Genomic DNA, 288,358 nt, shown 5'->3' with positions numbered 1-288,358 from the left:
TTTGGTAAAATGTATCTCTCGCAAGCATGCTCCAAACAAAGCCCCCTCCTACACGTCACCATAGCTTACTTACTATGGGAGATTTGGAAAGGGCAAAATTCTTCTCGTTTTGTAGGAACTTCCCTGCGCACCTTAGATATCATGGGACGCGTCAATGGATATGGCGTACACACCATCTCTTACCACCTCTCATCCACTGCTCAGCCCTAGCCTGCGACCTCCTTTGATCTTGGAGTATTTCGGTGACCCTCGCCCCCATTCGCATTCGGCTATAGATTGTTTGTTGGCACCCACTACCAATCGGCATCCTTAAGCTAAATGTGGATGGTGCGGCCAAAGGGAATCCAGAGCCAACAGGGGGAGGTGGTATCCTATGGGATCATACAAGGAGTAATATCTTTGCTTTCTCCTCTTTTTATGACATACAAACGAATATAGTAGCTGAGTCTATGGTGATACGTGATGGTTTACTCCTTTACAAGAAACGAAACCTTCACCACATTGTCGTAGAATTAGACTCACAAGTATTCAGTGACATGCTTTGTGTACGCAAATGCTCCCAGTGGCGACTTTAATGCGTATGGCAGGACATCATGCAGTGCCACTCCTGCACAACTAGTGTTTGTCAACAGCTGCGCGAGGGATATCAGACATCATATGCCCTTGCCAACCACACGGTACACACACGAACCCCTTCCTCCATTTTCCTCTCTTGGCAGGTACTTCCTCCGACAGCTCTTGGATGCTATCACGTTGAACACCTAGGCTTGTCGGCCCTTCGTATGCGTCGCACACTATCGAAGGAAGGCCCGAAGGAGTGGCAGATAGCCTTGAGTGCGGAGGTGGGAGAGCTCACCCTCTTGCGTGATAGTCTGTCAAGTTGGGCACCTCCATGATGACATCTGCAAATGGCGGGGTGGACTATGCACTCCACACTTTTCATCGCTACGAGGGCTCCCCCAACTCCTGTTGGCACGAGTGACCATCTCATAACCTTCACTAGGTAACACCTACGTACCTTTGTCTTTCTTGTCACATGGGCATGGGCGAGTAGGGTCCTTGTGTAATTGGGACATGTACGCTTGCTCCATGCCTAAAAACGATGAAAAGCACTACATTTTATAAATAAATACCCCCTGGGTGGTGTCCAGGGCACGGATGGATCGCTCTACGGGCACAACCGTAGGGTTGGACGTACCCGGCACCGTGATTTTGACAAAAAAATGGTTCATAATTTATACAATAATATTATTAAAATTTCCAACAACAAGACAAAAATTGAGAGTTGAATAAACAGCGTGAGTATTCAATAAGTGAATTTTAAATGTAACTCATTGGATTTTTTATATTTATTTTAGGAGTTGAATATAATTTAATGAGATCAAAGTAATGAAAATTATCTTTAAAAAATTCCGGGAAACAGGGAAACTAATTATCCTAGTGAATCTAAGTTATCCAAATTTTACAAAATAAATTCAAAATTTTATGGATTTTCTTATAGAAATACCTATTAATTATAATTAAAAACCTTAGTTGATACTTTGGAAGCATTAGGTGAAGTGCCAATGTGTTGAATAGTACTCTTTTTTCATGCGTCTTGATCAGATTGCCACTTCTTCAATTCTCCACCCTCAAAACATGATAATAGACCCGAAAAAACATTGTGAATGAATGAAACAGTTTGCTATCCACACAATATAAGGGTCATTTGATAAATGATTAGGGGGATCCACTTATATATCTAATATCGTAGATGGATAGATGAGGTAAAGATGAAATTGCCCTGCCAAACTTCTTTATGATCGTTACATATCACCATTTGAAGTTGGAGCAATTGGGGTCCTTCATTATTTTTTCTCCAACATGGCATGGAATCAAGAGATTTCCCAAATATTTTTCTTTCTAATCTGAAATTGATAGCATCCATAAATAATTAACTAACATGTGTCTTAGGTTTGCCACAAAAATCTAATTTTTTGCATGCTATTAATTTCTTTGAATGTTGCACCAAATCGAAGAATGCCGTGTAAACCTGAAAAATGATATAAGAGAGAAAAATGATGAATTACTTTCACCATTCAATATCTTTGTTAAAAGTGATTATGAAAAACACCAAGAAGGGAGTTGAATTGATGTTTTAAAAATATCATCTGTAATCTTTCTCTAAATTCAAATATTATATTCCTTTATTAATAACGACCACTCATCTCCACTTTGAGAGAATTTTTTTACCCTGGTTCAGGAACAACCTACCGGGTTCAATAAAATTAAAAGATAGTGTAAGTCATAGATTGAATATGTGCACTTAATATTCTTGTTTCTTAACAGAACCTTAAATATCTAGAATTTAGATATTTTCAGGTCTTCCATCTAAGTCTTCTTAACCAACATATTTACCTAATTCTTTCTTCAAAAAAATCATTAACCATTCCTTTAATGTCTTTGAAGATTCTATGTCTCTATTCCACTTCCAAGACTTTCTGACCTCAGTATTTCAACCTTCAAAGTAAATGCAATATCCCTGACACAGGTTCATCTAGATTTTAACTTTGATGTTCAAAGAGCTTAAATAAGAGAGCAATTTTAGTATTAATGAACATTTAATAAATGATTCCAAAAATTCAAACTAGCAGAAATAATTTCTCCAATGATCAGGTCATTCACGTATTTAAAAGAAATACATAATTTGACTTCATATTAATATAAAATTTGATCCAAGGTTTCTAAAAATGCAAAACACAATGTTTACTAAAAATATATGCCGATCGAAAATCAACTTTTAATGCAATGAGATTTTTATAAACTAATTGATTTTTACCAGGGATGAATAACATAAAAAATTTAAATTCTAAATGCAAAAAAAAATTTCACAATCAATTTTTAGCTTTAAGTTCAGTGATTATTTTGTATCCCAATTAAGGAATCCCTTTAGTGATTTTTCCATAAATGAAGTGTGCTTAAATTTAAGATAACTTTGTAAACAATGTTGCTGGAGACCTTTATAGTTTTAAATGCAGGTGCAATTTTTTAAGCAACCTTCTAATAGTTGTATAGACAATATTTCAGAAAAAATTTCTAGTATTAAACGCAGAAAAACAAATTTTAAGAAAAATTCTAATAACTCTGCATACGATATTGGGTAAATGATTTCCACATTTGAATGGAAATAAATATTTCTAAGTCAACTCTACAACTCTATCTACAGTACTGCAGAAATTATTTCTAGATTTAAATCCAGACTATTTTTCATAAGAAACTTTTTTACAACTCTGTATTAAATATTGCAGAAATGATTTATATTTGTAAATGCATATAAAGATTTTTAAGAAAATTTCTAATAACACTATAGATAATTTCTGAAACAAATTATAGCTTTAGATACAGATGAAATTTTAGGATAAATTCGAAGAACTATATAGCCATTATTGCAGAAATAATTTATAGCTTTAAATGAAGATACAAGTTTTTAAGCCAGTTAATTACACCTCTGTAGAAAATACTTTTGAAATGAATTTATCACTTTCAGTACCATAACATAATTTCAAGCTAAATTCAGATTTTAGAAAAAATATTTAAGACTTTCAAACGAGTGAGTAATTTCCAATTGAATTCATAATTTTTCTGTAAATAATTTTTCAGAAAGTATTATAGGGTTTAAACACAGTGAATGATTTTTAAATTACATATTGAAAAAAAATGATTTAATATAAAAGAAGAATGATATGCAGTTTTGAGAAAAATAAACAATGAATATTCAACATCATATTTGAGATATTACTAAATTCAAGTGCGGTATGTTTTAAATATCTTACCATAAATTCAATGATAATCAGAAAACCAAACTATAAAGAATGTAAAAATGTAACCAGTTATGATCGTATCACTAATTCTTTCCTGTTTATCATGAAAATTATTAGAGAAATCATGGTCTTATCAGAAAATTTAGAAACTTGCATAACCAAGAACCCAATCTCTTAAGTCTTTGACTTAGAATGTTTGCATGACCAAGAACGCAATGTTTCAGGCCATTGCTTTTAGAATATTTTCATAACATAGGATACAATATTTCAGATCATTATTGATAACCAAAGGCAACCCAATGTTGGATAAAACAAATAAGCAAAATCAACACCTTGCATCAAAATCTTTAAACTGAGATGATAAAAAATAACATCCTAATTTTCATGGTTATTAATGCATTTTATCTGTTTATTTTCATTCAAATTGTCATAAACCCATGTTATTAAGGCTTAAAATGATTTATTGAATTTTTAGAACGAATTTCATATTTTTGTATTTATCATTGGTATTTTAATATAATTTTATGACATAAAATTCATTACTAAAATATTTTTATAACTCAGAAAATATGAATTCCAAAATTTGAGGGTTTATTATATTTTTAGAATAGTATTATAATTTTAATGTATTTTCTGATATTTTTATGGAATTTTTTGAAATGTTGAATACATAAAGAAAATACTTTTGTGAGTAAGAAAATATAAAGTTGAATTTACAATTTAATGAACTTGTCGACTTTTTGAAGTCCTAGAATTATGTACCTTTCTGGAAATCAGCCAAACAAATGGGAGGGGAGAGAATTGAATGGGTATGATTGCTTCAAATTGAATTGATGATATCTAATGATATAGAAGAGGTATTAGGTTGAAATTTTCGGGATGGTTCAATATTTTCCATCTCTTACATCCACCATCCTTGTAAAAATGTAACCCTTGATTTTTCTTCATAATTACGATAAGCGGAATGATTTGCTCATTTAAAATCCCTTTTGGTTCTGTTCTTGTACTCCAAGAGAGAAGGATTGAAGGAGTGAAGTTCAGATGCTGACGAGGCACATGCTGATGAGGTTAGTGTGGCCATATTTTTTTACTCAAGTCTTCATCCTTTTTCCTAGATTATCATCACTAATAGGCTACATTTCCACTATCACGCACACACCTCCAACTTCGCCGCTCGTTGATAAACTCAAAATTAGGGTAATTTTTACGACATTGTGAATTTGAGTTTAATCAGTAATATTTATAAACCTTTAATCATAAATAATTTGATTATCTAGTGATGAGATAAGTTCATCTCTTGAGGGAACGGATCTAAGGGAGATAGCTTCCTCTATAGGGTGAATTCAAGATGACGAGAAGGGATACAGAGTAAGAAGTGAGTAATGCATGAGCTGATGTCATGATCAGAGCGAGTGAAACCGGGAGAGAAGGATGAATAAAACCTTCACTAAGTGACGATTATACAAAAAGAGAGTTAATGGTAAGGATTATCAAATATAGGGTTTTAGGGTTTAATAAAATGTAAGAGGGTGTGGAGGCAGGATGGAGTAGAAGTGACCAGGTGAGACGTGGTGGAAGTAGGATGAGTGAAATAGATAAAATATGGGGAAGTTAGTGACATAAGTTTTCTTAAAAAAATAGAGAGGGGACACTCTATGATACCAAGACAGTGAAGGTGCTACGTTAGGTGGACAAAAGATGGTGATAGATATGAATGATGATGGATGAGGGTGGGTGAGGATGGATGTTGATGATGGATCTATAAAAATGAGTTGAATAATGATCAATGTAATGCAAGAGGCTAACCTTAGACCCCTATGTTCCGCTGAGATCAAGGCGTCTTCCTGATGTAGTAATGAATTCTATAAAATTAGGTTAATAGAATAAATACTTTATGAATTTCCAAGAATTATTTTGAATTGATTTTTATGGTTTTTTTCATTAAAGTAGATTTAATTCTTAAAATAAATATACAAATCAAAATAAAATAAAATAAAATTTAAAATTCTATCGGTGGATACTTGCTTCTTGTGGATTCAACCCTTGCTCACCCGATGCTCATATAGAAAAATAAAAATATTTTTGCATAAAACAGAAGCCTTAAAAGAGATTTATAACCCCAATTTTTTGTTCATTGCGCATCCTATTTTCTTATTTGAGGGTAGGAGTACTATCATACAACCACCACAGTAAAATCAATGCTCCAAATCAGAAATATCAAATAATCGACTACAAGATATCACAATATATTCCAATTACCTATTCAACTATATATGATGGTGATGGAAAACCACACAAGAAAACACTGAAGAGAGTAAATATGAATCGCCAAAGAGTGCAGAATGGACCTTCTGCACTGACATAGCTTGGTAGGGTGATGTTAGAACATTGGCTGCCCACTAGCTAATCGGACAAGATGCACTTTGGCCGGGCCTTACGCAGATCCAACTCCATTTTACTGAGGATTATTAGGTGATGAGCCCTGATTGATACTACCCTATTCTTCATACATTTCATTAAATTTGGGTTTCAAAATTTTTTACCATGTCCACTTTGTATAATTTTTATTTTACAAGTATCTAGATTATTTTTCACTGTCTTAGAAAAAATTCAAATCATCAAAAGTTTCAAATTTTAAATCAATAAAACATACCCAATGAAAATATAGTTTTCAACCCAAGTCAGTTATTTGATTTTGACCGAAAAGTCCGTATGCGATAGTTCCAAGAAACGAGATGTAGAACTTTCTATCTTGTTTTTGAAGATAATTTAAAACTGTTTTTATTTAATACATGTTTCATACAACTATGTTGTCTGTGCCAAAATTCAGTATCATTATAATGGCAATTAATTACTAAATATATGTTTGATTTTTGAATGTCATGGAGATCAATCACATAGATGTTCTTATGAGAAAGCTCATCTTATATCTTGTATCAAGTTTGATAAAATAATAAAATCAATTGATTATCACATGATTGGCTAATACTAATCGAGTTAGATGAAATCCTTCAACAAAAAAATATTTTTAGGAGTCTCATTATTGACCTTGATTTCCCCAATCCTTCAAATGTTTCCACTGTTACTAATCCCGAACATTGCTGTGTCTTTCTCCAAAAAGTTACTTTTTTCTTATCCCCTGTTATGTTCCTTGAGCATCCACTGTTAAGGCACCATATTTGTATCATGTGAACGAGGCTTTATCTTCACCCCATACTCATCATTCGAATACTAATATCTAGATCTATATTTTATGTTTTGGAAAAAAAGTAGTCGTGATATTTTGAATTTAAATCATTTAAACAATAATAATAATCCTTGGAATAATTTTTGGGATACTGAGTATTCATTTTTGAACTCTGATCAATGAAGGTGAAGCCTTCAATTCACTCATAACTGTGACAACATTTGTAGCTAATATCATTAAATGTGAAATTTAATTTCCTATTAATTCTCCCTTCTGTGTACAATATGTTTGTTTATTTGATCTATTTTAGTAAAAATATTCTAGTAGACTTTTATAATATTCTTCAAAAAATCATTTTTTTCCACAATTTTTGTATTTGACTTTTCAGAAAACATTTAAATTTTAATTTTTTTTATAAGATTATAATTTTTTGAATTAAGTTTCATAATTTTATATTTAGAGCACTTAGACATCATCTTGAACTCTTAGAGTAATCGTTGTTATTTGAGGCATGCCTAAGATTCTGTAGTTAGGAAAAAATGGCTTTAAGTTGCATGATCTCTGTCTTTTGGTTTTTTAAATCTTTCCAATCAATTTTTTATTTGTCAAAAAACTCAAAAGGCATATCATTTAGATTATAAATATATTTTTTTATAGAATATATACCTTTGTCTGATTTTACCATCATACAAATGTTTACTTGCTCTACTTCACCTTCAAATTAATTTTCCTCTTCTTTGGTAGAATCACTCCATGGTGTCATAAGCTTTATGGCTCTTCCTGTACTCATTCTGATCACTAAAATTACTTCCTGTAATCATTTTCCTATTTTTTTTCTAATTAGCCTCAATAGTCTTCTAAAAATCATTGCTACCTATTTTTGATCTAAAGAGATATCTTCAGCTTGAAGGACACAAACAATATCCCCTTTTGATGAGTGATACCACACATTTATACAGGCCAATATTTACATGCTTATTTTCCTTGAATTAATTATATGTGTGTGTTATCAAGCCAAATTATTAAATATATATTCTAGAATTATGTTTTTCATTTTATGGATAAATAATTATTTTTGGTTATTTATCTGACATAATATCTCAAAGAAATTATATTTATTCAAATATGATTTCTACTGTATTTTTTGACATTATATTCACGAAGATTTGATTTTTGTATTTTAGAAAATATATTTATTTATCCTTTTTGGAATTATATTCAATTTTTTATACAAATTTCTTAATGAATTTTGTTTTTAATCACCGATTTCATCACGTGGCATGATCTGAACTATTGAGAAGTGACGAATCATTTTTTCCACAATTATAATGTCTTTAATCATGACCAAAAGTGACATTATGACATCGCAAATTGTGATGTCATAATGACTAGTAACTGCTAACATTTTTTTCCCATTTTTAAAGGAATCAGAGTGATGATGTGGCCTAATAAAAGATCCAATTTTATTCATTATAAATGTGGTGTGACGATGATCATTTAAATAATGTTTGTTTATTGCTTAGTGACATGTGTAAATGTGGCGCGTATGTGTGTGTGGCACTGATGTGTCCAATATTTATTGGTGCTTGACCAAAAGTGTGTAGATGTGGGACACACTGATGAGACATCGTTTCACATGCGACTTTTCATCATCATTATTATTTATAATTTACCATTATGCTTGTCATTTTCTCTTTTTCCTGCAGGGGCACCTGGTGACTCATGAGCATTCATAAAGGAAAACATGAGATGGTTGTGACTAATTATTGAATTCAATGCCGAGTTAAGACAAAACCCTAAAATAGATGTGGCGGCAGTGACGAGGACGAGGAGAGAGAAATATTTAGTTGAAATCAATGACTAGGAATTGTCCAACTTCATGGCTTGATATTGAATGATCCAGAAGACCGATTGAACTGAATTTTTTAGGACAACATTGCATTTCTTTCCTGTATCCATCCGTGTGATTGGATATATAATTTCAGCCCTATTTCTTATGAAAAATGTCTTTGAACTCACTTCCTCCTACTCAGGCTGATTGAAAGAGAGTGAGGTTTTTGAATATCCGTCATGGCTTCTTGGTGTCCTGAGTGTTTGAAGAAGGTCAATAGAGAAATGGGGTGGATGCTCTGCTTTAGGAAGTCACCTTTGTCCCACTAGAAAATATGGATCTAAGGATCGGTAATTCTTCAATACATCCATTTATTTATATCTCCACCATGTATTGGCCTCCACTCTAATCTATCATTATCATTCATCATCATTACCATCCTCCACATTTTCGCCGACATATCCCATGCTATATTTTTCATTTGGATCACAAAACATAGATAACTAATTCTATCACCTTTCCTCATCTTCTACACCCTCCATCTTCCTCTTATGTCTTTGTCTATCTAACTTCCTCAATTCTGTCCTATTCACGTCATCCTACCTACTTCTCTTCTTTTTTACCATGTCATCCTCGTTAAATACTTTGTAACTCCCCTCGCACCATTTCCATTCCATCACTACCTCTTACCCATAACATATCTCTTCTCAGCCTACCCAAATCACTATCAAGAGATAGTTAAATCCCTAAGATATGTTCCTTGTGGAGACAACCATTCATCCACTATCTAGAATTATTATGTGAGTAAGGGCTTATAAACTTTATTAATTAAACTCAACATCAAAACTACCTAGTTTTAATCCTAAACTTGAGTTTATTAATGAGGAAGGTCATTTCTTCTACCTTCATTCCTTTCATGTGTAGGAAGTGATCCAACAGTATTTTCTATTCAAAATCAAAATTTTGGATTATTCTATGGCTATTACTTTCATTTTTAATGGCAAGAAAATGAGTTTAAGAATTTTATTTTCAATTCTAGAGTAGATTTTTTGTTCATATATATATATTTAAACGCATTAAAATGCCCCAGTAATTCTTGAATTATTTCTCCATTATTCAATTGAATAATTAAAGTGAATTATCAAATACCCATCTGGGCATTCATTGTGATTTTCCTTGATGGATATATCTTTGTTTATACCATATTTCATTAATAGCTCTGTAAATAAAAACTTAGTTTATTAATGTTAAAAGAATATTATTTGAAATTCCATTATTTTCAGTTATTCCTCACCGAATTCATCAAAATATTTCAGTGATTGATTTATCTTCCAAATTTCATACTTTTTTCACACAACACATGCTTCCATCCTATTTTTTCAGAAGACATAATAGTTAGCATCTAGTATTCAATAAATTAGGTGGTGAGGATATCTACCCATACTGGATTGACTTGCCGAATTAAAATAGAAGTGATATTACTTGTTGGATCAAGTGATAATGAAACACACTAATAAGCGGGTTGATACTCACCACACTTCTCACTTTGAGACAGATTTTGACCCCGGTTTGAGAAATGACATACTTGGTTGCATGATCTAGATGAAAAGAGTCACTAAGATTCTAGAAGACCTTTAACCAAAACCCAATAGATCGTGTAAGTGACATACTTGAACCCTTAACACTCTCATTTCCAAATAGTATCTGAAGATGTCTAGAATTGTGAATTCTTCAATTATTCATTTTGAATCTTCTTTACCGACACCTTAAATTGATCATTCCTTCCTTAATATGCTAAGTTCCTTCAAGATTCTATGTCTCCAATCCTCCTCAGACACTTCCTGAGATGGGCATTCCTGAAATCAGTGCTTCAACCAGGAAAATAAATGCAACTAGTTTGGCAACATATTCCAACATGTTTAAATAAGTTAGTGAATTTATTTTTAAAAGGATATTTTTGTATTGGTTGCACACCTTCTTTGGTATAAAGTAATGATAAAAATTAAATAATAATGCACCATAGTCATTGGTTGACGCTGATGATTAGCTGATGCCAATGATTTGCAATATAAACAACTTTGATTGGGACACATGGTGAACCATATTTAATCAAATTAAACTGTGTTTTTAAAATCTTAGAATACTTAAAATAAACCAATAATTGTATATTCTCTCTCAAAACTTTATTTTCTTTATAAAATTTAGCGTGAAAACATGCAAAAATACCATAAAATCAGGAAGACCTCACTCTCTTTCAAATGGATACATTATTAAATTTACAGGATATTTTTTATTTAAATGATCATAAATACATTTTATTTAATATTAAAATGAATTATTAAATTTTAAAATGAATTTATGATTTTAATGTTTATATTGGATGTTAACAGAATCTTTTTACATTAGTTTCATGAAAAAAATATTTTATAATTAATAAAATATGATATCTATGTTATTTAAGTATTTTGAGTGGTTTGCATCAAATGGATAATATTAGGTACCTCTATTTTTAAAAATATTTTTGCTGTCCTTCAAAAATTTCCTAAAGACAAGAATGTTCAAGATACAAGTTTCAATATAGGTAATCACCTTTGTATGATCTTATCATAAATCATGTATCATTACAATATCCATGGACTTCATTTTAAGCATTAAACATGTATAATATTTAATATAGTAACAGGTGGAATGTGAAATTTGCTTGCATGCCATATATAATTCCATTAGTTGGCAAACTGATAAGTCTTACCCAAGTACATGTAGTATTATTTGTTATGTAATGAACGGTGGTAATCATAAATTAGTTGAATTTTTTTAATTGGTTTAACTTAGACATAATAAACATTATCTTAATAGTTTTCATCATAATAATCATAGATTAAATAAGGGGTTAGTCCATACAGATTCTGGAAATTTTATTTTGATTATCTTGATTATTAGGAAAATATAAATTGAATAGATTAGAAGGGCCGATCGATATGTTTCAGCCACAAAGATGCATGCACATAAAATTAGATGTGCACAAAAAATTATGGAAATATATGTGGCTGACAAACCAATCCCACATTCCATATGTGATTCAAAATTCATCATGATGCATGTGTGATAGTTATGATAAAGTATATGGATTCATGATAGTATTAAGTGAATCATGATGATATATACTACATAAATCACTATCTTTAAACATATTTTCTAAACATTCCTATTCAAAGTATACTTGAGAAGGACATTGAAATATCCATATATAATAATACTATCTAGTCTGAGTAATACAATGAGTGTAGCAGATCCCATAGCCATTAGTGTGGTGACAATAAGGACAAATAATTGGTTCTCTTTGGGAAAAGATTTCACTAAAGTAATCCGTATGAATCCTTGAATGAAATTATACTGGAATTTCAATTGGGTTGCTTCAAGTCAATATTTTATAAGTAGTCCTTATACTTGATACACCAAAGACATCTTGTGATGGATGATTGTGCTTGAACTATGACCTATGGGTTCCTATTTTTGGAATTCATGTTCATGGATTCCTATGCATCTTAGCTAAGGTGCATGAATACTTTCACAATGATGATTGTGTCCTCATTATGGGATCGTCTGCTACTCAATATTATTAAGAGGAGACACCCAAAGAAGATGATGCGATGAAGTCGTTAACCAAGGTAGCAGAATATCACAGAAAAAATTGATTTTCTAATTCATTGGTACTAACCAATATGACCGAATATGGTTTGAGAATTACCATGCTGAAGTCATGCGAGGAGCATGAAGAAGATGAGAGACTATACATACATGTTCCATGCATGACAGGTTCCATGTGTTTCATCTGAGAATTTACCATCTGAGAATTTTCTTAAAAATAAATGATAGCAGACAGGTTCCATGCGTGAGTCAATACACACCTTTGTAACTTCTAACTTGGCACCCCACGGGCTGGCAACTCAACCTATAGATTAAGTTAAATCAATCCTTGATTATTAATCCCTATGATGATATTCAAAATTAATAACATTGGCTAGAAAAGGTTTTTGGGTCACCAGAATCATTTAATAGACTGATGCATAGGCCTAGAGGGTCACACACAAATGATCTTTCAGTCGTTAGAAGCTATACTTAACATTTATGGGTTTTATAAAACACCAGTTAAGTATAAATAACCAAAATTCTTGAATGAAATTCACATAGGTTATTATTCTTCGAGCTCCCATCCTTCATCTATCTTCCCTCCTTGGCTCTTTTCCTCTCCGATGCAGATTAGAGCAGTAAAAAATCGATAGTGGATTTGATAATGGGGATCATTGAGATGGAGTAGATTTGACGTGCCAAGGATCACAAAGATACATTTAGAGGCCGCACACTTGAGCAACACAATATTTCTTTCTCAAGGAATAGATTGGATTAGTGGCAAAGTGATTATATCAAATAGTTTAAAAGGTTTGTTGCTGTTCTTTTTTACTATTTCGCTGGGTGAATCGTTCAGATTTCATGTCAGCCTCATAAGCCAATAGAAATGAAATGCCATCAAAGAATAGTGCATTGCTTGCAAAAGGCTCGTAAGACTTGCTAGAGACACTAGTAAGGTGACTTCCAATATATGGGGAAAGAAGAAATGGCTGGTTATGGTGGCCGATAGTCAAGGGACATAATGGTGCACGAATGCAATCATATAACTCGTAGGTCGACAGTGAGGAAGTGTGAAGTCATGATGATGAATAAATTTTTAGAGTTCTTGAAGAACACAAAGAAGGGATTATGAAACTTACTTTTTGATATTTTCCAAAAGTATAAGGAGGGAGCCATGATATTCCTAGACCAAGGGAAAGGGAGAAATCAATGTGCAAGGAGATATTTTTTTGATAAATAAAACATCAACCAGGTGTATTAACTTGGTTCCTAGGAAATGATATCACCTCTTGGAAAGCTTCTGAAAAGGAGAACTCTACAATGAAGATAGATAAAAAGAAGAGAGTGTTTATACATAGAGCATCACTACTAAAATGCTCCTTTCTTTTTTCTTAATTTCTCATATTGCCCTTCCTTTTAGTCTTCACATTATTTAAGAATTCCTAGATTTGAATTTTGCGCTCTCACCTTATTCCAGATGGACTCTTAGATTTAGTTATCTAAGTTCCCATATCTCTCTAACCTCCTCCTTGAAACCCCTTTGCACACTTTCTCCCTCATGACCTTCGGTACTCCATCAATCTTCTTCTTATTCTTCTTCAAGCTAATGCTCCAAGATTCATATTAATTATGCAGCTATGTTCACATAAGTCTCACACACGTAATACTATTAAATTCTATAAATAATAAAATAATATGACCTATACTAAGTCAGGCGTATTAGTTGTAAAATCTAATGGGGATGACCTTGTGCTATTGAATAAGAGGCAATGTTTGAGTTGTTAAGTCATGGGATGGCATTGGCTGTTCTCGTAAATCTACAAAAAACATGATTAAGATTCATTACATTATATTTTGGAACTGCATTTATATTTGGAATGTAAGGCTAATAACACTATGTTATCATCATTAGAAGGTTTTAAAGTATAAAAACACAAGGTGTTTGACATACATTTATTATGGTATTGTGGAGTAAGTATTTATCAACTGAAAACGATTTATTCGGAAGCGCACCATCCTTTTTAGCCCGCCCAAATGAGTTGATCGATAGAGGGATAGAGAGAGAGAGAGACCTTCACACTTGATATATGGATGGATGGATGGATTGAAGGAAAATAGATTGATAGATGAGTAGGTAGATGATGGATAGATAGATGGAAAGGTGGCTAATATATAGATAGATGGATAGGTAGATGATGGATAGATAGATGGAAACGTGGATAATATGCAGATAGATGGATAGATAGATGGAAAGGAGGATAATATATAGATAGATGATGGATATATAGATGGAAAGGTGGATAATATCTATATAGATAGATAGGTAGATGATGGACAGATAGTTGGAAAGGTGGATAGTATACAGATAGATGGGCAGGTAAATGATGGATAGATAGATGGACAGACACACAGAGATAGATGGATAGGTACATAGAGAGAGATATAGATGGATAGATAGAAAGACAGAGAGAGATAAATAGATAGATAGACGGAAAGATAGATGGATTGATAAAGACATAGAGGACGACAAAAGCGTCCGAAAGCGCTGTCCCAATCTAGAGATAGAAAGAGAGACGTAGAGAGACATCTATAGCGGTAGAGACAGAGAGAGGACGCCACAAACGTCCGAAGCAGCCTTACCCAACAGAGATAGATAGATAGAGAGAGAGAGAGAGAGATAGAGAGAGAGAGAGAGAGAGAGAGAGAGAGAGAGAGAGAGAGAGAGAGAGAGAGAGAGAGAGAGAGAGAGAGAGAGAGAAGACAGCAGAAACGTCCGAACCACTGTCTTACCGAGGAGGACGGCAAACGAGCGTGCGCGACGAACCGCAGGCTGCGCCATTGTCAGACCCGGTCGGCACCTCCCGTCACATCTCTCTTCCCCCCCACCCCAACGGTATCGTACGCTACAGAACCATCCAGAGAGAGAGATAAACAGACCCTTCACAAGAACAAACAAGAAACACAAAGAGGAATCTCTCAAAGTCAATCTATACATCGTCTGCAGATGTGATATATCACCAACGATGAAAGGAAGAAGAGGAAGAGCAACCCCAAGAACGTTCTTAACCCGGCTATCCCTATCTCTCTCTCTATTCGATGCTATTCCATGCTATGTGTTTATTCGGGGTGGAGGGGAGAGAGATCAGAGCCAGAGAGCGCCGGCCTCTTTGAGGAGAGGAACGAGGGAGCCGTTGATGTGGGAGGCCATGACTCTGTCCATGGCGCCGACGAGCTTCCCGCCGATGAAGACGACGGGGAGGCCGGCGGCGCCGCCCAAGAGGCGGTGGAGCGCTCTCTCCATGTCCTTGCCGCGGGGGTCCTCGTCCAGCTCGTAGACCGCCGGGCTTACGCCCATACCGCAGAAGAGCCGCTTCACTGCATGGCACATGCAGCACGTACTCACGCTGAATATCACCACCGCGTTCTCCGCCGCCAGCCTCTCCACCTTCTCCGCCGCCGCTACTACGTAGTACGCCCCCCATTTCTCCGAAGCCACCGCCGATGCCGCTTGAGGATAATACATCTTCTAACCCGGCCCTGCCCAGGGCCTTGTTCTGGCGCGCCTTGCCTGTATTTATAGACGGTTTAGAGAGAGAAATAAAGGGTCTCTTTTCAAGTTATGAGAGAGAAAACCCTTTTCTGAGGGACGTCTGATTCGTCATCCTTTTGATTTGCTAGTAATTTGACTGTCGTCATCCCAAAGTCTTGCACATATGAGGCAAATTTTGGTGACGGATCGGTTTAGAGAGAGGAATAAAGGGTCTCTTTTCAAGTTATGAGAGAGAAAACCCTTTTGTGAGGGACGTCTGATTCGTCATCCTTTTGATTTGCTAGTAATTTGACAACCATCATCCGTCCGTCATCTGTTCCGTCTTATCTCCGTGACAACGACATTCGTCCCAAAGTCTTACACATGTGACAAATTTTGGGGACTCATCGATCTTTGATTTGTAAATCAAATGAGATCAGAGGCCTGATCTCATCACGTCTCACCATCCTATCAACTAGTGTATTTTTAATCTTTGTGTCATCCATTCCATTACGTTCCCACATCCTCTCAATTAGGGTTTGACAATTCTGGTCCAGTTTCAGTTTGGTCTTGGTCTGATCAGTTGACTAGGCAATTTTAAAGTCAAAGTAGAAAATTATGAGAGAAAATCCTCTTCAAGGGGACGTCTGATTCGTCATCTGTCTGATTTGCTATTAAGTTAACTATCGTCATTCATCCATCCATCATCTGTTCCATCCATCTTATCGCCGTGATGAATGTCGTCCTATCTCGTTAGTATTGTTCCATCATCCGTCCCAAAGTCTTACACATATGAGGCAAATTTTGGTGATGAATCGGTCTTAGATCTATGAACGGAATGAAACCACTCACCGAATCCTGTCATGTCTCGTCATCCTATCAACTAGTGTAATTGTAATCATTGTGCCGTCCATTTCATTCCATTCGAGCATCCTTTCAACTAGGGTTTGACACTTCTAGTCTCTGTCTTATTCTGGTCCTGGTTCGGTCATGTTGACTAGTCAAATCCTCTTCAGAGGGATGTCTGATTCATCATTCATCTCATTTGCGATTAAGTTGACTACCGTCATCCATTCGTCCAGTCATCTGTTCAGTCTTACCACCGTGATGAATGCCGCCATCCGTCCCAACATCTTATGCATATGAGGCAAAGGTTGATGATGAATGGAACCTGACGTAATCCAATCCGTTACTATAACTACTTCTCTCTTGTCATCCTATCAACTAGTTTATTTATAATCGTCGAGCTGTCTGTTTCGTTCCGTCCCATCATCATGTCAACTAGGGTTTCAAGGTTCTGGTCCAGTCCTGGTCTGGTCATGTTGACTAGTCAATTTCAAAGTCAAAGTAGAAAAGTCATGTTGACCATCAACATAACCACCTTTAGAAAAGTCCCAAATCTCTACTGATCTATTTGTAATCACCGTTCCGTCCCGTCATCTTCTCTATTTGTAATCACCGTTCCGTCTCGTCATCATCTCTATTTGTAATCACCGTTACGTCCCGTCCCGTCACCATCCGTTCCATTTTCCCTTTTGTTCCGTCCCGTCATCTGCTAAACTAGTCTATTTATAGGCCCCACGCCGTCCCGTTCCGTTCAACCCGTCAGATGGGGACGGATGGCCGTGAAGTCTCGTTCCGTCCGTCTCAAACGTCATCCCTGTTGAGATCTCAGGCCTAAAGTTTCGTTCAGGACGGGACGAAAAGTCTCTCGAGTAGGACGATTTGCAGCTTCCTTGAGATAAGGTTTAGCCCAACGGTCTCAATGCGATTTACGCTGCTTTCTGCAGGGTGAGGAGAGAGAGATGGAGATATATATAGAGAGAGAAAGATGGAGATATATGTGGTGAGAGAGATATATCAGTGTACAGAGAGAGATGGAGGAGAGGATGACATTATTGTCTGATATGGGGTGTCGGGTGTTGGAAGGAGGCGGAGACGGAAAGAGAAATGTTGGTGTTTGGGGGAGGAAGGCGTGACAGATGGATGGGTGGGCCTATCGTCTACCTCCATCGGAAGCCTACGATGGAAGAGAGAGAGTCTGTCTGGCTAGTATGGGAGAGAGAGAGAGAGTCGCCCGTGTTGCCGCTGTTACCTTTTCCTTCCCAAGCTCAGTCTTGCGTCAGTGAAGCTCTCTCTCTCTCTCTCTCTCCCTCTCTCTCCCTCTCTCCCTCTCTCTCTCTCTCTCTCTCTCTCTTACTGTCCGTCTATCTATCTCTCTCTCTGCCTATCTATATCTATCAATCCATGTATATGCAAATATGTCTCTCTATCTATCTTTCTATCTATCCTACTCAATCTATATATACTGATCTAATCTATTTGTATGTATATTTCTCTATGTACCTATCCATCTATATATCTCTATGTCTATCTGACTAACTGCCGATCTGTCTCTCCCTCTCTCTATTTATTTATCTATCTATTTTTCTCTATCTATTTGCATTTATATTTCTCTATGCATACACCTATATCTGTTTATATATTTCTCTATCTATCCAACTAACTACCTATCTACATCTCCCTCTGTCTATCTATTATTTGTCAATCTATCTGTCTTTCTATATATATTTACTAATCTATGTATTTATCTTTCACTCTATCTTTTTATCCATGTCTACTTATATACTGATAGAAAGATAGATGGATTGACGGAGAGAAAGAAAGATAGATGGATAGATAGAGACAGAGATAAATAGATGGATAGACAGAGAGAAAGACAGATAGATGGATAGGAAGAGAGAAAGATATATAGATAAATAGATAAATACACAGATATATAGATGGATAGACAGAAAGAAAGATATATAGATGGATAAATAGAGACATAGATATATAGATGGATAGACAGAGATAAAGAATGATAGATGGATTGATAAAGACATAGATGTATAGATGGATAAACAGAGAGAAAGAAAGATAGATGGATATATAAAGACATAGCAATATAGATGGATAAAAAGAGAGAAAGATAGATAGATGGATAGATAAAGACACAGATATATAGATAGATAGGTAGAGAGAAAGATAGACAGATGGATTGATAAAGGCATAGATATATAGATAGATAGGTAGAGAGAAAGATAGAAAGATGGATTGATAAAGACACAGATATATAGATAGATAGGTAGAGAGAAAGATAGACAGATGGATTGATAAAGGCATAGATATATAGATAGATAGGTAGAGAGAAAGATAGATAGATGGATTGATAAAGACACAGATATATAGATAGATAGGTAGAGAGAAAGATAGACAGATGGATTGATAAAGGCATAGATATATAGATAGATAGGTAGAGAGAAAGATAGATAGATGGATTGAGAAAGACACAGATATATAGATAGATAGGTAGAGAGAAATATAGACAGATGGATTGATAAAGGCATAGATATATAGATAGATAGGTAGAGAGAAAGATAGATAGATGGATTGATAAAGACAAAGATATATAGATAGATAGGTAGAGAGAAAGATAGATAGATGGATTGATAAAGACATAGATATATAGACGGATAGACAGAGAGAAAGATATATAGATATATATATGGTGGCATAGATATATAGATGGATAGACAGAAAGAAAGAAAGAAAGAAAGAAAAAAAGATAGATAGATAGATGGATACATAGAGAGATAGACAGAAAGACCGATGGCTTAATAGATAGACAAAGACCGATAAAATGAGAGATAGATAGACAAGTAGACAGACAGGAATAGGATTGATAGATGGGTACCTACCTACGCTACTGTCTTCGTCTGTCTCTTCCTGCGTGACAGACGTTGTCGGCGCTGAGATGTCGCGTAGAGTTTTTTTTTGAGTCAACGCCTTGGAAATAAGGACGTAAACAAGGGCGACTGTTCTCGCGAGTCGGCGGCGATGTTGACGCTCTTGTTTACGGCCACCCTTCGAGCTTATTCCTTGACTTGGATACGGACGTTAACTGGGAGTACCTACGAAACCTTTTCAGCCATCCGGGCCATGTCGAAGAAGACGCAACGTAGAAATCGGTACAGATTGCGGAGAAGGAGAGAGATGGAGAGGAGGGTGAAATGCAGTGTACTTTCTTTAAGGAGAGAGAGAGAGAGAGAGAGAGAGAGAGAGAGAGAGAGAGAGAGAGAGAGAGAGAGAGAGAGAGAGAGAGAGAGAGAGAGAGAGAGAGAGAGAGAGAAATTGAGATAGATAGATAGATAGATAGATGGATAGATAGATAGATAGATAGAGATGGAGAGAAAGCCCTAGATAGAGAGAGAAATAGAGAGATGGAGAGAAAGAGATACATAGATGCATAGAGAGAGAATGAGATAGATAGAGATAGAGAGAAATATAGAGAAAAAAGATAGAGAGATGGAGAGAGATAGAAAGAGATAGAGAGAAATATAGAGAAAGAGTGAAGAGAAGAAAGAAAGAGAGATAGTTAGAGAGAAAGAAAAGGAGAAAGAGAGATAAAGAGAAATAGATAGAGATAGTGAGAGAGAGAGAGAGAGAGAGAGAAACAGAAGTTTAAGGTGATGCGGATATCTTTTTTGAGGAAGCCAAGGACGAACGAAGCAAATATACGGATTGTAAGGAGAGGAAGAACTGCATCAACGGCGTGAAAAGTGAAGAACAGTGCCGTCTGGACAGTGCAGAAAGGCGTAAAAGGATGTCGCAAGGGACTGAAGTAAAAAAGACACGAGTTGTCTTTCCCATGACGCTGTGCGGAGAATAGTGGAAAAGATGATGATGATGATACATGAAGAGATACCTGAAAGGATGATGATGCTTTGTTCAACGCTAAGATGCAGCCTTGGTGTCGCATTAGAAATAGATAGTTTAGTGATGGCGAAGACTGGAGGAGAGATAGATGGAGAGAAAATAAATGGATGGATACATACATTGTTGAGATCTCGCATGACAGACAGCTTGAGGTAGGAAAATATCATGATTGCTACGAAAGAGATTCATGGAGAAAAAAAAACAAGGGTCTTCCAGATGAGGCTCTTAATCAGCTCTCAGGCAAGTTATAGAGAACTTTTGGGGCCCTTGAGATGCATCCAAGAGAGATAAGATAAAAGATAAGAGAGGCAGACATGACTCACGGAGAGATATTAATCCCATTACACAAAATCTCTAAAACTGGTACATTTAACTGACATTGGGCATCCGTAGAATATCAGAAAAATAGCATCTTAAGGTAGTCTATTATCCCATTAATCAAAACTTAGTCATCGTTCATGCTTTACATGGTTCAAGATGAGGATTGTACCGAGCTTTATCATGTCATTGTAAATCATCAAATTGGAATAACAGATTACCTTAATTCATTACATCTAAAGATAACAAATATTACCAGAATCTTCCACCGCTATACCTGGAAAAGGAGGAAAATAACATTTTCCTTAAAAGTCTTTAAAAATCATGTTTCGGGTTGTGGTCAGTAGTTTGATCAGCAAAAGGGAAATAGTGAACTGATGGATTATCAAATGACCTTTGAAGGTCACTATTATGAGAAAATATTGAGCGCTAAAAGCCTTCAAGATTAATCGAACCAGCGGAGGCAGATGTTGGATGAATCAGGGTACGGTGTCTATTAAAGCATCAGCAGGTGAAACCAAGTTATGGAATTCAACTTTTGCTCCCATTATATTAGCAAAATATTAATTAATTTTGTATTTAATTTTCATTACATGCAATAAAGTGATAATTTAACATTTATAGCCCTTTTTGTTGAATGTAAATTACTTTTTTCGTTCGCGATAGTTTTCTTTAATGATTTCCATCACTATAGATGATATGCACATAATCAATTACACTATTTTATTGGTTTCATGGCTCCTTGTTTCCATCCATGTTTCTTCCAGCTACACTTGATTTCTTACAAATATCTCAAATTATGAATCTAAATATAATTTTCATTACGTTTTATGACATTTTGTTAATAACCATTTTTTATTATTTAAGACTTTTGTAAAAAAAGGAGTGACAGCTATCTTAAGCCATTAATATGCTTGGGACTTAAACCATCATTTAACTCGCTGTACACATAATGCCACTAATTTAGCCCCTTCTAGAATATTTTTTCTTGGTATATGTCTCTCAACAAGGTAAGTTATTCAGATTTTTTTGAAAATAAAAGATACAAAAACATATATTGAAATTCCAAAATAAATATTTTTAATGGTTTAAAAACATTTGGCCATAGTTTCACTTTTGAAATTTCAATAATCTTTGGACACAAATATCTTCAAATTCTTGGGAATCCAAAATATGTATTTATAATATAATTGCTTATAAATAAAAAATAAAGACTAACTTCATAGTAATTACTGTGACATTCAAAATATAAGCACTCAATAATTTAAATCATGTTATCTTATGTAAGAACATTTAATATGTTTTTAGGATAATCATTTTTAACTTTAGAACATTGTTACTAATGAAATTGGTAATGAAAGACACCTACAGGTACTAGAGACCACGAGACAATAAGATAGGATAGATGTAATTATGAGAATCGAATAATCGAAATATACATATGATACATTGTAATTGTAATTGATACATAGGAAATATTTTTGTACAAATTTGGCGAGAAACTTAGACATGAAACTATATGCTACGGTACTACTCCATAAGCCAATATTATATTTCATTAAACTCAAATGCTCGCGTCTTGAAAGGGAATCTTTGCCAATAATTTTCATGAATACATTTTCATAATGTAGAAGCCTTTACATATGGTAAATCAAAGTGGACCCTAAGTGTAACTTCATCTTAATAAAATGCCAATTTATTTCAATATTACTTTTAATTTTTACCAGAACTCAATTGGTTTTTAAGATAACTTTCCTATTTATACCTTCTACATGTCAATCCTGGTAAAGCCTCCAGGCGTCATATTTCTTTGTAATGAGGCCCTCTGTTACGAGACATAAAAAATCAGTTTTGTGCAACAAGTTATAACATGCTTTTTAACAGATCACATAAAATAAAAAGGTAATATCATTCTACAAGTAATATTCTTATGCATAATTTCATATGGATGTATCTTAAAATAACTATACATTAAATAGTTTTGTAGATTTATGGATCTCAAAATTTGTGTTTACCATGTCATATATTCCCTCCAACAATGCATAAAACTAATAGTCGCATATAATTTTCCCAAAAATTATATCATTGAAAGAATTGTCTTAAAACATGCTCTAGGATGATTGAAAATTTGATGTCCACACAGATAAAATTTCATGTCCATAAAAACCTATATTCAATTTTTCCAAGAAAATCTAATTTTGTTTTGATTATCTTAAATAGACAAAATTTGGAACTATAAATTAGCAAGTCAGCTTTATTTCTACAAAAATATAAGGCTCTTTTTATTCTGAAGGAAACAGGACAAATCCTAAATCTATTATGGTATTGAAGCTCAGTTAAATGTTTTTAAAATTCATTATATTAATTAATTAAATATATCAGATTTAACTTACTACTGTAAATATGAGTAAAACTGTATGTCTAGTGTAGAGGAAATAAGAATCATCTCCATAAGGATTTCATTAATTAATGGCTATGTATCTCTCTAATTAATTAATCGAAATTTATTAATTAATGGCAATCTTATATTATTTATCTAATATAAAATTAATGGCAATGTAGTTCTCTAAGAAATAGAATGGTACATAATATAAGATTTAAAGAAGGAAATCTAGGGTCTAGATATTTCCGCTGTATGAAATGGAATGAAATAAGATAAGAAACAAATTGAAGAGTATATCTTTCTAAGTATTATAAAATATAATAATATCTAAATATTGGTGAATGAAGCTCAATAATCGAAGTTACAAACCTATATCCTTTATCCGCCACTATTACCAGGAATTTTGCACCTGAAGGTGTACTCTCCAATTAAGAAAAAAACTCTAATATTTTAATCATTCTGTGAACATTAAATTTTTTATATCTTTTGGATTTTTGTTTCATTCATCTAGACACTTTGGGGCCAGCTTAAATATGTGAAAGAGAGCGGATAGCGTTTTTTAAGATCAAGGGTTCTTCTATGAAATTACTCAATAATGTTTATATTTTATCTTAAAATATTTTGATTTATTTACAAATTAAGGAGCACTCTTAAATCTAGAATGTAAGGGATGGAGTTCATTTAAGGGCAGTTCAACCTTAATGCCAATATGTTATTAGATGAGTTAGTTATGGAAAGGATTGGACTGTGGGATCTACGGTTCTTCACATAACTTTCATGAAAATGATTCTTGAGTATAATCCTACTTTGATCGATAAAATTTCAATTTTCCTTATTCCTACAGAAAGCTATAGTATTATCTTCTTTTTTCAACTCAGTAAACTCCGTAGCTCATTGTTTCATTAGTAAATCCTACACACATAAAATATCAATTATATTCATTATAGATTAAGATAATTGAGGTGAATGAAGTACCATGAAACCATTACAGATAATTAATATATCCATTTCATATATCAAAATATTCTTATGATGCATGCAATGATATGAATTATCTATTGGAATTAGCAAAAATAGGAATATTCATATAATTAATAAGTTACATAAAATAAAATTGTCCATATATTTTGGTAATGATTAAATAGTTAGAAGAAATGAATGGGTGGCAGATAGAGGACAACCAAGGTCTTAGCATATGGGCCCTAAAATCATTTATTTCCACCATCAAACCAAGTGTAGAGAATATAAACTATGGGATTTCCTTTATTTATTATCTCCACCATTTTCATATAATTTCTTTGGGGGCTTTATCATTGTATATATAATGAAATTTTTTTGTCTAACCTCTATATTTTAAATGTCCTATAATGTCCAATAAGCCTTATGCAAGTGACTCTCCATGATGATATACTATTATTGTTAATAAATCCATGCACACAATAGCTCTTTATTGGATAATATAAGTTCCTAGCCATATCCAAAATATATATTAATTAATGTTTGATCTATCAGACCCAATTAATTTAACATGTGAGATGCCAAGCTAGATAACATGCCCAAGAATCTATAAATGAGTTCCTCAACTCTTTCATGGAATATATTATGTTAGTTACGTTGTACATATAGTCCTTCATTGTGAAAGTTGAATGTTTTGGCATCTGCCAAAAATCGGAAGCCATCAGGGAGGAATTCGCTCATCATCATTTCTCTCTATCTCACTATATATAGATTTATGTAGTGTAGAATACCATTATAGGCAAAAGATATGTAACATGTGGTGGTGACCAGCTCCAAAAATGACACAGCTTGTGGTTCATCACACACACTCTGTTGTTGTCCTCCTAGGTAAGACAGTTGTTTGTACGTTTCCATCATCCTCTCTCTCTCTATCTCTATCACTCTATCTATATTTATATCTCTCATCTCAGTTTTTTTACACACACTTTATCATTCTTTATATCTAGATGCATCTCTCAGCCTCATCATCAGTCTTGAGTAAGGTAGCACTTCAGACATTTTTGGCATCTTCTCTCTCCATCTCTATCTATACATCAACAGTTATCTCTCTAAAATCTATCTCTCAATCTCTTGACTGAGACAGAACTTTGGATACTTTTGTCAACTTCTATGTCTCTATCCATCCAGATGTCTATATGAAACAAACAATATTATTAGGTTAATATGATGATATTTACATATGTATTCACACGAAATTGGTCATATGTGTGTGTGATCAAGCCTAAATTGATTAAATTAAAATTTAGAATGATGTGGTGAATTTTTTTCATTCTTACGTATCTTTCGGGAATTTTATGAGAACATATTCTAAAAGAAAATAATTTTTTGAGTTGCAATATAATTTTTCCTGAATTTTCTAAAATTAACTTTGGAAAGATATGAATTTTCTGTGTCAAAATACATATTTAAATGTTTTTTGGATTTTATTTAATTTTATATGAATTTTGGAATATTCTGGCCCCTTTATTTCCCCCGTGCCACGTGTCACTGTATGCTTACGCCTCGGCCAATCATTACACACAACTGTTATAGCATCTCGATCGGCAATGCCATAATGGCATTTAATGCCCATGGATTTATTGCTTTGGCGATCTTTCATCCCTCCCTCATTGGAAGCCTTCACCTCATGGTGCAATCAAAACTATGAGGAGATGATGCCAGATTAATGGTGATACTTATTAAACCAAAGAAAAAGAGATTCAATTTTGTGAGGACAATATGGATACCTCTAGAGGCCTAACATTTGTGCAGCTCATGAAAACTCATAAAAGAAATCTAAATTGTTAGTTTTAAGTGGCTAAGGAATAACCTTAGAAGGGGGAGAGGGTGAATTGGGTTCTCTATCTATTAGTTTTAATTATTTTTATTTTTAATTTTCCTAGGATTTTTCTATGTCGGCAATGAGGTAGAGGAAATGGGAGCCACAATTATTTTTTTAGACAGCTTAGACTAATTCTTAATGCTGTTCGTGGGTATCCATCCCGAGGTAATGATGTGCCTTAAACGTGTTTGTGTGAATACCCCCCCCCCCCCCCCCCCCATGAAAATCACTTGGAAATAGGGCTGAACAAGTATACAAAAAAAAAGGAAAAAGTTGATGAAGCTCTATCGTCCTCAACCCCCAAAGTCTTCCATGAAATGATGTCGCTTGACCTACTTCAACTGGCCCCCAAAGCCTTTTCTTACGATCCCCAAACCCTTAACCTCACTGACCACAAAGATCTAGCAAGAACGATATATTTGTAAAAAATATCTTCTCCTCTAAAACCCTACTTTAATAACATTTAGTATGACAACTCTCTAAGTGGTATTAAAAAAATGCTTAATTTCATGCATTACAACAAGAATTTTTTTAGATAAAAAAAATTATTACCTCAGAGAGAAAATTTTATACATGTAATTATGATTTCCTTGTAGTAATTCCTCCCTATTTGTGGTCGTTCTTTCTTCAAGTCCTCTTCTCCTTCATGTTTATCTTTGGATGAAATTCTGTGATTCATGTTTGACCTTTGAAGTTTAAACTCAAATATCATTTTAATTCCTGCACCAAATGAGACAACTCCACCTGGAATGATTTTTTAACACAATTTCTCACAACTGTTATCTTACACAAAATTTTCAAAATCAAATCAAATAAAGCTTCAAAGGTCAATATTTCCACGTCCTTAATCGACCACTCGATTCCTCCGTGTCCAAGTTCAAACCCATGTAACTCTTTCAAAACTCAAGCAAAAACTACGTTTCCAAGTTCTATGGATTTGCATGGATGTTAAAAACTGATCATAATTTGAAAAAAAGTTAAAAAAAAATATAAAAATTATGTTCAATATGTCAAAATTATCACAATGTCAAGGATGTGTGAATTTCGGAGGCCAACCTTCTTTTCTTTGAATTTTGAATCACCCTGCACCAAAAACTAATATTCTAAGTTATATGGACTTCGATTAATGTTAGAAACAAATGTATTCCTAAAATAATACTTCTTGAAAATTGCTTATGGGATTGAAAGATCTCTCGAGCTTTTGGATGGCAATTTTCAAATGGCAAGGAGAGGGAGTTTGAAATTAGGACTCAAAATTCTATATATGGACTTAGAAATTTGAAAGGGCATGATGTTAATTTTTCAAATTTCCAATAATCATATGTATTGATTATGATTAGGCAATATAAAACATTAAACATTATAATTTTGAATTTTTTATTTACTATTTAGCCATACGTTCAAAATACCTCTTACATTTTAAGAGTAAAAACTAGCCATTATGCCAATGATTTCAACTTTAAAATAATCTGAAACTTTAATTTGTATTTACTACATTATTTTAATCAAGAAATCACCATTTGATAGAAATATCTTTATGTAATTAATTTTCATGAAATCATCACTAAATTCTGCCTTAAATACTCAAATGTAATAATTAGGAATTTGAAGAAGTTATTAAACTAATTAAATGAACTCAAATTCAGACAAATATTTGAACAGCCTAAGAGAATATGTTTATCTTCATTTCATAGAAAATACAAATCCTAAATACATGATTTGGCTTGTTCACCATATGGTCAAACTAAGAAGCCTTTTAGTATAACTAAGCACCTTAATCTTCACTTACAATCAGTCAACTAGTCAACTGAGCACCTATTGTGCTCAATCACAACCCCTATTGATGCATGCATTATTTTTAACATTCATCAAAACACATATTAAAGCATTTTAGTAAACTTCCCTTACACCTTAATCTTCACAAATGATAGCATATTTGAATTTTAAAAGTTAATTTGATCATCAATACTAATATTTTAAAGTTTTTTTTTTCATTTTTTATTTAGCTTTGTTAGTTTTTCCATTTGTTGATGATGGCCAGGAATTTTACATCAACCAGATCAATAATGATCTGAAATTTTTTATAACTCATCACCGTTTTGAATAAGCTTCAAATTTGGATCGATCAATATAATTGGGCATAAAATATACTAACCCTGCCTCATCAAGGGGAATGTGTTAAATAAATTTTACAGACTATGAAACCTAAGCCTTATGAAAGACAATATATTAGACCTTTAGAGCATGAATTCTAACAATATCATATCCAGCAAAGAGGATGCTTCCACAAAAAATATGTGATAAGTTTTCATCCAGGTATTGATAGAATATATAATGATACAAAATCATGCTAATCAAGACAAACTAATTCAGATTTGAGAAAATAAACTATACCACATGCGGGTGCAGATGTTGATAGAATATGTGCCTTAATGTGCAGTTGTACCATACCACACAAAATGGGCAAGTCAGATGTTCTGTGCCAGTGTGCAAACATGTGTAGCCCATTAGAGCACATAACGCTTATTGGGTTCTAGAGGCCTAGATCTAGATGAAGATGAGGATTCCATGCATCGAAAGACTCATAACAAAATCAAAAGACATTATAAAAAGATTGAATCAAAGAACCTATGCATGGATCACATCCGTGATTTCTTGTATCTCGGAGTGATACAATTTTTTGAGATGCTCAAGCGTGCATACTCTAGAAGTATCCACGCGGTCCTTGGCACATCAGATCTCCTCCTTCTCGTTGACGAGCCCCATTCAACCTCCGTCGCCGTCCTTATGTTGTCCCGATCACATCAGGAGTAGAGAGGAGAGAGAAGAAGGGGAAGGCCCTTGAACATTCTGGTCAAGGTGAATTTTTTTCAGGGCCTTCCCCTATTTATATTAAGTGGGTATTTTTCATAAAAACCTCCAAAACTGAAGTACATCTTCCGACGTCCAAAAGACCATTTGTGTGTGACCCTCTAGGCCCATGTATCAGTCTTATTAACAACTCCAGTTGCCCAATAACCTTTATTGGCCTTACAAATTAATTAACTATATCATGATATAGATTAATTAACGTTGGATTGATTTAACCCAATCGATAGGTTGAGTCTCCAACACGTGGAGTGCCAAGCTACACCTCGTGCTCTAGAAGATACATCAACTCACTCATGGAACATGTTCGTCATCGGTTACCATGAAAGTATAATCCCTCATCCACTTGACACTCCTAAGTTGACTTAGGGTATGGTCTATTGGCAAACCCTAATCGATCATCTGAGTTAGTACTGATGCCTTCGAAAATCATTAGAGAACTCTTCTCCAATATTTCACTACCTTGGTCAAGGACTTCATCGCATCGTCTTCCTTGAGCTGTCACCTCTTATATCGAGGGTACATGATCCCATCTTGACCACTCAATCGTCTTCGTGAACTTCTTGTTATGCACGAACTAAGACTATTCAGAATCCCCTGATTAGGGACATGTAGGTCATAGTCAAAGTACAACTGTCCGTTCACAAGACGTCTTTGGTCTCTCAGGTATAAAGACCACTAACACAACTGTGATGTGGATCAACATGATTGGCAGTTCTATATAATACCATTCAGAGATTCGTACGAATCAATTCAGTGAACTCTTTCCACTAAAGAGCACCCACTATCTATCCTTAGTGTCTACACACTAATGGCTACGGGACCATACTCATCATAACAGTGAGTCTAGATAGTGATATTCTACCTAGAAACTTTGATATCCTTCTTGAGTATCCTTCGAATATGGTCTTAGTATGCCCTTAATTAATATAAATGATTTGGTTAATTAATTTGGAAGGCCAATAAAGGTTATTGGGTGACTGGAGTTGTTAACTAGACTGATATGTGGGCCTAGAGGGTATTTTGGACGTCGGAAGATGTACTTAAATTTTTGGGGTTTTTATGAAAAATACCCACTTAGTATAAATAGGGGAAGGCTCTAAACAAAATTCACCCAAGCTAGAATGTTCAGGGCCTTCCCCTTCTTCTCCCTCCTCTCCACTCCCGATGTGATCGGAATGACGTAAGGACGATGACAGAGATTGAATGGGGCTCGTCAACGAGGAGGAGATCCGATGTGCCAAGGACCGTGTGGATACTTCTAGAGGATGCACACTTGAGAAACTCAAATAATATCGCTCCATGATCCAAGAAATCACGGATGTGATCCATGCACATGTTCTTCGATTCAATGTGTTTATGATGTCGTTTGATTCCGTTATGTGTCTTTCGGTGAGTGGAATCCTCGTCTTCATTTAAATATAGGCCTATAGAACCCAACACCTCCTTCTTGTACTATCTAGCAAAGTTTTTATAAAAGTCACCACCCATAAGAAAAATTATTAAAAGTTTCTAAAATTTAAGTTTATCCACCACCATCCAAAAACCTTGTGCATTTGACCCTCTAGGCCCATTCTACAATCTGGTTAATTGTTTTAATGGCTAATAACATTTATTGGCCCATGGAATAACAAACTAAACCTTGTGCACAAGAATATACAAAGGAACCTTTATAGTCATAGATTAATATGCATGTATAATTGATATATAAATTTGATGATTTTAACGGTAAAATCTTATGTCTGAAAAGTTGAATTATGATGTATATTTCATTGTGTTTTATGAATAACATAGTGACATGTGTTAATTAACATACTATGAATGGTTTTTCTAATTTTTCCTATATTTTTCATGATTTATTATTTATTTATGCATTAATGAGAAAAAATATAATATGAACATTCTAATTGTCTTACTTCTCTTTATGGGTAAGAAAATTAATTTAAAAAAAGACAAATCAAATGCAAGAGAAAAAATGGGTATGCACTAACCACAAGCACAAAGACAACCACAACCACACACATACGCAAGCACCATGACAGCCCTAGGCAGCACCAGGACATGTATGCAAAGCCAAATCCAACCATAGGTGTAAAGGCAGCTGGCAGCCACCGAGGGAGTCGTAGAAGCATCAACTGCATGCAACAATGTGTGGCCTAGGATCATGGGGGAAATTTTCTTTCGATTAAAAATTTTAGTTATCTTTAGCATTTATATAGGGATTCTCTTTTAGCATTTATATAGGTTATTTTTTTAGCATATTTCCTTACATGATTAACGCTTTTAGTGGTTTCACTTGAAGTACAGGCCAAGCAAAGGCCGAATATAGGGGAAGGTGGATTGCAGCCCATGGTTCCAATCCTAAATAAAATACAACACAAAATGATGACTGGCTTGTTATCAACGCATCTTGAAGCCCTACTTAAAGTGGGTAAAACATTCCGTGTTTTAATCTTGATCGTTCACTCTTCTTTAAGAAAATCAAACAACCAAGATAGATGTCCTTCTTTAATAGTGTATTTCTTCTTTCATCCAACCAATCAACTAAAGTTTTAGTGATGTAGTCCAGAAAATAAACCAATCATCAAGAAAATGAGGAATTATGATGTGAATTTTTTCCCTATTTGTAATTTTCCTTAATTTGGTTGCAATTTGATAATTCCTACCCTATAAAAGCCCCATCTTCCTTCAAAAATAGAACAATTCCTTTCTTCATTGATCTCTTCTGTTGAGTACTTGACTTTATTGATCTTCTTCTTCTTCCTTTTTTCTCTTAAGCATTTCATGAAACATCTCATCTTGATTCTATTTGTGAAAGTAATTCTCCTTAATTCTGTTCCAATTTTATTTTTAAAAAGTCAAAAAAAATAATCAAATCCCCAAATCACTTCCCCTCATTTTCATGCCAATTATCATCCTCTAATAAACTTAAAACCATCCATTTTCATCTTAAAAACTTAAAAAAATCATTTATCATTTTGGCATTTCTACAAGTACATAGTGTGCATTAATCTTTTTTCCTATTCGACTCTGTTTTCTCTCTCAAAATTATCTTCTAATCTCTCGCCATATTCCTATATGAAACCTATCCATAAACATAGTTTTGCCCATATTTCCACATACCGTCACCTATAATATCTATAAATAATACCTTACACTACTATTATTATCTTATTATCTCTTCTCCCTCTCTTCTAACTATTTGATTAACTCAATCTCTGATGTCCAGTTCTTGTGTTGATGACCTCACTCTCTACTGTACATTCTGGGGTGAGAATAAAAACTTATAAATATTATTTTATTTGAGTGAAGTTAATTTGAACGATAAAGTATGCCCCTAATTTATCATACAAGTAGAATCAGCTAGTGCTATTCTATCCGGATAATTCGATGTACGTCTCAACTATCCATCAACTAGGAATATTTAGACTACATGTTTGAAGACAAGTGATCACTGTATTATGATTTCGTCATAATTCAGTATGTCATTACACGTATTCATTGACTTCATTATAAACATCACACCGGAATAATAATGAACATAAATATTTTATTCAATGAAGTTAAATAAACATGGTGGCGTGATTGGCTTGATGACCACATAATATCCATCACAATTATGTTGTTGTGAATTTAAGTTTAATCAATAATATTTATGAACCTTTACTCATGAATAATTTATCTAGATAGCGGTGAGCAAGGGTCGTCTTCACAGGGAATGTATCTTAAGGAAATAGCTCTCTCTATATGGTGAATTTCAGATGATGAGAAGGGATACATGTAAGGTAAGAGGTAGTGATACAATGGAGGTAGTGATCAGAGTTTGGGATTAGTCCTATTTGTGATAAGTGAGAGAGTGATGCACAAGAAGTGATCGCGATCAAGCGAGTGAAAACAAGAGAAAACAATGAAGAAAGTCATGACAGAGTGACGACTAGATGAAATAATTATCTAGTTCGGGGTTTTATAATTTAGGGTTTAATAAAATATAAGAGGTTGTGAAGGTGAGATGGGATGAAGATGATGATAAGGTTTGTAGTGATGAAGGTAGTGAAATAGGAGTAGAGTGATAAGTGAAAAAAAATGGAAAGATAGTGGTTTAGGTTTTCTTAGATGAATGAGAGTGGGACATGTGACGAGATCATAATGGCATAGGTGACATGTGAGGTGGATGCTAAAAGATGATAGATATGGATGATATAGATGAGGATGGATGTTGATGATGGATAAGAGTGATAGATGATCTAGCTAAATGTGTTGAAGAATAACCAATGTAAGGCAAGAGGCTAACCTTAGATCCCTATGTTCTATCGGGATCAAGTCATCTTCCTGATGTAGATCAGCCTCCCCCCTTCTCTACTATTCCTCTCTGGGTAATAAGAACACCAAGAACACACTTGATAGATCTTCAAAACTTCCCTTTCTTTCAATATGCCTCTCTAGGAGGAAGTGAGCTTAAAGATGTTTTTCAAAAAGACAGGGACATTTTATAGATCCAACTAAATGAATGGATAGATGACATAAAGATGAAGCTACCATTAAATTTTCAGCTTGATCAGAGTTCTGGATTGTCAGATATCAAGCCTGGAAGTTGGATGATTCCTAGTCGTTGATTTTTAAAGCAAAGATTTCTCCATCCTCGTCCTCATCAGCACCGTCATGCCGTTCTCGACATGCTGGAAGTTGGATAAGGGTGTATCATCATCACATTAAATGCAATCATCGGGTTGGACTGCCCTGCGTCATCCTCAATCGGTGATTCTCGTCGTGCCACCTTTCACTTTTGTAAAAGACCAGAAATAAAATGATAAATGTTTAATATTAAAATATAAATATTAACAAAACATGATGTGTTTGATGTGGTGGCACGGTTGTGAATGCCATAGCAGTGTGTTGGCTTTAAAGACAAACACGCACTAGACACATGTGCACCACATGTACACGTTGCACCAGTTGTATCGTGATACGTTAGATGCTTGCGTCATTTTTTATTGGTAAAGGTGTTTAAAAAATCAATTTTTTAAAGGTTTGAGCCCCAGCTTCCATGTCGCATTTATTGCAAAAAAGCTCATTGTGCCACGCCATCCTGTGTAATGAATAACAGAAAAGATAAATAGTTGCTCATAAATGTCATTAGCGATACCATGATTGTTTACATTAATGATGGGCTAACATCAATCATTAACCCTAACCACAGGTTGGTCATCATTTGGCGAATCGAATGGCAACACATGGCATGGCTGTGAAAAAACCCAAAAATATATTAAAATTAATATAAATGAAATATGAACCCAAAATTAATATTACAATTAATATAAATAAATATATATATGACTTACAAAAATCATATCTTTATGAACTTAGCGTAAAAAAATCCTAGAAATATTTAAAAAATGTGTAAAATGCAAAAAATTTAGAACATAATTCTAAAAATGGATTTAATCATTTTAAGCTTGATAACATGCATATATAAATGATTTAATGCATAAACATTTAGACATGATCAGATTAACCACCTAAAAATGTGTGACCAACTTTGTGGACTTGTTGCATTCGAGCTAGGATGATTTGGAATCCCCTAATTAGAGACTCGGAGGTCATAGTTAGAACACAAGCATCCATCCAGAACTAGTCTATGGTGTCTCAAGTCTAAGGACCACTTACACAATCATCACATGAACCAACCTGATTGACACTAGGTATACTACCACTTAAGGAGTCATAAGGATCAAGTCAATGTACCATTTCTCAAAATAAGACATTTTATTTATCCTTAACGTCTCCACACTAATGGCTATGGGATCGGCCATAATCATCATATTTGAAGGACTAGATAGTGTTATTCTATCCAGATATTTTGACGCCCTTCTCAAGTATCTGTTGAACAGGAATGTTTAGCACATGTGTTTAAAGACTATGTATCTCATCATAATTGATCTCTGATTAGATAGTGTGATCTATGTCTTATGATCTCTTCATAATTAACTTGATCATTGCATATATTCATGGACTTTGATTATAAGCATTTCACATGATTGTAAAAAATATATTATATTAATATATATTAAATGAGATGTGGATTGTGGAATTGGCTTGTAAGCCACATGTATTTTCAGCATAGAGAGAGGAGAGAGAGAGAGAAAGAGATGGTAAAGAGAGATGAGAGAAAGAGTTGGTAGAGAGGGGAGAGAGAGAAGGAGATGGAAAAATAGGGTGTTAATAATGATAGCAGTATCTGGTATCCCACTATGGAACATCGCTATATTTTTTTCCTAAAAATACAAAACACATATGATAATGAAAAGGGATAAGGTTTGAGGGTGGAAAATGAATGGTGATAACTTATATCGTTGAGCAAATAACAATATATCAGAGAGAGAGAGCCTTACCGATATCAGATTGATACAATGAGGAGTTTGATAACGCATATTGTTAAGTCTATCTCTCTCTGCTTAAATATATGTTTAGAGGCTAGACATCTAAACAGCTTGAAGATGTTCACTCGAGGAACCAGGAAATCATAAATTCAAACCATGCAAAGGTGATGTTTTTGGTTTTTCTAAGTTTTTATTTTTAGATTAGTATTCTATTTGAGAATCTTCTGTGTAATCAAATCTGGATTGTTGCCGATTGAATCCCCAAATTCCCAACAATATTTATATATTATATCATTAAATGTTTTCATGTCTAATATATGTTTACAATATCAAATATCAAAATATGTATAATTATCAATATCAGTTAGTCGGATAATGATATGGGACAAAGGGTAACTATAATGGAACTCCCACAACAACAAAAGCCAACAAAACTATTGCCGATATCCAAATTCGTGTTCGTTATTCCAACAGTAGCAACCTACTGCAAAGAGAGAAGAGAACGATCTGGAAGATAGGAGAGAGATAAGAGAGAAAAATACGGTACAGAGAAGAGGAGAGAGAGAGAGAGAGACAGAGCGAGAGAGAGAGATGGCAGAGAGAAGGTGATAAGCCTAAAATAGGTGAGTTTGGGCTTTTAGACTTATGCAATAAAATTTATAATAACCCTCAATCACTAAATACTATGTTTAGAGTAAGCAAGGGGTCGAACCACAAGGAGGCACTAAGCAATTATTTTTTATCCAATTTCAAATCAATTAATTCAAGAATGAATTGATTTTGCATTTAATAGACCTTAATTATGTTTAATTTTGCTTATAATTAATCAAAATTAAGTAGAAACTTAATTCTGATTTTAATATTTTTGGTCAAGACAATTTGGATAGGATAATATTGATTATTTTATTAGATCAATTAGGATTTCCAATCTTCAAATCAAGGTGATTTATCAAAACACTTTTTATCACTAAAATTTGGGAATTAATAAGCATACAAGGGATTTTTCCAATTGTACTTGAAGATGGATGATTTTTTATGAAATTTTAGATTTATGTATTTTAGATGTTTAATTGAATTTTCCAATAATAAATTGTGAAATCTAGAGAGATAAAATAGGTGATATAACCTAGAAAGAGAAAATAGAAGAATTTGGGGAAAAAGTGAAATTCGACCCTAATCTAAAGATCTATAAATGCAGAATGGTTCCAAATAAATGTAGAACTAAAGATTAAAAATCAGATCTTGAATCAAAATAAAAATGCAATGCTAATTTCATTTCAAATCAAATTCAAGGGCATGTACATTTCGCCCATGCCGTGGCGTTTTAGAAGTTCAAAATACAAATTAGAAACTTACAACTTTCAATGATGAATCAGGATCTATCGACTTCCAAAGCATTTCTTGTGTCCTTCTTGGCCAAATCCTTGGGGAGAGCTTCAAAAAATAAATTTCGCCTTCTTCCCGACCTCTATTTAAAATTCCAACCATAAGACTGTAGAGGGGGAAAAGACAAACATGTCCCTAAAATTTCAGCTCAATTGAACGGCTAGATCTCAAGATATCGCAGATTTACTGGCGTTCAATCATGGCCGTTGGATCATTTTATCTCTCTTAAAAAATGGCATTTTTCTATTGGCTGCCATTTTTTCCTTGTTTTCTCCGCCCTCAGATTGCGTTCTGACATGTATTTGTGTGCTTCCACAAGCCGCAATCATTGCTCCATAATGCTTCATTTAAACGGTTAAGAAAATGCCACGTCGCCCTCATTAGCACCATTTACCCTAAACCTTAAACCCTAAACCCTAATAAAAAATTATAAAAGGTAAGCTTACCGCAATTTTATAATACACGCAATGTCAATGTCCTCGTGCATTTAATGCACACGGCGAATCGATTGCGCGTGTATTAAATACAAAGCGAATCCTTTTATTTATATAAATGCACGTGGTGTCGGTTAGCACGTGCATTAAATGCATGCGGCGAACCGATTCCATGTGCGTTGATTCTCCACGTATCATAAATGCGCGACAAAGCAAATAAAACAAAAAAATGAAATATACCTTTTTCTCTCGCCTACCGCGCCATGTTACTCCATTCAAAGCAATGATTTGTTCATTATGGCATTGCACATTGCGATGCCATAATGAGCCAATAAAAAATTTAAATTAATTCATCCAATCATTCGCCCAAATTTCGCGCGAATGACGTAAATGCCACGTGATTTATAAATAAAAAATATCATTCTAAAAGTATATTCTTTAATTTCATAAAATCATTTCTTGGCTATAGAATGGTCAGAAAATTATATAAAAATATGGAAAAATTCCATAAAAATTAGGAAAACCCTTACCAACCTCTAGCCAAATATTTTTGCCCCTGTAAAAATATTTCTTCAATGCAATGAGGTTAAATACCATGTAAAAAATTACTAAAAATTAGAAAAAATAATAGAATCAAAGTGTAAGTTATTTATATTCATTTATATATGATAACATGCAAATATGGCCATTAAAACATATAAATGTAATGTACATCAATTTAACGTTATAATTTGCAAGTTATTGGAAGGCAGGAGAGAGAGAGAGAGAGAGAGAGAGAGAGAGAGAGAGAGAGATGGCAGAGAGAAGGTGATGTGGGACACAAAAATGGAATTCGTGAAATTAATAAATTAACACAAACATATTGTTAATCACGTGTTCCTTGAGTGTGATCCGAATTCATTTTAATCCTATAAAAGGGGACTAAGCCAATGGAGCAGGGATTTAACAAAGACACTTGGTATTACTTATGATATTCCTAACTTAATGGAAATAGGATAGTTGAAACGATAGACGAAAGTTTAACATTGGAAATTCTAAAGTAAACAATCACTCAGAGCAAATTAACCATTATTATGGACCGTAGTTATCTCAAAGTTATGGTGTCACAAGGTGCCTCAGTGACAAGAGCCAATAGCTTGAATGTTCTGATGTTGAATGGCCTTGAATGATGTTGATCTGCAGCTCCACGAGCGGAAATGGATAAGGAGAGGAGAAGGTGGGGAAGTGGATAAAAGGGAGTGTGAGATTTGATTGGCACGAGATGATGTTGATGTGTAATGTGAAAGGGGTAGAGAAGAAGTGCGGAAAATGATTTAAAAATTGGATGATATAAGGTGTGGGAATTGATGAAGTTAAGAAGAAGGGAGACAATGAGAACTAGATGGAGATGATGGGGTGAGATGAAGGGGTGTATTCAGTGATGGGGATGATGGGAATAAGATGATAGGAAAATGATGGAGATGATATTGAAGAAAAGGAAAGGAGGAACCCAAGAGGAGTTGAAGATGTTGAAGAAGAGAAGCCGCCATAGCTGTTCCGTTGCCCTTATCACGAGAAAATTGCCAAGGAATCCCTCTTTTCTCACAAACAACTTCACATTAATTCTCAAGCAAAAGTGTCTGTACAAGCAGGCTCATGGATCTTTTTAAGGAAAAGAAACATGCAGTTACAAAGAACATAAACTGTCGAATCGAAGTGGTGGTTTAAGAGAAAGTGGTAGAGAGAATGGTTGTTCACTCAGAGAAAGTTGTGGAGAAAGGTGAGGGAGAGAGGTTATTAGAAAAGTCAACTTGGAAGTTATAGGGGAAGAGAGAAAGAAAGAAAATTAGAGAGGAAAGAGAAAGGTGGAGTTGTCAATAATAGTAGGCGGTTAAGAGGATGAGATAACCCATATAAAGAAAGAGAACAAATGGAGAAGAAGAGTCAAAGAAAGGAGTTGAGTGAGAAGAGAGAGAAATAACGTGAGAGAGAGAGAGGGAGGAGAAAAGTCAAAGAAGGGAACTAAGGAATGAGAGAGACATAGAACATGATAGAGAGAAAAGAAAAGAAGAGAGAGGGAAAACCGTTAAGCATTTCCCTTCGGAAGGGAGAGGGGAGACAGATGGCAAAGAGAAGAGAGAGATAGAGAGAGAGAGATGGAAGAGAAGAGAGAGAGAGCGAGAGAGAGAGAGAGATGGCAGAGAGAAGGCAGAGGGAAGCCAAAGGGGAGAGAGATGGCAGAGGAGAGAGATATGGCAGAGAAATGGCAGAGAGAAGGGAGAGGAGAGAGAGATGGCAGAGAAATGACAGAGAGAAGGGAGAGAAGAGAGAGAGAGAGAGAGAGAGAGAGAGAGAGAGAGAGGGAAAAGAGAAGGGTGAAGAGAGAGAGAGAGATGGCAGAGAAATGGCAGAGAGAAGGGAGAGGAGAGAGAGAGAGATGGCAGAGAGAAGGGTGAAGAGAGAGAGAAAGATGGCAGAGAGAAGGGAGAAGAGAGCGAGATAGACATGGCAGAAATGAGGGAGAGAAGAAAGAGAGATAGAGAGAGATGGCAAAAAAAAGGGAGAGAAGAAAGAGAGATAGAGAGAGATGGCAGAAAGAAGGGAGAGGAGAGGAGAGAGAGAGATGGCAGAGAGAAGGGAGAGGAGAGAGAGAGAGATGGCAGAGAGATTGGAAAGGAGAGAGAGAGATGGTACAGAGAAGGGAAAGGAGAGAGAGAGAGATGGCAGAGAGACGGGAGAAGAGAGAGAAGGTAGAGAGATGGGAGAAGAGAGATGGCACAGAGAAGGGAAAGGAGAGAGATGGCAGAGAGAAGGGTGAAGAGAGAGAGAGAGATGGCTGAGAGATTGGAAAGGAGAGAGAGAGAGAGAGGGAGATGGCAGAGAGAAGGGAAAGGAGAGAGATGGTAGAGAGAAAGGAAAGGAGAGAGAGAGAGAGAGAGATGGCAGAGAGAAGGGTGAAGAGAGAGAGAGAAGGGAGGAGAGAGAGAAAGAGAGAGAGAGATGGCAGAGAGAAGGGAGAGGAGAGAGAGAGAGGCACAGTGAAGAGAGAAGAGACAGAGATGGCAAAGAGAAGAGTGAGAGAGAGAGAGAGACGGCAGTGAGAGAAAGATAAGGTAGATTAAGAAGAGAGAGAGACACGGCAGAGAGAGAAAGATATGGTAGAGAGAGAGAGAGTCTTTCCTTTTATATCCCTATACGCATTCCCCTTCAAATACGTGTATGCTCCAGCGCATGGACCTGTGAGGACTCTATGACCTCGTGTCACCCATTCCCTCTCTTCCCTTCAGCTTACGACCTCACCATTTCACCGGAAAACCCCCCCAAAACACTTGCATGTTGCAAATATACCATGTCCAAAATTTATCCTCAACTTTTATAGCGCAAGTTTTAGCTAAATCAGAGGTCAAAGTTCGTCAACGAGGGCATCTCTGCAATTTAATCTTCTCCAGAAGAGAGAGAGAGAGAGAGAGAGAGAGAGAGAGAGAAAGAGAGAGGAGAGTCTCAGCATCATTTCAAGAGAGAGAGGAGGGAGGGCGCACGTGCGCCGAAGAAGGGCGGAGAAGTCGCACGTATCACCGCTTTTTCTTGCTGGCCCGGGAGGTGCTTGGTGGGCTTGCCACGAGGTATACGAACAGGCCCACAATGCCCAATACGGAGACTAGTGGGCCGTACTTGGCTACCAAATTCTGCAACCAATTCGGCCCATTTCAGGTCAACGCCCGCTCCAGTCAACGGTAGAAAAAGTAAATCAATGGAAGAGCCTTACCTTTAGCTGAGTTCGCGATCCCAGAAGCCACGTGTCGAGACAGGATAGGACGAGAACATGTTAGACGATGACTTTCTCGGTCGATAATGGAAAACATTTAAAAAGAAAATAGAAAATGGGGGACTTTGGGATGGAGATAATTTTTAAAAAATGAAAATGGAGGATCTTGGGAAGGGAAAAGATATCGTTAGATAGAAGACTTTCTAGTGCTAGAATGGAAATTATTTCAAACAAAAAAGAAAATGGAGGAGTTTGGGAATGAGACAATGTTATATAATTTCAACAATAAACAATATTACATTTGGGGAGTTTGGAGACAGTGTTAGACGATTTTGTCGGCCTGGGATGGAAATTATTTAAAAAATATACAAAATGGAGGATGTTGTCGAGGGTTGAGACAATGTCAGACGATTTTCTCGGTCTAGAATGGAAATAATTTTTTTAAAAAAGAAAATGATGGATTTCTTTTTTTTTAAGACTGAAAATGGAGGATTTTGGTGGGGGAGAAGACTATAAGAGACGATTATTTTGGTCTAGGATGGAAATAATTTTTAACAATGAAAATGGAGGATTTAAGGGGGGGAAGAAACAATGTGAGACGATTTTCTCGGTTTAGGATGGAAATAAATTAAAATAAAAACGAAAGCGGAAGATTTCAAGAGGGAGGAGATAATGTGAGCCCATTTTCTTGACCTAGGATGGAAATAATTTAAAGAAACGAAAATGGAGGATTTAAGGGGCGGAGGAGACAATTTGAGACGTTTTTCTCGGTTTAGGATAGAAATAATTAAAAATAAAAACGAAAACGGAGAATTTCAGTGAGGGAAGAGAAAATGTAACACGATTTTCTCAGCCTAGGATGGAAATAATTAAAAGTAATAATCGAAAATTGTGAATTTTGGGAGGGAGGAGAGAGGAGCTGACCCAGTTGAGCTTGTCCAAAGGGGGTTTGTCGGCGAGGATGTCGAGAGGGAGAACCGGCGTCGAGTAAGCCTCCTGCAATAAAGAAAGGAGATCATGCCACATCAGACACAGCGTTGACTCATGAATCAAACGAAGTCAACGGGATAGATGGTTGACCTGGAGCGCTGACTTGGAAGGCACACGGAACTTGACCACGGCAGGCGCCCCCTGGAAGAGGCCTTTGACTTTGGACTCCAGGACAAAGGAGTGAGAGACAATGGAACCGCTATAGAGAGAAAAACGCGCTCCATGGTCAACGCAGGAAAATTAAAATAAAACAAAAAGAAATTCTATTTTCTGAATTGACTCTCTCACGTCTCGAGCTTCTCCCACGACTTTGACGAGCTGCCGGAGACCAGTTCGAAGGCTCCGTTTTCCCAGCTGTCGTCGGTCAGGACGACGTCATACGCCGTGCTGAAACCAGATTTATATTTTTTATGTCAGAGATTTTTTCACCGGATTTAATAAATGGTTGATGTCATGAAATAATTAGTGATGCGGGTCAAGATGATTAAGCATGACGAAAAGTTCAATTGGCGAAGGACTCTTGCCAAGACAGTAGTCAAGGAACTCCAAATCAAGGGTTTTAATAAACAATTAAAGATCTAAGTCTCCAAAATCGGCCAGGAAAGGCTAATTAGATACAGTCAGGAATATGGAAATTTCCTAGATTGCAGAAAATTATGAAAAATAATCAAATCATTTCTTTCAGGCGTTTAACCATGTTAACTTCTTAACGTGATGAGATCCAAATCCCTCATCTCTTCTGTAGTTTAGTTCTTGAAGTTCAACGCCTTCTGCTTTTTTCGAGATAGAAAACACTTATCCCCTGATGGATCATTAAAGATACCACACGACAGATATTTGAACTTATCGTGGAGTAAACCATAGAAATGAGTAAAATTTGGCAGATAAAAAGCACGAACAAATCTAGTTTCAGGTCATGAAAATAGGGGGTCAATTCAAACAGTGCCACGCAAACGAGAAAAAAACACAAACTTGATATCGATCTAAATTGTGCTCAATAACGAAAAGCAAATACCAAATTTATGAGACATCAAACAGCAGCAAGAGAGGTTGGAAACAAATTTCACGGCCGAAAGAAAATCAACATCGAGATCTGCTCCATTCACTTTTTTCCCGAAGATGACATCAATTAAAAGTCAAAAACCGTCAAAAGCAACCATCAAAGCGGCAAATTAATAGAAATTCCGAACAACGAGATCGAAAACGAGGCCATTATCATTCAAATCAAGGGCATGCATGCAAGCAGATCTCCATTCTAAGCCGAGGAAAAAGACGACAAAATTCAAAATCCAAAAATTACAACAGAATTAGAGAAAAATTACCCGGAACCCTGGTTGTAGACATCAATGGCGACGGAGATCCGCTCGGTTCCGGACTTGGGACGGGACAGATCGGCCTTCTTGTGCACGACCAAGAACGGCGAATCCGAGCTAGCAAGAACAGAGGAGAAGATCAAGAAAGCTGCGAAAAGAACAACAATGGCGCCCGATCTGGCGATCGCCATGGTTTCTAGCTTGGATCTTGCAGTAGTCTACGGCTCTACGCTTTGAGACGACGCGGCAGCCGAGAAGCGCAGCTCGGAGATATGTATCAAGATCCCTACAATCTCAGCCGTCCATCTTTCATCGTCCGAACGATCCTCCCCCCTGGAATTTTCAATCTAGTGGGCGGCCCACAAATAGAATTTCTCAGTGTTATTGGGCCTGCTTGGTCAACGGCCCAGTCCAATAGACGTACAATGTTTGGAAACTGAGAAGGTATTCTCATTCCAATTTCCACTGCCCAGCTGCCCAGTAGTGTTCGTCCATCCCCGGCCTGATATCAGATGCCGATGGCATGATCTACGCTGAACCTGATATCAAAAATGGGTTATCTGATACATGTCATTTTGCCAATCTCTGGATATCTGTGGCTACAGTACCGATATCAGATGTCGATGGCATGATCGACGCTGAACCTGATATCGGAAATGGGTTATCTGATACGTGTCTTTGCCAATCTTCGGATATCGGATATTGGTTGCTACAGTACCGATATCAGATGCCGATGGCATGATCGACACTGAACCTGATATCGGAAATGGGTTATTTGACACGTGTCTTTGCCAATCTCCGGATATCAGATATCAGTTGCTACAGTACCAATATCAAATGCTGGTATTTGTCTTTGTCTCAGTGGTTGGATGGGGATACCGAATATCAGTGTTGGATATTGGTTTTTCAATATCGAATATGTGAATGAAAACATAATTTATATAATGTATCTTTTTACTAGGAAATATATAAGCTGTATGAGTTATACATACTTTGTTATGGGTAGAGCATGGTGATTTTGCTCTTTTCTTTCCACGTAGGACAATGGGTGCTCATTTTTAAGACAGGATATAGGATATTGATATCTGGATACTGACCTTCTGTACGAATTTTGATATCCAATACCCAGATATTACATCCAATATTTGTTATGGGCATTCGCTGTGTCCTGGCCCCTAAGATATCCATCAAAATATCAGGTATCGGGTGTAAATTTTATATCTGTGAGATATCCAATGTACAATGACGTGAAATGTGAAAACTATTACCCTTATCTCATTTCCTTTCTATTGGGCGGACTTTTATCTTCTTTCTTTTTTCTCTTTTCAGCTCTCTTTTTCTCTCTTATCATTTTGCCACTTTCTTTGACTTTTCTCCTCTGCCTATTATCTCTCTCTTTTGTATCAACTATTTCATTCTCTCAACCCCCCACATTCTTGACTATTTTACCATATTTTCCTTCTTTACAACTACTATTTTATTATTTTTCTAAAAATCTCTCATTTTAAGTTTCTACCATGATCCACTTGACCCTTTCCAAGTACACCATTGATCCCACGTTCCTGTCTGCCTCTCTCTCTTAATCATCCATAGGGATCAGTGATGAACTCAAAATGTGGCATGAAATTATGCATATTCTAAGGCAATTTTTGGGATCATTTTATCTATATTACTCTCATCTTTATATGAATTTTCATCTCATGCATTAAATATAGTAATTGGTTAAAAACTATAAATTTTAATGTAATTTTGCATAAATTACAAGTCCAAAGAAGTAAAAAAAATGGGGTTAGCAAGCCAAGCACCAGCAGCGACAGCACTCAAGCCAGCCACAAGCAAGCGAGTGCAGAAGCGCTCAAGCCCACCTATAGCTGGAGAGCGCTGTCACGCCTAAGGAGTCACATCAGGCCCCTTCAAAGACCCACACAAGCGAGCTCAAAGGGAGCCCACAGGGCCCATAGATGCGCGTGGACACATGCACAAGAGGAGAAATGTTTAGTTAATTTGAAGGGTATTCTTAGTAAAAAAGTTGTATGCATGTTTCATTTTTCAATATTATTGATATGGGATAATGCCTAACATACTTCCTTCATCCCTGCGTCAAACCAGGTCAAGGAGATAAAAAACAGATCATGCCCCAATGAGACACGATTTGAATAGAATTAGGAAGAAATTCTGGTCGAGCTTCGAGCCAACAAGGCCCAAAGCCCATGGGCCATTTTAAGTAAGCGTATATAATCTCAGCTGTTTGATCTTATTAAGGGAGATCAGACGATGAGATTGTCATCCTGCTTCTAATTCTCTTTCTTTTTTCTTTTCAGGCTCTCGATTGGCCATGAAAGCTGACGTGGACAACAAGGCCAAACAATGGACGAATCAGGAGTAAGACGCAGCTGATGGGGATCAAAGACGTCCTTCATCAGCTTGACCATGAAAGCTGACGTGGAAAACAAGGCCAAACAGTGGACGAATCAGGAGTAAGACACAGCTGATGGGGCGGATGATGGGTCCATTAATGTGGCAAGGATGGGTACACTACTTATGAATGGGTCTATGGCTGTGATTTAATCACAGCCGTTAATCTATTTTTATGGAGATCAAAGACGTCCTTCGTCACCCCAATCATCAGTCAGTCGGCAAAGCCTGGCCAAGGGGGAGACCATATGATGATCCAACGGCTCAAAGAAGTCATTGGATTGGGAGTTAGTGAACAAAGGGTCGAGAGAGCTTCTCTCTAGACCCTATAAATGTGATTTCTAAGGTTTAACTACCTCTCTTCAGCTGGAGAAGCAGAAACAGCAGGGAAGCCATTCTGACGGCGTAACGTGAGAGAAGAGAAGGGTAACAATTCTCCACCAGCCTCGAATGCTAAGAATGGCTCTAGGAAGAGTAGAGGAAGATTCAGATCTGCATCAGCTTAGAGGAATACGAGTAAGGACACATACTGAGACTAGGGGGTGGCAATCAGGATCCTTACTGCTCGTCGGAATCAGGGCATATATAGTATCTTCCATGACTTGATATGGATGATAAATCTGAATAGAAAAATTTATTTTACATTGGTTTTGCTTAAAACACGAATCGAGTATATTTCACAGAGATTTCATACATCTTGGTGTGCATTCAAAATTTCCACAACTAATACCATTTTCCTTCAATTTTCTCTTATAAATAATAATGAAAATACTTCTTAAATATATTTACCTTTATAAATTATATTAATATCCTTATAAGATAATAATAAATGTCAAATCCTTAAATACCCATGAAAATTCATCTTACTAATCTTCTTAATTCTCCTACTTCTTAATCTCTCTCTATCTATTTAGTCAACTCATCTTAAATATCCTCCTCATCTAACCACTCAATTCTCTTCTGCATTTGATAATCCCTACTCTCCTATCTATCTCTCATACTCTGAAATTCAAAGCATGTCTATATATATATTTCTATCGTCCATTAATCTATATCTTAACATTTAATCCCCTCTTCCCCTATCATAAGTATCACTCCCTTCTCTTACCTCTTATTAAAGTAAAATCTTATTAGCTATTTAACTAAATCTTAATATCCATCATTATTATATCTATGTACTATCTTTTATACAACTTACAATTAATTTAACATATAACCTTATTCTCTTCTATTAACAGTAGTATATTATTACTCTCCCTATCTTACAAATCTTATATACCTCCTTTACTACCTACATTAAGATTTTTCTTAAATATAATACCATTAATTCATTTTAATATATTACTTCTTTGTTATCTCTAATATTTATAAAAAATATAAATAATATCTTATACTATCTCTATCTTTCTATAGTTCTCCTTCACATTATTTACTATTCCTTACTATTACGTATTATTTTGATTCTCTCATCCATTACATATTTCCTTCGACCTAATAATTACTTATCTTCTATTACTTTTACTATCTTTGTTATTATTACTATTACTTCTATAACTCAACTATAACTAATATCTTTGATTGCTCTTATTATCCTCCTAAATTCTCCATCACCACCAACTCAACTACTAGATCAACTTCTAAAGGCCAGTCTATGTGGAGATGACCTCACTCCCATGATACAGATCTGAGAGAGTTTCCTATTTTAACAAATTTATTTTATTTAGGCAAATAAGTCTACAACACTATAATTAACATATGTAATTTACTCTAATCAATCAGTAGTTCATCATTCCACACCAAATGAACAGCCTAAAAATGTTTGCGTTCATGTTTGTGTCTGGTTCATTCATGTTCGTTCTCAAACAAGTGCCATCCATCCGTGCGGTGTGCTTCTTTGTTATCTTGCTCATAGTGACCTCCTTGTATATTCTTCTTTTTCTGGTCATGGAGCCTCTTTGTCTTTCTAATGTGCATGGTGGAAATAGCAATGGAGCTTGAAGTGGGAAGAGGGGGTGGAACATCTTCTCCTCAAAGAATCTTTTCCTCCTCCACCTCTTATGTTGGAAGTGCAAGTCCTCGTAGTGTCATCAAAGTGTTACGGGTAAGCTTCTCATACAGGAACTTCTTGCACTTTTGCTAGATGGGCTCCACGAGGATCTCAGATGAGTTAAAAATAAATGTTTCATAGAAGTTAAAGATGTGACTGACAGACAAGAAGACAAAGTGATTGATGAGTATAGGGAGAACCATCTCGCTCAAAGTGGTCGTTGAAGTTGGGTTCATACGCTACCTTACCAGGGTTATTTCGATCAAATTACCTCAGATAGCATATTCAATTCAACACATGTAATATATTCGACAATGGTTAAATTGTTGGGATTGATTACATGGTTCCAAGTGAAAGAGACTATGTTGATCCAAGGAAAGCATAAAAAACTAACAAGGGATGTAAAATGTACATTTATTTGAATGTTTTCCCACTTGTAGGATCCAAGAGATCACGACTTCGAATAACTCTATAGACACTATTTCAAAAACCTCATCTAGGTTCAAATTGATATAAAATTTTTATACCTTTTTACTTGAGAAAACTCTGTGGACAATGTTGCAAAAAAAAACAAACTCAGAAGTCTATAAATCTCTAGTGAAGACTAAGAAACAATATTGGATAAATTCAAGAACACATCAAAATCAGATTCTTCATTTTCTGTATCAAAACAAATTCAACATGTGAACAATATTTTTGGGGAATTTACCTCAAACACATCATCGCCAGTGGCCAAAAATTTCATGAAATGAAAGCATAAATAAAGTGATGATTTCATTTTACAATAAACAAATCCATAGGATCCTTACGTTGGTTATAATAAACTTGGCATATTGAGAAATTATCAATGTGCGTAGAGTTTCCAATGCACAACTGTAAAAGGTAAGCAATGAATAAATGTCCATAAACTTGGTTCTAAGATTTTCCAATGAACCATCATCGAACCAGTTCACCATACCACCCCACCATAGGCAGCTGCATGAAACAAGGCAGCTAATATTTGAGAGAAATAAAAGGAAATATTAAGGGAGAGAGTGAGTGAGACATTTATATTCATTTCATGAATTGAACTTTTTAGTAAAAATAAATAGCTTGTAATAGAGAGCAACAACTTAAAACTATAAACCTTTGTGATGGTTGGTGCCCCTTTCTGTCCTTGATCAAAAGAACTGGTGTGCATCAAGAGACCAAAAAATGCAGTCATAGAACATTCCCATGCAGAGGAGATATAAAGAAAGATTTTTTTCATACCTCATTGACTACCACCATCCTTGTGGAGATTCATCATCTGAGTCCCCTTCCACCAATGTGACTGTTGGGTTCTAGGGGCCTTGACATGGATGAATAAATACAAATGATTCGCAGTGGAAGACTTGAACGAATCGAACGCCATCAACAAAATTATTAAACGAATGTACCTTTTCATAAATCGCATCTGTGATTTCTTGGATCTTGCAGTGAGCCGAGTCGAGCTACTCAAATGTGCAGCCTCTAGATGTATCCACACGATCCTCAATGCATCGGATCTCCTCCTCGTTGATGAGCCCCGTTCTTTCTCCGTCGGTGTCGTAACATCGTCCCCATCACATCGGGGATGGAGAAGGGGTGTGGGAGATGGGAGAAGAAGGGGAAAGGCCCCTAAACATTCTGGCCTATGTGAATTTTGTTCAGGGCCTTCCCCTATTTATACTAAGTGAGTATTTTTCATAAAAACCCCCAAAACTTAAGTATATCTTCCGACGTCCAAAAGACCATTTGCGTGTGACCCTCTAGGCCCATGTATCAGTCTAGTTAATGAATCTAGAAGTTCAATAACCTTTATTGGCCTTACGAATTAATTAACTATATCATCATATAGATTAATTAACGTCGGATCAATTTAACCCAATCAATAGGTTGAGTCTCCAACACGTGGAGTGCCAAGCTACACCTCGTGCTCTTGAAGATACAAATGAGTGTGTATTGACTCACTCATGGAACATGTTCATCATCGATTACCATGAAAGTATGATCCCTCATCCACTTGACACTCCTAGGTTGACTTAGGGTATGATCTATTGGCAAACCCTAATCGATCATCTGAGTTAGTACTGATGCATTCGGAAATCATCAGAGAATTCTTCTCCGATATTTCACTAAGTTGGCCAAGGACTTCATCACATCATCCTCCTTGAGCTGTCACCTCTTATACCGAGGATGGACGATCCCATCTTTGACCACTAAATTGCCTTCGTGTACTTCTTGATGCACTCGAACTAAGACCGTTTAGAATCCCATGATTAGAGACTCGTTGGCCATAGCCAAAGTACAACCGTCCGTCCACAAGACGTCTTTGGTGTCTGAGGTCTAAGGACCACTTACACAACCGTGACATGAATCAACCTGATTGACAGTTTGGTATAATACCATTCAGGGATTCGTACGGATCAATTCAGTGAACTCTTTCCACTAAAGAGCACCCACTATCTATCCTTAGTGTCTCCACAATAATGGCTATGGGAACGACAATACTCATCATATGAGTGAGGTAGATAGTGCTATTCTGTCTGAATACTTTGATGTCCTTCTCGCGTATTCTTCGAATAGGAATTTTTAGAACACATGCATAAAGACTAGTGATCTCCATATTACGATCTCATCATAATTCACTAAGTCTGATCATGTATTCATTGACTTCATTATAAGCATCACACGTGCACTATAATGATTATGTTCTATTAGTGAACATGGAACGAGATGTGGAATGTGTGATTGGCTTGCCGACCACATATATTTCCATCAGTGACCTCATGAATCTCAAGCAAAACTGTGCCATGTTGTTTTATCGATAATGTTGCCTCAACCAACACTTTAATGCCATCAGGATGGATATGTTTTCTTAAAAATCCTTGATAATTTGTATGTTAAAATTAATCGACTAGTGAAGAAGAATCTTTTGAGCAGTGCACTTGATGCACAAATGGGAAGGAAGTCCCTGGCCAAAACATAAAGGTTAGGGAATAGCTAACATCCTTCATGTTGCCACCATAATAGAGCCTCATCTGAAACTTGAGGCATTTTTTTTAATGGCAAAAAACACGGTGCCAGGTACGGCCAACCCTGCAGTTGTGCCCGTAGACCGATCCATCCGTGCCCTGGACGCCACCTAGGGGGATTTTATTTATAAAGTGAAGTGTTTATCAATGTTTCTCCAACGACTGGAAATCCAGTCGTTGGACAGTCCAGCTGCTGACTGCAGCTGGACTGGACTCCAACGGTCATATTTTTAAATATGACCGTTGGAAGGAATATTCTCCTCAGGGAATATTCCTCTTGACTTTTCTTCCTCTTGTGAATTATTAAGTTGTATAAAAGGGGCCAGGGTGAAGTAAAGAGATGATCCTTTTGATTGTGCCCTAAAATCTATTTCACTCTCTCTCCCTGGCTCACTCTCTCTCTCTCTCCTCAGTTTATTACAGAACATATTCATTATAGTGCACGTGTGATGCGTATAATGAAGTGCATGAATACATGATCGAACTTAGTGAATTACGATGAGATCGTAATACGGAGATCACTAGTCTTTATGCATGTGTTCTAAATATTCCTATTCAAAGGATACACGAGAAGGACATCGAAGAATTCGGATAGAATAGCACTATCTAGCCTCACTCATATGATGAGTATGGCCGGTCCCGTAGCCATTAGTGTGCCGACACTAAGGATAGATAGTGGGTGCTCTTTAGTGGAAAGAGTTCACTGAATTGATCCGTACGAATCCCTGAATGGTATTATACCAAACTGTCAATCAGGTTGATTCACGTCACGGTTGTGTAAGTGGTCCTTAGACCTGAGACACCAAAGACGTCTTGTGGACGGACGGTTGTACTTTGGCTATGGCCAACGAGTCTCTAATCATGGGATTCTAAACGGTCTTAGTTCGGGTGCATCAAGAAGTACACGAAGGCAATTTAGTGGTCAAGATGGGATCGTCCACCCTCGGTATAAGAGGTGATAGCTCAAGGAAGATGATGCGATGAAGTCCTTGGCCAAGGCAGTGAAATATCGGAGAAGAGTTCTCCGATGATTTCCGAATGCATCAGTACTAACTCGGATGATCGATTAGGGTTTGACAGTTGACCATACCCTAAGTCGTCCAAGGAGCGTCAAGTGGATGAGGGATTATATATACACGGTAACCGATGACGAACATGTTCCATGAGTGAGTCGATACACACTCCTTTGTATCTTCTAGGACATGAGGTGTAGCTTGGCACCCCACGTGTCGGAGTCTCGACCTATCGATTCGGTTAAATCGATCCGACATTAATTAATCTATATGATGATATAGTTAATTAATTTGGAAGGCCAATAAAGGTTATTGGGCCGCTGGAGTCATTAACTAGACTGATACATGGGCCTAGAGGGTCACATGCAAATGGTCTTTTGGACGTTGGAAGACATACTTAAGTTTTGGGGGTTTTTATGAAAAATACCCACTTAGAATAAATAGGGGAAGGCCCTGAACGAAATTAACACAAGCCAGAATTTTTCAGGGGTCTTTCCCCTTCTTCTCCACTCTCCCCACACCCCCTCTACATCCCTAATGTGATCGGGACGACGTAACGACGCCGACAAAGATAGAACGGGGCTCATCAACGAGAAGGAGGAGATCCGACGTGCTGAGGACCGCGTGGATACGTCTAGAGGCTGCACACTTGAGCTGCTCGACTCGTCTCACTCCGGGATCAAAGAAATCACGAATGCGATTCGTGCAAAGGTACTTCATTTTAATGGCTTTTGTCGATGTCGTTCGATTCGCAAAGAGTCTTCCGCTACGCATCGTTTTGTTCTGTTCATCCAGATCTAGGCTTATAGAACCCAACAGTGGTATCAGAACCCAACAGTTCCTAGCTAAGGAAAAGCCAACATCCTTTATCTATGTTCAAGTAGGAAGGGCTATGAGGAGGGCGCTTTCTTGGTCGGTCACCAAGAGGGGGATCGAGGCGAGAAGGTCCTCGTTCACAACAGTGGGTTGTGAGGAGAGGAGGGAGCGATAAAACTCCACTCCTACGCCTGCTAGCTGGGCGGGGTCCTGGCCATATGTCTCTAATAGGGTTATATAATTAGGACGGGCTCTATGACGAATCGAGGCGTGAAAGAAACGTGTATTTCTATAACCTTCTCGCAGCCATTTGACATGAGATTTCTGGAGATAGAAAATCTCTTGATGCCGCATAGCTTCCTCAAGCTGCTCCCTAAGCCGAAGCTGGTGCTCTCCCATGTCGTAGATCCAAACATCTTGCAACTGTTGCTCGACAGCAGCTAGCTCCGTCTTGATTGCTTCGACCGGGGCATGTACGTGTCCGAAGACATGGCGATTCCACCATTTCAGGTGGAACTTGAGATAACTTGACGCATTTAAAAGTAGGTCTGCAACTCATCTTCAACTGGTGCGTTGACATGTTTATGATGTAGCAACACCCATGAAAGCCGTGTCATGCTAGAAGGGACAAAACTTCCGTTGAGCCTGCCATGCTCAACACGAATTTCTAGGCCTTCTTTGCCTAATACATTCTCATTGTCCCTTGAGGCCAGAACTTCTTCCTCACCAATATCATTCAGAAATATTTGATTATATTCTACCGAAGAGTCACGATCTTCAGGTGAAATGGATTTTAATTTAATTTTGGATCTACAGATGAAGCAATTGAAAATGCATTATTTCCCTTAACACAAGCCTCGTACTTGGAAAGTTTCACTCTCATGGATCTACATGGAATCTAGATGGCAGCTCGTTCCTCTAAAGAGATAACAACACCATTGGCAAAAAGGTGTCATTGGTCAATGGCATCAATGTGTTCATCAAGAACCTCGATCAATGATAAATTGTTGTTGTCATCACACATTTGATAACAAAAATTATTAAAGGGTTAAACATGACAATATTTACATGTTTATTTGTATTAAATTGGCTATATAAGTGTGTCATCAAGCCTAAACTGATTAAATCCATTTTTAGAATCATGTAACAAATTTTAAGAACTTTTAGGGAACTTTTTAGAATCATGTAACAGAAAATATTTTTTTGAGCTAGAATGACTTTTTTCCAAATTCTTAGACATTATATTTACAAAGATATGATTATTATAAGTAGATATTTATATGTATTTATAATTTTTGGCTTTGTATTTAATTTTTATGGATTATTAATGTATTTTTTGGTTTGAAAATCGTTATGCCATGTGTGGCCATTTGATTCATTGAATGCTAACTAGTAGATTATTAGTGTTAGTGTTTGGAATCAAATCTCATTAATTATTAGCATCAAAAAATATTTAAAACAATACCATTATGGCATTGTGATAAGTGATGCCAGAATGTGCATTAATTATTGACGCCACTTTTTGTAAACTCTAGCTATGGTATGGCTCAATACAGAAAAAGCAAGGATTTTGTTCCAAAAAATGCACATGTGGATCAATGGGGGCACATTTAAAACATAATTTTATTTCTTATTATTTTATTGATTTCACAAGTCAACAACTGTGGCGTCAATCCCACACATCAGAAGACTCATGACGCCATGTGTACACGTGGCACAGACATGTATTAAAATGACTGGCATGATAATGTAAAGTGCATTAATGTGGTACACATTGACATGCCACATCACACGGGCTTTCTATTATCATTATTTATAATATATTGGTATTCCTCTTTTTGTCTTTTTCTTTCAAGGGCACATGGCCGCCACCCAAGCCGTCGATCGAGGATGACTCGAGAGAATCTGAGTTAATCAATGCATTTAATGTGATTCTAAAGACAAAAACCATAATAGTGACAAGGACAAATAGATAAATCAATGGAAGCGACGAGGACAGGAGAGAGAAACATCTAGGTTAAATGAATTACTAGGAATAGTTCAACTTCAAGGCTTGATAGCTGATAATCCAAAAGGCTGATCATATTGAAATATTGAGGGCATCGCCATCTTTCTATACTCTATCCATTCGTATAATGGATCTACAAACTAAGGCTCTGGTCTTTGTAAAAACATCTTTGAACTCACTATCTTGTAAAGAGGGAGATTGAAAGAAAGTGAGGTTTTGAAGGTCCATGAAAGGATTTTCTTGTTGTCTTGAGTGCTTTGAGATCATCAGCATAGAAGAGGAGAGGCTTGATAATCTCAATTTTAGGGGTTTAATTCATCATTGGTAATCAAGATTATTCAATAAAAATATATTTAATCGTACCTAAGAATACATAGTTATGAGTACCGATCGTCTCGACAAGGAACGACGATTAAGGAATTAATTTCTTATGCTAGTGATGATCGACGAGAGGATAGATGAGGACAAGATTCGAAGATATAAGCTAGTGATATCGATTAAAAATACGTAAGTTATGTGGTAATTTAACTTAATGAGAATGGTAAGTGAATGTGACAGACACGATGATGGACGATGGTATGAACGAGGATAGTGGTTGGATGTGGAGTGGTACGATGGCGAGGATAGAGAGATGAGATAATATAGTATCGATGAGTAAATGTGAGTGAAGATATGATGATAAACCCTAATTGCGTTAACTATGGTGTCGGGAAAGAGACAACGTAAGGCGAAGACATTTACCTTAGATCATTACATTTCACCAGGATCACGGTGATTTACGAGTGCTGGTAAGCTCCCACTCTTCTCCAATGCTTCTCCCCACACACCTAGGACACGAAGAAGACATTTGATGGATCTCAAAACTCATTATCTTTCAATCAGCCTACACAAGTAGGAAGTAAGTTCAATATGAATTTCACAATGATCCAGGACTCTATATATAGATCATAGGGTATGGATGGAAAGAGGAGGGGAAGATGAAGCAGTGCTGAAAATTTCAGCTCAATCGGAGTTGCAGATCAAAGTTATGGCCGTTTGAAATTTAAGAGATCCTAACCCTTGAAAATTTCTCTCTCCTCATCATCATCATCGTTTTCTGTGCAGGTTGGGAGTCAAACCTCTTTGTATTCAGCGCTTTTCGTATTCCGTGTGGCACTTTTCATATTCCGCGCCACGTGCACCTAGGAAGAAGAAAAAAACAAAAGACAGAAAAAGAAAAACAAAGAAAAAAGAAGAAGATTCGCGGCTGACGTGGTGACGCATCAGCATGCCAGGTTAGCGCGGCATATACTTTTTTCCTAAAAAAATAGATGGATGCACGTGTGCCACGTCGCCTCCGTCAAAAGCAAAAGAGAAAGAGAGAAGTCATTTTTGTCTTTTGCGCCTCGGTCTTCGTCGCATTTATTACAAAAAATACCTTTTTTTCATTCTTCCACGTCGCCCCCCTGCATCAGAAATTTGAAAAATTGATTCGTTAGCTATAATTGCAATCATTGCTTTGCGAATCGCAAAGTGATGACTGCGTGTTGAAATGATTGGATGACGCCAATCATTATAATCATTTCTAATTTTTCGTCTTTCTAGTAATCAAATGGCGACACGTTTCAGCGCAAAATAAAACGGATTAAAAAATATTGAAAAATCCATATTAATTAAAATAAAATCCCTAAAAATATGTATAAATATATATTTCGACTTAGAAAAATCATATCTTTCAAAATTTAATGTCGAAAAATTCCATAAATATCATATTCTGTCCCAAAAAATTATATTCTTTTAGAATCTATTGTTAGAAAAATCTCAAAAAATACAGAAAATTTAGAAATGCATTCTAAAAATAGATTTAATCATTTTAATCTCGATAACATGCAAATATAAGTAATTTAATGCAGATAAACATGTAAATATGATCATGTAAGGCACTAAAATTGCATATTATCAAGGCTGATCTGCGTTAGGAAATTTCCTTGATCCCTTTGAAACATATGGATCTAATGTCAGTTGCTGAACTTACATTGATTTATCTCCATCACATCCATTAGTTAGATCCATACCCTCCTCATCACTATCCACCATCATCCATCCTCGCCCATTACCATCTATCATCTACGTGACACATCATCTACATCGTTATGATCTCGTCCCATGCTCTCTTCTCCATTTTAATCACAAAACATAAACATCTGTCTCCCTCCATCTACCTCTTCACTCGTCTCCCATATCCACCATCATCCCCTTACATCTTCGCCTATTTTACTCCCTCATTTCCGGTCATCTTTATTGTGATGTTCCACCTATGTCTCATCACACCCTAGTTAAAGACTTAATACATTCCATCTCATCTCACAATTTCCATCACATATGTACATCTTATCTTATATGTATCCTTCTCATCCAACCTTAATCACTATCTAGGTATAGTTAAATCCCTAATATATATTCCCTATGGAAGCAACCCGCACTCATCCACTTGGTGGAATTATCATGAGAGTATTGGTTTATAAATTTGATTGATTATAATCAAATAAAAAATGATATAATTTTTTCCCAAATCTGAGTTTATCAACAACTTGAGCTACAAAAAATATTTGAAGCTTCACAAAATGCCTTCCGAATTTGAGCAAAATGTCCCACCAATTTTTATTCTTTTTCATCAACCACAAAATTTTTTTATGCAATGCTGTCCATCTCAAGAAGGGATGTATTGTTCAACACTTTTCTCTTTTGATATGTGATAAGCCTAAAATTGATGTGTAATTACGTCGTTGTTTGGGATTTTAGACTTATGCAATAAAATTCATAACAACCCTTAATCACTAAATAATATATATAGAGCAAGCAAGGGGTCGAACCACAAGGAGGCACTAAGCAATAATTTTTATCCAATTTCAAATCAATTAATACAAGAATAAATTAATTTTGCATTTAATAGACCTTAATTATGTTTAATTATATTTATAATTAATCAAAATTAAGTAGAAACTTAATTTTGATTTTAATATTTTCGGTCAAGACACTTGGATAGGATAATTTTGATTATAAGATCAAATCAATTTGGATTACAAATTTCCCAATCAAAATAATTTTTATATACTTAAAATTGGGAATTAATAAGCACGAAAGGGGGTTTTCAAATTGGACTTGAAGATGGACGATTTTTTAATGAAATTTTATATTTTGGTATTTTAGATGTTTAATTGAATTTCTAAACAATCAATTTTGAAATCTAGAGAGAGAAAATAGGAGATCTAACCTAGAGAGAGAAAATAGAAGAATTTGGGGAAAAAATAAAATTCGACCCTAATCTAAAGATCTAAAAATGCATAATGGTTCCAAATCAATGTAGAACTGAAGATTAAAAATCATATCTCGAATCAAAATCAAAATGCAATGCTAATTTAATTTCAAATCAACTTCAAGGGCATGTACATTTCGCCCATGCCATGGTATTTTAGAATCTTTCAAGAAGAATTTCAATATACAAATTAGAGACTTACAACTTTCAATGACGAATCAGGATTTGTCGACTTCCAAAGCAACTCTTGTGTCCTTCCTGGCCAAATCATTGGGGGGAGCTTCAAAAAGTGAATTTTGCCTTCTTTCAGTTCTATTTAAAAATCCAAGCATATGGATCGTTGAGGGGGGAAAGAGAAACATGCTCTCAAAATTTTAGCTCAATCGGATGCATAGATCTCAAGATATCATCATTTTATTGGGGATTAATCCTAGCCGTTGGATTAACTTTATCTCTCCTCCAAGTAGATAGAAATGGCGTTTTCTGATTCTTCTATGCCTTTTTCCTTGTTTTCTCCACCCTCCGGTCATGTGCTGCCACGTTTTTGTGCGCTTCCACAGGTCGCAATCATCCCGAAATGATTGTTGTGTTTGAATGGATAACAAAGTGCCACGTCGCACTGTTTTTAAAAAAGTCATAAAAGACAAAAAAAGCTTTTCGTTAGAATTTAGTACACGCATTTTTAGAGTGCCGCATGCATTTAAAAAAAAGACGAAATACAACGTGATTTTTTTAATAAAAAAAAAATGCATGTGTGTCGGTTGCCGCGTGCAATCAATGCACGCGGCTACCCAACTGCGCGTACGAGGGATCTTCTACTTTAATAAATGCATGCAGAGATTGATTCTCTGCGTGCATTTATTACACGAAAAGAACCAATAAAAAAGTGTGTACCTTTTTTCTCGCCGACCGCGCCTATTGAAATTTCCGAAACAATCATTTGCTCATTATGGTATCGCGCTTTGCGATGCCATAGTGATCCAATAACGCTATAGCGTTGTAATTCATCCACTCATTCGCCCGAATTTGGGGCGAATGACGTGGATGCCACGTGGGATATATATAATGCTTTTAAATGCTAAATAAATAAAAAATATATATTCTTTAAATTCGTAAAATCATTTCTTAGCTAAATAATGGTAAAAAAATTATAAAAAAATATGAGAAAATTCCAGAAAATTAATAAGACCCTTACCACCTTTAGCCAAGTATTTTAAGCCCTGTAAAAATATATTTATCCAATGCAAAATGGTTAAATACCATGTAAAAGATACTAAAAATTAGAAACAATAATAAAATAAAAGTGTATGTCATTTATCTCCATTTATATATGATAACATGCAAATATGGCCATTAAAATACATAAATATAATATAATATACATCAATTTAACATTATAATTTGCAAGATATCAATATGCTACTTGCAGCATTTCATAACTGGATTTCCATCAAACCTTCACATCCAACACAAAACTTTTGATGTGAGGCACCTTTAGTTGCATGCACCATTGAGCATCGCTCATCCTCCTATTGTAAGATGCAGGAATGGCTGAAAAAATTTGTTTCATCCTTGAAACCAAATATCCTAGGGACCTAGAATGCCCTAGCCATCGTGCGTGTGCCAAGTCTTTATACTCTTCATTCACCAGCTCAGTCTCCTCATCGAGGGTAAGCTAGGGTGGAATTCCCAATGCCTTTGGATTGTCTTGACCAACAAGGTTGATGATGTGTGTGATACAAGTCATAGCGTGAGTCTGATTAAATGTAGGGTTTACTTTTCTTATTGCATCAGTCAATGCCAAAATCATTGACCTATTGTTGTTTGTGGTGTCTGTAGTAATATCGATATTGTTTTTTGCCCAAACCAAAGTCCACTATCACCTATGTTAGCACTTGTATGGGATAGCTCTCGCTATGTGTTTGACTAATCTCCTTTGTTAACAAGACACGTTCTTGAATGTGATCGAAAATAGTTAATGGGCCCTTTTTCATACTTTAGAGGGCCAACTCTGCCACATATGTAACCCGCATGTTAGCCAATGGCCAGACATAATGGACAAGACATATGCTACAAGTCGGGACCTACCAGAGACCCACGTTGCTTTTCCCATACCCTCTCTATCAACATTCAAATGAAGCAACAAAATCTAGTTGTGTTTTTCTCCCCCTCAGAACAAAGGCACTTTAAAAAGTATTGGGCCTATCTTAATGAATATTTATAAGAAGATAAAATATGACATGCAGATCACTATATCACTAAGATGAGACGCCTTCGGTGTATCTCTTGCATGGGTATAAATAATATTTTCAACTATGATGTACTTGAATTGGTAAGTCAAACCATATAGTTTCTCACAAGTTAGCAGACATGGGATAACTTTTAAATTTCCTAGGGGTTGTAGGGCCAATGATGCACTGGATATTTACATCCTTGGAGCAGCTGACCTCAAAGACGCCACAACATATGATACCAAGAACAAATGAAATATATGAAATTGAGAAATGAGCATATTGGCATGATCAACCTTTTCCCTAATCTGATTCAAATTATACGAAGTTCACATAACGAATAACTTCATGGAACATAAAAATTGAAAATACAAGCTCTAATTAATTAGCAGCGCTTCAGTAATATTTTTACAAACAAATCAGATGGAAATAAAAGAAACATTAACATAGCTTTGAGGCATTAGACAATCCCTCACTTTAACAACGTATCGAGATCAAAATAACTTGACTAGAAACACATGTGAAGGAGTATTTGAAAACACTATGGTCAAACATTCCATGTGCATGATAATTCCTGCGTCTTATCAACAGCAAATTTAAGCTCTGCTAAACCAACCTAAGATATAAGAGATTCATTATCAGCAAAACCATCTGTCCTGAGTTTTATGTTTAAAGATTTATGCATGATTCACAAATCAGGATTCTTAAATCTCAAATCATTTGATTGAATTCAGTTCTCAATACTGTGGGATCATGAAGGAAGAAAGGCTATGTCCCAGTTCAATAAATTGAAACATTCATATCGTTTTTAATGAATATAAGAAGGTGATATATGCACTTCATCTGATGTTTTAAAGTCGCAGAACTGGACATGATTGAAGGATTAAAATCAGTATAAGTTACCCACCTAGTGGAAATTTTCGATATATGAGCTGATGGAAGCACTTCACAGTTCTGACAGACCAAAATGAACATGAGTAGGGTTATGTTCCAATAAAATTCACGTTATTTTCCCACCCCATGCTTATGAACATACAAATCATTCATGAACAGTTCATGAACGTTGTTCCCCTTGGTTCTTTTTTGTGTTCCTTCTTAATCGTTTGCACCTTCGCGAGTGAATGAAATAATTTTCTCGTTCTCACTTTGCTCTCACCTTTTTATCCTTATCCCTTCTCTCACCTTATCCCACAAATGTTGTTAGTTCACATTCATCCTCTCTCCTCCTCACCATGTTACACATTATCATCTTCTCTCGTCAACTTGATTTCTTTCACTAGCACCAACATCCAAACCATACCCACCAATCCTTGTCATTTCCTTTCCCATATTATCCCTTCTCATCTTAACTTCACTGTCACTTTTCTATTCCTCTCCATCCATATTTGTTTCCCATGTCATCCCTCTTCCTTTCATACCCTTCAGTGGAGCTTGAGATCAACTTCAATCAAGGCCATTCAATGTCATAACAATCGAGCAATTGTCTCTCTTCTCTGAGGTAACTTGTGACACCCTAATTTTGATCTAATTGTTAGTCAACGACAATTATTAATTTACTATGAGCTTTTATCCGATCTCGTGGTTTCTTCTGTTCTGAACTTTGATGGGGTAGTCTTGAACCAGCTACTTCCATTAAATTATGGATATCCGAATCATTCTATTTGTTGGACAATGCTAAGGCCCAAGCTTACGAATTCAAATCTCATTCAAGCCACCCTTACAGAATATTTTACTAATATCACATGGTATTAATTAATATTTTCACAAATCCGCATGTTTGTCCCGCACTATCCAGTATCTGGAATTGTCTCATTTTCATCCGGATAGCGGATATCAGTTGTCCGTTATTGGATATCGGATGGATATTGGACAGGCCAGCACTACTGCCCACTACTAGAAAGAAGGAATGGATGATGGATGCACACTACTGTTCGGAGGATTTCTTCTTGTCTCACTCGTCATCTGTCTCCATTTCATCATTTGTCTAGAGACATAATGGAAATGACGATACTCTAAAGTAAGTATAAATTACTTGGCATTTACTCCATTTTCCAGCCCACGTGCCCATTACACTGTCAGTGCCTCGATACTAAGCATAAAATACTTAGTATCTGTTCTACCACCATCTGTCTGAAGGATGACGAAAGGGACAAAGACCGTCATCCGTCCACTCCGTTATCTCGTCCATTCCGTTCAACCCTTCTGGTAGTCGGAACGGAACGGCAAGCCGTTGGTCCTATTCCGTCTTCCATCCAGTAGACTTCGTCGATCGGATCGCCGATCCGGTCAGCTGATCGACTGACCAAGAACATCTGACCGTTTGACAATGTCGATCGATCGAGATCCGATCCGAACTGCGAGCAGAGTAACGGATCGATCCTCCGATCGGTGGGCCCCATCAATTTATGTGTAGATCTCAAGTATGAGCGATCGATCGATCAGATCGAGTAGTTCAGTCTGATCGGACGGTCAAGGAACGAAGGGAAAGACCGATCGGATGGGCTCTCGCGCACGGTGAATATCCAGATCGAATCGCCGTTCGCCGAAGATCAAGCCACGAAGCCACAACTCAACCTCCTGCGGAATGCATTCCGGAGACGTTTCAAAACTCAAAACAAAGGAGATTCTCATTCCAGAAAGGAGAAGGAGAAGGAGAAAACCGAGACGTTCGAGGACTGAAACGACGAAAAAGCAAAAAAATTCTTTCCATCCTCTTCGGATTTTCATTCCAGAACGAAAAACAAGGAAGAAACCGAAAAAAGCTTTAGAAAAGAGCGTCCGCTCGATCTACAAGCGGAGAGAGAGATCCAGATCGTCGACCGAGCGACGATCGGACTGAATCGCCGGCAGCAGATCGGGGAGCAGGCGGAGGCCGTTCCAGAAGAAGCAGGCCGGCGCCGCCGCCGCCGGCCCCTCGGCGGCGGCAGCGGCGCGGCGGCGGCGGCCGGCGGCGGCGCGCTCTCTCCGGTGCGCGTTCTGGTGCCCGCCCAGCGCCTGCGACGTCGCAAACTTCCTCGAACAGTATCGGCACTGGAATCTCCTCCCCACCCCCAGCCACGTCAACTGCTCTTCCTTCCCCATCTCTCTCCTCCCACCTCCCTAAACAACGCCCCCCAGTCGGCTTTATAGTTTATACCCCACCCCAACTCGTCAGTTGGGGTGGTTTCCGTTGCTCTCAAATGACCCTAATACCCCTCCCCGAACGAGACGGATGACGAATCCCATAGACGTCATCCGTCACGTTCTGATCGGAGAAAAAGAATTACCGATGGGATCAACGGCTGACGTTGAAGTACTTTGGATCCGACGGGAAGTGCTGCTCCACGCGCAGCTGCGGCTCAGAACAAGGAAGAAAGAGAGTTCGTCGAGAGAAGATTGAATTTCTTGAATTATTATTAAGGCTGATTTTATCATTACCTCGCCTTCATCGGAGTCGGAATGGCGCTGCGGAAAGACGATCCGGAGGTCGTTGTGAAGGTAGAATCGTTTCTGGCCGTCCGATTCTGACTCGGCGGGCTTTCTGGAGAAGAGGCAGAGGAAGCGCAGGTGGAGGGCGTAGCGGATGGCACTGCCTTTCGAAGAATCGACGGTGATTCTCTGCCTCATGAACGTCTGCGAAGAGAATATAATTAAATAATTAAAGGAATAAATTAAATATATAAAAGAAGGTCTGCGGACGTACTTTGGTTCCCGCGGGCATGTCGAGAAGGTCGTAGTTGCAGAAGAGGGTGTGGAGGGGAGTGCCCTCTGGGTTGCTGAGGACCTGTCGGACTTAGGTTTAATGAACGATCAAGAGTAAAGTTTTGGGATCAAGAGTAAAGTCTCACCAGTTGAATGCGTCCTCTGACGGGGATCCGAAGCCGACTGGCTGAAGAGGGGCGAGTTTCGTGGCTTCTCTTGCTCTTGCCCGCGAGATCAATGGAGGCGTAGTACAGCAGTGACGTGTCTCCGTCCACGCTGGTTACAGAGAAGGGGAGCTTTCTCGAGGGAGGCGAGAAGCTCCCCCCTGTCACGTTCAGAGTGGCCAGAAACCCCGCCAGTCTCTGCTAAACCCCTCGTTGCAGGTTAGGATGTTAATTAAGGAAGACGGGACGGACGGATGGACGAGTTTGAAGTAGAGTAATTGATCAGCGTCCGATGACGGAAAAGAACGGGACGGAACTGGCTTAATCGTTCCTGGACAAAAACGGTCCCGTCTAGGCATTCGTCCACATGACAGAGGACGGGACGGGACGGTTTTATCATTATAGGACGAAAATTTCGTCCATCTGCAGGCGTTGGACGTGGAAGATGGACGGGACAGGATGAAGATCGTCCCAGCCAAAGTCTGGAATCAGTCCAGGGACGGGACGGGACGGGTTTTTGTCCGAGTGGATGAAAACCGTCCTCTCTGTTCGTCCCGGGACAAATTTCCGTCTCGGTTTTTGTCCAACCTCACGGACAGGATGATTCTTTTGTCCTGGGATGAAAAAACCGTCCCGTCCGCGTCCCTGTACTAGTATAGTTCTAGATCGTCCGGAATCAGTCCAGAGATGCAGTCGGATGGTTTTTTTGTCCGAGTGGGCGAAAACCATCCCGTCCACTCATCTCGGGACGAATTTCCATCCTAGTTTTCGTCCAACCTCGCAGACAGGATGATTTTTTCATCCTGGGATGAAAAAACCGTCCCGTCGCGTCCCCGCACTATAACTGGAATGCAGTAAATTTCCTATTTATGATTTTCTTCTAGGATATTAGAACTTATGTGATTCAGAACATATATATTTTTCTGTTCCCAATGTCAGACGGCATCAGAACGCCATGAATGCCAGGGACCCAAAAAAATGGGACGAGAACGGGACGAATACCATCCCCACCCGTCCAACCGTCCCTCTCCCGAACGATCACAGATGACTGATACGGGCGGCGTTCCGCCCTATTCCCTCCGTCATCCGTCCACGATCCTTTTGACGACTGAAAGGATCGTGACGAAACGGATGACGTCACAAAGACGTCCCGTCTTCGAACGGATAAACTGATGACGGTAAGAGCGAAACGGATTGACGATCGTCATCCGTCCCGAGCTGAAATCCATGGAGGAATGAAGAAGGCGAGCGTACCTCGTTGTCTTTCCCGGACGAGAAACAGCCCGATAATAGGCACTCCTCAAAGGAACCGACGAGAGATCTTCTCGCCGAGCTTCGCGACGGAAGAGGCGACGAGGTAGGGGGAGAGGAGCTCGCGTCATCATCGTCAACCCTCCACTTCCCCAGCTTCGAACACCTCCTCAGCTTCCCTCTCGAGTTTCGCGGCCCCCTGGCGGGAGAGGGCGGCCGCTTCCTTGGCGGCGAACAGGACGAGGAGGCCGACGGATCTTGATCGAACGGCCCGGGGGAATCGTGGGGCAGCCCCATCGCGAGATCCGACGATCGGACGGTGGAGGAAACGCCTTGAGTTTGGAGTTTGGAGTTTGGAGTTTGGAGTTTGGAGTTTGGAGCCGGCTCATGAGCGTGATTCCACGGCTACGATTTCCGAAGAAAATTAAACGCGATTCATATAGTTGTATGGATTATGGAGGATCTTTCTATCTGGATTCGAATGTCGACATTTATCCGCGTCGAAGGGAGATTATAAGTAAGAGAGAGGAATTTGGTTCTTTTGTATATTCTATCAAATTTACGGCAGGAAAATTTAACTAAAATGGACGGCGGATGCGTCTAAGATTCAAATGTCTCGCTTATTGTACCGGAAAAATGACGACACTTCTCGGCGATGAAGGGAAATTCGGATTAGAGAGAGAAGCAGATCATCAACGCGGCCGCGTGGTTTGTAAATTGAGATAGGATCTTCAGAATTCGAGAACATGAAATTGAAGATCTAGAAGAAAGTTTAAATAAAATGGACGTCGGTGGCGTCTAAGATTCAAATATCTCACCGCATTGGTCGTAAACATGGCGACATTACTCCTCGACGAAGGAAGATTAAGAGAGAGGGAGGGAGTAAACCGATCATCCTCGCAGTCGAGAAATCCGCGCGGTTTGTAATTGAGATAGGATCTTCAGAATTCGATAATTTAAACCTTTTGTGCGTGAAATTGAAGGTATGGAAGAAAATGTAAACAAAATGGACGTCGGTGGCGTCTAAGATTCAAATTTATCACCGCATTGACCGGAAACACGACGACATTTCTCTTCGACGAAGGGACATTAAGGGAGAGATAGGAAACCGATCGTCCTCGCGGTCGCGAAATCCGCGCAGTTTCTTAACTGTGATAAGATCTTCAGAACTCAATATTTGAGAGAGAGACAGAGAGGCAACCGATCATCCTCAATTGATGACAATCAGAAGAACACTGACCGAAAAGAAGAAAGATGAACAGATTGACCAATTTCTTCGCCGACAACCGACCAGCACTTCATTTTACGCCACACATTCGCCAGAATAGCACACGAACAGCGCAGAAAATTAAACAACGGATCCACAAATCCGAGATGAAGAACAACCGTACGGAAGCCGATCAAAATCACGAAAACAGCGAGGCATAACCGTCACGCGAACCTCACCTGAGATCTAGCGACGTAATTTCACCCGAATTCCGATAAATCGAGACGGGCGGTGAAGATCTCCGGCAGCAATGATCGGCGGGGCCACCTATCCATCCTGTCTGATGCCTTTGTTCTTCCTCAATCTTTCCGTCGTTCCAGCCGCGTATTTATACCATTTCCCGTCTCGCCGATGGCCTGTTCCGCTGTCCCGCGGGTTATCGGCGATACGCTTAACTTGCTCAAGAGTTGTTGGGCTTATCTTAATGGGCCACAACACAGGCCCAGATTCGAATTTCACGTGGTTCTCCTTAAAGTGTTAATAACGGTTTCCGTATCCGTTATCTGGAAAAGGCCAAAGCGCGTCCGATTACATTGGCTTATTCCATTACCATAACGGATATAGATAACGATGTCGGGATGGAAAACGGATATTATTATGCAGATAACTCTGGAGCTGGCCTCCAGAATCAGACATGGTTTTTCTGTTCTGTTCGTTTAAAACGAACAAAAAATTTGCACAAACGAACCGCGCAGGGGCCTGTTCGTTGTTCTGTTCCTTTTGTGTGCGAAAATTAGAACATATGTTCGAACAATTCGCACAAACCGAACAAAATTTGCACAATTCGCATAATTCGCACAATAAGAAAAATTTGCACAGTTAGAACATATTCACACAATTAGAACAATTTACACAATCTGAACAATTCGCACAGTTTGAACAATTCGCACGAAAATAACTATTCGCACAAACCGAACAAAATCGCACAAACCAAACAAAAGTCGCACATGGAGGCAAAAAAAATGGTCAAAATGGTTTAAAAATTATTCAAAATTGCCCAAAATTGTTATGCATCCACCAAAGTATATTATACTGAATTTATTTAATTTGTAATATATTTAAGGGTTATTTATTTGTTGAGACAAGAATCAAAACTCTGAACACATCACTTCTAATTAGATTTAATATAGCCTTCATGTGCCAAATTTATAACTGAACTTGTGGTTAACATAATGAAAATTTATATATCATGTGACAACACACCATCTTCCGTAGAAAATCTATCAGTACGAATCTACAAGTCATTGAATCCACTGATGATGGCATTTATAGTTTAGTGGTACCTGATATGTTAGGGGTTTACGTCATTGTTTTGACTTACCCTTAAGAAAAAATATTATATATATAAATACTCTGTAATATATAGGGCGATCTATTGGGAGACAAGACTTCAATATCAAAATTATCTTGAGGCTTGGACAAGTCTTTTAAAATAAAATTTTGGGAGCTTTTGTCTTACTTTCTGTGATTTTATATATTTAGGATGTAATATTAACGAAAACTCAAGAAACATTACTAGATAAGGTTTAGCTGATTTTACTGAATTCATTGGGTATTAAAAGAAGGGACTTAATAGATTTTTAAGAATTAATTTTATTAAAATTGACTTAAATGAAAAATTGTGTACTTTGATAATTTTCTATAATTTAATTAGAGGGTGGAATGATTAGATTTCAATAATAGTATTTTGAGGTATTGTTCTTAATTTTTTCAAGTTTTAATCCATAAAACACCCAATTTAACTTTTACATTGATCAGAGCTAGTGGAGGCGGCGGCACATTGTGTCAGCTGATGTGAGAGCGGCTGAAGATGGGCCCTTGGGTTGGCTTGCCCATTCCAGGTTGGTTTAAAAACGGTTAATTTTTGCCATTGACATGGAAACCTAAAAACAGATCAACTATGTCCACAATTTTTGGTTCCTGAGGTATACGCCCTTGATTCACTTACCACAGTATAGATCTCTGGCTCTCAACTCTTTATCACGCTTAGAGAACTGTTTTGTGGCTGTGGAAGCTCATCCGGTCATCCTTGAGCCACACAAGGAACATGTTTTTTGGCGATATCCAACCCAGTTGGTGTCATGATTGTTGCTTGATATCATTAGACTCCGATTTCTTTGCCCATCCAGAATCTGAACCAGAGAAACAAATGGATGGTTGAGCGAGAACGTGAGAAAGAGACAGGGAGAGAGAGGGAGAACAAGAGGGACAGAGAGAGATAGAGCGGGACAGGGAGAGAGAAAGGGAGGTAGAGAGAGAGAGGGAGGTAGAGACGAAATAGGAGAGGAGGGGTAGAGAAAATGGAAGAGAGAGGGAGGTCAAGAAAGAGAGAGGGAGGTAAGGGAGGTCGAGATAGAGAGGGAGGTAGAGACAGAATAGGAGAGGGGAAGAGGAGGTAGAGAGAGAAAATGGGAGAGGAAAAGTGATGCCGGACGTCGTCAAAGACTTGATTCGATGGGTAATTCACTAAAATAAATGTAACAACGTGATGCAATTGTCCTAGGTGATACGTACATGCAAGGGCTGATGAGTGGGTTCCGCCGAGTTTCGAGTTCCAAAGTAGACAACTGAAGACAATGACGGTGACCTTCTAACCCTCGTCAGAGCGACGATGGCGACTACGGTGCCGAATGGAACACGTCCGTAGGGGCTCGCACGTAACAGACAGGCTCGGCCCGTACCTAGGAAGACGCTCAACACATAGTTTTCTCAATAAATTCCTCTCACCTAATCTAACCCGAGCGTGGTGGAGTGCAATCAAAAATATACTAGAAGAAGTAATTAAACTAACGAGCAAGGGGATTTTCGTACCTCGTCAGGGTGGCGTTTGCCATCAATGTCTCCATCGATGCACGGTCCAGTATGGGTAGGAACGGTGGAAGAGTGTTGGGAGGGGCCCGAAGAAGCTCGACTGGCGGCCGGTCGCGGAGTAGGAGCGTGTAACAGAAGACGGAGGATAAAGCAGACGATGAAGGAGCAAGGCAGAACGTCCATGGATGGTTACCCAGTATATCGGAGTCGCCCCACAAATGTACTGGGATACGTAGATTCAGGCCCTCATACTAGAAAGACCTATCTTGGTCGAGCAATTCAGCTAGTACTGGACAGATGGTGTTTCCCTTCCACAAATATTGGAGCAATTTGTCGGCCTTGCGATAGGGCAAGAACGTTCTGAGGAGACAGGGTCGACTAGGACCGTCGGTGAGGTATGAAATGAGTAGCTCAACAGCACTTGCAACAGCCCCTTGATCGAGGTACACGTTATCAGAGCGACCGTTAGCGCAGAATCAGAACCAGCAGATCTCACGAATATCCTCAGAGGTTTGGAGATTTCTCACACATCACAGATCGGCATTGAAGATCCATGAGCGATGCAGAATCAAGGACTTTGCACGTAGGGTGGAATCAACAAACTCAGGATGGACAGGTCGGGGCCAAGGCAGGATCACTCGGCTGGAACACAATCAACATTTTGTGGAAGATTCACTCGTCCGATCGGACGGGCAAAAGTCGCCAATAATGGATGATCGGTAGGGGCAATCCACAAATCAGTAACGGTGATTCTCCGGGCATCGAGTGTTACGATGCCGCTCTTACGGTGCCAGGCGTTGACCTTCAATCCGAGAGGCTGACAGGTCTTCGATGATTCACGTCAAACCATGTGGCAATGGTCGCGTGAATGCACCCGCGGTGAGAAATCGTTCTCCTTGCGATGATCCAATGCGCGGGTGTGTTGCATGGTTGAAAGGGTAGAACAATGTCACTCCAGGGCTAGCAGCGATCAGGGGAGTCATTACCTTCCCATTTTTGAATCTTCCTCCCTGGCTCTTCCTCTAGTTCTCCTTCTCCATCCCTCTTCTCCTTCTTCTCTCATGGTGAGACCTGGATGTGAAATAACTACAAACACAAATCCCAGATCTGAGATTGAACGTGGTCCCATCATGGCCTTATATAGGGCCATGATGGGCCCTTACATGGAGTTCAGAAAGGACAGTCCATTAAGGATCTCCCCCTTATTTTATAACACAAATAAGAAACAACATACAAGATGACGTGAACTTAAAACAATACAAACGGCTGAAAACATAAATCAAGACGGCTGAATATAAATAATGAAAACATGAAGATACGAACACAGACGTGCTCTACCCAAGGTATATAAACCCGGGCATCTTCACGGATGCTTTGGCATGCCAGTCGGGCTGGACACAGACCAGCGGTGATGCTGATGTCGATGAAGACAGCTCCGATGATGCATTGTCAATGACGCTTGGGTGTGCTCCATAAAAAAGAGTAGGTATAGAGAGAGAATGGGGGACTCTTACCACATCAAGAGCCATGTTTTACTCCGTGGTTTCTCATCTATTTGGGAGTTTGAACGATGAAGAATCCAATATAAGCTCCCCCTGATAAATCAAAAGTTTTCTACTGGAAAGTGAACGTAGTACATTTGAATGTAGAACACATTTGAACTTGCAAAAAAATTAATTCAGGAAGAGAAGCAGACAATTTATGCAACCCATACCAGATTGCGATATTGTGTCTGATTGGTGCTCTCTACGTGATTGACGTCGTGCTAATGAAAAAAGCATTAGGAAAAATGGAAAATAGATACGAGGGTCACGGCTCAGTTAAATTCCAAAAAGAAAGATCCAAATATGTGATAACATTGAGTGAACAATCATCCAAGGCACAGTAATTATGGAGTACTCTTTACATTGGAAGGAGGATTAGTTTTCAATAAGAATTATAGAGGAGCCTCACATCTAGCTCAAGGTCTTCTTCAATCTTTGACGCCAGTATCGTGTGTTGGACAACTAATCTGTGTCAAGAAAAAATGAAAGAATTTTCCATCACCACCATCATGATTTTTGTTCACCAAGGCAAGGAGCAATAATAGAGGTCTCAATTTGTAAATAAACTGATAGTTCAATAAAGTGAAATCTTGAGAGTGTAACATGTGGGTGCATTCACACAAATGTCAAATGGCCCATCATCTTCATCAGCATCTTCGTCCTCTTCCTCTCTCAAATCATCGTTGTTGTACCATGACTTCAACATCATTATGACTTCGATGCTCCCTACCGTGAGCCTTGATCGCCTGTAGTTGATTACATGGTGGCCTTCTGAGAATAGACGCTCACACGCGGCACTCGTTGCTTGAACAACTAGAAATTCCTTCGCCACCAATGCTAATGCGGGGTAAGAAACCTGACCTGTTATGGGGTTAAAATAAAACAGATATTCAATGAGGGAAGCACGAGATTTTAAATATAAAAATGTAAATTATATGATACCCATCATCCTCCACCAATGCAACACCTCCATACCAAATGCTTTTGGTGGGGCCGTTGCATATACATCGAGCTCTTCAATCGGATCAATTCTTTGTGGTAGTTCAGACGGATCTATTAGTTCTTAGAGCTCCATTTGTATGAAATCACTCGTTGTTGATAAAGCAGGTTGTTCGGTGGATCGACTCCCAATGTTTTTGGATACTGGATATGACTGCATGATGTTGTAGATGGTAGATAGAACCTCATTTTTAGATATGGATCAACCAAGCGAAGCTTCATAGATGGGTCAAGTAGGGAGGCGATATTGAAAGCCTCATTTTGTGTTAGTACGGACACATATTTATCTAGCTTTGCCTGCATAGCGAAACATACATTGGATAAGGCATTCCTTTGCCTAGAGGACATAGTGTGTCCAACTGGAAGCATGGAAGAGCCCATTACTCCCACTCTAATTCGCTCAAGATGCCTCATCAATCCCTTAATAATGACTATACCCTCATTTGACGTTTGTGCCTTGCTCCGAAATGGTGACTGAGATGCTGTGCTGGAGTGGTTTGAGTAAGTTGACAAATTTTTTGACTAGCTCCCATTCTGCGTCAAGTAAAGAACATTTTCAAAGAACGGTTGACATCATCATATCAATAACAAATTTCTTCTCGATGCACCCACGTAGCATTTTGAAAGTTGAGCTCCACCTTGTAGGGCAATCTATCGGGATCCTCCTCCTGATTGACATATTTAACTATCTACAATAGGAAAAACATTTCGCCTCTTTCTTCGACGATCCTCATATAGCGATGACCACCTCTCTTAGGCGCCGAACAACATCCCCTAAGGAAATTACAGGAGGATCCGACTCCTCCACATTGAACACATTATCAAGGTTTGTGAGGTCTACTTCATCAATGAAACTTGACTCAGGCCCATCGTTGACGACATCGAGTGCCTTCAATCCAGCCCCCATAACTAAGTTGATCACATGCACAATACATAAGACATGTCTCTTTGCAGTAAAATGGGGGTTCACTAGGCGCGACTCCCATTCTAATGTCGCCATCATCGTTGAATTATTTGAAGCATTGTCTGTCGTAATTGCGCATACCTTCACGCTCAACTTAAATTCCGCAAGAACCTCCAACACAATCTCACTCAAGCATTCCCCACTATGCGAGCCCTCCAACTGGCGTATAGCGAGGACACATTCACACATTTTCCATTTTTTATCTATCAATGAATGGTGAGACCTATAAGTGAGATTTTATTGGCAGAAGTCCAACAATCTAGAGTGATGGCCACTCTATCAACACTCTCCAATCGGTCACGAATACCAATCTTTAACTCAATGTAAAGCTTGAAAGTTTTTTCCTTCATAGCCCTTGACGATGGAATGGATATCTCCTCCTGTGTGATTTATCGAAGTAGTCGTATGAAGTATTTTTACATACAATGTTCCACGGTGAGGCTGATTGACAGATGAAACGTACAAGCTCTTCCTTTGTCGTCTCAGACGTGCGACCAGTGAAGTACAATTTGTCTGTACCTTGTCAGTAAAAGATATTCGCCACTGATGGTTGGTTAGAAGAGCTCACTTCTTGACCCTTCAATTCGTTATACTCTTTACGGTGCACATTTAACAAATGTTGCCATAGGACTGTACTGCAGCTATACTTGTTATGTTCAATTGTCACTACACGACCCCTAGTATGAGTTGCACGTAGATTGAATGTGAAAACCTTTGGCACCACCTCTGTGAAGTGTATCTGTGCGGTGCATTCGTTCTTTCTCTTTCTCTTCTTTTGGCTGTGGCCAACACTCCCCTCGGACGATGCAGAGCTCTCAAAGGAACCAAAAGCATGCAATCAAGGTGTGCTAGGCATCCTAAATTATACTTGCAAATGTAAATTTCTCAACTCATTCAGCCAATACCAAACTAATTTCCATCAAAGTTTGATGTGCATTTATAAAGTAGATATGTTCAAGTAGAGTCATAAATTAAAATATATGTAACAAATGACAACTATAACATTGAAATTTGGATTCGTCCTCATCCTGTTAGATAAAGAAACAAAATAGATGAAATATATGATAATTAACTGACAAAAAAATTCTACAATGCGTGCCTCATTTTTCACATATCTACATGCCTTATAAAATACCTCCGAGGCAAATTCAGGAATTGCTCTTATCGTTATGGAGAAGGTAAAGAACACAGTGTAGAGCTTTGCATCGAAAGGCAGAAAATATTACAGATTCCAAGATATGACTTCCTGCTGATCAATAATTAGACAGAGAGGGAGGGAAATCAACAACGAGAAAGATAGATAGATCAATGGAGAGACAAAGATAGAGAGAAATCAACAGAAACGTACGATTTGCACAAAGATCAAAAGATAGACATGAAAGATATGAAATAAATAAAATAAAATAATATAAAAATGAAATAGTAAGTTTTTCAGCCAAGAACAGAACCGCACATTCTTGATTTCAAATCCAAAAAATAAAGAGCTTTTAATAATAAGAGATTTGTAAAGAGGAAAACATAGAAATAAAATTAAATGAGAGAGATGAAAATTTATATAAAATAGTAGAAAAAACAAAAGACATGGTTTTTATGCCAAATGCAGAACCACACATTTTTTACTTATTATTCGTGAGACAAAGCCAGAAACAAAAAGAGATTTGTAAAGAGTAAACAAATTTTGACCTTGAATCAAAGTTTTTGTTCTTTTATCGTTTTCCACTATCATTTCAAGATAATAAACATACGAAACGAAGATGTGAGTTATTTCAAGTATCTCGTAGTACCCTCAAGAACTGATCAACTAGTACTGCGAACAGATCTGTCATGATCGGATCGGAATGCCATTGATCATCGGCGTCGAGCGATCCGACAATCAGAAGGTCAATCTGTTGGAGTCGATCAATCAATCAAGAGTAAAATGGAACTTGATCTAGAGTCCATCGATTCTGGATTGTTGATCAGATCGAACTTGTCATTTATCTCTCTCTCTCTAAAAAAATCATCTAGAGTGATGAGAGAGAGGGAAGTTAGAGAGAGAGAGATAGACGTCAGTGGAGATGGAGAGGGATATATTGCTTAGAGAGAGAGATGGTCATCTGTCGAGATGGAGAGGGATAATTTTGATGTGCAGGTTGACAGAGGATTAAGCAAAAAATTCATCTAGAGGGATGAGAGAAACTGGGAAGATAGAGAGATAGATGGTCGTCAGTAGAGATGATGAGGGATAGATTGCTTAGAGAAAGAGAGATGGTCGTCTGTAGAGATGGAGAGGGATAGATGTGATGTTCAGGTTGACAGAGGATTAAGAGAAAAAATCATCTCGAATGATGAGATAAAGTGGGAAGTTAGAGAGAGAGAGATAATCATCAGTGGAGATGGAGAGGGATAGATTGCTTAGAGAGAGAGACGGTCATCTGTAGAGATGGAGAGAGATAAATTTGATGTGCAGGTTGACAGAGGATTGTATTCGAGAATCACTTCGAAACAACACTAAAATTGAATCAAGAACATATAAATTACTTCCAGAATTTTTTGTAACAGAATATACTTCTCAAAGGAAGATGTGTTTCCAAGCAATGATCAATGCAACCAAAAATTCATGCGGACAAAGAGAGAGAGGCAAATCAACGTAGAGAAAGGGAGATAGATCAAAGCAAGCAAAATCAACACAACCAGAAATCAAAATAAAAAAAAACTTACCAAAAACATAGCAATCCGAAAAGACTCTGCTTCCTATGCTCCTCATGCGAATCTTCGCCGGAGCATCGAGTCTGCCGGGTGCCAACGGAAACCGTACAGAGAGAATGAGAGTTTGAGAGACCGAGAGATGGGGAGTTTGATAGAGATACGGGATTAGGGTATTCGCTATAGGCAATCGAGGATGGCCGGACGGGCCAAAGAGAGAGTGAGAGACTAAGAGATGGGGAGTTTGAGTCAAAGAGGGGGAAGAATCAATTTTGTTTTTTTAATATAAAAATAATTCGTGTAATTTGCACAAAACGAACCACACAGGGGTCTGTGCGAAGTTCTGTGCAAATTGCATTTTGTTCTGTTCGGATAACAGAACAGATAGCACAATTCGCACAGATTTGCACAAAGTGAGCTGAACAACCATGTCTATCCAGAATTGAGAAATTCTCCTGGCTTACAGATGTGATAGCATATAACATACCAATAAAAAAAATTTTAAGGAGCCATCTGGTATCCTCCTAAAACAAATAATAGATACTGAATATGCAAGTATTGTTAATGAAGGAAAGCTAAACAAAACAACTTCTGATATTTTTATCTTGCATCCATTTTTGTATTTGTTATCTGAATGATACCACCCTAGTTCTCCTGATCTTGGATGCCCAAATCAGGACAAACGACGTACCTGATTTCCATAACTGTTATGTTCTGATATGGGCATTTGTCCTCTTCTCATGAATTGGTCTTGATGCCGGTTTTTGTCTCAAACATTGTATGACAATATTAGGCATCAGTTTTTTCAATATCCAACATGTAAACCATAATATAATTCTAATATTTAAATCCATAATTAAGATAACTGACATTCATCTTATTCTATTTTTGAATAATCATTGATAGAGCCATCTATGTGTTATAAATTTGAGCTAACTGGCCAACTATGCTATCTGTGTGTTTTTCGAAGCATAAGGATTTATATGCAACCTGATATACCCTTAAAAGATAGTAATAAATTGATATCCAGTAGTGTCATTAGTGAATGTCAATATGATATCTGTCTGATATCTAGTATCGAACATCCGATATCCAATATCTGGAAAAATTGGGATGGTATGTGACATCGGATATTGGATATCGGACAGATTTCATATGGCATGTGTAAATGGATATCCGAACGGATATCAAATGGGTAAGGATAAGGCGAATATCGTATACATATATGAGATTTTGATATCTGGATATTGGAACCAATATCCAGATATCAATATCTGATATCCAGAGAACAAACAACATGACCATGATCCGCGGCGATAGGGGGCGCGGTGGCTGTCGTCACTGAGAACGATGCTCCTAGTGGGGGTGGAAACTGATCTCATCAGTCCAAAAGTCGAGGATGATCTAGTAATCAGGATTGTAGCGGCAGATGGAGTACGGGTAGTCGGGGCCACCGCCGAAGGTGTGTCTTTGATGGAGAACTCATTGCTCTCCACTAGACTATATGTCTGATCCACTAATATTGGATTCTGCTCCAACACCTTAACTCCTAGCTTGGGATGGAGGTTGAGCACGAAGAGTGCGATCTGAACCTGAGGGATGTCAACAAGGCAGCAACGCATATTGTACTCCTCAAAATCCTCAATGTATCCACAATGACTCGGACCGACAGACTACTGGACTGACGAGAGGGGTGTCAGTCAGGCTGGACACGAATTGACATTGATGCTGATCATGACGAGGGCAGCTCCGATGATGTATCTTGAAGGTCATTTGGGTGCGCTCCATCAATCCTCTCAGGGTTGAAAGAACTCGGCTCCGACGAGTTGGTGGTGGTGAACATAAATGTCTAAAGGAGATTCGGTCGCAGTCATCATAACTTGTATTCCATGATCCATGAGTTGTCTGCACCTGTGCGTCCCTGTCAATGCACCAAAAACCTCCGCGATACCTCATCCTCAGCATAGTTAATTACCTCTTGTAGTATACAATCGACTAACTCGTGCCAATCGGGTGAAATGATCAGGGGAGTGGTCGCGGAAAACTCATTCACACTAAAGGGGTCTAGAAAGGCCGAGTTAGAGGAGGGAGAAGGGGCTCGGTATGAAGTCAGGTCCGCCACGTTAAACGTGGAGCTGATCCCCCACGTAGGAGGGATTTTGACGTCATAGGTGTGTTATCGCTCACTCTTCGGAGGATCAAGAATGGGTTGATGCTATGAGCATGTGGCTTGGTAGCCCTTCGGGGAGAATATATCTCTAGTCTAAGTCTCACCATCACACGGTCTCCCACGCTGAATGCTCGCTGTCGGCAATGAAAGTTGGCAGCCTACATGTACAATGCATTTTGACTTGTGATTCCATTATGGATAAGTTTATTCAATGAAGAAACATGTTGGGCGAATGCAAGACCATCCTCTGAAACCCTAACATGAGGATCTAATGTTGCTAAGTCGAGGGGTCAATGAGGAGCCTAGCCATAAGCAATCTTGAAAGGACTCAACCCGGTGGTTTGATTCATCGAGGAGTTGTAAGCAAACTCGGCGTGTGGGGAATTATCAAATCCCACGTCGTATGGTGCTCACTACTAGGGACCAAAGTAGGTTACCTAAGCTCTGATTGACTATCTCCATCTAACCGTCGGTCAGAGGTGGTAAGCCATCGAGAACTTAAGTTTCGTCCCTAGAAGACTCCACAAGGTCTTCTAGAAGTAACTCACGAAGCGGACATCTTGCTTGGAGACTATCAAAGTGGGCAAGGCATGTAGGCGCACCATCTCTCAGAAGAATAATTTTGTGACATGTGTAGGGTCGGATGTCTTCGCACAGTGCACAAAGTTCGCCATCTTTGAAAACCTATCAACGAAAACCATGATGGAGTCATGTCGTTGTGCACTCAGGGGTAACCCTATGACAAAGTCCATGATTGTCCCATAGACGCTTGGGCACCAATAGCGGGGTGTATAACCCTGCACTCTTCTGGACATGTTTGGCCTTGGCACATACGTGGCATTGGGCGGCGATATTGCCAACGTTGCACTTCAAGCTGGGATAATAGAATTGATATTCTACAGAGGATATGGTCTTGTCGCAGCCAAAGTGGCCACTAAGACCTCCATCATGACATTCCCAAGTTAGTAAGGCAGGAAGTGACGTGCATGGAGCGTATAGTTTGTTTCGGAAGAACAGGTAACCATCAGTGATGATGTAATCCTTGAACTCCAAGGATGGTCCTCGCTAGATCTCCGTGACGATTGGCCCAAAATCAAGGCAGCTAGTGTATCCCTCTCGAAGCTGCTCAAAACCTACAATCTTCACCTTTATGACATTAAGCATGTACGCTTGTGGACTGAGTGCGTCAGCAACGACATTGTCCTTTCCCTTGTTGTGCTTGACGACGAAGGTAAAATCCTATAAATACTCGATCCATCTCGTGTGGCGGTCGCTCAATTTCTGCTGAGAATGAAGGTACTTAAGTGCCTCATGATGTGAGAAGAGTACGAACTCCTTCGAGAGGAGATAGTACTGCTAGTGCTTCAACGCCTAGATGATGGCATAGAACTCCTTGTCGTAGGTCAAGTAGCAGAGTCTCCTGTCATTCAGCTTCTCGCTGAAGAACTCTACAAGGTGCCCTTCTTGGCTGAGCACACCCTTGATCTTGACAACAGAAGCGTCGCACGTAACCTTGAAGACCTTCCCGAAGTCAGGCAAGTGGAGGACTAGTGCATGGGTCATCATGAGCTTTACTCCCTGGAAAGCTCTGTATGTTGTCTATGTCCAAGTGAATGGCTCCACCTTAAGGTATTCGGTGATTGGAGCCATGACAGAACTAAAGTTATGTATGAATCGCCAATAGAATGAAACTTCGTAAGTCATGGGCGTTAGCCAGTGGAGGCCATGACATAATGGCTTGAACCTTCTTTGAATCGGCAGGAATGCCATGGGCTCAAACGATGAATACTAGGAACTCGTAACTAGTGAGGTGAGGAAGCTACATTTCTTCGGTGGGCATATAATTGCTCTTGCCTAAGGATCGTGTAGACCTGTCGAAGATGCTCAAGATGTTTATCTCACGTACGGCTATATATGAGGATGTCGCCAAATAGTTGATGACAAATTTTCTGATGAACACGTAGAGTACTTTGTTCATGAGCCGTTGGAAGGTACTCGGTGAGTTGGAGAGGCCAAAGGGCATGACTCTCCACTCGTATAACACGTCTTTAATTTCAAAGGCGATCTTCCATTTGTTCCTAGGACAAATCGAAACACTTGATGGTATCCACCGTGGAGATCTATCTTCGAGAAGATAATGGGTTCGGCCATCATGTTAAAGAGATCTTGTATGCGAGGGATGGGAAAATGGTACTTGACGTTTATTTTCTTGATGGCTCAACTAGCGCAGCACCTACGCCACGTGCCATCCTTCTTCGGGGCTAAAAGTGCGGGGACCACACATGGGCTGAGACTCTCTTGGATGAAGCCTTTTGCCAGTAACTCCTGGAGATGTCGTAGCAATTCCTCGTACTTCTACGGTTCCATATGGTAATAGGGCATATTCGGCAGTGATGCTCCAGGTACGAGATCAATCACATGTTGTATGTGTTGCATTAGGATAGTTCGCAGGGCAACTCTTTGGGGAACACGTCGCTGAACTCCGATATGAGGGTCTCGACTTTGGGTGGTTGGGGAGCTACGAGTGTATCTAGGGGAAGCATCGAGAGTGACGGCGAGGCACACTGGCGTGTTGTTGATCTTGCGTCCCAAGTCTCGGGCAAACAAGGTGCCACGTACGACCACTAACCCTACCGGGTTGGTCAAGACCGTCTTGTTCGCCGGTTTCATGGTATATGGGTAACATGTGACCTTCCATCTCTAGTACATGAATGCACATGTGTTCGTCCTTCCGACTAAAGTGACGTCGTGGTCATATAGCCAGGGGAGGCCTAGGATGATGCTTCCCCCTTTCATAGGAAGTACGTCACATAGGACGCTCTCATCATAGAATCTCACCTTCAACGAGATGCAGCATTGACATTTCACAAGCACGGATGAAGCGTCGAACCACAACATGTCATAGGGAGTTGGGTGGGGTATGGCCGCCAACCCAATTTGGGCAACCATGACATCGGAGATGGCGTTGATACAACTCCCACTGTCCACGATCAACTTGCATACCTTGTCATTGATCTTGACATAGGCATAGAAGATCGAGGTGCGAAGGATCGCATAGGCCATCGGGTTGGTCAGCTGCACTACAAGTGCAGATCGAGTAGATGAGGCAGCTCGAGGTGGTGGCCGCCTTCCACTAGTGATGGGGTGATCTATGGCAATATTGGTCAACTATCGACGAGTGGGTTGGGGATCAGACACGATCAAGTGTGGCACACTATGCAAGCCGACGATCTCGTCAAAAAATAAATGCGCTACTCGCAATGCATCGATGGTCTTCGAGCATGGTATAAAGTGTGCCAGCTTAGAGAGTTGCATCATTTGGCGATTGACAAAGCAAAAATGGGGTGCAAATTTTGTGTCATTATTATTTTCGCTTCAATTGAATAAACTTTTAATTTGTAAACTTACTCAGGAATGTATAGTTGTAAGTAAGGTCGTCTCCACAGGGATTTGCACTTAGAGGTAGAATTGACTCTGACTTGGAGAGTAAGGAAAAGAAGGGTCTGATAGGATAATACTAATAGGTAATTAAATGAATTATGAATATTATTAATTTTATCTAGATTTTTCTAAAGAGAATTCCTCGTAAATGTTTTATTTAGACTTTTAATTTCATGTAGAAATATTAAAGGTTGAAAAAATGATTTAAGGAAATTGTTATAGAATTTTTAGGAGTCAAATTATAGGAGAAGGAATTCAACTAATGAGTTAGGGGATATAGAGAGAAGAAATTTTACAAAGGAAGTCCCTTATAAAGATTTTATATAGACCCCATATTTTATGGATATGTAGTGAAAGTATATTAGTGGTTTTAAGATTTTTTTGGAATTTTTAGATGCCCAATTATCGTACAAAAGTAAGAGTCAAATACTGAAGTCAAAACGTTTGATTAAATGCCTAAAAAAGATATTGGGCTTCAATGAATATTTAGAATGAATGAGAGTGATTTTTTTAGGTATTTTATCTCAGATGTATATAAAATAGGGGTATATTTTCCTTGATTTTACTGTATTTTTAATAGTTTTTTAATTAGTTTAAAATATTTAAAATGATTTTTAATGATCGTTTGAAGAATTTCACAAAAGGTGTTTGTAGAAATGCCTTAATTGGAATTTTTTTGATTTTTGATAGTTTGCTCCAAATCGAGTTATTTCAATTTTGAGGAGATGGATTGAGGATGATTCCTCAATCATTGATTAATGTTCTAGTAATGATACTAACTATAAAATTGAATTACTTACTGGATTCTACACCAGCTCGGGCTCATCGACGGCTCCAGATCCCGTTCCGGCTGCAATTGTCCTTCAGATAAGTCTTCTTGATTGGCTCCTTCTTCCAATCTTTTCCCTCTTCAATCACCCTTCAGGTCATGACTATGTCACCACCGTTGACCGAGAGACCCCACGGAAATGAGAAGAAGACGGAGGATCTTCACCTCCATCATTTTTTACTTCAAATATACAATTCCAAATTCGGTGGCCAAAGATACATTTCATGTTGTTCAAAAAGCTTTTTTTAGATCAGGAATGGTCTATAGACATTCCTGACTGATATGGGACTTTTCCGCCACCGTCTCTGGCGATGAATCGACAGAAATCTGCCTTCTCGTCACTGGAAAAACAACTCCAGTGGCGGAAGCGATGGCGAAAAGGGGAAAAGGTTGACGATGCTTGTAAATTGTTAGATCCATGTGTTGGTAGTTCAACGGCTACAATTAAATCATAGCTGTGGACCCCTTTCATTCCGGTGGTCCCCTGCTCCATCAGCCTCGTCACATCAGCCACGAGAGTCCATTTGGGCACATCGGATTTGTCCACGACAGCGCATTTATTGAGCTGTGACCTGAAAATAAAAGAAACACAAAGAAAATTACAAGGAGTTAATCTTGACCGTTCGATCTTCAGAAAGAAGATCGACGGTCAAGATTATATTCCATCTTTAGGAAAAGTCTAAAGCAATACAGGCTTCGGGCCGGGTTGGCTCGATGCCCGATTAGGTTTGTTTAAAAATTCTCGTGCCATAAATGGCCCAGCCCGATTGCGCTGGAGAAACGAGGTTTTGAAGATCCCATATTGTCTGTTTTGAAGATCCTTAACGTCACGGTTATGTAAGTGGTTCTTAATAGCCTCACTCATATGATGGAGACATTAAGGATAGATAGTGGGTGCTCTTTGGTGGAAAGAGTTCACTGAATTGATCCGTATGAATCCCTGAATTGTATTATACCAAACTGTCAATGAGGTCAATTCATGTCACAGTTCTCTAAGTGGTCCTTAGACTTGAGACACCAAAGACGTCTTGTGGACGAACATTTGTACTTTGACTATGGCCAACGAGTCTCTAATCATGAGATTCTAAACGATCTTAGTTCGTGCACATCAAGAAGTTCACGAAGATGATTGAGTGGTCAAGATGGGATCGTCCACCCTCGGTATAAGAGGTGACAGCTCAAGGAAGGCGATGCGATGAAATCCTTGGCCATTGTAGTGGAATCTGGGAGAAGAGTTCTCCGATGATTTCTGAATGCATCAGTACCAACTCGGATGACTGATTAGGGTTTGAGAGTTGACCATACCCTAAGTCATCCAAGGAGCATCAAGTGGATGAAAGACTATACACACATGGTAATCGATGACGAACAGGTTCCATGAAGTGAGTTGATACAAACTCCTTTGTATCTTCTAGGACATGAGGTGTAGTTTGGCACCCCACGTGTTGGAGACTCGACCTATCGATTGAGTTAAATCGATCCAACATTAATTAATCTATACGATGATATGGTAAACTAATTTGGAAGTCCAATAAAAGTTATTAGGTGGCTGGAGTTGTTAACTAGAATGATGGGCCTCCACTTATTATAAGTAGGGGAAAGCCTTGAATAAAACTCATCCATGCTAGAATTGTTCAGGGGTCTTTCCCCTTCTTATCCACTCTTCCCACACCCCCTCTCCATGCCCGATGCAATCGAAATGACGTAACGATGATGGTGGAGGTAGAATGGGGCTCATCAAGGAGGAGGAGATTCAACGTGCTGAGGATCGTGTGGATACGTTTAGAGGTTGCACACTTGAGCAGCTTGACTCGTCTCATCTGAGATCCAAGAAATCACAGATGTGATCCATGCAAAGGTACTTCGTTCTTGGTTTTAATGATGTCATTTGATTCAGTTCAAGTCTTCCACTATGGAATGTTTTGATTTCTTCATCCATGTCAAGGCCATTAGAACCCAACATGTTTTGCTTTGTCATCTTGGTCTTCGAGCAAGTCAAGCAACGGGAGACAATCTTCCCAACGTCCCTCTTTAGCAACGGCAAGTAGAACTGATTCTCTAAAGATTGGATGGTCTTGTTGACACCAAAGTGTCCTCTCAGACCATCCGCGTGTGTCTCCCAGATAAGGATATCTGATGGCGAACATCGTCGAAGACGTCGTCCGGTCGACACCAAGTATGATGGCTAGGTACCGAAGATAAGTAGGGGTATAGAACATCGACGGTGTCGTCGTTCAACGGGTGAAACCCTAAAACCTAACGGGTATTGGTAACTACGATGTAATGAAAGCATCCTACGTGTCATACTGGTAGGCCCTGACTTGATGGAGATGCCGAGATCCAAGCTCCGAAGGGGTCGCGGGGTGACGACGATGGTGGCCTTTCGAGCCTCATTGGAATGGACAAAGGCAACTATGGTGCTGAACGGTGTCAATCCGTAGGGGTTCGCACGTATCTGATGGGCTCGTCTGTACCAGTAGGGACACTCAAATACTCTCGTAGTTGTCTCTCAATGGTCCTCTCTCACCTATCTAGCCCGAGCGCGGTAGAGACGATCGACACTATACTGCAAAGGATAATATAACGAGCAAGCTGGAAGACAGCTTACCTCATCGATATGTGGCTCGTTGTGCAGAAGTTGTGTCATTGGCAGGGGTCGGGCATTTGGTTGAGTCGAAGGAGTGCAAAGAGATGGCTCAACAGAAAATCACGACATGATGTTGGAGCGATAGGCAAAGCTTGGAAGTGAGAAGTGGAGGGAGTCGACAATCACGACTCACCATGCGACCAGGAAGAGGCTCGGCAATGGTGATGATTAACCGTGCCAGAGTCGGCGCCGGGAGAATAAAGCAATCTCTGGCAGTTGTAGAAGGCCGTTGACGGGAGTGCAGACCTGAGTGTCAGTCTTGAACATTGCGCTTCATGTCCGAGCTCGATGGGCACAAAATGCGTGGATGTAGCCTTGACTAGCCAGGATGAGGGTAACCAAGTTGAGTCGAACAACGCCCTGAGTGGATCTCTGGCAAAAAATCAACCCCACGTCGCTCATAACGTGATCAGTGATGCCCCAATTGCAAAATCAGTAGTCGTGGGAGGAATGGACGAAGTGATGCTCCATCGGTCAGTCTCAGGGGACCGACTCAAATTTGGGGGCAATAGAAACAATCTCGGGCAGCAAATCAACTTTCCCATCGTGCGGAACCTGATCAGAGATCACGCTAGGTCAGGGAGGAGTGGAACAGGTGAATTCTTGCTAGACAAATGTCGCCCCAATCTACAAGGTTGTCGTTTCCCTGTCCCTGCTTGATCGGAGCTTCCCAAAGCGTGTTGTCGTTAGATACGGCATGTCAATGTTCCCGTGTGGTCAACGGTGGATACGGCAGAGTGGCGACAGATCTATTGAGACGAGGGTTGGGGGGGAAGAAGTGGATAGACAAACAATCCTCCCAACAACAGTTCACCGCTTCCCCAGTCCCTTGGCTTGATCAAAACCTCCCAAGCGTGCCTTTGATTGAATCGACTAAGCTCCTCGCCCAAACGGCTGTCAATACTCCTTGGGGGTAGCGGCGGCAAATTCCCGTAGAAGGGGGGGGGGGGGGGGGGGAAGAACAAGAGAATTTTGTCACCGCGACGACCTCCACAATTCCCATCGCCGGATCCTCTTTTTCATCGACTTCGCGTTTCCTTGCTCTGCCTCTTCTTTCTTCACGATGAGACCTGGTGAACATAACTTCCAGTAACTGAAATAAAACACCAGATCTGATGAACGTGGTGCCCATCATGGCCTTATATAGGGCCATGATGGCCCCCTTACAAAGAGTCCAACAAGGGGGGGAGAAGGGTGGTCCAACAAGAGGGGCCCTTATATAATGGGCCACCATAACAACAAAATAAAAGGGGAACTAAAACATAACAGAAAGGGGAAAATCAAAGGGACGGGGTCCAAATGACTAAGGACCCCCCCCCATGACGACGAAGACACACAACGTGGATAAAATGACGGACACGAATACGACGACAACGACTAGACGAAGGGGTGAAAGAAATCAAAACATGATAATTGAGCATAATTCACTCGGGCTGTCGATGCCAGGTGTCTTCGTTGGTGCCTTGGCGTGCAGACCGGTTGGGCGTGATGGTGGGCAGTCGACGACAATGATGGTGGTTCGGATGACAGCTTTGATGGGTCCCGATGGTGTGCACCATCAATATCTCGTAGCGATGTACGAGGTATGCGTAACTTCTTTCCATGGAAGAGGTAGCTATTGGATATATAATAATCCCAATATTCGAACTTCAAACCATCGCTAATGACACTGATAATCTTCTCGAAGTCTGGACAGTCGAAGTAGTGTTGTGGGATTCGATCAAATCCCAAAAATTGGGTCTTCATCAAGTTGAGGATGACTGGCCTTCTGCTGTGTGCGTCGACTATGACATTGTCCTTGCCTTTCTTATGCCTGATGACAATCATATAGTCATGTGCATAGGTGATCCATTGAGCGTGTCAATTGCTGACCTTCATCTGATCGTATAGGTGTCATAAGGCACGATGATCCGAGAGAAGTACGAACTCCTTGGTTAGGAGGTAGTGACGCCAGTGGTGAAGAAACTGAACAAGGGCATAGAATTCACAATTGTAATAATAAATATAATATCCAGCAGATATTCAGTATCCATCCGATATCCGGTTCCGGCATTTAAAATATTCTTGCTTTCATCTGAGTATTAGATATTGGATTGGACAACATTAGATCCCTGAAAGATATCAGATGGGGTGAACACTATTGTCCATGGTCATCTAAAATCGTCTTGATTTCATCTGAGTATTAGATATTGGATTGCCCAACATTAAATCTCAGACGGATATCAGATGGGGTGAACACTATTTTCCATGGTCTTTTCTCTAGGTGCGTGGTTCATTGTACCATTGACAAATGGTCATCATCAGCGCGTCAATGTAGTATAAAAAACCTATACCTAATTTAAATTTAGGGGGACAGGGAAAATGGTTAAATGTGCATTGACCATCAATCCACCATCCATCAACTGTCCTTTTATAATGATTAAAATAATGCAAATTGAAGAAACATAGACTTGGATTCAAATTCAAGAACATTAAATAGTTAAGTATGCAGGTGGAGTCAAATAATGTACCTCCTTCCCTATGTCCAGGGATATATATATATATAGAGAGAGAGAGAGAGATAGATAGATAGATAGATAGATAGATAGATAGATAGATAGATAGATAGATAAATAGATAGATAGATAGGAAATGTAAATTATGAAAAGTGGCCAATCGAGGTTGAGGGAAAAAATAAATAAAGAGACGGAAAGGGACAAAAGATGAGAGTTAATGAAAGAGGAAAAGAGATAGAGAGAGACATGAAATGAGGGAAGAGAAGAGAGATGTGGAAAGGGGAGAAGATTAACAGAAAAGAACCAGGTGGATATGGATAAAGAGAGACCAAGTCAGAATAGAAAGTGATGGGCAGGAGAGAGAAAGAAAAAAGAGTGGGAGAGAGAGAGAGAGAGAGAAAAGAAGAAAATACTAAGAAGAATATTGACCTAGTGTTTGCTCCAATATCTGATATTCATTAAACTGTAGCAGGCATTGGATATCCAGATAGATAGTTGCGTCAAAATTTAGAACTTTGGGTTAGAAAATTGTGATAATGCCATTAATATAAATAAACATAGTATGTCAGGTATCAAAAAATCCACAATCCACGTCCGGCATACAAACCTCAAGGCTCGGGCAAATGTCGGATATCAGTAGTGTAGGCATCAAATACAAGTTATGATGTATATCTGGATTTGATATCGGGATTCGGGACAGGGAGCATTACATCTAAAAGAGAGCAGAAAGAAATGAATAAATTCAAAAGTCAATAGTCCCCAAACTGAATAAACTAATCAACTTCCAGCTTGGCCTTGAAAATATAACGTGGCCAGCCTAAAATAGATGTTAGACTTCCCAAATTACTCATTTGATATATTAAAATAAATGTTAGACTTCCCAGATTACTCATTGATCATATATACGGCCATCTTAAAAACTTGCATTGCACTTGATGTATTTATTGCAGTTAACAAATGAGGCAGGTGTCCTGTAAACACTTTTTTTTACCAATACTCTTTTCTGAAGTCAACTTGGATATAGTAAAATCCCAACGGAATATTTCACCGCCAGGGGATTTCTGTAGGATTATTAATTGAAAAATACATCTCCCTTGAGGATTATACTGCCCCGCGAACTCATTATTGAAGATAACTTCTTGCGTTATTAAAGCTTTGAATTAGAATAAGTTGCAAAGCTTCATTTACTTCATTTCTTGCACTCGGAGAATGAGAGAAGATGAAGAGACAGAAGAAGAGAGAGGAGAGAGGTGACTGGCGAGTAAAAGATAGAGAGAGAGAGAGAACAAAATAAGAGAGAGAAGGAGAGAGGAGACTGGAGAGCAAAAGTAGAGAGATAGAGAAGAGAGAGAAAGGAGAGTAAAACAAAGGGAGTAATCCACAAATTTCCATGCATGCACGGTTCTTGGAATCAGAAAGCTACTACAAAGAGTCCAATGCAGACCCTCTCCATTCATCCCCCATGTCTGAAATTGTAGACCAAAGAATAGAGAAATAAACAGATCAAAGAAGCGAAGAAGAAGAAGAAGAACAATCGAAGAAGAAGATTAAGAAGAAGAAGAAGAATAGAAGAAGAAGAATCGTCGAAGAAGAAGAAGAAGAAGATTAAGAAGAAGAAGAAGAATAGAAGAAGAAGAATCGTCGAAGAAGAAGAAGAAGAAGAAGAAGAAGAAGAATCGAAGAAGAAGATTAAGAAGAAGAAGAAGAATAGAAGAAGAAGAATCGTCGAAGAAGAAGAAGAAGAAGAAGAATCGAAGAAGAAGATTAAGAAGAAGAAGAAGAATCGAAGAAGAAGATTAAGAAGAAGAAGAAGAATCGAAGAAGAAGATTAAGAAGAAGAAGAAGAATCGAAGAAGAAGATTAAGAAGAAGAAGAAGAATAGAAGAAGAAGATTAAGAAGAAGAAGAAGAATGGAAGAAGAAGAATCGTCGAAGAAGAAGAAGAAGAATCGTAGAAGAAGAAGAAGAAAACTTTCTTCATGCGAACACTTATTGGTCCAAAGGAAAATAGATGTTTGGCCGAATCAAGTGCACATATGGCTAATTAAAATGGCGGCATTGGTCTGGTATTTATTCATGAAAATAGACTTTTAATTGAGATGATGGTGTGTCTATTTATAATACTAAGATGCATATGTGACGTTATTTATGCAAATACTTGTTGGCCCAAAGGAAAATGAGTATCTAGCCAAATAACAGTCACATCAGTAGTAATAAATTTGACGATTATTAAGTTATAATGAAGTCATTGAATCAGCCCAAAGGGAGGTTCTTTGAATGTCATTTTATCGTTCAAATTTGACTACTATGCCAAGAGGATCACTTACAAGTCAATATATCATCCAAAGATGAGTAGTGATGTTGTACTAGATCTCTTGAGATGGTGAATACCATTTTTTTGGAATTATGCCTAGTTATTATTCATTCTTATGTGAGTTTTTTTAATTATTTTTTAAGGCTCACATTCAGTTTTAAATATTTGCACGAATGTAAATTCCATTCCGATGCTCAATGGCTCCAATTTTAAGAAATGGAAGGAAATTGTGACACTTTATCTCGGTGCAATGGACCTCGACTATGCGTTGACGAATGATCAATCAAAAGGCATCAAAGACTCTTCCTCAGTTGAGGAAAAGAATGTCTATGATAAATGGGAAAGATCAAATCGTATGAGTTTGATGGTCATAAAGTGCACTATTCCTGAATCCTTGAGGGATGCAATAGCTGAAGAGGCAACTGAAGCTAAATTTCTTCTTCAAGCTTAGTCTTGGACAAATCAGGTTATCATTGTTCATTTGGAGATAGAAAGTTTAGTTTGTTTCAAAATTCAGTACTCATAGCAACTGGACGTTTGGTGGCTTACGACAACTTGTATTTAGTTGGCACTATCACATCTTCATTAGATCAGTCATTGCAAATTAGAACTTATCTTACGAAACATAAGTTATGTAATGAGAATTCGTCATTTTTATAGCATAAAAGATTAGGCCACATCTCTCAAAAGAGGATTGCTAGGCTTGTGTCAGAAGGAATTCTCAAATCCCTAGATTTTAAAGACTTTGACACATGTGTCAAATGTATCAAGGGAAAATGAACAAACATAACGAAATCAGGTTCCAATCGAGCTTCAGAAGTCTTAGAATCGATACATACGGACATTTGTGGGCCTTTCCCTACAGCATCTTGGAATGGTCAACAATATTTTATCACATTCATAGATGATTACTCTTGATATGGATACTTATATCTCATCCATGAGAAATCTCAAGCAATAGACATGTTCAAAAGTTACAAAGTTGAAGTTGAAAATCAACTTGGCAAAAGAATAAAAACATCCATTCTGACCGTGGTGGAGAATACTATGGCAAAAATGATATCTTAGGAGAACAACTTCCAGGACCTTTCGCTATGTTTTTAGAAGACTGTGGTATCGTTCCACAATACACTAGGCCAGGATCTCCTAGCATGAATGGTGTTGCTGTGCGACGAAATAGAACACTCAAAGACATGGTAAGAGGTATGATTAATCAAACTTCTTTACCTGAACTCCTTTGGGGAGAAGCACTAAAGGTGGCGGCTTACATTCTAAATAGGGTTCTCACTAAGGCAACTCAAAGAACTCCTTATGAGATTTGGACAGGTAGAAAGCCAAGTCTAAAGTATTTATGAATTTGTGGTTGTCCTGCGGAGGCAAGACCTTACAAGCCTAATGAGAGGAAACTTGACTCTCTAAAAATTAGTTGCTATTTTGTCAGATATCCTGAAAGATCAAGGATTTACAAGTTTTACGATCCTACTAATAAACTGATATTTGAGACGGGTATGCAATATTCTTTGAGGATGATGAGTTTGTGGGGGGAGATAAGGATAGAAATGTTGACTTTGAAGAGGATTACTTAGTAATACCTCAAATTGTTTTTAACAATACTCAAGATCAAGTGCTACTTGATATTGTAGGAACAGCAACTCTGGATGAAGAAAATATTCATCAAGCTCCCATCCTAGAAGCACAAACTCTACAACCTCAAGAATCAATGCCAGTACAGAGATCCACGAGAGAAAGGAGATCTTAAATTTCAGATGACTTCTATGTTTATCTCCAAGAACATGAACAAGCCATGAGCATTGACAAAGATGATCCAATCAACTTTCAAAGTGCTATAGAAAGTTCAGATTCTCAAAAGTGGATTAAGGCCATGAATGAGAAAATTAAGTCCATGAAAGAAAATTATGTTTGGGATCTTATCCCATTACCTGAAGGTATGAAGCCCATTGGTTGTAAATGGTTATTTAAAACCAAAAGGGATTCAAAGAGTAATATGGAGAGACCTAAGGCACATATTTTTGCAAAAGGATTTGCTCAAAGAGAAGGCATTGATTATAAAGAGACTTTTGTGCCAGTTTCTTCAAAAGACTCTTTTAGGATAATAATGGCACTAGTTGCACACTATGACCTTTAGCTCAACCAAATAGATGTAAAGACTCCTTTTCTTAGTGGAAATATTGAGGAAACAATATACATGATGCAACCAAAAGACTTTGTATTAGGAGACTAAAAGGAAATAATTTTTAAATTAAAGAAATCCATTTATGGGCTCAAACAAGCTTCCCGTTAATGGTATCAAAAATTTTATCAAGTCATCATCTCATACTGGTTTGAGATCAATGAAGTCGATGAATGTGTATACCGCAAGTTCCATGGGGGTAAATATATATTTCTGGTTTTGTATGTAGATGACATTTTACTTGCCTGTAATGATATAGAGTTGATGTGTGAAACCAAATCTTTCTTATCAAGGAATTTTGAGATGAAGGATCTCAGTGAAGTCTCCTTTGTTCTAGGCATACGGATATACCGTGATTGTGCTCATAATATCCTTCGGCTGTCACAAAAGGCCTACATTGAGAAAATTCTCAAAAGATTTGGCATGCAAAATTGCAAACCAAGAAACACCCCTATTGCTAAAGGAGATAAAATTTGTCTCAATCAATGGCCTAAAATGACTTTGAAGCCAAAGAAATGCAAAAAAATCTTTATGCATCGGCAATTGGAAGTATGATGTATGCCCAAGTTTGTACGCGTCCAGATATTGCATACATACTTTCAATGTAGGGCAGATCCTTGAGCAATCCAAGAACGGATCACTGGATAGTGACAGAGGATCATGCGCAATTAGAAAAGAACTAAAGACTACATGCTCACTTACAAGAAGTCAGATAATTTGGAGATCGTTGGTTATTCTGATTCTGGCTTTGTTGGATGCCAAGATTCAAGAAGACCCATCTCGGTTTACACATTTCTGCTTTCTGGAGGAGCCATATCATGGAGGAGTGCTAAACAATTATTAATATCTTCTACCATGGAAGCAGAATACATTGCCATGTACGAGGCATCCAATCAAGGACTATGGTTAAAGAATTTTGTCACTGGTCTTAGAATTCTATTGGGACAAACTTCATGATTGCGGATCCTCTTACCAAAGGCTTACTGCCTAAGGTATTTCTAGAGCATACTGCTCATATGGGAGTTCTCCATTGTGAAGAACTGTGAATTTAAGTGAGAGTTTACATTTGATGTTTTTAAATATAGTCGTGTAAATATTTCTGCATAAATGAAGGTTGTTTTAACTTTACCATTTTGATTATTGATCTCCACAAAGAGGACCGGTTGGAAATGTTCACTTAAATAGATTTTGTGAAATTTCCATGCTACACATCCATTATTGATCTAAGTTATTTATCAAAAGAATGTATGTGATTGTTTTGGCTTAGCTGCATAAAATTGTAGTAAAGCTGTTACAGTCCTACATTTGATTGATAATGGACGAGATTGTTGAAATATGCCGTGCCATATAATAACCAATTTTGAGCTCATCGGGTTGTGATAAAACAATCGTCTAGAGGATCATGTGTGTATCACCCAAGTGGGAGATTGTTGGATCTTAATATGGGGATACACACAATGTGCTGTATATCATGGTTATTATTGCAAATTTTTATCCCATTTAATGTGGTTTATAAGGATAGGATTAATGTATAATATGATCATGTTGCTATGGTTGCACATGCGTAGAAACCGGATCAGTTACATAACCGTAATGGGTGGTTTTGTAAACTGATGCCCATGAAAGACCTATAAAAGTATGGTTGTGGTCCCTGAATCATGCAAGGACGAGGGTCCGAGCCCCCGTTTGCAGATGAGGATTCAGTCTCCCCTGCATTGATTCAGAAGATCCACTCCAATCCATTCAAAGGAAATGGACAGCGGTATGCTTCTTGACGAATTTTCTATCAAATTTAACTAAAAGGAAGATTTAGATTGGAGAGAGAAATGGATCATCAAAGCGGCCGAGAAATCCGTTCGGTTTGTGAATTAAGACCGGATCTTCATAATTCGAGAATTTAAAATTTTTGCACGTTAAATTGAACGTCTAGAAGAAAATGTAAATAAAATGGACGTCGGTGGCGTCTAAGATTCAAATATATCACCGCATTGACCGTAAACATGGCCTCCTCGACGAAGGGAGATTAAGAGAGGAGTAAACCGATCGTCGTCGCAGCCGAGGAATCCGCGCGGTTTGTTCATTGAGATCGGATTTTCGGAATTCGAGAATTTAAAATTTTCGAACGTGAAATTGAAGGTATGAAAGAAAATGTGAATAAAATGGACGTCGGTGGCGTCTAAGATTCAAATAAATCGCCACTATGAACGGAGACACGCCGACATTTCTCCTATACGAAGGGAGATTCAGGGAGAGATAGGAAACCGATCATCCTCACAGTCGAGAAATCCGCGCGGTCTGTTAATTGATTAGGATCTTCAGAACTCAATAATTGAGAGAGACATAGAGGCAACCGATCATCCTCAATTGATGACGATCAGAAGAACACTGACCGAAAAGAAACTTCGCCGATAACCGACCAGCACTTCATTTTACGCCACATATTCGCCAGAAAAGCACACGAACAGCGCAGAAAATTAAACAACGGATCCACAAATCCGAGATGAAGAACAACCGTACAGAAGCCGATCAAAATCACGAAAACAGCGAGGGATAACCGTCACGCGAACCTCACCTGAGATCAAGCGACGTAATTTCACCCAAATTACGATAAATCGAGGCGGGCGGTGTAGATCTCTGGCAGCAATGATCGGCGGGGCCACCTATCCATCCTGTCTGATGCCTCTGTTCTTCCTCAGTCTTTCCGTTGCTCCAGCAACGTATTTATACTGTTCCTCGTATCGCCAATGGCATGTTCTGCTGTCCCGCGGGTTATCGGCAATGCGTTTAACTTGCTCCGGAGTCGTTGGGCTAACCTTGATGGGCCACAACTAAAGTTCCGGATCGTCCGAGAAGTGGACCATGGACGGGACGGCATGAAGTTCGTTCCGTCGTACATCCCAATTTTTAGAGTTTCGTCTAGATCGTCCCGTCCAGGGTTCGTGCCATCCCATTTTTTCGTCCACGTCCCGTCTAAGAAATTCCCATCCCGTCCAACATCCCAGGCCGAAAGAGGGTTTGCATTAAACCACTCAGAAATTCACAAGTGGTGCAGCACGTGCGTCGGGCAGGTGGACCTGTCAGGTGCATACTATACTCCCACAGGACGAAATAACCATCCCGTTCCCCGTCCAAGGCCACAAACGAGACGGTTATTTCTTCCATGGACGAAGCAATCATCCCGTCCGGAGACGGACGGATGATGTTTTGTCCTGTCAATCGTCCGAAGTCCTGGAAGGAACGATTTTTTCATCCACAGATGAAATTACCGTTCCGTCCGTGTCCCTGCACTATAGCCACAACACATGCCCAAATTTGAATTTCATGTTGTTCTCTTTATCTTGGATCACGACGTGGCGACGGATGATGTGCCAGATATCCGTCACTGTAGTACTGATTTCCAAAACTGTTATTCCATGATATGTGCGTTCATCCTCATCCCATGCATTGAATGATGATATTGGATATTGGTTTTTCGATATCCAACATGTAAATCGTGATATAATTTAATAAATTAATGGATGATTTAATCCATAATTAAGACAACTGTCATTTATCTGATTCTTTTTTTGAATGATCCTTATAATCGTGAAACTATTTTATCAATATCCAATTTAGTTGATAGGGTCATCTCCCCGTTATGGATTTGAGCTAACTGATCAACTATGTTATCTTCATGTTTTTCAAGGTATCAGGATTTTCACAATATCTGATACATCCTTGAAATGTTGTAATAAACCAATATCCAATACTGTCATCCCCTACCATTCCCCATTAGACATGGTTGTTTCGTTCTGTTTGTTTGAAACTAGAACAAAATTCACACAAAGCGAACAAAAGAACCGCACACGGGTATGTGTGATGTTCACCTCGAATTCGTGTTTGTTCTGTTCGGAAAATTGAACAGAACGAACAATTCGCACAAATTCGCACAAAAGAACAGAAGGACCACGCATATCCCCCATCCATGCCATATTTGTCCTGATATATGATATCGAGCAGATATTCATTATCTGTCCAATATCCGTTTCCAGCATCTGAGATTGTCTTGATTTCATTTGGGTGTCGGATATCGGATTGTCTAACATTGGATCTCAGATGCATATTAGATGGGTGAACACTATTGTCCGTGGTCTTTTCTCTCTGTGTGAGTGGTCAATTGTATGGTTGACCAAATGTCATCAATAGCGCGTCTATGTAGTATAAAAAAATTCCATACCTAATCTAAATTTAGGGGATGGGGAAAATCGGTTAAATCTGCATTGACCATCAATCCACCATCCATCAACTGTCCATTTATTATCATTAAAATAACACTAACATTAGGGACCAGTCTTTGATTCAAATTTAAGAACATTAAATTGTTGGGAATGCAATCGGAGTCAAAGAATATCTTTTCCTTCCATATGTCTAGAGATAGAAAGAGGTGGGAGGAAAAGGAAATTATGAGAAGCAGCCAATTGGGGGTTTGAGGGGAAAAATAATTAAATAGATGGAAAGAGACAAAAGACGAGAGTTAATGAAATGGGAGAGAGATGGAGAGAGACATGGAACGAGGGAAGAGAATAGAGATGTGGAAAGGGGAGAAGACCAAGGGAAAGGAGCCCTATATAGACATATATATACGAGAGAGAGATGAAGAGAGAACTAAGAAAGATCATTAAACCAGTGTTTGCTCTAATATCCAATATTCATTTTACTGAAGCAGGCATTGGATATCCAGACAGATACTTGCATCAAAAATTAGAAAATTGACTTAGAAAATTGGGATAATTCCATTACTAGTAATAAAAATAAAATGCCAGGTATCAAAAAATCAACTATCCATGTTCGTCATACAAACCTCAAGACGTGGGCAAATGTCGGATATCAGTACTTTAGCAAACAATATTCGACGCACAGGACGATATCGGCATCGGCCACTGGGAGCATTACATCTAACATAGAGCAGAAAGAAATGAACAAAATTTAAATGTCAGTGGTCCGCAAAGTGTATAAATTAATCAACTTCCAGCTTGGCCTTGAAAATAGAACGTGGTCAGCCTAAAATAAATGTTAGACTTCCCAAATTACTCATTTATTATATATACCGCCATCTTAAAAACTTGGATTGCACTTGCTGCATTTAATGCAATTAAAATTCTGGGGCAGATGTCCGGTAAACACTCTTTTCCGAAGAAAAAAAAACATACTCTGCAAGCATGTGGGGTTGCATTTAATAAATTCCGCGGAATATTTCCCCAGCAGGGGATTTCTATACGTTGATTAATTAAAAAATACAGCTTCCCTGAGGACTATTCTGCCCCTCGAACACTGTATTAAATATAACTTATGCGTTAATTTTCATTAAATTCGTTTCTTGGACTCGGAGAAAGAGAGAAGACGAAGATACAGGAGAGAGAGAGAGGAGAGAGTTAGAGAGAGAGTGAAGGGATAGAGCGAGAATGAGAAGGAGAGAGAGAAGGAAGAGAATTGAGAAGGGATAGAGTGAGAGAGAGAAGAGAGGGAGAGGGAGAGTTAGAGAGGAGAGAGAAGGGATTGAGTGAGAAAGGAAGATGAAAGGGAGAAGGAGAGAGAGGAGAGAGAAAGAGAAGGGAGAAAATAGAGAAGGGAGAGAGTGAGAAAAAGAGAAGAGGGGAAGAGCGGAGAGAGAGTTATAGAGAGAGAAGAGATAGAGAAAGAGAAGAGAGAGGAGAGAGTGAGAGAGAGAGAGAGAAGAGAGAGAAGAGAGAGAGAGAGTAAGAGAGGGAGAGAGGGTGAAGACTGAAGAGAGGGGGAGAGAGGAAAGAGATTAAGAGAGAGAGAGAGGATGAAGAGAGGGGGAGAGAGGAGAGGAGGGTGAGAGATAGGGAGAGAGGCGAAGAGAGGGTGAGAGAGGGGGAGAGAGGCGAAGAGAGGGTGAGAGAGCGGGAGAGAGATGAAGAGAGGGTGAGAAAGGAGAGCAAAAGAAGAGAGAGAGAGAGAGAGAGAGAGAGAGAGAGAAGGAGAGAGGAGACTGAGGAGAGCAAAATAAGAGAGAGAAGGAGAGAGGAGAGAGAGGAGAGCAAAATAAGAGAGAGAAGGAGAGAGGAGAGGGAGGAGAGCAAAATAAGAGAGAGGAGAGAGGAGAGCAAAGAAGAGAGAGAGAGAAAGAGAGGAGAGCAAAAGAAGAGAGACAGAGGAGAGCAAAGAAGAGAGAGAGAAAAAGAGAGGAGAGCAAAAGAAGAGAGACAGAGGAGAGCAAAGAAGAGAGAGAGAAAAAGAGAGGAGAGCAAAAGAAGAGAGAGAAAGAGGAGAGCAAAAGAAGAGAGAGAAGAAGAGAGGGGAGCAAAAGAAGAGAGAGAAAGAGGAGAGCAAAAGAAGAGAGAGAAGAAGAGAGGAGAGAGAGAAAGAGGAGAGGAAAGAGAGGAGAGCAAAAGAATGAGGAGAGAGAGAATGAGGAGAGCAAAAGCAGAGAGAGAAAGAGGAGAACAAAAGAAGAGAGAGAAGAAGAGAGAGAAAGAGGAGAGAGAGGAGCAAAAGCGAGAGAGAGGTGGAGAGAGAGAATGAGGAGAGCAAAAGGAGAGAGAAAGAGGAGAGCAAAGAAGAGAGAGAAGAAGAGAGGAGAGCAAAAGGAGAGAGAGAAAGAGGAGAGCAAAGAAGAGAGAGAAGAAGAGAGGAGAGCAAAAGGAGAGAGAGAGAAAGAGAGAGCAAAGAGAGAGAGGAAGAGCAGAGCGAAGAAGAGAGAGAGAAAGAGAGGAGAGAAAAAGGAGAGAGAGAAAGAGGAGAGCAAAGAAGAGAGAGAAGAAGAGAGGAGAGCAAAAGGAGAGAGAGAAAGAGGAGAGCAAAGAAGAGAGAGAAGAAGAGAGGAGAGCAAAAGGAGAGAGAGAAAGAGGAGAGCAAAGAAGAGAGAGAAGAAGAGAGGAGAGCAAAGAAGAGAGAGAAGAAGAGAGGAGAGAGGAGAGAGAGGAGAGCAAAAGAAGCGAGAGAGAGAGAGAGAAGGAGAGAGAGAAAGAGGAGAGCAATAGAAGCGAGAGAGAGAGAGAGAGAGAGAAGGAGAGAGAGAAAGAGGAGAGCAAAAGAAGCGAGAGAGAGAGAGAAGGAGAGAGAGAAAGAGGAGAGCAATAGAAGCGAGAGAGAAGGAAGAGGAGAGCAAAAGAAGAGAGAGAGAGAGAGAAGGAAGAGGAGAGCAAAAGAAGAGAGAGAGAGAAGGAAGAGGAGAGCAAAAGAAGAGAGAGAGAGAAGGAAGAGGAGAGCAAAAGAAGAGAGAGAGAAGGAGAGAGGAGAGCAAAAGAAGAGAGAGAGAGAGAGAGAGAGAGAGAGAGAGAAGGAGAGAGGAGAGCAAAAGAAGAGAGAGAGAGAGAGAGAGAGAGAGAAAGAGAGGGGAGGGCGAAAGAAGAGAGAGAGAGAGAGAGAGAGAGAGAGGAGAGAGAGAGAGAGAGAGAGAGAGAGAGAGAGAGAGAGAGAGAGAGAAGGAGAGAGGAGAGCAAAAGAAAAGAGAGAGAGAGAGAGAGAGAGAGAGAGAAGGAGAGAGGAGAGCAAAAGAAAAGAGAGAGAGAGAGAGAGAGAGAGAGAGAAGGAGAGAGGAGAGCAAAAGAAGAGAGAGAGAGAGAGAAGGAGAGAGGAGAGCAAAAGAAGAGAGAGAGAAGGAGAGAGGAGAGCAAAAGAAGAGAGAGAGAGAGAGAGAGAAGGAGAGAGGAGAGCAAAAGAAGAGAGAGAGAAGGAGAGAGGAGAGCAAAAGAAGAGAGAGAGAGAGAAGGAGAGAGGAGAGAGAGAGAGATAGGAGAGGGTGATAAAAAATTAAAATGCAGGGAGTAATGTACAAATTTCCATTCACACGGTTCTTGGAAGACCAAAGCCTACTTCAAAGAGTCCACCGCAGACCTCTCCGGTCATCACCTCCGTCTGAAAGCGCAGACCAAAGAAGAAGAACACGAAGAAGAACACGAAGAACTCCAAGAACACGAAGAACACCAAGAAGAAGAAGAAGAAGAGGATTAAGAAGAAGTTCGAAGAAGAAGTTTGAAGAAGAAGAAGATGACATGGCGGAGCGCGTCCTCCTCCGGCCGCCTCTCGTTCTTGTTCCTCTTGATTCTCGCTCTAGGCTTCGCCTTCGCCTCCTACAACTTCGTCTCTCTGCTGCTCCGCCACAACGCCGATCTCGCCCGATCCGCCGATCCCGTCGTCCCCCTTCCCCACCCCCCCAAACGCCCCCCCGCCACCGGGAAGCTCTTCCACGTCGCGCTCACCGCCACCGACGCCCCTTACAGCCAGTGGCAGTGCCGCATCATGTACTACTGGTACAAGAAGATGCAGATCGTCGAGGGTTCCGACATGGGAGGGTTCACCAGGATTCTTCATTCCGGGAAGAGCGATCATCTCATGGACGAGATCCCCACCGTCATTGTTCAGCCCCTTGCTGATGGACTCGATCGGGTGATTACCCTCTTTTTCGTTAAATTTAATTTAATTTTAATCTCTTGATTACTTTTTTAATCAGAATTGCGCGTCAAGTCCCTGATTTGATGATCTTTTGGTCATCCTTTTTTAATTGGAATTGCGAATGGAATCGTCCCTGATTTGAATTTTTTTTTTAATTGCGTGTAGGGCTACGTCGTCCTCAACAGGCCGTGGGCGTTCGTCCAGTGGCTGGAGAATTTTCCGATTGAGGAAGAGTGGGTGAATTCCTCCTTGATTATCTTTCTCTTTACGCTCAATTCTTCTGATTTTCGGAAATTAGCATGATAAGTTGATAATCCGGTTGGCTGGAGAATTTTCCGGATCTTGATTCTGCAATCGGCTCTAGATCCTTCTGATCTGGGGACATTGGCCTGATAAATTATTAGTCCGATTGCCAGGAGAATTTTCTTGATCGGAAATAATGAGTCTGATTATTTGATAATCCGATTGGTTTTATAGTTTTCCGATTGAGAAGATGGAGATAAATGAATCGAGTTTTTCGATTGACCCTCGATCCGCCAGATCAATGATAATCCGATTGACTGGAGAATTCTCCGGTTGAGTAAGAGCGAGATAAGTGCTTTAAATTTTCCGATTGACCCTCAATTTTTCTTATCAGAGAAATATTCTTGATGATTGGGTAATCCTGCTGGGTGAAGAATTTTTCTAGAAATGAATTAAATATTGCGATGGACCCTCGATCCTTCTGATCTGGGAAATCAGTCTGAGAAATTGATCTTCTGATTTGATTTCTAGTTACATTCTTATGGCGGAGCCCGATCATATATTCGTAAATCCACTGCCCAACCTGGCGAGGGCAGATAATCCAGCGGCCTTCCCTTTCTTCTACATCACGCCCAATCAACATGAGAAGATCATCAGAAAGTACTATCCAGAGAAGAAGGGCCCAGTCTCGGACATTGATCCAATCGGCAACTCCCCTGTGATCATCCACAAGGTGCCGAAGATCTCCCAACCATGTTTTTTTTTTTTGAAACAGTTTTTTTAAAAATAGAGTAATTAAACGAATTGCTGTTATTCCTTTTTTTCTCTCTTCAGAATCAGCTAGCGAAGATTGCTCCCACCTGGATGAACGTCTCACTGAGGATGAAGGACGACCCAGAGACGGACGAAGCTTTTGGATGGGTTCTAGAAATGTGTGACTTCTTCATTTTTCTCAAATTTTAATTCATTAAGTTTCCTGAAGCGCTTTCTTTTTATGCAAAAAGGTATGGATATGCTGTGGCCAGTGCTCTGCATGGAGTTCATCATATTCTTCGCAAAGACTTTATGATTCAGGTTCTCTCTCTCTCTCTCTCTTTCTATACATATCTATATATATATGTCAATCTGTTTAAGAATCGCCAGCTGATGAAATTTCATAAAATTTGGCTTTGGTCAGCCCCCTTGGGATCTTACATTGGGAACGGCTTTCATTATTCATTACACGTACGGTTGCGACTATAATATGAAGGTGAGGAAGTTCTGTTTCCTATTTCTTGAAAAATAATTAGCATCTGATGATGCCATTTTTTCATTTTATCTGATTTTTTCTTCGTGGGATTCATGGTAGGGTGAGCTGACGTACGGGAAAATTGGAGAATGGCGATTTGATAAAAGGTCACATCTGAGCGGACCAATTCCGAGGAATATACCACTGCCCCCACCTGGCGTTCCAGAGAGTGTGGTATGCTTCTCTCCTTGGATTTTTAAATTTTCGGTTCAGTATGAAATTTCTCTAATACTCTAGTACCCTTTTTGTTTTCACACTAAATTATTCTTGGATCACTGGCAAAGTTTAATGGACGGATGGGAAATGGGGAGTACCAAGAACTAATCGTTCATCATTCGTGACATTTGAATAAAAAACAGAACGAAACCGCGCAATTAAGTAGTAGAGATGAAGAAAGTCTAGAGAATAGATTCAAGAAGGAACTAACAACCTCATCCGAATCATACGCACTGTGCTTTATGTGAGCTGATCTTTATGAATTCTACTCTTTTTTTGGATTAAAATGTTTTGGAATATCTTAAGAAGTTAAAAACCTTGGTAATATTTGAATAGAATCTCTTGGTTGGCATGCGTCGCTTTCTCTCTACCTACCTACCTACCTACCTAACATAGCGGCACTTGATGCAGGTCACACTGGTGAAGAAGGTGAATGAGGCCACTGCAAATATTCCCAATTGGGACAACAGTAAGATAGAAAAGGATGATAGTTTTTCAAGATAGATTTTGGCATATAAATACCTCACATACAAATACAAAAGAGAGATACATGGATAGAATTGTGGGTAGAGTCTTCTGAGATGAAATCCCAAGAGACAATTGGCCCAGTTCTGTAAAGTTGATTCCTCTTTGTTGTCTGCAATCTTCAAACTGTTATGGCGATTCATGCCCATCAATAATCTGCAGTATGTCATTTTCTACCCTTATGCGTTCGGTTTGACACCCGGTCAATGCATCAGAAAACAATAACTAAACATCTAACTTTGACATTTAACAAAATTCCAAGAAATTACTAATTGATTTTTTTCTAAGAAAAATCTGTACCCTTCGTGAATTTTGGTGTTACTATAATGTTGGCTTTCAGTACCGTGCCATTTCAGGTCACAAATAATTTCGGGTATTTGCTTTTTATCACATTTTTGCATAATAAATCATACATTAAAAGTAAATTTATTTTTGAAGCACTATTGATTTTTTTGAATCGTATATTTCCAGATGTTTTTGAACAAAAAATTAATAATATCTGTGAGTATTCTGCCCTGGTGGTTAATATGTGCGGAAGAGATTAACACCGTAGATTTACAAGTGGCGAATGATTGATTATCAGAAGCAAGCAAACTGATGTGGAAACCACAAAAAAAGATGTTATCCATGAACATTAGACGAGGAAACCAAGCAAAAGGGAGAAAAACCTTCTACTTCAAACAAGCATCTCATGTGATTTGAAATTCTCCATATTATAGTCACGATAACAAATTGCATGAAATTGACTTCTTAATTTAGACGATTGACAGAGAAAAGCAAAGAGATATGAAAAGCACAAGAAACAAACGAAGTCAAGAAGGATCAGACATAAAGATAAAGAGAATAATGTTCCAAGGGTCATGTTTTCCTCATTTTCAGGAGAAAAAAAGATAGTTTGCTGCTACCGCTGCTGTTGCTGATGAAGATGATGATGACGACGACAATGAGAGTAAAGAGGTTCAGTCATGCACATCAGATTGGGAAACCGCGCAAAATCTACCACCTTAGAGATCCTTTATTCCAGGAAGAAAGAAAGAAAGAGATTGGCAACCATTCCATGGGTAGTTTCAGAGGGGGATGTTGAGGGCCTTCTTTAACTTTTCGACCTCGAGGTAGACGGTGGAGTAGGGAAGGAATTCTGAGAAATGAGATTGCATTAAGTCGTTGATGGCCGTGGCAAGCTTGGGGATTTCAAGAATTTCCTCGTTGGTGAGCTTCCTGACAAACCTCGCCGGATTTCCGGCCCAGAGCTCACCAGAAGGGATGCGGCGACCCGGGGGCACGACAGTCCCCGCCTCCAATATGGAGTTGGTTTCCACCAGAGAGCCTTCCATGAGAATTGACCTCTGCCCGATAATGCATTCCGGCTCGATGTTGGATGACCTCAGCAGGGTCCCCGCCCCCACCGTCACGTACCTTTCAATCACCGTCTCCGCCGGCAGACCTGCCTCAGGAGTGGTCAACAGCTGCTGATAAAGATAGCAAAATGGGGATAGAGATGAAGCCAAATAGACATAGATAGAGGAAGATTATATATATCTACATATACACAGATAGATAGAGAGAGATATATGAAGATATGTAGAAAGATAGAGAGATAGAGATAGAGCGAGTGAGTTAGAGAGACAGAGATAGGGATAGAGATAGAGCAAGTGAGTTAGAGAGACAGACATAGAGATAGACATATAAAGATAGGGACAGAGACAGAGATAGAGATAGAGCAAGTGAGTTAGAGAGACAGACATAGAGATAGACATATAAAGATAGGGACAGAGACAGAGAGATCTAGAGAGATAGAGAGAGAGTGAGAGAGATACAGATATACGAAGAGATATAGAGAGAGTTAGAGAGATGGAGATAAATTGAGAGAGAGATAAATCGATAGAGGGATGAGTTAGAGAGACAGATAGAGATGGATACAGAGATAAAGCGATAGAGATAGATTGACCGAGACACTGCGGTTGAGATAGATTGGTTGCGAGAGTTAAAGAGACTGCGAAAAAGATAGATATACAAAGAGAGAGAAAGTTAAAGAGGGAAAAGGACCGAGAGAGACAGATATAGAGGTAGATAAGTAGAGAGAGAGAGACATATATAGAGGTAGCTAGATAGATATAAAGAAAGATAGAAAGAGAGATAATGAGACAGAGATAGAGGAAGATAAATAAATCCACAGATAGATAAATTGATGGATGGGTAGATCGATAGATATATAGAATACATAGAGAAAGAGACTTTTCCTGAAGCTCATCAACGAGAAGATTTTATTCATATATTAGGAGACTGATACAAACCTTCCCAGGACTTACCTGGAAAAGAGAAGAAAGAAAGACCATATCACATGTGCCACTCCAAGCAGCACGTGTGGGACTGACATTAGCGGGAATTCCCGCAATAAATACAAGTTCAACTTAAGAGATGACGACATGGATTTTCTTGACAACTCGCAGAGGCAATTTCGGGCAGGGTGAGGAGTTCCTCCTCCTCAAGGGAAGCCGTGACCAATCTGTTAGAGTCTTGATGAGATAACTGATTCTTGAAACATAGGGTTATAAATACCCCCTTGTAAGTTCATTAGACGAACTTTTCATGAAGATCACCCTGTGTTTCTTGGCACGAGTAGCTGTATCTGGCTTTCGTGAGGGCAAGAACTCCAGGTTCTTGAGAGTTTGTTCACCAATTGTTCTCTCTTACCTCTTCCATCTCTCCTATTCTCCTCTCTATTCCTCGTCCCATTTCATGATTTTGTTAGATCTCCATGGGGATCGTAATACAATCCTGCACACCCTCCATCTCTCACCTCTCCTACCTTATATCGTATTCTCGTCTCCCGCATTTGTTCTTCAACTGTCTCCCTCTCTCGTTATCTAAACTTAGTACATTCTTGAATTGATTACCTTTTTCTGGAAATTCTTGATTGACATCATCACGATCCATCAAGAAGACTCTTGACTCCTCAGGAAGGCAGGACAATACGAGTCTGAGATAGCGGGAGTCGTATCAGGTATCAATAATCGGAGCCTTTAACTTAGCCCGCACAGTACCCTAATGGACGAGAACTTGATGTGGAGATTGGTTCTCCTTCAACCATTTGTGAAATTATAATCCTAAAGAGCCTAGAAAAATGCCTTTTTTTTACTTTCCCTGACGGGCAAAGGTCACACCACAGAGAAGCCCTATTGTTGGAGAGCATCATCCAATAACTATTTTCAAGATTTGAAGGAATAATTGCAGATATCAATATGTTTGAAAATTTTCAATGAAAGATACGATAAAATATGATTCAAGAATTAATCGCCCTAAGCCCTTAACATCCCCAGAAAAGATAATCTTATTTCTTCTCCTTCATTGGACAAAATCAGCCCACATCAAAGCACAGTAATTGGATAAAAAATTAGGGTTTCAAACAGGAAAGCATCGTAGTTGTCAACCAACAAAGGAGTTCAAGAGCAATAAAAAGATCAGAGATTTCAAACTTTCTATGGTCAGCAACACGCCAATCCTCAACCTCCAAAAAAGAAAGATGGCAAAGGTTTTCAAGAAGAGTGGGTCAAAATAAGAGACAATTGGAAAATAGGAGAATTCGATCTGTGACGGAAATATTCTCTGAGTTGTTATTTTTTTCAGATCTTCTGATATTCATACAGTTTCTTTCATCGCATGGGTACAGAATGCGAACTACACTCCACCAGTCATCCTTCATTCGCAGAAAACTTACATTTTTCATGAGAATGAATTGAGCCACTCACAATATAAATACCAAAAATTTCCCTCTCATACAATTATTAAACGCTAGAATCAATGATCAAAGTTCCATCCTCAATGCCAAGCAAGAGAACTCGAAACTATCCAAATATCATCCTCAACTTATTTAAAATCTGACAGCCAATCCGAGAGGAGAATCATCAATAACTGGTAAAAGCCCTTTCAAATCACGCAAACTCTCAAAAGAGACGCGTCGAAACGCGCAATAATCACACACTCAAACTGAAAATAGGGCGAAAAAAGAGAAGCAGAGATCACGCAAACCTGTAGGGGAAGTCCACGCGGCATGAACAACGCAACGCTCCTGGACATTGGAGCAAAACCCAACAGTGATTTTGTTGAGATCCCCGCGTAGAACAGATCCATTCCAGACCGACGCCCCATCACAGACGGTAACCTGCCCGGCAAGAACAACATTTGGGGCGACATACGCATCGACGGCGATCTTTGGAAGCCACTGACCCAGTGGAATGATCCTCCTCTGCCCTCTGTAATCCCATTTCACTCGATCGGAGGAGTTCGACGTCGCGGCCGCCTCCGTTGACAGATTCCGACCGCAAGCAGATCGAAATGGAGAGCTGAAGAGGGGCATTAAACTCCTCCTCGACGCTCGCATCAGAGAAGACGCCATCTTCGTCGATTCGATCTCTTCTCCTACCCAGTCTACGGTGAAAGTGGATGAACACGAGCTTTCCCCAATTCCCAGGCCTTCAAGTCTACAAGTCTACGAGAAGAAGAGAAACATATATATATATATAGAGAGAGAGAAGTCACACGTGTGAAAGAATTAATGACCAGTGCTTCTTAGAAAAGCCATTATAATTCTAGCAAAATGTGCCACCAGTTGACATTCATGATCTTAGATTATGAAATTTTCTTGTAAAATATAGCTAAAGCTAATAACATTTTATGTGTTGAGTTCCATAGAGACTTCACATCCAGCATTGACTAGTTGTCATTCGGAATGTGTAGTTGGGGGCAACATTTGTCACAAACCCTTTCATCTGACAAGTTGATAGCTGAATGAATTTGCCTTACTCGTGTAATTATATCTCCCAATGAGATCTAACTATTAATCCACGTGTAATTATACTCGTGTAATTATATATCCCATTGGATAAACATGAGCTTTCTTTCCCCAATTCCCAGGCCTTCAAGTCTACAAGTCTACTACAAGAAGAAGAGAAACATATATATAGAGAGAGAGAGAAGTCACACGTGCAAAATAATTAATGACCAGTGCTTCTAAGAAAAGCCATTAGTTGCCATTTGTGTTCATAGATCATGAAATTTTCTTGTAAAACACAGTTATACATTGATAAAGCTAATAACATTTTATGTGTGGAGTTCCACAGAGTCTCCACATCCAGCATTGACTAGTTGCCAGCCATAGTTCAGGATCATTTGGGATGTAGACGATGGAAGGGACGAGACGAATCTTGCAGATTCGTCTGAGCCGCTAATAACATTTCGTCCCCTCCCGCGTCCAAAATTTTGCAGATTCGTCCGAACCGCCCCGTCCAAGAATTCGTCCCCAAACAAAATAGTTCGTCCACGTCCCGTCCATGCCAGTTTGTTACGTCCGGAGAAATACCGTCCCGTCCCTCGTCTCAGACCAAATATCCATTAAAAATAGTTCCAATGTCTGATTGAATTAATATGGATTTTTCTAAGTTTTTTAGGGAAATATGGAGGTGAGGGATAGCGGAGGGACATATGTACAATTACTTTTAGGCGGTGTCAGTTTCGACGCGCAAAAAAAAGTAGGGAGTTTGATGCAAAATGTCAAACAATTGATATAGCAATGCCACGTGGCAAGATCTTAACCGTCGACAGCAAATCCAACAGATTTTTACCATCCATCGTCCGAGACCTTCCGGAACAAATTTCCGTCCTGGTTTTTGTCAAACCTCGCATTCGAGATGATTTTTTCCGTCATGGGACAAAAAACCATCCCGTTTACGTCTTTGCACTAGAGTTGTCGCTCGGAATGTGTAGTTGGGGGGAACATTTTTCATAAACCCTTTCATCCGACGAGTTGATAGCTGCATGACTTTGCCTTACTCACATAATTATAACTCCCAATGAGATCCAACAATTAATCCACCATGTTTGTGCCATTTTCGACTCCTTGTCCACTAGCTCCATGGCTTAATCATCAGTGAGTGGCAAAGGGATGTCAAAATAGTGCAGACTATCCTTCATGATGATATCAATGATGACCGCCGTGCATGACACGTGGCAAGTTTTTTTTTGTAGTATAAGTTTCAGTTGTCCAAATGGCCCGACCAATTTTGTAACAATTATCCCATTCTTGCTCACATTATCTATGGTAATGTCAATTACATGCAAGCAAAGAAATGAATGAGCAACCGGCATTTAAGTGACGTCTTACAGTGTACAGGGAACTATATTCACTTGTATGCACATTTGAAGTCCACCAAAACCTGTAATAATAACTTTGTTAAATATTTCCAATATGCAACCTATTTATCTTTATTATGGCGAAGATGTATCATTTAAGCTCCCATGTATCATTGACTTAATGGGTAATTATTCCTAACAAGATAATCATGTTCTCGCTTGTCCATGTATCTCTAGTTAAATAGGCACTTCTAAAAGAGAGATAGTTTATGAATTTCTACTTATATGTTTAGCAAAAAGTAGTGGCATGTGAATGATGCAGGGTTTTTGACACAAACTGCCGTCCAAATACAATGCACATAAAAAAAGAATAAAATCCAAACACAATAATGATATAACCATATTTTTGTAGGGCCAAAACTGCAACAGTTTGGTTCCTTGAATGTGTCTTCTTAAGATGCATGTGTACTTGGCTTCTAGACGTGTCCACACGATCATTGGTACATCAAATATCCTTATCTTATTCTCACTCAATTTCTGGGATTACATGGTCTCAAGTGACTTAATACAAATTTGATTGTGCAGCACAATACCAAATCAAATACACATCTTAAAACTGAATGCACAGATAAAACTAAAAACATCACCTTTGCATATATCAAATCATGATTTCTTGGTTCCTTGAATGAGTTTCTACAAGCCAGATGCCCAACCACTAGATGTATGTAGGCTTTGGCATTTTGGACCGGGCCCGGTCGGACAGGACCGAACCGGGACCTGCGGTCCGCCATTTCCTATGGGACCGGCCGGTCGGTCTGGATCCGGTCTGAAGGTCAGACCGGACCGGTACCGGTTTATAGTAAGTATTTTTTAATATTTTTGTCTTGGTCAACCCTGCTGCCCAGCACGCGCACAGTGCCTCTGCCACCCCTCGCTCGTAGGCCGCCCCACCCCGCCCCCCCCCCCTCGCCGCCGTTGCCTCCCCCCCCTCACCGCTCTTCTTTATTCTTCTCTTCTCTTCTTATCTTCTTTTATTCTTCCTTTACTCTTTCTTTATTCTTGGTTTTTTTCATTTTGTCACCTTATTTTTTCTTCTATTCTCCTTTTATTCTTCTTTTTCACCTTCATTTCTTTCTTCTTCTTCTCTTCCTTTTTTATTCATTTTATTTTCATCTTCCTTCCATTTTATTGTTCTCTTCTTCTCTTATTCATCTTATTCATTTTACTTTATTTTTATTGTTCTGTTCTTATTCTTTTATTCTTCCTTTTTTCGTATTTCCTTTTTCCTGTTCTTTCTTTTTTTCTTATTTTATACTAGAATATTTTTTCATGTTCTAGTTGGTTTTGTTTTGGTACTCTTATTTCTTATTATGTTGGTTAATACTCTTGCACTATCTCGTCTTGATTAGTTTTTTACTTTACAAGATGGACATTCTAAATTGCCTTGTTATGCCATATTCTTATAGGAAAAGTTCTTGCCAATTTTTCATCTTGACTTTATTTTGACTTTAACTAGTCAACATGACTGGACCGGGACCGAACAAGATCGAACCAGAACCGGATCAAACTTCAGGTAAGGTTTAGGTCCATGCCAAGAAAATGGACCAGAATGGGACCGTCAAACCCTAGATTTATCCATATAACCTTTAAAGTATTGTATCTCATCTTCATTTCATCTAACTATGCATGTAATCTTAAAAGTACTGGATCTTATCTGGTTTCCTTAGAAGCAACGCTTGGGAAGAGCAAGAGATAATAAGGGAGGCCACTCATGAGTGATTGGCAAAGGTATCAGAAAATGGATGTCAGCCTATATTTATACTATTAGGGTAATTTGATAAATTCCATGGGAAAATTTCATAAAAGTCCCTCTTCTTAAGAAACTTTTATAAAGTCCCTGACCTTAGAGTATATCTTACGAGCCAGTGTTTTAGTCTAGTTAATAACATTGATGGCCCAACAATCTTTGTCCGTCAACCTTATGAATCATCTAAATCAACATACAAATAAATTAATCAGGTATCAATCTAACATGGGGTGCCAAGCTACACCTCCGACTCAAGAAGATACAATGTAGTGTGTCAACTCTATCATAGAAACTTACTGTCATTTTTTAACTATGTATTTATAATCTTTCCTCTGCAACAAACTACGAAATAAATTTGGGTACATTTAACTATCAAACCTAATCACTCCTACTTAGTATTGATGTGGGTGAAATCATCAAAGAACATCTTTGCCAAAATTTTCACTGCCATGGCCAAGGGTTTAACTACATTACATTCCTTGAGTGAATCTCCTCTTATAATGAGGGCATATAATCTCATCTTAACCAAAAAATAACATTTGTGGGATTCTTAATGCTTGCGAGGTAAGATAATATGGAACCTTGTGACTAGATACTCGTAGGTCATAGTTAAGATGCAATCGTCCATACACAGGGCATCTTCGGTTTCTCAGATCTAAGGACCACTTAAAAAACCATGCCATCGATCAACCTGAGTGTTTCTAGATAATACCATTAAACAATTCATACAGATAAATTAGTTGAACTCTTTCCTGTAAGAGCTATCACTATTGGTCATCAATGTTCCACACTAAGGGGTATGGGATCAGTTATCGTTATCATATGGGTGGGAATAGATAGTGTAATTCTATCCAGATATTCTGATGTCATTCTTGATTATCCTTGGAAGAGGAATTTTCATAACACATACTTAAACACTAGTGAAATATAAATCATGATCTCATCATAATTCACTAAGTTAGATCATGCATTTGTGGACTTGACTTAAAAGCATCACAATGCATTACAATGAATATATCACAACTATGAATATTAAATGAAATTTAGAATGTGAAATTTTGATTCAGACTACATGCATTTCCAGCGTCAACATCACCGTGTATTTGAGAAAAGCTTATTGGCATTACACTCGAGCTGAGAGAGGAGGGCATTCAGGAGGCAAGGGTTTTTGTATCATTCTATTTAATGACTTTATAAGCCCAATATGTCTTTCTTGACTAACTAAATACTTAATTATATTAAAAATATATAATAATTAATAATTATTGATATAAACTGAGAGGTTGAATCAGTGACACATGAGGTGACAAGCTGTATTACGTGCTCTATATGTTACAAAGGAGGTCATGAACTCTTTCATGGAACATGCTTGTCATTAATTACTTTGTGCATACAATCCCTAGTTTGTGTGATTATCCCATAAGGACTTAGGGCTCCATGAATGAGTTGATGAAGTTCTTTTTAGATTATGTAACATACGATGAAGATTGGGACCTCACACATTGGCGACTCGACCAATCAATTTAAATTGATGTTCCACATGGTCAACTATCAAGCCCTAATTATTTCATTCTAGTTAGAATGAATAGATTGGGGAATCATCACAGAACTATTCCTATGATATTTCTAACCTCTGGCCAACATCAACTTCCTTGAGCTGGTCTCTTCTAGCACTAAGGTCAAACAATCTTATATTCACCACACGATCACCTTTGTGGACTTATTGATGCATCCAACTAAGACTATTTAGAATCTAGAGATAAGTTAATTGAATGAAGAGTCAGAACACACACGTCCATTCAAAAGATATCCTTTATCTCTCGTGTCTAAGGACCATTTATACAACCATGTCATGATCAATAGAATTGACACAAGGTATAAAACCAACGAGAAATTCAGATAGATAAAGTGTGTATACTTTTTCCCTAAAGAGCATCCACTATCTCCCCTTAGTGTCTTCACACTTATGGTTACGTGATCAATCATCTTGATAGGTACAAGATTATGTAGTTTTATTATTTTAAAATATTTTGATGTCCTTATGGAATATCCTATGCATAAATTGTCAAGAACATGCAAAGAAAAATATCATTGTAGTATCACATCATCATAGTTCACTACTAATTCCATGTATCCATGTAATTCATTTAAACATAGAGAACTTTCTTTTATGATGTGCATAGTGCCACAATGTTTCTCCAATACTTATTTTTCCACTCATAGTCCATATTAGGCTAGTAGGACATATGTTTGTAATGACTTTTTGATTCTCACAAATGTCAAAGGGAAGAGGAAAATATTTAGCTATGGGACCAATATATCAATGGTTGTCCATGGGCCAAAAATCAAACATCACTTTATATCCCCTTCCACTTCCCTTCAACATGAAATATATGAAATTCCCTTTACATTCTCATGAAATATAAATAATAAAAAATAGAATCCCTAATACATATGGTTCTTGGTTATGATACCAATTCATAAATTTAAAATTAGGGTAATATTGTGTCATTTTTGCTTTTGAAATTAACAAGTCTTATAAAAATCCATACTCACCTAAAGAATTATAGCTATTGATAAGGATGGGTAGTCTTCATAGGGGATGATGATAAGTGATTTAATGCTCTTTAAATGGTAATAAAAAATGGTGAGAGGTGGTATGAATAATTTTCACAACAGTGATGTGGTAGAAATGTTGAAGTGAAAAGATGATAATTATGATGTAATAAGAACAAGAAGAAGAGAACAAGAAGAAGACTAATGCTATTAATATAAAGTAGGATGCGAACAAAGCAATTGGAAATAGGAGAGTAAGATGGAGGGACAAGTGAAAACGTGGTGATGGGAAGAGAGTTAGTAAATAGGTGGAAATAAAGAAATGCTTAAATTAGGGTTTACGATTAAGCAGAGATGAGACGACGATGTGAAACAGAGATGACGCAATGAGAGGTGATGATAATGAATCAAACCTAATAAATGTGATGGAGATAAAATTGTGTAAGATGAGAGAAATTACTCTAGGCCCTTCTGTTCTGTTAGAACCATGACATTTCGCTGATTCAAACAATCCTCTCCTCTTCTATGACCCCCTCCCCAAGCAATGAAGACATCAAGCAACACTCAATGGATCTTCAAAACTAAATATATATATCATCTTTTTTCTTATACAAATACTTTTTAAAGATTAAATTAATATTTTTGGGTTTAGTATCTTTAAGAATATGATGTCATAAATTTCTTTGAAAAATATGTTTTGGTCCAAAAATTATTTCATTTCAGAATGTGATGTCAAAAAATCCCTAAAACTAACTCAATTTTCAAAAAATAAAAAAGTTTTTTATATAAAAAATAAAAAAATTTAAATTTTCAACAAGTTTTTATCCCTAAAACTAACACATAAATAATCATTTTCATGTGAATAGGCACAAAAATGTAGTGATATTAAACCTAAATGCAATGTTTTATCATCCATTTTTATGTGACCTCCCCTAATGTTACATTTTATGATAAAGTCTCACATTTTGTCTCCAATGGTCATCTTCATTCCACCTTCTACATCTTTTTCCTCTCTCATGGCATCTAAGCAAGCTCCTATGACATATACTGGCACACTTAAGGCATCTGCCTATAAAGCCACGATGGTCTTGGAGATCAGTGCCCTCTAGAGGCATGTCACTTGGACTTATTGAGTTCTAGAGGTCTAGATCTTAATGAAGAAGTCAAAATGACCCACAACATAAGACTTTAATGAATCGTAACGACATCATCCAAATGACAGCACTTGTGCACTAACTGCATCCATGATTTCTTAGATCTGGGAGCGAGACGAGTTGCGCTGCTCATGTGTGTAGCCTCTAGACATATCCACGCAATCCTCGGCATGTCGAATATCCTCCTTTGCCTTTATGAACTCTGTTCAACCTTCTTCGTCGTCGTTACACCATCTCGATCGCTATGGGAATGGAGTGGAGGTGAGGAGAGAAGGGAGAGGAAGGGGAAGGCCCTTAAACAATTCTGGCCAGGGTACATTTTATTCAAGGTCTTCCCCTATTTATACTAAGTGAATATTTTTTATAAAATCCCCCAAACTTAAGTATATCTTCCGATATCTAAAGACCATTTGTGTGTGACCCTCTAAGCCCATGTATCATTCTAATTTATGATTCAAGCATCCCAATAACCTTTATTGGCCTTCCAAAATAATTAACTATATCAACGTACAGAATAATTAAAGTTAGATCGATTTAACCCAGTCAATAGGTTGAGTCTCCAACTCATGGGGTGTCAAGCTATGTCTTGTGCTCTAGAAGATACAAAGTAGTGTGTATCAACTCACTCATGCAACATTTTCATCATCAATTACCGCGTACATATAGTCCCTCATTCACTTCACGCTCCTACGATGACTTAGGGTATGGTCAACTATCAAACCCTAATCGGTCATCTGAGTTAGTACTTAGGCATTCAGAAATCTTCAAAGAACTTTTCTCCAATATTTCACTACCTTGGCTAAAGACTTCATCACATCGCCTTCCTTGAGCTATCACCTCTTATACCAAGGGTGGATGATCCCATGTTGAGCACTCAATTATCTTCATAAATTTATTGATACACCCGAACTACGAATATTTAGACTCCCATGATTAGAGACTTGTAGGTCATAGTTAATCTACAATTGTCCCTCCACAAGATGTCTTTGGTGTCTCAGGTGTAAGGACCACTTACACAATCATGATGTGAATCAACATGATTGACATGTCAATGTAATACCATTCAGGGATTCATACAGATTAACTCAATGAAGTCTTTCCTCTAAAGAGCACCACTATCTATCCTTAATGTTGCCACACTCATGACTTAATGAATTATGATGAGTGAGGCTATATAGTGTTCTTCTATTCGGATATTTTGATATCCATCTCGAGTATCCTTCAAATAGGAATATTTAAAACACATGCTTAAAAACTAGTGATCTCTATATTATGATATCATCATAATTCACTAAGTCCAATCATGTATTCATGGACTTCATTATAAGCGTCACACATGCACTATAATGAATATTCTATTAATTAACATGGAACAAGATTTGGAATGTGTGATTGGCTTGTCAACCACATATATTTCCATTAGGACTATAGTCCCTCATCCTACCAGTCCCAACATTATGACGTGCAATATCATATTCCACATTGAAGCAAACCTTGATGGTTCTATCACTTATTATAAGGATTTTCTTGTTGCTTGTGGCTTTACTCAAGCTTATGACATTTACTACAATAAGACCTTCTTTCCTTTTGTTCGACTAAATGACATTTGCATGCTTCTCTACCTAACCATTCATTGCAAATGGATCCCTTCATTCTCCCAGAAGTCTCTCATACATTTCTCTATGGGGGATTAGATGAGCAGGTTTTTTATGAATAAACATCCTAGGTATGTTTCTCTAGGGGAATCCAATTGGGTTTTTTTATTTGTCATGCTCCTTGTGGTTGAAACAAAGTGTTTGTGCTTGGTTATGAAGTTGAGCAGTTTTCTCACTACCTTTGGCTTCGCATCTTGCATCGAGGGTCCTACAATCATGATTAAAATTAAATCAAGAGGCATGGCATTAGTGGTTTCTGAGAACATTTATATGTCTTATCATAACTCATCTTGGCATTGTGCAGGCTAGTAGTGTCCTTAGATAGTTTATGCAGACATCATATAAATTCATCAAGGAGGGGAATCTACAAGTTCTACCTCTTATCAAACAAACTATGAGAAATGGAAATTCTCTAAAAATACCACAATCCTTTACGAGTGGAAGAATAATCTGAGATTGAATATGTCAAAAATCTGGGCAACCTAAAATCAACGACTAGCCGTAGTATTTACTTTGGGGTCATACTTGTTCATTAGAGATCCCAAAAGCAAAAGGTATTCTCTTGTTATAGTGATTGTGCAAAATGATGTGATATGGCTGAGACAACTCATGAGATGGAATGGTCTCATTCTCTGTTAGCGGACTTGGGTACCACTCCTTTAAAAAGCACACGTTATGTATGTTCATTTGCACTAAAATGCTTATACATGTGTGTTAACAACCTAAAAATTACTAATACTATTTCTTATAATTATATTTTGAGTTTTCTTGAATTTTGGGTATATGTGTGGATATAATTGTGTACTTTTCTAATTTAAGTTTGTCTAGAATTTTATGACATTAAATTCAAATGGATATTATGTTTCAAGTGCAAATAAATGTTTCCAAAAAGAATGAATTGAAATATAATAGATGAAATCTTTTATGCAATTTGTGACTTTCTCTGGATTTTTAAATTTCAAGTGCAAATAAATGTTTCCACATAGGAAATCTGGATAGCAAAAATCACAATGATGTTAATGATTCAACTTCAAATCAAGATACCAGACAATGTAGAATGACTTTTAGGCTGAAATTTCAAGTGTAGCTTTGTCTTTCCCTCCTCTTTCCATCCATCTGGTTGGATCTAAATACATTGGAAATATAAAAAATCATATTGGAATTACTCCTACTTTAGTAAATTGCATGAAAAAAAGTGGTTTTAAGATCCATCAAGTTTTCTTGGCGCTCTCCATTTTTACCGAGCCCCTTCTCTCCCTTCGACCGAGCCTTTTAGACCCCCTCAGTGTGAGTGAGTTTGACACGACCACTCCCCGATTATTTCACCCGATTGGCATGAGTCAGTCAATTGTATATTGCATGAGGTAATTAACTATGCAGGGGACAAGGTATTGCGGAGGTTTTTGGTGCGTTGGCAGGGACGCACAAGTGCGGATGACTCCTGGATCACGGAGGACGATCTACGACACCTATGACCGGATCTCCTTCAGCCGTTGCCATTCATCACCACCAACTCGTCAGAGCAGAGTTCTTTTGACCCCGAGAGGATTGATGGAGCGCGTCTAAACGACATCGACAAGTCGTCATCGAAGTCGTCCTCGCCATCATCAGCATCACCACCGGCCCGTGTCCAGCCCGACCGGCACGCCAAAGCGTCCAATAAGACACCCGGGTTTAAATACCCCAAGTAGAGCACGTCTGCGTCCTCATCACTATGTTTTAATTATCTATTTTCAGTCGTTTGATTTATGTTTGTGTTTGTCACTATGAGTGCTCCGTACTTGTTGTGACGTGTCTGTATCACCGTGTTTTCATATCCGTTCGTATCGTTTTCATTTTCACATCATTTGATTTTGTTATTTTCTTATTTATGTTGTACATCATGGCCCTATTGGACTTCCCTTTCTGGACTCCTTAAAAGGGCCCATCATGGCCCTATATAAGGCCACGATGGGACCATGTCCTATTTTAGATATGGAAGTATTGTTGCAGTTACATTCACGTATTCAGATCTCACCCAGAGGAAGAAGAGAGGGAAGGGGAGGAAGAAGAGAAAGAGAAGGTAAAGAAGAGGAGGAAGTGGTTGTGGAAAGGAGGTTCTCCATTGCAATCAACACATACTCGTATCATGCCGATGCCGATGGGTCGCCAGTCAGATACCTACCAACCGCGATCTGCCGTTCGTCAATCTTTGCCCACCGTGATTGCGGTCACGCCTCCATTGCACTCGACGATACCTACTATTTCAATGACGAGTCGACCATAAGGCAACTTTCCTATCTTCGATGTTATTGTGGGAATGTCTACGACGTCGCATACGGCAGATCAGAGTCATTCTTCGGACATGTCGACGCCATAGATTCACATGGTCAGAAAACTGCACCACACGCGCCACGACTCGTCGTGATCCCACTGTGAAATCACCACCGATTGTCAATTATAGCACAACGAGAATTCGTTGCATTTCTCCAAGCAACCATGTGGCAGATTCTTGGCCACGCCCGCATCATAGGAGCATAAGATTTTTGGTCTCGACCATGCCACGATACCAGGTGGGTCCCAATCTCGACCACGGCTTTTGGTTGAGTATCAGTATCGGTTGGCTGAGTCTCAGCCCTGTAGCTGAGCCGCTTGTGACTCCATGAACAAGCACCGAGTTAACCTTTGTTGCAGTACACCCAGCGGGCACGCGCATGCTTGAAGTGTGCAGTTGCTGATCAACTTCATCGCACGCACAACCCTTTTTGCTACGACCCTGTTGCTACGGCCAACAAGAGATGGACATCGTTATCCCTATGCCTTGTTAAATTGATGTGGGGTCAAAGTGCACCGGCCTCCTTCCTGAAGCTGATGCCACCGCCATGTGTTTGTTGCTGCCATTTTGCTACCAACATCTCGTGCTCTCGTTGCTGTCATGCTTAATTCCTACCACACCCTTGTGTCCTGCACTGCCACTGCTCACATTTGCTGCCCATCTCAGCTTGCTCTAGTCTTCCCTTGGGTGCGCCTATCGAGCTTGGCCTATCGCTTGAGCCAACTTGCGGCCATCGTTGACCCTTATCTTCTTCAACTACCACACACACTCCTGCGCCGCACTGCTGCCGCTTATCGACCCAGCTGTATTCCTCTACAACACGTCTCTTACAGCATCAACCCACAAAGCCATTTGCACTGAGGGGGTCATGAAGACAAACGCTGCCACCGACGAGGTATGTTGTCTTCTTGCTCGTCAGATACATTACATCTTTTAGTATACTTTCAACTATACTCCACTGCGCTGGGTTAGATTAGGTGAGAGAAAATTATTGAGAAAACTAAAATTTGAGTGTATTCCTAGGTACTGGCTGAACCCACTCGTTGAGTGCGAGCCCCTAAAAAATTATTTCGTTCGGTGCCATAGTCACTGTCGTCACTCTAACGAGGGTCAGAAGGTCACCATCATCGTCATCGTCATCTGTCGCCTGCTCTGGAGCTTGAGACTTAGCAAATCCCCACTCGATGGCCCTGCAAGTACAATCCACCTAGGTCATTCACATCATGTAGTTGCATTCACTTAGTTAATTACTCGTCGGACGACGCCATCGACGACGTCCGACATCACCACCCCTTTCATCCATCCATACACATCATCCATACATTTACTATTCCTCCATCCATCTATTCCACCCATTCCATCCCCCCATCTACTTCCTACCATCCATCCATTTACTAAAATTTCACATCCAACCTTGCCCAACTATGTACATAAATTATCACATATATATTTATCCTTATCATCCTTCTTAGCTCTATGCATTTCTTATTTTACACAACATCTCTTTTCATCTGCTACTTACCATCTAAACAGGTATTTAAACCCCTAATATCCGTTCACTCATATGATGAGTATGGCCACCCTTGTAGCCATTAGTGTGGAGACACTAAGGAGATAGCGGGTGCTCTTTAGTGGAAAGAGTTTACTGAATTGATCCGTATGAATCCTTGAACGGTAGTATACCGAATTGTCAATCAAGTTGATTCACTTCATGGTTGTGTAAGTGGTCCTTAGACCTGGGACGCCAAAGACGTCTTATGGACAGATAGTTGTACTTTGACCATGACCTACGTGTCCCTAATCATAGGATTCTAAATAATCTTAGTTCAGGTGCATCAAGAAGTTTACAAAGAAAATTTAGTGGTCAAGATGGGATCATCCACCATCGATATAAGAAGTGAAAGCTCAAGGAAGAGGATGAAATGAAGTCCTTGGCCAAGGCAGAGAAATATCGGAGAAGAGTTCTCTGATGATTTCCAAGTGATGGCGCGCGCCATCAAGGATCTTCAATAACGTCACCCACACCGCGCGCCATCGACGTTGAAGACCGGGTGAAGATGCTCGAGTTATCAGTTCTGTTTTTTGTCTCTCTCTCTCTCGTGTCTTTGCATTTTTTCCTCTCGCGTTGTCGTGTTTTGTCGCGTTCGCGACGTGTTCGTTCGTCCGCTGTTTTACCGTCAAGGGGAGGGGCCTACCTTTGACTTTTCCCCTTGTCCCTCTCTCCCATCTCTTATCCCCATTTCTTTCATTTTCCCCTTAGTTGCCTTATATTCTTTCTTTGTTTGTAATGGAGGGAGCCCATTTATAAGGGCTCCCCTAATGAACTCCCCTCTTATTGGCCCATGTAAGGGCCCATCTCTTAATAAGGGAAGAGAGGGCACCCTAGAAAATTCAGACCAAGGAACAGAAGAGTTGATTTTAGTTTATCTTTGGTCTCACCTTTAGAAAATACAAAAAAAGGGGAGAAAAGGAAGAAAAAAAGAAGGAGAAGAGAGGAGACAGAATGGGTCAAACGGAACGGGGTCGGGTTTGCGCCCGTTCCGTCCCGCCCGTGCGTCCGTTCTAGGGCTCTGTTCAGAGCCCTAGGCGGCCGCCGCCGCTGGCACGCCGCCACCGCGCCGCCTCGCGGCCACTACCAGGCTGCCCCAGACCAACAGGCGCTGCCAAAACCAGCGCCTAAGCCGCTAGAGGCGGGCGCATGTGCCAGCCGCGGGCACCACCGCCCAAGCGAGCGCCACCGCAACCAACGGGCGCCGCCCCCAGTCGCGGGCGCCACCGCAAGCCATGGGCACCGCCGCCAGAGGCGGGCGTTCTGCCAGCAGCGGGCACCGCCCCCAGCCTTGGACGCCACCGCAAGCCGCAGACGCTGCCTCAAGCAGCGGGCGCCGCCACCAGCCGTAGGCGCCGCCGCCAGCCGCAGGCGCCACCGCAAGTAGCCAGACCGGGCACCGTCAGCTGCAAGGCACCGCCGAACAATCGCCGTGGCAGCCGCCATGCCGGCTGCGATCGCGAGAGCGGCTGCAACCACCTCAGCTGACCGCAGGCGCCGGGCGCCACCACAGCCACCGAGGAAGCCACAGCCACTAGGGCGGCTGCAACGGCCAATGCCAGACGATGCCACCCGGCTACGGCGTTGCCCCTGCGTCGCGACCTCATTAGGTACCGCCACCGGCCACCTCCACCATGCCCTGCCCCTCCCCGATGGTCGCCGACCCGCAACGCCTCGACAAATGACGCCCAGAAGAGGTCGCCACCCTGAGCGCAGGACGTCCTCAACAAGTCTTCCGCCGACCTTTACAAATAGCTCCAACGCTACTTCACCTGTCGAGCCATTGTGATCTCTCCGGAAACTCTCCGCCCCACCCGCTCTAAATCACCGTCGACCGTCGATGACACTACACTACAAGCCACCACCGATAAGGTACGACGTCCTCTCCCGTAGCTCATTTATTTACCTCTTGCAGTATACCCTCGTCTTGACTTCACTGTGCTCGGGGCTAAGTAGGTGAGAGAGGATGAATTGAGAGAACTACGATCAACTAAATGTCATACCGGTACGGACGAGTACGTCCGTTACGTGCGAGCTCTATGGATAGATTTTTTTCGGCCGTAGACGCCGTCGTCGCTCCGACGAGGTTCAAGAGGCCACCATCGCCGTCCCCCCGCATCCCCATCCAAGCTTGGAGCTCGGCGCATCCCTCGAGTCGGAGCCTGCACGTACGACACGTAGGACATTCATTTGAGCATCGTAGTTACATCGACCCGTTAGGGTTCATCCGTCGGACGACGACACCATCGACGTTCGATACCATTATCCCCTTTATCTGCACCAAACCATCATATTTGGTGTCAACCGGATGACGTCCCCGACGACGTCTGACATCACCAAGTGCATAATTACTAATCGATTAGTTAACATGTTGGTTAACCATATTTTGAAACAGGGAAAAAATCATTGGCTCATCAAATTATCTATAGAGCCGTGCAAAAGATTTAACAAAATCCAGAAACAAATCCACTATCTGTTTTACATCAAGCAATGCGTGGAGTAACTCCCGATAAGTGCAATTACTTTTTCGTTAATACGTCCTACAATTTGGAATTGAATTCCTTTTGTATCAGTTTGTTCAATTATATCTATAGCTTTTTTCATAGCTTTACATAATGAAACTCTATTTTTTAACTATAAGGCTATGTATTCTGCTAAATATTAGGTTGTCCAAAAGGTTTTTCAACATTTGTGATAGCAATGTTAAGTCGTCGATTTGTCAAATTCAACTCTTTTTGCACATTCATTTGTAATTATTTGATTCCTCATCTTAGACCCTCTATTAATAAACTAGGGAATCCAATATGGATGTTTCCACCACCTATCCAGGGTTGAGCCCTGGGATTTGACGACAGACTTGGAAAGCCACCTACAGACGCTTTATGCCCAATCATACCGGATAATGCTAAATTGAATTTTCCAAGATCTTGCTTAAACCCCAAACCCAAATTACAGTTTTTGTTGAAAAGCAAATCCAGTCATCAATTCGTTGAGCCTCAAGTCAGTTTATCAAGCCCAAGTAACACTTTGAAATCCAAAAATCCAGAATTTCTTGATAAGCTAACTGTATCACTTTACCACCATCTGAAATGCATGAAACTTCGATTGGGGGAAGCCAGTCCATGAAGATTCTCCCTTTTCACACGTGAAATTGCCCTTTTTCGGTAAGCATCCTATATCCCCGCAAATGAACATTTCTCTAACCTTATCATGTAGCTTATATGTCATTTGAAAGCAACTTTGAGGATCCAACAAATAGCTAAGGCAAGTTAATGATCCCTGGCTACAATCCAGGGGACATCATAAAGAGTGCCTGCGATTCTTACTTGTTCCACTTCGCATATTGGCTTTATATTATCTGCGACATCAACCATCAATTTGATGACATCGCATTCAGTTCAAGCTAGGCGATTAAATTTTTTATATAAAATAGCACGAACTTTCGTTCTTTTACCTTCCTTCATGCGAAAGTCTACCAATTTCTTGATCAATTGTTTTTGCTCACTATCCAAGTCCCCACTGAGAAATTCTGAGAAAGAAGAAGGGGCAAGTTTACGAGCGGAAAAATTGATATTACACAAATCGTTACTATCCATCTTGATAAGCCAACTCCCCAGTTTCCTTCCATAAAAAATTGTGAAAAAGTTAAAAAGCGGCTAGGAGGGTGCCACGTCGCCTATTCTGCTTCTCTATAAAAATTTAAAAAAGAAACACGTTTTCTTTTTCATTTGTTTTTGTTTTCTTATAATCAATGCACGCGGAATTTATTACCACGTGCAACCAGTGCACGCAGCTAATTAAATCTGTGTCCATTGATGATTAAGAATATTCTTACTTCATAAATGCATTCGGAGATCGATTCTCCGCGTGCCTATAATGGACAAAAAAGCAGAATAACATAAAAAAACACAGTGTACCTTTTTCCTCGCCGCCCACACCATGTTTTTTTTTTGAGATAATGATTTGCTCATTATGGCATCGCGCATTTCGATGCCATAATGAGCCGATAAAGTGTTCATTTTATGCATCCAATCATTCGCCCGAATTTTCAGGCGAATGACATGGATGCCACAAAATTCATGAAAAAAACATTTTTAAAATACTAAATAAATCGTAAAACATATTCTTTTGATTCTAAAAATTATTTCTTGGCTATGTAATGGTCAGAAAAATATAAAAAAATATGGAAAACTCTAAAAAAATTTGTAAAACCCTTAACAACTTCTAGCCAAATATTTTGTTCCCTCCAAAAAATAATTCTTCAATGCACTGATGTTAAATGTCATGTAAAAAATTGATGGCGCACGCCATTGGAGATCATCGACGACGTCGTCCACGCCGCCCTCCACCGTCGTCGAAGATTGGGTGACGAATGCTCAATTATCATTTATCGTTTTGTTGTTTTCTTTCATGTTTTATGTTTTCCCCATCGAGTCATCATGTTTCGTCGCAATGTGTCGCGTCCCGTGTCCGTCGTTTTATCATCATGGAAAAGGGTTCGTCCTTTTCTTCCCCTCCCCCCCTTTTCCTTATTTCCTTATAATTAAATTCCCTCTTTTACCTTGTAACGAGGGGGCCCAATTTATAAGGGCCCCCTTAATGGACCCAATTCCTTTGTTTTTGTTGCCCACTTAAGGGCCCACCCCTCCTCCTTTATAATGGAAGAGAGGGCGCCCTAAGAAAGACAGACGAGGAACAAGAAGAAGGGAATTTCACGTTGTTTTTTCTGGTCTCACACCCCCCCCCTCCACCGAGAGAATTCAACAGAGGGGAGGAGAAGAGGAACTGCTGAAGCCGCCAGAGAAGGAAGTTACCGGAAGGAGGTTCGGGGAGGGGAATCGACAATTCCCTTTTCCCCTCACCCCTTCACCCCGTCCTACTTGGCCCCTCGGCCGTGGACATTTCCGTAGCCTAAATTTGCATTCGACTTGATCGACGTTCAGCATCGCCTGGAGGAAGAAGACCACCAGAAGGGGCGATTGGAATTCTCCCCTAGGCTGAGGGTATTACGAGAAGGACTATCAACGATGGGATGCTGCCTCTGGTTCTAGAACGTCCAGTTCCACCACCGTTGGGATTTCCGCCAGTCTTTCTGGTCGTGAATTCAACCGACCAGAATTCAATGGACTAGAAGCCCCTCGATCAGGGAGATCATCGACAGTGACAACTGCCGATTGGGTCATTCTGATGCGAGTCAAAGATTTTGATTGTGACCAAGAACTCTCCTGATTGAGCCCTCCCTTGGCTGGCTCACTGGACGTGAAGTCCTCCTCTTTGGCCATGGAACGAACGACCAGGGCCCCTTGGCCGCAGTTCCAAATCGACTGGGCTGGATTCGGGCTGGGGATCTTGAACGAGGGCCTCCCACTTGACTCTCCCCTATTGCTGAAGCGACGTCTCTGCTACCGCCACTGTTGGCTTGCGGTGGCTCGGCCCGCCCAGGCTACCAGACGTGGTCGGGATACTCCGCTCAGCACGTGAAGAGTCCTTGCCGCTCGCTCCTACTATATGACTCGCCCGAGCTGACTAGCGCACGTTAGCTCCGTTGGATCCTACGGGTTGCTTGAGCCACTTCAGCTTCATGGACGCTTCACCAACTCCTCTCCTCCTCCGATCTTTACATATAGCTCCAGCGTTACTTCGCTTGTCGAGCCGACGTGATCTCTCCTGGGACTCTCCACTCCACCCGCTCCGACTCGCCGATGACTGCCGACAATACTGCATGACGAGCCACCGCCGAAGAGGAATGCTGTCCTCTCCTGTCTCTTGTTTATTTACCTCTTGCAGTATATTTTTGTCTTGACTCCACCCCGCTCGGGCTAGGTAGGTGAGTGAGGATTAATTGAGAGAATTACGACAAACTGAGTGTCTTACCGGTACAGACGAGACCGTCCGTTACATACGAGCTCTAGACGCCTTCGTCGCTGTGACGAAGTTGGAGAGGCCACCGTCGCCGTCACCCGGCGACCCGTTCAAGCTTGGAGCTCGGCGCCTCTCTCGAGTCGGAGCCTGCACGTACGACACAGGACATTCATCGCATCGTAGTTACATCGGACGATGACACTGTCGACGTTCGATACCATCATCACTTATCGGTACCGAGCCATCATACTCGGTGTCGGCCGGATGACGTCCCCGACGACGTACGACATCAAAAATACTTAAAATTAGAAACAATCATAAAACCATAGTGCAAGCCATTAATGTACATTTAATTATGATAACATGCAAATATTGCTAGTAAAACACATATATGTAATGTAATTCATCCATTTAACATTATAATTTGTAAGTTATCATACCTCCCCACTTAATTAGATTACATCTTCATCCATCAATCCTCACTCATCTGCATAAAGTGTTAGCGATATCAATAACTCCCCTTGACAATTTGGATTCCACCTTATCAAGAATCTTGGTTTGGGTAAAGCTAATAAAATGAGAGAGAAAGATGTACTTCTCTCCAGATTTGAGATTATGATCTAAAGGTTCCTAACTGCACTCTTTAAGTGGCGGGCCTCTCGCCTCTCATATCTAGGTCACTCTCTTCCGGGTAGCGGCTTTCTGATGTTTAAATTCTCCCACTAACTTTCCTCCTACTTGTATGATAAAAGTTAAACATTCTCTACCTCCCACTTAGCACAGAATATCAAAATGTTGTACTAGCGAGATGTGTGTGATGAGGTTTACTTCAGACAAGATGGTATGGGTAAGAGAATAAGGAAGAAAAGGAATGCTCAAAGGAAAGGAGATGGATGTAGACTGTATAGTTTCGTAATGGTTATATCATTTAAGGTTGCGCTCACCCAAGACTTAGACGAATGAGATGGATAGTGAAATCATATGTGATGCCTCACTAGATTCAGTGAGAAATATCTTGTATGCAGATTGATGCCCTATAGTGCCTACCACGAGACAATCCCCCTTTCTAATATTTTTTTTTACTCCTCAAGTTTTGCTTGAAGTTGAGGACCCTTTTTCTTCTTTTTTTAATAAGGGGTATAGAACATACTAAAGAATTTTATATGAGAAGAGGATGATAATCAACTCAAGGGAGGGCATTATGCAAAATCATGGAAGAGAAGAGGAGGTATTAAGAAGCTGAAAAGCAAAATTAGACAAAAGTGGTGATATAGGTGGGATATAAATGATCACGTAGAAAGGGAGATAGAATGGTTTGGGAGATGGCTACCATCCATGAAAGGTAGTGGGTTAGAGAAAGATTCGTGAGAATGGGATGATAGGTGTATGGCATGTTGAATGATAAATGGGCTGACAGTGGATGGAGAATCAAGGAAAGGGAAATTATGTGCTTTAGGACTTGGAAAAATGCCTATCTTCCACCCTAAAGTAGGGTTGACTCAATGAGAGAATAAAATGTTCAAGTAGGAGTGGCTCAATGAAATGGTGGCACAGTGGGGGTCCTCAAATCACTCAACTCTCTACCTTTTTGAGTCATAGTTCTTCAATCCTTCGATTTTCATATTCCCTACATACCCACTAGATACCCTAGCCTATTGGAAATCAACTCCCACATTATCCAAAATCACAGTTTGTTTCATCTTTGCATGGTCATGATGAGCTATAAAGCCAAACTTCTATACAAATGTAATTCAGATTAATGGATGAAGATGATGTCCTAAAGGTGGGTTTTGGTTTGTGAATGGGATTTATGAGAAAAAGCCCCCCAATGCTTAGATTATGACATAATGATTCCAACCAAATGTTCACAATTCTAAAAACATGAAATGTCCCCCCCTCAAACTATGCATTGTCCTCAATGCATATATAGGAACATAAACATAATTCAGAAGTTCAGAACTGGAAACCTGAGTAGGTGTGATCCTTGATTTTTGAAAAGCTTACTAATGTTGAGATGACATCTCGTTGTTATTATGTAAGAATTGTACTTCTTATTGTTTATTCATAGAAAACTGAAAGCAAAACAAAAAAAATGGCAAGCTAGGGAAATATATCAGTTCCCATTATTTATGAAGGTAAAGTACGATCAAAGAAAAGTAAAATTAAAGAAAAAAAATGGCTAGCTAGACGAATGTGACTAATTAGGATCACATAAATGGCTATATAATGAACTTTGGAATCCATAATTCCTTATGCGATATTGTTTTAAAGGGTTCTAAGATAGATTTGGGAATTCATACTCTTCGCTCCTAATTTTGGGTTGAAATGACCTTCATCCTTGTTAACACATATCTAATAGGAATCCATCTCTTATGCTCATACATCCTATGACCCCCTAAATACTTGCTCCTACAATCCCGTACCTCCTCATCATATCAATATTTTTTATCTTCCTTCCATTTATAGATATATTTTCCTTCTTTGGTAGGGAGGCTAAAGGTATTGCGGCAAGCTCTTTCATCAATGATTCATTTTCCATATTTAACTTTTCCATCCTTTCTTGCATCTCACTCTTTTTATCATCTAATTTCTTGATACATTTTCGAATGAAGGTTTACTATTTTCAAAGTAAAGAGTCCCACTTGAGATGATATGCATGATGGTTTACAAAAGTTTTGATAAGATGGACTAATGGATGGTAATGATGAATCATCTGTTTTAGGGATATAACTTGATTGAGAAAATAAATCATCTATCTCATTCTCTTCCTTAGGAATTTTTTTAATTTCGTCCTCAAGTATACACTTCTGCTATCAGAAATATTTAAACTAAGGGACGGAATCTTATATTATTTTCTAAGGATTACCTCTCCTTCCTCAATATCAATCATAGCTCTAGCTGTTTTTAAGAAAGATCTACCAAAATCTAAGGTCGTTTTCATTGAATTTCCCTCAAGTATCACAAAATCTTATCTGAATCGACACCCCTCTATATCAATGCAAATATTGGAAATTTTCCCTCTAGAAGCTATCTGGAATCCATCATCAAAACAAACAACATCAGAAGAGGGCATTACCTTTCCTATAGGGTGTCTCTCAAATATAGAAGAAGGTACGATATTCAGATTGGAACCACGATCTATAACTACATTCTTAAATTACGTTCCTCCAATTTCACATGTAATTTTAAACTTTCTTTGTTCCAATATCTTATTATATAAGTTTCTCCACCTAGGAGGTTTCCCTAATTTTTTTAATGTAACTTGAGTGTTTTGGAGTGTTGGCTCTCCTACTTTATCTCCTAATTTGACTAATCCTCCACTATCTTCTTTGCTTACCATGTCACATATAGATCCTTGACATCTATCGTTCTCTATTTTTGTAATTCTTTCATTGAACTACATTGTATGATCCTTCACTTGAGATAACATGGATATCATAATTTGAACAACTGGAAATATTTGAGAATGATCAGGGATAGTAGCACTTATCGGTGATTATTTGGTTATCGGGGAACTTGATCTGGGAGGGATATCAGAGATTGGGATGACTCCTATTTAAGAAGGATGAGCTGAGTAATGCACGAATGGTGGGTTGTGGTCAAAGTGAGTGAAAAGAGTAGGATGATGGAAGACGTGAAGGAGTGACCATAAGACTAAATGAGAGCCAATGGTAAGGAGTATCTGATCGCGTTTAATAATTCAGGCTTTAATAAAAGATAGGTGGGTGTGTAGGTGAGATGAGATAAAGATGACGGTATGAGACACGGTGATGAAGGTGGTGGAAGTAGGAGTAGAGTGACGATTTAAATGGAGAGAGATAGACCTTGATGGACCTTCCAAACTTCACTTTTTTCAATCTGCCTCTCTAGGTGGAAGAAGCCTAAAGATGTTTTTATATAAATATCAAGATTGAAATTTATAATCCAACCATATAGTTGGATAGAGGGCATAAAGATGAAGCTACCCCTAAATTTTCATCTCAATCAGATTTCTAAATTGTCAGATATCAAACTTGGAAGTTGGATGGTTCTTAGCCATTAATTATCCAAAGATTTCTCTCTCCTTGTCCTTGTCAGTGCCGTCATGTCATTCTATTAGGGTTTTGTCTCGTCATCAAATTTAATGTGATCAGAAGTGATAAACGGATCTCGTTGCGCGATGTGACGCATGCTGAAAAAGATAAAAGGTAAGTATTAACGTTAGTTTATATTTATATTATTTAAAATAGAAGAGGACTTGTAACGTAGCGACGTGTCATCAATTGCCATGTCGGTGTCCTCTCTCGACCTCTCCAGTTAGTAAATGACACATTGGTGCCACTTGTACACATGTGTGCCATGTGTACATGTGGCACCATGTGTTTGTGACACATCATTGGGCGCAGCCGCTTTTGACCAACATATAAAATAATGATTTTTACTTCCCATTTGCCTTGATAATTACATCACATTAGTTGAAAAAATACATCCTTTTTTATTGGGCCACATCATCCCTATGATTAAAGTAATAGGAGAGAGTGTTGTCAGCATTAAATGCCATTATGGCATCATTAACCAATATGCCATGAATGTTTACCCTAAATGATTAGCTGACACCAATCATTAACCATAGTTTATGGTTGGTCGTTGGCTGACGAATCAAACGGCGACCCGTAGAAGAACGGAAAAAAATGAATAAAAATGATGTAAAATTTAAATAAAATTCATATAAATTCAAATATAATTCATATAAATTCAAATATAATTCATTTAAATTCAAAGACAAACCTGAAAAATATAAATAAATGTGTTTCGAGTTAGAAAATTCATATATTTATGAATATTATGTCAAAAAATTCAGGAAAAATCATATAGTGACTCAAAAAAATATTTTATTTCAGAATATGTTGTTGTAAAAATCCCTAAAAATGCAAAAAATTTTAAAAATTATTATAATAATGAATTTAATCATTTTAAGCTTGACAACGTGCATGTATAAAAATTTAATGCAAATAAATATATAAATATCATCATATTAGCCTGTTAATATTGTGTGTTGTCAAGTACTTAACTAGGGTGTGATGATACGTAGGAAGAGACTTTGGTAGATGACATGAATAAGATGGGTCATCGCACACGTCATCAAAGTTTGTCGACGCATCGTCTGCGTCGCCCGCCTTTGACGTTGGAGACCAGGTGAAAGGCGCTCGATTATCGACATTTTTTTTGTCGCTCTTTTCGCATGTTTTGTCCTTTCTCGTTCTCATCGTTTTGTTTTCTTCACGTGCGCGACGTGTCTGCACGTGCATCGTCATCACGGGAGGGACCCCTTTGCCTCCCTTGTTTTCTTTATATATTTTTAGTTTCCCCTTGTTTCTTTGTAATGGGGGGCCCAAATTATAAGGGCCCCTTTAATGGACCCTCATCCCTTTTGTTGACCCATCTAGGGGGCCAATTTGACCTCTCCCCTTTATAAGGGAAGAGAGGGCGCCCTAGAGAAGGCAGACCAGGAAGACAAAAAAAAGAGGAATTTCGTGTTGTTCTATCTTGGTCTCCCTCCTCGTTCTAGAGAAGATCACAGAGGGGGAGGAATCGTGGGATGAGATTGAGAAGAGAAAAGACAGGAAGAACGGGAATCAGAGAGGCACGTCGGTGATAGAGAGCATTGGGAACATTCTAGCTCTCTCTCTCAAATTTGGAAGGCCTCCATTCCCATCGCTGGAGAATTTAGAACTTGGGAAATCGAGGAAAATTGGAGAAGCCCGGACGGTCACAACGCCATCCGCTGGCCCATGGTCAGTGCAAGGATCTGTACCTACGCGGAGCTCACCGGCGACTGATTTAAACACACCCAAATGTGTTCTCTAGGTGTGTGGGGCGTTCGCCGAGTACTAAATTCGCTTTATCGGAAATCAAATCAGATCGGCCGGCGGTTAAGGCTGTTGCCGCAGGGTCGAAGCTTCTCCAGGACGACAAGCGATCAACGTCATTCAACACACCCGGTCTCCTGCGTCCGCACGATGCCGGCCGGCGACCAAATTAGCACCGCCAAATTGTGCTGCCCAATCGCGCCCTGAGAACCATCATTTGGTCGAGTGCCACTCTTGTCGTGATCTTCGACTCCTCTTAGCTGGTAAGCGCTCGATCAATCTCAGGCGACAGCGTTCGTGCCCTGCCACTCCAACGACTCATCCAACTCGGAGCAATAACTTGCCGCCCCGGCTGCATTCCGGCCGCCGTTTGCTCGCACCCACTGTCCGCCCCCGTCCAAATCGTTGTATGATCCAGACGCATAGCCAGACCTGGTGGTTTCTTGAGTGTCGCACTGCCGCTACTCTTCTCCCTCGTTCCATCCCTGACTCCTCCGACCTTTACATAGAGCTCCGGCAGCACCGCCACTCGTCGAGCCACCGTGATCTCTCCGGCGACTCTCTGTCCTACCCATTTCGAATGCCATCGACCGTCGACAACACTGCACAACGAGGCGCGCACCGACGAGGTACGCCGTCCACTCCCGCTACACGTTCAATTATCATTTGCAGTATATTTTCGTCTTGGCTCCACTACGCTCGGGCTAGGTAGGTGAGAGAGATAAATTGAAAGAAACTAGGACTTTTGAGTGTCTTATTGGTACAGACGAGTATGTCCGTTACGTGTGAGCCCTATGGATAGATTCCGTTCGGCCGTAGACGCCTTTGTCGCTCTGATGAGGTTCGAGAGGCCACTGTCGCCGTCCCCGGCAACCCCGTCCAAGCTTGGAGCTCGGCGCCTCCCGCGAGTCAGAGCCTGCATGTACGACACGTAGGGTACTCATTTATTGCATCGTAGTCACATAACCTGTTATGGTTTCATCCATCGGACGACGACACCGTCGACGTTTGATACCATGATCATTTATCGGCGCCGAACCATCATATTCGGTGTCGACCGGATGACGTCCCCGATGACGTCCGACATCAATGGGTGTAAATGAGGGAGTAAGAGGGGCAAAGATTTAAAAGGAAGATGGTGGATGGAGGAGATGAGTGAGCAGATAGATGGGGAAGATACTGGTTTAGGGTTTTTGATATAACACATGGCATTATTGTGACAACATATATAATATGTGATAGAGATAATATATGGTGATGGATGGTGATGATAAAGATGGTTCTGATCTAACTATGAATGTGATGGAGAAAAACCAATGTAAGGCAAGAGACTAACCTTAGATCTCTATGCTATTATAGGATCATGGCAATTTCCTAATCTAGATTAACCTCTCGTCTTCTCTATTTACCTTCTCTGAATACTGAATACACCAAGAAAACCCTTGATGGACCTTCAAAACATCATTCTCTTTTGATCTGCCTCTCTAGAAGAAAGTGATGTAAAAGTTAATTTTGAAAAATTATAGGGGCTCAGTTATAAATTCAACCATACTAATTAAGAGAAGAGAGAAAGACAGAGCTACCCACTAAATTTCAGCTCAATCAGCCATCTAGATCAACAGATATCAAACCTTGAAGATGGATAATGATTGGATCACGATGCCATGACTTTATTATTTTAATGACTGGATAATGCGAATCATTAATGGGACTTAATTATTGGTTGATGCCTGTCATTGATTGGGATAATCTATTAGCCGTTGCTCAATGCATTGAAAGATGAATCAGAAGTGCCACAATAAATAGTCATTAGTCACATGCTCATGTGATGTTGTTGTGTGAACTCCACGTGCAAGTCTCTAAATATTGGCTCATTTTTTATTTCCCTTCATAGTGATAAGTAAACCTTGACAAACCTTGAACACTCGATTATTGGCCCAAATTATAACATCCATTTGTCAAATGGATTAGTAACTAAAATAGGTTTGGATGCAAAGCCAATTCTTGCAGAACCAAGAATGAAACTTCATATTTTTCATGCCAGATAATGAATTAGTAACTAAATCCAATTGCCAAGAATTTCTAATTGCTTTTGTTTTTTTATTTTTGGGAATGGGATGTTTTATTTACATACATGGAGCACATTCCCAGCACTTTCACCACCTCATCAAACATATAAATCTTTATGTTTGGAATGCTAACAATCTTGTAATCAATTTTTCTCATTGAAGTCATTCCTCTCAAATGCCTATGAGAGTCAAAATAGTCATCAAACATACAGATATGGTAAGAGCAGCCATAATGAGAAATCCATATGTTCGTAACCTTTATAACTGCAATCATGGTAGAATAGACGTCACCATTTTCACTATCACCCGCTTTGTTATGTTTGCCGAACTCAATAGTCCACCGATTGACTTAATGCCACTTAATTTCAAAAAATCCCTCGTCAAGTGCCCCTTTGCTTAGGTCTTATATGATTTCTGTCTTTTCTAACAGTTGGCCCTTGACATGAACCAAGCCATCTTCTTTTCTACCAATACTTGCTCTCTCCATCGATAGACCTCTTTTTGTATGCCTTTCACAATTAAATCTTGACTTTTGACACTATCAGACTAAAATAGTCTTCTGTCAAACTCCATCAGCCTACAAGTTGCGTCATGAAGACTGAACAATTCTTTTCCATGAAGCATAATCATTACAAAGTTCTCGCGCTCGTTAGGCAAACAAATCTACAATATTTTTTATAATTCATCCTCAAAATTAATACTATTCAACATAAATACTTTAGAAATTATTAATCTGATAATGGAGTTTGGTACCTTTCACCAGCAGAAGGCCAAAAGACTTCACCTTCAACAAAACCTCGCTCATAGACATCTTTCATGCATATTGTGCGTCAACTAATCTTAAACTTATGTCTAGCGCGATATCAAAAATATTATTTCTCGGGCCATCTGAAAACCACTGACGACTATAGTTCCGGATCATCCCGGACGTGGACGAAGGATGAGACGGGACAAATTTTGTCCCGTCCTATGTCCATTGGAAGTTCATGGATGAAGGACAGGATGGTTTTTTTGTCCAACAGTAAAAAAAACTGCCCGTCCAAAAATCTTGGGACGGTTTTTCTTCCCATCCACACAAAAAACCATTCGTCCTTCGTCACTGACGAAAAATAAAAATAATAATTTTTAATATTCTGAACATTTTGTTTCCCCCGCTCGAAAGTCAAAACCTAGGTTTACAAACCATTGGCCCTTTTGGAAGTTGGAAACAAGAAGAAGACAACCCCCCCCCAAGGCGCATGGCGATCCTCCACACCCTCCCCGGAGAAACCAGCTCGGTGGCGAGTAACATTCATGCTCCCGACAACCCTCTATGCCCATTCGCATCATTGGAGTTCGCTTTCCCGAGACCCCGACGTCGAGGTATGTTCGCATCCTTATAACTGGCCCATGTTGATAAACCTTCATGATTCAATTATTCTGTCATCTTAATTAGAAATTGTACGTTATAATTTCTTATTACTGGTTTGCGATGAGAGATCGGAATTACTTTTAATTTCTTATATCTGGTTCTAACTTGATTTCCGCCAATTACTTTTAACTTAATTGATTCGATAAGCATCTGTTGTGGGGCATTCTTTGATCAGCGTTCTGTAATTTTGGTGAGCATATGTTCCTGATAAACAATCGACTGACGAATTTTTTGTAAATTATGGAGGGTAGTCTGAAATTTGGATATTGCAGTTCTCTGGTGCTGTCGGTTTTAAACTTTTCCTGTAAAATACTCTAATATTTTTGTGTAATCTGCATAATTATATCAATGAGGTCTTATTTTTTCATCCCATGGAGCTGTCAATACATCCTAATCAGAAGAGAAAAGTCTTTATGAGAGTCAAAGATTTGACTCTCATGGATGCCGTTTTCTCTAATGGCGGAAATAATTAAATCTTAATTTATAAAATGAAAAACACGATGCTTTGGATGACTCTGTTTTTGAAATATTATTGAACTTGTTTCGTACTGTCAAACTGTGAAATCAGATGTTTACAAAATATCTCTCTGGAAGGACGAGGATCTGCAACTTGTTACTTCAGTTTCTAACTTGATTTCCGCCAATTACTTTTAACTTAATTGATTCGATAAGCATCTGTTGTGGGGCATTCTTTGATCAGCGTTCTGTAATTTTGGTGAGCATATGTTCCTGATAAACAATCGACTGACGAATTTTTTGTAAATTATGGAGGGTAGTCCGAAATTTGGATATTGCAGTTCTCTGGTGCTGTCGGTTTTAAACTTTTCCTGTAAAATACTCTAATATTTTTGTGTAATCTGCATAATTATATCAATGAGGTCTTATTTTTTCATCCCATGGAGCTGTCAATACATCCTAATCAGAAGAGAAAAGTCTTTATGAGAGTCAAAGATTTGACTCTCATGGATGCCGTTTTCTCTAATGGCGGAAATAATTAAGTCTTAATTTATAAAATGAAAAACACGATGCTTTGGATGACTCTGTTTTTGAAATATTATTGAACTTGTTTCGTACTGTCAAACTGTGAAATCAGATGTTTACAAAATATCTTTGGAAGGACGAGGGTCTGCAACTTGTTACTTCAGTTCACTGAAATTTATCATTCCAGTAAATTATGTTTTAATGATGTTTTTTAATTGGCATGCTTTTTATCAATCATTCACATTGATTTTGGTTTTTTTTTAATTTGGAGTTTCTTTTTATGACAGTACGGAGAGAAGAAGGGTATTGTTTTGTTTTATAATGGTTAAAGGTGCCGATATGGGCGGGGTCAAAAATTTTGGGAGAATTATATTGTTCTACTTTTGGTGGATTTATTTTCTTTGGAGAATTGTATTATTTGATTTTAATAATATAAGTGTGGTTATTGATTGTGGTGTTTTGAAATTGAGTTTCATGTATTATTATACTTTTGGAATAGTACCGGTTATGACTTTATATATCATGAAAAGGACGCTACAAGACAATATGAAGGCATGTGCTTAAGTAAGCTAATTAAATTTGACCTAGGATTCTTAAAACTTTAAACTGTTAAAAAATCAGAAATGCTTTTAAGTACGTGTTAAGTCGTTTGGATTTTTTAAAAATATTTTATGTTTTTATAGGATTGGTGAAAATGTTAGTGAACCAACCATGGTAATTGTAAATTTAAGTTGCTCAGAGCAATACAGAAGCATTAATCTTGTGCTTCTTTTTTGTTTCTGAAATTCCAGTTCGACGGATTTTAATCATAAATGTAAGTCACATGCATTTTACAAATGATTGTGTCTTGTGAATTACCTTAGTAGAGTAATGGAGTCTACATCTGCCACCACCCCAAAATCGATGGCTAGGGCTATGATGTCGATGTCCGCGGAGTGCATCCCAGTAGAGGTTGATCACAACATCTCAACTCATAGCGGAAGACGCAATTGGTCTAAAGTTTTAGATTGATTTGTTGAAGTTGCCCCGAACGAGTACCAGTGCACGTTATGTCAAGTAGAGAACCCCACCCGTAAGGTCATCATCAAGAGGAATAAAAATAAGAACACAAACATATTTTGGAGACATCTGAAGAAGGCACACCATAAATTTCACGATGAAATTAAGGGACTGAAGATGAAGCAGAGAACCATTCTCTACTACGAAATACTCTGCCACAAGTTGTACTTACGCAGCATCACCATGGCGCAGACGAAGGAAGAGTTCTTTAGATTCATCTGTGACAACGATCTTCCTTGGCGTCTTGTGAAGAAGAAATCCTATTGGTTCTACGAAACACATATGGTTGGGGATATCCCTGGTCCGGATGCGGTCAAGGCGACGGCTGAAAGGATGTACAAAGAAGCCCAAGGGAAGCTGGTGGAGATGTTTGTCGACGTCTCCAACGTCTCACTTACCGTAGATGCTTGGACATCCCAAAATAACCTGGCCCTTCTAGGTGTCACTGCCCACTGGATCCACACCAACTGGAAGCTCTGTGAGTTTCTTCTTGGTCTATGACACATCAAGGGACACCATTGCGACACGAATTTGGCGAGGATCGTCGTGGAAGTTGCGTGTGAATACGGCATCGAGTCGAAGCTATGTGCCCTCACCATGGACAATGATTCCAACAGCAGAACGATGATGGCCTCCATTGTAGATCAATTGAAGATTGTAAACCCCCAATTCACTATGGACCGACATGTACCATGCGTTGCCCATGTGCTGAACCTCGTAGTCCATGCCGGACTCAAGGTTATTCGCAATCCATAACCTCCTAGAAGTAATATGTTACGTGTCTGAGATCTTCACACATATACACCGTTGGACACGAATGACCCAACCGATTCACAGGTCGACGAAGATATTGTGGCGATATTTGCACCTTTGGGACAAGCAATTTCACGTGTGAGAGCCATTGTCAATGCCATTCAGGGATCCACGCAGCGTAGGGAGAAATATGTTGATATGTGCAAAATGTTCGAGCTCCCTGATCCGAACAAGATAAAGGTCAACTGCTCAACGCGTTGGAACTCCACTTTCACTAAGTTAAAGCGTGCTCTTGGTAAGAAATAGGTTTTGGACCATATGGCTTTGAGGTTCCTTTCGACGTCCACTAGAGATTATGGCCTATGTCAGGAGGACTGGCTGTTGATTCATGAATACATGTGCATCCTCGGCCCACTATGCCAGGGTACTGACTTTGTGTGTTCAACGAAAAAATTGCCAATAACTGAAGTAGCGTCATTGGTCGCGGAGCTGAAGAATCACCTTGAGCAGGCTACTAACAATGCAGGGGCAGCATTGGATGATGAGTGGTGGGATGCCCTACGGTCTGTGTGTGGTGCTATGCATAACAAGTTGATGCAGTATGTACTGGTTCTTCGGGGCAATAATACCGTCACTACAGAGGCGACATTGGATCCATTCTCTAAATTAGAGGTTGTACATCCGTCATGTCATCAAAGTGTGCTTTCCTATCTTGGTGGTCTTTTGGATTATCCATCTAGCACAAAAGCATATGAATGTGACTTCAAGCAAGGAGAGTTGTTGGAAAGTCATCGTCGGACACAATATGTTTCATCTAAGCAGCAATATACACGTCCGTGCAGTCGTCATCAACCACGCTCAACCTTGAGGCAAGAGCTGGATAAGTATCTAAACATCCCATGCAGGGAGGAGGAGGATAATCCTCTAAGTTGGTGGAAGGATATCGGGACGCGGTACTTCTCTATGAAACGATATCTCTATTTTAATATTTCTCTGGTTCTCTTATTGGCTAAAGCTACGTTTCCCATCTGTTTATTCATGTCAGATCTCAAGGCTACTCATTTGTGCCTTTAGTCAATCAGTAGATCCATGCCCGTACTGCGTAAAAACTCTTTCACTTATATTTATTTGTAAGCTAATGAGTACCATGTTTGCGTAACATGACTATATATAATTATCTCACATATCTATGAAGCTTGAGACGCCTAGATCAAGTAGCCAAATGATAGCAAAATTGATTCCCTACAAGAAGATCTGGTCATTTAATTTTTTTGGTCTTATTTGTCCATTGTGATTCATTTCATTTCTTCTGTTATGCAAATCTAATCTTGGGTTGTTGTTCATGGCAGGATTTAACACTCCTCGGACCATGTGATGGCCTCTCCCAACCTCACATTGCCTTGTACCTCTCCCTCATTCAAACATCTTCCCGTACGGTGTTGCTGTTTTCTGGAATTTTTAGAGATGCATTCAAAATTTTTATTGCCTAATGTTTTTTCAACCAAGCATTTACTCTCACATTCTCGTTTTTAATCCTATATTGGAAATTAGTTTGAGGAATATTTGAATAATTAAATCGTAGAAGGACACAATTGTAATAAAAACTGGGCATCTTCTCTCTTCTTTTAGAGAGAGAACGAACAGATCCATTCATCTGGAGATGCCAAAGTGGGTATGTGGCTGCAGGAGGGAGCAACAGCCATCGTTGTCCCCAGCGTCTCAACTCTGAGACGAAGGAACAACCCAATCAAGATTCAAAGCTTACTGATTTACCTTGGTACTTCACTTCCATCTTGATTATTTTTTACTGTAATTCACCTACCAACCCATGAAAATCTCTAAAACTCTTCATTAAATTTCATGTTTTGGTAGGTGTACAACAATAAAAATGAATTAAAAATAATTGTATAATGCTAGGGATTAAATAATGAATTTTTATTGCATTATCTGGGAATTTAATCTAGGGAGAAACAGAATATGAAATTCTTATTCTACCCATAATTATCTGTCAAATTTTACATTTAAGCGTGAAAATAATAAAATAAGATGATAATGACATGTATAAAAATAAATTATAATCTCAATTAATGAGAGATTAAATATTGCCTTCTCCACGTTTTATTGGAAATCCACAAATTATTTTGGTAATTTAATTATTTAATTCTTTTTTTTTGTCCAGATTCGTCTGTCAATCGTTCGGGACGTCCTGACGGACGATTTTTCGTCCCAAGGGACTAAAACCATCCCGTTCGGTCGTCCCTGGGACAAATATTCGTCCCAAAAATCGTCCATTCTCATGGACAGGACGATTTTTTTGTCCCCGGGTGAAAAAACCGTCCCGTCCACGTCCCCGCACTATATTGACGACAGCCGACATCATGGTCATTCAGATCTTCAGATCACGATAGACCAATCACTTTATCAGTTCTCCCAATCACGGAGGATGGGGTCAAGATTAGACCTATCAGACCCTCATCCAAAATAAGTCAACACGTCCTCGTAGCTATAAGTGCTTTGACTCAGATGATGATATTGAATTTAACGTTTCTGTTGACATTGATGTTGACTTTGACTTTGGTTTGTCGTTGACTTTATTTTTTGGCTTTGACGTTGACTTTGATGTTTTGTCTGACTGAACGAGAGAAAAAAAACTATTTAAACCCCGCCCTCCTTGTTCAGTACTTTTCTCACGCAGTATAGATCAGATCAACGTTCCCGAAAGCTCGCGGAGAGGGATTGCTGATTGGAGAAGACGCTGTAGCAATTCCGATCGAATTCAGGCTTGATCGAGCTTCATTGATCGCGTTGCAAAGCTTCTCGGAATAGTAGATCGATCGATTTTGCGCCTTCTTCTCGAATATCCCTGCAGCTAGGGTTCGAGGTTTTCCGAGGCAATGGAAGAACGAGAAGATCAATCCTCGCTGTTCGAGCTCTGCGCGATCGTCCTCGGCATGTTGCGATCTGGCGGTAATCCGGATCGTAGCCGAGGAGAGGTAATTCGGAATTCGTTGCCGGAGTTGCAGAGTCCGCGACCTCGGATTTCGCCGATGGAGTTCGTTTATTTGATGCTCGGGATATCGCTTTCGTTGATGCTGAGCGGTTCTGCGACCTTTATGATTGGATTCGTGTTGATGCCTTGGATCGTTGGAATGGCGATGTTCTTGATCTTTTGTCAATTTGTGTCGAATTTGTCAGCAGTTGGCTGGTCAGTCGTTTGCTCTACCCCGATGTGGGAGAGATCCTCTAGAAATGAGATCTAAGGTTAGACGGAGCACAGGCTTCCCCATTTAGACCCTGTTTTCCGTTATTTCAGTTAATCCGATGATCGTGATGGAATATTGATTCTCACGATCAAAGAAACGGTAAAAATCTTTTGATTAATATATCTACTAATCGCTCGCCATGCTCAGGAGGAACTAATCGAGATCGATAGATCACCGAGGAAAGAACTATGACAATCCCCAGGTTTGTTTCCAATTCCTCAGTTTATTATACGAATTCTCTCATAGCTTTTCCCGGCAAATACTGTGATATTAATCCAACAGTGATCACAAATTTCATAATAACTTCCTACTTTTCTCCTGGAAAACATTTGATCAATATCGCCCGAAACCTTATTTCAGATGCCAGGTACGGACAAATATTGAATATCTGCCTGATATTGGATATTGGGACAAATACTGTGGGGGCCAGGACGTGGTATGTGCCTGTACCAGATATTGGAATCTGATATCTAGATGTCAGATTATTTTTTAAGGTATCATTGTCCCTTGTGGAAGAAAAAACAAAAAAAATACGTTTATAAAACCTTAGTTTGTAACCTTAACAGACAACTCCGCTTGAGTATTCATAATGGAAAATCGACTTTGGCTGACTTTAATCAGTTGAATCTGGTTCAAGATACAAAGTCCACTGTTGCCTCTGGCCACTGTCTACTAGCTGTCGGTTTTGCAATGTAATGTTTATATTATTATGTATGTAAATGATATAGTGTTATCTTTCCACATTATTGTAACATAGCATGTACATTATTATTGACATGTCCAATATTTGAAAAACCAGTATCTGACTCAAATATATAGAACTGTCATTTATCCCTGGGGACCTGGACAGATAACAACATCTAATTTTGGTACTGTAGCAACCGATATCGGAATTTTCCGGTTACTGATTTCTCGTATGAAGTCCGTCCAGATATCATCATTTGATTTTGGGTAGATGATGGGTGAATACTACTCACTAACGTTAACGAGCGTTGATAATGTTGCCATTGACGGGATTCATCTATGGCATGGTGCTTCCAATGGTATAAGTGAAGTATGCACTCTTGGGTAGATATTAGGCGTGATATTTCAATCATACGTTGTGATCTTGACAAAATCGTATCCTTAGATCAATGTTCTTGTGTTTTCTTCACTGCAGCCTCTGTGAAGTATTTTAATGAGTACCTTGTGTGCCTTCGAATATATCAACCAAGTTTTATAAGTTCATATCAACTTAACTTATTAATAAATTTGTACAATCCCTCTTTCAACCTCTTTGAGGCATTCTGTCGAACACCTCCAAGGTGTCTACTGAATTACCTCTATTTCTCCCTATTTCTCTAAAACCTTATAAAATACATAAAAAGATAGATGCATCCTATTTCGATCTCCTTTCGGGCATTTTGGCGAACACATCCAGGGTGTTCGACAGAACTACCCTTACCTCTCGATTTTCTACTATAAAATGCATATATATATAATATAAAACATATAAATATATGAACTATATAATAAATGATATAACTATATAAGACATGTTCTGGAAGTATAGGCGACCTTATGTTAATATTTATACTCTTTAAGTACTATTACTAGTGCCCTTCTCTACTCTTTATTTCTTCTCTCTTTTATTCTTCCTCTTGCTTCTTATTATAATAACTATCTAGCTAAGAATAAAATTAATCAACTCCTTACACCTTATTAAGAATAAAATTACTCTTCCCTGAGTACTTTAATCTTTATAATCATTATTTTGATACTTACCTCCAATCTAAGATATAACTTATTAATAATTAAATAAACATCCCCCTATCTTCTGTCATTATTATACTGATATATCTATATTATTGGTCTTATCTACTCCTTTGCTACCTATATTAATAACATCCTTAACTGTATTACCTAATATCTTGCTTCTTTATTATTTCTAGTACCTGTATATATATATATAGATACGATATCTGATATTCTCCCCTATCTAGTTCTTTTATTCACCTAAGTATTAACTACCCATTTCTTTTTATACTTTCTATCATTATTATTGTTGCTTGCTAACCAGTAACTCAATTATTAAATACACCTCTATAAGCCAACCCCTGTGGAGACAACCTTACTCTAACTATACTTATGAGTGACTTTATATCATTTATCAAAATTATTTAGTATTAGGCAAATTAAAATACAACAACATAAAAAATTAACACGCAATTTGCCTTCATCATCACTCCGACTCTTTCACTCCCTCACTCTCTCACTATCTCATTTCTTCTCCCTCGCTCATTCTCTCGGTCTCCCATCTCTCCTCACTCTGTCAACCACCCACTATTTCACTTTCTGATATCTTCTCTCTCTCTATATATATATATATTCTCTCGTTCTTCTTACTTTCTCTCTTTTAGTGTTGACTAGACAATTTAACAGGATTGAGACAGAATGAAGACCAAGACCCGAGAGAACTGCAGGTCTAGGTTTAGGTTTTTGTTAAAACGGAAGCAAGACAGTACAGTGCCCTTCCATAGTTGAAATAAGATGACTGTTATTGGACATCGTGAAGTTTTGGATTTAGGGTAACATATCTGATTACAGATATAGTTCTGGATCATCCGGGACGTGGACGATGGACGGGGTGGGACACAGATCATTCCGTCCAACGTCCAGAATCAATGCAGGGACGCATGTGGGATGATTTTTTGTTGCACGTGGTCGAAGGTCTCGGGACGAATTTCCGCCCCAATTTTCGTCCAACCTCAGGGAGGGGACGAGTTTTTCGTACCTGCACTATAAATACGAAAAAACCGTCCCGCATCCCTGCACTATAAATACGGATAAAGTAGTGTCATTTACTGTTACTCATCATCGATAGCATAATTGGAACAAAAAACTCTCAACAGCATCGTAAAATTCACCCCGATATCATGGATTCGGATTTTACCGTAAACGTAAATCCGAGAGAACTCCCTCCTTTGACAATTTTTTTTTGGGGGCAGAAACAAAGCGAATTGAGGAAAAACGAAGATCGCGGCGACGAACAGGCACCGAAATCACCGAAATTATATATTCAGATGGGGATTGAAGAATCGGGGAGAGGGGGATCTAGCCGGTGTAGAAGTGGATGTCGAGGGCGACGACGAACAGGCTGTAGAGGCCGAAGAAGAGGAGAGTGTGGACGAAGACGGCCCGGCCGCTGGTGGCGAAGGTGCCGAACTCGACGCGCTTGTCGTTGCCGGGAAGCGTGAAGAGCAGCCCCGGCGATAGCAGAACGAAGAGCACCAGCCCGAATACCACCGGCGCCCAATCCCCCATTCTCTCTCTAACCTTCTCTCTCTTCTTTCTCTCTCTGACGGTTGGGAATGCCCGGGAAGTGGTGGTGGTGTAGTGGGGGAGGCGACTTAAATTCAGGGTGTAATTTAAGTTTGCCCCCCGATGGGAGAAGTAAAGCTGATATGCCCCTCTTTCTTTCTCTCTCTCTAGACCTGTAATGAACTTGCAAGAGTTGAATTTGCAGTTCTCTCTCTCTCTTCTTTCTCTCTCTAACGGTTGGGAATGCCCGGGAAGTGGCGGTGTAGTGGGGGAGGGGACTCAAATTCTGGGTGTAATTTAAGTTTGCCCCTTGATGTTGGAAATAAAGCTGATATGCCCCTCTCTCTCTCTACCTGTTATTAACTTGCAAGGGTTGAATTTACAGTTTTTCTCTCTCTCTCTATCCCTTTCTCTCTCAAACGGTTGGGAATGCCGGGAAGTGGTGGTGGTGTAGGGGGGAAGGTGACTTAAATTCAGGGTGTAATTTAAGCTTGCCCCCCGATGTTGGAAATAAAGCTGATATGCCCCTCTTTCTCTCTCTATGACCTGTCACGTAGGAAAACTTGAAAGGGTCTAACTTGCAGTTTTCTCTCTCTAACCGTCTATCTCTCTCTTATTTCTCTCTCTAACCCTTGAGAAGGCCGGGGAAGTGGTGTAGTGGAGGAGGCGAGTTGAATTATGGGTGTAATTTAAGTTTGCCCCCTGATGAGAGAAATAAAGCTTATTTCTCTCTCTTCTCTCTCTTCTCTTTCTAACCCCCTCTCTCTTCTCTCTCTCTGGCCGTTGAGAATACCCGCGAAGTGGTGGTGTAGTGTGGGAGGCGACTTAAATTCTGGGTGTAATTTAAGTTTGCCCCCTGATGTTAGAAATGAAGCTGATATGCCCCTCTTTCTCTCTCCATAGACTTGTCACAGAGGTAAACTTGGAAGGGTTGAATTTGCAGTTTTTTCTCTCTCTTCTCTCTCTCTAACCCTTGGGAATGCCCCCGATGGTGCATAGTGGACGAGAGTCATGAGACGAGTTAAATCCTGGGTATAATTTAAATTTACCCCCTGATGTTATAAGTATAGCTGATATGCCCTTCTCTGTCTCTCTATGACCAACCTATTTGGGGGGAGTGAACTGTCACAGAGTAAAACTCGCAAGGGGCGAATTTGCAGTATTCTCTCTCTTCTCTCTCTCTCTAACCTTTGAAACGCCGGCAAAGTGGTGTGGTAGTGGGCGAGACAACGTAAATTTTGGGTATAATTTAAGTTTACCCCCCAATGTTAGAAACAAAACTGTTATGCCCCCTCTCTCTATAACCAACCATTGGATGGAATGACCTATCTCATGGGTAAACTTGCAAGGGTCGAATTTGCAGCTTCCTCTCTCTCTCTCTAACCATTGAGAATTCTGGAGTATAATTTAAGTTTACCCCCCAATGTTAAAAACAAAGCTGATAGGCCCCTCTCTCTATGACCAACCCATTATTGACGCGAGTGACTGTCACAGATGTATACTTGTAAGGGTCAAATTTGCTGTTTTACAGTCATGTGCAATCAGTTGGGCGCGAGAATGACTGCAATAATACTTAAATTATGGGTATAATTTAACCTGATAGATCCACTATCTCTCTCTATGACTAACCCATCGAGGGCATTGGACAGGTTAACTCGTAAGGGTCGAATTTGAGGTATAATTATTTATATTAATTTTAGCAATAAAGCATGGGCGGGTGCACTTTATTGTTAATTAATATGATAAATTATATTAATATGTATTATGTACAATAAAAACAAAGCTTTTATCTAGTATACTGATGAGAAAAGCAGTAAACACGCTTGATAGAACCACCTCTCTTTATGATCAACCAATTGGCACGAGAGCAACTGTCACGCAGCTAACTCGCAAGGGCCGAATTTACAGTGTTGCAATCTATGATCAGCCAATTCGGCATGAGAGTGACTGCCAGAAATTAAATTCTCAGAATAATTTAACCTTATACAACCCCCATAGAACTTACTTGCAGGGTACACTTTAACCTGATACAAAACCTGCTGTGTATATTTTAACTTTACCCCCTAATGTTAAAAACATTAGATTGATATGCCCCTCTTGTGGATCTCTCTCTCTCTCTGAGTATAATTTAACTTTACCCCTAATGTTTAAAACATTATATTGATATGCCCCTCTTGAGGATCTCTCTCTCTCTGGGTATAATTTAACTTTACCCCCTAATGTTAAAAAAATTAGACTGATATGCCCCTCTTGTGGATCTCTCTCTCTCTCTCTGCGTATAATTTAACTTTATCCCCTAATAATAAAAAACAAGGCCGATAAGCCCCTCTTAAAGGAGTCAGTTGTTCCCACGTGCCATTGAAGCCGTTTAATGGTGCCACGTGGCGGCTGAACCAACCGCCTACTTAAGATCCAACTTTCCACAGTTAATTGAAATTAATTTCCCACCAAACATTAATAGAAAAAAAATCATCGTATGGGTAATAATTTAATGTTCGGGGTTATTCATTCGATTGCGACTTCGTTGATGTTCACACTACGTTAGATTATCTATTAATTCGTTTTCTGATGAGTGCGATGATCAGTGGCCACGATATCGATATTAATTTTCCACCAAACATTAATAAAAAAATCGAGCTAATTCCCCGGCGAGCTCACTGGACTGAAACTGATCGCTAATCATTGGACCGTAATTTTAAATTTGGGGGTTTTTCTTCAATCCCAACTCCACAATTCTTCCGCCCAATAACGAATTAACAACGAAATTTCCAATCGGAGCTTCTCCGGAGAAATCCGTTGATTATCCGAGGCAATTGACAGAACGGGGGAGGAGGAAGAACGATCAAGCCCTAATTTCCGAGCAGGTAAATTACATTCAAGTGAAAGCAGCGATCGAAAACAAAATAAGCTCGGGCAATCGATCGGAGCCCTAAATTCTAAGTTCCGACGTACATGTGAACGCCGATGGCGACGAGGAAGATAGAGACGAGGGCGAAGTAGATGATGGCGTGGATCATGATCGAAGCGCCGCTGGTCTGGAAGGTGCCGAACTCCACGACTCGATTGTTGCCCGGCAACTGGATAAGCAGGCCAGGCGTGAGGAGGATGAACAACACCACCGCGATGAACACCGGCCCCCAATCCGCCATCTCCCGAAGCTTCCTTCGATCTTTGCAGCCGTCGAGAAGGGATTGAAGACGACGCGAGAAGAGATCTGACCGAAAAAACAGAGAAGAGATCGAGATTTATGAAATTTTCTGGGTCTCCTTACCCGGTATAATCTTTTATTTGCTGTGTGTCCTCGACCTTTCTTTTCTTTTATTTACTCCACTTTCATGGATTTATTTTGGGTTTTTTTTGGTTGGTAATGAGTCCTTATCTGCATTTATCTTGTTTTTCTGATGTAAAAGTAAGGGTATGTGGGCAACACACACTTTAATTCCTTGAAGTATTTTATTTATTAGCCCCTATACAAGTGAACTTGGGTGCCCACTTGCAGCATCCTCCTACAGTCATGGGGTCTGTTTTATGAGTTTATTAGTTTTAAATTGTCTGCTTAGCTAATATTGTTATAACTATACTCGATATTTATTCAATCTATACTTTAGTTCTGATTAGTGTTTTTATTAAGGGATGAATGCGCTGTTTGGCGTTTAAATTAGCCCCTAGTGAGTGGATTTTACGACTGCGCCAACCGTATGGTCTTGTTACCCCGTCATAAGACCCCAGAAGGGCGCATGTCTACCGCATGGAAGCGCCCGCTGATGACCTTAATTTACCAAATTTAATGCCAATAAACATGTTTGATGTAGGATTTGAGCACACAGCCTCAACAAACTTAAATCAACATTATACACTCCTCGATGACAGTCACGTTTATTTTTCTTGTATTTTTATTAACTAACTGATTTAAACTGCACATTTTTTCCGGCCTTGGCCCGTGCGGTGGGGGGGGGGGGGCTCCTTGTGCTAGGGCGAGGGTGAAAATTCAAACCACATTGTGCAACGACCTCGCAACCACCCGAATGACCATGATGGGACTGTCCTAATATTTATCTCCTATTTTCTCTCAAAGGGATAGACTTCTAAAATCAAACAGAAAGAGCAAGGCGCACTTCTTTTCTTTGTGACCCTTCTGCACCCGCTTGTAAACTCTCACCTTGCCCAATTCGTTTCCAAGTAAAGTAATGGAACGAAGAAACTCGTAACATGTTGATGCAAAGACCTCCGAACCAAGGTTTCTGCCAGTAGAGGAGCGCCCAGACCGCTCTCTAGCCGACTGATTCTTTTTATAAGAGAGGGAATGTGTCACATTAGAAGTGAACCAAATGTCATCGAATCATAGTCACCACTTCTGATAAATCAGAACCTCTTTTAGTTTAGTAGACTCAATTTTCATTGCTCGGTCTGAACCGTCTTATTCATTCGCTCCCCCCCAAAAAAATGAAATTGACTTTCTTTCAGTTCTTGTTTCATAACATTCTGCAAGAACTTCGTAACCTTCCGTGCTCCTAAAGTCGCACCTCATCTAAGTTTGGATTTGGATGAATCTGTAAAGTAAATGTCAAAGACTGGAACCCTTTTATCGTTCTCACTCAGGTTCTTCAAGAAATGCCAGTTTTTAACAGAACCTCGACCTGTTCCATCATCGAATCTCCACCAAACACCACTACACTGTGCTGGAACATTTGAGCGATCACTGGCCAGCTACTCTGCAAAAGCTTAGAATGGAAGAGAGCATAGATTCATTATTTCTTTTAGAGCCTCACAACCCTGTTGTGTTGGTATGGTGAAATTGGATAAAGAAAGAATAGTGCTCAAATGAGCCAACAAAGACTGCCAGACAAACCATAGAGCATTGTTCGGTCAAACTGTAGGCATCCTGAGAGAAAGACACTCTCACCTTCTCGTAGATGGTGTCAGTGAGAGCTACTATATTTAGCTCTTTTTCCTTTTTATTCTGGAAAGATGACCAGATTTTCTCCTCAATAAGAGCCTCATACAGAGCCATGCCCTTGTGATATGACGAGAAAAAAGTAGTAAAACACCTTTTATTTACCGCACCAATACATAATTCAAAGTTGGGTGTATATCTCAGTTGGTAGAGCATTGGGCTTTTAGCCTAATGGTTGCAGGTTCAAGTCTTGCTATAGCCAAACTTACCAACCACCGTAGTAAAAGTAAGGATGCGTAGTAGCGTTAAAAGTTTGTTAGACTCGCTTTGGCAACTTTGCTCGTTAGGTGAGGTTCCGACTTTAGGTTCCGAGGGGCGAGATTACGAGCGGGTTACAAAGTGAAGTTGAATCTTCTAAGAAGTCAATGAATCGATGAAGATGAAAGAAGAAGGTTATCCGTTAAGAACGGGGCGCAGCGCGAATGAAATAAACAATAAAAGGTTACGAAGTCAATTCACAATACGTGAATGAAGAAAATACGAACCTTTGTTCTGAGGCACGGGTTTGCGGGCGTTACAATTCAAGTATTTTTTACTATTTTTATTGTGTCATTTTTTTGTAAAGTCTCTTCATGGGTCTTTTATGAATTTATCAGTATGACGCTTTCGGCTTCCCTTCTCTATACACGACCTAATGTTCTATACTGGATGAGCCCTCAATCTACCTTTGATTCCAATACGGGGGGATATACCCATCCACACTCTACAACAAACATGTTTTATTTCATAATTGACCTCCCATAACAGTTACATGTTTCTCTCCAAATAAATTTCAACTAAATGACCCTTTAAAAAAATTAATGCCCTTAATATTCTCTCAATCCACACATTAATAAACTTATCCCAACTATCCTCTCCCATGCTCCAATAATTAAAAAAATTAAATGCAATTAAAATTCTCAACAAGTCTGCTGGAAATGATTTTGACCACCCGCAAGAGGCATGTGGTAGCTGAAAATGTCCACGTGGAAATATTATACCACAAATTCATCCTAAGCGGAAAATTCCAATTCGTCACGTGATGCACGTGCCTTTAGTAAGTCGCATTTTCCGCGGAAAAAACTTTATTGTTGCGGGAAATTTCCCTAAAGTTGAATATTTCGGTCAAACAAGTTGAATATTTCGGGAAGAGAAGTCAAAGAGGGGTGGCCATCGAGCAAGAACATTGAAGAAGGGGGATGAATCGGTCGTCGATGTCGTCAGTTCGATTTATTGCCGCGTTGTTTTTGGCGGTCGTTCTCTGGCGGCGTCTTCGATGTTATTGGGGATCTTTGTTGGTTCTCGCTTTAATCCAAACTCTCCTTCTTGTTCTAGGGCTACTTCTTCGGCTGAATTATGAACCCCGATCTTTGATCCGGTTCACACTATCGCGGAAGATCTCAAGATGACGGAATCAGGTTTGGAATCTGATTAGCTTTTGATGCTTTGATCGCGGCGTCTTTTTCTCTGACGAAATATCTGCGCTAGTTAGTTCCTTTTTTAGTATATTTCATGCTGGTTTTGTTTCCAGCTTCTTTACTCCAATTATCATCGTAATTTAACTCGGTTCAGAAGAATTTAGAGATTGTTGAACTCTGCTCACGGACCTACTCTTCGAAGATGTCTTTCACTGCCCAACAATCCCCAATTAATGCTTCCACTTCAAGAAAAACTCGTTCCTCGTACCCATGAAGCCAAATCCGCATCACTGATTCGACACACTGCAAGAGATGGAAGAGAATTCGCATTTTATAACAGTATTAAAATGAAATCCTACTGAATTTTTGCCTATTTTTTATTGTTGCTTGTCTATGTGTATTTTATTCAACACAATATACTTAAACTTCACGTGTGTATTTCTTAGTATAAAGAATAAAAATCAGCTTGCCATCACCATGATCTGTCTGTTCGTCGGCCGGCCGAATGCAGCCTCGTGCTCCGGAGTTCACCTTGTTTTAAGATCAACCAATCCACAAGTTCTTCACCATCTCAGACTCAGTTAAAGATTCAAATTCCCTTACTTCTTGTTCCCTGCTAACACCTATTTATAGCCTCCTTATTTTGAACCTTTATTTCTTGCCTAAAACAACTGGTGATAATTCACCCTGTCAGCATGAGTTACAGCACATGCTGACTATCTCCCCCCTTCACTGGTCCCTCCTTTTTTCTTTAGTCCTTGATGCTTCATCTTCTGTTTGTAGTTCATTTGAGGGATTGTAAAGTTCCCCACCCCCATTCATTTTCACCTTGTTCCCAGTGGGAAAATTGAGGGAATTGACATTGAATGGTGCTCAAGGGTTCCTATGAGAAGTCTTCAACTGGTTATACTTTCCCTTGATCTGGGACCGAGACTGGCAACCAGTTCTTGAGAACATGGAGCGGCGTCTGGAAGGATGGAAGTCTAGACTGCTGTCCAAGGGGGGGCGGCTGGTTCTCATCAAGGCGGTGCTCTCGTCCATCCCAACCCACTACTTGTCAGTATTCCGAGCACCGGGGGCTGTCCAGACCCGCATGGAATCCATTACGCGGCGCTTCTTATGGAAAGGCAGTCAACCAGGGGATTGTCGGGGAGCAGCGCGGGTGGCTTGGAAGGACATATGCCGACCAACCAGATTTGGAGGCCAAGGCATTCGAGACATTCAGCTCTCCAACCAGGCTCTCCTGTCCAAATGGGTCTACCGTATGCTCTAGCCATTGGACTGCTTGACGACTCAGGTCATTCGAGATTCCTACGGAGCCTGCCTGGATAGGCACAGCCTGGGCAGACTCCAACGGCAGCCGTCGGCGTTTTGGCGAGGAATATCACAAGTCTCCCAGCTGACTTGGCAGCATTACACCCCCCAACTCGGCGACGGGGGGACTTTTCGCTTTTGGCTCGATGATTGGTCGGGTCAAGGGAGGCTAAAGGAGAAATACCCCCGCTTGTTCGCGCTAGCACAGGATCTGCGCGCCGCGGTCCGGGTGTGCTGGCACGAGGGATGGTCGCCGACTTTTCGAGGGCACCTGTCAGATCAACGACAGAGGGACCTCCAGGAGTTGAAGCTTTCACTGGGGCAGCTTACGCCCACCAAGGACGGGGCCGACTGGGTCGTATGGCGGGGAGCAGTTTTCTTCGCGAGAACGGTATACTCACGGCTCTGTCAGTCTCACTCCCCGGCTGTCCCAGACCTCCCCGGGGGGTGTCGCCTCATCTGGAAGCGGAAGATCCCCTTGACCGTGAAGATATTTGGCTGGTTGCTGCTGAGGCGTCGACTCACTACGCGAAGTGTACGGCGAAAATGGAGACCGGGGGAATCAGCCGAGTGCGCCCTGTGCAGAGGGGAACTCGAGGACTGCGACCATCTGTTCTTCCGCTGCCCCCTGGCGCGGGAGGTGTGGACTACGGAAGAGATCCCGGGTGTGGCCACCCGATCAGTAGTGTCCTTCTGGACATCGCTCCGGGGCGGGCCATACCGGAGTGAAGCCGAGTGGCAAAGACTCTTTGCCATCCTTTGGACCTTGTGGCTTCACCGAAATGAGGTCATCTTCCGGAGTCGACTACCAGTAGCTCTGGCAGTCATACAAGACGCCAGGGCTCTTGCTTCAGTGTGGTGCTGCGGCATGTAACCGCGTTTCGCCTCTAGGCATCCATACCTCGTAATGATTTACATAGTTATGGCAATGGGGGCACCGTCTTACTGGTGACCCCCTTTTTCATTTCAAAAAAAACAATTCCCTTGCTCCAGCCACTTTTCTTATATTTAGTACTTTCTCCGGCAATACTTGCCAGTTTGTGGGGTCAATGCTGGCAGAACGAGTTGTACATTATCTTTGGGACCTTTTGCTTGCTTGGGTTATCAGCAATTCCACTCCATGTTGAAAACTCTGACCGTCGACTCATCCGCATTCCCTTCACGCGCATCGCTTACCGTGGAACAGAGGAGTTCATGCGAGGCTCTTCTATCCACTAATACAGTGATTTCCTTGCCTGAAGCTCTCCTTTTAGCTTCACCGAGTGTGAGTGGTCAGAAAGTTTCCTTCCACCTGTTTTTCTTCCTCTTCTGGCCAATCCTGGTCATTGATAGGTTCCTTGATCAATTCATTGTCATCCTCGGATGTCAACAAAATTTGAGACGCCTTCTTGTACCCATGACTCGGCCCAAAATTCTCGTTACAGTTATCACAAATTCATTCTCCTTAAACATCAGATTTTCTTCATGCGTTATCAGAAGTGGTTCTGCATTTCTTCATCATCTCTTCTGGTCTTTGGCCAAAGGAGTTTTGGTCCTCGCCTCCATTTTCTTGCTTGATCCCTCAGATTTTGTGGGGAATTCATCCCTTGCACTAGGTTCCCCTCGCTCCCTTTACCTGTGTGAACAAGAAAACCTGAAGCCTTGATCTGGCTGCCAACCTGGTCATCTTGCACCTAGGGGTGGTCTGATATGGGACTTCCCTGGACATACATGGATAAAAGGAAGAAGCATAAAAGAGACATCACACCTAGCTCCTCAGGCAATCTGTGATGAGATAGTTGGGCAACAATCCACCTATAAATAAAATGGGACCCTGAAACAGAAGGGGGCTGATCTATTTTCGAAGCTGAAGTCAGAGCTGGGGCTGGTGGTTGGGAGATCCTCTCGCCACCAGAGACGGACACGGCCGATCCAGCTTGTCCTTTCTACTACCTTCATTCCCTTCCCTCTCCCTGCTGATCTCTTCTCAAACTGCACTACTGTGGCCTCTCTCTCTGAACTCTTCAACTGTCTGATGTTTTCTTGGAACATTACTATTCTCGGAAATTCTTGAGTTCAAGAAGCAGATCCAAATCGTTTACTATTCTTTTGGCAACCGATGCGATATCTCTCCCAAGGGAATCACATCATGGTCTGCCTCCCTTGAAATACGTCATGCACCATCCCACCCGATAATGCGCAGTCATTTGTCTTCCTTGAGGGCTCGTTTGCTAAGTTTTCAGTGTCTGATGCATTTTTCAAGACAGTTCAGGCTGAACTTTGGGTTTGTGTCCTTTCGAGAAAATGTCCGTTGTGATGGACTCATAGATCAGTGGTAAATATACTTGTCAAAGTTCCCGTCTTAGCACTAGCTAGAAGAGAGACATGACTAGGGCAAAGAATGCATAACATTTCATTACGGGAGTGTGCTATAGATGTGCACAAACAGAGGTAGGGTATCTAACCATTTAGCCCTTAAGACGGACAATGGGCCAATAGTACGTCCAGTTGACCCCATACCAAGGACAATAGTCATATGTCTTCTCAAGTAACATGTTGCGCATAGTACTTGTAAGCTACAAATTAACACCGCCCCTCTAGCGAAGGAGCGGAGATCTTCCACTCGCAGCTTGGATAAAGGAGTCCTGTGTTGATCCCTGGGCAATCCCTTGGTCGAGATATCTGTTAACTGCAGTTTGGTGTTGACGTAAACAGTATCAAAGGTCTTGATTAAAGAGACGATCAATCTCAACATGCTTGGTACAGTCATGTTGGACTGAATCATTGGCCAGTTCATGAAGAATCCCATTTGTGATAGGCCGTGTTGGTGAGAATGCCAAGTTCATGAAGAATCCCCTAAATTCAGATAGCTTCACACATCCCCTTTACAAGTGCTCAAAATTCGGCTACTGTTTTGGAGAGGGAGATAACTTTTGGCTTCTCGCTATGTCAAGTTACAATGTTCCCACAGTGTCAAGAACAATACACAGCAGTATATCTGGGATCAACCTGCGAGCTAGCATAATCAGAGTCTGTGTAAACTTCTAGGGAAAGTGGCTTACCCCTTTGAAAGTTGAGGCTGAGTCAAATAATTCCTTTAATATACCAGAGAACCCTGTGTGCAGCTTGCAGGCGAGAAAGCTTTGGACACTGCATAAATTGACTAAGAACATTAACAATATAAGAAATTTCAGGTCTGTGATGGGTGAGAAAAACAGTTCACCAATTAGCCATTAATAGGCTAATTGGTCAGTAGTAGTATCACTCTCATCCTGTCAAAGTTTTAAATTCATTTCTGTCAGTGGAGAATGCTTGACAAAGAAGGTGGTCATAAATATACTTCTACTTTGAAGGGTAATTCCCTGAGGTGTATGGGCCACTTCAATGTGATACGATCCTCTACCCCCAAAGGGTATCTTAGGAATTTAGCCAATAGGGGCATTTTAGTAATTTGATGTTTAGGGTAGATTGCTTATGTTCCTTATAAATAGGTGTAGCCCTCCATGGAGGAGGGCAGTCAAGACCTATGGTAAGATCGGCGTCTTGGCTCACTGTCTCGATCCTCCTCGTCTCGGTCCCGTCCCCTTGACTGTCCAGCGATCCCCTACCCCTGTGGTCATCTCACCGGATCTTCAGCCGGCTCCCATCCAATCTGATCCCTACCCTTGCCATTCGGTTCCCTTCTAGTCTCTGGCGATCCCCGTCCCGCGATCGTCAACCCTTCACCGCGTCATCAGGCGGCTCGTCCTTGGTCGATCCCTGTCCCCATCTGTTCGACCTCTCTCTTCATTCCCGTTTTGACTCTCCTACCCCGGGAACGTCTACCTCGCCTCGTCCTCCAACCCCCTCCCGATACGAACCTAGATCAAGGTTCGTATCAATGGTATCAGAGCCAACTCACCCCGCCGCCGCTGCCATCGTCATCGCCACCGCCCACCATGCCCGGTGCCTCCGTCCTGCCATGCTGTCCCAGCTCGCATCCGTGACTGCCCCCGTAACACCCTCCACACAAACCACCAGCACAGGCCTCCATTCCCGTCGTCACCAACAGTTACGTCACACCAGTCGACACCCCCGCCATGACTCGCGTCCTCCACCATGGCCGCCGCCACCCATCAGACCTCCACCATGGCCGCCACCCGTCACTACCGCCATCCGTCATTACCGCCACCGCAAAGCTACGTGCCAGCAAGCTAGGAATCAGCCTCCAAGGTGGAGGCATCAAAGGCCAAGCGTGTGGCTCCGCCACCATCACCGTTCACACCGCTGGCGGCGGCGCACTCGTGAAGGGAGTGCTAGGTCACAAAACCTAGGTTTCGCGACCCCCGTTCCTAGGGCGGGCCGCCTAACTCAAGTGGGCCGAAACACTTGGTTGTCCAAGTGCGAGGTCTGGAGGCCCAGAAGCAAACCCTGCAGCCCAGTTCGAGAAACCCTAACGGGGAAGGCCGCTGCAAGCCACTCGGCCACGTGGACAAGCGTCGCGTACGGACTGCAGGCGAGCCGCGGACGGAGCCTTCAACCGGAGGGGGGGACCAGGTCACCCGCTGGCCAGCCATGCGGGGGACCTCCCGCCGGCCAGCAGCGGACCTCCTGCTGACCAGCAGTGAACCACCGCCGGCCAGCCACGGACCGACCGCGGCCACCCCGGGGACCGACCGCGGCCACCCCGGGGACCGACCGCAGCCACCCCGGGGACCGACCGCGGCCACCACGGGGACCTACAGCAGCCACCCCGCGGACCGACCGCGGCCACACCGCAGACCGACCGCGGCCACCCGGGGGACCGACCACGGCCACCTCGCGGATCGACCGCGGCCACTCCGCGGACCGGCCGCAGACCAACCGCCAGTCACGGCCAGCCGAGGCCCGGCCGCGACCAGCTGCAGGCCATCCGGGAGCGGCCATAGACCGACCGCCAGCCAAGGCCAGCCACGGTCCGACCGCGACCAACCGCGGACCAGCCGCCGGCCAGCAACGGTCAGCCGCGGACAGACCAAGGCCGACCGTGACCAGCCGCGGACTGACCGCCGGCCAGCCGCTGGCCGGCCGCGGACCAGCCGCTGGCCGGCCGCGGACCAGCCGCTGGCGGCCGCGGACCAGCCGCTGGCGGCAGCGACCAGCCGCTGGCCGGCCGCGACCAGCCGCTGGCCGCGGACCAGCCGCTGGCGACGCGGACCAGCCGCTGGCGGCGCCAGCCGCGGACCAGCCGCTGGCGGCCGCGGACCAGCCGCTGGCGGCCGCGGACCAGCCGCTGGCGGCCGCGGACCAGCCGCTGGCCGGCCGCGGACCAGCCGCTGGCGGCGCGGACCAGCCGCTGGCGGCGCGACCAGCCGCTGGCGGCGCGGACCAGCCGCTGGCGGCCGCGGACCAGCCGCTGGCGGCAGCGGACCAGCCGCTGGCCGGCCGCGGACCAGCCGCTGGCCGGCCGCGGACCAGCCGCTGGCCGGTCACGGCCAGCCACGGCCAGCCACGACCAGCAGCGACCGGTCGCAGACCGACCGCAGGCCAGCCACGGACCACCCGCCGACCAGCCATGGCCAGTCGCAGACCGACCGCAGGCCAGCCATGGACCACCCGCCGGCCAGCCATGGCCAGCCACAGACCGATCGCAGGCCAGCCACAGGCTTGAAATAGGTGGGTCTTCTGTTTGCTTCGTTTCCAACCCATACAATGGGGGTGTGATCTGATAGTGGCCTTGGGAGAGATCTTACGTCTGCTAGTGGGAAACGTTCTGCCAGCTCCACTGAAGATAAAAATCGGTCTAACCTCGACATCCTGTTATGGCCCATTGTGCTTCTCCATGTATATGTGCAGTTGATAGGTCCCATTTCGTGGAGTAATGACTCCGAAATGAAAGCCCAAAAAGCCTCTGAATCGACGTCTCTCCATCCCACTCCGTTCAGATGGTCCTGTGCTTCCAATGTCACATTAAAGTCACCTCCTATTAGTAAGGGGCACCCTTGGAAGGTGCCCACTAGATCGGCCAACTCTCTCTATAGGCCGTTTCTCCTTGAGGCACTGGTTGGACCGTAGACTGAAGCTATGTCCATTTCAAAAGTGTCATTCATGTGTTTTAATTTGACTGCCACAGCAAACTGACCCATCCACGTGTCTTTTTTTTAAAAGATTTGCTCATTCCATGCCACCACGACACCCCCTGACCTCCCTATGGCATTGGCCACCAAAAAACCATCAAGAAAGCGCCTCCCTAGTGTATTCCATTCTCTTAACTCACACTTTTCAAGCATGGTTTCTTGTAGGCATACCACGGTGGCTCCCCATTCTCTCAGATACCTTCCCACTACTCCGCGCCTATTTTCGTCGTGGAGTCCACGAACGTTCCATGAGATACACTTCATGGAAAACAATCTTCACCCCCTTCGCTGCCCTGTGCCAGCTTTAGTCCGATCTTCAGTGCGATCTCTTTAGCCTTGTGGCTTATCACAGGGTCCTCCATCGCTGTTTGTTCTCCAACAGGCTGTGTGGAGTCATAGATTGGAGGGTCCTCCGTGATTGTTTGATTGCCCACTGGCTCTGCTGCAGCACAATTGGGAGGGGCCTCCGTGGTCCTTTGTTCCATCGCCGGTTCTATTGCGTCGTGGTTGGGAGAGTTCATCGTAATTATTGATTCGTCAGCTGACTCTACTGCGGCACTGCAGGGATGACAGAGGATCTCTTTGCAATTACCCTGGGGTTTGGCTGCCCCTTTCAATCCTTGGTCCTCTCTATTGCTACCTCGGGCCGTGTATTCGGCTGCTAGCAGCAGGCGACCACTTTTCCCGGCCTTTGCCCATGCAACTATTCTCCGCTCACGATGGATGCCCAACTTCTTACGTTTGTATACAAGCCTTTCACTACCTTGGTGACCCTTTTTGCTTAGCCGCGGGCGCTGACTTACAATTTCGTTGTTTCCTTCGCTAATTGTTGCCCTTCTACTTGGCGTGCTTCCTAGTTCCTGCACAATCTCTTGGCTCTTTGGTTCTCTTCCCTTCCCTATGTCTGCCTGGTGTGTCTCATTTGAGGCTGATGTCTGTGGCATCTGGTTTTCCTGTCGTACCTGCATCGGGTCTCCTTGATTGTGTGAGATCTCTTTGGGGTCATCCTCCTTCCCTGAGTTGACTTTTGGTTGCTGTCTCCTCGGCTCTTGGGCAACCATCTTCATTCTGGAAACTGATGCCTCCCCAGAGGGAGTTGCTACTTCTTTGCCTTTTTCTCTCGCAGCCCATTGTCTATTAGCTGATTGCGGTGGCGGTGGCGGTGGCAACTTGGTTGTGATTCGAACCTCATAGATTCCTTCTGGGCCCCAAAAGTTCAGGATGGCCGGAGGCGTGATTGCTTGGATGCACTCGACTCCAGCACCACTATGTTTGGGTCCCCCGACTCCAAGCCATAAGAAATGACACGTTTGAGAGTGCCTAAAGGTCTGACCAAAGTGTCCAGCGCCGGTCTTGTCCCATTGGGACGCCTCGAACTTCTATAATGTGTGAGACACGGGATCCCCGCGTTGAACCATCGCTTTGGAGAACCCGGCGCCATCTCACTAGTGCACCCCCGCTGACCGCTTGCTCCCAGCCGATCAGTGATGTGTAAGTTGCCATTGATGCTCCCCACAGAAAGAAATTACCGCTTTCAAGGGTCCATACCTCTGCCTTGGTGAGGGCTGCAACTTTTGTATGTAGACCCTTCCGAACCTCGTCTGTTGTAGGGGAGCCGCTCAGGACCTCTCCGATTAGGCTGCCCATCAGGGTTCCCTGGTGGTCTGCCGGTGCTCCATTTTGCCAAATGTTGTCATCTTTTGGTTGAGGTTGAGGGCCCTTGGGGCCATGAGTTTTTCGGTTGAGGTATGTCTGTCTGACCACATCTCTATCATCTCTTGGGCATTCCATTTGATGATGGCCTGTCATCCAACATCTAAGGCAGACCAGCTTTCCCCGACATTCCCTTGCCGGGTGGCCGCTCTTCAAACATCGATAACTGTGTTCTTCAGTCCCTCCCACTCTGTATAGCTCTGGCCGACAGATAGCTCGTTGTCGTCATGGACCGACTCTCACCCACCCATCCACTTCTTGTACCTCTGGCATTTGATCAACAGTGCATATTCTGCTGGACACTGGGAGAGGTTCTGACCGTCCCGTTCTGTTATGACTCTCTTCCCCCCGTGACGCAGAGCGTTGTCTAAGCATCGTCCTGGCTTGGTGAGGGAGACTGCGACTCCATCGCGTTGTTTCTCCCATTCCCTCATGCGGATCGTCTCCTGTAGGTCTGTTCGACTTGTTCTGCAGGTTGCCAAGGATGCGGTGCAAAGAGCCTGCATTGCGTGTTGCTCCGCTATCCTCCCTCCGTGTCTTCGGGAGCATCCTCCCAGTCCTCTCGTACCACGAACCCTTCTCTCTTCGTGTGGCTGTACCCACCATTGTGGAGTTTGCCTCTTGATGGTCTTCGCATCCCACCAGGCCACTGGACATGGGCTGAGCAACCCGAGACTCATGCCAGCCCGGGGTCTCCTTGCGACTACCAGGCCACCTAAACTTTACTGTTGTCTAGCCTGGGTGCCTTCCCACCTGGCACCCTTTGTAGAGATGCATCGTCCTGTAGCCCCTCGGTCCTTGTGTGGCTCTCCAGATCATGTGGCCAATAATGTTTTCTCAAGTCGCTCTCCCCCAGTGAGTATCGTCCTGGCTCCCCCCTCCTTTCCCCGGACCCTACTTTGAAGCGTCCTCCGTAGTTACCTCCTTGTGGGATCTTTGCGTGCATGCCATCGTCACCCTGTTGGCGCTGTCGCATTCTCCTGAAGCCAGAACCACCACGAAGGCGGAGTAGAAAACTGCAGGACGGGTAGAGACCATCATTAGACGAGCAGATGATGGTCTCGTTGTAGATTTCTCTGGATTCAGAGACCAGGCGGAGGTGTGGGGGAATTCGGGTTATGTTGTGGAGATGTTGCTGTAGGGTCTCGCCAGAAATAGAGACTCGGGGGATTTGGATGCATCGTGTCCTTCCGTCCAGTAGCTTGATAAGCATTTGGTTGTTCCCTAAGGCTGTTCCCCTTTCGACATGCGCACTGCTAATTCTGGGGGCCCAGGATCTGTATCTGTCTGTGTTGATCTTCTCATCCTCCTGTTGAGATTTGATTACATAGGCAGTATTTTGACGTCAACTTCATGATCGCCAGTCGAGGTGAATCCCAGTCTGCTTCCTTCATTTCTGACTTGAATAATGGTTTCCTGAAAGCTGAGCTTGTGTTCCCGGTTCAAACCATCTCAAACTCTGCGTTGTCCCTTTGTGTGACAGTAGACTCAATCACGTAATGTATTCTCTATGCACTGAATTATTGCGAGATGGACCACAGAAGTCGATTTCTTTCCAAAGGACTTCAAGCTCATTTGCATATGCCAAGACAGTCCATTGATCTCGGAATCATCGACCCGTTATGTATTCTCTATCCCAGAATCATACGTTAACCGATCCACCGAATCAGCTAGGTTGGATTCATTTTCAATTCCTTTACGGAATCAGAGTCCATATAGGAATGACTTGGTGCAGGAAGCATAGAATATAAGAGCTAGGTGAAGAGGACGTCTTCCTCAGATTGCTAATTCAAGTAAGAATTATGTGGATGCTGGCGAATCAATGGTCAAAATGGTAAAATTTTCCTCCTGGTCAAAAAATGTTCTGCTCACATCTTGTCCAGTGGCATAGATTATGAACTGTAAAAAGGTTTCTTGGTTCGATTTGGGGAAGATTGAGTACCAACTATCGTGAGATGCATGGTCCCTGACATTGAACCCAGATTACCACAACTTTTGTCTCTTTGTTGCCACAAGTTGCACTTTTTATTAAGAAAAAAATGTCCCGCTTCTTCTAGAAGAAAGGAATGTGGTAAATAAAACAATCTCACCTGAGAATTGCGGCTAACAGAGAGGAAACACAAGTTAAATTTTGTTGGTTCAGCAGGGTTCGACGATACCACAAGTCTTTTGGTGTCTCTGAGACCCAATTCTAACCAAGAAGAACTTGCAAAGGCAATAGATGGTCGATCAAATAGGGAGGCCCAACCGATGAGAACATTCGAACTGTTGATGAAGGACGAGAGCTTTGCTTCGTCAACAGTTTTCGATCAATAGGAAAATTTGGTCGAGTGAACAGTGAAGAAAGACAGCTTTGTCCAGTCAACAGTCGCCGGTCGATGCAGAGTGCTGGTTGATGCGGTAAAACAGTCAAGCAACCAGTGAGGAATCCAGATAAATGGCAGCAACAGTCGCAGGCTTTGTCTCATCAGAACAACAGCGCTGGTACCATGTCAAGTTTCCCATCTGAACATGAGGTATAAAAGAGACAAGAAAAAGGGAAAAATTGCTCAACATTTCATTCTGGGAATGTGCTATAGATGTAATAATACAGAAGTAGGCTGTATGAACATTTAGTCGTCGAGATGGGGCCAATGGTCCAATTGTATGTCCAGTTGACCCCATACCAAGGACAACAGTCTCATGTCTTCTCAAGTACGTAGCACATACAAGTCGTGTGCTTCACATTGGCAGTACTAAAAACCTCTCAAGTTCAGCTCTATATTCCTTGACAGATCCTGTTTGCTTGATATCCAAGTACTGATGCATAACATTATCTGATTGCAATTCCCAATTCTCATCCCTATGTGAAGTTTGAAATCGTTCCTCCCTCAAACGTACATCAATCTTCAGTCCATATATATATCTGAAGTGCAGGTCCCTCCAAACATGACTTAACCCTCTCAAGTCTTCCATCTGAAAATTTTCGAGTTCTTGAAGCATTGTTCCATAATCTGTAGCTAACCTTCAATGTCCTCTCTTTGGAATTTCACAACTACGTTTTAGGCCTCCGGAACCGTAGGCGTAGCCAGCACTACTCTTTGATTTTCTTAGTTTCCTTTGACCTCTTCCCATAGTTTGTGCAGTTGACTGTCCTCTTCCAGTTTGACTTTTGCCTTTGCCTGGGATGGTGAAGCGTCCAACCCTGCAGCTGGCAATCATATCATTCTCTCAAAGTAGTCTCAATACTCCTCCGCTAATGTACACTAATAATTATACGAGTGCTGTGACTTTTCATCCATTATTTGGGTGTTTGCTTGCTTAATCTTTTGTTGATCTTGAATTCAAAACATATATGGATCCAGCTTGGACTGGGAAAGTTCCGTGGCTCCAGTCCGTGGGTCCTCTGCTCTCTGGTAGGGAATGAGACATGTGTTTCCTCAAGTTCAAGAATTTTTCAAAGCCAAGTTGGGAGACGTCACATCATTTTGTTTTTGGCTAGACGCATGGTAGGGTCTGAGCACACTCAAATCATAATTCCAACACTTATTTGGCCTTGCACGGACCCCTCAAGCCATGCTTTGGGAATGCTTGAATGGCGCGTGGACCCCAAACCTCGGTGACACCTTGTCCAACTAAAGAACATAATAATATATGAGGCTGCAACAGATCCTGATCCACCTCCGCGCACTAGGAGGGACACAGGACGGGTGGGAGATTCTAAATTCTTGGACATATGCTAGCTCTATACATGGCCATAAACCACATGAATAGAATAAGGACGCTGTTTCATCAGGTAGATGAAGCTTAATTGGGCGATGACGGGTCAAAGGCGGATATACAAAGCAAAGGAAGCATCATATTGCACTATTGATTCATGGGCAACTTGATGAAAGGAATGAAAGACATTAATGGAACATGGAAATTTAACCATCAATGACAAGCATGGTAGATCACTTCTGTTTAGAACAAAAATGGTCATATATATCTCTGTTAAGGATGAATAGGGTAGGTCCGTTTGTGCGACCGAAAGAAATTGGTGTGATTGTGCGGTGCGTAGCAAATTTTGTACACCGCACAGAGGTATGTGTGGTGCCAATATGTGCAAAGGTGCAAATGTTTTCAAAGCCCCCCGTCCCGCCCACCCGCACCCCTTGCCCTCTCTTCGTCTCGCTGACTCTGATCTGCATTCCTGCTCGTCTTACTGGATAGGCACTCTGTTCTTCGTACAAGATGCGAGACTCTGCCGCTGACATATAGCCGAAGACCTGAGGATCCTCTATGCGTGTCGCATCATGTGGAGACAAACATTCCACCTCAAATGATATTTTTCTGTTGGCTGCTGCTTTGGCAAAGACTAGCGACAAAGCTCGTTAGGAAGAGATGGCTCCCAGTCTCCTAGACGGAATGTGCTACGTACGCCAGTGGCAAAGAAGACTGTGACCATTTATTCTTTGATTGCTCAGCCAACCCCAGGGGTGGATATCTCCTCAGAGGAGGCCTTTTGGGACTCCACACAAGGCGGCCAACGCAGGGGGTGAGAGGGGCCTGGTCGACCCTTTGCAGTGCTCTGGGCATTATGGCTGCACAGGAACGGAGTAATCTTCTAGGGAGGGGAAGCTGTTGTACAAAAATGGCGTGTTTTACCTCTGCATGGTTTTAAGGCCAATTGCCAGGACAGGGGCCAGCTGTGTCGGTCATTTTTTTACTTAATATTCATATTTATATATCATAACGGGTGGGTCACCGATTTTGTGTGATCTCTCCTCTCTTTCTTCAAAAAAAAAGTTCACGCGAAATTCCTTTCTATTTCTATTATCTTGACTGCCAGTTCTTTCATCATCGTGATGCCAAAACTACTATCTTTGAAGCCACTGTTAGGGCCCAACAATCTCGAGAAAGGTTTCCACTTAAAGTAACACTCGTTTCACCTACCCATGAAGCTGGCTGATTCAATTCACTGCAAGACATATAGAAGTTCCGCTACAGAAACAGCTTGCCATCACCATGCACCGTCCGCTCGTCGACCGACCAAATGCAGCCTTGTGATCCAGGCTCACCTCACTTTGGGATCGCCAATCAGCAAGCCCTCCATCGCGAGTTACAATTTGAATTCCCTTACTTCTTGTTCCGTGCTAACACCTATTTATAGCCTCCTTATTCCAAACCTTTATTTCCTGCCTTGAACAACTGGTGGTTATTTACACTCTCTTCACATGTTATTGCTCATGTTGACTATCTCAAATTTCACGGGTCTCTGATATGATACCGGGCCGTATTTACGAGCGCTGGCGGCCCATGAAACAACAGCAACCCACAAGCCCAATGGCAACCCTAACTTAAGGGGCGGGAGAAAGAAGGAACAATAGGCAATTTCAACATGAGTAAACCCTTCCTCCTCTCTGGCGATCTCTCTATCGCTCTCTCCTCGTTCATCCCTCATCTCCCTCTACATGCAGATGTTCTTCCCTGTGACAGACGCAGCTGATCTCACCCTGGAGCGATGATCTTTCCGCTCACCCTGAAGTTCCCCTCTTCCCTAAGATAGATGTCTTTCACTTCCCGTTGTACTTGGAACTGGTAACTCGTTTCTGGGCATCAACGAAGCCCCTAGAGACGGGAATCTCTTCTTGTTGCAGTAATAGAGAAGTTATCTATTGTGTTTCTTAACAGTCTCTCCCCAAGTCCTTTATGGTTGCTCTTCTATTTTGTAATTCAGTAAAGGGATCATAATAGTTTCCATGGATCAGGTTGTCAATTCAAGATGAAACATTTTTGTTGTTCTTCTCAATTCAACCTCATGGTTCTTTTCAGAACTTCTAATCTTTTTCTGGAGGAACACGTTTGAGGAATTTCTCCGGAGCCAAGGGTCAGATGCGGGATTATCATATACTGGTATAAATTAGCCGTTGCCGATGCCAAAGATATGCAAAACTTTGGGCGGTGACTATCTCCGTATTGCTTAGCTTTGATGTCTTAGAATGCGGTCAGCAGCATGCAGACTGTGCCGTTCTTATCTCAGTTGAAATATATATGGTGTTTATTGTTTTTAAGTCTCCCTACTATTGGTTCTGTTTCTGCCCCTTAGTGTTTGTTACCATCGTAATTTAACTCGGTTGAGAAAATTCAGAAGATCTATTTTGAGTGTCTATTTCAACTTTTCTAATTCTTTTCAGTATGTCAAATATTTTTCTGGAGGAAAACGTTGGGGAACATATACTTTTTCTAAAAAACCTGCTGCACATGCCAAAGATATAAACTATTTTTTGCATTATTTCATTTTATTCTCAACTCTTAGGGGTAGAGATCAGCCGGCTGATAAAAGAGGCTCAAATTCGCTGGCTTAAGCCAGTGGAAGTGGAGTTTATTCTGGAGAATTGCAACAGCGATCTAATCACCCCAGAACCGCCTATCAAACCACCAAGTAATCATTATCTGTTTTGATTTTCTTGTGAACAAAAAATGTTTCCATGATACTAGGAGATAGCCTGACATTGTTGATCATAACTTTGCCACAGGTGGATCTTTATTTCTCTTCAACAGGAGAGTTCTAAGATTTTTCCGCAATGACGGACATGCCTGGCGGAGAAAAAAGGACGGAAGAACTGTTGGAGAAGCACACGAGAAACTCAAGGTTATCTCACCAATCTTGTTTTTACTTGTATTCTTCATCAGCATCTTATCGTCTGGCCCATTCTTGCTTTTTAATATACTTTTTGAGAAAGAATCTGTTTAAGTTTTCCTTCACAGTCATCCGGATCAAGGCAATTGCCTTTTTCTGTGAAAGAATATTGACATGTTAGTTGTTCCTTGTGAATAACAGCCAAATACTTGAGAAATCGTCTGCTTAATCTTACATCTCTCAGAACCCTGGAATAAGATTTTTGATTTTTATAATCTTTCAAAACAAAGATTTTGATTTTATTGATTTGGAAAATTTGCAAATGGCATGTTGGGCATAGGAATCTTCAGTGATGGAAAATTTTGTATGCCACTATTCTCTATGGTTTTTTGTTTAACCTTTTTGGTGTTTGTGACTTAGCATACAGTTTCTTGTTAATGTCTGTTTGATTTATTTAGGTAAAAACATATTGTCAAATTTTCCTTTGTAATATGTATTGGGTTCTTTACATTCCAAAATTGAATTTAAATTTCGTCCAACTAGGAATTCTCCTTTATTCATTTGTTAAGTTGGATTCCTCAAGAATTCAAGTCACATTAAAATTTTAATTTTTTTCCTGACGAGGTTTAGCTGGGAAATGTTGATAGATTGAATTGTTACTATGCTCATGGGGAGCAAGATCCCAATTTCCAGAGGCGTTGTTATTGGATTCTGGATCCGTAAGACCTTTTTATGGCTCTCTTTCTTTATACATTATGTTACAGAATTTCATTTCTATTTTTTGTTTCTGTTTAGATTTCCTCGGTAAATATGTCCCCATTTTATTTGTTTTACCATTGCAGCCAAGGTACACTTTCTAAGCTCATGATCTAGAGCTTAGCATGGCCCCTCAAATGACTCAATAGATGAGCCATTATCTTCACCTTCGGACGGAAGTATTCAGCTACTGGAGTGTGGAAGGCCTCAACATGTTATCTGAGTGGATACAGGCGAGATCTTCTTGTTGAAACAGCCTGTCGCATGTGGTTTCCATTCTAGACCCAAAGCTAATCCATGAGCGGATCTAATGATGATCTTTAGATGTCAGGAATGGAAAACATTGTTTTTGACTGATGTGAAGCTGTATAGACGACACTTCTCTAATGGATCCTGAAACTCATATACCCCTTTTACTGATACATTCCATGGACCCACCTCCGCTGGGCAAATGATAAATTTTATCGCTTGGGTCAGTGGAAAGTTTATTTCTTGAGGAACGTGCATTGCTCTTGATCCGGTAGTGGACCTGCTTTGTCCTTCCAAAGAATGAATGACTTCAGTTTCAGGGTCAAATGTTTTTATTTTCTTACGACCAAAAGTGGCTGAATCACTTTCCTCAATTTTCCCTCGTTAGATGAAAGGTGCTGCATTTTTTCATCGCAACATTTTATCCTATACTTTCTATATTTTGTTTTAGTTTATTGTACAGGTACCTTAAAGAAAATATGATCCATAAAAAGTTGATCCTTTCTGCGATGGGCCTAACCCAATGCACTAATAGCAGCTATTTACGGTGGATTGCTTCGGTTAGCAAGAAAATGAGATTTGTTTCATCAAATACTTGTTAAGGCATGGTGGCTCTGGAGAAGAAGACAACCGGCAGCTGACATGGTGCCATAGTCGAATTTGTGTCTGGGCGTGAAGATAGTTCCTAACTACAGGGCATCAAAATCAGAGGACACATTAGTGCTCGCATGGGCTTTTATGTACGATGATTACAGAGATGCTTGCGAATTATCTATGCATGGACACTGTGGAGTTGTGGGATGAAGTCCACAAAGACTGCTCAATGAGGCAAATGGCTGAAGGACATACGGCTTATTGACCCGAACTATCAAGTTGATCTAGGGACCAATTCATTATTGTATATTCATTTGAGCTGAAGGTCATCTGGTGCAAAGTTGATCACTATTGGTTTGTGAACAATCTGAACTCTGAAATGAATTACTCTCAGGAAGAGGTTGTTTAATCTATTAACGTCCCTAAATCCTGCTTAGTTGAAAATATCTGGATCTAAATCCTGCACAGAGAAAGGGTTCTTGAGGCAGAAGGCTGTACTTCCCAGGAAGAAGGCTGCAGCAAAAAATAAATTCTGGAGTTCAGCCAGAGCAGTGAAGGGAGTCAGCCACAAGGATGGATGTAACCACAGGGCCAGACCCAACAAGGCAGATTCACAGGTTGACTACCCAATGTACAAGAAGAAAATTACAAAATTTTGAAATAGGATTTGAGTACAAGCTCAAGGATGGATGCAGCGAAGGGAGTCAGCCACAAGGATTTGTGCAGCCACAGGGCCAGACCCAACAATGCAGATTCAGGGGACAATTTATGGTTTTCTTATCATAAGAAGAAGTGGCACACAAGAGATGCCTGTTGGAAATCCCATGGGAAGCCACAGCAGCCAAGGTGGGCATATTTGACGACTGCATTTGAGGATGAGAGCAAGGTCTGATGAATTATTGTATTGGGACGATGCCACATGACCATGATAATGATTCTGTTAGACCCAAAAGAAGTTAAAATGCTGAAAGGGAAGTTGCCTCCACTTCTTCTACCATGACATCTCTTAATGAATCAAGCGAGATCAGGCTTATTGGAGGCTAACTTGGATTCTGAAATTCAAGGGTCGAAGGGAAAGAAGTTGGTTTCCTAATAGGGAAATGAATAGAATAAGGCTAAGGCAAGTTTCAACAATATATATAATTTTTTTTAAATGATAAGTTCAATATATTCTACATGTCTGATCAATTGGTTAACGGATGTGCAAAAGAAAGGGAAAATATGAATCGGGGTTATTGAGCCGACCAAGTCAGCAGAACCCAACCCAACCTGCTGACCCAGCAGACCTGTTGCTGACCAGCCTCTGGAGGATTTGGCTACCGTGGGTCAGGTGTGCTAACCTTGTGAGATCCCCAAACCTGGGCATCTGATTGGCTCTGAAATATCCCTCTCCTCACCCATCTTTCCAGATTTTCACAGGCAACGACTGGGATTTTCTTCCAGAAAGAACTTGTGGATACGAAAAACATTCTTGGTTATGTGCCAAGCTAAGAGCCATTTGGGAGGAAGTTCCCCCTTTAAACCATGGCCTTGATTGTCTAACCTAAGTATTGGAAGATGATTGCTCAGCTAAATTTGGACAATCATGGATTGGCACTAGGTCTAGACTTGTGAAACTTTCATGAATAGAAAATTTTGTCAGAAATTACAATCTGATTCCGATTTTATGATACTTTGGATCTTAAAATGTGATGTTACCCTGTTGACACCATAACTTACTGATGCTTTGTTGTTTACGGATTCCAGATCAATCTTCTAAATTCTTGAACCGAGGAACACAGGTCGACCACCCAATGTACTAGAAGAAAATTACAAAATCTCTAAATAGGGTTTGAGTAAAAGCGCTTAAAGTGAGAGGAGTGGAGTTAATAGGCCAGTAGCTGTTAACTCAATAAGAGGGGAGAAAGAAATAACATTGATGAGGCCCACTGCGACACAAACTGGCAATAACTCTTCCTATTTAGAGATTTGAGTACAACAGGAACTGAAAATAAGAAGGAAGAAACAAATCTCAAAATAGGGATTGAATACAAGCACTTAAAGTGAAAGGGGCGGAGTTAATAGGTCAATACCCCTGTTGATCTGAGTATTACATGTCTTTATTTTCTCTCTCTTGTTAGCCCATTAAGGGCCCTCTCTAGTCAGCCCATTAGGGCTTCCTATAAAACCCTGTAATCTCTTTCATTTGCTATCAAGAATTGTTCTTTTCTTGTTTACATGGTATCAGAGCTCTAACCCTAACCCTAATCTGGGTTTCCTGGGCTCGACCTTGCACTCCGATCTTCGGCGGTTCTCACGACCGCCTGATCTCGCGCTCCGGTCTCTCGCCGTCTCGCTCCGGGCCTCCCAGGCGCCGCCGTTCTGGCGTCCGCCGTCCCAGCGTCTTCCGCTCTGGCGCCCCCGTCCGCGCCCGCGCTCGCTCGCGCCCTCCCGGCTCGCGCCGCCCGGCTCGCGCCGCCCGGCGACCGGCGTCCGGCGCTGCCCGTCCAGCGACCGTCGTCCCGGCGCCCGCCGTCCCGGCTCCCGCCGTCCCGGCTCCCGCCGTCCCGGCTCCCGCCGTCCCGGCTCCCGCCGTCCCGGCTCCCGCCGTCCCGGCTCCCGCCGTCCCGGCGCCCGCCGTCCCGGCTCCGCCGTCCGGCTCCGCCGTCGGCTCCGCCGTCCAGCTCCCGCTGCCGTCGGCTCGCCGTCCGTCCGCTGCTCCGACCGCCGTCCAGCTCCGCCGTCCAGCTCCGCCGTCCGCCGCTGCTCCCGCCGTCCAGCGACCGCCGTCCGGCTCCCGCCGTCAGCGACCGCCGTCGGCTCCCGCCGCCCAGCACCCGCCGTCCAGCGCCCGACGTCCGGCGCCCGGCGTCCGGCACCCGCCGTCCCGGCTCCCACCGTCCCGGCTCCCGTCGTCCCGGCGTCCGACGTCTCGGCGCCTGCAGTCCCGGCTTCTCGTCGTTCCTGCGCCTTCTAATTGTGGTCTACTCTGTTTTCATCATGACGAACCCGGTTGAAGCCCAGACCTCTACTGTCACGTCAGACTCGACGCATGTATCTACGCCACATGCATCTGCGGTGCCTCTCGAGCCCGGGAATTGGTCGTCCTCCTCTGGACCATCCTCTTTGCCTCGGATGCCTCCGGATGGTATGTTTACTGGATTCAATCTCCTGCAATGGCGCCAGTACGTCCAGATAACTTTAAAAGGGCGTCTCATGCGCCATCTTCTAGAAGACGGACCTTCCCGGACCGATCCCAAGTATTATGACTGGCTGGACGTTGAGGGGGTAGTTTATCGTTGGCTCTTGGACAGTATTTCACCTAGTGTTAAAGGTGAATTCATGCCTCTAGAGTCGGCTCGGGCGGTCTGGGAAGCAGCACTTGAGAGCCACTCCAAGAAGCACAACATTGCGACTCTGTACGAATTGGTACATCGGGCCGCTAACCTGCGTCAAGGGGACCGGTCTATCATGGAGTACAGTACGGAGCTCATTTCGTTGTGGAATGAAATTGACTACTACATGCCGCCCGACCCCCATTCGGTGGACCGCCAATATACTCTTCAACTTCGGGTTTTCCAGTTTCTTATGGGACTGAACCCGGAATATGATGTTGTACGGGCTCCGCTTATTCATCGGGAGACTGGTCCTACCTCCAAGGATGCGCTCCACAGTGTGCGGGTTGAAGAATCCCGCTTTCAGCAGGCCCAGAACTCGGCTTCGGCACTTGTAGCTCATTCCTCTTCGTCTGCACGCCCATCATCGACTCCACCACCCGGCTCTTTGCCACGTGGTCCGACGGCTCGGACGGAGGATTCTCCAAAGGGTGATCCTTCGCTGTTTTGCAATTACTGCAAGAAGCGAGGTCACTCTAAGGAGACGTGCTACAAGCTTCAACGGAAACGCGCACAACCGAGCAACCTTGCTGCAGCCGCCTCGTCCGTGCCCCCCCCGGGTCAAGTGCCTATGCTGTACGGTCTTCTCCCGACTAGTGCCTCGCCCGCTAGCTTCACTCCGGAAGAGATGGAGCGTCTACGCCGCTTGCTTGATCCTCCAGTCGTGGGCTCATGCTCCTTGGCCCACGCAGGTATGTCCACCAGTCTTCCCACGCCTACATCCCCCCCTGGCCATTCTTTTTCCTCTTCCACTTGGCTTCTTGATTCCGGTGCCACCGCCCACATGACCCCAAATCCTCGAGCCTTTCAAACTTATGCACCCGTTTCTGGCTCCTCCAAAGTTAAAACAGCCTCCGGCGATCTTCTCACCGTGGCGGGTATTGGTCGTGTGGCCCTTTCCTCTTCTATGCATCTATCTGAAGTTCTTCATGTTCCTCGCCTTACTCATCATCTTCTCTCCCTATCTAGCCTTGTTCGCGACTTGAAACAAGACCTTACCTTCTCTCCTAATTCATGTTTTTATCGTGATAAGGTGTCGGGGAGGACGATTTCCATTGCTGAGGAGCATGAGGGGCTCTATCTTGTTCGTCCTTGTTCGAGTTCTCTTGCTTTTGCTGCTGCGGCAGTTTCCCTTTCGGATTCCCATGAGCGTTTGTGGCTTCTTCATCGACGTCTCGGCCATCCTTCTTTTGCTACTCTTTATCATCTCTTTCCTAAACTCTTTCAAGGCCATTCTGTGGACCGTTTTGTTTGTACTGCTTGTCGAATTGCCAAACATCATCGTACCACGTATCCTATCTCGTCTTCTCATTCTTCGACCCCATTCTCCCTTATTCACACCGATGTGTGGGGGCCTTCCCCTATTCATAGTACTTCCGGTTCTCGGTGGTTATGCATCTTTATTGACGACGCTACTCGATTCACGTGGGCATATTTCTTGAAGAACAAATCGGAGATATCTCGTGTCATTCCTCAATTTTACTCCCTTATCCAAACTCAATTCTCTATATCCATTCGTCGCTTCCGCTCCGACAATGCTAAAGACTACGTTAACACCACGTTAAGCACCTTCTTCCAAGACAAAGGCATTATCCATGAAACTTCTTGTCCCTATACACCACAGCAAAATGGCGTTGCCGAAAGAAAATTCCGTCACATCTTTGAAATGACTCGGAGCCTTCTCTTCCATATGCATGTGCCCAAGTATTTTTGGGGGGAAGCCGTCTCCACCGCCATCCATCTTCTTAATCGCCTTCCATCTCGAGTGCTTGACTACTCCACTCCCATTGACCGTCTTCAGCATTCCTTTCCAACTCTCTCTCCGAACTCATCTTACTCCTCGTGTATTTGGATGTGTATGCTATGCGCCCAACCACCAACTTGGTCGTGATAAACTGGATCCCCGTGCTATCAAGTGTGTGTTTGTTGGCTATTCTTCCACCCAGAAAGGCTATTTATGCTATCATCCACCCTCTCGCCGGTTCGCGTCACCAAAGATGCCACGTTTGATGAATTGCTTCCTACTATTCCTCCTCCTCTCCTGAACCTCATCGTCCCCATCTCCCTCCGATCCACTCGAATTCCTCATCCTCGTCCCTCGTCCCTCTTCACCGGCCCCGCCCGATGTGTCTCCGCCTGTTGCTCCTCCAGCAATTGTGCCTCCCGACCCTCCTCCGGCCGCCGTCTCAGTCCCTCCTGTGGAGCCTCCTCCAGTATCTGCTCCTGCGCTCGACCCTTCTGCTGCACCTTCTTGATTCCTCCGCTCCTATCCGTCGCTGCCCGCCTGAAAAACACTATGGTATTACCCTTGCTCGTCGCAAGCCTCGGCTTCCTTCTTCGTCTCCTGCTGCCCCGTCTACCTCAACCTCCACCCCTCCTGCCACCTCCTCATTAGCCGTGCTGCCCTCTTCCCGTTCCTCTCCCCTCTATCCGTTGGCGGAATCTATCTCCTCTCATCGCCTCTCACCCTCTTATCATGCCCTTCTCACCTCCCTTGATGCCACTTCCCTTCCCAAGACGGTGGACATTGCCCTTTCATTTCCGCATTGGCGTCAGGCCATGGCGGAAGAACTTCAGGCTCTTGCTCACAATGAAACGTGGGATCTGGTTCCTCTACCGGCCGGGAAGCATCTCGTGGGTAGCCGTTGGGTGTATGCTGTGAAGCATAATTCTGACGGTTCTATTGAGCGCCACAAAGCCCGGGTTGTGGCACAAGGGTTCACTCAGAAACATGGCATTGATTATCAGGAGACCTTTGCTCCCGTCGCCAAGCTGAATACTGTGCGGATCTTATTGGCCCTTGCTGCGGATCGGGGCTGGATTTTGCAACAATATGATGTGAAGAATGCTTTTCTGCATGGAGAGTTGACTGAGGAGATCTACATGGCATTACCTCCTGGCTACACTTCCTTAGTGCCATCGTCTCCGCAGTCTGTTGTCTGTCGCCTGAAGAAAGCATTATATGGCTTGAAGCAATCTCCTCGTGCCTGGTTTGGTCGTTTCACGACGGCCATGCAGCGTCGTGGATACCGTCAGTGTAATGGTGATCACACCCTTTTCTACCGCCATTCCACGTCAGGGGGAGTCGCTATTCTTCTTGTGTACGTGGATGACATCATTATTACGGGTGATGATACGACGACCATTACTGAGCTGGCATTGTATCTCTCGTCGGAATTTGCTATTCGCCATCTTGGCCCGTTGAGGTACTTTCTTGGCATAGAGGTGGCCTATTCTTCCAGCGGGATCTTTATTTGTCAGAGAAAGTATATGGTGGACCTTCTCTGTGAGCTTGGAAAGGAGGACGCCAAGCCTGCTTCGACACCGATTGATGCGAACCATCGACTTGGTGCCGATGCGGATGAGGAGCTTGCTGAGCCTGGCCCATATAGAAGACTTGTGGGAAAACTGCTTTATCTCACCCACACTCGCCCGGACATTGCATATTCAGTGGGTGTTCTGAGTCAGTTCATGCAGACTCCTCGCATGAGCCATTTTCATGCTGCTCATCGTCTCCTCCGTTTCCTGAAGGGCACCATTGGCCGTGGATTATTGTTTCGTCGCCATACCGGCCTGCGTCTTGAAGTCTACACCGATGCAGATTATGCCGGCTCTGTGGTTGATCGTCGGTCCACATCTGGGTATTGCACCTTCTTGGGCGGCAATCTGATTACTTGGAGGAGCAAGAAGCAGAAAGTGGTCTCTCGATCGAGTGCTGAAGCGGAGTTCCGTGCCCTTGCGCATGGTCTGTGTGAAGCACTTTGGATTACCCAGCTTCTTCGTGAGCTACGGTGTCCAGTTCCCTCTCCTGTCCAGCTGTTCTGCGACAACAAATCGGCGATCAGCATTGCTCATGACCCCGTTCAGCATGACCGTACAAAGCACATCGAGATCGATCGCCATTTCATCAAAGAGAAGCTTGAATCAGGAGATTTTTGCACGCCTTATGTTCCGTCCGCTGAACAGCTTGCAGATATCTTCACCAAAGGGCTTCATGCCCCTAGGTTTGAGGAGCTCTGTTCCAAGCTGGGTGTGGATAACATCCACGCTCCAGCTTGAGGGGGAGTGTTGATCTGAGTATTATATGTCTTTATTTTCTCTCTCTTGTTAGCCCATTAAGGGCCCTCTCTAGTCAGCCCATTAGGGCTTCCTATAAAACCCTGTAATCTCTTTCATTTGCTATCAAGAATTGTTCTTTTCTTGTTTACAACCCCTTAACCCAATTAGAAGGAAAAACAATATAGCATTGATAAGGCCCGTAGCAACATGTACTGACAAGAACTCCCTCTTCCTGCCCTGTTTTACTAATATCCTCCTTTTCAGACTGACTCAGTGACCATATGCTTACAAGCTCTGATATCCTTTTGACTAGTGTTAGAGAAAGAATTTCTTTTAGGATCGTGTTCAATGAACATATTAGGAGGCAAGTTTATATGATGGCGGGGTAGTATTATTATCAAGGGAAAAATTCCGAAAGATGTATTTGGAAGACCTCCTTAAACTCTATTATCAATTTTATGTTAGACTTATATGCAGAAGTTTCCTTGTGTATTTTGTTTCAAGTTTCCCAGTTTATGTACTTTGCTGCTTTACTGTATTGGTTCATATTCCAGCTATCTTTGTCAAGTTTCATTCATAAGAACTCCCACATAAACAGTATTTTTATTAATTTTAATTCACACATTTATTTTTCAATATTTCTTTAGGGCATTGGAGCATATTGTCCTTGTTCACTATAGAGATATATCGGAGGTTTGTCTGTGCCATAATGCTTGTTCTTATACTTTTGATGAGTCAAATTTTTATGCTTATTCTTCTACATGTTATCTTGTTTAATTTATGATGAACTACTGAGGAAAAACTCGATCAAAGGTAGAATTTCCTCCGCCAGTCAAAAATGCCAGTGGGTAATTGCTCCTGTAGAGCTTTGAATCCATTGTAACCTCCTGAAGCTCTTGAAGGAGCCTGCTGCAATTAGAGCATTGAGGAAAAATAGTTCACGAATTATGTGCAAGATAGGAGTTACTTGTGTAACTACAATGAAAAAGAGCCCATATTGTTTACTTGATGCCTCCTGGGGTTTCCCGCTACAGCTACTTAAGCTCCCCTGCACGTGAGAGGCTTTCCGTTCGCATGGGAACTCCTCACACCCGGGTCCTTCACTTCTTTCTTTGAGATTTTTTGGAGAAGAAGCGACTTGTATCACTTACAGACACTCTTGAATGAAAGATATGTAACAGTCTCGAAAGATAAATAATAAAAATACATTAGCAAGGATAAGAACATGGGAGAAAGAGAGAATAAGTGGAGATCAACTTGATGAGGACTTTTAGATTACTAGGAATAAACCTGCGAGACATGAAAGCTTCGGGAGAAACCTGTCATTCCCATCATCAGTTAGAGCTCTTTGATATGGCCTAGCTCTTTGATTTTTCCTACTGCCTTGCACAGGCTGAGACATGAAAAACAGGAAGATCATGTTCAATAGTAACTAGCGCAATTTTCTTTAGGATGGTAGGATCAGAGTTCTTTGGGGAGATCTTTGCGAACAATTTTCTGGCTAAAGATTTTATGTGATATGGTCTTATATTTAAGAAAAACTTTTTGCCCTCCTGGAATTGGACACTCTGGCGATGTCGATCCTCTTAATTCTTCAGACAAGACTGGACCTTTGACTGGTGCACTTGAATTGGACACCTGGGAGATGTCTATGATCTAGTTTAGTTTTGCCGGAAACAGAGGAAGACTGTCTTTTTAAAAAAACAGAGGACTGTGATAGAGTATTTACTCCAAACTTCAAGAGCTCTGATCACAATCACAGAAGGTCACAGAAGATTGAAACTAACGGTGGCGCTGTTCACGGAGACGGAAAATACTCACAGCAATCGTATAGTTTCTTTGTAATATGGCCTCTCGATTCTATTTTTGCAAAACTGGGGGAGAAGAAATCCAACACAAATTCCCATAATAGAAACCAACAATCACAATGAAGAATCGAGATCCAAAACAAGACTAGATATATTTTTTTGGGAAATGTCACCAGTGTCAGTCGCCAATGGATGATCAAGAGTTTAAAAGGAAATGGTGAGGAAAAGAAGATGGCGGCTCAGTAGATAGATCTGTTTAAGGTGTTGACATGATGCTTTGTCCTCTGGTTGTGGAGTCTGGCTCCTTGACCTCCAGCCTCATCCTGTTCTTGCAGCTGGTTGACTTGCAAAAAGTGTAACAGAAATATTTAACTCCTTTGTCTTAAGGGTTCACGGCACATGAGATTTCTAGGAGTCACATGTGACTCCTCGAGCGCTTTCAATGCTTGTTAAGATAAGTTATGGTTTGGAATTTCTCTCAATGGTAGAAAGATTTCTCAAGAAGATGCTGTACATGAATGACAAACATTAAACTGCTAATTGGATTTGGAAAACTTCTGGCTGGCAGCACCAGCGGATGCAGATCAAAATTTTGGCTCTGTTACCATTTTAAAATCCATAAGGGGAGATATGGATAGCAGCAAAGAGATAGAGAGGTGAGAGATGGAAGAAGAGAGATGCCAAATTCAAATTACTTGGAGGTTTCTGGTTGACCCGAATCAACCAGAGCAAAGAGACAGAGTAGAAAGGAAAACTTCACACCCAAAATACTTCACCCCGTGTTCAAAGTTTCCGCCTCCTTCCAACTCACCCGGTCTGAACAAGCAAGGAGTTGCCGGAGCGGCAGACCTCCCCAACGAGGTGCAGGAATCTGATGACGGTTCAGAAAGACACTGGAAGAGAGAGAGAGAGAGAGAGAGAGAGAGAGAGAGAGAGAGAGAGAGAGAGAGAGAGAGAGAGAGAGAGAGAGAGAGAGAGAGAGAGAGAGAGAGAGAGAGAGAGAGAGAGAGAGAGAGAGAGAGAGAGAGAGAGAGAGAGAGAGAGAGAGAGAGAGAGAGAGAGAGAGAGAGAGAGAGAGAGAGAGAGAGAGAGAGAGAGAGAGAGAGAGAGAGAGAGAGAGAGAGAGAGAGAGAGAGAGAGAGAGAGAGAGAGAGAGAGAGAGAGAGAGACAGAGAGACAGAGAGACAGAGAGAGAGAGAGGGAGACAGAGAGACAGAGAGACAGAGAAACAGAGAGGGAGACAGAGAGACAGAGAGACAGAGAAACAGAGAGAGAGACAGAGAGAGAGAGAGACAGAGAGAGAGAGAGAGAGAGAGAGAGAGAGAGAGAGAGAGAGAGAGAGAGAGAGAGAGAGAGAGAGAGAGAGAGAGAGAGAGAGAGAGAGAGAGAGAGAGAGAGAGAGAGAGAGAGAGAGACATAGAAACAGAGAGAGAGACAGAGAGAGAGAGAGACACAGAGAGAGAGAGAGACAGAGAGACGGACAGGGAGACAGAGAAACAGAGAGAGAGACAGAGAGAGACAGAGAGAGAGAGGGAGACAGGGAGAGAGAGGGAGACAGAGAGAGAGAGAGAGACAGAGAGAGAGAGGGAGACAGAGAGAGAGAGAGGGAGACAGAGAGAGAGGGAGACAGAGAGAGACAGGGAGATAGAGGGAGACAGAGAGACACAGAGAGAGAGAGGGAGACAGAGAGACAGAGAGACAGAGAGAGAGAGAGGGAGACAGAGAGACAGAGAGACAGAGAGACAGAGAGACAGAGAGACAGAGAGAGTGAGCGTCCTCTTCTCCTACAAACTGCCGTCCCCCTTTCCTCTCAATTCCCCTGCCCTAATCAAGGCTCCCGCCTCCCGATTGGGCTGCCCCGCCGGTGGGCTGGTAACCGGCCCATCAGTAGCTCCTGGCGTGGCCTTGGGCTCCTCCCGCCTGGCTCCTTTGGCCCGACACCGATACATTCGTATCGGGGTTGTATGAGTTTCCTACCCTTACATTGGGATAGAAATCCGAAGAGAGAAAATTAGTATAATACCCCTACTTCTAACAGTTATAACAACATAAATATTCTTAATTCGTGACTCCCTTTCCTTGAATGATTCATTCCAGGTTTTTTTATGTCATTCAACTATGATTTTCTAATAAACGCATGCTTTTATTCGTTCACAACATTCAAGGCAAAATGGATTTGTATACAGACTAAAGAACTTTTCTCGATTCCCATCTTCATACGTAGTCAAGTTGGATGGATTTTGACTCCACGGGGAGCGCTGTCATAATTTGATTTCATATTCATCATCAATGAGGAAACAAACTATGAGTGTCTTTTGATTATTAAAAGTGGAGTTTTGACTTTTATCTCGTGGTTAGACATTACTTTACCCAAGTAATATTTTATCGTGCTTATTTTTTGCATTTTTATCATTCATATAGTGTTTTCACTTTCTTTAGCTGATATAATAATTCCTCGGCGACCTTTTTTCCCTCCATTAGGGAAAGAATTTTATGCCTGGAATAGTGTCGGAATGGCTGTCAACCTCGCCTTTCTCTGTCGATTCTGTGGGAAACTGTAAAATTGATGGGAGCTCCAAGATTTCCTGCAGCCCAATATCTGGGGATTTGACGAGTCGTGAATCTTCTGTGGAAACTGCTATTCGTGATGTGGATGGATATGGTTATGTTTCTGAAGGGAGTTGCACATCTTCAACATCTCATTTCAACCGTGCACTTAAAAAGCTAGAGCTGCAATTAAGTTTGGAGGACGGTGATTATGAGTATATTCAAGAAAGTAAGGCTCCACTTATAAGGAAGGATTTGTCTCATGCTGAAAGGCATATTAATGAATCCGAAGGATTTGTATATGCTGGACGAGATGATGTCTGCAGTGGGCTTTTGGCCCCCATCTCTGGTATGTTTTCTTCACCATGGATGATTCTGTCATTTTGTATATTCTCTAAGTAGATTGGTCTGATTTGTTGTTTTTCAACTGGTAATCTGAAGAAATGCATGACAAATCATAGAATTCAGAACTTCTTCAACCACAAACCTATATCTTCCCTTATATATCTTACTCCTTTACATGACTATATCGTTCAGCATAGATAATTTTAAATACAATTCAAACTCCATTGATCTCCACTAATTAATGTTTTTGATTCTAGAAAAGAATCCATGGCCCCCCGTTTTTGAACCTTGTGAGTTTTCTAGTTGTACATTTCAAAAACTGGTGCTCATGATTTTCATTATGTTTACTCTATGTTCTATGTCTGTCACTTCTTACTTGATGGCATATATCATAATAAAGTCATAAAGTCTGGTACTAATTTTCAATCATGAATGCTAATTTCCTTAGGCAATGATCATAACGAGGCATTTAGGCCATCTGAATCCACTTGGGTTAATGGAAACCGACCATCCGTTTTCTGGGAAGGAATGTTGGAGCTGCCGTCATCCAGTAAATCTCAGTGTATCTCACAAGAGAATTCTTTTCAAGAACTTCCTCTTTCAGCAAAGAAACACGAGGATCAAAATACTTTTCTCCACGACACGAAGGGAAATGTGAGGATATTCAATGTTCTTTGGATTATTTAATTTCCAGATTTTTTATCTATGATTGAACCCTCCCATCTTGGAGTGAAACTTTTCTGTGTTGAGATAATTTTTTATTTTTAAAATAGCCGAATTGTGTTTGTCATATCTAACCTCGTAGAGTTGCTTAATTTCCCATTCTTTGGATGATCACATAACACTGGAGAAAATCTAATTTTTTTTTCTTGGTCCATTTGGTTACAACACAGGTTAGACCTATTTATAAGTAATTATGATTTACCATGAACGGATACATTTCGTCATGAATATAAAAGGATTTGTCTTTCAGAAGAAGATATAGATTTCCCTTGGCTTCTTGGTAGTGCTCGGCACATCCTGACAACATTGACAGGTAACACTGATGTCGACGTTGGTATGGTTTTCTAATGATATCATCAAAGTCAACGAGCGTCAATGTCGTCCATGTCAACCATACCAATATCGTCATCGTCAAGAAGGCAAATTGATGTTTATGATAATGTCAATGAAAACCTTGACATTGAAATGATCGATGATTTTTGATCTAGAACTTAAAAATTTGCTAAGTTGACAGCTTAAGTTGGCAAACAATGTCAACCATCTGTCCTACCCCATTATCATCAACATCAACTGTCAACCACAACCACGGTCATCATCAATCACCATCTTCATCAACAAGGGTCAATGTTGTTGAAGTTAACCTTGACGTGTGCTGAACCTTACTTTGTGGATTGATTGACGACAGTTTTTTTTTCTTTTTAGGATGTGCAATCTTATCCAGAACTTAGCTGCACTTTAACAGAGCTAGAAGATTTAATGACCCAAAGTGGAGATTGTGAAGGAAGTAACAGAGGCAACACTATCCAAGATCCTGGGAAATATCCGGAGTGGCATCTTTCGGAGGCCAGAAGGATTCTCTTGGGTCCGGATAGTCTCATTGAGACAGTGACATCCATAAAACAAAGTCCAGGGTTGGAAGACACTACTGCTTCCGAAGCCGATAGATGCATTTCACAAGAAGAAAGTACGGCTGAGTGGATGAGTAACATGGATTTCCATTATTACAGCAGTTTAGAGTTTCCTAAAGAGCGAGAATTTTCATTTGACCAGCAACTGTCACTACCTTCCGTTGAATCAAGTTCATGTCTGACTATGTCTGAGAAACAGGTTTTCAATATTCGAGAAATTTCTCCTAATTGGTCATATTCCTCTGAAAGTTCTAAGGTGATTGATCTTTGCGCTCTTGAATTTTGACCTGTTTTTTTTCATAGCACATAATACTCTTTTTGCTGGATTTTTTTTCTTAAAAACGTTTGTACTCCATTGTTTTGTATCTTTAATTTTTTTTGCTTCATTTATTTAATCTGGAAATTTTTACTTTAGAAACATAAGTTGTCCTCAAATATAGGGACACCGCCTTTTGTAATGATGATGGATTGCCATCATCCATCTTTTAAGCAGAGATGACAATGATGCCTTGTCTCTGTCCTCATCATTTGTCAGCCGTGGGATGATGATGACAATAGGGTCATCCATATCCTAGTTGAGTACAACGACGAAGATAATGATGAAGGTGGTAGATTACATGAGGACAATGATGATTTGTAATTGTCCTTGACTGTCGTTTAATGCAGTACGATGATGACAATATCATCATCCGTGTCCTAGCTGAAGATTATGATGAATTGTCATCATCCTTGACATGTGTCTGATGCAGGATAATGGTAATGGTGGTGATCCATCATCTATATCCTAGCTGAGGATGGAGATGATGACAGTGGCAGATGTTGATGATGATAATGAAGATATATTCATCATATCCTCACCCACTTAAATCATTCATTTAGAGAAACCAATAAACCTGTTTACTGTATGTTCTATTTTTCCATCAAAATCTTGGGTTCAATTTCAGGTCATTATTGTTGGTGATTGCATGTACAACCATCACCAGTGTGACTGGAAAGTCATGTTTGGACACATTGAAGTTCCGGCTGAGATGATCCAGAAAGGCGTGATCCGATGCCAGGCACCTGAGCTTCCTCCTGGCAAAGTCAGTTTGTGGTTGACATGTGGAAATGGGGAATCTTGCAGTGAAGCTCGAGAATTCGAATATCGTGCCAATCCATCAGATCCAACCCCCAATCCGAGGAAGAATGTTCAGGAGCTGGATTTACTCATCAGATTCGGCCAGATTCTCCTCAGTGGCTGTGATTCTGACTGTGATCTGACCGTGGAAAATGCTTTGCTTGGAGAGGGTCCCACTGGCAACAATGGCTCATTCGATGTTTCAGACTGGCTTCTACGAGAACTGTTGAAGGACAAGTTGAAGCAGTGGCTTGCCGCCAATGCCGGTAACTGGGTCAGGGAGGATCAAAACATCATCCACATGATTTCAGGCTTGGGCTTTGAATGGGCTTTGAGCCCGCTTCTTACTGGTGGCATCGGCATAAATTTTCGGGACTCTAATGGGTGGACCGCTCTCCATTGGGCTGCTCGTTTCGGAAGGTAAAAAACCTTAAGTCTATAAAAAACTTCCCTCGTTTCATGCACCATTTTTCTCAGACTTGGGATCATGTCCTTCTGAAATCTTTCATGGGCCATTTTTTCTCAACAAGAACTAAATGCTGCATCTATTTCGTTCGGCATTTTCTTTTGTGGGAAACAGGGAAAGTTTCATGGGCTCTTATTAAAGAGCATCTTTTTTCTTAGTAAAGAATCCTCAGGCGAGAGGAAGCTCCGAGGAGAGAGAAATCTCTGAGGAGAGAGGAAGCTCTGAGGAGAGAGAAAGCTCCGAGGAGAGAGAAAGTGTAGAAGAAAACAAAAATCCTTATTTAAGGTTCTCTTCAAGAAGGTACATATAGAGGCAACAACAGAAAAGAGAGAAAAAGAGAAAAGAAACATATTGAGAGAGAAAAGAAAATAAGAAACATATAGAATATTCAACACTCCCCCTCAAACTGGTGAATGGATGTTATCCATTCCCAGTTTGCCGCACAATTATCGAAAACGCGGGGTAGACAGTCCTTTGGTGAAAATATCAGCTCGTTGATGGGCAGACAGGGTGTAGGAAATGCAAAAATGTCCCAAATCCAACTTCTCTTTTATGAAATGACGATCAACTTCAACATGTTTAGTGTGGTCGTGTTGCACTGGATCATGGGCGATGCTGATAGCTGACTTATTATCACAAAAAATTTGAGTAGGTTGATGACACGGTAGCTTCAATTCTGCAAGAAGATCGATGAACCATAACGCCTCGCAGAGACCTTGTGCCAGGGCACAAAACTCTGCTTCAACACTGGATCGAGAGACAACAGATTGTTTCTTACTGCGCTGTGCAATAATATTGCCACCAAGTAAGGCACAGTAACCCGTCGTTAAGCGACGATCAACATGAGAATCAACATAATCGGCATCAGTATAGACGTCCAATTGGAGACCACCGTTACACTTGAATTGAAGACCAAGACCAATAGTACCCTTAAGATAGCGAAGTACGCGGTTGGCAGCATGCATATGGCTCGCTTTTGGAGAATGCATAAATTGACTTAACAAGCCCATGGCATTAGCGATGTCAGGGCGAGTGTGAGTTAGATATATCAGCTTACCAACCAATTTTTGATATCCTCCTTGGTCAACAACCTCCTCATACTCTGCCAGAGATAGCCGGTGATTCACTTCAATAGGAGTTGTAAGGGGTTGGGAGTCCGCCTTTCCAAGCTCTTGAAGAAGGTCCGTAATATATTTCCTCTAGCAAAGGACGATTCCAGTTGCAGAGTATGCCACCTCAATGCCAAGGAAGTAGCGGAGGAGGCCAAGATGTTTGATATCAAATTAACTAGCAAGGTGAGCCGCCAACTGAGCCGCCACATGTGAGTCATTCCCCGTAATGATAATGTCATCCACATACACAAGAAGCAGTGTGACTCCCCCGGACGATGAATGACGATAGAAGAGGGTATGATCACCATTGCACTGAAAATATCCAAATAGTTTCATCGAGTGCGTAAAACGACCAAACCAAGCCCGAGGAGACTGCTTCAAGCCATAGAGAGCCTTCTTGAGACGACACACTGATACGGGTCTACCCTGTACATACTTGGAAAAAAAAAGAAAGAAAAGAAGAATCCCTACTGCCACGTCGGATCAACAACAGGGAGGCCATTAGGGGAAGACTCCGCCTATAAATAAGGAGAAGGAAAGCGTCAAAGCCACTTCTTGAAGTCGTCGACATTTCCGGGAGCGGGAGATACTCTCCTCCGAGGCAAAAGGAGCGATCCGCCCTGTCGACGCACTCCTCTTCTATCTCTACTGATTCTTGATCTTTCCTCCACTCTCCTCTTCTGGATTGGAGCTACTTGTATTGGAATTCATTCCTCTTTGGGAACTCAGAAGTATCGTCAGTTTGGTAATTCTTCCTCTCCGTATTTTGGATTTCGTGTTCTTGAGAAATTGGGGAGTAAATCGATATTTTCTTACGGGAATCACATCACACACCAAAGGGAATGTGGAAGAAGGAGCCACATAGCTGGGAGGCAAGGACATATAAACCTCTTCATGGAGATTACCATGAAGAAACACATTCTTGACGTCGAACTGCTGAAGAGGCCAATCATGATGAGCTGCGAGGGCAATAAGAAGACGAACAATGTTCATCTTAGCAACGGGGGCAAATGTCTCTTGATAATCAATACCAAACTGCTGTGTATAACCTTTAGCCACAAGACAAGCCTTATACCGTTCGAGAGAGCCGTCAGACTGGTACTTGACGGTATAGACCCACCGACAGCCAACCAAGTGCTTGCTCGAAGGCAAAGGAACAAGATCCCAAGTTTGATTTTTTTCCAAGGCAGCCAATTCCTCTTCCATTGCATGACGCCACTCAGCGGAAGCCAAGGCGACAACCACTATCTTCGGAATGGGAATCGAATCAAGGTGGGTGAGAAGGGCTTGATAAGATGGGGAGAGGCGACAGAAGGAAACATAATTGGCCAAAGGGTAAAGGGAAGTGGAGGTACAGGACCGGGAGGCTTTCTGGAGAGCAATGGGAAGATCATCACATGCAGGGAAAGAGTTCGGGGAAGCAAGAGGTGAAGAGGGTGGAGGGACCGGTGAAAGGGCATCACAGGAGGGAGGAGAGGGCGGTGCAGCAGGGAGTGGTGCAGGTGACGGGGCAGGGGCAGTCAAGGGACGACGCCGACTACGATAGTACGTGGTCCCATCAAATTTTTGCGGAGGAGCGGAGGTGGGGAAAGCCAATGGAGGAGTAGCAGGGAGAGGAGACAAGGAGGGAGGTGTAAGTGGAATAAGGAAATCAAGGGACTCATCGTATGAAGAGGAAGGGGAAGGAGGGGACGATGAGCTAGGAAGGTAGAATGGAGTAGACTCGTCAAAAGGTAACATCTTTGCTCACGAGGAGGCGATGAGTAGAAGGGTGATAGCATTTATATCCTTTTTGATGAGAAGAGTAACCCACAAAGACACAACGGAGCATCTTAGCATCAAGTTTATCCCGAGAAAGATGATGGTTAGCAATGCAGCAGGTGCACCCAAAGATACGTGGAATGAGATTAGTTTTCAAGGAAACTGTGGGATAGGCCCGATGTAGGGCATCGCGAGGGGAACGAGGCGATTAGTTTTCAAAGATGAGAAAGAACGCGAGAGGGAAGGCGATTGATGAGGTGGACAGCGGTTAGAGAAGCTTCACCCCAAAAACATTTGAGCACATTCATGTGAAGAAGGAGAGAGCGAGTGGGATCAAAGATGTGACAAAATTTGTGTTCTACAAGACCATTCTGTTGAGGCGTGTAAGGACAGGACATTTCATGGACGATACCATGAGAGGTGAAGAAGGTGGAAATGGTGGAATTAACATAATCGCGTGCATTATCGGAACGGAAGCATTTGAGAGACGTACCAAATTGATTATGGATGAGGTCATGGAACGAAATGATAGTTGCAAAAAGATATGATTTATTTTTGAGGAGATAACCCAATGTAAAGAGAGTGGAATCATCCCCAAATATCACTAACCATCGGGCGCCAGAAGTAATATAGACGGGGGTTTTGTTTTCAAAGAAAAAAACTAGAGACGAGGGCTGGCCCCTAGAGATCACTGTCAATGAGGGAGAAAGGAGAAGATGAACGCGAAGAGGGGTCAGGAGGATACGTTGCCAGAGTATGTTTAGCTAACCAGCATGGTTCACAAACAAATCCGTCCACAAGACATCCATGAAACGAACGAGGGAACATTAGTTTCAAAGTAGAGAAGGAAGGATGTCCCAAGCAACGATGAAGAAGTCAAAGAGGGTCCTGGGCCGCAGTGGAGAGAGCCACGCCAACATCAGGGACTGAAGGAGAAATAGGTGGAGAGTGGTGAAGTATGTAGAGACCACCGCGTTCCTCAGCAAGTGTAGTCGTCTGCCCGTCACCTTATCACGATAGAAGCAAGTATTAGGGTTAAAAAATAAGTCTTGGCCAAGATCTTGAACAAGGTGACAAAGGGAAACAAGGCTAAGGGTAAGAGCGGGGACATGGAAAACATGTTTGAGGGTAAGATGGGAAGAGAGTTAGACACTCCCAATACTGGCCACAAGTAGGAGTTGACCAGACACAGTACAAACTTTATGAGAGCAGGAGAGGGGGTGTTCGTGAGAAAATACTTTGAGGCGGGAGTCATGTGAGCAGTGGCACCTGAGTCAACGATCCATTGCATATGAGAAGAGGAAGAGGAAAATTGTGTACCTTGATGAACCAGTGAAGTGGAGTCAACCAATTTAGACTGAAGGAGCTGTCAGAGTTGGTCAATTTCATCTTTTATTAGCCATTCTTCTCAGACTAATGACAATCACACTGTCATAGGTTTGATTAAACTTTCAAAATTTTCACTTGAAGTTTCAATAGTTGCAAAATAAAAAAATTAATGGACTTATACAAAAAGTTCTATCTTTTTCACCTGCAATTATTTTGGAGTCGAAAAGCAAGTAAAGTTCTTGTGGGTTTTGTTCAATTTTTGCTTGCCATTTTTTCTCTAGTCAGATTACGGGCAATTCTTTCTTCTCGACCAAAAACAGCTATATTTTTGTTTCTTTCTTCATTTTTTTTCCCTGTCTGATGCAGGGAGAGAATGGTAGCTGCGTTGTTAGCTGCTGGTGCATCAGCGGTGGCTGTGACAGACCCAACAACCCAAGACCCCTGCGGCAAAACCCCAGCCTCCATCGCAGCTGAATATGGCCACCGAGGTCTCGCTGGGTACCTCTCAGAAGTGGGTTTGACTAGCCACCTCTCGTCTCTCACTGTAGACAGTTCCAAGTTCTCCGGAGGCTCATTTGACATAGCAACCAATGAGGTAGTTGAAAGCATCAACCAGAAGAGCGTCAAAGTCCATCCTGGGGCTACAGAGGACCAGCTTTGCCTCAAAGACTCTCTGGCTGCAGTTAGAAATGCTGCCCAAGCTGCAGCCCGGATTCAGTCGGCTTTCAGGGCCCATTCTTTCCGAAAGCAACAATTAAAGGACCATAACCATGGAGATGATCCTTGTGAGCTAACTCCAAGAGAAATTCTCCGCCTTTCTGCTGCTTCGAAGGCTCTCAGGCCGCCTCGTGATTCAAAACTTCACTCTGCTGCGCTCTACATCCAGAGAAAGTTCCGTGGTTGGAGAGGACGCCAGAGCTTTCTCACTCTGCGCCAGAACGTGGTCAAAATACAGGTCTATCCCTTGATGCTTGTTCTTAATTTAGTTGACCCTCTCATCATAATCCAGCATTCCCTCAGGCCAGGGCCAGTTGCACCTCAATATGCAAAAAAATGAAAATATTATAATCTTTTTCTGTCCCAATGGAAATAGCTCCTTCAAGTCGAAGCTTACTCTGAAACAAAGAGTAAAAACTGTTACTCAATTGTGAAAGAAGAGTTTTTTTGACATTCCCCTAGGCCAAAGGCAGTGGCACCTTGTAATGCGGAAAATAAAACTAAATTTTAGTCGAAGTTTACGATGTAAACAAAGGTGTATTGATTTTTATTCTACAATGCAATAATATTTGTTTTACCTTTGGCCAGTGGTAGTGGCACCTCAAAAGACAAAACTTAAACATTCGTAATTCTTTTTTGTCCAGTAGAAATTACTCCTTAAGTTGAAGCTTAGTCTGAAATTAAAGGTGGAGATTGTTATTTTAAAGTGAAAGAATCGTTTTTAGCTCTATATTTTGTCTCACGCTGATGCTTATGAAGATTATGGAAAAAAATATTTTTAAGTCAACGCCTTCTGTCCATGTCAAGTGATATCCCTTGTGTTCTTTCAAAAAAGAAAGTGATATCGCTTATGATTTCTATACGTGTATTCTTCAACACAAATCCAATATTCCCTAAAGGCCAAGAGCAGTGGCACCTCAATGTATAAAAAAACAAATATGTGAATTCTTTTGTGCCCTACGATATTAGTTCCTTCAAGTAGAGATTATTACTTGATGACAAAAAAAACTTTTTCATGTTTACTTCCTGTGAACATGACTCTAATTATTGTTTTTTTTTTGTTCTCCAAAACAGGCTCACGTGAGAGGCCACCAGGTGAGGAAGAAGTACAAGCAGTTCATCTGGACGGTGGGCGTGCTGGAGAAGGTGATTCTTCGTTGGCGGAGACGAGGGTCTGGCCTGAGAGGATTCAAGGCCGATACAGAGACCGTTGACGAAGAAGTCAACGTTGTTGCTGATGATGACGACGATGATATTCTCAAGGTGTTCCGCAAGCAGAAAGTTGACGCTGCTCTCGATGAAGCCCTCAAAAGGGTTCTCTCCGTCGTCGAATCTGCTGAGGCAAGACAGCAATATCGACGCATGATCGAAAGCTACCGCGTTGCCAAGGTCGGTCAACTCGCCCTTGACCGTAATCTAATCATTAACATTTGTTAGTTTTTTGGATTTTACTTCTCTTGCATTGGATTTCAGGCTGATTCTGATGGCGTTGACTCGGCTGAGGTGGCAATGGTTTTTGATTCTCTGGATCATGAACTTTGGCCCACATTTGACTCCACTGATCATCAGCCTTTGAAGCGGGAAGAGAGATGACGGACACAGCTAGAGAGAGAGATACTTGGATAGATGAAGTGGGATAATATATCTGTTTCTCAGAAGGATGTGCATCACTCATCATCATCATCATTATTATACATTCAATCCCTGCATGGAAGTTGTATCAAAAAGTCAATAGATGAAATGGTTTTTATTTCTCCTCGTGTCTGTCTCTATGAAAAGGAAAATATATACCTAGAGAGAGAGATGAAACTGATGTGACTTTATGGGGTATGCGTACTACCCCATAAAGTCCCTCTGGTTATATGCATTCTACTTTCTTCGCTGTTCTAACTCCATTAATATATGCATAGAGAAAGAGAGAGATGAAATGGATTTCTCATCATCATCATCATCATCATCATCATCATCATCATCATTGCAGATTCTTCTTCATCCAACGCAAGGTCATTTCCAAAAGTCCAGTAAGATGGTTCCTCTTAGTCTAACCTTTTCAGCATCTCTCTCTCTACAACTGACTCTCTCTCTCTCTCATATGTGAGAGAAAATGTTCAGTGCTGACAGAAGAAACCTGCTGGATTAGAATTACATTTCCCATTCACTCTTCTTTTTTCCACTAATTTCTGCAATAAAACGTTGACTTTTTTGCTTGACACCATCTCAACTCCTTGAAGACAGATTCAAATGATATCAACAAGCTTAAAGAGTGCATCGAGGGGTAAAATGGTCGAATTCCCCTCCTGGGTCGTAGCGTTGACCAGGGCATTTCATGCTGTCAAAACTTTGCATGAACTCCAGAATATAAATCTCGCAACCATGGAAAATAAAGTTGGCTTATTTTTAATGAGGGGCATTTCCGGTATAAATATAGTGGTGAGTCAGAAAGTGGGTCCCACATTTCACTCACATAAAGTAACATCCATCCATCTAGTTAGGGTTTGTATGGCGTATAGGGTGGTGGGCCACGTATTTCCCGAAACCCTAACCCTAACCCTTAACCATGGTTAAGCTAACCTCCACCATGGGTTAAAAAAACATCATGCCTTTTCAACCCAGAACTCAGAAATCGATGCAAAAAAAAATAATCTATTTTTGGTGTTTTTCACTCTGTGAAATACTTCATTTGCACAGTTATTGGATGAAAGAGAAAAAGTAGAATCTCCATTTTGGGAAAATCATGGCATTTTTTAATCAAATCTTAACCATGGTTAGGAGTTTTAACCAGGGTGAAGAGTTTATAGTTTTATATATAAAGAAAATGTAGGAGTAGGGCGTGATTATTGTGATCTTCCCCGATTTTATACGCATATTTTCTGTGCTTAGAAACTCTCTCTGAGGGTGAAGAGGTGGAAGAAGCTTTTGTCAAAATTTTGCAGATTTTGGGGCAAGATTCTGGAGGGAAAATCCGGGTTTGGTGCATTTTTCACTGCGGCCCACAGATCCAACGCAGAAATCTTCCCTCGAGCGTAATTTTCAATCCTTACCCACCAATCTTCATGCTGATGCAAATCGTTTCTTCCTCTCCGTCGTCTCCGGCGACGGGCGCCGCGACGACTTCTAGGGTTTTTTTCTCTCTTTTGCTCGTTTTTTTCTCAAGATTCGACGTATTTCTTCTTGATTATTTCATGGGTTTTCTCCTCGTCGCTCAGAGAATCGTGGGTACTTCGTAACCGATTTACCCCATAGCTTAGTTTCCTTCTCCTCGCATGGGTGTACGAGGGTAAGTACCCCTTTTTTCTCCTGCATTCTTCGAGCTTCAGATAACTGAGATTCTGCTGATTAATGACATTCTTCAAAGATTTTGTTTCGCTATTGTTTTAGATGTTTGCAACTTCTACTGCGTACTTGTCAATCTGAACAGTGATGTTCTTCCAGCAGGGACGGTAACTCAGCTAAAATCCACCACAATTGTATGACTCTGGATCAAGCCAAAGAACCTTAGAACATAGTTCATGGAATGCAACCGAGATGAGGCCTTGAGGGCCAGGGCGATCGCCGAGAGCAAATTCAGAGCAAAAGACATTGAAGGTGCCAAGAGACTGGCTCTCAAGGCAGAGAGCCTCTATCCTGGCTTAGAGGGCATCCCTCAGATGATAGCCACTCTCAATGTCCACCTCTCTGCCCAATCCATGGCCGATGGCGACAAGGACTGGTACGCCGTGCTCGGCGTCGCCGCCTCCGCCGACGACGAGACGGTCAAGAAGCAATACAGAAGACTGGCCCTTCTCCTCCACCCAGACAAGAACAAGTCCGTCGGCGCCGAGAGCGCCTTCAAGCTCATCTCTGAGGCCTGGTCTGTCCTCTCTGATAGATCCAGGAGATTAGCTTATGACAAAAAGAGAAACATTAAAGTCTTCAAGCACAGGCCGCCGCCGCCGCCGCCTCCGCCGACAATGACGAAGACGAAGAAGGAATCCTCTGCCGGGTTCTTCGGCTTTCCCCGCCCGTCTCCGCCGCCGCCGCCGCCCCCGGTTGTCCCCCATCATAACACCTTCTGGACAGTCTGCAACCAGTGCAAGATGCAGTATGAGTATCTGAGAGTCTACCTTAACCATAATTTGCTCTGCCCAAACTGCCATGAGCCCTTCTTGGCCGTCGAAATCCCTGTTCCCACCAAGGGTGGCCCCTGCTCTGTGAGATCTAACGGGTTCGGCGGCGGGCAGAGCTACCACTGGGGGGCATTTCCGTCGTCTACTGGGAAATACTCTGGGTCAACGCAACCGGTCAACCCTCCTCACGCGACCGAGACGAGGAAGAAGCAAGCCACCCTGGACTCGTCCTTCTCGAGGAAGCGGAAAAACTTGAGTACAGCCAGTGAAGCAGAAGAATTGAGTACGGCGGGTGCCGCCCACGAAACAGACAGGTCAAACGGATCCGTCTCGGATCCGGGGAAGGCCAGGGCAGGTCCCAGACAAGGAAGAGAGATTCTGCTCTGTGATGTGAGAAGCATGCTGCTGCTCAAGGCCAAGTCCTTGGTGCTGAAGAAACTTGAGGAACTAAATTCAGAGAAAGAGAGGCCCAAACAACGGCGGAAAGATAGCAAGAAAGACGAGGAAAAGGACAAGGAAGACGCGAAGGAGGAGAAGGAGGTGGTGGCGATCAACGTGCCCGACCCGGACTTCCACGACTTTGACTCGGACCGGTCCGAGTCGAGCTTCGGCCCAGACCAGGTGTGGGCCACGTACGACGACGAAGACGGCATGCCTCGGTTCTACGTCATGGTGCAGAAGGTGATCTCGTTAAAGCCCTTCGAGGTGCGGCTGAGCTTCCTGAATTCCAAGTCAACGGCGGAGTTCGGGTCCGGAGTTGACTGGGTTGGGTCTGGGTTCGCAAAGACGTGTGGGGACTTCCGGGTGGGGAGATACGAGGTGCAGGACACGGTCAACATCTTCTCGCATCGGGTGCAGTGGGAGAAGGGTCCTCGAGGCGCGATCCGGGTCGTCCCCCGGACGGGCGATATCTGGGCTATCTATCGGAATTGGTCGCCGGGGTGGAACAACCGAACACCGGAGGAGGAGATTTACAAGTATGACATGGTGGAGGTGGTGGAGGACTTTGGGGAGGAGGGAGTGCTTGTGGCCCCACTGGTCAAAGTCAACGGGTTTAAGACGGTCTTCAAGAGGGCAACGGAGGCGGCGATGAGGAGGATTCCGAAGGAGGAGACTTTCCGGTTTTCGCACCAGGTGCCGAGCCACGTGCTGACCGGGGTAGAGGCGGAGAATGTGCCCAAGGGTAGCTTTGAGCTCGACCCGGCCGCCACCCCGCCGGACCTCCTCCACATCCACTCCAACCCCTCTGGGGATTGAATATATAGATTCATCAGATCAGGGCAATCTCTCCCTCTCTTCCCCAGCTCTTTATTACTATTTTTTGGGATTTCTTTTCCTTTTTTGGGTTTATGGGGGTCAGCAAGGTTGTGGATGGAAAGAAATTATATGGCCTGGTCGTAGTTGGAGTTGAAGATATTTCTTCTTCTTATAGGTTTTTTTTATTTACTTTGATTAGCTGAGAAAGTGGAGAAGTATAGGCACCCTTAAGAAGCATGATTGGCTCTTGAAATTGTTGCATAATTTCTCCCTAACTGAATCCCTTTGCTATGGGACTGACAGGTGTATTTGGAAAAAAAACTTGTTCTTTCGAGGAGTTGGCCGATGGTTCTAGCATTTTTAGTTTCTTTCACTTATTAAATTCAACTCAAGATAGCGTGTAGAATGGATCTGTAAGAAAGGGAATAAGTTTATAACAAATTCTTGAATCTTTGTTATTGTTATTGTGCCAGATTCAAAAGTACACTAGAAAAAGTATTTTCCCATTTAGAGTTGGTCAACGGGTATAGTGTAAGTACTATTATTCATTTCTTGTTATTAACCTGACAAATATCAGAGAAACTAATTCACTTTTGTTCTACCTTGTAAAGGTCGCTTTCAGATAACAATAATAATAATAATAATTCAAACATGTGTAGTGCCTTAATAATAATAATAGTTCCGGATAATATTACTTGAATCTTTTTAAAGAAATTATTCATCGCTTTTTATGTTGATTCAAGGAAAAGTTGTGCATTTTATGGCACTGCACACTGGAGGATCTGATCATTTTTCCTCTCGAAAAATACAAGAAAAAAATGTTCTTGGAGATGTCCCTAAATTAAGAAATAAAAAACCATGTGATCCTCGTTTGATCTGGCATTGTTCAGAAATAATTCATCTATCATTAGGCTCCATCCGCAAGAGTCCTCTTAGAGGTGCTGATGTACAAAACTGCATAAACACGTTGTCAATGATGTTGTTGTTGTTAATGGGAAATTGATAATGTAAAGCAGAAAGAAAAAAAGATTGGAATTTGAGATTTTTACCGTTGTTTCCTCTGATGAACGCATCCCCATATTTGTTCTTGAGCTGCCCATTAACGTACTCTTCAGTCTGCTCCATGGCAATGTTCATATAGCCATCTAGGCACGCAAGAATCCCTGCTCACATCGTTATGTTAATTAATCTCTATCAAGGACCATCATTAATGAACATCAACCAACCAATTAAAAACATTAAAGAAACAATAACATAAATGAAAAATAAAAACCTTTAAACTAAAGGTTTAATCCTAATATCCGATCTAATTAATGATTTTAAAGCATTTGATGTTATGCCGTCCATATTCTATGAACTAATCTTCAGAGGTAGATCGATTCTTATCCTCAAATCAGAATTTTGCAACCTGATTACATGCGAGCATCAAACCCGAGCCAACAAGACTGATTCAGAGAAGTATCAAAGAAGTATATAAATAGGATTTATCCTTCTCAGGAAAATATCAGATGTTGCTGAGGAAGTCCATCTTCAATCCACCGGAGAAAATAAAACCCAGATGATTGTTTCGGCATTGATCCACAACCAAAACAGCGATCCGCTGAGCTAAACCAAAAATAAATTACAGGATTTGAGACGAATATGATGAGGCAGAAAAGATTTTGCAGCGATGACATGAACAAAATGGTACAATCTTCTCCAAACATCCCAGAAATCTACAGCCTGTTTTGCCCTACCATTATTCCTTCACATTTCCTTATAAATCCCATCACAATAACAGTTCTTCTGCTGGATGAAAAAACCATGAAAAGCCAGGAGAAGCCCTCTGATCGCGGAATCCAAATCTTTCGGTCCCCACATGATCAGAACGCAAAGAAGATGAATATCGGACGAACTTCGGAAAAAAAAAGAAAAAAACGGAAAACCCATGAACCCTAGAAACATTAATCAGACATAACTCTTCATAACAACGATCGAAATTTGAAATGACCAGCCAGGTATACCTCTGTAATCGACACCGGAATTAAGCTTAACGACGACAGGACGACCTCTAATGGACTTGAGAAAATCTGCCGGCGTCTTCACAGAACCTCCGGTGCCCTTCTCCCCTGCGGCACTCATCCCGATCTTCGCACTATCCAACGAGTAACTCTCTCTGCACTTGTCTAAGTCTCCTTCCGCTAAACTTATGAATGTTCTTAGGGTTTCCATTAATCTTATAATCTCAGTGTTCTTGCTCTAAGGGTTTTCATTAATATTATTATCTCTTCTCTTAGATTAACTTAGGACTTCAATCAAGGTTTCCAAACTAGTGGGAAAATTGACAAATTTGTGATAATTGAAAAGGATTCAACAACCCTAATATAGAATAATAGAAAGATTGAACTGGAATGTAAACATGTTTCTGTTTTTTTGGCTTCTTCAAGCACTGATGTAAGTTTTTTAACATCTTGGTGGATGTTACCAGTTTGTATTATTGTCCACGAAGCCGCTTAATTTTATAATTTAGCATCTTCTAGTTTTGTCAAGAGAGGCATAATTGTGGCATATTGAAGATTCAGAAATGTTCTTTCATTTTGTTTATAACTACCCACATGATCAACCATGTTTCATCCTTTCTTCATCAAACTATTGGGTTAATCAAAATTCTCTTCTCATGCAGAGCTATTAGAATTTTGAGAACCAAAAAAATATTACTAAAAGATAACTCTTTTAAGAATCAAATTTTAGTTCAAGATTAAATTAGGAGCTCTTAAAAATAAATGAGATGTTAAAGCACAAACTCAAAATTTATTATTTATCTAATAGTTTAGTTTCTGGGAACACATATGAATCTTTCAATCAGATCAAGTCATTTATCATGTTTTGCCCTTTTTGATTCATGAAACTTTAACTTTTTCCTCTTCCAAATGAATGCATTGATTTTAATATATCTCTTCTTAATATTTTTGTTATTTTTTTCTCATTATAATTTTTTTTAATGATAAGTAACTTTTTTTGAAATTTTGGGTTATATATATTTTCATTTATGTGCTTAAAATTGCTTAAATATAATTTTTTTCTCTAATGTAGTTCATAATGTATAATCATGTTTTCTTAATGTGATTAATTAAAATTTCATATTCAATACATGAAGAACTATTTGTTTAGAAAGTTGAACGTTATTAGTGAGTGAACCAACAAAGTTCAGCTTTCATTTATTAAAAAGTTGAAGAGTTCCAAATGGCTTCCCCATCAATGGGAAATATATATTTTTAATATCTAAATTAGATTAAAGTAAAATTACTGTTTCTTAATCAGTTGAAAATATGTTTCTGTCTTTTGCTTCTTGAACCACTGATGTTAGTTTCCAAAATCTTCATGGATGTTTACCAGTTTCTTTTAGCTTTGTCCATGAATCCGTTTAATTTCATACTTTATGGTCTTTTGATTTTGTCAAAAGATGCATCATTGTGGCATTTGAAGGTCCATTAAGGTTATTTCATTTTGTTTATAAATATCTGCATGATCTACCATGTTTCATCTTTTCTTTATGAAACTCTAGTGTTAACCGAAATCCTCTTATAATGCATAGCTATTAGAATTTTGAGGACAATAACAAACAAGACAAATCTTGCAATTATAAAATTTTAGTACAACTTTCATTTAGGAGCTCTTGGAATTAAATCAGATGTTAAAATACAAACTCAAATTTCATTATTTGTTTAATATCTTGGTTGCGGGGAACAAACAAATCTTTCAATCAGATCAAGTCATTTATCATGTTTTGCCCTTCTTGATGCATGAAAATTTTAAGTTTTTTCTCTTCCAAATGAAAATATTTATTTTATTATACCTTTTCTTAATAATTCTGATATTTTTGGTCTGTATAAATACATAAGTAATCAAATATCGGGTAAAATATATAAATATATTTTTTCAATTATATCCTTAAATTTGATTAAATATGAAAATTCGTCTCCAATGGAGGTCATAACATGTAATCATCTTTTCTTTGGGTTTTGGAGTAATATAGATTTAATTACAAAGTCATATTTAATACATGCATACCAATTTTTTAGAAAGTTAAAATTTATTAGAGATCTAACCAATAAAGCTCAGCTTTCATTTATAAAAAAATTTCAAGAGTTTCAAATGACTTCCTTATCCAAGGGAACTATATTTTTTAATATCTAAATAATATTAATGTAAAATTACTGTTTCTTAATCACTGACGTTCTTTTCCCACCACCCTAGTGTAACTACAAAGGTATAAATTTGTGGTTGCCCAATGTATGAATATCAACTTCTATGTATGGGTATATGAATAAAGGGTGACATGATAAAATAGTACATACACATGCATATATTTTTAGAACAATTTATGCAAATAATTTATCCCAAAGGAACGTTCTCATTCTCATTGGTATCATTACCCAATGATACAAACCAAAAGAAATAATTAATCATCTTATGGCACAAAGTTATAACATTTTGTACAACCGGTATATTTAATTTATGACCTCAAATTAATTTATCGGTAAATATTGTATGAATCACATTCCAGATAATTTTTTTTTTAAAGTCAAGTAGTCTAAATTTTGTAACTGATAACTTCATCAAAATGTATAAATAGCATTCCACTTTTATTAAGTTTATCTCAGTTTCTAGAAGCCTATATCTATGGTTATCTTGGGATATTTCAGTAGTTTCTTTTGTGAAGTCACAGTGTTACTCTTGAAAAAAAAATATTAGTGTTATTTAAGTATATAATTATATTTCAATAACAAAGTAATCAACTATATAGTATTTGAAACTTGAAATGTGTCTATAATATTAAGCCCTAATAAAGCATACAACCTGCTGAAGATTTTGCCGAAAAAATGTAATATTACATTATCATTCTTGATATTAGTATGGGAAAAATTTCCAAATTATGAGGATATGGTAAGAAATATTATAATCTATGACCAAAAAATAATCATTTGAAATCTTCAAATATGTGTTGTTACCCTAGTTTAAATGTAAAAATTGTGGATAAAACTTTCTAGAAATATATTACTTGAATCAATTTAATAATAATAAAAAATTTAAATTGAACATGCATGAAAGCAATGATAAAACTTTGTAAAGACTGCTGAACTTACATTCTAACCAACTAAAGGAATGGTAACCATTTTCAAGGTTTCCAAAATGACAAAGGTTCAAGAAAATTGAAATATGTTAACCATTTGGTTGCATCTAGACTTGTCTATTTGATTTAACTACCCATGAAAAACTAATTTTGTGATAAAATCTATGAATTGAAACGAGATCAATAAGGCTAGAAAAAACTCACCCACTCAATCTAGAAAATGTGAGAAATTTTGAATTAAGAAGCAGGGTATGGATGAACACACAGTACTTACTAGTAGGTTAATATCATAGGCTATGTACACACAACATATCTTCATTAAATAGGTTGTATATGCATGTTATCAAGACTAAAAATCATTTAATACATTTTTAGAATGATTTTTTTGGATGTTTTATTGTTAAAGTATGTTTGCAGATTTTTTGACATCATATTTTGAAAGAAAATACTATTTTGAGTCAGATTTTGGTTTTTTCTAAATCGTTTAACATTTTATACATAAATATATGATCTTTATAAGTATAAATATATAAATAATGATATTTTCTGGGTTTATATTTAATCTTATATGAATTTATAATATTTTCAGGATTTTATTTCTGTCGTGCCACATGTTTCCATTAGATTCGTTTCAAGGAGCTTTAAACCTGATTAATCATTGGTGTCATCCAATCATTATGACTGAAACTGTTATGGCATAACCATGTTTATTGCAAAAAAATCATTATTATTTTTTAAATCCCAAGCAAAAACATTCTTTTTTTGCAATAAATGCGATGCGGAGACAGAGGCGATTGAACTTTAAGAAATTGATATTTTCTCATATGACTGGCCAACAATGGTGACCTGACTGACATGCCACATTTACATGTTGCGTGCACGTGTGATTTTTTCATTGGATTTTGCTAAAAATGCGTTGATGTGGCGTGCAATAATGTGCCACCATGTCACACATCCTCTTTTTTATTTAATAATATTATTATAAACATACACCATATGCCAGTTTTGTCTTTTTCTTGTAGGGATACGTCTCGCAATAGAATCTGCTGATCGAACATGGAACTGGTCCATCTGAGCCAATGATTGCATTTACTACCATGGTGAAGAAAAAGCTAAAAATGAAACGATGACCTTGACAAGGATGATGAGAGATAAATATTTGGATGAAACCAATGACTAGGAATTTTCCAACTTTAGAGCTTGATATCCGACGATCTATAAGTCTGATCGAGCTGAAATTTAGTGGGTTGCTTCATCTTTTTCTTCTATTCATCTTTATTGGTGGGGCTATAAATTGAGCCTCCAAACTTTGTAAAAAAACATTTTTTAAACTCACTTACTCCTAGAGAGGCATTTTGAATAAGAGAGAGGTTTTGAAGGTCAATGGAGAGTGGTATTGGTGTCTTGAGTCCTTGCAGAAGGTCAACAAAGAAGTGGGAAGAAGGATATGCATCATAAAAATGCGTTGATCCGGGCAGAACATAGGGATTTAAGGTTACTCTCTTGCCTTAAATTAGTATATCTTCAACTCATTCACTTAGGTAGATCATATCCATTTCATCATTATCCACCATCATCCATTACCATCCATCATCATCTACTTGTGTCACATATTATCTACCACTTATATCACATACCACCTACGATATCCTTATCTCATCACATGTTTCCCACTCTATTCACCCAAAAAACCCTAAACCACTATCTTCCTCCATATCATTCTTCACTCATCCTCAACATCCACCACCTTCATCACTCCATATCATCCCATCATCTCCATGACATCTCATCTTCAAACCCTCCTATCATTTCTCCTTATTCATCATCTATTCACATGTTCATCTATCCCACTCTCTCACTTTCACCAGCTTCATTCAAATTTCACTATCCTCTACTCATGGTAATATTCCTTTTATCCTTTTTAAATAGTTATTTCCCCCATTGATAATTCTAAGTTATCACATCTAATTAAGAGCATTTGAATGATTAATTATCCTAATATCGCTAGATAAATGAATGAAATGCCATAATTACTAAATAATCATGATTTTCTAATATTCAGTCTTGAATCCTCATTTTGTGTTAATTATTGAATATTATAACTAACCCCACTTGGCTTTCCAAGTCAAGTGGTGAAACATCTAATTATCTGTCAAGTGTTTGTGTATAGTAGGATTTAGGAATATGCATAGAAATTGGAAAGCATGAGGAGCTGCAGTGGAGTTGGAGCAAATTTCTGGGCAGTAAAAGAGGCCCATACTAAGCCCAAAACCATTGGCCCAGACTCAGCACAGGAGCCCATTCAAGAGCTATAAGAAGCCCACTTCAATGGTGGCTCTAAAAATAGAAGGAAAGAGGAGAAAATAAGAGAATATCAAAATAATTAAATGGATGGATGTCCCTTCCATTGTTATTTTGGGAGCTGAAAGCTGATTGGAGGAGGCCTTGATCACCTGGATTCAAGGCCCCAAAAGTAAATCTGGCCACTCATTCCATTTGAGGATCCAATGGCCAAGATCAACCTAACTTCCTCTACTTACATCTTTCTTCTTCTCTTGTAAGATTGTCTTGAGTTTTATGAAAGTTTTGTTGGAGGTATTTTGGAAGATCCTGACCTAGAGCTGAGTGAGGAAGAACCCCCTAGAGGGACGGAGATAGCCAGAAAGTGAGAAAGCCACCCTCAGAGATGAATAATCTGTGGTTAGGTGTGATCCCAAGATAGTGAAAAATACACCATTTTCCACCTGCCTTTTCTCCCCTCAAATCTTTCTGATTGAGACTGTTTACATATCATTGGAAAGGTCTGTCTCTCCTCTTTCCAATGGCACCAAGGTCGCCCCAATCGACACCTATAGCTTGAGTTATGGTGGCTTGAGTGAAGCATCCTCTGCCGCTCAACAGCCGCTACTGCTTGAGCGCCCAAGGGGAGCACCCTTCACATTCAGCTCCGGATTTAGCCAAATTTTGGCTAAGTCCTGAAGCAACCCTGTGCCCACCGCAGACCGCCGCTCACCCGTGCTTGACAACCACACACCTGTGCCCATCTGCCACCGCTGGACATCGCCAGTGCTCCAGCGGAGGTCCATGTATTTGTTTTTACTATTTCTTTAATTTAGAACTTCTATCATTTAATCCTTAGAAACCAATGAACATTATTTTCCACATTCTAGATATATTATAACTATTTAGGTTAGTTCTTCTCGGCTATAGTTATTTTCTGCTTAGGACATTAAAGAGTAAATAGTAGAACCTATCTAAAAATCCTTAAAAAAAGTAAATCAACTGAAATTTATATTTTGTTAATTCCTGCTCCCTGTGGATCGACTCCTCACTCCTGTTATATTTTTCATATAGAGTAGTCATGGGAATATAAATTTTATTGTTTAAATACAAATAGTAACAACAATATCTAAATCTATATTTGGATGTATCACCCATCTCATCTTATCGTCTTCATCGTATCACCACAGCTTATCCTACACCTATCCCTTTTTGTCCTCTTGAAATCACCATATCAGTAGTGTTATTTCCATAAGATCCATTCCTTATGGAGATGGCCAATACTCATACAATATCTATTTCATTCAAGTATTGGTTTATGAATTATATTGATTTAAATTAAATCCACTACAAAATTTTAACGTAATTATGAGTTTATTGGTGTATCCATCTAGGCCAAAAAATATTTTGATAAGTTCCAAAATATTTTTTTCTGTTTTCCACAACTACCCTCAATAATTTTCTGCATGAATTGAAACAGGAGAAAAAGACAAGGCTACTTTAATGATTTCATGTCAATCCAACAATCACGTCTTGAGATAACATATGTTGAAAGTCAGCTAATTGTGATATTTGGATATTATCTCCTTCTCATCCACGCGACTCCAGTTGGTCATGGTTTTGGTGATTTATTCACTTCACAAGATAAACCACATTATAGGCATAAAAATTCTTACTCATACATTTTTCCTACAAAGTTGGATCAAGATTAACTAGTTTTTAGACATTTAACTCAATCAAACTTCTCATTCTGTTGCAGCACGCCACATGTTCGTAATGTTGGAGCATGTCATATATGTTTGGGTCTAAGGCTCTGATTGACATAATTATTTAATGATTCACATAGTCGATATAAAATAGATTCATAATGTGCATTTGAACTATTTCAAACTATGATGATCAAATCAAATTTGCACGTACATCCATAACTGCTTGGTCCCTCAAGCAATTCATGTTGATCTGTTTATGTGTCATGATGTCTAGACTCTATATATATCCAGATGATCCTCAGTATGTTGAATCTCCTCCATCTTGATGAGCTCCCTTATTGATCCACCATCATCGTTTCCTTGTTGAGATCACGTCGAGAGGGGAGGTCATCAAAGAAGAGTAGGGATAATAAGGATGGGTAATTCACCTGGAGAATTTTGTTCAGGGCTTTCTCTTATCTATACTTAATGACATTTTTTTATAAAACCCCCAAAGTTTAAATATTTCTTCAGAGTCTAATATAACATGTGAGTGTGACCGTCTAGGTCCATCATGAGTAGAGTTAAAGACTCAAATTCCATAACAACGTTTATCAACTAATATTATAATTATCTATATCAATACATAGATTAAATAAGCATGGGTAAATTTTATCCAATCAAAAATTTGAGCTGCCACCCATGGGGTGCAAAACTACACTTCGTGCTCTAAAAGACACATATAAGTATTACTAACTCTCTGATATAACCTTTACCTTCATTAGGTACCATGCATGCATATTTTTCTCTTCTTCTTTACGTTCCAAGGATGGTTTAGGGTTTGGTCCATTTTTAAACCCTAATTGGTCATCCTAGTAAGCGCTAAAGCATTAAGTTGCCTCCTTTTATATTGAGGACATGTAATCCCATTTTGACCCCTCAATCACCTTTTATATTGATGGTTTGGAATTCCATAAGTAGGAACTCAAAGGTTATAGTCAAAACACAACTGTCCATCCACATGATGTCTTTGGTATCTCAAGTGTAAGGACCACTAAGATAACAATAACATGACCAACATGAGAAAAAATTAAAATATAATACTATTTAGGGATTCATAGAAATATATAATTAATGAAATTTATATTGTCACTGTCTTTAAAGAGCACTCAATATCTCTCCCAAGTTTCTCCTCATTAATGGCTATAAGATCAACCATCCTTGTCATATGTCCGGGGAAAGATAATCTTATTCTTTCTAGATATTTGAAAGTCCTTCTTGAGTATCATTTAAATGTAAGTATTTAGAACACCTTCAAAGATGAGTGATTTTCTTATTTTGATATCATCATAATTCACTTACTCATTTTATTTATTCATGAAATTCCTTATAATTATAACACATGCATTATTCTATTATGTAGTATCCCTGAATATTGAACTAGAAATGGAATGTGTGATTAGATTGCCAACCCCATCTTTTCCATATGTATCATAGTTAGTTTAAATTTCTTCATTTGTCTAATTGGGCCATATCGTCAACAATTTGTGCATTTATTGTGAAAAAATGATACATTTTACATTAGGCCATGCCATCAGGTTAATCATCTCATTAAATGTGTTTTTAATAGATTGCTTTTGTCCAATTGGCACAGAACTCTACAAGCTTAAAGAACTATGATTAGTCCTTGATGGGTCATTTTAACTTCACAAATTATGAGGTGAAAGTGAAATGTCTTCCAATGCTTGGTAAAAGTAATCATTGGTAAGAAAAATGAGCATTTATTCATCACACACATATCACAGTGATAATAAATCAGATACATATGCAATAAAATTCATAAACCTCCAAGAAAATTTCAATAAAAAATATATATTGAGATATAAAAATATTTCAACATGATTCTGATGTCAGAAAACTCTATAAAAAACACCAATAATATCACAAAACAATCTGTAGGGTGAATTTAATCTATTTTCACCATGATAACTTGCAAAGATGTATGTTTACCCGTATAAATTAAGTAATATGCATGATTTACCTAAGATAAAGTGCATATTATCAGGTATGGATGTCGATTAATTGTTGTTGGTGAAACCAGAGTAGAATAAAAAGTATATTCTAAATAGTCACTTCAATCATACCACTTTGTCAAATAGTCAGTTAGGATAGGTGATTAAGTGATTGAGTCATAGATCGGATGAAGTGGTCAAGACGGGATCATCCGCCCTTGGTATAAGAGGAGATTGACTCAAGGAAGATGATGCAGTAAATCCTTGCCAAGGGTAGTGAGGATATTGGAGAAGGTGTTCTCCAATGATCTATGTTACACATCAATACTAATTGAATGATGGCTTAGGGTTTGACGATCAACTATACCCCAAGTCGGTTGAGAGTCTCACACAGATGAAGTGATGTAACACGACCTGCCGGGATCGAGCGGCGCGCGTAAACATCACAAGGAGTGGAGGGCAGAGCGGCAGAGCGGCAGCACTAGGCGGACGCTTCGACGGAGGTTGCGGAGTGGGCCCGGCTTCGTCCTACTATCGAGCTGCAAAGATAGGCGTCGTCGGTGCGGAGCGGCGGCTGTATCCTGCTGCGATCATGTACCTGCAGCGATAAGCTAGCAGCGGCGTGTCATCCAACGACCGTCTCCTCTGAAGCTTCTCCAGGAGACCGGAGTGACGGGAAGTGGCTACAGACGGCTGTAAGTATATAGCTACGGACTGCGAAGGCTTTACTAACTACGAAGGCTGTAAATAGCTACGGACGTGAGTATCGGCGGCGACGGGTCGTTTGTCGACTACTCTTCTCGAAACTACTCTAAGGGACTCTAAGGCGCGTACATCGCTGGTAGCTATGGTGGCGCAGGTAGGCGCTGGAACGGATCTCAGAATCGTGCACGGCATGGATGTGGGTGGCGGCGCACGATGGCCTGGAACGGTGGAGGCAGGCGAGGGAAGTAGGGTCGGCTAAGGGCAGACGAGGGATGGGTGGACCGTGGAGGGGACTGTGGCGACTAAGGATGCGGAGGGTGGGTGAAGGTGGTGGTGGCGATCAACGGCCATTCAGGCGGCCGAGGGTGGGCGGAGGCGGCCCGAGGCCGGAGGAGGCTGGAGGGGCCGTTGGGCGTCGTAGACTATCGGAGGAGCTGGAGGCCATTGGACGACCGAAGCGGCCGGAGAGGCCGGAGATGGCAGGGACGAAGGCGGGCTCAGCTGCCAGCAGGCGGCTGTGGGAGGCTGGTTGGCCGAGCGGACGGCCGCAGAGAAGGTCGAGGGCGGCCGTGGCGACAGTGGAGGCCGCGACAGAGAAGGTGGTCGGAGGCGGCCTTGGCGGCTGGGCGGGCGTAGCTGGCTGGAGATGGCCCGAGGCAGCCTCGGGCGGCCGGAGGCGGTCGTACGAGGCTGGGGACGGGCGTGGGTGGTCGAAGGCGACCGTAGGGGAGGCCGCCGGTGGCCGACGGAAGGCCGGAGATCGTCGAGTTGGCGGCGGCGGCTTGGAGGTCGACGGGAGCCGGAGTCGACCAAGGGGCGGCCGGGAAAGGCCGTGGCCGACCTGAGAGAAGGTGGATGCGGCCACGGGTGATTAGAAGCCACCGTGGTGGCTGGGCGGCCGGAAGTGCCGCGGGGACCTGAGGCGATCGTGGCGGCCCGTGGAGACTGGAGGGCGGTCGGAGAGGCCAGAAGCCGCGAAGGTTGGTCTGGGCGCATCGAGGCGCCCCACGATAGCGGTCGGGGAAGCTCGGTAGCCCTCAAGGCGGCAGAGCTGGCGGCGCCGGCGAAGTCGGCGGCGGCGCTCCGGCGACGAACAGGACAGGATGCCCTAACGCCCAAATTGGGAATGGCAATTTTGTAATTTTAGCCAACTTCCGAAAATAAACTAAAACCTCTCGAAACTCTCCAAAAATTGCCTAAAAACTCATAGAAAACAATAGGGCTACATTGTGGAAAAACACTTCAACTTCGATTTTTTTCAATTCTTCTTGGGTGCTTTCATACATGGGGCACCCTTCCTTTTATAGGGAAGGAGGGGCCATAACAGTTATGGAAGGTGCAAAGACAGAACAAAATAAAAAACAAATAAACAGAAAAAAAACAAGGAAGATAACTCCTTAAGGATTGATGGTCCCCCATCATGAAGGATTATACATATACGATAACCGATGAAGGTAAAGGTTCTATGAGAGAGTTAGAACACTACTCAGTATCTTCTAATTCACGAGGTCTAGCTTGGCACCCCACAAGCTGGAAACATAACCATTCGATTGGGTTAACCTGATTCTTAGTTGATTAATCTATATATTGATGTAGTTAATTAATGAGGTTGGCCAATAATTGTTATTGGGCCACTAAAGTTATTAACTAGAATGATACATGGGGCCTAGAGGGTCACACACATAATATCATAGGGGAATTGGTGAATATATTTTACTTAATGGGATTTTTGAGAAAAACTTAAGTAAAAATATAAATAGGGATGGGGCACTCATTTCAAGCACCCAGGCCAGCCAGAATTGAGAGCATGCCCCCTTTCTCCTCTCAGGTCTCTTCTCCACTCAACCGAGGAGATTGTCTTCATGGTGAGAAGATATTAAAGATTTTCAAGGAGAGTTGAAAAAGAAGAGGTGGAGATCCAAGGCCAATGTGATTGCGTGCATAGTTCTAGAGGCCGGGTACATGAATGGCTTAAGAACAATCTCAAATTGAGGAAATCAAGGGTGTAACAGTTCCCCATACTGTACATGTGATATATGATTTTAAAGATCGATTTAGAATCGATTACACACTTCAGAATCATGGAAACCATCTTTTCCATGGCCAAACCAAGACACAGAATCCAACACTTCCTACATCCAAGCTATGACTTGTTTGAATCCCATGATTAGAGGCTCATAAGTCGCAGTCAAAATGTAGTCATCCATTCACGAGATGTCCTTGATGTCTCAGGTCAGTGGATCACTTATACAACCACGATATGAGTCAAATTGATTGACGTTTAGGTATAATACCATTCAGAGATTCTTTATATGAATTCAAGGAACTCTTTCTCCAAAGAGCACCCACTATCTGTCTTTAGTGTTGCCAGACTAATAGCTATAGGATCAACTATACTTATCAAATAAGTAGGACCAGTTAAAGCTATTCTATTCATATAATTCTATGTCCATCTCAGCTATCCATCGAATAGTAATATTTAGAATACGTGTTTAAAGACTAGCAATCATTGTATTATGACCTCATCATAATTCACTATGTCAGTGGACTTCATTAGAAATATCACACTACAATAATAATGAATGTAATATTTTATTCGATGAACTTAAATAAAACATGGTGGTGTGATTTGGCTTGATGGCCAAATAATATCCATCAATCAAGGCCCATGTTGAACTGAACGAAACCCCCCTTCATGGAGCCGAATTAATATGGGATGAAACAGAAACATGTTGACTCCATATAACACCACTTGATAAAAGGTCAAATACTCTCACCTTTGGTACTAAGGAAGGCCACTTTTAATACATGAAAATGGAAAAAACCATTCATGCACAACAATAATTTGAAGGAACTGAATTCTTTTCTTTCAGGTTCTTATCTTTAATTGCCTGCTCAAAATTATGAAAATAAATTTAGATCAATGAAGGTAGAACTCAAAATTTTGTATATAGGTCCAAATACATCCATAGCAATCTTTGTACATTTGGTGATAATTCCAAGACCAACCTCAGCTCTCCAAGAGGCATAAATGAAAATTACAACTACACTTGGAGCTCCATTTGAAACTGCCTAACCTCCAAGATATGAGTATGAACCCAGATCTAAATAACTAATATATCAACTTCATCTTAGACATTACACTACCCCAAGATGATGACTTGGTACATGGTTGAGCTTACTATTAGGGAACGACAAACGTCATCTGTCATGTAACACATCACCGTGTTGGAAACGTGACGGATGACGTGACGGCGATGGTGACAGTTTTCAGGGCTGGTGACGGTAACAGATGTTGAAGATGGCGTGACGGTGGTGGGACATTGACGGGGTGCCTTGGACGCATGACATGACAGAATGGACGTCACGGATGATGGCCGCTATGTTTTTTAATACATTTTAATAATTAATTTATTGACAAAAAATTATGAATATATTTAATTTATGAAATAATTTCTTGACAGAACAATTAAGGATTTAGTGACGTTTGTTATAATAAAATTTGATAATTAATTGATTGACCAAAAATTGTTAATATAACTAATTTAATAATTAATTTCTTGACAGAAAAATGAAGGATTTAGTAAAGCTTTTTAAAAAAAAGTTTAATAATTAATTTTTTGATGGAAAATTTTAGGGATTTAGTGACATTTTTTAAAGACAGTTTAATAATTATTTTATTTACAGAAAATTGTGAATATAATTAATTTAATAAATAATTTATTGACAAAAAAATTAAGGGTTTAGTGTCATTTCTAAAATAAATTTTAGTAATTAAATGAATGAAAAAAAATTATAAACATAATTAATTTCTTGACGGAGAAATTAAGGATTTAGTGACATTTTTTAAATATATTTTAGTCATTAAATGAATGACAAAAAATTATGAATATAATTAATTTAAAAATTAATTTCTTGATGGAAAAATTAAGGATTTAGTGACTTTTTAAAATACATTTTATAAATTAATTTATTGACATAAATTATGAATATAATTAATTTAATAATTAGTTTCTTGACGGAAAAATTAAGGATTTAGTGACGTTTGTTTTAATACATTTTAGTAATTAATTTATTGACTAAATTTTTTGAATATAATTAATTTGTTGTCGGCCGTTTGCTATAATTTTTATTGTTTTGATTTCTTAAAGTGCTTTTCTCCAGACTCAAACTTTCAATATGTGTTTTTCATAACCCATTATGGTGTTTGTTCTTTTTTATTATTTTTTCTATAAAATCAAAACCCTACTCCAACAATTTTCTATTAAAATAATAGTGCCTTAAAGGCGTTGTTTAGTTACAAACATTGTATGGATGACTGACTTACCATTTTTTGAATAACTATTTTGTAAGCTTCTCATCCTCAATAACATTTAGTACATAATAATATATGTGAGTAAATATGTGTGCGTAAACATATGCGAACAGGAGAATAACCAAGGACATCAGAAAAATTAAGGGGACGGAAGACCGAATTAAAAAATCCAACTAAGAGATTAAGTGCTGACTATGTATCCAACTAATATTTATGAGAACAAAAGAATAACCAAGCACATCAGAAAAATGCAGGGTATTCGAGATCAAATCGAAAACCAAATAGATTAAGTGCTGGTTATGTATCAAATTATTATTTATGTGAACAGGGGAATAACCAATCATAATAAAACAATGACGGGTACTCAAGATAAAATCAAAAATCAAATAAATTAAGTGCCGGTTATGTATCAAACCATTATTTATGCGAACCCAAGAATAACCAATCACATTAGAACAAGGAAGGGTACTCAAGATCAAATCAAAAATCAAATCAGTTAAGAGCCAATTATGTATCGAACTATTATTTATGTGAACAGGAGAATAACCAATCATATGAGAACAATGATGGGTACTCAAGATAAAATTGAAGAATCAAATAGGTTAAGTTTTGGTTATGTATCAAACAATTATTTACGCAAACAGGAGAATAACCAAGGACATCAGAAGGATGAAGGGTACTCAGTATCAAATAACAAATCAAAGAGAGATCCCATGTTTGACTTGAACCAGTGAAGCTCAAAAAAGGCCTAGAGTTGATGCCTATTATTAAATTAGCAAACAAGTGTAGCATGGCAGAGGATCACAGAGATCAAATCTGAACACAGCTATTGGTCCTCGCTTACTTTCTTGGGAAAGGAGCTGAGTTTCTTGGCCCAAGCGCTTCCCTTCACCACTTAGAGAGTGTGGACCTTCATAAACAGTGGGCATTCTGACTTATTTTATAGCTAAGTATTGATGTTTCATAGCCTGTTGATTTAAAGAGAAACTGACCAGAGGTCACGTGAAGTAGTCAGAGATCTCTTGTACAAAATACTACAACAACTCTGGATACTTACGATGATATCTTTCTCAGGCAAGTTTCATAAATACATGAAGCTTCCAAATGAGAGGATTAAGAGGATTTTTTTCTTCTTCTTGACCTAGGTGAAAGATTTACGGTACTGAGTTTGCATTTTTTATTATCTGGTGGGTTCTTTGTTGGTCAATATACTGGTCGATTAAAAAAATGAATATCAATATACCGTTTGAGAACTCAAAGAGAATTGCAACTTAGTTCTTAAAAAAGGGTACCTGCTCTTGGATTAAGAAAAAATACATCAATTAGTCTAGAAGAAAGGAACAAACAATTTTCCTGACGACTATCGCCATAGCTGCAAAAAAAATGTCCAATACAGTTACCTTTAGAAGATTGGAGTGATAGAAGTAAATAAATACGCAAACATTGAAGAGTAATAACTTACACTAGTCTTTGTTGTCAGAAAAGTCATTCGCACTATCTCCTTCACACAACTAAGCATACTCGGCATGTAACCAACACTTGACTGTGACCATGAGCTCAATTTTTTCAGTAGTGAGACGTGCCTGCTTGAAAGTGATGACTGCACATCCTACGGAGAATAAACGTTATGTTGGGGCACTAGTTGCACATACTGAGAGAAACCCTTGGGCAAGGGTAGAAAGTCACAGGTAGGTTTGTGCGCCTATGCGTGCCCACCATCCCACTGTTGTCTCTATGTCCTTCCTCTCTGTTGACTGTAGATACGTCTCCAACTCCTCGGATGGAGATGGTACTCGTCGCTCCCTCTCCCTAGCTGGCGCTACGCCATCGATGAGTTCTGTGAGCCAGTCATCATCCTCAGAGTCGTCACCATTATGTCTTGGTCACACTATAGGGGCATAAGTCGGCGGACAAATGCCAATGCATCCTGAATGCCACTAGGATCGAGTGATGCTCCCTTGTTGAAAGGGTCAATAATTGCTTCTGTTGTCGTCGCACGATTCTTCGAAGTCATCTCCTCATATTTCAACATCTTACCCTTCATGCTCTCACAAGCTTTACAAATGGACGTAATTTGAGCAGCTGTCATCTTTCTTCCCGATGTGAATATTGTAGACATATCAAACTCGAGCAAGATTGTGTTGATCTATCACATCAATGCCTTCAAAATATGAATGACTTCCATGACTCTCATTGTCGTCGAGCCACTAACATAGTTTGTCGTCTTGTAAAATGGCCCTAGAATGTCACAGAAGTCGGCCAACATTTTTCACTCTTCACGTGAGAGTCTCATGTCTTTATCTATTAATGACAAGATTTTTAAAGCCATAAAAATCTATTACTTCTCGCTTCTCCAACGCGGCATGCAACATGTCATGCATACTGTTCCACCGCATTGGGTAGTCTAGTGGGATTTGGTTGTGATTCTTCTGCATGTATTTGCACGTCTTTACGTACTGATGTCGTCATTGTGTCAATGCTCAGATGCTTGTCACTAAGTGCCTAAGACGGGCAATCGTGTCCCCCAGGACAAGACCACTGTCATGAATGACCATTTATGCATGACTTGCCGTAGCCTCCCTCATGGCGTCCAAATCATCTATATCAGTGTCGTAATCAAGATCATATGCTGTGTTCGCTATGCAGCTGTTTGCAGTCCTAGGAGGAGGTGTGTTCACCGATACACATAATGATTTCAATGCATCCTGGACGATGATGTTCAGCATGTGGCAGCGCATGGGATATGTTGGTCTTTTGTGAAACGGTCATTCACCAGCTTGAGTACCTTTGTGAGTAGTGCTATCATCCGTGCGTCACTTGACGCATTGTCCATAGTGATAGATCCAACGTGCATGCTCAAAAGGTTAGTTTTGCAATAAGGTAGTACGAACCAAAATGCTGCCAAACGGGATGTCGCCGACCTTCGTCTTCAACCTGAAGTCTTCTAATGCTTGGAGCACTATTGTGCTCATACTCTCGCCATCATGCTTCCCTACTAGCTTGCGTATAGCAAGTACTCGTTTGCATAGTTCCCAACGGTTGTTCACCCAATGAACCGTGATGTCGAGAAGGCCGCACGAATTCTCAGTGGTCCACGCATCCACCGTCACTGAGACCTTGGGGACATTTGCCAATAACTCTATGAGTCTCCCCTTCATGGTCCCGTATATCTTACGCGTTGCAGCCTTTATTGCCTTCGAACCTGGCGGGTCAACTGTCATCTCCGCAGCATACTTCCACATAATCTTGAACACCACATTGTCCACGATAGCCCATGGGGAGTCCGTGCGGCAAACGAACTGTGATATGATCTCCTTTGTCTTCTCCAGCATCTTCGTGACAACACCACCCTGCCTGTATGCCTCAATTATTGTCCGTTGATCAAGATTAGTGCCCTTCAGCTTGTTGTATACTTTTCCATGACTGAACTCCAAGTGCCTCCATAATATGTTTGTTGACCCATCTTTTCACCTTTTCAACCTATTCCATAGTGGGTTAACTTTTTGGTCACGACATAGTAGGCACGCCCATATGCCTGACCCAACTTTCGTGAAATATCACAATATTTCAGCCTTCCATTTGTGTCTGGGACATGGCGGCCCTACCACCGGTAGAGGGGTTTCTTGAACATCCTCCTCCGATGACTCTACTGCCAGGTCAACACACATGTCGCCAATTGGAGTGTCCATTAGCGACTGTGTCGTAGAGAATAGGCGAAAAACCTCATTTAGTCAAATTCAAAAATTAACTCATTCAATGGATAAATCTCCATGAAATTAACAAAAAGATACTATGGACATTACAAACAACACGTGCAACTATTAGAGCTACGTCATGATCACATGAGCACAATTATTTATGAAATTTGGCATAAATATTTATAAATACTTTCAAAACTCTGTATATATAAAGAGCATAACTGTCATTCTAATCTCAAAAGGAATCACAAAAATGCAAACGTTTAGATAATCACTGGTTACAAATCACAAAATAGACATCACAAATGTGGAGACATGTGTGTAATTATTGCCTTCAACCGTACCTCGTTTAGGGAGCACAAAAATTTGACATTAAAACTTTCGTACAACGAATGGCAAATTGAGCAGAATGTCAGAATTTTCGGTCTTCGAATGACCTCTCCTTCCTTGATGAGATTGATAGACATATGGATATCTGATTTGGAGGAGTGAGAAACAAATGTAAATTAATTAAAATTTCTGAAGTCTGAAGTATTTAGGAGTACATTGATAGATGGAAGATAATGAATCAAGTCGGTAACAAAAAATTGCATGTCCATCATGGATATAAATATCATGTTAGATAATCAATCAATCATACAAGATGGCTAAAAAATGCACACGTTTACAATCAGATAAACATGAAGATAGGGAGAGCAGAGAGGGATGGAGATAGGGAGAGCAGAGAGTGATGGAGAGAGGGAGATAGAGAATTTGAGATAGGGAGATGGAGAAATAGGAAGAGGATGGAGATAGGGAGATAGAGAATTTTAGATAGGGAGATAGAGAATTTGAGATAGGGAGATGGAGAAATAGGGAGAGGATGGAGATAGGGAGATAGAGAATTTTAGATAGGGAGATAGAGAAATAGGGAGAGCAGAGAGGGATCAAGAGAGGGAGATAGAGAAATAGGGAGAGCAGAGAGAGATGGAGATAGGGAGATGGAGTGATCGAGATAGGGAGATAGATAATTTGAGATAGGGAGATAGATAAAATGGGAGATCGGAGAGGGATGGAGATAGGGAGAGAGAATTTGAGATACACAAAATGAGTATTCATAGAATATAAATGGTATCATCACCTTTTCCCCTGTTGTATCACTTCTGTGTTTTCTACTTTTAACCGTGGAAAATAAAAAATGTTTATTTCGTGAAAGTTTTTTCCAGCAGGTATTCTGTGAAGAATCTCTTCAAATTTTTATGGTTCATGCATGAAGAGATTAATATCAAACCCCACTTTACAAAGTTACTGTTATTGTGAAGTTCATGATCGACCCATTGACAGAGATAGAGATAGAAATAAAAATATAGAGACACAGAGACAGACATAGAGATTGACAACGAGCACTACAAAGATAGATATAAAGATGCAAAAAGAGAGATAGAGATGACATAGAGACAGATATAAGAAAAGAAACATAGCAAATCATGACGAAAATAACATCGAAAGTTCACTTGATGAAATCTAAAATTCTAGCAAACTTCAACGCCCAAAACACAAAAAACAAAGAAACAGAACACGCTTGACCCCTCGTAGAAGTAGAAAGATAGAGATAGAGATGCAGTGATCATTTCTTTAGTAAAGAGTACGATCGGATATAGCATGGGATGGAATAAAAAAAAACTGCACAACTCACCAAGAGAGCGAGGAAGAAGATTAACGTGAAGGAGAATTTACAGAGTTTTCCTTCACAAATTACCAGAGAAATAGGAGAGAAATGGGGCTTCCGAGTTCTGACTTCAACTTCGACCTAACAGGGCTCTGACTCAGAGAACTCAGAAGTTAGAAGTACTATGTTTTTTACCATAATAAAATAGTTATACTATTTCCGTCACCGGTGACAGTGACGGTGTCACGGTGACGATGACGGTGATGGCATCACGGTGACGGTGACAGCATCACGGCGACGGTGACGTGACAAAACAAGGAAAACGGGATGCGTGACAAGTACGTGACAGATTTTTTCTATACTCCTCGGACTTGTGACGAGACGATGACGTGATGAACTGTTCGTCACGTCACCATTCGTCACGCATCGTCATCCGTCCCGTCACGTCAGGGGCATCACGTCCTGGACGTGCCGCTCCCTACTTACTATGGCTCAAAAAGTTGAGTTCTACCAATCTCGATCCTTTGTTTGCTTTCATCCATGACAACCATCAATTTATTAAGAGTTTGACTTCTAGATTGAAAGTGTGGCCAAATATAACCTACATTTTACCAATGCCTCTCTATATCTCTCATTCTTTAATATTGAAACATTTTTTTGGTAAAAAAAATTTAAAAATCATCTTTGAGCCTTAGTAAGCTCAACCATGTACCAAGTAATTATCCTGGGGCAGTGTAATGTCCAAGATAAATTATAGAATTCAGAAAAAAATGATGACATTTATGCATATAAATTTACCTAAAATAACTGGCATAGTTATACATAATATGTAAGAAAATTTATTAATCCATATCTCATTCAACATTCATTAATAAAGATCATATTCATTAATGCACATGTGATAATCATTAAGATAAATGATATTCATTATTGATTATCTCAAAACATATACCCTAACAATCCTATTCATGGGATATTTGAAGAGGACATCAAAATATCAGTATAGAATAACCCTATCATCTCCCACATAATAACCAGTAGTGCGAGACACTAAGGAGACATATAAATAACCACTAATGTGGAGGTTAAACCTAAGACTTCAAAGACTTTAGAAATAGAAGGTTGTGTATACGACTTACTCATCTCAATTAGTAGATTATAACATCTTTATCTTGGATGACACAATTAAGTGCTCAAAATAGGGTTCTTTATCCTTGATGTGATGATGCAATGAAATCCTTAGGCAATGCAATGGAATTATCAGACTAATATTTATACAACCATTTCCCATTACTAGGATGAACAATTAAAATTTGACATTTGACGATACCCTAATTTTTGTTAGAAGTACCATGTGGTTGAGGAATTATATGTACACAAATTCTGATGGCAAAAAGGTTCTATAAATGTGTTGATGAACCCCATGAAGCTTTTAGAACACACAATATAGCATAGTTCTATACATTTTTAATACTCAACTTATCCATAGGGTTAAATGAATCGAGTATCAATAAATTTATATACTATAAAATTTTTAATTTATTTTATGAGCCATTAAATAGTTATGTTGCTTTCAGAGTCATTAGATCGATTAGTACATGGGCCTACATGGTCACTGCATAAAGTTTACTTTAAAAAGTAAGTATGTTATCACTTATTTCATGTATTGCTTTTATTGTTCATTGTTTTTTTAGCTGATTAACTAGAAAATATTATTCGTAAAAATAAGTCAAATATTTGTCCCAGTTATTGTAATTTTAAAAAATTCAGAAACAAATCGACATTTCTTTGTGAATACATGAATTCACAGTGTAATACTAATATTTTTAAGGGTATATTTAAAGAGAATTTCTATATTGGTTCATGATTGAAAACATGCCTACTTATGTGCCCTTTTCTCCACCCACCTACGCCCCTGCTTGTGGGCCCTTCTGTACTATTTCATGTACATCACACATACCCTCATTGTGCATTTTTTCCCCTTTTTCACTCTTGAGACAAGAACTCTACTGCGTCCTTCGTGGAGTGATGATACTCGTCCACCATTTTTGTTAACATCACTGCCTGCACTAGGTGTAATGATACTCGTCATTCGTGGAGGCTTAGCCATCTACATTCTTGGTGACCCCTCTGGTAACTTTTCTAGTTCATTTGTGTACTGTCTCCAAAGTCCATGCATTGAGTTTGATGGAACCAACTATGTCTTTTAGAAAGATAGCTTTTGGTGGGTCCTTATTTCATGGTTTCATAGCTTTTATTACGAGTTTGTATCTACAACTCAAAGATTCTAGTTTGCATAATGGTCCATTTGAGACCAAGCACACATTTCTTAGAGAATAATGGTGGTTGCCCCATCCATTGATGCTCCCACACAAACAAAATCTATCAACATATATTCTAGTTGAAGAAATAAACTAATATTTTTTTGGTTTTATAATCAGATTATTATGCTTGACTTTTCAGTTTTGAAATAAGTTAGAAGTACACTATACATACTTAGATCTGGCGACACATCAACGACATTTATATGAGCTCATGATGGTAGCTTTTTGTGGTCTTAATCTATTGTTTCTCAATCACTAAAGCTCTAAGTCCATAAGGGAAAACAAATCTTCACACTTCAAATAAGAGCATGTAAATTAAAATGGAATCTAATTTTAAGAATTAAATTTAATAACTAAAAGAAAACTAGTGAAAACTAATTTAAGTAATAGTTGAAAGTAGTTCTTGTAATCTTAAATTGTAATAAATAATTAGAGAAATTTTGAATTTGTTTAGTGTGAAAAAATTAAAAATAGATAAAATTACCTTTGGTTCAGTTTCGCAGGTAGTTGTAAGATCTACAAGGGAAAGAACATAAGGGTACAAAATTTGTAATTGGTGGTGAAGGTGGTAGTGCAGAAGTACAATGCAGTGGCAGCGTGCAGTGAACTAAGTAGACATGGTTGTTCTATTCTTTTCGTTTGAAATGAACAAAAAAATTTCACAAAAGAACCGCACAATGCCTTGTTCTTTGTTCTGTTCTTTTTTTTGTGCAAAAATGAACAAAATTTGCACATTTGAACAAAATTAGAACAAAATTGGCACAAAGCAAACAATAGAACCGCACATGGGTCTGGCGATGGTCTTTTCAAATTTGATATTGTTCTCTTCAGAAAACAGAACAGAACAAAAAATTCACACAAATTCGCACAAAAGGAACCGCAACCATGTCTAGCACTAAATCACCACTAATTTCACCATGTGAGTAATTGTTAGTATTGTTTCAAGTGTTTCAAGGTGATAACACCCTAAATTCGGTCTTTATTTCATGCTATTAGCACAATTTTATGCATTTAAAGAGTTTAAAATGGGGTTGTTATCATCCATTCACATGAAAAAACTGTTTTCAAGTGATTTCTAATTTTTCCCTAATTTTCTGTTAATTCTATGAATATTAAGGTATTTATTTGAGCTTGAAATAATTAATTTTGAATGAAAATGGCAAGTTTTATATTTGATTTCGAGATTTATCAGTACGGGGATGAATCAGTGAATTTTCTAGGATTTTTTACGATTTTTAAGGATTTTTATGAGATTTATTTGGAGAGGAAATGCATTTTTTCTAAGAAAAAAAGATATATTTATAAGGAAACAAATGAGTATTAAGATAATTTTTGAACTTTGAAGAGTTTATTGTAAATTTTTGTTGCAATTATACCTCAAAAACAGCTCTCGTTGGGTTGCAGGAGTAAGATGTAAGATAATTTTTATAGGGTTTTATTGCAAATGATTTAATATTTGTTTTAATATTTTAGGAAAAAAACAGGAGGAGAGAGAATGCGCAAAGGAAATATACACAAATAATTTTTGGGCGGGGTCCATCCATAATTGCGTGTTTTAAAATGGGTTTTGCCGCAAAAAGGCCAAAGAGTTTTTCGCATGTCGACGTGGCGTCATCGTGGCCGTCGGATGAGAATTCGACAGCGCTTGAGGAGGGGTCGGCGCCGGAAGGTAAGTTCACCACCCGCGCAGCGCGTACAACGTGCACGCACGGGAGGTGACGTGGCGCTTGCGGATTCGCCCGCGCGGTGAGAAAGGCATGTGCCACGTGCGTGTTATATTTATACTCCTGATTTGTTTTACCTTTTTTCTGTCTATTTTTATTTTTCGCCAGGGGGTACATGGCGCAACGAGAAGGCACCCGCCTGAAGAAGTTGAAACGTCGTCGCCAATGAAAAGACGACACCGCAGCGAGCGGTTAGAAGAAGAAAAAAATTAAATAAATGATTTAATCCAATGGCTAATATTGGTTTAAATTCATTTATTCATAACTTTTGATCCAGAAGTCCGATTGAGATGATTTTTTATGGATTTGCTCGTCTTGATCCCCTCCTTCTATATGAATGGTTGGATTATTGAGATCTAGCCTACATTGATAGATAAATTTTAATTACTCATTAGGGGTAAAATGGTAATTTTGCCATTTTACCTAGGTATAAAAGCCGAATTTCGAGAGGAAGGGGTCATTCTTGATGGTTCTCTATCACAGCTGCAAGACAGAGAGGAGCACCAGCCTGGATCAACCTGTTTGGTACATTTCCCTTCTTTGTATTTGAATTTTGGTGTATTTTGAATGAAATTAGTTCAATTTCTTGATTGTTCTTCTTGATTCTTGTCTGAAATTCTAAATCGCTTGGCTTGAGCGGCATGTACAAGCCCTGATTAGGATTGAGAGGAGAAATTGAGAGATTTAACTAGGTATTCAACTGCATGCCCAAAGAAAACTCTGAAAAAAACTTTGAATTCTAGGGTATTACAACTTTGTTTTTTTATTTTTATTATCTAATATTGTAGTCAGTTCTGAATTATCAAATCTACAAAGTCAAACAAACCAAATCAAAACTTTCTTCTTAAATCCCTCTAAAGTGAATCCCTTGATCCTCTCATTTGGATCAATTAATTCAACTTAGAGTTCCCTAAATTCTTCTACTCTTCCCATCTCTTCTACCTCCCTCTCTAAATTCCCTTTCTAATTAGGTTAAATTGATCTTCATTGAAGATCAAGTTAGTCCTAATTATTAAAAAAATCATCTAATTGAACTCCTTACTAGCCTCCCTTGGACGATACCTTTACTCATCATTGTGCATCTTAAGTGAGGTTTTATAAATTTTATTGTATAAGCTAAAATTGACAATGACAAGGGTTAAAATTGCATAAATTTTACCCCTATTTTTGGCTTATCACAAGGCTCCAGACCTTTGCTATCATTTAAGAATTATGTCAAAAAGCTAGAATAAAACATATTAATAAGAAGGGAAAATCTGACTAAACTCATTGTCACTCCAACTGAAGCCTGATTTGGTGCTTCCTCTCCAAGTTCTTGATCTTATATGATTCTTGTAATCTCCACTCCAAAATCTTGAGGAAAAATTATGGATCTTAATAAAGAATATTATTTTTATCGGCCAACTGCAAATGCTGAAAAACTCTCATGAGGAATAATCAAAGTTTAAATAGAGCAGGCCTATTGTTCTTAGCCCCAGGACCTAATTCTTGGTCGTAAGGGGCTAATGTGCCTTGAAATTTAGCCTAAATCCACAGTTTCATACATTCACCAATGTGGAAGTAGTTTCTAACATAAAATTAAGCCATTAGTTTCTCCAATACATCATTTTAACATGGTCTCTCTAGAGGGTTAAGTTGGAAATCATCTCATCTTTGACATTGGGCCTCATATTCTGATCCAGTTCATGGCTTGGATTCTCCCTCTTCTCTAATTTTCATCCAAAAGTAAAATTATACATACTATAGTCATATATTTGATCAAAACTCTAAGCCAATATGAGAATTTATACTCTAAACTAGAGTCAAGTGGGATTACTTCTAAATTTCATTAGACAATAAAAAAGATAAATAAGAACTTATAAAACATGTGAAATTTATCTAGTTTAAACATAAATGATGGTTAATGTGTGCTCTTAAGAGATGATCATAAATATCATGGTATTTTTAATAATACTTTCATGCATTATGTGTTTATTTTCATTTACATGATCATAAATACATGTTATTGGCGGTTAAAATGATTTATTGCATTTGTAGAATGAATTTCCATTTCTATTGATGTTATGGTATTTAACATGATTTTATGACATTAATTTCATGCATAAACCAATTTTATAAGATGGAAAATATATATTTAGATTTATTTAAACAGTTTAAGGGGTTTATTAGATTTTTAAATGATATAATTTTTTTTATGGATCTTCTATTATTCATAAAGAAAACAAATTTTAAGTCAGGAAGTATAAATTTGAATTTATTAAAATATCTTAAATGAGTTTTTTTACTTTTCTACTCCTCGAATTGCATGCAACGCTGGCAATCTGCCACACATATCAGAGGAGAGAGAAACTCAGATGGCTCAGATTGCTCTAAACTCAAACAATATTATCTAACAATCAAGGAGTTTTGGCTGAAGTTTTGAGGGTAATTCCATCTTTTGGGCTGAAGTCTCATTGATCTACAAATAAAACTCCTCATCCTCATAAAAAGGCACCCTCAGATAATGTTCATAATTATGGTTAGTAAAGTGATTTTTTCATTCAAAATCTTGTTTGGGTCTGTTCTTGCACCCCAAGAGGGAAGGATTGAAGGCCTGATGTTCATATCAAGACACGTGAAGAAAGGACGCCACTCAGCCTGTTGGGCGCATGACAATGAGGTTAGTGTGATATTTGTCTTTTTTTTAGTTACATTTTTGTCCTTATTCCTCAGTTCTCATTGCCGATAACCTAGGTTTCCAGCATCATGCACGCCATCTCCAACTCCACCACTTGTTGGTGCACATCCGCCTCCATCTTTGATGGTAAATGTATAACATTTTCCAACTCTCCCTCCCTTTCTCTTTCTCTCACTCACTTTCCCTTTTGACTTTTCTTTTTCTCCTCTCCATCATATTCTTTTTTTATCCCCTCACTCAGCCACTTTCTTTTACTTTTCTCCTCCACCTTATTGTCTCTCTTGCTATCCACTCTTTCATTCTCTCAAATGCCCACCATTACTGACTTTTCTACCACTCTCTTCCCTGGGTAATTCTCTTTCTTCTTCTCTATAACTGCCAAATTTGGCATTTCTAAAACCTCTCTCCCTTTAAAAAAAAAGTATATATTTAAACATGATTTCTTGTTCATTAATAAAAAAAATAATTGAATAAAATATACTAGCACAAAAATATTAACATATTTGATATTATTATCCACTGGATGACTCGTGCTTCCACTTCCTCATCAAATACTATCAGCTAGTTAATTATTTAGATACTTGATGGATTATTTATTCAGGGACATCTATGTCAGGTACATCCTCCCTCCCTAAATATTTTTCTCATTTACATAAACCCTTGAGCATACATGTTTGAGACTATCTTGTCCTAATAGATTCCTGTTATGTCCAACTTCCTCGCCACTAGCTGTGCCTAATCATGTCCCTCTCTACTAGCTTGTGCATGCACCCTAACTCTTGTGTGGCTTTATGTGCACATAATACACTAGTGTCTATGATAGTACATGAGCCAACGCGTGTATCTTCACCTGAAGATGTGATGAAGCATGTGCATACGTCCTGCACACACTATACACTCTCCATTCAGAAACCAGAATGTGTCTATGCACACTCCATGTGTATTTTACATAAGTTCCATTTATGTCTCTAATTAATGAAGTTTTGATATAATATTTTAATGAAAATTTCCCCATTGTGATATATATTTGTAACACTATCTCCCCTTAAATTATCCTTGAAACCTTGGTGATCTCTAGAGAGTATATTTCATTCATCTAGCTACTACTCCAGAAGATAGGAGAGAGATAGCGGATATTTCATGTTATACATAGAGATTTTTATGCCTTAAAAACCTCTCTTCCTCCAAAAAATTGAAGAAAACCCCCTGATATTGTGCTCTAATAGCACTGACAGCCCAAGCGCCCAATATTTTGCTCACTCCAACTCATCCACCCATCCGATCTTCCACTTCAGATCTGCTCTTTCCCTTAATATGGGTTCCAACTTGATCTGTTTTTTTCACGCTTGAATCAACTTGATTTGAGATGAAAGATCTGGATGGATCTCAAATCAAATTCTTCATGTGTCCAAGGCCCATTCCCAATTTCAAGGTCCAAGTCAAAAAGCGACTTGCATGTTGTCCCAGTAATGTACATGCCAGCTGTCATCTGGCCTCCATGAATAACATAAAGGACCCCTGCATCTGTGGAAACATGGGCCTGAGTGCATACAATCATGTATTGAGGCGTTTGTGCAGGACCCAACGGTGATAGTACTGGTGAGTGGAACTGTGGGACATGGCACATAGTATCACAGGGCAGCAGGCCTGCCACTTTTTTTTGCTCCTTAGCATTCACCTAAGCCCTGTACAACATTAAAATTCAAAGTGTAATTATAAATTAACCACTTTAGCTCAATCAAATCCAAGTTTGGTTAGTAAAAATAGGCTCCATAGTTCCAAAAATTGTTAATAATAAAGACGTCGATTAAAAATTAGGCTCACTTATTCCAATAATTGAACCTCATTTTTTAGAGTAAAAAGTTCTTTTCACACAAGCTTAGCTCTACATTTTCAAAATATAAGCTAGAAATAAGTGATTAGAATGAAATTCCAGAATTTTCAAATAGAGACAAATTTCTACTCATTCTTTAGCAGTTTATTTGATAGCAATAAATATTATGAAGAGCTAAAAACTCAAACCCGCATGGGCACACAAGTTATGATTAGTTTTCCACACAATCTATGTGTGGCATGAAGATTACAAAGTCAATTTTTTTGAATTCATGTCGACCATTCTTTATATTTCTATAATTTTTTTAATTCTATAGGTAAAAAACTGAAGTATTTGTCCATTAGTTATTTAGATTTTAACACATAAGTTTACATATATCAGCCATATTTTAAAAATAAATTAAAATTATTTGATGACTTAGACCTTAACCAAACCATTGCTATGTTATAGGTTTTTCTTGCCACTTATATTTAGACACACACACACTCTCTCTCTCTCTGCTATCCTGGCCCATTTGTGTCTCCCCTCTCTAAACTCAGGCACAATGTAGCATGATTTTTGTTGTCACGTTGAAGAAAACATACCCACATCCTGCTTTGTCATAGGAGTCATGGATGGGACATGATCATTAAAGGAACATTAAATAGTTTCAAGGACAAATGTGATGGTCAGTGTAAAATATCATTACTGTGTTGCATGGACCCAGTCTAATGCATCAACTTGTAGTTCATCTTGGGATATTGAAAAAAGTTTTAAATCCTAAGTCTAAGATTCCTATGTTACCTAAATGCATCAAAAACTTCACAGTAATTGTGATGCAATAATTATACATGTGCCTAAAGGGGAGTTGATAACCAAAACATTCACACAGTGATTCAAACTCATGGGTAGGATACTAATAACGACATCAAATGTGACAGTTCTCCCTACTCTCGACTGAATGTCATTTCTGTTTCTTCGGTATGCATTTCTCATGAGTTATCTCTCTCTGTATATTATATATATCATCACCATCATCTCGCATCCTCTATTATGAATGAATGAATGAACTGAATGAGACTACGTGAATGATCTGATTGAACTGTCAAACACATGGGTGGGATACTAAGAACTACATCGAGTGTGACACTTCTCCCTACTCTCTTCTGAATGTCATTTCCGTTTCTTTGGTATGCATTTCTCCTAAGTTATCTCTCTCTTTATATTATATATATATCATCACCATCATCTCTCATCCTCTATTATGAATGAATGAACTGAATGAGACTACGAGAATGATCTGATTGAACTGAATGAACCAACAATCAATGTTCCACCATTTAACGTTCATGATCCAACAAGTATATTCAGATTATCATGAGCCCCTTATAAACAATGATCCATGGCAGCCTATGCGGATTTGCACGGTGGCCCATCATTCGATTTCTGTAGCTGCGAGATCCCAAACGGCTTTTAAGTGTGTCATGATGAATGTGTACTGTGCTGGAAAAAAATATTTATCTACTAATTTTAAATGACCCCAACTGGGTTTTAAATGGTCTAGGGACTCTGTCCATGAGGATGTTTGAATAGTAAAAAACATTTTACTCACTGTTTCACTCTCTCTCTCTTCCCTTCTTTTTCTCGTTCCTCTCTCTTCCTTTATTTCTCTCTTTCCTCGCTACTTCTTTCTCTCTTTCCTCTCTTATCTTCTTTTTCTCCTTCCGCTCTATTTCCTTCTTTCTCTCCCCTCTCTCTTCCCTTCTCGTTATCTCTCTCTACGTCCACCCATCTATCTATCTATCTCTTTCCTTCTTTTTCTCTCTCCTCTCTCTTTCCTTCTTTCTCTCCTTCCGCTCTATTTCTTTCGTTCTCTTTCCTCTCTCTTCCCTTCTCATTGCGCCTCTCTGTACATCTCTCTCTAGAGTTTTCCACCTATCTATCTCTCTATCTTTATATCTGTCTCTCTCTTTTCTTCTATCTCTCTCTCCTCTCTCTTTCGTTCTGATTACCTCTCTCTGTACATTTCTCCCTCTATTTTCCACCCATCTATCTATCTCTCTATCTATATATCTGTCTCTCTCTTTCCTTCTCTCTCTCTCTCTCCTATATCTTTCGTTCTTTCTCTCCCGTTCTATTTCCTTTTTCTCTCTCCTCTCCCTTTACTTCACATTACCTCTCTACATCTCCCTCTCTCTCTATGTTCCACCCATCTATCAATCTCTCTATCTATATATCTATCTCTCTCATTCCTTCTTTCTCTCCTTCCGCTCTATATCTTTCTTTCTCTCTCTTCTCTCTTCCCTTCTCATTACCTCTCTACATCTCCCTCTCTCTCTATGTTCCGCCCATATATCAATCTCTCTATCTATATATCTATCTCTCTCATTCCTTCTTTCTCTCCTTCCGCTCTATTTCTTTCTTTCTCTCTCCTCTCTCTTCCCTTTACATTTCCTCTCTACATCTCCCTCTCTCTCTGTGTTCCACCCATCTATCAATCTCTCTATCTATATATATATCTCTCTCTCATTCCTTCTTTCTCTCTTTCCGCTCTATTTCTTTCTTTCTCTCTCCTCTCTCTTCCCTTCTCATTACCTCTCTATTATCCACCCATCTATCTATCTCTCTATCTATATATATATATCTCTCTCTCTCGTTCCTTCTTTCTCTCCTTCCGCTCTATTTCTTTCTTTCTCTCTCCTCTCTCTTCCCTTCTCATTACCTCTCTACATCTCCCTCTCTCTCTATAATCCACCCATCTATCTATCTCTCTATCTATATATATATCTCTCTCTCATTCCTTCTTTCTCTCCTTCCGCTCTATTTCTTTCTTTCTCTCCTCTCTCTCTCCCCTTCTCATTCCCTCTACATCTCTCGCTACTTTCCACCCATCTCTCTATTACTATATCTCTATATCTATCTCTCTTTCCTTCTTTTTTCTTTCTCTCCCCTGTCTTTCCTTCTTTCTCTCCTCCGCTCTATTTCCTTCTTTCTCTCTCCCTTCTCTTTCCTTCTCATTACGTCTCTCTCTCTACATCTCTCTCTATTTTCCACCCATCTATCTCTCTCTCTATCTATCTCTCTAAATCTCTCTATCTACATACATATCTCTCTTTCTCCCCATCGCTATTAACTACGCTTAATCACCTTCATTCGGTTTGGCATTTCTGTTGTAAGCAGTCGACGTTAATTCCTTGTCGTGGGTTAAGAAAATAGATCTGGACAGTGAGAGAAAACTTGTTTAGTCCTTGTCAACTAACATTTAATGACCTATGTAGATAGATGTACGGATGATGGATGCAGAAAGAATGAATGGTAGTAGATGGATGAATAGACGGTTGGTGTATGTACTACGGGTAATATATGAATGGATGTATAAAGGGCAAATAAATGTATGGTGGATTGATGGATGTAAATTTGCAGATGGTACATGGATGGATTAATGAATGGTGGGGGTGAATGGATGATCTATCGACAGTTTTAATTACTAAAGGACCAATATATGGATAATGACGCTTTTTTTATGTCTGAGTTGATCAATTTTAACGAATATGGGTCATGAATTTTATGTGGCTAGTGATACTTTTGATTTCTGGGATTATAAAATTTGAATGACTATGGTTCATGAATTTTATGTGGCAGTTGACACTTTTTATTTCCGTGTTGATCAATTTGAATGAATATGGTTCATGAATTTTTAACTTTCAATACTTATTTTAACTTTTAGATTTTGGTATGACGTTTTCCGATGGCAGTGTGACTGGACTGAATTTGAGCAAGGACAAGAAATGGGCAGTCGATACCGAACCACAGTTTAGAGAATAGACTGATATTTTACACAATGCATAGAAAGAGCAATAAATATAGTCTAAAAAACAGTTCCAACTTTGCAAGTGGAGAAAAAAGAAAGGGAGAATGTATAATATGCAGGGGATATAAGTGGTGAGTACCCACAGAGTTGCAAGAGCATATATATAATGTTAGATTAATCTGCGAAAAAAAATTAGTTGGGTAAGATGAAATAAATAATGATCATTGGTTAGATAGATAAACAGTAGTAAGAGGAGAGTCAAATGGATAAATATGAAGATAAACAAGAGAGAGAGAGAGTACTGCGAAAATAGAAAAGTAGATAGATGAACATATTTGTAATAAAGATGGAGAGGAATGGATGAACATGAAGATGGATAGATACAGTTCGGGACATAGTAGAATACGAGAGAAAAAATGGAAAATAAAGTGGGAGAGATATGAACAAGGTAGAGAAGACAGGCAGATGGCAGGTTGTAAGAAAGAGGGGAGATACTGTGCAGGATATACCGAGTAAATGCCATCTAAATTCAAGAACATTGACCAAAGTAAGCTTCCAAAGTTATCTCAAAAAGTCAACATCCTGTCAGTGATAATCGCAGCTCGCTTTCATTTTAAAACCCATTCATTAATTAGTTGACTGTTCAACTGCCAACTAATCTCTTGCCGGATTAACAAGTCAACTTCTTGTACAGATCCGTATACGGGTTAGTTTTTCTAGAATTAATGCTTGATTTCTCTATTTTTAGCAGGTAAGTGCCACTGACTGACAAATGGGGGGGGTCTGTTTAAGGAAGAGTTTTCTATGGGGCCTTGCTGGGCGCTGTCAGCCGTTGGATAGAGGGAAGGTGCGTTAATTTCATTCGACACGTGGCGAGATTTGATTGGCGTACAGCTGTCGCCATGCGGATGAGGTAGATGGATAAATAAATGAAATGATTAATGCATGCAAGTTCTTACGCTGGCCAGTAGGTTTAGATGTTAAATAATACGATTATTTTCTTTTGACACGCGAGCGATTTGTCTCAATCCGTTGCTATCGCCGCGTTTGGATCGTCTAATTTCTCCTCGTAATGGCGGCTAAAAAACTCTTTAAAAAACCATTTTTTTAGAGAGAGAAAGAGGGGACTGGGTGCGAGAAGAGCGAGGAAGTGAGATTTCAACGACTACCCATGTCGACAAATCGTCTCAGCAGACGACCCAGTTTTCCAGTTCTTTCTCTCTCTACACCGTTTCTCTCTCTACGTCTCTTTCTCTCTCTAGCTCCCTCCACAGTGCCGCTCTCCTGGTGGACAGGCTGCGGTCTTCCTGCAAAAGGTCAAACGTAACTTCTTCTTCTTCGTCGTCTTCACTCCGTCTCTCTCTTTGTCTATCTCTTTCTCTCTCTAACTCTCCACATCTGTCTCTATCTAAACTGCTTGGTCGTTAATGCAGTGTTTTTGTAGATCCCAGTGGGATGCACTAGACCAGGCCTTCTCTCTACCCCCTGTCGTGTTTCTTCCTCCGGCTGGTCGAAGACAGCTCTTCATTACCCACCTGTCTCATCATCACTCTCTATTTATCCATCGAGCGCACAAACGTTTTGGGTATCCCATCCTCTCTCTCTCTAACTCTTTATTTCTCTCTCTATCTATCTATCTCTCTAGCAATCTCTCCATCAGTCTCTTTCTCTCCCTAGAGTTCATTCATCTCTTCTCCAAGAAGCTCGTACAAGAGGAGAGATGTTGAGGGGGCCTCAGTTTTCGACTATGTTCCTGCTAATTGTGTTCTTTCCCATCGAATTGCTGAAAGGTTTCTTCAACTTCGTGAAAACAGCCATCTTTGGTGGTCAGGTTGATAGAAATGCAGAAGTTTTGTGGATTTTTGAGTGAGCTTCTTCTTCTAATTTTAGAGAGTTTTGTCTTGGTTGCATTCCAGGGCTATGCTCCCCTCTGTGAATGGAGAGATAACTTAATCTTCAATTGGCTCTTTCTCCGTTCCCAGGTATATCTCTCTCTCTATGCCCATCTTTCTATCAATGCATGTATCTCTCTCTCTAGATGTATATGTATCTTTTGTTTTTTTGGCAAACGATCCAGGATATCTTTAGCAGGCCATTGGCGAGTCCTCCTGATGCTTGGATTGATGTGGTGGAACGATCACGGGGAAAGAACACGAAAACGTTGAAGTAAGATTTCTTGGGTAATTTTTTTTTTTTTTAAGAAATGTTTATGGTTAATTTGATCGTGGGCAGAAATTTTATTGCCTGAATTTTGTTAGTGGAACCGTTGTAATTAGCATAAACTATTGAGGGAATGATGAAGCTATGATTCTAGATTTCACGCTATTCATATCGGTTTTTTGAATTATTTTAATGAATTTGGCGTCTCGTGAATTCTGAAATGAAGATCAAGCTTAATTTTTTCTAGTGTTCTGTTGGGTTATGCGTCAGGGGAGGACATTAGCCACGATAAATTTAGAATACACGTGATTCAAGGTAATTCAGCAGTTCTTGTTTTTAGTGGGTCAATGGATCAGAAGTAAAATTTACAAAGCTGAAAATTGAAAAGTTACGACTGAGCTTGAATCATTCCATTCGGTTCATGGAATTAAGATTAACGTACGGAAAGTCAAATTTAACTTGTCTCAATAAAAAACTTCCGGGTTTTTTAATCCCCCGCCAGAGTAGCATCCAATCTTTTTTAAATACTCCGAAAATTTTGACATATTTTTAAATTACCAGCAGGCTCAAACTAATAGAAAAATATTAGTTGTTTTGTCTCAACGAATCTACCATATTTTCTGATGTCCGCGTCGACAGGATTTGTGAATTCTTATAATATTAAGTTTAATTATGATAAGGCCCAATTAATTATGATAAGACTTGAGGCTCAATTAAATGGCCTCATGTCTTGATCAATCACACAGTTTTATGAAGCGTGAGACATACGGAAGCATCTCTCTATAAACAACTCAAATGGTTTTTAAAAATTAGTTGTAGTTAGACTTCACAATCAATCTTCAATTTTTAAGACTTGTGACCTTTCACATCTCTCCTTTTCAAGTTGGTGACATTTTAATTGCGCCCCAGGAGAACCAAGAACACAAGGAGATGTCTAAACCTGGGGTCATACAACTACCTGGGTTTTGCAGCGTCTGATGAGTACTGCATGCCACGTGTTCTTAACTCATTAAACCAGTACTCCCCCACCACATGCAGCGTCCGGGTCGACGGAGGTCAGTCTACCAGCTCAGTCCATTAAAAGTCAACCCACTTTTGATTTTTTAACTCAAATTGGCGTGGCCCGTTGACCAACAGGCACCACAAAGCTGCACTTAGAGCTGGAAGATATGGTCGCCGGGTTTGTTGGGAAGCCGGCCTCGGTTATTTTTGGCATGGGCTATGCCACTAATTCATTCATCATCCCGGCGCTAATTGGCAAGGTCAGCGGCTGCTTCTCTTGTCAAAGACAGGGAGTTGACTTTTTACTTTCATGGGGCTGACTTTTTGTCCTGGTCAAAGGGGGGTCTGATCATCAGCGACTCACTGAACCATAATTCAATTGTGTATGGCGCACGAGGCTCCGGTGCTGATGTTCAGGTCTTTGAACATAACAGTGAGTCTAAGAGAGAAACCAGTCAGGAAAAATATTGGTTTATTGACTGGGGTAATTAAAATTTTGATTTTTTTTTAGGCCCATCTCATTTGGAAAAGGTGTTGAGGGAGCAGATTGCCATAGGGCAGCCGAGGACTGGCCGGCCATGGAAGAAAATTTTGGTCATCGTTGAAGGGATTTACAGCATGGAGGGTGAGATCTGCAAGCTCCCCGAGATCATCTCCATCTGCAAGAAATACAAGGTTTGACAAAGGAACATCACCCAAAATATTTTTAAAAAGTAGATTTTCTTGTATATCCTTGCATAAGTTTTGAATTATTGCTTGGTCGCATTTATTTTTGGACATACCAATGAGTTCGTTCATGAAAATATGTCTTTTTCAGAATTTTCATTGGTAATTTTCTCTTTTCACCTGTTGAACTTCTTTGGATTTTCTTTCCCTGATATAGTGGAATTCTGCGTAATGTTTTTTTCTGTGAAGGCCTCAATTTTCTCTAATAAATCAAATCCAACGCATTTAATCTTCCTTCTTGTGTTTTCAACTTCCACCCACGGTATCACACAACAATTTAAATGCGTCGAAAACTTATGCAAGTTATTCATGATTTCAGTGGAAATTGCTGCATTCAGATACCCCATTTTAGGCGCATATTCTTCTTTAATTTTTTTTTTCTTCACTCAGATTCTCAGTCTTCGTGGACTGTAGATTTTTGAGAAACCCAACTCTTTCAAGACTCCTCTAAACCATAAAAAATCAGTTATTTCATTCAAAAGTGGACTTTTTCATGAACTCCAGCGTCCATTTGGTTCATTCAAAAAAATCATTTTCTAACATTTTTTCCCTCAAAAGGCATACTCCTACTTGGACGAAGCACACAGCATAGGTGCAGTAGGAAAGTCTGGGAGAGGCGTCTGTGAACTCCTCGGCGTTGACCCGGCTGACGTGGACATCATGATGGGCACCTTCACGAAGTCCTTTAATTCTTGTGGAGGATACATTGCCGCGTCAAAGGTCACTTACTATGATTATAATAGATATAAAACTATAAAAAAAATATTCTTATGGACAATAGAAAGTAGATGATGAACGTGTTCTTAATCCTTGCAGGAGATTATCCAATACCTGAAGTACACATGTCCAGCTCACCTCTATGGGATGTCCATGTCGCCTCCTGCTGTGGAGCAAGCGATCTCCGCCATGAAAGTCATCTGCGGAGAGGACGGGTCAAACAGAGGTGACAAGATGAATTACCTACTCTCCTTTTTTATTTTCACTTTTTAATCATTTTTCTATGCAAATTAAGCTGATTGTTTTGCCTCCTCCACGAAAAGTTGAAGAATGATACATGCCTCCAGGGTTTATTCCCTTTAAATGATATGAAATTATTCCGGGGTCGAATATTCTATTATGTTTATGTTTTTATGTTTATTTATTTATTATTAATTCTAAATGTTAATTTTAATTTTACTTATTAATTTTTAGAAACTGGTTATTATCTCTCAATTTTAATTTTAGCTATTAATCACTAGCTAATATTTTAATAATTATTAATTTGAAATACAAATTCTAAATTTTAATTGGTAATTCTAAATTTTAATTATTAAATATTAATTTAGATATAATTCTAAATTAAATTGCTAACTTTGAAATTTAATTAGTAATTTTAAATTTTAATTATTAATTTTAAATTTAATTACTAATTTTACTTTTTAATTATTAATTTTAAATTTAATTACTAATTTTACTTTTTAATTAGTACTTCTGAATTTCAATTATTTGTCTTAAATTTTGATTATAAATTTTAAAGTTTAGAATTTTAAGTTTATATTTTTCATTTTTTATTTGTGAATAAGTATACTTTTATATATCTATATTTATATGTTTCTAGATTTAGAGACTTGTATATAGTTATATGTTCATGTTTTGTATTTATTCTTAATATATCATACTTATATTTATATTTTAGATTTTATAGTTTGCATAAAATATTTATACACAAAAATGTTGGTTTTTCTACTTTCTCTATATATTTGTATATTTCATGTTTTATTTTTGTCCATGTTTATATTTTTATATTTTTAAATTGTTGTGTTGTATTTGAAAATCTTAAAAACAATTATCTAGATTTTGTTTTTGTATAGTTTTCATTTCTTTTATTAGAGTCAACAATGTAAAATTATAATAACTGAACGATTAGCCAAAACACATTGATTCATTTATTTCTGCATATAAAAATAGCATCTCGCATTTCAACCCTCAAAAATATTGTTGCAACATGTTTTCTCTCTGCCTCTTTATAAGGCTGTAGTAGTTGAAGAGGATGAGAGAAATTCATCTGGTGCTTATTCTGGTTGAAAAAAAATAAGCTCAGACTCAACTGTGCCTTAGAAAAATAAAATAAAATAAATTTGGATTTTTGCAGGGGCCGTGAAGCTCACAAGGGTGCGAGAGAACAGCAACTTCTTCAGATCAGAACTCAACAAGATGGGGTTTGAGGTGCTCGGAGATAACGATTCCCCTGTCATGCCGATTATGCTCTATAACCCCGCAAAAATCCCCGCTTTCTCAAGGGAGTGTTTGGCCAGGGAGGTAAAGTCAACCCCTCATTATCGAAGTTCTCATCTTTTCTTTTTTCCTTTTTTCTTCCCTGAATAAATCACTATGCCCCCAAAACATATTGGGAGCAGAAATATAATACATGATGCAAACAGGGATGGAAAGAGATTAAATAGAAGTGCCCTAACTCTCCCAGCCGTTGAATTTCAATTTTAATATAACTAGAATTATTTATTGTTCGTCAGGTGGCAGTGGTGACAGTGGCGTTTCCGGCCACCTCCTTTTTCCTCTCGAGGGCTCGGATCTGCATCTCCGCTTCACACACCAAGGAAGACCTCACCAAGGCCTTAAAGGTAACTAAATCTTCTTAAATCCCCAGAAGAAATCTAGAGAGAGAATGAAGAAAATACAACATTTTCTCCGGATCACAGGTGATAAGAGAAGTGGGGGAGATGATCGGCGTCAAATACTTCCCCGCCGAGCCCGAGAAGCACCAACTCTTGGACACCGCCACCACCCCCGTCGCATAGACAACCCTTACCTGATTTTCTCAAACTTGGCGAAGACGAGTGATGATTTAAAAAAAAAAAACAAATATGTGCCCCCCAGCGGAGGCGCACGTGCAATTAATCAGCATCCCCTGCCCTCTCTCTATATATGTCTCTCCCTAAAGATGTTTCCATATTGTGAATACGGTGCGATTTGTCAAATAAGCAGAGTTTCTCTCAAAGCTTCAAGAGCAGAACCTGATTTAAAAAAAAAAATTATAAGAGGAAGCCCACCCGAAACTCGGTGGTCAACCCAAAAATTACTATTGATATATATGATCGTGACAAGAGCCGAACCTGATAACAGCACAACTGCTGAAGAAAAATAATAATTGGGGATCAATCCCCCCACCCAATGCTTCTTTCTCACTCTACATCTTTCTCTTGTGAATCACTAGAGCGCAGTTCATCCGAATCGAGAGGGTAAACCGTGTCGAAAACGACCATCGCAAAAACCCGGCGGAGCTCTGGCAAAGATCCCTGGGCAAGATCATCATAATTGATTATACTCTGCCTAGAACCAGAGCCTTTTTGCCTGACTGGATCTCCCACGCACCGAAACATCTTGCACACATTCAAGTACAAGGCCAGAGAAACCAGAACCTGAAATCAAATAAAAAACCCAGATGACTAAAAAAGGAAAAAATTGTGGAAATTGGGTTTTTTTTCTTCTTTTTTTGTTGTTTACCAGATCAGAGAAGGGGGCCTGAGGGTACTTGGCCATGGCCTGGGCGACATGGTTCTCATCGGTCATTATATTGAGGGAAGATCGGACAGACGAGAGTAAATCCAAGACCTCGGTTGCCAGTTCAGCATCGTCCATTTCTCGCGGTTGAAGAAGTTCTGGGAATCTTGAATCGTGGCGGTGATTTATCTTTCTAGATATTTTGATGGCCTCTGATATGTTCCCTCCGTTGTGGAGGGCAAGGGTGAACGTGGCGACAACCAGAGGATCTCTTGGTTCGTCCGACAGAGCCTGATGGAATGCTAAAATTGCCACCCTACAGAAAAAAAAACCCTAACTTGATCCTTCTGAGACGGGATAAAACTCCTCAGAAAATAAATATTTTACCGTCAACCAGGACATAATAAGGCATTAAGAAATCCTATTCTTGAGATTTCAATTGCTTTCCTTGAACAGCTGATTTTTTTTCAAAAAAATTTAGACCACTTCTTGATTCGTGATCGTCATCCTCGCACTGGACGTGGTCGTTCTGTTCTTTTTGTGCAAATTTGTGCGAATTGTTAGTTCTGTTTGGTTTTCTGAACAGAACAAAAATGAATTCGAACAGAACGTCGCACAGACCCGTGTGCAGTTATTTTGTTCGCTTTGTTCAAATTTTGTTCTAGTTTTGTGCGAATGTGCGAATTTTGTTCTTTTAAAAAAAAGAACAGAACAAAGAACAAGGCCCTGTGCGGTTCTTTTGTGCAAATTTTTTGTTTGTTTCAAACGAACAGAACAGAACAACCATGTCTACTTGCACAGGGGCCATGCTCTTCTGCTTTTTATCGTTCCAATTTTATTGTATCTTCAAACAGTAGACAAGGACAGATGACTTGAAAAGACCATAAACCCTAAAGTCCTAAGACATAGACTAGAGGTCGTAAACCCTTAACTCTATACATGATATATAAGAGGCCAAATAAGAACTAATGGAAGAAAAATAAGCCATACCAGATACTGAATCTGAACAAGTGACTTAAAAAGGTTGGAAACCCAGACGAACTAGAAATTGAACTAGCCAAAACAGATTTGAATAAATAAGAAATCTATTAAAATGACGCGTATAAACAATGTGCTTACCAAAGGCTACTATGGCATGGCCTATCTGGGGCAAGCAGATGGTCTAGATTGGAGAACAAGACCTGTAAAAAAATTTTACAAATAATAAACAACACTTTTGTGTGATTATGAAAACTAGCAAATAAAATAGTACTATAATACACCAAGGGCTTGAGTATTGTGATTAAATCTGGAACATACCAGGAACATGTTAGATCCTTTATCGCGCCTTCTAAATCTTTGTGATACAAAGTATGCAGCCTGCACAATTCATCATCAAGGCAAACGCGTACATATGAATTAAGTGATGATAGAAAAGAAACGAACCTGAATTGGCAAGAGGACCTCCAAAAGCCCAAATTTCCAGAGCAGCCTCAATGATGCCTCCGCGGACCCGTAAGCGAGCATATAATTCATTTCCATTAAAAGCCTTCCCTAGATTATGCAAAGAGATTAAAGAAACTCTAAAAAGTGAATCTAAACGTGAGTAGAATAATACCTTGTCAAGCCGCAGAACAGAGGATGAATAATCCTTTATAGAGTGGGCCGTCTCCTTGGTGAAACGAAACCCTAGCCGAGCAGCGATTCTGATGGCTCGTAATATTCGAGCTGTACAGAGACAAAATTCGCTTTAATTTAAGATTTCTTTTCCTGAAAGATAGCTTTTAAGAATAATAAGCTTTAGCACTAACCACAATCCTCTGTAAAGGATGAATCGGCAGAAATGACTGTCCGAACCTGAAAAGAACAGAGAAATAAGCATTCCTACGATGCTCTGAACATCAAATTTGAGAAATTTAACATGAAAGTAGTTTAAGAGATACATGCACACTTTGGAGTTTTTAATGTCTTCCATGCCCCCAATGTAATCATAAACCGTGTTTGAGTAGGGATCGTACATTAACCTGCCCGAAAGAAACAAAGAAAAAAATTAAGGAGTATTTTAAAAACAAAAATAAGCATAAGCAAGAACGAAGATTAATTAATGACCCGTTAATGGTGAAGTCACGGCCCAAACAATTTCTCCAGCGGACGTAATCACGGTCACTGCAGTCAGGAGGCCTTCGAATGACTGATGGTGTCCTGTGAGATTTCCTTGCGGAAGTGCTAAAACTTGAAACCTATCGATTAAACATAAATTCAAACGCATTAACTTTGATACGCAAAAAGTACAACAAACGAAGAATGAGAGAACAACAAACCTCCACAATGGAATCGTTGACATGGACATGACAAATAGGAAATCGCTTGCCGACGATTTCACACCGAGAAAATGCCCTCAATACCTGCAAGCTCGGAGGAATAAGTAAAACAAGCTAAATAAATAATTAGAGAATGTCAGCCAAGATAGTCTATCTTTATTCTACCTCTTTCTATTTCTTGTTATTTCCTTTTTTTTACTATTTCCTATTTCCAGACTGATGGGCCTTGCTGTGTTACGAACCTAGTTGGTTCGTATCGGGAGAAGACGGGAAGAGAGGAAGAAGGCGCCGGGATGGTCGTCGGCATGCCGGGATGGACTACAGCAAGTAGGGGCAGGCGGAGTGGACATCGCCTACGTGAGGGGTCCGGCGGAATGGACGTCGCCGGATTGAGCCAGACTCATTCTTGATGATACTTCTTGGCTGCCCTCCTCAAGGGAGGGCTGCTCTATTTAAAGGAATTACAGAAGTCCACTGACTAACATGCCCCTATTGGGCTAAAGGATTAAAAGGGCCTAGATACGTCGGGGTCGTATCATGCTGGTAGCCCAAATTCGTGTACCCATGACCTGGTATTTAAACCAGGAATGTCAATGTAATTGTGTGGTTGTTCAATCCCGCTACCCCTAGGGTTTCTAGCAAGAGTGACCTGGGGATAGCTGTTCCATTGGTGATCAACATGGCATCAGAGCGTTTATTGTGAGATCTAGGAGGCTGCGGTCTGGTTGTTCGAGCGGGAAGCTTGAAGAGAAGCAGCAGTTTGTGGTTGACCTCGGTCTTTCTTGACCTTGGTCGTTCTGATCGTCCGTGGCCTGCTGGTATTCCTGATCTCAGAAGCGTTCTCCAGTGAAGATCGCTAGTGGAGGCTACATCTTCCAGTGAAGAACGTTCGGAGCATCCACATTCTTGGTCTGCGATCTAGGTCGACATCCAGAGGCTGCTCCGGGCTTGTCGTACTCATATTCTTGCGCCCAGAGATGTTGCGATCGCTGGGCTCGTGTTGGTGTTTGTTCCTCAGGAGCTACGTCACACTGCGGGAATCGTGGTGTTTGTTCTTGTCTGTGGTGTTCGTCAGCTCAGTTGCTGACCGTATTCTACGCGAGTCTTGTTGTCATTGCCTCGCCAGGAGCTGACTACTGATTGAGTCAAGAATTTGAAGGGAATGGCAAAGGAGAAGTCTGAGTCTTATGATATGCAATCTGCTCAGCAGGGACATGAGATATCTGCTGGTGTATACCCATCTGCTCTAATTAATCATGGTATACCGGAATCCATGAAATATACTGGGTTGAATCTTCTACACTGGAGTAAGTTCGTTGAAATGGTGCTTGAAGGAAGAAGACTGAATCATCATTTGATTGAGGAGGTACCGTCAACCAGTCCCGCTATGCAGCGTGGAAAGCAGAAGATGCCATCGTCAAAACATGGCTTCTTAACAGCATGCAAGGAAATCTCATTCCTAAGTATCTTCTACTTTCCACTGCAAAGCAAATTTGGGATACAATCCACAAAAGCTGTCTACAAACCAACAATGATTGGCGCATCTATGAACTAGTAACCAAGGCGGTGCTTCTTCAACAAGGAGATAAAACTGTCCAGGAGTATGTATGTGAGCTTCAAGCACTATGGGATGAGATGGATCTTTACAGGCCTACTGCGGAGACTGATGGTCCTTGCCGGCATTATACTATGAAAGACCGTCTGCATAAGTTTCTTATGGGGTTGAACGCAGATTATGAATCATGGCGGCGTCAAATTCTCAACAGGGAGAAAGTTCCAACCTTGGAGCAAGCTATACAACTTGCGCTTGAAGAAGAATGTCGTATCAAGCCATCTCATGTCTCAACTGGTGAAGTTGGCACTGGCTTTATGGCCAATGCCAAAAAACAGTCTTCCAAGTCTTATTCACGTGAAGCAAATGACCAGACTTCCAAGTCTTACTCAGGAAGGCCTACTTGGCAAGCCCGTGAACCGTGGGTATGTTCGTACTGTAAAAGGAAGGGTCACAAGAGGGAAAACTGTTGGGATCTACATGGTCGACCAACCAAACAAACCCAAGCTCATGTTGCAAAAAACACAGGAGGATTCTCTTGCACCCAAGGAGACAGCTACCGGAGAGCACATCCATGCGAGTGGAGATGATGGCTCTCATATTACTCTTAATGACTTTTACACACTCACGGAAGAGCTGGAAAGGTTGAAGAATATGGTTTGTCCGGCAAGTACTTCAATGACATGCACTGGTGAGCATTCTTTTCTTGTTGCCCATAATTCGCATCAATCTACAGAGTGGATCATTGATTCTGGAGCGACTGACCATATGACACCTTTCCTCTCAGAATTTGTGGAGTATTCTGCATGTTCTGGATGTTGTCGTGTATTGACAGCAGGAGGAGAGACACTCCCAGTTACCGGCATTGGAACGGTTAACATCAAGGGTCTAGGACTCCTAAAGAATGTCTTGCATTTTCCTATGCTTAAAGCCCAATTATTTTCTCCTCAAAAGTTGGTTAAAGATTCTTCACTCAGTCTAACACTTGACTCCTCTGGCTGTTTTGTATATGACAAGAAGTTGAATAGAAGGACTGGACCAATTGAAGAGAAGAATGGCTTGCTGAACGTGAACGATGGTGCTGCTGTGGTGCTGATGGTGGAGGGAGGAAGTACCCCAGAAGAAGATAGTCTTCCTATAGTAGAGAAAATCAAACTCTTTCATTCTCGTTTGGGACATCCGTCATTTGAACTATTGGGAAGAATGTTTCCTGTGTTTGCTCGTAATGTGGATCTATCCAGTCTTATATGTGATTCCTGTTAGTATGCTAAACATAGAAGAACATCCTTTAAGGGGAGGAGTGAAAGAAGTACTAATCCTTTTAATCTTGTGCATAGCGATGTATGGGGACCATATGTCGTACCATCATTAAATGGAGCTCGATGGTTCCTAATATTTGTGGATGACTGTACTCGCCTGACATGGGTTTATCTTCTAAAATACAAGTCTGAGGTTGCTGATATAGTTAAATGTTTTGTTGCTCTGGTGAAGACACAGTATGGTGTACTAGTCAAGAAATTCAGGTCAGATAATGCCAAGGATTACTTCAATACAACACTATGTGAATATTTTCAGAATAATGGTATTATCCACGAGTCGTCATGTGTTAATACACCACAGCAGAACGGTGTTGCAGAAAGAAAGATTGGACATATTGTAGAAACAACTAGAGCTTTGCTCCTTCATCAGGGAGTACCCAAGTTTCTCTGGGGAGAAGCCTTGTTGACTGCTACACATTTAATTAATGGGCTGCCATCTAAAATATTGGGTTATGAGAGTCCATTAGACCTTACGAATCATTTCTTCCCTCATGTAAAACTGAGAACAGGCTTGAAGCCACGCATTTTTGGATGCACAGTCTTTGTTCACATCCATAATCCTACCGACAAACTCAGCCCAAAGGCCCTCAAGTGTGTGTTCGTTGGGTATACACCAACTCAAAAAGGTTATAAGTGCTACCATATGCCATCCAAGAAAATATTTATTTCCCTAGATGTTATGTTCAATGAATCTGAAAAATATTATGGGGCATCTGGGAACACATCTGGTGAAAACTATCCTGAACCCAGAGTTCAAGACGGTGGGAGAATTGAATTACCAGTTATGAAGTTACCACCAATTACAGGGGAAGTTGATATAGAACAATCTGACGGCCAAGTGCAGACGACAGAAGCAGGTGAAGCTGGAGACCCGGTGTCCATGCAGCCAAATACGAGTGATAACTCTGCTGAGAGAGCAGAGGATAACACTGAAATGGGGGGCATTCCGAGAATACAAATTGAGACTGAAGAAACACAAAATATTCTGACAGATGGAGTACTGCCAGAAATTGACCAAGGTTGGTCGATTGCCTTAAGAAAGGGGAAGAGAAAGTGTACTCAGTTTCCTCTATACCCGATGTCACAGTTTGTTCAATATTCACATCTCTCCCGGATACCAAGCATTTCGTCCTGGAATTGATGAAGTCCCTACACCTAAGACAGTGAATGAAGCCATGAGGATTCCACGGTGGAAAGAAGCTATGGATATGGAGATGAATGCACTGATCAAGAATAACACATGGGAAATTGCTATCTTACCACCTGGAAAAAAGGCAGTAGGATGCAGATGGGCATATACCATTACATACAGAGCTGATGGTACATTGGAAAGATACAAAGCGCGATTAGTTGCAAAGGGATATACTCAGTCATATGGGATTGACTATACTGAAACATTTGCTCCAGTCGCAAAGCTGAACACGATACGTATTCTGATTGCAGTGGCAGCTAACTTGAATAGGGAACTGTATCAGTATGATGTTAAGAATGCATTTCTTCACGGAGATTTAGATGAGGAGATCTATATGGATCTACCGCCTGGATATTATCAGTCTGACTGCAAGGGCCAAGTATGCAAACTAAAAAAGGCATTGTATGGCTTGAAACAGTCGCCGAGAGTATGGTTTGGAATGTTCTCCCAAGCTATAAAAGGTATGGGATATCAACCCAGCAATGGAGATCATACTTTGTTCGTAAAAACAAATGTGAATGGAAAGGTAGCTGTCTTGCTTGTATATGTGGACGACATTGTTGTTTCTGGCAGCGATGAAGAAGAAATTTTTATTCTAGGTCAGAGACTTTCTCAAATCTTTGACATAAAATCCCTGGGCTTGCTACGTTACTTTCTGGGAATTGAAGTTGCCAATTCCCCAAGTGGCATTTTCATTTCTCAGAGAAAATACATAGTTGATATTTTGAAGGAAATGGGCATAAGTAACTGTAAACCATCACCTGTACCCATTGATGCAAATTCGAAACTTGGGCTCTGTGAAGAAGCGCCATTAGTTGATCGAAGTCAGTATCAGAGATTGATTGGAAAACTTATTTACCTTCAACATTCTAGACCAGATATTGCATTTACAGTGGGACTGCTAAGCCATTTTATGCATCATCCCAGAGAACTTCATATGCAGGCTGCAGACTAAGGTACTTGTATATTTGAAGGGTACAGCTGGACATGGTCTAGTGTTTCGAAGAGGAGCACCACTGGTACACTGATGCAGACTATGGTGGATCTGTCCTGGATCGACGGTCAACGACCGGATATTGTACTTTTTTAGGAGGAAGCCTAATCACTTGGCGAAGCAAGAAGCAGAAGGTGGTATCACAGTCCAGTGCTGAAGCGGAATTTAGAGCAGTTGCTAAGGGAATTTGTGAAATTCTGTGGATCAGAGGCATTCTACAGGATCTCAAAATATCCCAAGATAGTCCCACAGTATTATATTGTGACAGTAAATCGGCTATTGATATTGCTCACAATCCAATTCAGCATGACAGAACTAAGCATGTCGAGATAGGCAGACACTTTATCCGTGAGAAGACTGATGCCAAAGTGATCCAAATGAAATATAGTCAGTCAGCTCATCAGGTGGCTGATCTACTTACCAAAGGAGTTCCCGGAGGAGTATTTCATCGGCTGTATTCCAAGCTGGGGATGCAAAATATCTACCTACCAGCTTGAGGGGGGGTGTCAGCTGAGATAGTCTATCTTTATTCTACCTCTTTCTATTTCTTGTTATTTCCTTTTTTTACTATTTCCTATTTCCAGACTAATGGGCCTTGCTGTTAGCCCAAATTCGTGTACCCATGACCTGGTATTTAAACTAGGAATGTCAATGTAATTGTGTGGTTGTTCAATCCCGCTACCCCTAGGGTTTCTAGCAAGAGTGGCCTGGGGAAAGCTGTTCCATTGGTGATCAACATGGTATCAGAGCAATCGCTTGCCGACGATTTCACACCGAGAAAATGCCCTCAATACCTGCAAGCTCGGAGGAATAAGTAAAACAAGCTAAATAAATAATTAGAGAAACATGATAAAAATCAGAAGAGAAAGTGAAATAAATAAATACATCACAGTCGACTAATTCTACGTCGCAGGTAACAAATTCCAATTCAAACTAATGTATTTAAAGCGGCAATAAAAACTGAATAATCCAAAAATGATCGATGGCTCACCATCAGTTAGACTTCTATGCAGAAACTTCTTTAAGAGAAGAAAAGAAGAAAGAGGGGAGATAACAAACAAAGCAAGAAATATAAAACAGTAACGAATGTCAAAGTAAAAATAATCGCAACGACATTTTAATGGACCAAACAAACCTCCTTAAGATCAGCAGTAGTTATCACATCGAAATCTTTTGGTGTTTTCTTTAAAATAAGATCTCGCACACAACCCCCAACAAGGTACACCTCATAACCTGAATAAACAACAAATAACAAGCTATAAGAACACATTTCTCAAAACCAAAAACCACGGAATTGCAGCCGGAGGAATACAATGAATGATAGAAACACAACAACCTTTTTTACGAAGGACGCTCATAACAGATTTAGTAGCCTTCGTGATCATCGAAGTCTTGATCCCCAACTCTTTCGAACTCAGCTTTCTCCATTCCGAGCGATCAGGCGACTCTTTAGATTCTAAGGAAAGACCCAGAAATCCAAATTAACCGGCCTTGCTCAGCGGTCATTCCTTTCTCCTCCCAAACTAACACGCCAATCAAATGAATGAAATATGATAGAAAAAACCCCTTCGGCGAGATTGAGACAAAGAAGATCATTTGTTTTAAATCATTTGAGCATCTCTCCCGTGCATTTACCCCCTAAATGAATACTCCAAATAAAATTTTCTTGGTCTGGAGCCTAACAATACGACTTAATTTGACCCTTCAACTCTTTTTAAATCCACCGTGCACTTGGAAAAATTTATCATTGTATTGGCACTAATTACCAAAAACCAGATAGATATCATTGACAGATTTGATGATCTCGAACCATGTTGTCTTCGTGCAAAGAGAAGCATTGATACTTCTCCAATATAATCCATGATTAATGAAATATCTTCTAATTTTCTCATACCAATCTTGTGTAACTTGTTTGAGTCCATAATGAGCCTTACAAAGTTTGAAAGCACCATCATTGTTTTCTATCTTCAAAACTAGGAGATTTTTCATCGCATAATTCTTCCTCGATTGTACAATATATAACGCTACCTTAAACAATCCAAACTAAATGGTCCTCGTCAGCGGCAACTCCGTTCAACAGAGACTAACACGCAAACTAAACGAGTGAAATATGATTGATAAAAAGAAAAAAAACCTCTTCGGCGAGAACGCGACAACGAAGTAACCGCCTTCTCACGATCTCCGCTCTCCGAAACCTCTACAGCCTCAGCTAGAACTCCGACAGCCTCGGTAGAACAATGACGGCGATAGTGCACACAATCTCCGAGCCTGAATCCTGGAATCTGGCGTCTGTTCCTTCTAGAGGAAACGAGAACGGACAAATTTGAGAAGAAAAACTGCGAGGATTTGAAGTTGCGACCGCGGAGAACGCAATTGGCAAGGCCGGTGCTCAGCTGGAGGTCACTCCTGAAGACGATTCCAGCCCCAGAAACCGCCATTTTGCGCAAATTTGCTGATCTTCCTAGCCCATCATCCTCCAAAACAGAGATCAAAAAAAGAAATCGCCAATGGCGTAGACATTACCCTAGATTGCGCCAGCGAGATCGATCGAAGAAGAAGAAGATATTGCTTTCGTTCTCGTTCTTGGCGGAGCGATGAAGGTAACAGGATATTTATTCATGTTTTGGGCCGTTCGATATAAAGCCCAATTTCATGACCTATTTTTATAATTTATATATACCTTAAAAAAATACCCTATCTCACCTGTCCTAGTTTCATGAACTATTTTTCTATTTTTTTTTGGCGGTTTAGCCCTTGGAAGTTGGAAATTATTATCCTTTCCATCATTTTTTTTAAATTGGCAATAAACACGGTGCTGCGTACCACCGACTCGAGGATCGTGCTTGTAGACTGTTCCAGTCGTGCCCTTGACGCAACCCAGGAAGATTTTACAAGTACGAGAGCTTAACTGGAGTGTAAACATCGTAACTTAAACACAGACCCCACTCGTCCATGCCCACAACGGACGGGGAGTGCATAAAACAGCCATGGATTGGCAGTTTACTGAGTATGTTTCAGGTGTTGCGAGCTGGTTCTCGTCCCTGCGGGGCATTGGTGCATGTAGGAGAAGTATGCAAGGTCGTCATTTGAGCCGGATTAGAAGACTAAATGCTAATAACAGTCGTGGATTCCTGGGTTACTGATTATGCTTTGGGTGCTAGGAGTTGGTCCTTGTTCACGTGGGGCATTAGTGTGTGTAGTATAAGTATGTGTGGCTATCATTTGAGCCCGGTAAAAAAAGGAAATGCATATAACAGTCATATATTGGTCGGTTATTGAGTATGCATGCGTTTAATGTAGGGACGCAGACGGAATGGTTTTTTTCATTCCAGGACGAAAAAATTGTCCCGTTCGCAATGTTGGACGAAACGGGACGAAAACTTGTCCCAAGACTAACAAATGGGACGGTTTTCGTCCACTTGAACGAAAAAATCATCCCATCCAGAGGTCTCGGATGAAAAAATCGTCCAGTCTGAAGGTCTAGGACAAAAAAACCATCCTGTCCGCGTTCCTACACTGATTCCGGACATCGGGTGGGACGATCTTCGTCCTGTCCCATCCATCGTCCACATCTTGGATGATTCGGTGCCATCAGTGCAGGGATGCGAACGGGACGATTTTTTTAGTCCTGGGACGAAAAATTCGGCGCATCTGCGAGGTTGGACAAAAACTGGGTTGTAAATTCGTCCCGAGACGAGCGGTGGGACAATTTTTGTCCACTTGGATGAAAAAACTGTTCTGTTCCGAGGTCTCAAACGAAAAAATCATCTGGTCTGCATCCCTACACTGATTCCAAATGTCGGATGCAACGATCTTCGTCCCGTCCCGTCCATCGTCCACATCCCAAAGGAACCAAAACTATGAGTATGCTTTGGATGCCAGGAGCTGGTCCTCATTCGCACAGGCATCGAGACATGTAGGAGAAGTATGTAGGGCTGTCATACGAGCCCACTAAAAAAAAGAAATGCCTGTGATAAATCATAGTTCAGTCAGTTACTGAGTATGCTTTGGTTAGTGGAGCCGGTCCTCATTTGTGTCTGCAGTGGTGCAAGCCGTAGAAGTATGCAGGGCCTTCCTTCGTGCCCACATTAGAGAGGAAATGCTTATAACATTTATAGATCAGCTAGTTATTAAGTATGCATTAGTGCTTATCGTTTGAGCTCACCTATCATTAAATGAATTTGATCTCTTACAAAATAAGGGGAATCCATCATATATCAATAAATAAATTAAAATTAGAATGCATGTCACAAAAATCCAAAATATTAAAAATCTTTACTTGATTTTTTTAGAAACTAAGGACATCTAATTACACTCAATAAGAAGCCAAGAGATTTTTAATTCTTTTATACACCCTATGAAGATTTTATGCACTTAGAAGCTTAGTGTTCGATGGAGTCTGCAAGAGCGTAGCGAGTGTAAACATCCCAATTTATGCACAAACCCCACTCATCCACGCCCACAACAGAAAGGAAATGCAAACAACAGTCATATATCGGCATGTAACTGAGTACGATTTGGGTGCCAGGATATGGTTCTTGTCCCCATGGGGCGTTTGCAGGGTCGTCACTCAAGCCCGCCTGTCATCGAATGAACTTCAGCTCTAGGACGGTACAGAAAATCCATTATATCCTAATAAATAAATTAAAAGTAAAATGCATGTCACAAACAAGCAGCCGAATTCTTCAACATTTATCATAATACTTTTTTAGAAATTATTATCTATAAAGATAGAATGAGACAAACGCCATTGAAAAAGTTTTAATATTAAGTAATATTAAAATTTTATTAAGAAGTCGGATTTTGCGGTTCTGACAGGCTTTTAGCCGTCCGATTGGATCAGCCAGCGGGGCCCACCGAAGAAAGCGGAGGGCTGAGAAAAATCAGGGGTTTTTTATTTCAAAAAAATGAGCTGGAATTTCGGGAGCTGACTGTATCCATTCCCAGCCAATGGGAGCGAAGCAGGAGTCATCGCAGTGATCGGACGGACAGAGTGCCCCGTAGGAAACGATCGGGCAAGATCAGCCGTCCATTTCATCCCTCTGCGCCCTTATCACTTCTTCGTGTTCTCCGTCTGTCTATCTGCAAGAACTTCTCCTCTGCTGCTCGATCTCCTCCTCGCTCTACTTCCTCTTTCGAGCTTCAGAGATGGCGTCCGCCTTCGCCAATGTCGCAAGAATCTGCTCCCCCGCGCCTCAGAGAGTTCAGGTCTGGTTTTTTCTCGCATTCCACAGCTCTTGAATCAGATCTGTATCGGTTTCTCCGCTTGTTCTCGTTGTTTTCGCCGATTGCGAGGTTTTTGTTGTGTCTCGTGTGCAGATCTGAGGAACAGAGTTCCGATAGCTGAGTTTTCTGTTTCTGTTCCGACTTTTGGAGGTTTATTTGTTTTTGAGATTCGTTTTCTTCTATATTTTCACTGAACTTCTGTTCGGTTAGGGTTCCTGCCAAGTTAGCAGACATTTTCCCGAACGATCACTAGGTTTTCTACTGCGCGGGTCTACTCGACGGTTTGAATCGCATTCTGCTTATATGCAGGGCCATCTGCTGATTCGAAGTTGCTCGCATCGTTTAATTTTTTTGAATGTTTATGCTCTCCCGCATAATTAATGGAAGATTTCAGGTGCCTGGACGGCTCTCGAGCGTGAATCTTGTTTCTTTTGGCGTCTCCAAGAGGTCGTTTGGCGCTGTGAGGGCACCGCGCCTCAGTATCTGTTGCAAGGTTCGTTTATTATCGATGACTGTTTGCTAATTCGTTCTAATCTTGTATCAATATTGATCGGATTGATAAATCTTTGCAGGCGAAGCCTGAAACTGTGACTAAGGTGATGGGTGTTGTCAAGAAGCAACTCGCGCTGGACGACTCGAAGCCCCTCACCGCAGAATCAACGTTCTCCGACCTGGGCGCCGATTCTCTGGACACTGTAAGAATTTCAACTTGAACTCGTTTTCGCAGTTATCCGTGTTATTTTGATTGAAGATGACGATTTTATCATCGTGATCTTTTCTTGTTTGCATGAAATATGATGATGATAAACATCATCGTCATCTTCTCTTGTTTGCATGAAGTATGATGATGATAAACATCATCGTCATCTTCTCTTGTTTGCATGAAGGATGATGATGGCAAACATCATCGTCATCTTCTCTTGTTTGCATGAAGGATGATGATGATAAACATCATCGTCATCTTCTCTTGTTTGCATGAAGGATGATGATGGCAAACATCATCGTCATCTTCTCTTGTTTGCATGAAGGATGATGATGATAAACATCATCGTCATCTTCTCTTGTTTGAGGGTTGTGATGAAAATCATCATCGTCATCCAAAACCCATCATCATTGTTGTCATCTCCCATCTTTGTCGTTGTTTCTTGTCAGCTGAGCAAGGTTTAGTAAGGGATGATGATGATGATTGTCTCGTTGTCGTTGCCATGTCAAGGACAGAAGATGGGGAAGTTGATACTCATCTCATATCATCTGCCTCTCACCATCATCTCTTCATTGTCATCGTCGTCATCATCATCATGTTGAGGACAAAAGATGGGGAAGACGATATTTATCTCATATCATCTGCCTCTCATCACCATCATCTCCTCATCGTCGTTGTCATCATGTGGAGGACAAAAGGTGTGGAAGTTGATACTCATCTCATTTCATCTGTCTCTCATCACCATCATCTCATCATCATGCTTGGGACTAAAGATTGGGAAGATGATGGTAATCTCATGTTATCGCCCTCTCATCACCGTCCTCTTGTCATCGTCCTCATGTCAAGGACACAAGAGTAGGTTGATACTCATCTCATATCATCACCCGCTCATATCATCACCATCCTCTCATTGTCATCATCATCATATCAAGGGCATAAGACGAGGAAGATGATGATCATCTCATATCATCACCCTCTCATCAACATCCTCTTGCTGTCATCATCATCATCATATCGAGGGCATAAGACAAGGAAGATGATGATCATCTCATAACGTCCCCCTCTCACCACCATCCTCTTGCTGTCATTATCATCATCATCATATCAAGGGCATAAGACGAGGAAGATGATGATCATCTCATAACATCACCCTCTCATCACCATCCTCTTGCTGTCATCATCATCATCATGTCGAGGGCATAAGACGAGGAAGATGATGATCATCTCATATCATCACCCTCTCATCACTGTCATCAGTGACTGCAAACACTTCTGTTAATCTCGCTCAGATGACGAGAGACGATGACAACGAGGGACGACGACGACGAAGTCATCCGAAAACACTTGTCCCCATTCATCTGAAATTACCTTGCATTCTTGTAGGTTGAGATCGTCATGGGGCTTGAGGAGGAGTTCGGGATCACCGTTGAGGAAGAGGGATCTCAGAACATCGCCACCGTCCAGGACGCAGCTGATCTGATTGAATCTCTCCTGGAGAAGAAAACCGCAGCATAAGTTGTGAGGGACGAAGACGGTGGAGATTTTTCATGCTGGTCTAGCAGCCGCAGCGGTTCGATTTTCTTTGATCTTTGATTATTGGGTAGCTTTCAATTTTGGTGTTCGTGAGCTTGATCTCTCTTGTTTTTTGCTTCTCTAGCGCTAGATAATGATCAGACCAGATACCTAGCATATTAATTATTTTCCATATTTTGATGTCTTGATAGTTCATAATTTGAAGCATCCCCATGAACATATGCCAGATAGAGTAGTGCTACACATTTCATTTCTTACCTTACTCATAATTTTGAAATTAAAATACCAGTAGTGCTATTCAAAGATGAATGCCAGCTTATTGTGTTTGAACAGTTAATAATGGATGATCTTTTTTCTCAAAGATGAGTGCCAAGGTACCACTGACATTTAATAATGGATGAGATGGACCACAAGTTCACACTCATTCATGTTTGTTAGATAAATAAAGTTTGGCTATCGTTTGCAATTAAACTCATGCAATATTATAATGACAAGTTCACAAGTAATGCTTGCATATTTGTGAACGAAAAAACCAGAAAAAAACACTCTAAGATAAAAGATGTAGATGTTGTTTTCCATTGAGGAAAAAGGGGTTAAACAGTTCTGAACAGTCTTATTGAATATTGGGCCACATTATTCACCTTATTCCCAATTAATTTTGACAACTAAAGTTAACAAGATGTCAATGAAAGCAAGTGAAAAATATTTTTAAGTTAAATACCAGCATCGATACTCTCAACTCATTAGCAAGTGAAAAAATAGACTTCAATTTATTCAGCCATGACATAGTCGCCTAGGCCAATCAAACTTAAGAGTTCATTAAGGATAGCGATGAACATGTCAGCATTCTTCACTTTTCATTTCCAAAAACTTGACCACAATGGAGTCATAAAACTGAAAAAGTTAACATATATATGTCTAGAACATCATAAACTGAAACTGACTAGATGATGTATTTATGGACTGAATGAATGAAGATGGCATGATCCATCACAAAATGAGCTCTAGTTAGCCCAAAGCTCATGAAAAGCCCCTATTAAGAGTAAGAAATACACTATCATTTTTCTTGATGGAATTATATATGGCATGCAAGTGAATCACACATTCCACACTTGTTGAGAATTTCTCAATACAAATTATATTTATTATTATGAATGTGTGATGTATATATTAAAGTCCAAGAAAATGTGCAAAGATGATTACTCATCTTTGAAGATGAATCATAAATATTCCCATGTATAAAATATATGAGGATGTTGATGGAAATATATGTGGCCGGCAAGCCAATCACACATTCCACATCCCGTTCCATATTCATTAATAGAACATATTCATGATAGTGCACGTGTGATGCGTATAATGAAGTCCATGAATACATGATCGGACTTGGTGAATTATGATGAGATCATAATGCAGAGATCACTAGTCTTTAAGCATGTGTTCTAAACATTCCTATTCGAAGGATACACAAGAAGGACATTGAAGTATCCGGATAGAATAGCACTATCTAGCCTCACTCATATGATGAGTATGGCTGGTACCGTAGCCATTAGTGTGGCGACACTAAGGATAGATAGTGGGTGCTCTTTGGTGGAAAGAGTTCACTGAATTGATCCGTACGAATCCCTGAATGGTATTATACCGAACTGTCAATCAGGTTGATTCACGTCACGGTTGTGTAAGTGGTCCTTAGACCTGAGACACCAAAGACGTCTTGTGGACGGACGGTTGTACTTTGGCTATGGCCAACGAGTCTGTAATCATAGGATTCTAAACGGTCTTAGTTCGGGTGCATCAAGAAGTACACGAAGACGATTGAGTGGTCAAGATGGGATCGTCCACCCTCGGTATAAGAGGTGACAGCTTAAGGAAGACGATACAACTAAGTCCTTGGCCAAGACAGTGAAATACCGGAGAAGAGTTCTCCGATGATTTCCAAATGCATCAGTACTAACTCGGATGACCGATTAGGGTTTGACAGTTGACCATACCCTAAGTCGTCTAAGGAGCGTCAAGTGGATGAGGGATTATACGTACACGGTAACCGATGACGAACAGGTTCCATGAGTGAGTCGATACACACTTCTTTGTATCTTCTAGGACACGAGGTGTAGCTTGGCACCCCACGTGTCGGAGTCTCGACCTATCGATTGGGTTAAATCGATCCGACATTAATTAATCTATATGATGATATAGTTAATTAATTTGGAATGCCAATAAAGGTTATTTGGCCGCTGGAGTCGTTAACTAGACTGATACATGGGCCTAGAGGGTCACACGCAAATGGTCTTTTGGACGTTGGAAGATATACTTAAGTTTTGGCGGTTTTTATGAAAAATACCCACTTAGTATAAATAGGGGAAGGCCCTGAACGAAATTCACCTAGGCCAGAATTGTTCAGGGGCCTTTCCCTTCTTCTCCACTCTCCCCACACCCCCTCTCCATCCCTGATGTGATCGGGACGACGTAACGACACCGATGGAGAAAGAACGGGGCTCGTCAACGAGAAGGAGGAGATCCGACATGCCGAGGGCCGCGTGGATACGTCTAGAGGCTGCACACTTGAGCAGCTCGACTCGTCTGGCTCGGGGATCGAAGAAATCACGAATGAGATTTGTGCAAAGGTACATTGTTTTAATATTTTTGTTGATGCCGTTCGATTCGCAAAAAGTCTTCCGCTGCGCATCGTTTTGTTCTGTTCATCCAGATCTAGGCCTCTAGAACCCAACATATATCATAATATCTCGGCATAATAATCTAATATTTCTCATATGATGAAGATGGTAAATCTTGTAAGTGTTTATGTGGAGACATTAAGGAGAGATAGTGGATGCTCTTTAAGGAAAAAGTTAATTGAACTATTTCATATGAATCTTTGGATGGGTTTACATCAATTCCTAACAAGGCTAGTCTCTATCATAGTTTTCAAAGTGGTCCTTGGACTTGAGATACCAAAGACATCGATGGTAATGTATATGGCCAAGCAAGCCAATCATACTTACTATGTGTTGTTCAATGTTTACCGATACAATGTAGTTTACTATATTGCATGTGTGATGAGTATAATAAAGTCCATGAATACATTATCTGACTTAGTGAATTATGATGAGATCATAAAACAAAGATCACTCCTTTTTCTGTTCTAGAGTAGGAGGTGTAGCTTGGTACCCCACGATCCTGAAACTCAACAAATCAATTGACTAAAATCAATATGTGGTTAATTAATCAATATGATATTATAGATAATTAATTTGAAAGTTCGATAAAGGCTGTTGGTCCATTACAGTAGTTAAATATAATGATACATGGGACTCGAGGTTCACACACAAATGGTCTTTTGGACGGCAAAAGATATTGATGCCAGACGTCGTCGAGGACGTTGTCCGGTCGGGTATTAAGATGATGCTCTGATACCAAGATGATGCCAGATGTCGTTGAGAACGTCGTCCAGTCGGGTATTGAGATGATACTATGATACCAAAATGATGCAGGACGTCGTCACGAGGGTACCAAGATGAGGCTCAGATACCGGTTTGATAGTTGACATCGTCAAAGACATTTTCCGTCGTGTATGGACCTACGGAGGTGCGACTGCGTGATGCAAAGACTCCTAGGAGAATGTACGTGCAGGCCCCGACTCGTGGGGTTCGCCAAGCTCTGGGCTTCGGGCCGGGCGATCGATGGCGGTGGCGGTGACCTCCTGACCCTCGTCAGAGCGACAATGGTGTCTACGATGCTTAACGGATTGAGTCCGTGGGTGCTCCCACGTAACAGACAGGCTCGGCCAGTACCTAGGGAAGACGCTCGGTAGATCCTCTCGAAGGATTCAGTGGAGCTGTGCCAAAGATAGGCACTACGTCGATCGACTTGTGGCGTGACGTGGCTCAGGAGTCGTGACACAAGAGTAGAGGAGACAAGGCATAGATGCAGGTGCGGCGACGGTGGCGGCTCAGCGGCGACGCAGGCGGGCTGCGAAGAGACGTCACGGGCGGCAGCCCGAGTGGTAGCGACAACGCTAGTGGCGACGGCAGCTTCGTGCACAGTGATGCGGGTGGCGGTGCGGGCTGTAGAGAAATGGCGCGGGCGGTGGCAACGACGTCACGAGTGACAACACGGGCAGTGTGACAACACAGGCAATGTGTTGGCATCGCAAGTAGTGGCGTGACGACAATAACACGATGGTGGTGGAGGCGCGGCAGTGCACGAGGCAGCGCAGTGATGGCGCAGCGACGGCGCAAGCGCTGACACAATGACAGAGCGATGGCAGCATCCAGGCGGCGCGACCGACGGTGCGGCGACGGCGCGAGCTGCTGCGTCCGGCGGTGGTGGCTGCACTGCTGGCAGTGGCGCGACGGGCGTTCGCAGCGGCGGCTGCATGGCAGGCGGCAGTGCAGCGGGCGTCGGCGATAGCGGTGACAATGCAGTGGGCATCGGCGGTGGGCTGCTGAACGTTGGCGGTGGTGCGACAGGCGTCGCAGCGGCACGGCGGGCGTTGGCGGCGGGCACACGAAAATTCATGGCTGGAATGCGGCGGTTTGGCGGTGGACGCGGGCACACAGAGACCTGAGCCACGGTCGACGGATCGCCTAGTGGCAACGGGCGATGGACGGCGGTGGCAATGGGCAGAGGTTGGCGGCCATCCGGTGAAAGCAAACACCCCTTCTCCTCTCCTCTCTTGCTTCTCCTTTCTCTCTCTCTCTCTCTCTCTCTCACTCTCTCACGAACGTGGAGTGGTGGGTCCCTCTTTTCAAAACAAAACTTTGACTTTGACCAAGTTGATTGGGCGCCCCCTTGTTGATGTTAATTGGCCCCTTGAAAGAGGTCCAACAAGGGGGGCCCATTAGACATAGGGGCCCACTTAAAAACCCAAAAACATAAGGAAAAAAAACACAGACGAAAATAGAAAAAGGGGGTCAAAAGGAAGGGCCTTCTGGGTGGATTGACCCGAAACATGTTTAAACTTACGAGCATGGGCGTGTCTACACCTTCGCCTTGGTGTGCCAGTCAGGATGGGCTCAAACCGGCTGCTGTCAATGATGACTGTGTAGGCTACGGCATCGTCTTTGATGGAGTGGGACTGCTTGGTCCATCAGTCATACTACTTTAGGGGTTTTAATTAAAAACTTAAAGGGGCCCAGAATAAAATAAAATAAAATCCACCAAGTCCAGAATTATTCAGATTCCAACCCTTCTTCTCACTTCTCCCATTAGCTTCTGCCCCTTCAAGATACGAAGGGAATGACATACCAATGGTTATGAAGTGATAATGGGGCTTGTCAAGATGGATGAGATTCAATGTGCTGGGAATCATGTTGATGCACGAAGGTGATATGATCTGATCCATTCAGAGTCTTCCACTTAAAAAACCATTTATCTTTCATTTCAACAAGGGCCTTAGAACCCAACATATATCTTGTGGATGGACAGAATTCCAAACTGTCATAGGGCGTAGTCGAAACACTATTGTACATCCAAAAGATGTCTTCAGAGTCTTAGATCTAAGGACTACTCACACAACGATGAAATGAATCAAGTTAGATGATAGTCAGGCATAATGTCATGAAGGAATTCTTTTAAACAATGCGGTGAATGAGTTCCCTAAAGAGCACCTGCTATCTCTTTCTGGCATCTCTACACAAAGAGTTATGGGATCAATAATTGTCATCATAAGAGTACAATTCAGTAGTGTTATTTTATCTGGGTTTTTTTTTGTCTTCCCCTTAAATTATATGAATCTGACTGTTTAAGATATCTCATTGAAGGTGAGTAACCATTGTAGTATGTATTCTTTGTAAACAACTCATAATTTCTCATTTACTTGGACTTTATTATACTCATCATACATGAGTTATATTGAATATTTTTTCAATTAGTAATTCTGAAAAAATGCGTGGAATGTGAGAGTGTCTTAACAGACACATGATTCCATCACAAACACACCTCACTTTTCAAATATACTGATAGTTTTGGTTCATAAAAGTACAACAGAATCTACTTGATGAATAATATGCTAACTATGAGAACTTCTACAAATAAAGAAATGCTTCAACTATAAACTTTCTTAGTCGATAATTATTTTTGGGAATACATACAAATTATGGATGATGATGTATCAATAATATAATTATTGGAAAATGGTCACCCAATTTATATTGGACTCAGATACACTTGAGATTGATTAATCACTCGATTGCCAGTCAATAATGAGAAAAATGTGTTAAAGAAATATTTTTAGTATGCATAATTTTTAAGTTGAATGCACAAGAAACATAAACAGTTTCAGAGAAACAGAGCGTGTAAATGAATAAATACACTAAATCAAGATGACATAGTTATAAAAAGAAATATTTGAGATTAAGACACATGAAAAAGGGATGCATTAAGAGATAAGTTACATCCAGCGTTTTAGGGATTATTACAAGATTCATATTTGGCTCAAAATAAAATGCGAACCAGTGGTTAAAATTGACGTCATATTGATATCGATATTTTTTCACGGAGAAATATTTTACATCAAGTGAATGTGAAAATGATCTTTATGGAACTATTTTGTAATATTTACATAATGAGAAGCCTTGGACATTTGAACATATAAATAATGGACATTGGGTTTCTAAATTTCATTATGATCTTCATTCTATAAATAAAATTCTAGAAGATAATAATAAGACGAAACATGTAAAATATCACCTACTGTGATTATGTTGGAGGGTGTAAATATTTATTTTTTTAAAAATTGTTTTTTCTTCCAAAAACTGGACAATTTATCGATATAGATCCAAAAGCCAATTGATGTGATGTGTACTAGTGATTAAATAAATTTATTGGGGTCAAAATAAAAACTGTCTGAGATGTTCATAGCCCAAGAAACATGTCCATATTTAAATGGTAAAATATAATTATCGTGATTCAGACATTCTTCCAATAGTACTTTCTCAGTGTGAGACTAATGAGAAGATTAAATGCCTCGACTATTATTTTAACTTTATTAGTGACCAAGTTGTATGTGAAAACACAAGTGGATCCTATATCTTTCTCAAATGTATCTTCAATTGATCTGGAAATAGGAAACACAATTCAGTATTTTTATACTTATTTTAGGGTTAAAAACATTCAAGAAATTTATGATACTGTCTTGTAATTTTTGATCCTCATGTTTTGAAATCTAATATTAATATTAATTTCTAATCTAAGATTATAGTAGATAGTAATTTTTGATATTAAGGATATATTTTATGAATTCATTGAGATATTGATTTTCTATGTCAGAATAGATATATATATTTTTTTTATGACTGAGGTTTCATTTTCTAAATATTAATTAATATAGAAAGGTCATAAAAGTGTGCCTGTCATGTGTCACCATTCAATTCAATTGAATGGTGACCAATCATGAGTTTTTATAATTATAATCACAGCTAATCATTACAAAAAGGTGTCATTATGATATTGCAAATGCTCATGCCATAATGCCTAATCATTGTTTGACAAACTTTTATTTTTTTATTCTCAAGGTTGGTGTGTACTAATAGAAAACAAGATGGTATTTAAATCATAATAAATGCAATTCAATGATCGAGGAAGGAAATGATTAAACATGTGATATTAATAGTCAACATTTGTGGGGTTACACGTAGGGGTCAAGTGTTATACAGTCAATTGTTCAAAGCATAAGTGATGCTTATGTGGCGCGTGCAAACGCGACATGTGCCGAGTCACACATTGATTGATTTATAAAAAAATACTTTTAATCTTTTTCTTCGACACAAGGACACATGGCGTTCTCAGAGTAGTGGATCGTGGAAGACAAAAAAAATTACCAATGGTTTAATGAGTGGCAATTGAATATCCTAACCTCCAATTGGAAAATGATGAGACGACAATGTTGAGGATGATGAGAGAGAAAATCAACTGTCAAGATTTCTCCAGATTCCAAGCTTGATATCTGATGATCCAAAAAGGCCGATTGAGCTGACATTTTGAGGGTCACTTTGTCATCACCCCTATTTCCATCCATGCTTTCTAATTCATTAGTAGAGGCATGTGTCATTCACAAATTTATCCTTAAACTTGCATCCTACACTTGTGGGATGATTGAAAGCTAGTGAGTTCTTGAGATCCACTAAGCTCGTTGTTGGTGTCCTGGGTGTGTGAGAAGCAACGGAGAAGACAGGGAGGTTACCTGCACTTGCAAATTTTCGTGATCCTGGACTAGCATAGGGATCTACAGTCAGTATCCTTAGTTGACATTAGTTCTTCTCGACATCATGATTAGCTTAGATCAATTTCGCTGTCACATTCCACCATCGCATTATGTTTGTATACCCTTGAATCACATCTTACCATTTATATGTCCGTGTATCATCATCATCTCACTCATCGTTCAACTTATACACCTCACTGTTTACGTCACTCTCGTGTATTCTTCTCGTTATTGTCACTCCATCATTGATACTGTGTGATCTTCTAATATCTAGTTATCACTAACTACGATCTACTATAATCATCTTAATTAGATTACTAATTACGATTGTCTGACCTTGCATTTTGTCATCCCTAGAATCCTTTTATATGTATTTCATCTCATCTCACTAAATACCATTTATCGAATAATAAATAATTCATTATCAATCCATGTGGAGATGATCATCACTCATCACAAGCTAAATTTACTGAAGTGAGCACAAGTGTATATTTTTATTGATGAAACTCAAAATGCCAATGATGTATTTGAGTTTATCAAAGAACTATTGGAAATTTGAAAGCATTCAGAGAATTTTGATTAAAACTTCTCTAAATTATCTATGATATATGAAGGATATAGAACCAATACAAACCTAAGATGTGATCCGGTAGGATTACCCAATATAAAAATAGGTTTATAAAATATTGGTAAACTAATGAAATCAATTTGAAGATGTATCAGGATTTTGAAAAAAATTTAATGGATAGATAATAAATCTTAAAATAAATGAAAAATTATAAATACATGCATACTCAGTTGTGACTAATTAAACTTTTTGAATATCTTTCATGATCAAGTCCTGAAATAGTCACTCTAATGTACTACATTAAATTTGATGTGAATGACATGAATATGAACCACAATTAGGAGTCACTCTAATGTATAGAATATTGAAGTTAAAGAGTGATTTAGGAGGTGTAAGATAAAGGGTCACAGCAAGTAATCATTTTTTAGCAAATAAACCCATGAATATTATTAGGATTTTTGGCTTTGATTGATTACTTGAAATCAAATTCCATGCAATGGAAAATGGAAATCAATTCATATTTGATTTTTAAACCATGGAAGATCTCATTACCTTGTATGGAACTGATTCCTTGGCTTGCTCCGTGGAAGAGTTTCTGCATGTCGTTCATGTATCTTGCCTCTTGATGAATCAACTAAACTGACAAATAGCTGACGGCCAAGTAGCATTACACAGCCGGCATGCAAACTAAGCCCAAGTAATCCCAACGGGGAGCCCACAGAGGCCAAAGCACACAAGTAGCACACACACTCGCGTAGAGAGATGTCATTTTATTTCATTTATCATATTCTTCTCAGATTTATATAGCCCTGACTTTCTGGACATCTTCTGAAATATTATTGATCTGATTATTTCTTTCAGCTCCGCATCGGGCTGGGATGACAAGCGATGAGAATAATTGCGGCCCAACGATCCACGATCTTAAAACAAATAAGAAGAAACCTTGATTGGGCTTCAAGCACACCAGGCCCAAAGCCCGTGTCAGAACGAGCTTTTATAAGTACTCTGATATGATCTCAACTGTCCAATCTTCTAAAGGAAGATCAAACGGTGAGATATATTATTTTATACTCTTTTCTTTTATTTCTTCTGCAGGGCTTTGATTAGCCACAATGGCTAAGGAGGATGACTGTGCCCTGCGAACTACAAGTCTAGAGCTAACGAGGATGACTGTGCCCCGCAAAGTACAAGTCTAGAGTGAGAAAATGGCTGAAGAGGCAAATGATGGGGCCGTGACATGGCTTGTGGGTGCACCAAACTTAAAGGGATCTGCGGATGTGATTTAATTGCAGCCGTCGGACCCAGTATGAAGGAGATCAGACGTCCATGGGCAGTTCCATCCATCTCTACCCCTACCGTCAACATTGTTGCTGGATGACGGTTCTAGCCAGTGGGGGAACCACTAGGATAATCTGACAGCCTGGGATGACTCCCAAGGCCATTCTACTGTATTAATGACCATGGGAGGTCCTTCCCAAGCCTTTAAAGGGGTTTGAAAGCCGCTAATTTTTCAACTTCCAATCCATATCTGAAGCGACATCAGAGGACCCTTTTGACTGCAAGCATTCAGAGGGGTGTGACACCCCTCTGAATGCTCCTAGTGCTAGGAATGGCACTAGAGAACGCTGAAGAAGATAAAAAACTGCTCCATCACGGGATAGAAGAAAGGGGGAAATCATAAACCAAAGTTAGTGAGCGGCGATCAGCGTTACCACCCCCTGATTTTCAATTCAGGCCAGATTTGGTGCTCTTCTTAGCTTCATCTGGATTATAAATAGTTAGGAATTTCCTTATTTTTGAAGATTTTGATTCAGCTTGGATATTGATCAGGTTTCTTCAAGATTTGTTATCGTGGCCTCTTTGAGGCATTTTACTGAACATATGTCTTGGATTGAGGGATTTTCCCCAATCTTTCACATTTCTATGATGATCTCACCCTATAAAAAGTATATAAAAAATATAATATATATGCATTAAATTTTACACCCATATAAGTCGTACTCTATCATTATAATCTGCCTATAAATCATATAATATTACCAATATTCACTCTTAGTTAGTTTTATTTACCTTAACTATGCTTTCTGCCCTTCCCCCTTGATATCCAATTAAATAGATTCTTGTAAAATAAATAATCCCTTTCTTCTCCTTTCTTCTTCTTCTTACCTCTTATTAAAATAAATACTCTAATAAGTTAGCTCTGTACATCTTATTAAATAAATAAAATATTCTTCGCTATTAGCTAATTCTTAATATCCATCATCATAATATATCTTCTATATTAAATATAACTCACATCTTAATCAGATAAATAACCTCCCTAACTTGTCCTAAGAATAGTATATCATTATATACTATCATTATCCCATCTAGCTGATTAATCTTATATGACTCTTCGACTGTCTATCTCAAGAGATCCCTTAATTAAAAATCTATAGATAAATTTCATGATCTTACTTATTATGATGACGATATATTACATCTTACTTACTTATTAACCTCTAAAGGCCAGTCCTTATGGAGATGACCTCTCTTCCATTATAAAAGCCTGAGTGATTTTTTTATTGTAAAAAATTATTTGATTTAGGTAAATTAAAAATTATTCAAGGGTTTTTGAACCTAACCAATAAAATTTGTTTTATCCCTTACCGCTCAAGTAAGGGGTGAGCCCTAGGGAGGCAGTGGTCATATTCAATTTTGATCAAATTAGGGTTTATAAATCCAAATTTAAATGATATGATTTTTTTTACTTAGGCGATAGAAAATGCTTGTAACTTGTATTTAACATTCTAAACTTTCTAAATTCAAATTATCACAATTAACTCTCTGTTATTTATTAACGGAGACTTAAAAGGACTTAATTCTTATCTCCTTGGCAATCAATGAGAATCAAATTTATGAGTACTTAGAAATTCCTGATAAGATTTGCTAAATAATCCCCTAACTTGGATCGATGATGTGCCAAATTGATTTTAGATTTTTGCAAATTTAATACTAATCTTCACTAACTTGTTTTAACAATGAAGTCTCGATTAGAAGTTGAAAATTGACATTCATATTTTATTTGATTGAAAAACTTAAATTGGTTTGAATTATGTTTTTAGGCTATTTAGTGCATTTGAAATGAATTTATAAAATTGATGACATTCATTCATTTTCTATTTTTTAAGATTTTTTTTATCCAAATTCAATCCAAAAATTGTGAAAATACCTTAAATGAGCAAAGCTTGATCAAGATTTGCTAATTAACGAAATTAGGAACTTAATTGCGTTGATTTAAGATTCAATTCAATTTGACATGATTTACCCTTAGCTAACGAACATTAAAAGATTGGAAAACAAAAAAATTAAGGTTTAAAAGAATTGAAAATGGAATTTTGGAAGAAATCTTGAAACTAAACGAAATTATGAAATTGCTAAAATTGAAAATGAAATTAAGTGTGAATTAAATTCAAATTGAGCCTAGAAATACCAGGAATGAACTTGGAATCATCTTGAAGGAATTCTGCGCAACGAACAATGAGCTTTTCCAAGGATTGAGGCTTGAATTTGGGGAAGAACTTGGTGTCGGATCGTCCAATTTGCTGTCCAAATCGAGCTCCAAATTCACTCCAGGGTGTTTTTGAGTTTTCAAAGGAGCCAGGCGATCTCTCCTCAAGATTCAAAATGAAGAACAACTTCTAATTCTGTTACTAACGTATCTTCCTCATTTTGTACGCAGGTGAAGCGGAGTGCTGCGATTGGACCACCTGGTGCTGCGTAGGCATCGAGCTTCATCTGCATGGCACTTCGTACGTGTGATTTGCACTGACAAAACTTGAAGGTAATTTTTAGATCTGAAATCCATCGCACGGGTTTAACTTGCTGCGTCACACACAACGAGTTAAGTCACCCGTTATTGGTCCACGATCGCCACACATGGTGCACGACATACACGATGTTGTGTACGTGCATGTCACACACCGAAGATGCTAACACATCTTCTGATTGGCCGCGCGGTCCTCGTGCATGTCCTGCGCAACATAATAAACAGTTAGGGCTTAAACTGGCCCAATAAGGGCCATTTTCATTAAAAAAATGATTTTTATTTTAAAAAAATTGAAATAAAGTGTAAAACAACTATTAATGCATAAAAAAGGCTTTATTAATGTCTCAAATATGTTTTATTATTGATTTATTTTTTTCATTTATAGAAATAGGTCAATTAAAAACATTTAATTACTTATAAAATTCAATTTTAAAACATTTAAAATGTGTTAATTGACCTAATTATTTATCAAAAGAATTTTTTCTGTTGAAAATTAAGAAAGTCTTGTTTTAACATAAAATCATGATGACATGCAATAAAATTTAATGTTTTCAAACGTTAAAAGTCCACAATTAACATCACCATTTGCCCTCTATCAATCCTCGAAGTTATCGCTGTAAGGAGGTGAATTCTGATGGAGGGATAAGATAAGGGGGTCCTAGATCTGGCTTGCCATAGACACCTGAAATGGGTGCCTCCTCTATTTATACTTATTTTGGAACTTTTCACAGAAGTCCTTTTAACTTATGTATACCCACCAAATTCCAATGATCTTATGCTTGTGACCCTTGAGGCCCATGTATCAGTCTAGTTAATCTTTTAATGGCACGATAACATTTGTTTCCAGCCTAATTAATTGACCATATCAACATATAGACTAAGTTAATCAAGGATTAATATAATCCAATCGATAGGTTAAATTTCCAACATGTGAGAAGTGATTGAACTTATGAATGAAACCTTTACCATATATTCATAACTTGATAGGGTATGGCTAAATTACATTCAGTTATTAAACATGCATTATAGAATGCATCTTATTTCTTTACGGAGGATGGATGATCCCATCTTGGCCACTCAATTGCCTTCGTGTACTTATTGCTTTATCTGTGCTAAGACATTTAAATCATGTGGTTAGGGACTCATAAGTCATAGTCCAAAATATCCCCATTCATTCGGTAGGTGGTTTGGTGTCTCATGCCTAAGGGGTACTTATTCAATTGTAACATTGATAAACTCAAATTTAGGGTGCTAATTTTTCGTTGATATTTGAGTTAATCAATAATAGTTTACAAAACTTTACTCATAAAATAATTCGACTACTTAGTGATGAGCAAGGGTCATCTCAACAGGGGATGAGTATTAGGGTTTGAATACTCTCTATATGATGATTCAAGAGGGATGAGAGGAGATTTTGTATAAAATAGGACATTGTGAGGTGGTGAGAGGGTGATAATAATTATTTCGTAATGATGATATGAATAATTATATGAGTAACAGGTAGGACGAAGTGGATGGATCAAATGGAAATGAAAGAATGAGATAGATGAAGACATGAAGTGATGATGGATGTAGAAGATGAATAAGAAGATATGATGATGAGATGGGTGGATGGATGTGAGCGGATGTGGATGGATGATAGTGAAATAGAATGGTAAAAGAAGAAATGATAATCGCCTAACTAATGGATCTGATGGAAGAACAAATATGTGGTTGTGAGATGGAGAAGAGGATGATGTACTAGATCATATAGGGTTTTTATATGAGATGAAGGTGATGAGATCAAGATTGAGATCGAAGATAGCTTTGGTCAGGTGAGATGATGGAAGAAGGTGATGAGAATAAGACGATGAAAATAAGGATGTAGATCTAACTAAATGGATGTAAATTATAGAAACCAATGCAAAGTAAGACACTAACCTTATATCCCTATGTTCTGCCGGATCAAAGCATTTTTCCTGATGCAGATGAGCCTCTCCACTTCTATATCAATCTTCCCTAGTCACTCAAAATACCAAGAACACCTTGTTGGGCCTTCAAAATCTTCACTTTCTTTCAGTCTGCCATTCTAGGAGGAAGTGATTTCAAATATAACTTTTACAAAAATCCGAGGCTCTATTTATATATCCAATCATTTGGATGGAAATAAGAAGGGAAAATAAATCTACACTCATAATTATAGCACAAAAATACTTCTTGATCATCAGATATCATTATTCTGATTTGGCTCATTCTCACCCTCTAATTTTCTCTCTCCTATGATTTCAGAAGATCAAAAAAATAAAAGTGCCATTAAATAATTCCAAAAATAAATATTAATTTATAAAAATGTTATAAATATATATTTTAAATTTAATAAATTATATTTATTCTAATATAATGCCATCAAATTTAGGAAAAATCATATTCTGACTCAAAATTATGTTCTTTCAGAATATGACGCCATAAAAACCAACGAAAATACCAAAATATTAATAAAATTCAAAATATAATTATAAAAAATTAATCATTTTAGGATTTATAACACACATGTATAATAAATTTAATGAAAATAAACATGTTTAAAATTTAATATTTACCTACTAAAAATGCATGTGTTTCTAGTTATCAAAGATGAATCAACATGATTAGCATTTAGGTATACACCATTAATGGATTTAGTGAAATATTTATTTAAAGATCACTCACCATCTGGCATTGGGGTGTCTATACTAATGGCCACAGGACCTGTCATACTTATCCTATAAGTATGATCAGATAGTGTTATTTGTTTGCATATTTCAATGTCTATTTAAAGCATACATGAAATAGGAATATTTAAAAAATGTGTACAGAGCATTGATCACTATATTATGATATCATCATAATTCAGTAATTCATTTCACATATTCAGGGACTACATTATAAACATAATGCAATAATAATAATGAGTAAATATTTATTTGAATGAGTTTAAACAAGACCTGGAAGTGTGACTGACTTGATAACCATATATTATCCATCAAATATGACTTAGGAGAATAGTTAAAACCTTCAATTAATAGATCATGATTTTGATGAATGAACTAAGGTTAGGAAGGAAACCAAATGAAATTGGTAATATATGAAAATTTAGACCTAATGCAAATCAATATATAGCTTCGATTTACTCATTTCATGAATATTATAATAAATTATTTATTTATACATGTTATGTATATCGTTAGATCGAATATCCAGGATTACATAGCTGAAAGTTCATAAATATAAACATATGACTTTGTATGGTTCAAAAATTTATCTCCTGATGTGATTTATTTCAGATATAATTTATCATCAAAAGGACACAAAATGAAATCATATTTAATTCAAAATATTGATAATATTTATTTATTTTATTAGTGTTTCATCAAGGTTAATCAAATTATCAAATTATAAACATCTCTTTGAAGCTTTAAGAATTTAGTTCACTTATTTGAGGAAACACTAGTATGTGTATACATAATGTTATATTTAATTTATTAAATATTTGATAATAGGATCCACCTTTAATCTAAGACACATTTTTGGCATATGGTTTAATTATATTTTACCTACTATTTTCTTGCTTTTATTTTTATTGTTGACCCAATCTTCTGGTTTATTGAAGAAAATTGTTATTAATTTTGGATCAAGATGATTTCAACACGATCTTTGAGTTTATGAACTTTTCTCAAACATCCCATGTCTTTCAAGAAGAGTATAATCAAAGATTCAAAGATCATTTTAATGAAAGATACTTAAATCTTTGCTTTGGTTTATTTTTAAAATATTAAGCCAAGAAAATAAATCTATAATATTGGAGCTGAATTGAAATATGTCAAGAAAATTTAATAATAAAAGCATCCAAGAAAATATAAAATTGATACAATGGATTTCCAATGTAGGGAACTTGTCTAAAATAAAAATAGAACATCCCAAGTCATCAACTTGAATTGATGATCACATAACTTGTACAAGAAACCATCCACTTGATTATGAAGATAATCCCAGTATAGGTGAATGATGATTTTTAAATAAATATCATTGGATTATGAGGATCATAAGATTACACTAAATTGAAATGATAACAAATAATTTCCCAAAATAAAAATGTGGATAATACTCGATCTAAATTATCTAAAGTGTCGGAAAGATAATATGCCATTATAGGAGGATGGGAAATTATGGTCATTTAACTTTATTTCCATTTCATTAAATAAAATTTTAATTTCTATATTATCATAAATAAATTCTAATTTAATATTAATATATAATACAAGTATACTAAGTTTTTGTGTCAGTCAGATAACGCCTATAACAGATTTATAAAGCAGATGGTGGCATAATATGTATGTTGAATTTTTACGAAAATATCAAATACCTTAGTAATGCGCATAAATCAGTCCATACATTGAATTCATGTTGCAAACAAGCTCAGTGATACGTAGAAATCAAGCCTTAGTGTCCAATTAATAAATTTGTGACCTAATTTGAAAATACTTAATAAATAATTTGTAGTTTTCATGATAATATAATAAATATTACATGAAAAAAATGTAAAAAATCTCCCATAAATCAAATAATTTCCACAGGTGTACTTAAATATGCGTTAATGGACAATGCTAGTTCATTGAGGCTGGGAAAGGCTTAAGGTGCATTATAATATGTATATTTTAATTTTCATATCAACCAATATAAAAGTTTCTAAGTAATTTTGGTTTTTCAGAGGAATGGAGATACAGGAAAGGATGAAAAAATTGTAATTGTTATACATTTTTGGCTATTATCAAATCTCGTTTTGATAATTCAACAAAAGAATACCCTAAATACTGATTGCTATACATTTTGGGCTATTATATAATGTTACCCTACCTCCTTATCAAGTTCCCATTCCTCTAACTCATACCACAACATATTATTTCAAAATTATAACAATTGGATGTCTCCTCAATGATGTCATGAAATCCTCTTAATCCAATTTTCTTATGCTCCCTTTATAAAATATGTTACATTTGAATATATTTTAATAATTCTACATGAAAGGTAAAGTCCATGATAATAGGAAACTACATAAGATGGGTCAATCCGGTTATATTTTCATACAACATCGAAGTGTATATTGCAGCTATATATTTTTATCATCCAAACTTATAATCTGCTTCTATTTATCAATTAATTTCAAATTACCAAAATTCACTTCCTCTAAATCAATTAAATTTATAATGACTCCCTCCATGTAAGCTTCAATCACAATATCAATACACTCTATTCAACATAACATATAGAAGAAGATTTCTAAATTGTTACATCGATTAAATTATACGTTTACGACTGAAACTGACTAATCTCAAAATTGAGAATTTCAGTAATAAATGAATTTTATAATATGGATTATTAGAAATTGACATCTCTCCCAGGTAAAATTAAAAAAACCTAGTTTCCTATGAAATTCCAAAAATAATTATATCTATTAACAAATGGATGAAAAATCCTAACTCTCCCAATATTTAATTCTTATAAAATAATAAAATCTCATCATTCCACGGAATGGGAATTTATATCAATCCATTATCATTATATCCTTTTTATTTTACTTAAGAAACACACATATGATAAAAGTATTAAATATTAGCTCCTTTATTTTTAAATTATTGAAGTAACATACAAGTTCCTTAACTCTCCCAAGGACTTGATGATTTTAATACATCAATCTAACAGTTTATAATTTTTAATTTACCTTTAAGGATTTTTAAATTAGAAACACCCAATTTTATATTTCATAATATCAATGGACATTTTGAATATAAATACTATTTTCCTTAGATGTGATTTTTGTCTTATTTCATTTTTTATCTCCTTGAACTATTTAAAATTTTAAATTTTAAATATTTAAAATTCTAACCAATGATATTATACTAAAATGATGTTGTCATGTTATGAAAAAATTATATATGATCTGTAAGCCAATCACTCATTCCATCTCTAGTTTAGTATTCGTTAATAAACATATTCATGAATATGCATGTATGATGCTTATAATGAAGTCCAAGGATATGCAAATGATAAGTGACTTAGGATGACATCATAATACAGTGATGACTTATCTTGAAACACGTCTTTCTAAATATTCATATTCACATGATATTTGAGAAGAAAATCAAAATATATGGATAAAGTAGCACTATCTTCTCTTTCACATGTGATGAGTGTGGCTGATCTCGTAATCATTAATGTAGAGACACTAAGAACATACATGGTTGCTATTAGGGAAAGAGTTCAGCGAACTGATCCAAATAAATCCTCAAATTATTTTATGCCTTACTTTTAACCAGGTTGATTCACGTCATGGTTAAGTGGTCCTTAGGCCTGAGACACCAAAGACTTCTAACAGATGGACTTTGCATTTTGACGATAACCTACGAGTCCTTAATCATGGTATTCCAAACAGCCTTAGCTTATATGCAGTGACAAGTTCATGAATGTGATTGTGTGGTCAAGATGGCATTGTTTGCCCCTATATAATAAGAGAGAGCTCAAGGAATATGATTTGATGAAGTCATTTCCCTAGAAGTGTTAAGTGGAGGGAGTACTCTATACACACTATAATTGATGGAAGTAAGGTTACATGAAAGAGTTAATAACATATTTTATACCTCTGGAGCATGCGATTTAGCTTGGAAGCTCATGTGTTAGAAAGTCAATTCATCAATTGGGTCAATCCAATAATTATTCTACATGGTGGATGTAGTTAATTAACTAGGTAAGCTAATATATAATTATTAGGCTACGGAAGTCATTAACTAAAGTATCTCATGGGATTCTAGGTTCACATGCGTAAGTTTAATTGAATGCTAAAGGATATACATAAATTATAGGGGGTTTGATGAAATATTCCCAATGAGTATATCTTGGATGAAGCCCCATACAAAATACACACATGTTAGCATTTCCTTGGGTGGCTCTCCTTATCCCTATCTCTTTTAATCACTCTCTCCTCTGTGTGACTAGAATGGTGAGAAAAATATTCTAGAGAGATGACCATCCTTATAAATAACATGCATTTTTAGTAGCTTAATCTGATCATATGTACATGTTTATTTGCATTAAATTAATTATATATGCATTTTATCAAGCTTAAAAAGATCAAATTTATTTTCAGAATGATATTATGAATTTTATGCATTTTTATATATTTTTGGGGGTTTTCTGACATCAAATCCTGAAAGAGTATAATTTTATGACATTAAATTTGTAGAGATATGATTTTTCTAAGTCAAAATACATATTTATATATATATTTTGGCCTTTATCTAATTAAATATGATTTTGAAAACATATTTTAACACTTTTATTTCGCGACATTACACATTATTGTTCAACTCATCAAGCAACGATCAACCATGACTAAGGATAATGATTGGCGACAACCAATCATTAACCCAGTTAATGATTGGCGTCAGCCAGTCATTTAACTAAACAGTCAAGGTACTTAATTATTACGAATTTACTTTTTACCTTTTTCTGGCGTAGGATGACGTGGCCCAATCACAAAAAGACACATTTCTGTGCAATAAATGTGATGCGTGGACATAGGCAAAGACGAATTCAAAAATATTACTCTCTCTCACTTTCCCTCCTCTAACCGGTCAATAAAAGCGGCTATACCGATGTGTTAGTGACACATGGAACGCCACGTGTGCACGTGGCGGGCATGTGTCTCCCCCTTATTGGATTAAAAAGGGATACAAGGTGATGTGGCATGCTGACATGGTGCCACATCAGCTGCAAGGTAGCTATTAAATAATACCTCTAATTAATAAATTGTTATTATCTATTTTTTCCTTTTCTCCAAGGTGACACATGGCGCGACGAGAGCCGTCGATTGCAGATGACGAGGAATAATATCAAATAATTATCACATTAAATGTCAGGAAAAGAGAAAACCCTAACCAAATGATGGGAAAGCGCTGATGAGGAAAAAGAAATCTTTGGACTAAATCAAAGGCTTGGAGTCGTCCAACTTCCATGCTTGATATCTGATGATGCAGAACTCGTATTGAGCTGAAATTTTAAGGGTACCTTCGTCTTTATGTACTCTATCCATCCATTCAGTTGGATCCATAAATTGAGCCCTGATCTTTGTAAAAAAACATCTTTAAGCTCACTTCTTCCTAGAGAGGCAGATTGAAAGAGAGTGAAGTTTCGAAGGTCCATCAGGGGGACACCTTGATCCCGGTGGAATATAGGGATTTATGGTTAGCCTTTTGCCTTGCATTAAGTGTTCTCCAACACACTTAGGTAGTGTATTTATCATCATTATCCATCACCTCTATCACCATCACTCATCCACCTTCACCATCATCCATTATCATCCTTATCCGACATCCACTGTGATCCACTTCACGTCCCCATCTACGCCATTAAGATCACATCACCTATCTTTCTCCTTCCCTTTTAGAGAACATATATCTCTCTATCTCCATTTCTACCATCATTCCACCTTATTTTCACTACCTCCATCACCGTCGTCCACGTCACAGCCACCGCCACCATCACGCTCCCCTCTCGTCTTTCCATTCTCCTACATTATAAACCCTAAGTTGGATACCTCTTATCATTCACTCCCATCTCATCTCACGTCACCATTCACATCTCCCTTAATCACCCTACTCTACTACCCACTACTACTACCATTACTCTTCCATTTTCTTAAATTCCTCTTACCTCTATCGTAATCGCTATATTTACCCATTCGCTACCACACACGCTATACATAATCCTTCTCATATTCTCGACTTCACTCGATCGAGAGAGTTCCTTCCCTAACATCCATTCCTTGTGGAACTGAACCTTCTTGTCACTAGCTAACTAAATTATTTAATATTATAGGTCTAAAAATATTGTTGATTAAACTCAATTTCAGAGACTTAATTTAAACCCTAATTTTGAGTTTATCACTTATAAAGTTGAAGATGAGGAGAAATTTCTAGAGGTTTTGAAGTCTACATGGAAATTTTTAGACGCCCAAAATTGAGTGGCTTGAGATGAATTGTTCAAGGAAAGAAAAGGACAAGATATTTGACTCCAGGGAAAGAAATTTAATCAAAATTTAGGCACAGTTTTAAAGGTTTGTTACAATTCCATTTTCATTTCTGTTGCCATGAAATCTATCAGGTTGGCTGAAAGATTTGGCACTGATCAATCTCAGTATCACTCTGAACATCTTCTACCCTCATTGAAATTAATGATAATATTTAGGATGAATTAAAAAATGGATGTTCGATAATGACGTTGATGTTGAAAATGTTGTTGAAGGTTAACACTGATAATGTCATGTCTCTTCGAATTTAATTCTGTAAACTGCCAAAAAATATATTTAAAGGAGAAATTGTCAAATTTAAAACTGAAGTAATTATTTTAAATATTTTTTTTGCATAAAATACTAAGTAGTTTGGTCAATGCTTAAAAATATTCATACCAGCTTGATTTTATGATATTATTTAAGCTAAATCATGCTTTTTACCTATTATTCTAACATATATTTATATTCAAGTCATGAAAATTTAGGTCCATACTTAAAGATTTGACCCATTGAGCATCCTTTCAAAGTGAATCATTCATCATGATAAATGAAGATACTGAATACTCACTCCATTGTATAAAACTCAAATCTTGCTACCATAATTTATGGGATATCATGGTCTTGTCATCATTATTTGTGGGATATCATGGTATTGTTACCATAATTTAACACAATTTTACCCATGTCAAATGAGTTTACCAAGGATTGAACATCCCAATTAGGACAATATGTGTTCACATTATACTTTATCTTTTTAAGGAGCTCCAAACAAAGAATAATATTATAAACTAGGAACCTTTGAATCCGTCAAAGTTTGAAACTTTTGTATAGACAAAGACTTATTATATAATTTTTTCTCAAAGTTTTCTTGGAAAATATAATTATACGTGGTCAAATTTTTTCCTTAAGAGGCCTTGGAGTGAAAGACAAGAGGGTTAACCAAAACTGGGTCACACTTGACCGCAGTTTTCACCCCTAAAGTCACTATTAATCAAATAAACATATTGCAGCTATAAATTATGGATATTAGATTTTTAAATATATTAGGGTCAGGGATATCATATATTCACCTCTAGAGATAAGGACTGGCTTGACATTTCACTTGGTCAACATCCTGGGGCCTTGCTAAGGGAGTCACCTCTATTCAGGAGCTTGGTGTTCACCTCCATTGTTGAGAGGCTAAGGCATTGACCAGAAAAATATTGAGTTACACCAGCAGTCACATAAATGCATGTGGAGACTGGATTAAAAGAATGTATATAGAGCAGTCACCTCTATACATGCAACTTAATTGAATGTGGAGTGAGGGGTTGAATAACAGAAAAGAGGATCTCAATGTTAGCTTCAGGTAAAGATGGAAAAATTAGAAGTAAGAGTGAAATAGGTAAGAGTGAAATATATTCACAATATTAAGAGGTTTGCAATGAGGCTACAATGAGATAGAAGAAAAACTCTAAACTATTTTTGTATGGATTGTTATTTGATAAAAATCAATGTAGTGATTCATCTTAGATATCCATTCATTTTAGAGCCTTTATATTTCACTTACTATACACATTTTTAACATTAAAAAAGAGTGAAATTAAGAAGACATAAACTCACTTAAATTGAATTTTGAGCACTGAATAATGATATCTGGATGCGTGTATCCTACTGAAAAAACCAATATCAGCAGAGAACTCCAAAAGATAATTTTTTGGGTTTTCAAGACTCCCCTAATGGAATGGATTTAAAGAGGGTGAAACAGATTAAGCTTCCCCAAAATTTTCAGCATGAAAATCCTTTGAGAGCATTTATCCCATGTTAAAGTTGATCTCATGTAAACCATTGAATCTTCCCCATGTCCTTCGTGTTATCCCCATACCAGTTTTAGGGTTTCACATCCACGTACACTCTGAAAGGAGCACCAGTTTGATCTCATTAATTGTGAGTATACACATGTCCTATAATTAATAAATCATTAGTTTATGCAAGTGTGCATACCTTTTAAGCAATTAGCGTGTCAACATTTACTACACTTTTAATCTCCGAAGTTTTTTCATGGTGACATGTGTCTATATTTTACATTTCATTTATTGTAATTTTTATCTTTTGATATCCTCGTTGCCGCACAAATACCTGCCCACCTAAAACACATGATTTTTCCAATGATTGGCCATTACGGGTTCAAAACTTTCAATCTCATAATGAAACTTTTTTCTAATGATTGGTAATTCCAATCATTAGTGAATCAAGGAAATATGATTATGACTCATAGTGAAAATAGATTAAACCAAGATAAATTTATAAAAAAAATTACTACAAATCAATAGAAAGATAATGTGACTTAAAGAATGCATTTCAATACAAATCCAAGCCAAGATTCCACAAAATATCATAAAATACAGAAAAGTAATAATATTAAGACAAAAATGCAATTACGTTTTAATCCATGAAAAGATGCACTTATGATCATTAATACAAATATAAATACAATTTTTTATATTAATACAAAAATATCAGATAGGGAAGACAACATAAATTAGGAATAAGGACTTTTTACTCCAAATTTGGAATACAAGGAGATGGAAACGACTTGAAGGCGGGAGTGATGAGAGAGATCCCAACCAAAGAATAGAGGGGTTGAAGGAGATACTTCAGAATGAAATGGCTTCTTTTCTCTTCTTGGGATTTTATAGAAGTCTTGAGTTGATTCCCAACCTCTAGAACTTGTCTAGAGGTCAAATCCATTTCCGTTACTGTAAATGATGAGGAAAATGATCAGATGAGACAAAAATTAAAGAAAATATGGCCATGACATGATATTTAGGAAATAACAAGCCAAATCAAGACCCATTGGATGATCTCATTGTACCCCTTCAGCAAGCTGGGCCATGGTGGCCTATGATTGGGCTTCTAGGTTCATCCTCATTCCAAAAGTGGGGCATGTATTCAAATTTGCTTAGGCATTCCTATGTCCGGAATTTTCTGTCCAATGGGACGCCACCCCATAGAGAGCCTGTGGACTGATGAGTTGACATGGTGGTCCATATTTGGACCATCTAATCTATGTAGTGGGGAAGGCAGGCAGTTGGGCTTGTCAGCCCTTCTAGTCCAAGGGCTGTTGTCATGTGGCAGGCCACAAAATATCTCAAGAAAATCATTTAATGAATAATTCCAAAATTCCTAAAATTCCTTTGTTTAACAGCATTTTTTAAAACCAATGGAGGGAAGATCAACCAAGAACTGTGATCAACCCACCGTTGATTAACATTATTAATCAAAAGACTAATGATAATTCCAAAAATGAGACTAATTATTTATGTTCATTTTTTTTGAATGAATCATTTGTTATTTTTTGGACTGTGATTGGTAAGAATTTCCTGTAGATGCTAGCCTAAAAACTTAACGAGTAAATAAATTTAGAATAGTCATTAAAATCACAAGAATGATATCAGCAGCATCTCATTTCAGAATCATCAAGTAATTAATTAAACATATATTTTGAAATGATTCATCTTTTAGTGCTCCAAAAGCTGAGGCGCCCCCACTGGCACATCAAAGATCCAATTCTGTGTTTTGAGCCAGTTGGCGTGACTTATGCTGATTAGCACTACAAACTGGGACATCTGTCAATGGCCCAATATAAATATAGTTTCAATAAACGATAAATTCAACACATACTTTGAATGCACAAAAACCCATCCAAAGTTTCTTTAAAAATTCTGAAAAAAATCAGTAATAACAAGAAAATGTATTTTTAGAAGCCTGGACAAGTTTTGATTTCAAATAAAAAAGAAAATATTAGGTATTAAGTGAACTAAACTTTTACTTTTGAACTCAAATTAATATATTGATATGAAATTCCCATTTTCCAGAATTATATAAATAAAACATAATTATTTATTTTCTTCACATGATTAATAGTGATGTATGTATGATATTATATCAGCATTGGAAATAACCTGGACATTAAATCTTCACGTATGTTAGAACATGTTATAACTAATGAGCGAACTTTATTTTTGGAACATAAGTTGAATTTTTTTGATATTTGGGACCTTTTATGAATCATATATCCCATCACAATAGTTCACCGAGAAGGTATCATTAATTCAACAAGCAAATCTCATTATTTGACTCGTTTATAGAAAAACCTTTATGATTTGAGCCATTCATTTTTTTAGTTTTAGTTATGTCGGTCCTAATGTATTTTCATATTTATCATTTTTTTGATGAAATTTTGATCCACTTATTTTTCTCTGAAAATGTTGTTGACTACTGAATTTGATATGCAATTAAGTTACCTCATTTATGTTCCATCAAATAATGACAATATAATTAATATTATCAAATAAATAACATATCTAAGATAAAAAGAGACAATTCAAACTCAGTTAAAATTAGTCATTCTAGTTAAAATGTATTTATTGAAATATATGTCATATTTTCCTAATTATAATTTTGTCTTCAAGTTGAAGTCAATGTTCTTATATCACTTGATTTGTGAATCTCAATATCATATTCTTGTATTCTGTTGATCAAAGATCTGACATAGTCCTCATTTTTCAATAAATTTTTGATATCAAGTATAATATAAAATTTTCAGTGAATGAAATATATGATCCTCGAGACTTTAACCCAAATCACTGCAAATATTTTGCAAACTAGTAAATTATTCGTTAAATATCACATTCATTAAGTAGAAATATTAATTTTGAAATAAACTGTTTGCAAGAAAACACAAGACTGATTCTTAAATTTACTAGATGCCTCTGATATTTTCATGGATCCAAATCTTGAACTTCTCTTCTTTCTCGCTCAATCAATTATAACCAGTCAGGTAATTCTGTGGTTTTTCCTTCAGTTATTATTATTTGGTGAATTAATCTGATTACATTAGTCAGGACTAAAAAAATAGTGAAACAAAGTAAAACTATTCATGTGATGCAAGCTTGAGGTGGTGATTGATACATTCAAAAGTAATCAATTCTTGCTCCATCCGGTTCTTTCATCAATAAGTAACTGGAGTTAAACATTATTTCTAAGTTATATTTGAAAAAATGTGACATATTCTTAGTCTGAAAGATGGAAATGTAAAATGAGCAATATGTATCAGAATATACTTTCTGCTGATGGTAGAAATATTCTCCAATCTATATTTGCTGAACTTTTTAAGATATGACTGATTCAGTTTCTGACATAGCAATTATTCTTATTTGGATAATCCAATGTAATGCAAAAATTAAATCTTAAATAATTAAATCCAATGTAATAACAAAAATTAGATCCATTTGGTTTTATTCAGGAGATATGTATGACATGATAGAGACAAGTTCCCAGAAATATGTTTCTAAATTAGTACTATGTCGCAGGTTCTTTCCTATTTCCACAAATACTTTCAGAAAAAACATCTTTTATGCTCGAGAAAAAACTTTCTAATCTTCCGATAACACTAAAAATCAGTGAAATTCATACGCTAACAATACAGAGGTCTTTTCACTGTAGAAAAATATTAACTATGACCAAAATTCACTGATCCTTCATATCCGTTCATTTTTATTTTATAAGACGTCAGTTGATGGCTGCATATTTCGAATTGATCTAAAGCGGCAATTGGAGAATAATAGCTTTGTATGGCAATCTTGAGAGCTAAAAGCAACAGGCAACAAAGTTATCAAAGCTGTTGCAAGGAAGAGCAGAATAACAAACATAAACCTTTCTTGGGGATAAACGGATTACGACAGACAAAGGGCAACTGCATGAGAGAGTAAGAAGAGAGGAATTTGGTTTTGTTTTTGCACAAGCGATGGAGAAAGAACCGTTTGATTCTTTTATATTTATGTGTAAAGAGAGTGGGACACAGAGAGATGCTATTTATTTTTATTTTTTATTAAAAAGAGATATCTTTGAAGAGTGACGAAGAGAGAGTGAGTGAAGAAATTGAGATACAGATAAAAATACAGATAGAGAGATCGATAGATAGAGATAGAGATAGAGATAGAGAGGTAGATAGATAGACAGATAGAGATAGAGATAGAGATTGATAGATAGAGATAGATAGAGGTAGAGAGATAGATATGTAGAGATAGATATAGAGAGATCGATAGATAGAGATAGAGATAGAGATAGAGAGGTAGATAGATAGACAGATAGAGATAGAGATAGAGATTGATAGATAGAGATAGATAGAGGTAGAGAGATAGATATGTAGAGATAGATATAGAGAGATCGATAGATAGAGATAGAGATAGAGAGGTAGATAGATAGATAGATAGAGATAGAGATAGAGAGGTAGATAGATAGATAGATAGATAGATAGATAGAGATAGAGATAGATTGAGGTAGAGAGATAGATAGGTAGAGATAGATTGAGGTAGAGAGATAGATAGGTAGAGATAGAGATAGAGAGATCGATAGATAAAGATAGAGATAGAGATAGAAAGATAGAAAGCTAGATAAAGATAGATAGAGATAGAAAGAGATAGAGAGATAGAAAGATAGATAGAGATTGATAACTTCCAAATTAACATGATTAATTAATGAATTTTACATTATATTTATGTGTTTTAATGACTATATCTGCATGTTATCATATTAAAATAAAAATAATTCACTTACACTTTCATTTTATTATTATTTCTGATTTTTTATCATTTATTACATGGAATTTGACCTCATTTTAGTAAAGAAATATTTTTTGCAGGGCCTTAAATATTTGGCTAAAGGTTGAAAAATAAAATAAAAGGAGCGACGTGGCTTCTTTATAGCCACTCAAAGCGCGCAAATACATGTCGACACGCGATCCAAGGGCGGCGAAAACAAGGAAGAAGAGGCTCAGCCAATCAGAAAAATTGGTTTTTTTTAGATCATAAAACGATCCAACGGCCTAGATTTACCCTCACTAAAACCCTTGATATCTTGAGATCTATTTTGAAGGTAGGTTTGTCTTTTCCCCCTCTACAATCCAGATGGTTGGATCTTTAAATGGAGGTCTAGAAATGGTGAAAATTACTTTTTTGAAGCTCTCTCCAAGGAATTGGCTAGGAAGGACACAAGGGATACTTTGAAAGTCGACAATTCTTGATTCTGTACTCAAAGTTGTAAGTTTCTGATTTGTATTTCAATCTTCTTCTTGAACGATTCTAAAACGCCAAGGCATAGGCGAAATGTACATGCCCTAGAAGTTTGTTTTGAATGAAATTAGCACTGCATTTTGATTCTGATTCAAGATCTGATTTTTGATCCTTAATTCTACATCAATTTAGAACATTTCTGCTTCATTAGATTTTTAATTTAGGGTCGGATTTCATCTTTTCCCCAAATTCTTCACTTTCTCTCTCTAGGTTAATTTGTCAAGTTTATCTCTCTAGATTTTGATTTTTATTATTTAGGAATTTAATTTAATATATTAAAAACCTAAAAATAAAATTTGATTAAAAAATTCATCCATCTTGAAGTCCAATTTAAAAATCTCTTTCTTGATTATTTAATTCCCAATTTTAATTCATAAAAATTGTCTTAAAATTTTATAATAATTGGGAAATTAATAATCCGAATTAGTCTGATCTTAAAATTGAAATATTCCTATCTTGAGCTTTCTGACCAAAATATTTAAAATCAAAATTAAGTTTAACTTGATTTTGATTAATTAAAAACATTATTATGTATAATTAAGATTTATTCATTGGAAAATTAATTCATCTTTGAATTAATTCATTAAAAATTCTTATTTGTTGCCTCCCTGTGGTTCGACCCCTTGCTTACTCTATATTCTATATTTAGTGATTAAGGGAAATTATAAATTTTATTGTATAAGTCTAACGCCAAATTAATGACATATTTATGTGCATTTTTAGGCTTATCAGAGATAGATAGAGATACAAAGATGATGCCGGACGTCGTCAAGACGTCGTCCGGTCGTCACCGAGGGTATGGGCTTGGTATCGAATTGTGGTCTAGTCGGACTACGTCGAATGACGTCATCCGACGGATGCTAGTGACAGGTAGGTATGATGACGTGAGTTAATGAGATCCTACGTGTAGTACGTGCGTGCGCCGACAAGCGGTGGATGCTGTTCCAGAGAATTGACAGGTTCGCTTTGAGTGAAGTCAGACGGACCTCCTGAGCCTCGCCCAAGAGGGTCGTGGGCGAGTACGTCGCCGAACGGGGAAACCTCGCTGAAATGCTCACACGCGTCGGGAGGACCCGACTCGTACTGGGCAGGTAAGACTCTCGTGCAATTTCGTCATTTTCTCAACCTGTCTTGCTCTCATCTATCTAACCCGAGCACGGTAGAGGCAAATCGAAAGAGCACTAAAGGACGTAAGAGACGTAAAAGGGCAGGGGTAGGGGAGTACCTTCATCGCGCTGGCGACTAATATCTCGAATCCGAGGGAATTCCAGTAGTAACGGGATGTCGGACGCCGATGGGTGGCTACTGTGGGGGTGGGTTCAGAGGTTGCGGACATCTTATGGCGGCGGGCTGACGGTGCGTGTGGCGTGTAGCAGACTCGGGCAAGTGGCGGGGCACGGTGCACCAGGCAGGAAGGCGTGCGGCGAATTGGCGGGTAGCGGCGTGGCGCGCAGCGGCTGCGCGCGTAGGGCGCGACGCCTGGGCAGTTCGGCGCGCTAGCGGCGCGCGGAGTTGGGCGAGCGCTGCCTTCGGTTGGCGCAGCGAGCAGAGAATGCGCGCGCGGCGGGGTGGCGAATAGCGGCGCGATGCGCCGCAGTCGCAGCAGACGCCGGCTTGAGCGTGGTCAGCGTGTAGGGCCGCGCGCACGAGGGCCGCAGGGTGCAATGAGCACGGGAGCAAGGGGTCTCGCGTGCGACGAACGACGCAGAAACCGGACGGAATGCGGATCGTCGGGGACGGTCCTTCGCCGGGCGGAGGACTGGCGCGGAGCGGGGGCGTTGGTCGGCAGCGGCGAAGCTACCAGGCAGCCTCTGGGGTCACGGGCGCAGCGCGGCGAGAACTGGCGCTGTGACGGCGGGTCAGTGCCGCTGACGGTGATGCCAGGTCGTCGGCGGCGGGTTTTTTTTTGCCTTGACAGTGGCGATCCGGAGGCATCGAGGATCACGCGGCAACGACGTCGGTGCTGACAGATGCAGCGCCGAACAGGTGGAGGCGAAGCCGACGCGGCATTTCCCCTTCTTCCTCCTCTCTTCTCCTCTTTCTCTTCTTCTCCCTTCTCCTCTTCCTCCTCCTCCTCCTCCTTCTTCTTCTTCTTCTTCTTCTTGTTGTTCTTCTCCTTCTTCTTCTTCTTTCTTCTTCTTCCTCTCCACTCACGTTATGACTCTTCAGATTCCACGTGAAAAACTTCCAATTCAAGAGTGTCCCCCTTGGGCGCCCACCCCACGCACCCCTTATATAATGGGTGAAGAGGGGCCCCCTTTGAGCAACAAACAAGGAAAAGGAAAATAAAAAGGGGAAAATAAAATAAAAAAGGAAAAAAATGAGGCTTGTCAGGCCCATGGGAGGGGAAGATGTCCTCATACGGGCTCTTCCCCTCACTACACGACAACAAGTGAAAGGACGATGACAAAAGATAAGAAAACAGAACAAAAGAAATGATAAGAAAAGATAAGGATAAGTGGGATGCTCCGACGATGAGGTGGCGCGTGCGTCATGCCGAGTATCTGAACTCGGGGTCGCACGTTGCTGTGGCGGCTCGTCGTGTCGGCTGGACACGTGTCGGTGGCGGGCTCGGGGACGACGGTGGCTCCTCGCGTGACGGCTCGATGGTGTCCGGCGGTGCTGCGCCATCAAAAGAGATAGGGAGATAGATAGATAGAGATAGAGAGATAGAAAGATAGATAGAGATAGATAGATAGAGATATAAAGAGATAGAGAGATAGATAGATAGATGGATAGAGATAGAAAGAGATAGAGATAGATAGAGAGATAGATGGATAGAGATAGATAGAGAGATAGATGGATAGAGATAGAAAGGGATAGAGATAGATAGAGAGATAGAGATAGAGATAGAGATAAATAGATAGATAGAGATAGAGATAGATAGATAGATAGATATAGAGATAGAGATAAATAGATAGATAGAGATAGAGATAGATAGATAGATAGATATAGAGATAGATAGAGATAGAGATAGAGATATAAAGAGATAGATAGATATAGAGATAGAGATATATAGAGATAGAGATAGAGATATAAAGAGATAGATAGATATAGAGATAGAGATATATAGAGATAGATAGATATAGATATAGAGATAGAGATATATAGAGATAGATAGAGATAGAGATAGCTATGGAGATAAAGACAGAGATAGATAGATATAGAGATAGAGATATATAGAGATAGATAGATATAGATATAGAGATAGAGATATATAGAGATAGATAGAGATAGAGATAGCTATGGAGATAAAGACAGAGATAGATAGATATAGAGATAGAGATATATAGAGATAGATAGAGATAGAGATAGATATGGAGATAAAGATAGAGATAAATATGGAGATAAAGATAGAGATAGATGGATAGAGATAGAATGATAGATAGCGAGATAGATAGAGATAGAAAGATAGAAAGATAGATAGCGAGATAGATGGAGATAGATAGGTAGAGATAGATAGATAGAGATTGAGAGAGAGAGAAGAGTAAAATTGACGACAGAGTGTGATTGATTGGGAGAGATGAGACAGAGTGGGACAGAAAGGAGGCGCGGGAGACAAAAAGTGTGAGTGGAGCAGATGATTTGGAGGGTAGAGAGAGTGTGAGAGAAAGGAGAGTGAAAAAAAAAAATAGAGACGATCTTGGGGGTTTTGATATATCTCAGATATATTATGGGACTTTATTTCTACGGGAGTTATTGAGGAGTGTATTAGAGAATCTTTAGATAGAGAGTTTATTATATCTCAAATATCATGTAACTTTATCTCTAGGGAATACACTCATATAGGACAGTGCATCCCGAAAGGTGATTGGAAAGGACAATCACATGATAAATTTATACATTTGCGGTCTGCATATATATATGAAAAAAATAATTAATGATAAAATAATGAAAATTCCTTTCCAACAGGAGTCCTCCAAGTTCTGTGTGCCATGTATAATAAAAATCAAAAGTACTAGTGAGAAACTCTGGCTGAATAAATCTGAAATGGTCTTACAATCGAGGATGAATCGTTGTTTCCATTCATTTACCATAATCCACTCTTATTTTATTATATAATAATTTAGTTAAATTTATTTACATCAAAATTTTAGAAATGGAGATGTATCATAAAATTTCAATTTTCATCTCATCCGAATTCTACAGTTGAGAAAAAACAAATTTCTGAAATTTGCACGACTTTTTCTCAATATTCCTTCATATTATTTTTATGAATGCAAATAAATTTAATTATTTAATTATGTAAATTTAAAGGAAATTCCTCATGTTTAATGTCCTTTTTGGGCCATATTGCTGAATTCTTCACAGTCGTGCTACAATCTCTCTCTTAGAGAGATAAAAGGGTTCTCTGTATTCAATATTTTATTAGTCTAATAAGTTTGGACTCCCCAATGAGGGCATGCTCTGTACATGATCTAAAAAAGAAAGTTGTGAAGCTTCCTATCCCACTTGCTTCCAGATATATGAGAAAGCACATATCTGAATGCAATCAAACCAGATATTCTGAGGGAGCTCAGCAAACATCAACGTTATGGCATATATCACAACTAGATGAAGTTCAACTAGGTCATCAACATATCTCTCAAGAGGACTCAATGCAAATGTACGATATTCCAGAGGTGAAAGGAGCATTCTTAGCCATAAGGATCATTTCTAGCTCAAATGTACAAGTTACAATACTTGGTCATTCATCAGTGGTTATGATTGATAGAGGAGCATCATACAATTTCGATCACCCATACATTATTCAGAAACTGTCACTTGTATTTAAATCTTATTTTTGTCAGGCTTTAATTTTGGAAAAAATTTCACAAAATGCAATTTCACAAATTTGTCCAGAAGCATCTGGAAAAAACAAGGCTCTCCTCTTGTTTATTTTACAGAGAATAGAATATAGAAGAGAGTTAGAGATATTGGAGAAGGGAAGAATTAAAAATTAGCACATTATGCACACGTCATTCACATTTATAGTGCCATGATACAACTTTTCAAAGCACCTTTACAATGATACGTTTCAAAGACATTCTAAAGTCATGGAAGGAGTAACTTCTGGAATCGCTAGTACAGTCGCTTCTCTTCATTGATAACTTCTACTTGTAACCTTCTTTTTTTTGAAAAAAAACAAGATTAATCAGGTAAATTCCATCTTGTCCAAGAATTTATTCCTTTTTCTGAAAAGGGATCTTGGCATAACCCTGGGCATACAACCAGTTGCAACTACGACCTACTTATGCTAAAAAAATTATGTTATGATCAGTTTTATACAACTCAAGCAGAAAACGGGCAGAGTCAAACAAATATTTTTAACAGTGGCTTCAATCTATACGGACCACTTTCGCTCTCAACGATAAACGCTCAGCAAAGGCCTTGGAAATCTATCCAGAAGAAATTTAAGTATTGGCCAAGTGGGAAAATATGCCACACAATGAAGCAACGTGGGACAAAGTCCAACATGGAGGAGCTCACCTGAGCTTCTTCATTTCTTCTCTTCTTCTTCTCATCTTCTTCTCTTGACATTCTCCTTCTGTCATCTTCTTGCTACAATCTTGAACTGTTCGTTCATCCGTATTATTGAATGTTTCTTGTTGATATCTCACTATTCACATATCGATAATTTGGTTTATCGGCGGAGGCTATCATGATAAGTTACTAATACTGTAGATTGTATCAGATGTACAATGTTAATCGCTTACCGGAGATAGAAAATGATTCATTTTTTAGTATAGAAAACTAAATTTGAAGTCCAAAACTAATTTCATACAAGGACAAACCCAGATATAAGCACATTAATGCAATACACCATAAGTACTTAATATCTAAGATATTCACCCAGTAAATGTTTGTTTTCTTTGCAGTCATATAAATTATAAATATGGTTATTATCATATGCCTATTAAATGCGTGCATGGTTATGTGGCTCTATCACTGAAGTTTGCAGATTTTTGAAGCTTCTTTAATTTCATCTATACAAGACACAAAGTTTGCCCATTACTAGATCTTATACTGAATCATAATGAAGAGCAATGGATGTGATGACAATTGTAATTTAACCGTATGCAGAAGCTATAGTTCCTGACTCAATATTTCGTGATAATTGGTCTAAATGATCATTTCTTCCAAAATATTTTCATGAAATAGAAAAAAACCAAAGAATTGAGAGTAGTTTCGGAATTGGGACAGCATCAAATGGATCATTGAAGCTACTGACGATCGAAACACAAGACGAACTTGATGCCGTATTTAATGTTTATGGATGAAACTAACATTTAAGAGACAGCTTATTCCCACATGAGGTTGCATATTGAGGGTGAGTAAATCAACTTTGGCTTGTTCTTTTGTTGCATCAACAACAAATTTATATATTCAGTTGCATATTTTTAATGTAAAATTACATGTTAGGGGAAGAATGTTGCATGATCCATCATGTGCGCCAGACGTAACCTATAAAAGAACCTTTCTCATTGTTGAATAGAAGCAGCACAAAAATTTTAAAACGTCATTTCCTTGTGCCATCTCCGTTCCCTCGTAGCATCACAACCCAAAAAATCTCGCATATGAAAAGAAAAATGTATGATTCCTTCAAAAGAATCAGTGAAATAAAATTGTGGGGCTATCTATTATTTAGAACAACTGCATCGAGGCCCTTGATTTGAGTCTCGAAAACGAGTAGGTAGAAAACCATTTCATTTTAGAGAAAAATTTCAGTAATCTATATACCATTATATTAAAATTAAAAGCTAATTAACTCTCGTCAAATCTTCAAGTTCCAGAATGTTTGTTGTTTATTCCTCGTCAACCACCAAAAAATTTCGATTCCTCTCTACAGCAATGGCCCGAAGAGTAACAAGCGCACCAGAAACAAAGAATCTGAGAGGGATTGGTTTGGATCTTTCCCTGAATATTCAATGAGACTTGAGATTTAACTCCACATGTTTCTTTTGATCCATCATTGTTGGACACTAAGCTATCAGCAAAAGAGAATATGTCGCCGATAATGGCTTGTATTTTTCTTGCAGTACGCACGATGGTCTTGATTCTGGATGACTTGGGCATAATCTCTAAAGAATAGCTGTGGTTAGCAAGGGAATGACTCGTTTTTATACACTCGGAATATCCCAATATCCAGTATATGGGTGGCGATCGATCATGCCTTATCCTGAATCAATAATTATTGCATGAGTGAAGCTTTTTTTCCTAAATCAATATGACATTTTTTATTGGTCCATTTGAAGCACCCAAGTGCCTTTCATCCAAAATCATATCGTCTAAATTTTAGTGATTGGGAGATGAAAAGCCCATTAATCCAGTACATCAAGTATTTGAATATCTAAGATATTCATCTGGTAAATGCATACTCTCCGCAATCATCTAAATTAAGAGCTTTAGAGGAGTATGAGTTGGATATTCGGAGTGACCGATAATTAACCATTTTAGCTATCCTTCAGATCTCTGGAACATCTATTACAATATCTTAGCCTCCTTTATTGTTTCATTTCTCTTGACTTCATTTTCATGCCAATTGCCAAATTAAAATATCAATTCTGAAGGAGAAGGCCACTCCAGTTCTCTGGAATAACCAATTGGATGTACAGAATCTGAAATTACTGTTATACTCTCTCCCTCTCTTCTTTCTCTCTCTATCTAACATCCGTCCTTTGGCACGTCGGTGCGCCCACGCGCTGAGAGGGACCGTTGCGGTCCCTCTATCTTGTCTGATCTCTTCTGCCTCTCTCAGGAATTGCTGTAGATCGAAGATGAAGAGATCACGAGGGACATGAGAACAATTAATTCTCACTTCCTCTCTCTTCCTCGCTATAGAACTCGATACATTGCATGACGCTCCAGCGAAAACGAGGAATAATTAGCGATGAAACAAAGGAAAAGATGATGACTTACTGAAATGCACGAATAAACACTTTTTTCGTTCATCTGCTCCTTCTCTCTCGCTCTATCTCTCTATCCCGATATCTCTCGCTATCGATCAATCTTTCTCGCTATCTATCAGTATCTCTCTCTCTCCAGCCATCTATCTCTCTTCATCCATCTGTCTCTCGCCACCTTTCAATTTTTTTTTCTCTCTGTTTATCCATCCATCTTTCGCTATCTATCAATCTCTCTCTCTCTCTGTCAACCCATCTATCTCTCGCTATCCATTAATCTCTTTCTCTCTCCCTGTCCCTCTCCCTCTCTCTCTATCCATCTCTCTTTTTTCGATCTCTCTCTCTCTCTCTTTCTCCATCCATCCCTTTCACTATCAATCTCTCTCTATCCATCTATTTCTCTCTACCTATCAATCCCTCGCTATCTATCCCTCTCTTTCTCTATCCATCTCTCCCTCTACCCATCTATCTCTCTATCCATCTATCTCTCGATATCTATCAGATTGTCCCTACCGTTTTATCTCCTTTTCTCTATCCATCTATCTCTCGATATCTATCAGTCTGTCCCTACCCTTCTATCTCTCTTTCTCTATCCCTCTTTCTCTCGATATCTATCAGTCTGTCCCTACCCTGCTATCTCTTTTTCTCCATCCATCTCTCTCTATCTCTACCCATCTATCTCTCTTTGTCTATCCATATTTCTCTCGAAATCGATCAGTTTGTCCCTACCCTTCAATCTCGCACTATCTATCCATCTATCTCTCGATATCGATCAGTCTATCCCTGTCCTTCACTCTCTCTTGATCCATGTATACATCTCTCTTTATCTCTACCCATCTATCTCTCTTTATCTATCGATCTATCTCTCAATCTCTCATTCTCTCTGTATAGATAAGATACAAGATCTATCGATGTATCTCTCCATCTAGCAACGCCTTGTTTGTCGGGTTTGAAGATGTTAAAAAAAGGGGGGAGTGGGGACGGAATAACGCTAGCTTTGTGCATGACACGGGTTCCGAGCTCTGTGAGCATCAGGAGATGGTTTAATGGCGTCATGATGGGCCACCCATGTGGTCGTCTTCTCCTTGTTCCTCATCACCCCCTTCTTCTCACTCTGCAGTTCCTCGTGATTCCCCCCCCCCCCTCCTTCCCCTGCTGCCATTCCCACAGCTCTCTCTGTCCCCTCTTCTCTGCACCCGATGATTAATGGAGAGACACTCCGTCTCCCACGCGGACAGAGAAACAAGAGAGAAGAGAAGAAAATGGAAGAAAAGATAAGAGAGAGAAGAGAAGAAAATAGAAGAGAGAGAAGAAAAGAGAGAAGATGGAGAAGAGAGAAGCGAAGAAAAGAAAGAAGAAGCGAGAAGATAGAGGAGAGACAAGAGAGAGGAGAGAGAAGAGAAGAAGAGAGAAGAAAACAGAAGAAAAGAGAGGAAACGAGAAGAGATAGAAGAGACAAGAGAGGGAGAGAGAAGAGAGAAGAGAAGAAAATAGAAGAAAAGAGAAGAAACGAGAAGAGACAAGAGAAACGAGAGAGAAGACAGAGAAGAGAAAAGGAGAGAGAGAGAAAAGAGATCTGACAGATCGAGCGATAGTATGGGATCGCGTTCTGATCGAGAGATCCGACCGATCAGATCGGATAATTCGATCGATCCTTTCGATCGAATTCCTCCATTTATCCAATCACCACACGCCACGTGTCAGCCCACGGGCCCCACCATCGCGATCGAACCCACTCCCGATCGGGTCGGATCGATTCGCGGAGTCCCAGAATAGGATTAATGGCGTGACTGCCGGGAACGCAGGAGAAGAGCAGAAAGGCGGCCCATAAATCTCCAAACCGTTTCCGGGTTTCAGTGTTCTTCCTCGTTACACAATCCAGAGACCGAGCTAGCTAGAGAGAGAACCCAGAGAGAGAGAGAGAGAATTAAGAGAGATGTGGATGGAGCAGCAAGCAGAGGGAGAAGACGAAGGAAGAGGAGGAGACTTGGGGCTGGCGGCCTTCAGCTCCATTCTCGACGACGAATGGTGCTTCTCGTCGTCGTCGTCCTTCCTCCTCCCCGCCGCGCCCACCTCTTCTTCTTCCTCCGCCTCTCTCCCCTCCATCTTCGCCATGGACGACCTCTTCTCCCCTTCTCCCGCAGGAGAAGTCGACGCCTTCTCCGGCAGAAGCAAAGTTCTTCAGCCTTTGGCCGTCGTCCCCGCCGTCGGCGCTCCGCCCACGCTCTTCCAGAAGCGTGCCGCGGCCGCGCTCGCCGCCGCCCACGGCCGAGACGGAGACGCCGAGGAAGGGAAGAACTTAACAAAGAAGAGCATGCCGGCGAA

General features: G+C 39.7%; 14 protein-coding genes and 2 long non-coding RNA genes across 26 annotated transcripts in view; 8 read left to right on the top strand and 8 right to left on the bottom strand.

Annotated features, from left to right (window-relative positions):
- Positions 1–15,388: 15,388 nt before the first annotated feature.
- LOC144704425 (glutaredoxin-C1-like) lies at positions 15,389–15,979 on the bottom strand. Its single transcript, XM_078576845.1, has one exon. It carries the CDS (start codon positions 15,969–15,971, stop codon positions 15,591–15,593), a length of 381 nt encoding a protein of 126 aa, XP_078432971.1. The 5' UTR covers positions 15,972–15,979; the 3' UTR covers positions 15,389–15,590.
- A 24,685-nt stretch (positions 15,980–40,664) lies between these two features.
- Positions 40,665–43,645, bottom strand: LOC144704532 (translocon-associated protein beta (TRAPB) family protein). Its single transcript, XM_078576978.1, has 5 exons — positions 43,398–43,645; positions 42,364–42,462; positions 42,166–42,274; positions 41,086–42,081; positions 40,665–41,005 (listed from the first exon to the last, which is right to left on the bottom strand). The coding sequence occupies exons 1-4, from the start codon at positions 43,577–43,579 to the stop codon at positions 41,935–41,937; spliced, it is 537 nt and encodes a 178-aa protein (XP_078433104.1). The 5' UTR covers positions 43,580–43,645; the 3' UTR covers positions 40,665–41,005; positions 41,086–41,934.
- Positions 43,646–62,103: 18,458 nt separating this feature from the next.
- On the bottom strand, positions 62,104–66,951 carry LOC144704654 (uncharacterized). Of its 4 annotated transcripts, XM_078577142.1 has the most exons (7): positions 66,791–66,951; positions 65,348–65,749; positions 64,076–64,294; positions 63,931–64,011; positions 63,666–63,860; positions 63,515–63,579; positions 62,107–62,825 (listed from the first exon to the last, which is right to left on the bottom strand). In XM_078577142.1, the coding sequence occupies exons 2-6, from the start codon at positions 65,639–65,641 to the stop codon at positions 63,523–63,525; spliced, it is 846 nt and encodes a 281-aa protein (XP_078433268.1). In that variant the 5' UTR covers positions 65,642–65,749; positions 66,791–66,951; the 3' UTR covers positions 62,107–62,825; positions 63,515–63,522. The 4 variants fall into 4 exon arrangements, with proteins under 4 accessions (XP_078433265.1, XP_078433268.1, XP_078433266.1 ...); XM_078577139.1 differs by lacking the exon at positions 63,515–63,579 and having other exon boundaries at positions 62,104–62,825; XM_078577140.1 differs by lacking the exon at positions 63,515–63,579 and having other exon boundaries at positions 62,128–62,825; positions 64,076–64,291.
- Positions 66,952–93,541: 26,590 nt separating this feature from the next.
- LOC144704414 (uncharacterized) lies at positions 93,542–94,784 on the bottom strand. Its single transcript, XR_013581812.1, has 2 exons — positions 94,091–94,784; positions 93,542–93,995 (listed from the first exon to the last, which is right to left on the bottom strand). It is a non-coding gene; the product is annotated as an uncharacterized LOC144704414 (long non-coding RNA).
- A 4,763-nt stretch (positions 94,785–99,547) lies between these two features.
- On the top strand, positions 99,548–102,545 carry LOC144704794 (hydroxyproline O-arabinosyltransferase NOD3-like). Its single transcript, XM_078577320.1, has 8 exons — positions 99,548–100,091; positions 100,263–100,330; positions 100,872–101,073; positions 101,175–101,272; positions 101,345–101,414; positions 101,518–101,589; positions 101,689–101,802; positions 102,256–102,545. The coding sequence occupies exons 1-8, from the start codon at positions 99,693–99,695 to the stop codon at positions 102,346–102,348; spliced, it is 1,116 nt and encodes a 371-aa protein (XP_078433446.1). The 5' UTR covers positions 99,548–99,692; the 3' UTR covers positions 102,349–102,545.
- Positions 102,546–103,181: 636 nt separating this feature from the next.
- LOC144704795 (gamma carbonic anhydrase-like 1, mitochondrial) lies at positions 103,182–106,846 on the bottom strand. The gene is made up of 2 exons (XM_078577321.1): positions 106,399–106,846; positions 103,182–103,813 (listed from the first exon to the last, which is right to left on the bottom strand). The coding sequence occupies exons 1-2, from the start codon at positions 106,763–106,765 to the stop codon at positions 103,437–103,439; spliced, it is 744 nt and encodes a 247-aa protein (XP_078433447.1). The 5' UTR covers positions 106,766–106,846; the 3' UTR covers positions 103,182–103,436.
- Positions 106,847–140,922: 34,076 nt separating this feature from the next.
- LOC144704515 (uncharacterized) lies at positions 140,923–141,400 on the top strand. Its single transcript, XR_013581827.1, has 2 exons — positions 140,923–140,982; positions 141,141–141,400. It is a non-coding gene; the product is annotated as an uncharacterized LOC144704515 (long non-coding RNA).
- Positions 141,401–143,779: 2,379 nt separating this feature from the next.
- Positions 143,780–147,337, bottom strand: LOC144704947 (uncharacterized). The gene is made up of 3 exons (XM_078577533.1): positions 147,019–147,337; positions 145,968–146,027; positions 143,780–144,253 (listed from the first exon to the last, which is right to left on the bottom strand). The coding sequence occupies exons 1-3, from the start codon at positions 147,227–147,229 to the stop codon at positions 143,874–143,876; spliced, it is 651 nt and encodes a 216-aa protein (XP_078433659.1). The 5' UTR covers positions 147,230–147,337; the 3' UTR covers positions 143,780–143,873.
- Positions 147,338–150,141: 2,804 nt separating this feature from the next.
- LOC144704548 (calmodulin-binding transcription activator 4-like) lies at positions 150,142–189,750 on the top strand. 4 transcript variants are annotated; one of them, XM_078576998.1, is made up of 14 exons: positions 150,142–150,266; positions 150,349–150,431; positions 165,326–165,406; positions 165,810–165,935; positions 166,030–166,145; positions 166,764–166,852; positions 175,813–175,858; positions 179,455–179,869; positions 180,314–180,519; positions 181,291–181,752; positions 182,441–183,033; positions 187,648–188,236; positions 189,073–189,387; positions 189,472–189,750. In XM_078576998.1, exons 2-14 carry the CDS (start codon positions 150,419–150,421, stop codon positions 189,589–189,591), a joined length of 3,171 nt encoding a protein of 1,056 aa, XP_078433124.1. In that variant the 5' UTR covers positions 150,142–150,266; positions 150,349–150,418; the 3' UTR covers positions 189,592–189,750. The 4 variants fall into 4 exon arrangements, with proteins under 4 accessions (XP_078433124.1, XP_078433126.1, XP_078433125.1 ...); XM_078577000.1 differs by lacking the exon at positions 165,326–165,406; XM_078576999.1 differs by lacking the exon at positions 165,326–165,406 and having other exon boundaries at positions 150,185–150,431.
- LOC144704836 (uncharacterized) lies at positions 170,615–173,013 on the top strand. Its single transcript, XM_078577382.1, has 2 exons — positions 170,615–171,798; positions 172,140–173,013. Exons 1-2 carry the CDS (start codon positions 170,712–170,714, stop codon positions 172,166–172,168), a joined length of 1,116 nt encoding a protein of 371 aa, XP_078433508.1. The 5' UTR covers positions 170,615–170,711; the 3' UTR covers positions 172,169–173,013.
- Positions 189,751–190,827: 1,077 nt separating the features above from the next.
- Positions 190,828–193,518, top strand: LOC144704239 (uncharacterized). 4 transcript variants are annotated; one of them, XM_078576584.1, is made up of 3 exons: positions 191,070–191,117; positions 191,205–191,275; positions 191,434–193,518. In XM_078576584.1, exon 3 carries the CDS (start codon positions 191,508–191,510, stop codon positions 193,359–193,361), a length of 1,854 nt encoding a protein of 617 aa, XP_078432710.1. In that variant the 5' UTR covers positions 191,070–191,117; positions 191,205–191,275; positions 191,434–191,507; the 3' UTR covers positions 193,362–193,518. The 4 variants fall into 4 exon arrangements, with proteins under 4 accessions (XP_078432707.1, XP_078432708.1, XP_078432706.1 ...); XM_078576581.1 differs by lacking the exons at positions 191,070–191,117; positions 191,205–191,275 and adding an exon at positions 190,828–191,021 and having other exon boundaries at positions 191,431–193,518; XM_078576582.1 differs by lacking the exon at positions 191,205–191,275 and having other exon boundaries at positions 190,828–191,117.
- A 617-nt stretch (positions 193,519–194,135) lies between these two features.
- On the bottom strand, positions 194,136–195,557 carry LOC144704240 (sm-like protein LSM36B). The gene is made up of 3 exons (XM_078576585.1): positions 195,365–195,557; positions 194,411–194,524; positions 194,136–194,315 (listed from the first exon to the last, which is right to left on the bottom strand). The coding sequence occupies exons 1-3, from the start codon at positions 195,480–195,482 to the stop codon at positions 194,269–194,271; spliced, it is 279 nt and encodes a 92-aa protein (XP_078432711.1). The 5' UTR covers positions 195,483–195,557; the 3' UTR covers positions 194,136–194,268.
- Positions 195,558–228,595: 33,038 nt separating this feature from the next.
- On the top strand, positions 228,596–234,052 carry LOC144704734 (long chain base biosynthesis protein 2a-like). The gene is made up of 12 exons (XM_078577256.1): positions 228,596–229,000; positions 229,086–229,151; positions 229,247–229,335; positions 230,239–230,384; positions 230,467–230,591; positions 230,671–230,764; positions 230,843–231,006; positions 231,616–231,777; positions 231,874–232,000; positions 233,189–233,355; positions 233,568–233,675; positions 233,754–234,052. The coding sequence occupies exons 1-12, from the start codon at positions 228,890–228,892 to the stop codon at positions 233,850–233,852; spliced, it is 1,458 nt and encodes a 485-aa protein (XP_078433382.1). The 5' UTR covers positions 228,596–228,889; the 3' UTR covers positions 233,853–234,052.
- Positions 233,677–244,516, bottom strand: LOC144704733 (uncharacterized). 2 transcript variants are annotated; one of them, XR_013581893.1, is made up of 14 exons: positions 244,047–244,516; positions 243,249–243,368; positions 243,048–243,145; positions 236,856–236,939; positions 236,644–236,774; positions 236,486–236,558; positions 236,346–236,391; positions 236,153–236,262; positions 235,981–236,088; positions 235,855–235,914; positions 235,675–235,736; positions 234,559–234,871; positions 234,168–234,473; positions 233,677–234,068 (listed from the first exon to the last, which is right to left on the bottom strand). XR_013581893.1 is itself a non-coding variant. In XM_078577255.1 (13 exons), exons 1-13 carry the CDS (start codon positions 244,348–244,350, stop codon positions 234,237–234,239), a joined length of 1,746 nt encoding a protein of 581 aa, XP_078433381.1. In that variant the 5' UTR covers positions 244,351–244,516; the 3' UTR covers positions 234,087–234,236. The 2 variants fall into 2 exon arrangements, 1 of the variants encoding a protein (XP_078433381.1); XM_078577255.1 differs by lacking the exon at positions 233,677–234,068 and having other exon boundaries at positions 234,087–234,473.
- A 2,446-nt stretch (positions 244,517–246,962) lies between these two features.
- Positions 246,963–249,548, top strand: LOC144704382 (acyl carrier protein 1, chloroplastic-like). The gene is made up of 4 exons (XM_078576796.1): positions 246,963–247,120; positions 247,533–247,631; positions 247,711–247,833; positions 249,225–249,548. The coding sequence occupies exons 1-4, from the start codon at positions 247,061–247,063 to the stop codon at positions 249,354–249,356; spliced, it is 414 nt and encodes a 137-aa protein (XP_078432922.1). The 5' UTR covers positions 246,963–247,060; the 3' UTR covers positions 249,357–249,548.
- A 38,297-nt stretch (positions 249,549–287,845) lies between these two features.
- The window catches only part of LOC144704791 (transcription factor ICE1-like), a 1,890-nt gene continuing 1,377 nt past the window's right edge, over positions 287,846–288,358 (top strand). The window contains exon 1 of the mRNA XM_078577316.1: positions 287,846–288,358. This exon is cut by the window's right edge and continues 85 nt beyond it. Coding sequence (XP_078433442.1) covers positions 287,970–288,358 — 389 coding nt within the window. The 5' untranslated portion in view covers positions 287,846–287,969.

The sequence above is a fragment of the Wolffia australiana genome, chromosome 6 (assembly GCF_029677425.1).
Source record: "Wolffia australiana isolate 7733 chromosome 6, ASM2967742v1".
NCBI classification, from domain to species: Eukaryota; Viridiplantae; Streptophyta; class Magnoliopsida; order Alismatales; family Araceae; genus Wolffia; species Wolffia australiana.
The sequence above is the reverse complement of the archived record's forward strand: the minus strand, read 5'-3'. Positions and strand labels throughout refer to the sequence as shown.

Excerpts from the sequence above, each read along its gene's own strand:
- LOC144704425 (XM_078576845.1), bottom strand. The coding sequence starts at position 15,971 with ATGTATTATCCTCAAGCGGCATCGGCGGTGGCTTCGGAGAAATGGGGG.
- LOC144704532 (XM_078576978.1), bottom strand. The coding sequence starts at position 43,579 with ATGGCGATCGCCAGATCGGGCGCCATTGTTGTTCTTTTCGCAGCTTTC. Across the intron at positions 42,463-43,397 it reads GTCTACAACCAGGGTTCCGG|CACGGCGTATGACGTCGTCC; the intron begins GTAATTTTTCTC and ends ATCTGGTTTCAG. Across the intron at positions 42,275-42,363 it reads TCGTGGGAGAAGCTCGAGAC|CGGTTCCATTGTCTCTCACT; the intron begins GTGAGAGAGTCA and ends TTCTCTCTATAG.
- LOC144704654 (XM_078577139.1), bottom strand. The coding sequence starts at position 65,641 with ATGGGGCTGCCCCACGATTCCCCCGGGCCGTTCGATCAAGATCCGTCG. Across the intron at positions 64,295-65,347 it reads CGTCCGGGAAAGACAACGAG|CAGAGACTGGCGGGGTTTCT; the intron begins GTACGCTCGCCT and ends CGAGGGGTTTAG. Across the intron at positions 64,012-64,075 it reads TCAGAGGACGCATTCAACTG|GTCCTCAGCAACCCAGAGGG; the intron begins GTGAGACTTTAC and ends TAAGTCCGACAG.
- LOC144704794 (XM_078577320.1), top strand. The coding sequence starts at position 99,693 with ATGACATGGCGGAGCGCGTCCTCCTCCGGCCGCCTCTCGTTCTTGTTC. Across the intron at positions 100,092-100,262 it reads TTGCTGATGGACTCGATCGG|GGCTACGTCGTCCTCAACAG; the intron begins GTGATTACCCTC and ends AATTGCGTGTAG. Across the intron at positions 101,074-101,174 it reads CCCCTGTGATCATCCACAAG|AATCAGCTAGCGAAGATTGC; the intron begins GTGCCGAAGATC and ends TTCTCTCTTCAG.
- LOC144704795 (XM_078577321.1), bottom strand. The coding sequence starts at position 106,765 with ATGGCGTCTTCTCTGATGCGAGCGTCGAGGAGGAGTTTAATGCCCCTC. Across the intron at positions 103,814-106,398 it reads CGCGTGGACTTCCCCTACAG|GTCTGCCGGCGGAGACGGTG; the intron begins GTTTGCGTGATC and ends CTCCTGAGGCAG.
- LOC144704947 (XM_078577533.1), bottom strand. The coding sequence starts at position 147,229 with ATGGCGGATTGGGGGCCGGTGTTCATCGCGGTGGTGTTGTTCATCCTC. Across the intron at positions 146,028-147,018 it reads TCACATGTACGTCGGAACTT|TCACTCTCATGCCGAATTGG; the intron begins AGAATTTAGGGC and ends AATTTCTGGCAG. Across the intron at positions 144,254-145,967 it reads TGTAAATTCGGCCCTTGCGA|GTCTAGAGAGAGAGAAAGAA; the intron begins GTTAGCTGCGTG and ends AGTTCATTACAG.
- LOC144704548 (XM_078576998.1), top strand. Across the intron at positions 179,870-180,313 it reads GCTTTTGGCCCCCATCTCTG|GCAATGATCATAACGAGGCA; the intron begins GTATGTTTTCTT and ends TAATTTCCTTAG. Across the intron at positions 188,237-189,072 it reads AGAACGTGGTCAAAATACAG|GCTCACGTGAGAGGCCACCA; the intron begins GTCTATCCCTTG and ends TCTCCAAAACAG.
- LOC144704836 (XM_078577382.1), top strand. The coding sequence starts at position 170,712 with ATGACGAACCCGGTTGAAGCCCAGACCTCTACTGTCACGTCAGACTCG. Across the intron at positions 171,799-172,139 it reads ATGCTCCTTGGCCCACGCAG|GTGTCGGGGAGGACGATTTC; the intron begins GTATGTCCACCA and ends TATCGTGATAAG.
- LOC144704239 (XM_078576581.1), top strand. The coding sequence starts at position 191,508 with ATGGAATGCAACCGAGATGAGGCCTTGAGGGCCAGGGCGATCGCCGAG.
- LOC144704240 (XM_078576585.1), bottom strand. The coding sequence starts at position 195,482 with ATGAGTGCCGCAGGGGAGAAGGGCACCGGAGGTTCTGTGAAGACGCCG. Across the intron at positions 194,525-195,364 it reads TTCCGGTGTCGATTACAGAG|GGATTCTTGCGTGCCTAGAT; the intron begins GTATACCTGGCT and ends CGATGTGAGCAG. Across the intron at positions 194,316-194,410 it reads GTTCATCAGAGGAAACAACG|TTTTGTACATCAGCACCTCT; the intron begins GTAAAAATCTCA and ends GTGTTTATGCAG.
- LOC144704734 (XM_078577256.1), top strand. The coding sequence starts at position 228,890 with ATGTTGAGGGGGCCTCAGTTTTCGACTATGTTCCTGCTAATTGTGTTC. Across the intron at positions 230,385-230,466 it reads CAGCGTCCGGGTCGACGGAG|GCACCACAAAGCTGCACTTA; the intron begins GTCAGTCTACCA and ends GTTGACCAACAG. Across the intron at positions 233,676-233,753 it reads ACCTCACCAAGGCCTTAAAG|GTGATAAGAGAAGTGGGGGA; the intron begins GTAACTAAATCT and ends TCCGGATCACAG.
- LOC144704733 (XM_078577255.1), bottom strand. The coding sequence starts at position 244,350 with ATGGCGGTTTCTGGGGCTGGAATCGTCTTCAGGAGTGACCTCCAGCTG. Across the intron at positions 236,940-243,047 it reads CTACTGCTGATCTTAAGGAG|GTATTGAGGGCATTTTCTCG; the intron begins GTTTGTTTGGTC and ends CCGAGCTTGCAG. Across the intron at positions 236,089-236,152 it reads CTGTTCTGCGGCTTGACAAG|GGAAGGCTTTTAATGGAAAT; the intron begins GTATTATTCTAC and ends TGCATAATCTAG.
- LOC144704382 (XM_078576796.1), top strand. The coding sequence starts at position 247,061 with ATGGCGTCCGCCTTCGCCAATGTCGCAAGAATCTGCTCCCCCGCGCCT. Across the intron at positions 247,121-247,532 it reads CCGCGCCTCAGAGAGTTCAG|GTGCCTGGACGGCTCTCGAG; the intron begins GTCTGGTTTTTT and ends GGAAGATTTCAG. Across the intron at positions 247,834-249,224 it reads GCGCCGATTCTCTGGACACT|GTTGAGATCGTCATGGGGCT; the intron begins GTAAGAATTTCA and ends GCATTCTTGTAG.